The sequence below is a fragment of the Papio anubis genome, chromosome 17 (genome assembly GCF_008728515.1).
Source record: "Papio anubis isolate 15944 chromosome 17, Panubis1.0, whole genome shotgun sequence".
Taxonomy (NCBI): Eukaryota; Metazoa; Chordata; class Mammalia; order Primates; family Cercopithecidae; genus Papio; species Papio anubis.
Window position 1 is genome coordinate 4,778,551 of NC_044992.1, and position 225,280 is coordinate 5,003,830.

Genomic DNA, 225,280 nt, shown 5'->3' on the forward strand with positions numbered 1-225,280 from the left:
GAGATCGAGACCATCCTGGCTAACCTGGTGAAACCCCGTCTCTACTAAAAAATACCAAAAAAAACCTAGCTGGGCATCGTGGCGGGCACCTGTAGTCCCAGCTACTCGGGAAGCTGAGGTAGGAGAATGGCGTGAACCCGGGAGGCGGAGCTTGCAGTGAGCCAAGATCGCGCCACTGCACTCCAGCCTGGGCGACAGAGCGAGACTCCGTCTCAAAAAAAAAACACAAACACAAACACAAACAAACAAACAAACAAAAAAAGAGATAGGGTTTCTCCATGTTGGTCAGGCTGGTTTCGAACTCCCAACCTCAGGTGATCCACCCATCTCCGCCTCCCAAAGGCAGCCTGATGTTAAGATTCATATGTAAATTCAATGAACCTAGAAGAGCCAAAGCAAGCCCCCTTTTTTTTTAAGACTCCCTCCGTCACCCAGGCTGGAGTGCAGTGGCATGATCTCAGCTCACTGCAACCTCCACCTCCCGGGTTCAAGTGATTCTCCTGCCTCAGCCTCCCAAGTAGCTGAGATTACAAGTGCTACCACCAAGCCCAGCTAATTTTTGTATTTTTAGTAGAGACTGGGCTTCACCATGTTGTCCCAGATGGTCTAGAACTCCTGACATTAAGTAATCTGTCTGCTTTGGCCTCCCAAAGTGCTAGGATTATAGGCATGAGCCACAGCACCCGGCCTCGGCCAACAATCTTAACAAAGAAGAATAAAGTTGAAAGATTCGCACTTCTTGATTTTAAAATTTACTACAAGGCCACTGTTATCGAGACAGTGTGGTACTCACACAGGATAGACATAAAGATCAATGAAATAGAATCGAGGTCCAGAAATAAACCTATACATTATTGTGAATTGGTTTTTAACAAGGGTGTCAGTACAATTCATTGCGGGAAAGAACAGCCTCTTCAACAAATGGTGCTGGGCCAAATAGATACCCATATGCAAAGGAATGAAGTTGGAATCATTCATGATAAAAGACAAAAATTAACTCAAAGGAATCAAATACCCAAATGTAAAAGCTAAGAGTGTTACACTCTTAGAAGAAAACATAGGCATGATCTTGGATCAGTTGATGTTTTCTTAGATATGACATCAAAACTGTAAGCAATGAAGGGAAAATAGATAAATTGGAGTTTGCCAAAATCAAAAGCTTTGGCAGGGCACAGTGGCTCATACCTATAATCCCAGCACTTTAGGAGGCCGAGGCGGGTGGATCACCTGAGGTCGGGAGTTCAAGACCAGCCTGATCAACATGGAGAAACCCTGTCTCTACTAAAAATACAAAAAGTAGCTGGGAGTGGTGGCACATGCCTGTACTCCCAACTACTCAGGAGGCTGCGGCTGGAGAATCGCTGGAACCTGGGAGGCGAAGATTGCGGTGAGCCGAGATCACGCCACTGCACTCCAGTCTGGGTAACAGAGCGGTGAGTCTGTCTCAAAAAAAAAATAAAATAAAATAAAATAAAATAAAATAAAATAAAAGCTTTTGTTCTTCAAAGGACATCAAGATAGTGCAGTGACAACCTACAGAATGGCCGAAAATATCTACAAGTCATGTGTCTGATAAGGGACTTGAATCCGAAATACAAAAAGAACTCTTACAACTCAACAATAAAAAGAAAAACAACCCAATTTAAATGGGCAAAGGATGTGAATAGACATTTCTCCAGAAAAGATATATATATACACACATATATATACATATGAACAATAAGCACATGAAGAGATATTCTACATCATTGGCCATCAGGCAAATGCAACTCAAAACCACAAGTTACCACTTGACATTCACTAGGATAGCTAAAATTAAAAATGTAGACAATAGGCCAGGTGCGGTGGCTCATGCCTGTCATCTCTGCACTTTGGAAGGCCGAGGCAGGTGGATCACCTGTGGTCAGGAGTTCGAGACCAGCCTGGCCAACATGGTGAAACCACGTCTCCACTAAAAATACAAAAATTAGCCAGGCATGATGTTGGGTGCCTGTAATTCCAGCTAATCAGCAGGCTGAGGCAGGAGAATTGCTTGAATTCGGGAGGCAGAAGTTGCAGTGGGCCAAGGTTGTGCCATTGCACTCCAGCCTGGGTGACAAGAGCGAAACTCCGTCTCAAAAAAAAAAAAAAAAGGTAGAGAATAAATAAGTGTTGGCAAAGATGTAGAGAATTTGGAACCTTCAAACATTGCTGGTAGAATCATCAAATGGTGCAGTTACTTTGAAAAACAGTTTAGCAGTTCTCCAAAATGCTAAACATAGAGTCACCATATGACCCAGCAATTCTACTCCTGGTTATATAGCTGAGCAAAATGAAAGCATATGTCCACATAAAAATTGCACACAACTGTTCACAGCAGTGTTATACGAAAATAACTCAAATGTTCCTCAACTGATGAATGAATAACCAAATGTGGGATAGCCACACAATAAAACATTATTTGGTCACAAAGGGAAACAAATTACTGATAGGTGCTATGAGACAATGAACCTTGAAAACATGCTTGGTGAAGAAACCAGATGCAAAAGCCAGCATATTGTATGATTCCATTCATATAAAATGTCCAGAATAGGAAAATTCATCTACATGGAAAATAGATTAGTAGCTCGTTGCCAGTGTCTGTCATAAAAGGAGACTAGGCAGTGACTTTAATGGGTACAGGGTTTCTTTTGTGGTGTTTAAACTGTTCTAAAATTGTGGTGATGATTGCATATGTTTGTGAATATATACTTAAGTGCGTGCTCTCAAGGGGTAGATTTTAAAATTTGAGTTATTTTTTTATTTTTTTTATTTTTTTTTTATTTTTTTTTTTGAGACGGAGTCTTTGCTCTGTAGCCCGGGCTGGAGTGCAGTGGCCGGATCTCAGCTCACTGCAAGCTCCGCCTCCCGGGTTTGTGCCATTCTCCCGCCTCAGCCTCCCGAGTAGCTGGGACTACAAGCGCCCGCCACCTCGCCCGGCTAGTTTTTTGTATTTTTAGTAGAGACGGGGTTTCACCGTGTTAGCCAGGATGGTCTCGATCTCCTGACCTCGTGATCCGCCCGTCTCGGCCTCCCAAAGTGCTGGGATTACAGGCTTGAGCCACCGCGCCCGGCCTAAAATTTGAGTTATATCTCAATAAAGCTATTATAAAAAAATTAGGAAATACAGAATATAAATACAGAATATGTAGTCTTATTTTCCCCTTTTTTCCTCTCTTTTTTTTTTTTTTTGAGACGGAGTTTTGCTCTTGTCGCACAGGCTGGAGTGCGATGGCGTGATCTCAGCTCACCGCAACCTCTGCTTCCCAGGTTCAAGCGATTCTCCTGCCTCAGCCTCCTGAGTAGCTGCGATTACAGGCACGCAGCACCATGCCTAGCTAATTTTTGTACTTTAACTAGAGATGGGGTTTTGCCACATTGGCCAGGCTGGTCTTAACTCGTGACCTCAGGTGATCCACCCACTTCAGCCTCCCAAAGTGTTGGGACAACAGGCATGAGCCACTGCACCCGGCATCTTCCATTATTCTTAACAAAATGTGTCATACTCTATATACATTTTTGGACTATGATTTTTTTTCACTTAAAAATATATCATGATGGCTGGGTGTGGTGGCTCATGCCTATAATCCTAGCATTTTGAGTGCCTGTAGTCCCAGCTACTTAAGAAGTTAAGGAAGGAAGAATTTCTTGAACCTGCAAGGCAGAGGCTACAGTGAGCCGAGATTGTGCCACTGAACTCCAGCCTGGACAACAGAGCAAGACTCTGCCTCAGGGAAAACAAAAAACAAAAAACGGGAGGCTGAGGCAGGGGAATCGCTTGAATTGGGAGGTAGAGGTTGCAGTGAGCCAAGATTATACCATTGCACTCCAGCCTGGGTGACAAGAGCAAAACTCTGTCTCAAAAAAAAAAATATGTATCATGACATTCACTTCATAATAGTACATGAAACTTCTGTTCATTCTCATTTATGACACATAGTACTCTGTTGTGTAGCTCTACCACCTATAATTCAATGAGTTTCCTGTATATGTGGCATATGAGCTGTTCATAACATTTTGCTAAAATGTCACAATTAATAACCGTGTGCACTTGTGTTCTTTCATTTTTTTGCAGATGTATCTGCAAGGTAACTTCCTATAAAAGAGATTATTGTGTCAAAGGATAGATACATATGAATATATGATGGTTAAACATTGCCAAATTTTCTCTCTCTAGTATCCCAGTGTGTACTTCCAACACCAATGTAATAGAGTGCTTATTTTCCTTCCAGCTTCATTAATATAGTAGGTTGCCACCTTTTGAATTTTTGTCAATGAGTGAGAAACAGTATCTCAGGCTGGGCTCGGTGGCTCACGCCTGTAATCCCAGCACTTTGGGAGGCAGAGGCGGATAAATCAACTGAGATTGGGAGTTTGAGACCAGCCTGACCAACATGGAGAAACCCCATCTGTACTAAAAATACAAAATTAGCCAGGCGTGGTGGCACATGCCTGTAATCCCAGCTATTCAGGAGGCTGAGGCAGGAGAATCGCTTGAACCTGGGAGGCAGAGGTTGCAGTGAGCAGAGATTGCACCACTGCACTCCAGCCTGGGCAACCAGAGCAAAACTCTGTCTCAAAAAAAAAAAAAAAAGGAAACAGAAAAAACCGAAACAGTATCTCAGTGGAGTTTCAGTTTGAATTCTCTTTTGAGTGAAGTTAAGCATCTTTTGACATGTTTAAAGAGCTTTTTTTTTTTTTTTTTTGAGACGGTGTCTGGCTCTGTCGCCCAGGCTGGAGTGCAGTGGCGCGATCTCAGCTCACTGCAAGCTCCGCCACCCGGGTTCATGCCATTCTCCTGCCTCAGCCTCCCGAGTAGCTGGGACTACAGGCACCCGCCACCTCGCCCGGCTAGTTTTTTGTATTTTTTAGTAGAGACGGGGTTTCACTGTGGTAGCCAGGATGGTCTCGATCTCCTGACCTCATGATTCGCTGGCCTTAGCCTCCCAAAGTGCTGGGATTACAGGCGTGAACCATCGCGCCCTGCCTGATAAAAAATCTTTAGCAAATAGTAGGTGCTCAGTAGGTGGCAGATATTACTAACAGTTAATATTATGGTCTGCAGGCTGGGCACAGTGGCTCATGCCTGTAATCCTAGGATTTTGGGAGGCCAAGGCGGTGGATCACTTGAGGTCAAGACCAGCCTGGTCAACATGGTGAAACCCTGTCTCTACTAAAAACACAAAAAAATTAGCCAGGTGTGGTGGCGAACTCCTGTAGTCCCAGCTACTTGGGAGGCTGAGGCATGAGAATTGCTTGAACCTGGAGGTGGAGGTTGCAGTGACCTGAGATCGAGCCACTGCACTCCAGCCTGGGTGATGGAGCAAGACTCTGTCTCAAAAAAAAAAAAAAAAAAAAAAATCAGCTTTGCTGGGCATGGTGGCTCACGCCTGTAATCCCAGCACTTTCGGAGGCTGAGATGAGTGGATTGCCCGAGGTCAGGAGTTCAAAACCAGCGTTGGCCAACATGGCAAAACCCCATCTCTACTAAAAATACAAAAATTAGCTGGGTGTGGTGGCGTGCATGTAATCTCAGCTACTTGGGAGGCCGAGGCAGGAGAACAGCTTGAATCTGGGAGGGGGAGTTTGCAGTGAGCCAAGATCATGCCGCTGCACTCCAACCTGGGCAACAGCAGGAGACTCTATCTCAAAAAAAAAAAAAAAAAAGAAATAAACCACTCTGCCTCTATGAATAGACAACAGGTTCCCTCAACCAATATCTCCATCATATTGTTCTTAACAGGACTACATCAGGCAACACAAGGGTAAAGCACTTAGCCCACTGCTTAGTACATGGTCTACACTAGTAAATATCAGCCAATTTTATTTCCAGGCAATTATGCCGCTATGTGGTTGATGTTACAAAAGAGGAATTCTGTGAGAATGGGGCATCCACCAGCTCTGGAGAAACTATATCTAGCAAACTACATTTATCAAGTAATAATGGGCCAGGCGTGGTGGCTCACACCCGTAATCTCAGCACTTAGGGAGGCTAATGTGGACAAATCACTCGCGCAGGAGTTTGAGACCAGCCTGGCCAACATGGTGACACTCACTCTCTACCAAAAAAAAAAAAAATTAGCCAGGCATGAGGGTGCACGTGTAGTTCCAGCTACTTCGGAGACTGAGGAAGGAGAATAACTTGAACCCAGGAGACAGAGGCTGCAGTGAGCTGAGATTGCAAATCTGCACTCCAGCCTGGTGACAGAGTTAGACTTCATCTCAAAATACAAAACAAGACAAAAAGTAAAAATGGATTCCTCTTTGTATTATTAATCAACAATTAATTAATTCCAATTAAAACTGGAATAAGAACAGGCTGGGCGTGGTGGCTCATGCCTGTAATCCCAGCACTTTGGGAGGCTGAGGCGGGCAGATCACCTGAGGTCAGGAGTTTGAGACCAGCTTGGCCAACATGGTGAAACCCCGTCACTACAAAAATACAAAAACTAGCCGGGCATAATGGCGGGTGCCTGTAATCCCAGCTACTCAGGAGGTTGAGGCAGGAGAATCTCTTGAACCCAGGAGGCAGAGGTTGCAGTGAGCTGAGATCGCACCATTGCACTACAGCCTGGGTAACAGAGACTCCGTCTCAAAAAAAAAAAAAAAGAACTTTTAATCAGCATGTGATAAGCAATATGATATATTTTCTGTCCAAAGCAAAGAAACTTGACATTTTAGCCTTGCAAACTTATCTAGAATAAATGTGACGGTTCCGTTAGGCTTTTGCAAATATTGGTGATTTCTGCCCTGGATCCCTAGGGATACCTTCACAGACTGACTTCTATGGTCCAGGACCCTTCTTCCCAGGATGGAAGCTACCTATCCAGGAAAAAAAGGACAGAAAGAATGAGACAAGCAGAGGGGCAAGCTGATATTTATAGACCAACTACCATGTGTTAGAGGTTACGTATTTGATCTCTTTAGCCTCCTGATGTGCTGTAAGGCTGATTTATTATTCCTATTTTAGACATAAGGAACTTAGATAAATAAGAACTCAGAGAGGTTAAATAATGTGTTTTGGGTCAATAGGTAATTTGTACCAGGATTTCTTTTCTTTATTTTTTTTTTTTTTGAGATGGAGTCTCACTCTATCGCCCAGGCTGGGGTGCAATGGTGCAATCTCGGCTCACTGCAACCTTCTCCTCTCAGGTTCAAGCAATTCCCCTGCCTCAGCCTCCTGAGTAGCTGGGATTACAGGTTTATGCCACCAGGCTTGGCTAATTTTGTATTTTTTTTTGCGACAGAGTCTCGCTCTGTTGCCCAGGCTGGAATGCGGTGGCGCAATCTCAGCTCACTGCAAGCTCTGCCTCCCAGGTTCACACCATTCTCCTGTCTCAGCCTCCCGAATAGCTGGGACTACAGGCGCCTGCCACCACTCCTGGCTAATTTTGTTTTCGTATTTTTAGTAGAGACAGAGTTTCACCGTGTTAGCCAGGATGGTCTTGATCTCCTGACTTCGTGATCCGCCCACCTCGGCCTCCCCTAAGTGCTGGGATTACAGGCGTGAGTCACTGCGCCCAGCTAATTTTGTATTTTTAGTAGAGACGGGGTTTCACCACGTTGGCCAGGCTGGTCTCGAACTCCTGAACTCAGGAGATCCACCCGCCTGGGACCCCCAAAGTGCTGGGATTACAGGTGTGAGCCACCGTGTACCAGAATTTCTAGGTCTTCTGATTCAAAGCCTGGAGCTCCTCCCTAGATAACAATCTACATCTTGTGAGACTGTGATAGAGAAGTCAGCCTTAATTAGCCGGGCATGGTGGTGCATGCCTGTAGTCCTGGGTACTTGGGAGGCTGAAGCAAGGTAATCGCTTGAACCCAGGAGGCAGAGGTTGCAGTGAGCTGAGATTGCACCACTGCACTCCATCCTGGGCGACAGAGTGAGACCCTGTCTCAAAAACAACAACAACAACAACAACAACAACAACAACAAAAAACCCAAAAGAACTCAGCCTTATGTTTGCGATACTCTCCCACATAGGCCTTACTTGGGAGAGGGGTGGAGGGGTGGAGCAAGGATGGTTTGGAGCAATGATCATGATTCTAGTTTTCCTTCTGTAGGTCCCAGGAGGGGAAAGTAGTTGCTCATGGCCAAATAGAGCTGGGGATACTTGGGAGAGTGAGAAATCAGGCTGGGGAATTACCCTGGCTAAAGACATCATGGGTGTTTGTACCTCTTAAGGTCTCCCTAGGAAGTTTTAGTGAGGAAGCCAATACCCAGTTTGTGACTTTCCAAGGGTTCCCACTTGCCTGGAAGGTGACAAGTGTCTGGGAAGCAGAAGTCCCTGCTTCTAGTCGTTTCCCTACAACCTGCAGTGAACCTGTCCCTTATTGAAGGCCAGCGACGTATGGTGCCCTGGCCCTACTCACTTCCTGTTTTTGAGAGTCTGGGTCCCAGAGGGAGAGGAAAACCAACAGTAGTGAGTGAGTACTATCAGCTGAACCCTGAATTGGTACACCTGGTCTGATAGCCATTTGTATTTATTGGAAACCACAGGACAGAATCCTTGAAACAGAATTCATTGAGGAAAATTTGATTTATCTACTCTGTGCCCTTTTTTTAAAAAAAAAAAAAATTTATTTTTTGACATGGAGTCTTGCTCTGTTGCCCAGTCTGGAGGGTCATGGTGAGATATTGGCTCACTGCAACCTCCATCTCCCAGGTTCAAGCAATTCTCCTGCCTCAGCCTCCCGAGTAGCTGGGATTACAGGTGCACACCACCACACCTGGCTAATTTTTGTATTTTTTAGTAGAGATGGGGTTTTGCCATGTCTGCCAGGGTGGTCTGGAACTCCTGATCTCAAGTGATCCGCATGCCTCGACCTCCCAAAGTGCTGGGATTAGAGGCGTGAGCCACCACACCTGGCCTACTCTGCCTATTGCCCACCTTTTGGGTTGTCAGTTAGGGGAAATAATATTTATGGGAAATGTAGTCAACGTTAAAATGCAGCAGTCTGTTCTCTAGCATGTCTGACCACTTGCTAGCCAGATCTGCTTGCACACTTGCAGTGTAAGCTCTCTGCCTGAAAGGCAGTTCCTTCTTTCTCTGATCAGCTCTGAGGGAGAGCAAGTTCTTCTTTAGTTGAAGAAATCTAGTTGAAGAGCTGAAACCTCTCTTCCTGCAATCCCTGCCCATCTGTATGCACCGTACTCCAGGGATTTGAGGACAATCTTCATGGCCCAAGTCATCTACCCTCCCACCCCTAGTGTAACTTTGATATTTTGGATGGATTCTTCATTCCTTGGGTCTCCATCCACCACAGCTGGTCAGTGTCCCTGCAAATAATGGTGCACAGAACAAATACAACCAACATTGCTGACGTGACCCAGTCAGGGTAATGTGCAGGAGATGCATCTGTTCCTATAATCTACACTGTGTGACTCTATTAATGAAACGCAGCGTGAGTGCTATCAGTTCCATAGAAGTTGCTCTTTTTTTTTTTGAGATGGAGTCTTGCTTTGTTGCCCAGGCTGGAGTGCAGTGGCGCGATCTCCGCTCATTGCAAGCTCTGCCTCCCAGGTTCACGCCATTCTCCTGCTTCAGCCTCCCAAGTAGCTGGGACTACAGGCGCCCGCCACCACGCCCGGCTAATTTTCTGTCTTTTTGGTAGAGACAGGGTTTCACCATGTTAACCAGGATGGTCTTGATTGCCTGACCTCGTGATCCGCCCGACTCGGCCTCCGAAAGTGCTGGGATTACAGGTGTGAGCCACCGCGCCAGGCCAGAACTTGCTCATGTTAAGTTTGTAATGGGAAAATACAACCAAATCTTTTTTTCTTTTTCTTTCTTTTTTTTTTTTTTTTTTTTTTTTGAGACAGAGTTTTGCTCTTGTTGCCCAGGCTGCAGTGCAATGGTACAATCTCGGCTCACCGCAACCTCCGCCTCCCAGGTTCAAGCGATTCTCTTGCCTTAGCCTCCCAAGTAGCTGGGATTACAGGTGCACGCCACCACGCCTGGCTAAGTTTGTATTTTTAGTAGAGACGAGGTTTCTCCATGTTGGTCAGGCTGGTCTCGAACTCGCGACCTCAGGTGATCCGCCTGCCTGGGCCTCCCAAAGTGCTGGAATTGCAGGCGTGAGCCACTGTGCCCAGCCACACCCAAATCTTTCTCACCTAAACTACACCAAGTCTATGCTTCTCATAACTGTCCCTCCCTGGTCCAGGAACTACTGTACTGATTTCTGCAATACTGGTTTCTTCCCATCTCTTACCAAGCCTGCCAACCATGTATGCATAATGTTTAGTTTTGTCTGTTTTGGAACTTTATGCAAGTGGAATCAGGTTCTAAGTATTGTATAATTTTCTTATTTCTCTCAAAATTAGGTTTGTGAGATTCATCTACATTAAACATAGTGGTTTGGTTTGTCTTATTTTTCTTTTCTTTTCTTTCTTTTCTTTTTTTTTTTTTGAGACGCAGTCTCACTTCAGGTTCCTCCTAGGCTGGAGTGCAGTGGCTGCATTCAGCTTCACTGCGTGCCTCGCCCACTCTGGTTCACGCTTATTCTTCCCGCTTCTTCTCCTGGGTGAAGGATCATATGCTACATCAAGGCTCGTTACTTTTTAGGATTTTTTAGTAGACGGTTTCACCATGTTAGCCAGGGATAGTCTCTCTTGGATTCTGACCTTGTGGGATCCACCCCACTTCGGCTCCCAGTGCTGGGATTACAGGCTTGAGCCAACGCCTCGCCTCTTTTTTTTGAGATGGAATCTTGTTCTCTCAGGCTGGAGTGCAGTGGCACAATCTCGATCTTGGCTCACTGCAACCCCCGCCTCCTGAGTTCAAGCGATTCTCCTGCCTCAGCCTCCCAAGTAACTGGGACTACAGGTGCATGCCACCTCGCCCAGCTAATTTTTATATTTTTAGTAGAGACAACCATGTTGACCAGGATGGTCTTCATCTCTTGACCTCGTGATCTGCCCACCTGGGCCTCCCAAAGTGCTGGGATTACAGGTGTGAGCCACCACACCCGACCAGTTTGTTCATTTTCATTGCTGTAGACTATTCCATTGTATGTTAAAACTTTTAAAAAATCTAGTCCACTGTTGATGAACATATGTGTCCTTTATTTATCGTATTATGAACTATGCCACTGTGAATATTCATGTGTCACTTGGGGCACATGGGCAATGTCATTGGTAACTAATTATTTGATGTATTTATGTGTTATTCCCAATGTCCTTCAGAACATAAGAATCACATCTTTTATACTTAATAAAGATTTTGAGCATACATCTGTTTTCTTAAAATATATTCCTAGGGGTGGAATTGCTGGGTCCTAGGGTTTACCTAAAAATATGAAAATGTTCAGTATTCTTGATGCTCCTATCTGATTTCAAAATGGCTTTTTCAACTACTTCCTTCACACGGAGAGCCCTAGGTGTCCAAATCAGATGCCTGACCATTTCTGAGGGACCTTGATCTTGAGGGCCTGGCTTCAAGCCTCATTATCAATGGCAATAAATTTGCCACTCTCTCACTGGAAGGAGCCCCTTCTATTTTATTTTTATTTATTTTTATTTTTTGAGAGGGAGTCTCACTCTGTTGCCCAGGCTGGAGTGCAGTGGCACAATCTTGGCTCACTGCAACCTCTGGACCTCCTGGGTTTAAGCAATTCTGCCTCAGCCCCCCGATTATAGGTGCCCAACACCATGCCTGGCTAATTTTTGTATTTTAGTAGAGACAAGGTTTCACCATGTTGGTCAGGCTGGTCTTAGATTCCTGACCTCAAATGATCTGCCTGCCTCGGCCCCCCACAGTGCTGGGATTACAGGCGTGAGTCACAGCACCTGGCCGCATCTGCTATCTTTATGGCTTATGCCTCGTGTTAGTCATCACAACAATACAGAGGATGCACTGGGCTGCCCTATCCTGGCCAAAGGTCTCCCTGGTAAGTATTGCTAATCCAGGAAAATCATTTATGGGGGCGTTGGGCAGGGTGCTGGGGAGACCCTGCTTGCTCTCTCAAATGCACACCAGTCATTTGGGAGACATTCACTGCTCGAAAAACTCGAGTCTGTATATTGGCTCTCCCCTAACGTTGGCAGGACCTGGGGCAAAAGTACAAACAGATACCTTAATTACTTAAAATTACAAACCAGGTCGGACATGGTGGCTCATACCTGTAATCCCAGCACTTTGGGAGGCTAAGGTGGGTAGATCATTTGAGGTCAGGAGTTCAAGACCAGCCTGACCAACATGGTGAAACCGTCTCTACTAAAATCACAAAAGTTAGCCGGGCGTGCTGACACACGCCTATAATCCCAGCTACTCAGGAGACTGAGGCAGGAGAATCACTCGAATCCTGGAGGTGGAGGTTGCAGTGAGCTGAGATGGTGCCACTGCCCTCCAGCCTGGGCAACAGAGTGAGACTCTGTCTCCAAAAAATAAATAAATAATAAAATAAAATAAAATTACAAACTACTCCAATTAACCGCTAACCTTAATATAGTCTATTCTTCTACTTGGACAAATCCATCTTTAAGACCTGATTGGTCAAGGCTGTGGTCACAAATTGTAATCCCAGCACTTTGGGAGGCCGAGACGCATGGATCAATGCAGGTCAGGAGATCGAGACCATCCCACAATATGGTGAAACCCCGCCTCTATTAAGAAATACAAAAACTAGCCGGGAAGTAGGTGGTGGCGGGCTTCTGTAGTCCCAGCTACCGGGAGGCTGAGGCCGAGAATGCATGAACTCCGGGAGGCTGGAGCTTGCAGTGAGCTGAGATCCCGCCACTGCACTCCAGCCCAGGATAGAGCGAGACTCCGCCTCAAAAAAAAAAAAAGACCTGGAAGACCAGGTTTAAATTTGTAGTCCCTGACCTCTGGGAGTTGCTGGCCAAGAATGAGGTGCATAAGGGAGCACAGGACCTGGCCCAACTATTGTCTCTTGGCTCACTTCTTTTCTCACCTCTGTCCTGCACCACGAGGGATCTGTGGACATAGGAGCTCAAACACCCAAGTGTCGTGTCACCCCCTTAAAATAAAACACAGCTGCCCTTTAGCCCCCCCTTTTTTGATGATAATCATTTTAATAGAAGTATATCTTCTTTAAAACAAATGATTTAATTAAAGAAAGTAGAAACTGATTCTAATTAGTGGATTTTCTGATTATTATTATTATTATTTGAGACCCAGTCTCGATCTGTCACCCACACTGGAGTTGCAGTGGCGTGATCTCGGCTCACTGCAACCTCCGCCTTCCGGGTTCAAGTACCTCGCTTCGCCTCCCGGGAAAGTACCTGGGAGTACTGGCACCTGCCACCACCGCTATTTTTGTATTTTTAGTAGAGACGGTGTTTCACCATGTTGGCTGGTGGCTGGTCTTGAACTTGACTGTGATCCACCTGCCTCAGTCTCCCAAAGTGGTGGATTACAGGTGGAGCCACTGCCATGCCTGGCCTATTATTATTATTTTTAATTATACTTTAAGTTCTTGGATACGTGTGCAGAACGTGCAGGTTTGTTACATAGGTATTCATGTGCCATGGTGGTTCGCTGCACCTATTAACCCGTCATCTAGGTTTCTTTTTTTTTTTTTTTTTTGAGACGGAGTTCATACTGTCGCCATTGGAGTGCAGTGGCGCTGATTCGCTCACTTCCTGCAAGCTCCGCCTGGTTCACGCCATTCTCCTGCCTCAGCCTCCTGAGTAGTTGGGACTACCACCACAGCTCGGCTAATTTTTTGTATTTTAGTAGAGACGGGCTCACTGTGGTCTCTCGATCTCCTGACCTTTGTGATCCTACCACTGCCTCCCAAAGTGCTGATTACAGGCTTGAGCCACCAGCCTGCCCTCACACATCTAGGTTTTAAGCCCCACATGCATTAGGTATTTGACCTAATGCTCTCCCTCCCCTTCCCCCTACACCCCACAGGCCCGGGTGTGTGATGTACCCCTCCCTGTGTCCATGTGTTCTCATTGTTCAATTCCCACTTATGAGTGGAACATGCGGTGTTTGGTTTTCTGTTCTTGTGTTAGTTTGCTGAGAATGATGGTTTCCAGCTTCATCCATGTCCCTGCAAAGTACATGAACTCATTATTTTTTATGGCCTCACTTTATATTCTTTTTATGTTTTGTTTTGTTTTGTTTTTGAGACGGAGTCTGGCTCAGTCGCCCAGGCTGGAGTGCAGTGGCGCGATCTCGGCTCACTGCAAGCTCCGCCTCCCGGGTTCACGCCATTCTCCTGCCTCAGCCTCCGAGTAGCTGGGACTACAGGCGTCCGCCGCCACGCCCGGCTAATTTTTTGTATTTTTTAGTAGAGACGGGGTTTCACCGTGTTAGCCAGGATGGTCTCTATCTCCTGACCTCGTGATCCGCCCGCCTCAGCCTTCTGAAGTTCTGGGATTACAGGCGTGAGCCACCGCACCCGGCCACTTTAGATTCTTTTAGGGATGCCTAGACTCTGCCCTAGAGAGAATGGATCTGGGAAAGAGGCCACAGCTTCAGCTAACTGGAAAGGGAATTCTGGGGCCACAGGTATTCAGAACTTGGTCCTGAAGTGCCAAACCCTGTGGACTCTCTCACCCTAGGGTGGGATTGCTGGGCCTTAGGATTTCCTTAAAAATATGAAAATGTATGTAATTCCTGATGCTCCTCTTTGATTTCAAAATAGCTTTTTAGGCCGGGTGTGGTGGCTCACGCCTGTAATCCCAGCACTTTGGAAGGCTGAGGCAAGTGGATCACGAGGTCAGGAGTTCGAGACCAGCCTGACCAACATAGCAAAACCCCATCTCTACTAAAAATACAAAAATTAGCCGGGTGTGGTGGAACGCACCTATAGTCCCAGCTACTCGGGAGGGTGAGGCAGGAGAATCGCTTGAACCCGGGAGGCAGAGGTTGCAGTGAGCCGAGATCACACAATTGCACTCCAGTCTGGGTGTCAGAGTGAGACTCTATCTCAAAAAAAAGCTTTTTAAACTACCTCCTTGGCATGGGGTGCGCTCCAGGTGTTGAAATCAGATGGGGAGTGGTGATTAGAGGGGAGTTCCTAAAGTATGGGGCCCAGGGCAGGTTCTCTTGCCCAGGTATAAAGGGCCACACTTGATTTCTCCTCTCCTGCTATGAGTGCAGGGTCTGTACCTGGCTGTATCTCCAGCATCTATCACCACTGAAAAGCCAAACGTATTTGCTTAATGGATAGTGCACTGGCCTCTGCATCAGAGGACCTGGGGTCCAGGCCCAGTACTGTCGGAAACAGTTCTTCATACTTTATTACCTCGTTTAAACTTTCTCTTTCTTTTTGAGATGGAGTCTTGCTGTGTCGCCTCGGCTGGAGTGCAGGGCCGGATCTCAGCTCTCACTGCGGCCCTCGGGCCCCTGGCTTCACGCCATTCCCCTCCTGCCCCTCAGCCTCCCCCGCAGAAGCTGGGACTACAGGGCGCCCGCCACCTCGCCTGCTGTTGTATTTTTAGTAGAGACGGGGTTTCACCGCGGTGCTAGCTGTGGGATGGTCTCACTGGACCTCGCGGATCCCGCCTGCCCCGCCTCCCAAAGTGCTGGGATTACAGGCTTGAGCCACCAGCCTCGGCCTAGACCATCGCTTAAACTTTTCTTAGCCATTATATTGATAAAAATTCCAAGAGGTGAAGTGACTCTCCCAAGGTCGCACAGCTAGAAGAGGTAGAGGCTGGAACTGCACCCCGCCATCTGTCCTCCTTTCTTATTCTTTTTCTTTTTTTTTTTTTCCCCCACTGTGCTGTGGTGGGCAACCGCGACCGGCCCGTTCGAGAGGCCTGGTCTTTACTGCTCTCCCTCTTCTCCAGCTCCGCCCCGCCTTCAGCCTCCCTCTGGCGCTGGGTCAGGCGCCCAGCTCCGCCCGGACCCTCCCCTCCTGCCGCGCTCTCTCCGCGCTCCCGAGGCCCCGCCCCTCCCCTCGGGCCAACGTCACGTGCCGCCCCATCCCCCCGCGCCTGCGCACTGCTTATTTCCCGCTGTCAGGATGAGGAGGCGGAGGTCGGCGGTCGGGTCCGTCTCTGCCGGCGGCTGTGGCGGCGCTGGCGGCTCCAGCCTTAGCGGTTCCTCCCTGGGCGGCGGCGGCGGCGGCTCGGTCGACGCCTCCTCCGCCAGCTGAGCCCGCGGGAGCCCGGGACGCCGCTTCCCCGCCCATCCCCGCTCCCCGAGGTCGGCCGCCTGGTCATGGCGCAGCCGGGCCCGGCTTCCCAGCCTGACGGTGAGGCGCCCACCATGGCAGGCGCGGCGGGCGCGGCCTGCCCGGCGTCGGCGTCGCGGGAGGACTTCGGGGAGGGCAGGCGGCGGGAAGGGTGCGCGCAGGCCCCAGGGGTGACCCTGCCGGGCGGAGACGGGGGCGCGCGGGCTGCGGCGCGCGAGGGCGGCGCGGGCGCCCAGGCGGCCGTCGCTGGGGAGGGGGCGGGAGGCGCCCGTGCAGCGCTTGCGAGAGGACGGAGGGAAGGGCGTGGGGAGGCTGCTGGGTAGCGTGGGGGAGTGTGAGGAGGGAGCGGTTCTGGGTAGCGGGGAACCGGCACGTGGGTTCTGCCCGTGGGGGAGGATGGAAATCGGGAACATGTGCTATATTCGTTAAAGAAAAAAAAAATGTTAGGTAGCGTGTCCTCCCCGCGGCCCCAATCCTTGCTATAGAGCTCTTTGCACCCAGTTATGTGACCTGGAAGTAGTTGTGTACAGTAACTGGATTTAGTAGCATTCCTTGAATGGCACTGTGGCTTAATGGTAAGTGTTGGGGCCTGGGTGTCTAAAGGACCTGGATTGTTAACCAGCAAGCTCTGGGCTCATTTGTTAGCCTCGTTGAACCTGAGTATTCTCACACACGAATTAATCAAGAGGTTAATTCATGCCTTTGTATTTTATCTATAAAAATAGCAACACGAATGTGTATATAAAATAATAGAATTGTTAGGAAGATATTAGGAGTGATGAGAATAGTGTTTGAGAATACTGAGGCCTACTCGCACTACTTGAAGATATTTGCTTGTGGTACTACAAAAAAATGAAGTGGAAGAAATGTGTCATTTATGGCGTTTATATTCTTGGAAGGGAAAAAAGGGCCTCATCCTAAATAATGAAAGTTGATTGTCAGAGCCCTTCATGATCTTCTGGGAAACTGGACTGAGCTGTGCCTCACAGATTGACTACATGGTTCCAGGTTTTACCACCTAGAATTGATGGTTGGGAGTAGTGTACTTGGTCTTTTCCAAGATCCTACTGTATCTAGTTGTGAAAGTTCTTTCTGGTGTGTTTCTATAATCAACGTGTGTGCTTAGTAGAGTAGAATGTTGGGAAAAGGGACTTGGTACGGAGTAGGTACTTTAAAACTTGCCTTTGCTTGGGGTTGTCTCAAAATAACCTTTCATGAAACCCTTACTCTTTATTCTTGCCTTTGGGGAACTTGTAACCGTATCAGATGTTAAGGTTCTGGCTGCTCTCTGGGAAATGTGCTCCAGAGCCTATTAGCCTGTAGTTTTGGGTGGTGTTAGCTGCCTGAGGGGAGATGTCCAGTGAGCTCTTGGACTTTTATAAGAACCTGCTTGCTATTTCTGTTTCAGTAAGGGAACGTAAGGGAAGGAAAGTATTTTTGGTGGGCTGTCAGAGAGAGGAAACCGGGATGTTTTCAGGCTGCATTTTAATGATCACCTTTTGCATTTGGTGTCAGGCAAGAAAACTTTGTTTTTCCACAATCCCACTTTCTTACTGCGCAGAGAGGCAGGATACAGAGAGAGCTTGTGGTTCTGATCAGGAGTGATAGGTATGCATAGCTGGCTGCTGCCTTCTCTTGAGTTGCATGGAAACAAACGTTTAGGGCAGCTCAGGTGACATGACAGTCTGGAATCAAAATTCCCTGCCTCTTTCAAGATATGAAATGGTCTTCCTTGTAAATAGGCAGAAGTGACTAAGCACTTGAAAGAGACTAGGGAAAATTAGCTTTAGGAAATGTTGTATTCTTGCTATTTTAGTTCAGATTTATTTCCTATTTTTCAAATCTTGTGACTCTAGTATGATTTTTATTTTAAATTAATGTAGGTAGCCATGGCTACTTTTTACAGTAGGAGAGAGGTAATTTGGTACATTTGAGTGCCTTGTGTCAGTGTCTTAGAAGTTCATCTTGGGGATTTTAATTTTTTTTTTTTTTTTTGAGATAGTATCTCACTCTGTTGGCCAGGCTGGAGTGCAGTGGTGCCATCTTGGCTCCCTGCAGCCTCGACCTCCTGGGGTTAAAGCAATCCTGCCACCTCAGCCTCCCAAGTAGCTGTGACTACAGGTGCATGCCACCATGCCCAGCTAATTTTTGTATTTTTGTAGATACGGCGTTTTGCCGCGTTGCCCAGGCTGGTCTCAAACCCCTGAACTCAAGGGATCCATCTGTCTACGCCTCCCAAAGTGCTAGGATTATAGGTGTGAGTCCCTGAGTCTGGCTTTTGGGGATTTAATTTGTGTCTTTAGCTGAACTCATGTAGACCACTTTAGCTTTAGGCACATTTGAATTTCCTGCTGATTAAAAAAAAAAAAAATTGCCAGAATTCTTTTGTGTCAAACTGGTGGTGAAAGATAACTAACTGCTTAGTCTTTGACTGTATCTCGTTTTATCCCATTTCAGAAGCGATTGTCTTTGATGACTTAAAAAAAAAATCTATATTGTCTGTTTTTCATGGCCATATGGTAGATTAGGAAAATTGATTTGTGTGTAAATTGAAGGGATGAAATGTAATCACTTTATTCATTTTAATTATTTGTAAATTAAAAAAGTTTTGGGTTTTTGATACTGCCTCTTAGTTTACTTATTTGGAATATAGGTAATTTTAATAGTTAAATTTCAATTGATCTGTTTTCCCCTGAAAATTCAAAAATGTGAAAAATTTCAAATTTTAATGTTTATTTTAATCTAAGTTCAACTATATCTTTGAAACATTTGCTCTGATTTTGCTTCACTTTTTTCTTTTTCTTTTGTAGAGAGGGTCTCACTGTGTTGCCCAGTCTGATCTTGAATCCCTGGGCTCAAGCGATTCTCCCATCTTGGTTTCTCAGTGTTGGGATTACAGGCATAAGCAACTGCACCCAACCCACTTCATTAGTTTTTATTCTTGCCATGTTGACCAGGCTGGATTCCTGATTGTTTCTTGTTGGTTACACAGACATGCTACCTTTTACCCCTGAAGGACATGCTTTACATACATAAATCTGCAACTTCCCTATCTCACTTAATAAATGTTAGCTAGAATATACTCATACATGGTTATATGGCCATGTAATGTTCTGTAAACACTATAGACGTTATCTTGGGGAATCTTCATAGCAATGAAGTGAGTACTATTGAAATATTACTGCTTCTATTTTCTTGATGAGGAAACTGAAGCACAGAGAAGTTAAAGAAATGTGCCTGGTGTTATACAGCTACTAAGTGGGGGAGCAGGCTTCAAATCCATGCCATCTGGCTTATGTACTAGATCATGGACTACTTTCCAGGTCAGTGTTGTAGGCCTTCCTCATTCTTGTTAAAGACTGTCTCATCATATGCATGTACCATGCATGATTTATTGCCTGTTTCCCTATTGTGGGGCAAGTAGATTGTTTTCAATTTTTAATTATTTTATAAGCAGTGTTGTAATGGATGTCCTTGTGCATATTTTTTAGGTACTCTTGTACTTCTGTAAGACTAGTGAATTAAATAAAGGGCATGAGTTCTGAGTGGTTTAAATTTTAATACCTGTAGCTAGCTTACTCTCAAAGGCATCGGTTTACGTACTCGCCAACAATATATGGCAGGTGGATTTCCCCTGTAATCTTACAAGCGCTGGATGATGTCATTTGTTTTAAATTTGTGTCTTTTGATTAAAAAAAGTGATGTTGTTCAGCTGGGCGCCGTGGCTCATGCCTGTAATCCCAGCACTTTGGGAGGCCGAGATGGATGGATCACAAGGTCAGGAGTTCAAGACCAACCTGGCCAATATAGTGAAACCCAGTCTCTACTAAAAATACAAAAGTTAGTTGCGTATGGTGGTGCGCACCTGTAGTCCCAGCTACTAGGGGGGCTGAGGCAGAAGAATCGCTTGAACCCGGGAAGTGGAGGTTGCAGTGAGTCGAGATCGTGCCACTGCACTCCAGCCTGGGGGACAGAGCAAGACTCTGTCTCAAAAAAAAGAGTTGTATTGTTCAGTTAACAAGTATTTGTGTGTCTATTCTATGCCAAATCCTATGCTAGGATCTAGGAAATGCAATGATGAACAAAACCAGACCCAGTCCCTGTTCCTAGGTAGTGAATCATTCAGCCACTAATTAGATAATCCTATAGACATGTACAAAACTATTTATTCAACTAATATGAATGTATACTGTTTCTCAGGCACAATTCTAGGCATTTGGAATACATCAGTGGGCAATATAGATAATAAATAACCCTGCCCTAGTGTGGGAGAAACGGATATTAAACAACAAACGTAAGCAAATGATATGGGTTGTTAGATGATAAGTGCAATGGAAAAAAGAAAACATAGCAGGATAAAAGGAAGGGGTGGGGTTGGTTTTAAATCGGCTGGTCAGGCAGCTTTATTGAGAAGATGACATTTGTGCAAAGACTTGAAGTAGATAGAGGAGTTAGCCTTGAGGATATCTGGTGGAAGGGTGTTCTAGGCAGGGATCAGTTTTTGCATATGCCTTGAGGGCAGAAGCATGTCTGGTGTGTTTGAGGAATGGCATGGAGGTCAGTGTGGCTGAAATGATGTTACGGGGCCTAGGAGAAGCCTGGAGTAGGATATGAGGTCAGGGAGGTCGTGAGGTGGAGGCAGATCTTGTTGGCCCTGGAGTATTGCAAAGATTGGTTTTCACTATGGGGAACCATTGAAAAGCTTTGAACAGAGGAATGATGTGATCTCACTTAGGTTTAAAAAAAATCGCACTGGGCCAAAGTGCTGGGATTACAGGTGTGGTGGCTCACGCCTGTAATCCCGGCACTTTGGGAGGCTGAGGCAGGTGGATCACCTGAGGTGAGGAGTTCCAGACCAGCCTGGCCAACGTGGTGAAACCCTGTCTCTATTATAAATACAAAAGTTAGACATGGTGATCTCAGCTCACTGCAGCCTCCACCTCCTGGGTTCAAGTGATTCTCCTGCCTCAGCCTCCCAAGTAGCTGGGATTACAGGCATGCACCACCGTGCTGGGCTAATTTTGTATTTTTAGTAGAGATGAGGTTTTGCCATGTTGGTCAGGCTGGTCTCTAACTCCTGACCTTGGGTGATGCATCTGCCTTGGCCTCCCAAAGTGCTGGCATTACAGGCGTGAACCACTGCGCCCGGCCTATTTTATTTCTTTTCTTTGTTTTTTTGAGACCGAGTCTTGCTCTGTTGCCCAGGCTGGAGTGCAGTAGTGTGATCTCTGCTCATTCTAACCTCTGCTTCCCAGGTTCAGGCGATTCTCATGTGTTAGCCCTTCAAGTAGCTGGGATTACAGGCGTGCAACACTACACCTAGCTCATTTTTTTGTATATTTAGTAGAGACAGGGTTTCACCATGTTGGCCAGGCTGGTCTCTATCTCCTGTTTTCAGTTTATCCACCTTCCTTGGCCTCCCAAAGTGCTGGGATTATAGGAGTGAGCCACTGTGCCTGGTTGAAGTGTGGCTTTTTGATTTGCACTTCCTGGATAGGAATTATATTAATTATGGCCTCTTTGTTTATTGGCTGGTTGGCTTGCTCCTTCCTTCCATTCATTTTTCTTTCTTTCTTTCATTTTTTTTCTTTTTTGCTTGCCTGCCCTTCCTTCCTCCCACCTCTTTCTTCTTCTTATCGTTCTTCTTCCTCTTCTCTTCTTTCTTTTCTCTTCTACTTTGAGTTGCTGTTTCACATTTATTTCTTTTGTGGCTTGTCTGTTTGTATCTCTTTCCTATTTTTCCATTGGGTTGTCCTTTTCTCAGTAATTTGGAGGAGCTCTTTGTAAATTATATTAGCCCTTTGGTATGTATTGGAAAGTTTGGTCTCACAGTTTGTCATTTCCCTCATTTAAAAAATTGTTTTGTTATGCAGAAAGCTTTAATTTTTAGGTAGATCTGACCTTTTTTTTTTTAAATTTATGGTTTCTGGGTTTCTTATTTTGCTGAGGAAGACCCCCCAACTCTCATGTTTATTTAAAGAGAAAAAAACCTTATTTTCAACACTTGTAGTTGTCTTTTATGTTTTGTAGTCTAATCTATTTGGAATTTGTTTTTAAATTAGGGAAGTTTAATATAAAGAATTTTTAACTAAACTGGAGATCACCCACTAAGACGAAAGAAGCCCTAAAGAATACAGGACTAGTAGACATAAGGAACAGTCATAGCTTCCAGGGCTGAGGCAGAACACCCTTTATTTTTTTCCTGAATAGATAACTAGTTGTCTTAATGTTTGTTCAATAATTCATGTTTTTGTTTGTAAATTATAACTTGATAAATCTCCCAACCTTTGAACTAGCAGAGATACTTAATCTGAAAAACACAGGCCCTGCATATACCCACAGTCTTTGTCACTCTGATATCCCAACACACAGTAGCCTGGAATTGGGTTAATGGCCTTTAATTTTCATGTCTTACCTGGCTTTCTGTGGAGAGAATTGCTTTTGAATCTTAAGAGCTCTAATTTCTAAAATATCTCCGTGTATCATACGCTAGGTTTTTATCCACTGAAGTTTGATGTTCTCTTCTTGTATAGTCATTAATTTGAATATTGTCTTTATGGAAGTATTTAATAAATATTGTTTAATTTTGTGTGGTCCAGTTGTGCCAGGGAATGTGAGGGGGAGAAATACAGAAATGAATAATATGTAGTTCCTTTAAGAGTTTTATGACCTAGTAGAGGAATGGGCCTTAGGAATGTAGACTGAGAAGGTGCCCAGTGGGAAAGCAGGTACAGTGGTGCTGTTGGATTATAGAGGAAGCTGTTACTCTCAGTAAAATTACAGAAAGTTTTCTTATCAGATAACTGAATCCATTACAACTGATAGTCTGAGTTCTCTTCCTTCTGGGGAGAAGGAGCTTACCATCTCCTAGTTTTGACTAGTTTTAATGTTTTATTTATGTCCTTCCTACGTGTTTATTTCTGTTATCACATGACTTGAATCTGCCTAACTTTCTTGAATTATTTTTATTATTTTTGAGATGGAGTCTCTCTCTGTCACCCAGGCTGGAGTGCAGTGGCGTGATCTTGGCTCACTGCAACCTCCGTCTCCTGGACTCAAGTGATTCTCTTGCCTCAGCCTCCCAAGTAGCTGGGACTCCAGGCACACGTCACTATGCCCGGCTAATTTTTTTTGTATTTTTAATAGAAATGGGGTTTCACCATGCTGGCCCGGCTGGTCTTAAACTCCTGACCTTGTGATCCGCCTGCCTCGGCCTCCCAAAGTGCTGGGATTACAGGTGTAAGCCACTGTGCCTGGCCGAATTATTTTGAAAGTAGAGACAAGTTCTGTCTACACTGCCTAGGCTGGTCTTGAATGCCTGGGCCCATGTAATCCTCCTGCCTCAGCCTCCCAAAGTGTTGGGATTATAGGCGTGAGCCACCACACCCAGCTTACTTAACATTCTTTTGATTATCTTTCAGATTCCAGTTGTTAATGACCTTCAGTGGTACCTGATGTTTTCTAGATGTATGTAACCTGTAGAAAGTAGATAAAAAATCATATAACTGAAAGGAATCCTAGAGAGTAGTTATTTTCCCTCAGTTTACAGATCAGGAAACTTAAGGACTAAAGAGGTAGAAGTCAATTGCACTGTAGCAGAGCCAGTACTAGAATGCAGGAGTGGAGTTGGGGCTGTTACTCTCTTCTGGTAACTGCATTTTATGTAGAGTGAGCTTTCTCTAGAAGCCTCATTATGATGTTGCCTGATAAGAATCATAGCATTGATGTAGCTTGATTATAGTCAGGATGAATAAGACTTCCTTGATAATCAGACCTTTTTCTTTAATATGTTAATTCTTTTTTTTTTTTTTTGAGACAGTGTCTCGCTCTGTCGCCCAGGTTGGAGTGCAGTGGCCCGATCTCAGCTCACTGCAAGCTCCGCCTCCCGGGTTTACGCCATTCTCCTGCCTCAGCCTCCCGAGTAGCTGGGACTACAGGCGCCCGCCACCTCGCCCGGCTAGTTTTTTGTATTTTTTTTAGTAGAGACGGGGTTTCACCGTATTAGCCAGGATGGTCTTGATCTCCTGACCTCGTGATCCGCCCGTCTCGGCCTCCCAGAGTGCTGGGATTACAGGCTTGAGCCACCGCGCCTGGCCAATATGTTAATTCTTTAAACAAGTATTTATTGCTTATGCCTATTGGTGATGGGCATTGTGTTAGGGTTATTGTAGCAAAGTAGAAATGTTCCTTATGTTCCAGAAAGAGATCTTGGCAAAAACAGCCCCAGAGACTATGATAGAGCCTGCAGCATGGCAAAAAAAGAGAAATGTTCCTTTTCTTATGGGTCTTAAAAGTCTAGTGGCAAATACATATGCCATGAAGAGAGGGCAGTTTGTCTGACTGATAATGGTATCCTCAGAACAGTACTTGTCATAGAATGAATATGGGTAGTAGATATTGAAAGATGGGTAACAATATGCAATTGTTATAGTGTTATAGTTTGTACAATATTTTGATAACACAGCAGAGACATCTTATTTAGAAAGTTAGTTAATGTAGGATTCTCCCTCCACTTCTCTCTCACTGCACCTCCAGTTATATTGGAGAAAGTGGCATTTGGATAAAGTCTTGAGAGTTGTGTAGAAGTTTTGATTGATGGAAATGGCACCTTGGAGGCAGTGGTTAGAGGAGGGGGGTAATCTTTGCAGGGTAGGGATGGAGAGTGTGTAGTGTGAGGTGTGTGAATAACCTGGTGTCCTGGGAGTGTGAGGCTGTTTAGAGACAGGTTTGAAAAAGGAGAGCCTGAATGGTGGAAATCTTTGCTGCCAGCCGGTGAGTCTGGATTTTTCTAGATGTGGATGGAACTGTGTTTTGATAGAGTGATATTGTGAACCATATTGTCCTGTAGGAAGCTTGCTCGGAAGATTATACAGAAGATAGATAGACTGTGAGGTAGATGATTGGTTAAGGAAATGGATTGAGCCATTGCTCTGATCTAAGAGGGAGATGATGGAGTTATAATGTAGGTCAATGGGAATGGAGAGAAGGAAATAATAGGTGTGAGAAATACTGTGGTAAAATAGCAACTTGATGAACATTTGATTTGGAATTTGGGTAGGAGAGAAATTGAAGAGGATTCTGAGAATGTAGATGCTGTTTATCCATCTAGGCAACCAGTAGAAGGGCACATTTAATAGTACAAAGTGACACATTTGCTTATAGATATGTTGATCTGGAATACTGGTGGGGCAGCCATTCAGAAATATCTAGTAGATACCTGGAAATGTAGGCCTGGAGTCAGGAAAGACATCAGCGATGTAGACGTCAAATGCCTAGGAGTCATCAGGATGAATACTGCTCAGGGAGAAAAGTATAGGCTATTTGGAAGGACACAGATAAAAATGGATTGGGAGAGGGAGGGGAAATCAGTGAACCTTATGAAAAAGGAGAGCTAGGATGATTAGTGTTAGAAGTCACTATTGGAGAAGGTTTGAAGAGGGGAGTGGTCAACAGTACTAAGTGCTGCAGAAAAGTCCGATGAAGGCAGAAGTGCTCACTGAAATCAGCAGTGAAGTGGTCATTAGGACCTCGAAGAGAAGAGTTTCAATAAGGAAGGTGTAAATACGGAGAGGTAGCGTATATAGACTAAATTTTGAAAGTATGGTAATACACATATGAGTGGTGTAGTCACTTGACGGAGTAGTAGGATTGTGGGAAGTGGTGTGTGTGTTTTAAGAATAGAGATTTAAATAATTGTATGATGAAGGACTGCCAGTGGAAAGGGAGAAACTGCCTAAAGATGTAAGATCAAGGAGATAGTAGATGGGGCTGGGTCTGGGTCTCAACTGAAAGCAGATGAAATAGAACAGGAGTATCCGAGTGTCAAGAGGGGCCACAGGGACTTCATTCTCCAAAATGGAAGGGAAAAAGGAAAGGACGAAAGGAAAAGGTAGAGAAAACTCTGAGGTAGAAGAGAGAAACTAAATATATGAGGCCTCCATTCTTTTATCCATTTATTCACATATATATGATTTGAACATGTATGTACTGTGAACAAGCCAGACAAGGTGCCTGTATTCATGGAGGTTATAGTTTTAACACCTTTATTTCAGTCAAGTAGATTATGTTGTTTATACCCTCCTGGGTTATCTTAACCAAAGAACACAGGAAGTAATTTGGCTCCTTTCTCAGTTGTCCCAAAGGTGACATAACACGTACCATTCTAGATGCAGAGGACAGCACTTTGGGAGACCCAGGTGGGTGAATCACCTGAGGTCAGGAGTTCAAGACAAGCCTGGCCAACATGGTGAAACCCTGTCTCTACAAAAATACGATAATTAGTTGGGTGTGGTGGCGCACGACTGTAATCCCAGCTACTTGGGAGGCTGAGGCAGGAGAATCACTTGAATCTGAGAGGCGGAGGTTGCAGTGAGCTGAGATTGTGCCACTGCACTCCAGCCTGGGTAACAGTGAGACTACGTCTTAAAAAAAAAACACACACACACACACAGAGGAGAGAAGTTAATACATTACATATATTGAATGCCTTGGGCATTAGGGCTTGCTTAATTCTTTCATGGACCCTGAGTTGAGAAAGGCTAGTAGACTAACAAGTACAGGATACGATTGGGTCCTTATTGTGGGAAATTTGATGGGTTGAGGGGAGCAAACCATGATGTGGGTTGTCATTCCTTTGTTAAGGCTATCAAAAATCGAGACAAAATATTTTTTTAACCATCAATCTCCAATTGATATCTACCTTCTCTAAACTCATGCTGTATTTATTGTCTAAATAAACTGCTGCCCCCATCTACATATGATTGCCCTACTGTTCTTAGTTACTCAAGAGCAGAAGTTTTCCAGCTGGGCATGGTGGTGCACACCTCTAGTCCCAGCTGCTTGAGAGGCCCCGATAGGAGGATTGCTTGAGCCCAGAAGTTCAAGGCTGTAGTGTGCAGTGGTCATGCCTGTGAATAGCCACTGCTGTGTAGCCTGGACAACGTGGTGAGACCTCTGGTTCTTAAGAAAAGCCGAATGTTTGTGAAAATAATCCTATCCTTCATTCTGTGAACCTAACAGGGCTCTGTAGAGAGTAATGGAAGGACATTAGCAATTTACTTCTGGCTCTGCAAAAAATTGTTCTGTGTTTATTCTTAACAGATGGAAATCTAGTGTCTTTAGAGCACTTCCACTTTTTGTAGTACCTATAAGTATTAGAAAGTTCTTCATTTGGGGGGCCCGAATTATTTCCCTTCTACGCTTTGGTTCCGACCTCTTGAGTGAATCAGTATTAGGCTATTTTCTCTTGCATAGGAAAGGTCAACAAAGCTTTTTTTTTTTGGAGAGTAGAGTCTCGCTTTTGTTGCCCAGGTGGCTGGAGGCAGTGGCAATTCATCTCGGCTTGTTGCAACTCCTCTCCAGGATCCAAGCTGATTCTCCTCCCTCAGCCTTCCCTGAGTAGCTGGGATCACTGGTGCCCACCACCATGCCCAGCTAATTTTTGTATTTTTTTTTTTTTTTTGAGACGGAGTCTGGCTGTGTTCCCAGGCTGGAGGTGCAGGGCGCTGACCTCGCTCACTGCAAGCTCTGGCCTCACCGTTCACGCTTCATTCTCTCCGCCTCAGCCTCCTGAGTAGCTGGGACTACAGGGCTCTACCATCAGCCTCGGGCTAATTTTTGTATTTTTAGTAGAGACGTAGGTTTCACCGTGGTCTCATCTCCTGATCTTGTGGATCCTACTCTCGCCTCGCCTCCCAAAATGTTAGATTACAGGCGTGGAGCCACCACGCCCGCCTTTTTTGTATTTTTAGTGGAGACAGAGTTTCGCCATGTTGGCCAGGCTGGTCTTGAACTCCTGACCTAAGGTGATCCACTTGCCTCGGCCTCCCAAAGTGCTAGGATTACAGGCGTGAGCCACCTTACCCGGCCACATATTTAAGGGGCTTTCTTCCATGTTAGGAGTTCCTCATATGAGGGTCCTATGCCTTCATTATTTTTGTGTGGCCTCCTCTGCTCGGCTAGCCAAATGTTCTAATGCCAAGTAGTTTGATAATGCTCTTCTTAAAGTGGTGAACCTAAAATTGGTGAAAATATTTTAGACACAGAATCTATGTGACTTGTGAAAAGAACAGCAAAACGTTCTCTTTTGATCAGGACTCTTAATTCTCTTTAATACAGGCTAACATTCCCTCAATTTATGTTTTAATATTAGCAATTCCCTTCATATTCTTGCCATCTATATATCTTTGGTGAGGTGTCTGTTGAGGTCTTTTGCCCATTTTTTAATTGGGTTGCTCGTTTTCTTATTGTTAAGGTTTTTTTGTTGTTTTAGGGGGATGGCTGAGTAAGCAAGCACTTGTTGAGTTTTAAGTGTTTTTTGTGTGTTTTGGATAACAGTTCTTTATCAGATATTTTATTTGCAAATATTTTTTCCCAGTCTGTGGCTTATCTTACTCCCTTGACAGTGTCTTCTGCAGAGCAGAAGTTTTGATTTTTAATGAAATCCAACTTATCAATTATAGTTGACTCTTGAACAACATGGGTTTGAATGGTGAGTCTTTTTATATGCGGATTTAAAAAAATAAATATATTGGAAAATATTTTGGAAATTTGCAAGAACTTGAAGAACCTGCAGATAGCATAGCCTAGAAATACCAAAAATTAAGAAAAAGGTATGTCATGAATGCATGAAACATATGTAGATACCAGTCTTTTATAATTTACTACCATAAAATGTACACAAATCTATTATCAGAAGTTAAAATTTATCAGAACGTACACAAATACACTGTACATGGTGCCATTTGCAGTGGAGAGAAATGTAAATAGAGATGCAGTGTTAAATCATAACTGCATAAAATTAACTGTAGTGCACACTATAGCAGTGTAGTGATTTTGTGGCCACCTCCTGTTGCTGGGTACTGGCGTGTTGCACGTGTCTACTGAAAATGCCGATCAGCCAGGCGGGGCGGCTCACCTCTAATTCCAGTGCTTTGGGAGGCTGAGGCAGTGGATCGCTTGTGCTCAGGAGTTCAAAACCAGCATGGGTAACATGTTGAAACCCATCTCTACAAAAAATACAAAAATTAGCCAGGCGTGATGGGGCACTCCTATAGTCCCAGCTACTCAAGAGGCTGAGGCCAGAGGATCCCCTGAACCTGGGAGGTGGAGGTTGCAGTGAGCCGAGATTGTGCCACTGCACTTCAGCCTGGGTGGCAGAGCAAGACCTTGTCTCAGAAAGAAAAAAAAAAAAAGGCTAATTATCTCTTAGCAGTTTGTCCATTCAGTAGATTGCGTATCACAGCAAAAAGTGATCTCTTGTGGTTCTCGCGTGTTTTTCATCATGTTGTACTATAAACCTTGAGACCCATACAGAGTGCCACTAGTGATACTGGAAGTGCTCCCAAGAAGCAGAGAAAAGTCATGGCATTATAAGAAAACGTTGAATTGCTTGATATGTACCATAGATTGAGGTCTGCAGCTGTGGTTGCCCACCATTTCAAGACACATGAATCCAGCATAAGGACCATTGTCAAAAAAAAAAAAAAAGGAAATTTGTGAAACTGTTGCAGCTAAGCCAGCAGGTATGAAAACCTTGTATTTTTTGTGAAATACCTTTTAATGTCATATTGAAAATGCAGCTTTTATGTTGGCGAAGGATTGCTATAAGACATACCTATAACTCTAGTAAGATTTGAGAAAAAGTGAAGTCATTATATGACAACTTAAAGCAGAGGAAGGTAAAGGATCTAAAGTTGCAGAATTTAATGCCAGCAAAGGACAGTTTGGCAACTTTAGAAAGAGGTTTGGTGTAAAATATGTCAAGATAACATAAGAAGCAGCTTCTGCTGACCAAGAGGCAGCAGGCAAATTCCCAGGTGCCATTAAGAAAATCAGAGGGTTGGCCGGGCGCGGTGGCTCAAGCCTGTAATCCCAGCACTTTGGGAGGCCGAGACGGGTGGATCACGAGGTCAGAAGATCGAGACCATCCTGGCGAACATGGTGAAACCCCGTCTCTACTAAAAAATACAAAAAACTAGCCGGGCGAGATGGCGGGCGCCTGTAGTCCCAGTTACTTGGGAGGCTGAGGCAGGAGAATGGCGTAAACCCGGGAGGCGGAGCTTGCAGTGTGAGCTGAGATCGGGCCACTGCACTCCAGCCCGGGCGACAGAGCGAGACTCCGTCTCACAAAAAAAAAAAAAAATCAGAGGGCTGGGCACTGTGGCTCCCACCTGTAATCCCAGCACTTTGGGAGGCTGATATAGGAGGCTCATTTGAGCCCAGGAGTTGGAGACTAGCTTGGGCAGCATAGGGAGACCCCATCTCTACAAAAAGTTAGAAAAAACTAGCTGGGTGTGGTGGCATGTGCCTGTAGTACCAGCTGTTCCAGAGGCTGAGGTGGGAGGATTGCTTGAGCCTGGGAGGTTGAGGCTGCAGTGAGCCATGATCACACCATTGTATTCCAGCCTGGGTAATAGAATGAGACGCAGTCTCAAAACAACAACAACAACAACAGAAATCATTGAGGAGAAAGTATTTGTGCCTAAACAGGTCTTTAATGCACACAAAAGTGCCCTATTCTGGGGGAAAAAAAATGTCCCAAAGAACATTTATTAGTAAGGAAGTCAAGTGGGCACCAGGATTTAGGTGAAGGCAGGCAAGGATAGGCTAACTGTACTGTTTTGAACAAATGCGGTGGGGTTTATGATCAGGACTGCCATTATCTGTAAAAGTGCTAAACCCCTGGGCCTTGAAGGGAAAAGATAACGTCAGCTGCCAGTCTTTTCTTGGTTGTACAGGAAGGTCTGGTCAATGAGAACTTTTTTCTGGATTGATTCCTTCAGTGTTTTCGTGTGAAGTCAGCAAGTGCCTGGCCAGTAAGGGACTGCCTTTTTTTTTTTTTTTTTTTTTTTTTTGGAGACAGAGTCTTGCTCTTTGCTCACTCAGGCTGGAGGCAGCAGGCTGATCTCGGCTCACGCAACCTCTGCCTCCTGGGTTCAAGCAGTTCTTCTGCCTCAGCCTCCTGAGTAGCTGGGATTACAGGCTCGCACCACCATGCCTGGCTAATTTTTATATTTTTAGTAGAGATGGAGATTCACCATGTTGGCCAGGCTGGTCGTGAACTCCTGACCTTGTGATTCACCTCACTGACCTCCGGAGTGCTGGAGCAGCATGGAGCCACTGCACCTGGCCTAAATTTGTTTTGATATTGGACACTGTCCTCCCTACTTGGAACACCAGGAGTTAAACACTGGAGAAGTTGTTGAAAGTTGGCTCACTCTGCCCCTCGGCTGGCATCAGTAATTCAGTCTTTAACATAAGGGGTCCCAAGGGCCATAAGGGCCTTTTAAGGTTCAAGCACGGTTTGGCTGGGTCATGGCTAGGGAAAGGAACTCCAGTGGAGAGAATGTGTTGAAAGTAGGGAAGGATTACACCATTGAAAATATCATTAAAAAGCCGTGAAAACCATCAAGCCCAGCCAATGGGCAACACCTGCTGGAGAAACTGTGTTGGATGTTGTGCATGATTTCACAGGATTTAGCACAGAGCCAATCGAGGAAATCATGAAAGAGATGGTGGATATGGCAAAAAGGTTGGGGGTAAAGGATTTCAAGATACGGATCTCGGAGAAATTCAAGAGCCAGTGGACGTACACTAGAGAAATTCATAGAAGGTAACTTGCTGGAGATGTCTGTTTCTGAACCAGCGCCAGGCTATGAGCAAGAAGACCGAGGAGCAGGGCCAGAAAACAAACTGACGTTAGTCTGGCAGGAGGGCTCTGATTATTCAAGACTGCAAAGACTGTGTTTGACTTTTTTTTTTTTTTTTTTTTTTTTTTTGAGACGGAGTCTCGCTCTGTCCCCCAGGCTGGAGTGCAGTGGCGTGTTCTTGGCTCACTGCAAGCTCTGCCTCCCGGTTTCACGCCATTCTTCTGCCTCAGTCTCCCGGGTAGCTGGGACTACAGGCACCCGCCACCACGCCCGGCTAATTTTTTGTATTTTTATTGGAGACAGGGTTTCACCGTGTTAGCCAGGATGGTCTCGATCTCCTGACCTTGTGATCCGCCTGTCTCGGCCTCCCAAAGTGCTGGGTTTACAGGCGTGAGCCACCGCGCCCGGCCTGTATTTGAGTTCTTTATGACATGGACCACTTCTATGATACAGGCACTGAAACTAAAGCAAATGGTGAAAGGATTGGTACCATATAGAAACATTCTTAGAGAAATAAAAATCCAGATTAACACATAGTTCCGTAAAGTTACACTGAGTGCGTCTGCCTCTCTTCCCTCCTCTTCCACCACCTCCGCTCCTGCCTCTGCCATCCCTGAGACAGCAAGATCAACCCTTCCTCTTGCTCTTCTTCCTCAGCCTACTCAGTGTGAAGACAAAGAGAATGAAGAGCTTTGTGATGACGCACTTCCAGTTAATGAATAGTAAACATATTTTCTGTTCCCATTATTTTAATATTTAGCCTGCTTTATTGTAAGAATACAGTATGTAATACATACAACACACACAGTATGTATCATTTGTTTTATGTTATTGGTAAAATTACTGGTCAGTAGTGGGCTATTAGTGAAGTTTTTGGGGAGTCAAAAGTTATACATGAATTTTTGACTGTGGGAATCAGTGCCCCTAGTCTAGTCCCACGTTTTTTAAGGGTCAGCTGTATTTTTTCATGACTTGTGCCTTTCGTATCGTATGTAAAAGTCATCTCCAAACCCAAGGACATCAATATTTTCTCCAGTGTTATGTTTTAGGAGATTTAAAGTTTTGCGTCTTTTACCCTTAGGTCTATAATCTATTTTGAATTTGTTTTTGTGAAGGATGTAAGGTCATGTGGCTCAGTTCGTTTTTTTACATGTGGATATCCAGTTGTTCCAGCATCACCATTTATTCAAAAGTCTGTCCTTTCTCTGTTGTGTTGCCTTTTTGCTCCTTTGCCAAAGATCAGTTGACTGTATTTGCATGGATCTGTTTCTGGACTCTATGTTCTGTTCCATTGATGTATTTTTTTTCTTTCATACTGCATGTTCTGAAATTTTATTTGCATTGAAAATAAATACTTGTGGCTGGGTGTTTTGGCTCATGCCTGTAATCCCAGCACTTTGGGAGGCTGAGGTGGGCAGATCACAAGGTCAGGAGAATCACAAGGTCAGGAAATCCAGACCATCCTGGCTAGCATGGTGAAACCCCATCTCTACTAAAAATACAAAAAAGTTAGCCAGGTGCGGTGGCGGGCCTGGGGTCCCAGCTACTTGGGCGGCTGAGGCAGGAGAATGGCATGAACCTGGGAGGCGGAGCTTGCAGTGAGCTGAGATCGTGCCACTGCACTCCAGCTGGGGCTACAGAGCGAGACTCCGTCTCAAAAAAAAAAAAAAAAAAATAAAAATACTCGTGATAAGGAGATCGAGACCATCCTGGCTAACACGGTGAAATCCTGTCTCTACTAAAAACATACAAAAAAAATTAGTTGGGCGTGGTGGCGGGCGCCTGTAGTCCCAGCTCCTCTGGAGGCTGAGGCAGAAGAATGGCGTGAACCCGGGGTGGGGAGCTTGCAGTGAGAGAGATTGCACCACTGCACTCCAGCCTGGGCGACAGAGCGGGGCGACAGAGCGAGACTCCGTCTCAAAAAAAAAAAAAAGTGATAAAACAATTTGTAAATGTATAATATAAAAGGGAAGTTGATATGAACTAATAAGATCATCCCTCAGAAATAGAAACACTGTTAATGTCCTGGTGAATATTTTTCCCGTGTCTAAAAAATGTGTTCTATGGTAATTTAAAAGCGGAATCATAGCTGTGCACAGTGGCCCATGCCTATAATCCTGCACTTTGGGAGGCTGAGGCAGGAGGATCACTTGAGGCAAGGAGTTTGAGACCAGCCTGGGCAACAGAGCAAAACCCCTGTCCCTACAAAAAATAAAAATTACCCAGGTGTCACAGTTCACGTCTGTAGTCCTAGCTTCTTGTGAGGTTGAGGAGATCGTTTGAGCCCAAGAGGTTTGAGGCTACAGTGAGCTATAATTGCACCACTGCATTTCCAGCCTGGGCCACAGAGCAAGACCTCATCTCTTAAAAAAAAAAAAAGGCAGAATCATGCTACAAATGCTGTTCTCAAACTATATTATTACTTTTGAAGTTAATTATTGTTTTCATGGCTGCAAAATACAGATTCACTATAATTTTTAGATGTATTTCTCTCATTGATGAATATTCATGCCATTCCAATAACACTCAAGTGGATGTTTCCACATTCATGTGTTTTTATAGGATTAATTCCTTGAACTGGAATTACTGAGTCTAAAGAATGTGAATGTTTAAAAATTTAATTCTAAGTACCATAATTCTCTTTCAAAAAAGGTTTGGCAATTTATAGGCTCATCAAGGTATATAAGAGAGCTTCTGTGGCTGGGCTTGGTGGCTCACACTTGTAATCCCAGCACTTTTGGAGGGCAAGGTGGGCGGATCTCTTGAGGCCAGAAGTTCAAGACCAGCCTGGCCAACATGGCAAAACTTCCCTCTCTACTAAAAATACAAAAATTAGCCAGACATGGCAGTGTGCATCTGTAGTCCCAGCTACTGGGGTGGCTGGGGCATGAGAATTGCTTGAGCCTGGGTAGCAGAGGTTACAGTGAGCCGAGATCAGCCATTGCACTCCAGCCTGGTTGACAGAGTGAGAATTTATCTTTAAAAAACAAAAAAGAAAGAAAGGCTCATGGTCCCTTAATTTAACAAGTTCTTTGCATATAGGGAAGTTGACCTTTGTCAGGTGTGTATCAAGTGTAGCAAAAATTTTACCCAATTTGTTTTTTAACTTTGAGAGTTTTTTGACTTTGAGAGTTGAGTTTTGGCATATGGAAGTATTTTAATTTTTCTGTGTGATTATCAGTTTTTTCCTTTATGATTTCTAGGTTTGTGTTCTTCTTCTTTGTGTTTTCTTCTTCTTCTTCTTCTTCTTCTTTTTTTTTCTTGAGGCAGAGTCTTGCTCTCTTACCAGGCTGGAGTGTAGTGGCGCTATCTCGGCTCACTGCAACCTCCGCTTCCCACGTTCAAGCGAGTCTCCTGCCTCTGCCTCCCAAGTAGCTGGGGCTACCACCACACCCAGCTAATTTTTGTGTTTTTAGTAGAGACGGGGTTTCACCATGTTGGCCAGGATGGTGTCGATCTCTTGACCTCGTGATCCGCCTGCTTCGGCCTCCCAAAGTGCTGGGATTACAGGTGTGAGCCACTGTACCCGGCCTAGTGTTTACTTTCCCCTCCCCTCCCCTCCCTCAAGTGTCGCTCTGTCACCCAGGCTGGAGTACTTTTACATGATCAGTTTGCAGTTTATTTTGCCGTCAGGAATGATATAAGAATCCACCTTTTACTCTACTTGTTGTTTTTTTTTTTTTGGAGATGAGTCTTGCTCTGTCACCCAAGCTGTAAGTGCAGTGGTGCGATCTCGGCTCACTGCGACCTCTGCCTCCTGGGCTCAACCAATTCTCCCGCCTCAGCCGCTCGAGTAGCTGGGACTACAGGTGTGTGCCACCACCCCTGGCTAAATTTTGTATTTTTAATGGAGACGGGGTTTTGCCGTGTTGACCAGGCTGGTCTTGAACTCCTGACCTCAGGTGATCTGACCACCTCAGCCTCCCAAAGTGCTGGGGTTACAGGCATGAGCCACTGCACCTGACCTTACTACTTACTTTCAAATGGTTGGCCAATTGTTCTTGCACCATATGGTGACTAATCCATTTTTCTTCATTGATTTTGAAATACTACCATTTATCGTATGCTAAATTTGCAGGAATATTTGAGTTCATTTATAAACTGCATTTTGTTCAATTGATTTACCTATTCTCTTGTTATACTACATGGTTACAATTACTATTCCCTTCTTCTCTTTAATGTTTTAATATTTAAAAGAGCCGGGCTGGGCATGATGGCTGATGCCTGTAATCCCAGCACTTTGCCAGCCCGAGGCGGGAAGATCACGTGAAGTCAGGGGTTGGAGACCAGCCTGGCCAACATGGTGAAACCCTGTCTCTACTAAAAATACAAAAACTAGCCAGGCGTGGTGGCACACCCTGGCTACTCGCAGCTACTTGGGAGGCTGAGGCAGGAGAGGTGGAGGTTGCAGTGATCTGAGATTGCACCATTGCACTCCAGCCTGGGCAAAAAAAAAAAAAGATCCAGATATCCTTCATTATTCATTTACTAGAATTTCCTTGATTATTCTTAAGTATTTTTTCATTCAGATAAAATTTGGAATGAGTACATTAGGTCCACCCACTGTGCTTACCTCTCTTGTTTAAAAAAAAGAACTTAAAAAATATCTGTTGTGTTTATAAGCTCAAGAGAGCATATATCGTTAACAAACATCTTTACAATTAAGATAAGTTAATGCATTAACAAATGCATATTAATTTAAATAATAATAATTATTATTTTTTGAGATAGAATCTTTCTCTGTTGCCCATGCTGAAGTGCAGTGGCGTGATCTTAGCTGACTGCAACCTCGGCCTCCTGGGTTCAAGTGATCCTTTCATTTCAGCCTTCGGAGTAGCTGGAATTACTCTGTGCTCATGATCCAGCCTGACTAATTTTTTTTCTATTTTTAGTAGAGTGGGTTTTGACATGTTGCCCAGGCTGGTCTTGAACTCCTCGCCTCAAATGATCTGCCCACTTCAGCCTACAAAGTGCTGGGATTATAGGTGTACGCCACCACACTTGGCTGCATTAATTATATTTTTTAATCCTTCTAATTCTTTAAAGATAATATTAACATTATTTCACAATTGAGGCTATACAAATTTAATAACTTGCCTAGAATCCAGGTTGCCGTGACTGTTTTCATTCTAGCTATCCCTCAGGTCAGTTTTAGCTTAGCAAACTTTGATCATTTTTAAAAAGGCAAAATTAAGGCTCCAATTTTCTTTTCTGATCATAACGTACAAAGAAAGTGTAAAAGAAAACTAGACTTGCTGAGCGTGGTGGCTCACGTCTGTAATCCTAGCACTTTGGGAGGCCGAGGTGGGCGGATCACACGGTCAGGAGTTCGAGACCAGCCTGGCCAACAGAGTGAAACCCCATCTCTACTAAAAATACAAAAAATTAACTGGGTATGGTGGTGAGCGCCTGTAATCCCAGCTACTTGGAAGGCTGAGGCAGGAGAATTGCTTGAGCCTGGGAGGCTAAGAGGTTGTAGCGAGCCGAGATCGTGCTATAGCACTCCAGCCCGGGTAACAGTGTGAGACTGCATTTCAAAAAAAAGAAAACTAGACTTACACATAATTCTATCGTTTAGAGTATTTTTTTATTCTACATTTAAAATTTTTATATCTACACATAAAAATATTTTAAAACAATTGATCATATTGCACATGTGGTTTTGCATTCTGCCATTTTCATTTGGTTATGATGTGAACAGTCTCCCTGTGTTGTAAGTTTTCTTTTCTTTTTTTTTTAATAGTGGTTTTGACCAGTTGCGGTGGCTCATGCCTGTAATCTCAGCTCTTTGGGAGTCCGAGGCGGGTGGATCACTTGAGGTCAGGAGTTTGAGGCCAACCTGGCCAACATGGCAAAATTCCATTTCTACTAAAAATACAGAAATTAGGCATGATGGTGTGCGCCTATAATCCCAGCTACTCCAGAGGCTGACAGAGGAGAGAATCACCTGAACCTGGGAGGTGAAGTTTGCAGTGAGCTGAGATTGAGCCACTGCACTGCAGCCTGGGGGAAAGAGCGATACTGTCTCAAAGGTGGTTATAAGTCTAATTTATCATATAAATGTATCATTTTACTATTATTGCCATTTTGATCATTTATAAATTCTCACTATTAATAATTTCATAGGAAATAGCATTCTTGTACATTAATCTTTGATCTCATCTTTATTTCCTAGACTGTTTTGGATCTGAAGTATGACATTTTGATATATACTGCCAAATTGCTTTCTAGAAAGCCAGTTCTAGTTTACATTTCTTCTTCTTAGTGCTGACGATGTCTGTTAGTCTCACTTCATCCTTGTCAACATGAAGTATAGACTTAAGATGTTCTTGCCAATAGGCAAGGCATAAAAATGGTATCTGACTGATTTTAGTTGCAGTTTTAGTATGATTGGCTTTTGTTCATTTTTTTTCCTTTTTTTTGTTTTTGATTGTTTTAAAAAAAATATATTGGCCTTTTTTTGTGTGTGCATTGCCTCATCATGTCCTTTACCCCTTTCTTAATACATTTTTAATTTATATACTTTTTTTTTTTGAGATTGAGTTTTGCGTTGTCACCAGGCTATAGTGCAGTGGCGTGATCTTGGCTCATTGCAACCTCCACCTCCTGGGTTCAAGCAGTTCTGCCTCAGCCTCCCGAGTAGCTGGGATTACAGGTGTGTGCCTCCCTGCCTGGCTAATTTTGTATTTTTAGTAGAGACAGGGTTTCACCATGTTGATCAGGCTGGTTTCAAACTCCTGACCTCATGTGATCCACTCACCTTGGCCTCCCAAAGTGCTGGGATTACAGGTGTGAACCATTACACCTGGCATTTATTTATTTACTTTTGAGATAAGATCTTGCTCTGTGGTCCAGGCTGGAGTTTGGTGGCGTGGTGCGATCTTGGCTGATTGCAATCTCTGCTTTCCAGGCTCAGGTGATCCTCTCACCTCAGACTCTGTGGAGTAGCTGAGACTACAGGCATGCACCACTATGCCTCTCTAGTTTTTGTATTTTTAGTAGAGATAAGGTTTTTACATGTTGCCCAGGCTGGTCTTGAACTTCTGGGCTCAAGCCATCTGCCTGCCTTGGCATCTCAAAGTGTTGGCATAATAAGCATGAGCCGCTGTGCCTTGTCCATTTTCTTATTAAAATGGGGGATATATATATAAATATTTGCCGGGCGTGGTGGCTCACACCTATAGTCCCAGCACTTCGGAAGACTGAGGCAGGTGACTGAGGCAGGTGGATCCCTTGAGGTCAGGAGTTTGAGAGCAGCCTGACCAACATGATGAAACCCTGTGTCTACTAAACAAACAAAAATTAGCCGGGTGCAGTGTTGCACGCCTGTAATCCCAGCTACTTGGGAGGGTGAGGCACGAGAATTGCTTAAATCCGGGAGGTAGAGGTTGCAGTGAGCCGAGATTCCACCATTGCACTGCAGCCTGGACAATAACAGAGGAAAACCCAAAAAAAACTATCTATATATCTCTCTCTCTCTGTATATATGTGTCTTCATAGATGTTGGCCTTTGTTTTTTATTTGTTACAGATATTTACAGATATTGTCCACGTTTGTCCTTTGTCTTATTTTGGCTTTTGGGGTAATTTTTTTTTTGAGACAGGGTCTCACTCTGTCATCCAGTCTGGAGTGGAGTGGTGTGATCACGGCTCACTGTAACCTTGACCTCACACCTCAGCCTCCTGAGGCCCCTATAGACACATGCCACCATGCCTTGGTAATTTTTGTATTTTTTGTAGAGACGGAATCTCCCTTTGTTGCCCAGGCTGGTCTCAAACTCCTGGGCTCAAGGGATCTACCTGCCTCAGTTTCCCAAAGCTCTCGGATTACATGTGTGAGCCACTGCATCTGGCCATTGGGATAATTTTTGTTATGAAGAAATCTAACGTTTCACTTGGACAAACTTATTGATAATATTTTGACATTTTCAAAGATGTTCTGTCTTAAAATCAATTAGGTAGATGTTCATAACTTATGTTGTTATACGTTTAAATTTATTTTTAAACAGTGGCCAATGTTTTTCTACATCATTTCAATTAAGTTGTTTCTGTGTGAGCTGTTTGTCAAGTTGATCTTCCACATCTTGCGCTTGTCATTAATTTTCTTTCTATAATTATTTTGTAATTGCAGATAAAATTTATATTGCCCATTGCAGACAATTAAGAAAATGCAAAAAAGCGTAAAGTGAACAGTCAGCAAAGACAGTTTATTAACGCTCTGATACACAGTTAGCCCTCTGTATCTGCGGACTCCACGTTCATGGATTCAACCATCTGGGGATGGAAAATGAAAAAACCCTTTGGGAGGCTGAGGTGGGGGATCACGAGGCCAGGAATTGGAGACCAGCCTGACCAACCCCGTCTCTACTAAAAATACAAAAATTAGCTGGGCATGGTGGCACGCATCTGTAATCGCAGCTACTCAGGAGGCTGAGGCAGGAGAACTGCTTGAACCCGGGTGGCAGAGGTTGCAGTGAGCCGAGATCGCGCCACTGCACTCCAGCCTGGGTGACAGTGAGACTGCGTCTCAAGAAAATAAAAAACCAATAAAACAATAAAAATACAAATTAAAAAATGCAGGATAACAACTATTTACATAGTATTTACATTGTATTAGGTATTATAAGTCATTTAGAGGCGATTTAAAGTACATGGGAGAATATGCATACGTTATATGCAAATACTACACTGTTTTATATGTAATGGATTTGAGTATCATCAGATTTTGGTATCCGAGGGGTCCTGGAACCAATTTCCCTCAGATACTGAGGGAAAACGGTATTATCTTTTTAAAGTTTCATATGTATAAAATATGTGAAAAAAACTTAAAAATTTGATAAAAAATTGCAATACCTTTATAGCATGTTTTTTCTCGCTTAAATGAAGAGATGTTCATGATGTATTATTAAATAATGTTATTTTTAAGGCCAAGTGCGGTGGGTTACACCTGTAATCCCAGCACTTTGGGAGGCTGAGGCGCGCAGATCACCTGAGGTCAGGAGTTCGAGACTAGCCTGGCCAACATGGTGAAACCCCGTTTCTACTAAAAAAAAAAAATAAATAAATTACAAAAATTAGCCAGACGTGGTGGCGCACACCTGTAATTCCAGCTATTTGGGAGGCTTAGGCAGGAGAATCGCTTGAACCCAGGAGGTGGAGGTTGCAGTGAGCTGAGATCAGGACACTGCACTCCAGCCTGGGCAACAGAAGACGACTCCATCTCCAAAAAAAAAAAAAAAAGTTATTTTTAATGGTATGTAACAGTAGTATTTTAATGTATGGATTCCATAATATGTTTAATCCTCTATTAGTAAATATTGTTTTTATTTTTTTCTATTTCAGATGACACTGTGGCAAGCATCCTGATACATATGTCTCTAAATATTTAGTCAAATACTTCCCTCTGCTGAATCCCTGTTGCGTCAAAGTTTACATACATTTAAAATTTGATACTTTTGATAAAATTAAGTTTTTATATGTTCTTTTGTATCAGGAATAACTCTATCTGAGACCAGCTGGAAAGCCAACCTAGTTGCTTCAAAAGTGAAGGCTTCAGTTTTTCTCTGCGTTCCACGTTCACACGTAGAGTTCTAAATTTGGTTCAACTGCTCAAGAATGTCAAAGATCGGAGTTTCTTCTATTTTCTGCTTTCTTCCTCTGTGGGCCTGTTTGTCACATCATTATTTTTTGTAGATTTAGTTCTGATTTCCTTTTGGGAATATTTATTGCTTTAAATCTTCTACTGTTTTCTTAGTTACGTTTGTTGGGTTCTCTACTTCAGGCACGTGGATCATCCTTATTTTGGATAGTCTATTTCTCATAGCTATTTCCTCTCTAATTGCTTTACTTTTCTTTAAAATTCACTGAGATTATCTCAGGTCTTTTTGATCTGTTTAACAAAACGGATTGCATTAATGGATTTCTGAATGTTAGTTTTTCACACTTAGATAAACTCAACTTGGTTGTGATGGATTGTTATTCTGGTATGGAGCTAGATCTGATTTGCTAAGGTTTGAGAATTTTTGCAATTATATTCATAAGTGAGATTGGCTTGTAGTTTTCCATTTTCGTACTGCGTTGTGTTTTGGGTTTTTTTTTTTTTTTTTTTTTTTTTAAAGACAGTTTTGTTCTTGTTGCCCAGGCTGGAGTGCAATGGCACGATCTTGGCTGACCACAACCTTCGCCTCCAAGGTTCAAACGATTCTCCTGCCTCAGCCTCCCAAGTAGCTGGGATTGCAAGCATGTGCCACTACACCTGGCTAATTTTGTATTTTTAGTAGAGACTGGGTTTCTACATGTTGGTGAGGCTGGTCTCAAACTCCCAACCTCAGGTAATCTGCCCGCCTCGGCCTCCCAAAGTGCTGGGATTACAGGCATGAGCCACCACGCCCTGCCTGGTTTTGGTATCTTGATTATGCTAGCTTGGTAAAATGGGAGGCATTTCATTGTTTTACTATGCTGAGGACAGTTTAAGTAGTATTGAAAATATTCTGTGAACATTTGATAGAACTTATGTTCCCTTTCAAGATTCATTTTAACTTGTATAGCTATTGCATAATTTATTTTGTCAATTTTATTTTCTTGTTTTTGGTGTGGTGGTGGGGGGGGGCAAGGTCTTACTCTGTAGCTCCAGCTGGAGTGCAGTGGTGCAGTCATGGCTCACAGTAGCCGTGACCTCCCGTGGTCAGTTGATTGTCAGCCTTCTGAGTAGCTGGGACTGCATGTGTGCACCACCACATCTGGCTAATTTTTGTATTTTTTGTGTAGATGAGGTTTCACCGTGTTGCTCAGACTGGTCTTGAACTGTGGGCTCAAATGATCTGCCTGCCTCAGCTTCCACGAGTGTTGGGATTACAGTCATGAGCCACTGTACCCACCTTTTTGTTAGTTTTCTATTGTTAGATATTGACTTTTTTCGAATGTTTTGGAATTTTAACTGATGCTGCAGTCAATATTCTTGCAATTACATCTTAACACATATATATGATTATTTCTTTAGGATACATTCCTGGTGGTGAAATTGTGTAATCACCTTTAGTTGAGAACCACTGGTTTATGACAAAATGCTTTAGGATATCCATTTACCATTCTGATACAAAATTGTACACAAGACTTTTTTAAAAACCCCAAAACCTTAACAGCATAATGCCTTTATTGTAAAGGAAAATAATTTGTAATTAGTAATACAGATTGCTTACAGATTTCAACATGTAAATAAACAGTGCGACTACATAAAAGAAGAACATCCCTAGGAGGTGGTATTACACCTGTTTACAACTTCTGCTTATGTGACTCATGAATCTCCTCTGTTAAACACCCGTAATCATGGGGAAATCTAGCTAGGCCTTGGAATGAGGCAGGTCAGTGTTTGAATCCAGGTCTGCTACTTACTAGCTGTATATCAATAGATTGGCTTAATCTCAGAATATTTCTTCATCTATAACTGGGGTGATAATGCCTCTTTTATGGTTTGGTTTGAAAATGTAATGAACCAGTGTATAGCCTGATACTCCATGAAGAGCTATTTGTGAATTATTTAATCCTTAATACAATGCTAGAAGATAGTCCTATTATTAGTCCCCATTTTTACAGATGGAGAGAAGGAACCAGCTTAGTGGGAGGGCTGGAATTCAAACCCTAGTTTATTTCCAGAGCCTGTGCTGTCAGTTGTTACGTGCTATGACTTCTCATATAATAGTTGATAAATAGGCAATTTCATTTTCTGTAGCTTTAATCAAGAGTTCCTTCCCAAGTATTAACATCAGCATTCTTTCCTTAAGACTTCCCTTTCCTCTTGGTTCTCGTGTTCCCTTCCTGAGACATAAAATTAATCTCCTTCATCCACATGTAGGCAGATAGCTATTTATTAAAAATTCTGTTCTGTCTCTATGTATGACCTTGATATTTCGGAAAAGCTCATAAATAATGCAGCCAGCTTTCCTTGTAAATAAAATATAACCCTGTGTTTTTATTATTTATTTATGAAGAACTTTTCTTCTGATAAGTAACCCCCACTGTAGAGTTTATAGCTAGTGTGTAACCTTTTTATAACCCAAGTGTAGGGAGATAAGGAATTACATCTACATTTTAAAATTTTCTATGTTACAATCAAGGGAAGGGTGTATATAGGGAATTTGATTTGTTTTATGGTATAATTAAATATGATTCTAAGAGGTGTCTTATGTTGCATTAGGCTTTTTTCCTGTAAATTATAAAAATCTTAAGAATATTCTAAACCAACTACTATTTATATTAAAGGAACTGGTAATACCAGAGATGATGATCTTCTTTATGAATAGTTCTCCACTGTGAATTGTGTGTGTATGTGCATAATGCCTCGTTATATCTTCATATGGAACTTCTTAAACATTTAAAAAGATTAGTATGTAGAGTCACCACCTTGCATGTGTCATGATTCTTAATATATGGCCAGTCTCACCTATAACCCCCACCTCCTCCAGGATTTTAAACTACGAATCTGTGATTTCATTTGGAAACATTTCAGGGTATGTGTAAACATACCACAATACTATTATAATACCTAAAACCAGTTAACAGTATCACCAAATACCCATTCCATGTTCACATATTCCCTAATTGTTGTGCGTACTTGTGTGTGTGTGGAGGAAGTTTCAGCCTACCACACTGATACCCAAACTGCCCCATTTTTGGGCAGTGTGTGGCCTCTTTACATTGACTCCTAAATCTTTTTATATAACCTTAACAGACAAGATGTTCCAGGCTTATCTTGTACACTTCCTATCCTGGACCTGGAATCGATCCTTTTTCCTAACGATCCCTAGTTCCTTTTAGTGGGGAAATGGCATTTAGAGAACATAGTCTGGGTACTGGGCGTGTAGCATGTATTTTTTTTTTTTTTTTTTTTTAGCAGTTTTTCTTAAGTCACTATTATCACTGTTATCTTTAAACAGAACACTGGGCATCATTTAATCTTTTATTGATGACTTAGTATTATGGAATTTAGTTTTGGTACTGAGCGGTAAGCTGATGAGTCCCTAGAGCCACTGAAGTTTGTTTTCAGTTAGTTTTGTTTGCCCTTATATTAAGTGGTTCTGAATTCCAGTTCATTTTTAGTCATGGTTTTATTTTTGCCTTGTGACCCAGTCCTCCCTGCTGTCACTGGGGTTTGTTTCTCATTTACAGGGCTATTCAACCTGCTATCTGCACTCATTTCTTTTTCTTTTTTTGTTTTTTTTTTTTTGAGTCTTTCCCTGTCGCCAGGCTGGAGTGCAGTGGCGCCATCTCGGCTCACTGCAACCTCTGCCTCCCGGGTTCAAACGATTCTCCTGCCTCAGCCTCCCAAGTGGCTGGGGCTACAGGCGCCCGCCACCACGCCTGGCTAATTTTTGTATTTTTAGTAGAGATGTGGTTTCACCTTGTTGGCCAGGATGCTCTTGATCTCTTGACCTTGTGATCCGCCCGCCTCGGCCTCCCAAAGTGCTGGGATTACAGGCGTGAGCCACTGCGCCTGGCCTGCACTCATTTCTAAACTGCTTTTTCTCTCTGACTGGACTCCAGGCAAAACTGAGGGTTATGTTAGGAGATATGATTGGGTCTTATAGAGTATAATGTGCAGTTAGTTGGGAAGGAAAATCTAACCAGCTAAGCATTCAAGTGCATGAGTTTTTCATTTCTGTTAAGCTTGAAGGCTGTTATATTACATTTGTTGCCAGGCCTCCTTATGCTTCTCTAGACTGTGACAGTTTCTATGACTTTGGTTTGATGATCTTGCCAGTTTTAAGAAGTGCTGGTTGAGGCCGGGCGCGGAGAACTTCTCACAAGTTTCCAGGTGATGGTGGTGGTGTGGTCCCAGAGCTACACTTGGAGAATCACTCCTTTATGCTAAACTTTAAGGAATACTCAAAAGCTGCTCTAGACCTGACCTTAACGGAAACTTGCCTCTGGTGCTGTTGGCCTATAGAAAAGAAATTGACTTAATGCCGTTGTCACTACTGCTTGGACTGATACCATTTCTGATTCAGGAGCTAGACCTATACCACTGGGACGTGACTAAAAGTCTTACAGCAATGAGAATGGAACCTTGTTTCTTGACACGGCTCTATTCTTTTTTTTTTTTTTTTTTTGAGACGGAGTCTCGCGCTGTGTCACCCAGGCTGGAGTGCAGTGGCGCGATCTCGGCTCACTGCAAGCTCCGCCTCCCAGGTTCAGGCCATTCTCCTGCCTCAGCCTCCGAGTAGCTGGGACTACAGGCGCCCGCCACCACGCCCGGCTAGTTTTTTGTATTTTTAGTAGAGACGGGGTTTCACCATGTTAGCCAGGATGGTCTCGATCTCCTGACCTCGTGATCCGCCCGCCGCCTCCCAAAGTGCTGGGATTACAGGCTTGAGCCACCGCGCCCGGCCTTTGACACGGCTCTATTCTGAACTGAAGTTGCATTTGGGTGTGTTTGTTTGGAGGAGCCTAGGTCACATTCCTGCATTCTGGTTTTAAGGGAGATTGGGGATTTGCATTTGACTTCTATTTTGGGAAGCTGAAACTCATAAAATGGAAATTTCTTTAAATGTAAGAAGACTATTGGAAAGATGATAGACAGCCATGGATATGGCGGTTGTCAAACTACAGCAGTACTACTGAAAGTAACCTGTACACAAACTGTTTTTAATGTCTTCGAGGACACAAGGAACCTGAACCAGAATGTCAATCCATGTACTGCTTTCTTCATAGAAAAATGTCAGTAGAACTAAGCAATGTGCTTAATGTCTTAGTTTATTTTACATTGTGGCACAGACTCCTTATCTCATTCTTAGACAAGTAACAAACAGTCTGCATACCAAACTTAGAGTAATAAATCAGTATCAGGCTCCACCAAGATTTCAGGTGATGTACCAAGGGTCTCTTAGTCCTAACCTATAACTTTGTTTAAAAAAAAAAAAAAAAATCAACCGCCTGTGCCGTGGTTAAAACTTCGGGTTGTAAGAGGAGCCTTGGTTTAATACCAATTGAAGTGGAAAGGGTTTAAGGACAGTATTGGATTACATTAATCTTGTGAGATAACAATAACAATGTGGGGTTGTGGCAAAAAAAAAAGCTAGAGTAGATTTACCGTACCTTTTTTTTTTTTTTGAGACGGAGTCTCGCTCTGTCGCCCAGGCTGGAGTGCAGTGGCCGGATCTCAGCTCACTGCAAGCTCCGCCTCCCAGGTTCACGCCATTCTCCTGCCTCAGCCTCCCGAGTAGCTGGGACTACAGGCGCTGCCACCTCGCCCGGCTAGTTTTTTGTATTTTTTTTGTAGAGATGGGGTTTCACCGTGTTAGCCAGGATGGTCTCGATCTCCTGACCTTGTGATCCGCCTGTCTCGGCCTCCCAAAGCCGTACATTGTTAAGGGTATAGTCCCCTGAAGAAAGGAGATATTTCTGTTAGACTCTATGCTGGTATTGTGTTTAGATCAGACTGTCATATTTTATGTGGAACTTTGACTAAGTTTAGTTTGAAGGGTGAGCAGCTTGGATAATGAAGCATTTAGAAATCATGATTAGGAGAAATCTGGAGAAGAAAATAGGGTAGGTGTGAAATGTCAGATACTAGAAAATCTACTCTCTAATTCTGGACAGCATAACTAAAATCTTGGAGCAGATTGGGGGAATGTTACTAAAAAAAGATTTTTTTTTTTTTTTTTGAGAGAGTCTCGCTCTGTTGCCCAGGCTGGGTGCAGTTGTGCAGTCTCAGCTCACTGCAGCCTCCTCCTCCCCAGTTCAAGCGATTCTCAAGCCTCAGCCTCCCGAGTAGCTGGGACTACAGGTGCCTGCCACCATGGCCAACTAATTTTTTTTTTTTTTGGTAGAGATGGGGTTTTGCCATATTAGCCAGGCTGGTCTCGAACTCCTGACCTCAGGTGATCTGTCCCCTTCGGCCTCCCAAAGTGCTGGGATTATAGTCGTGAGCCACCGTGCCTGGCCAGTTTACCTTAGTTTATAAAGCTACTTTATAAGCTTTTTAATGTTTTCTTTTGGAGTGCAGTGTTGCCATCTTGGCTCACTGCAAACTCAACCTCCCAGGCGCAAGCGACAGACACACACAACCATGCCTGGCTAATTTTTGTATTTTTAGTAGAGATGGGGTCTCACTCTGTTGCGAGGCTGGTCTCAAACTCCTGGCCTCAAGCAGCCCTCCCACCTTGGCCTCCCAAAGTGATGGGATTATAGATGTGAACCACTGGGCCCGGCTAGGAAAATCTTAAAATCTTAAGTGCAGTGTAAAAAATGATTATTTTGTAGACTGTGAGTTTCTTTGTTTTTTTTTTTTTTTTTTGAGACAGAGTCTTGCTCTGTCGCCCAGGCTGGAGTGCAGTGGTGCGATCTTGGCTCACTGCAAGCTCCGCCTCCCGGGTTCATGCCATTCTCCTGCCTCAGCCTCCCCAGCAGCTGGGACTACAGGCGCCTGCCACTACTCCCAGCTAATTTTTTTTTTTATTTTTAGTAGAGATGGGATATCACTGTGTTAGCCAGGATGGTGTCAATCTCCTGACCTCGTGATCCACCCGCCTCGGCCTCCCAAAGTTCTGGGATTGCAGGCATGAGCCACCGCTCCCGGCCGACTGTGAGTTCCTTAAGAGCAAAATTTAAAAAATGATTTTTTTGTGTTAAAATATTCTGAGACCATTTTGTATATGTGTACTTTTTTATGAGCAAATAGATTGAAGTAGAGCAATAAAATAGCATAATTATTAAAATAAGAAACATAAAGCATTTCATTGCCTTTTGATTTAAATCTCATCAGCATAATTCTTTTATTACTCTGAGTGCCATTTGGGATATTCATTACAGTCTTTTTTTCTATATAATTTTTACATAGCTCATACTGTGCTATATATAACATTGTATTTTTTTATTTAACTTTTTCTGGCTTGGTATTCCTTCACTGAATGAATACGTAAAATGGGTAGGATATACCTACCATACTTAATAGTTTTATTTTATTTTATTTATTTTTTTTGAGACAGAATCTCATTCTGTCACCCAGGCTGGAATGCAATGGTACGATCTTGGCTCACTGCAAGCAATTCTTGGTTCAAGCAATTCTCGTACCTCTGTCTCCCAAGTAGCTGAGATTACAGGCACGCACTACCATGTCTGGCTAATTTTTGTATTTTTGGTAGAGATAGGATTTCACCACATTGACCAGGTTGGTCTCGAACTCCTGTCCTCAAGAGATCCACTTGCCTTGGCCACCCAAAGTGCTAGGATTACAGGCATGAGCCACTGTGCCCAGCCAATAGTTTTATTTTAAAATCCAGTGACACACAAGATAAAACATTTGAGTTTTAGGAACTATTCAGATTCTTTGAGCCCACTGGAGTTATTTTTTGTTGTAAATTGGTTGAAATAGGTATTTTCTTGGAGTTCGAACATCTTTAAACAAAAAGGTTTTGGTCGTAGTACATTTCATGTTACTTATATCTTTATCAAATTTAGTGTAAAGATGCCAGGTGTGGTGGCTCACGCCTATAATCCCAGCACTTTGGGAGGCCAAGGCAGGTGGATCACTTGAGGTCAGGAGTTTGAGACCAGACTGGCCAACATGGTGAAACCCCACCTCTCCTAAAAGTACAAAAATTAGCTGTGAGTGGTGGTGGGCACCTGTAATCTCAGCTACTCGGGGGGCTGAGGCAGGAGAATCACTTGAACCCTGGGAGGTGGAGGTTGCTGTGAGTTGAGATCACGCCATTGCACTCTAGCCTGGGCGACAAGAGTGAAACTTCGTCTCAAAAAAAAAAAAAAAATTATTATAAGTTTTACTTGTAAGAGGAACGTAGTAGTAGGACACAGCTTGAGTCTTAGAAATACTTTAAGTTATTACGTGTTCTCTTGTTTATATCAAAATTATTAGGTCTTTACTCCATTTATTTATTGTATTCTTTTTTTCTTTTTGTATTGCTGTTGTTAATTCAGACATTCTGAATCGAGTGACATAGTCATTTTTCCCTTTGGATGTCAAGCATTATAAGTAGCCATTGCATGGCTGGACGTGGTGGCTCACACCAGTAATCCTAGCACATTGGGAGGCCGAGGCAGGTGGATCACCTGAGGTCAAGAGTTCAAGACTAGCCTGGCTAACATGGTGAAACCCTGTCTCTACTAAAAATACAAAAAAATTAGCCTGGTATGGTGGCAGCTCCTTTAATCCCAGCTACTTGGGAGGCTGAGGCAGGAGAATAGCTTGAACCCAGGAGATGGAGGTTGCAGTGAGCCGAGATTGCGCCATTGCTCTCCAGCCTGGGCAGCAGAGCAACAACTCCATCTGAAGAAAGGAAAAGAAAAAAAAAAAAGAAGAAAGGAAGTAGGCAATGCATTAGATAATTTCTCCCTTTTTCTTATTGCTCAAATGAAAGCAACAAATACGGGATATATGGAACTGTTGACAAAGGCTGGCATACTGATATTCTCAGCCTTCTAAATTTCAAGTTTAATGTTGTTGAAGGCTGGCAATACAGTAATTACTTTGTTTGTGATGCTATAAAGATACATGTTAATAGGGAAGGGTATGAGCTGGAAGTCTCAGCATGGAACTGAGTCAGAATCATGAGGTTGGAAGTGACTTCTGGTCTTTTCTGGCTACATATAAAGTCATTTGATCACCACTTTTTTGCTTTATTCATGAAATAAATACTACCAATTTAATAATGACAGCTAACGTTTATCAACTTTATTCTATATGCCACACTAAGTACTTTTTACATGAACTGTTAGCTAATGATTGTGACCTATTAGCTGCCATGTTATAAAAAATAATGCAGCATTTTGTGTGATGAGAGCTGTTTTCTCCTTGATTTGTGGTTGGTTGCTAATGCATTAGGATACGCTTATTTGTAAACTTTCTCATATTTAGGGTGAATTGAATTTTCTAGATGTTGTAGTAAAGGCATTCTTGTAAAAAGCCGTTTTTTTGTCTTTCTATATTGTAGAATTGCAGTATGTTAGAAGTACTTGAGGTGGATGATCACTTCTTAAAAAAAAAAGAGAAAGACAATTACTCGATATACTCTCAAAGGGATCATGATTTCTAGAACCGAACACTGTCCTGAAGCCTGGAGAGAGCCAGGCTTTGTGGGTATAGAGTGGGTCTAAACTGTGGGCCAGAGCCATCAGGGGTTGGGAGTAATGGAAACCTACTTAGTCTTGGCTGCATCTTTAACGGCTGCATTTTTGTTTTGTTGATTCATTTGTCTCAGTTCCTAATTATAAACACATTAATGTTGAGAGGTATGGGTGTTTTGGTTATGTGTGTATTTTGGTAGAAGGTAGGGATAGGAGGGGATACGTCTTATTAGAGAAAAATAAGAACAGAGATTTTGGTTTTTCTCTTTCCCTGATTCCCCAGAGCCCTTTATCACTCTGTACTAATCAGTAGCTACTAGTAATACTAAAGTGTTACGTGGAAAAGTTGTTTAACTTACTAAACAATGTGGATTTAATAATAAAAATACCAGTAAAATTAGCACAGAGAACAGATTTCTTTCATGATTTCAAATGGTAATATGAGATAGTTGCACATTTTTTCCTTCCAATGGATTTCTCATCCCTCTTTTTCTCAAAGTTTTATCAAACCTTCTGTTGACCAGAAGTTGTTGCTTTGACTTAGAGACCCTACGTGTTTGTTCCTTAAAATAATTACCATTAATGACATGGAACTCAAACCAGCAGTCATCCTGTTTCTGCAGTGATTGCACTTACACTATTAAATCTATAGCGAGGCTAGTTTCAAGGTCTCATGGGAATGAACACATAGAGATACTTCTCGACTTAACCATGGAGCTATACCCATTATAAATTGGAAATATCATTAAATGCATTTAATACACTTATGGAACATCATAGCTTAGCCTAGCTACCTTAAATGTGCCTAGAACACTTATATTAGCCTACAGCTGGGCAAAATCTTCTAACAGAAAACCTGTTGTTGACAAAGGCTGGCATACTTATATTCTCAGCGTTTTAAATTTCAGAAGGTTTAATATTGTTGAAGGCTGGCATTATAGTAATTAGTTTGTTCATGATGCTATAAAGATACATGGTAGGCTGGGCACGGTGGCTCATGCCTGTAATCGCAGCACTTTGGGAGGCCGAGGCGGGCAGATCACCTGAGGTCAGGAGTTCAAGACCAGCTTGGGCACATGGTGAAACCCTGTCTTTACTAAAAATACAAATACTGGCTGGGCACAGTGGCATGTGCCTGTGATCCCAGCTACTTGGGAGGCTGAGACAGGAGAATCACTTGAGCCTGGGAGGCGAAGGTTGCGGTGAGCCAAGATTGTGCCACTGCACTCCAGCCTGGGTGACAAGAGTGAGACTCCGTCTCAAGAAAAACCCAAAAAAGATATATGGTAATAGGGAAAGGTATAAGCTGGGAGTCTAAGCATGGAACTGAGAATCATGAGGTTGGAAGTGACTTCTGGTCTTTTCTGGCTACATACAAGGTCATTTGATTATTATTATTATTTTTTGTTATTCATTAAATAAATACCACCAATTTAATAATGACAGCTGACATTTATCAAGTTATAATAAAATGTTGTGTATATCATGTAATTTATTGAATCCTGTAGTGAAAGTTGAAAGTGAAAAAGAGTGGTTATATGAGTACCATAATAAAATGGAAAAATTGTAAGTGAAACCATCAGTTTGAACCATCTGTATTGGTTTTAGTTCATTGTCAAAGAAATACACATCTGCATAGAAGAGAACTTTGAGAAGCATATGGAAGGCTGGGTGCGGTGGCTCATGCCTGTAATCCCAGCACTTTGGGAGGCCGAGGTGGGCGGATCATTTGAGGTCAGGAGTTCGAGACCAGCCTGACCAACATGTGAAACGCCATCTCTACTAAAAATACAGAAATTAGCTAAGCATGGTGGTGCATGCCTGTAGTCCCAGCTACTTGGGAGACTGAGGCAGAAGAATCACTTGAATATGGGAGGCAGAATTTGCAGTGAGCCGAGATCGCACCACTGCACTGTAGCCTGGGCAACAGAGCGAGACTCTGTCTCAAAAATAAAAAAGCATATGGAAGAAATTAATGGGCCATAATTCTGTTACTCATACATGAAGCATTGGTACATTTTTTCCCATGTTTTTTTCCTATACATTTTAAAAATCAGCTCTCAATTAAATTGAGTGAGTGATTGGGAGAGGGGATAGCCTTCAAAGATAATCTCAGATCTTGATTAAAATTGTAGGCAAATCATCATTATCTGGAGTGACTTGTAGCAGGAAACTTGGATCTCTGCTGGCCTAAGTAGTTAGTGGTTGATTAGGACTAACTGATACCCCCTAAAGGGATTATGGTCATAGCTTTAAGGCTGGGATGCTGTTGGGGCAAAAGAGGAGATCAGGGGTTTGGACAGCTGGACCTCCTATCTTATGCTTCAATCAAAAGAACCCTTCGGTTTGGTCAGGGAAGGCAATCATTTAACCAACTGAGTCCAAATTACAGTGTCCATAAAGTAAAAAAAAAGTCTGCTAATCCCCGCACACCATGATCAATATTGAAAACATGGAAGAAAACCAGATCATCTCTCAGTAATTGAGAGTTCATATAGAATGTACAGTTCTGTATCCTCTCTCTGTGAATGGGTTTTTGATTATGATCTCAGTATAATGGTAATGGATCATTTTGGAGTTGGAAGAATAGTTCAGTCTGGTATGGCGGCACTAATTAGGGAACCTATTAGATTCTGCTTGTGACATTTGAGAGAAATGGGAAATAGCAAGATTGGCAGTGGGTTCATGTGTGGGATAATTAGCTCAAATAATCCAGTATTTAACAGTTCTAAAATTGAATTGCTATTCAGTTGCACAAAGGCACTTTAGAAGCTCTTTTTTTGTGGGGAAGTTGGTCTTATGTGATTCTCTGTATATTTGTGGTTTCACTTTACATGACTCATTTACAGTTGTGTATTAAGTCTAATAGAAGGGTCTTTTTTTTTTTTTTTGAGACAAGAGTCTCACTCTGTCACCCAGGCTGGAGTGCAGTGGCGTGATCTCGGCTCACTGCAACCTCCGCCTCCTGGGTTCAAGCGATTCTCCCGGCCCAGCCTCCTGAGTAGCTGGGATTACAGGCGCCTGTCACCATACCTGGCTAATTTTTGTATTTTTAGTAGAGATGGGATTTCTCCATGTTGGCCAGGCTGGTCTCGAATGCCTGAGCTCAGGTGATCCACCTGCATTGGCTTCCCAAAGTGCTGGGATTACATGCGTGAGACACTATGCCTGGCCTGTCTTACTTTTTTTTAACATTAGAATATCCTAGCATATGGTGGATTTTTGGAAGAGACTTGACTACTTGTTTCATGTATAGCAGTGTGCAGCTGGAATATTAATTTATTGTTTTATAAATTTATTTATAAATAAAAGTTATTACTTGTTAACTAGTATTTTTTTCCCCCAGTTTCTCTTCAGCAACGGGTAGCAGAATTGGAAAAAATTAATGCAGAATTTTTACGTGCACAACAGCAGCTTGAACAAGAATTTAATCAAAAGAGAGCAAAATTTAAGGAGTTATATTTGGCTAAAGAGGGTAAGTTCATAAGTCTCCCACCACCTTCAATGCGAAAATGGCCTCAAAGTGTTGAGTTTCTTGGTAGTAGTGTTAATTTTATCATTGAATAAGCCTTGATTTTATTGGTACTTGCATAATAAAAGAATACTGTTTAAAGGCCAGATTAAGAATGAGATTGAAAAAACAAGTTGAAAAATGCCTTCTTCAGATTTTGCCTTTTTTTGATCTTACTGTTGATATTTAGGTTGCATAGCCTTGAGATAAGAGACGGTCATTGCTCTTACACTTGAGATACAGTTGTGGGCAAACTAGGATTGTTGGCATTCTAATAACATCTTTAGCTGTGTTTAATTCCGTGAAACATCAGTTTTACCCAACAAATATTCAGTTGTCAATAAATATTTATTTAATATCTACTATGAGGCAGACATTATACTTACGTGTTGGGTATACAGAAGGAGCAGAATTCATGTGGTTCTTTAACTTGGTTGAACTCAATGAGCCAAACAGATGTTAAGTAATTGTGTGATGAGTTGTTAAAAAAGAAATTGCAGGCCGGGCGCGGTGGCTCATGCCTATAATCCCAGCACTTTGGGAGGCCGAGGCGGGCGGATCACCTGAGGTCGGGAGTTCGAGACTAGCCTGACCAACGTGGAGAAACCCCGTCTCTACTAAAAATACAAAATTAGCCGGGCGTGGTGGCGTGTGCCTGTAATCCCAGCTACTCGGAAGGCTGAGGCAGAAGAATCACTTGAACCCAGAAGGCAGAAGTTGAGGTGAGCCGAGATCGCGCCGTTGCACTCCAGCGTGGGCAAGAAGAGTGAAACTTCATCTCAAAAAAAAAAAAAAAAGGAAAAGGAAAACTATCAGGAAAATACATGAGAGAACATGGTGGGGGACCTAATTTGAAGGATCAGGGAAGGGGCTTACATTCTGAGTACTGACCTAGAATAATGTGGATATGGTTTCCACGGCTCTCTAGACCAGTGGTTCTCAAAGTGTGGTTGTGGAACAGCATCATTATCATTATCATCACCTGGGAAGGTTGTTAGAAATGCAAATGTTTTGGTCCCACCCAGATTTACTGAGTTAGAAACTGGAATTTGGGTCCAGATGCACACTAAATTTTGAAAACTGCTTTATTCTGTAATAGAATAGTGGCGCTCAAATTCTAACATGGATAAAAATCACCTGGAGAGCTTGTGAAACCACAGTATGTTTGGGTGGAGCCCAGAAATTTACATTTCTAATAAGCTCATAGATGATTCCAGTTACTGCTAGTTCAAGTACTACAGTCTGAGAAATCCTGTTCTAGACTAGTGATCATGCAGCTTTTTTAACTTGTGAACTCTGTAAAATATATACTTACATACAACCTTTATACATTTTAAAGTTGATGTTTAAAATTTTTTGCTTGAAAAGATGTGAAGGATATATGTTTTATATTGTTGATATTTACAATTTAAATGAAAACTTCGTGCTTTTTCTTTTTTTTGAGATGGAGTCTCGCCCTGTTGCCCCAGGCTGGAGTGCAGTGGCGCGATCTCAACTCACTGCAACCTCTGCCTCCCGGATACAAGCGATTTTCCTGCCCCAGCCTCCCGAGGAGCTGGGATTATAGGCATGTACCACCACGCCCCGCTAATTTTTGTATTTTTAGTAGAGACAGGGTTTCACCATGTTGGTCAGGCCGGTCTCGAACTCCTGACCTTGTGATCCGCTCTCCTCGACCTCCCAAAGTGCTGGGATTACAGGCGTGGGCCACCGCGCCTGGCCAACTTCGTGCTTTTAGACATATCCAGTGGAATGAAAATATCAGTGATTTAATGTCCATTGTCATCTGTTTAACAAAAAAACACACGAATAGCTTTGTAGCAGAGATTTTACAGTGGTTTTCCTCCTTGAGTTTTCTTCTTTACATCTGTTTTAGAATTTTGTTCTTAAAAATGGTTTTGGAATTTGAATGTGCATTTGTTTCTTTTTCTTTCTTTTTTTTTTTTTTTGAGACCGAGTCTCACTCTGTTGCCCAGGCTGAAGTGCAGTGGTGTGATCTTGGCTCACTGCAACCTCCGCCTCCTGGATTCAAGCGACTCTCGTGCCTCAGCCTCCCTAGTAGCTGGGATTACAGGCCCATGCCTCAATGTGCTGTCTCAAAAGAAATAAGTTCTGTCTGGTTATTCAGTATCTTTATATGAATGTATCTTCTCCCTTTTAAAATTTGTTTATGCTTTTGAATTAATCAAGCACCACTGTCCTTCTGCAATGGTATATTCTTGTCAAGATGACCTGTAAAACATTCGATGTATATATAAAAGGTTGTGGTAGTATTTTCTCTGATGATCAGTTGAAACCCAGCAGTATTGATGCTGGCTAATGATATCCATTTTCTCCTTTACCTCTTATACCAAAACCTCTGTAGCTTGTTCATCCTGTCTACAGCTAATTGAAGTCAATCTTGCCTAAACCTTGTTTGTTTTGCTTTCTTTTTGTGTGTCCCCAGTAAAGCTGTTAGGATTCCTTCGTTTTCTTATTTTCTTTGAAATTATAAAATTGAATTTTCCCAAAAATTCTGAAGAAATGAAAATGACCAAGAGCCTCCCATTTCTGAAATGCCTTATCAACTGCAGTTTTAGATCTGTGAATTAAAGAGCTTGTAACATGGGTTGGTTCAAAAACCATGCTTAGTTTGTTAAAATTTCATTGATGACATCTAAATACAGTAAATAGTCTTTTTGTGTACTGTTGTATCTTTACTGTCCAAAGCGGTCAATAAACTTAGCTGGCCATAGCAAACAGTTGGGGTAGCTTTTTACAAAATTTCAAAAAAATACTCTGATCCTTTTTGAGAGTTTTTGAGAGACATTCGTAAAGAAAATGCATAGTATATAAAAGGTCATATGCTGATTACTTAGTTTTTGTCTTGGCTGTTAGCCTATATCATAATAAAAATCAAATGTAAAGATTTCCCCTGAGACAGCAGCTTTTATTGTATCTACTGTGAAGTCTAAATCTAGTTTTAATGATTGCCACAGGTGTTTACAGTATAAACCAGGATTTTGATGTGGACAGCAGTCTTTGTTTTATCTTTCAGGAAAACCAGGTCAAGGTAACTCTGAAAGTCCAAACATTGGTTTTTTCCCAGTAGGTCCAGCTTTTGCTTTAGTGTTGTGATAGCTGTGTTTGCACTTGTTTGGAGAATAGCTGAAATATAAGTGCAGATGGTAATGAGAAATGCACCTTTTTACTTCTCTTACTGTCTGTTCTTTTCTTAGTGCCTATTCTTTTTTTTTTTTTGAGATGGAGTCTTGCTCTGTCACCCAGCCTGGAGTGCAGTGGCACGATCTCGGCTCACTGCAGCCTCTGCCTCCTAGGTTCAAGTGATTCTCCTGCCTTAGCCTCCTGAGTAGCAGGGACTTACAGGCACATGCTGCCACACCCGGCTAATTTTTGTATTTTTTAGTAGAGATGGGGTTTCACCATGTTTCCCAGGCTGGTCTTAGTACCCGTTCTTTTCCAAGCCGACTTTAGCTGGGAATGTTATAAATATTTCTGAAAGTTTTATTGCTTTTCTGTTGAAGTATTTTCTGATTTAGCTTTTCTTTAACTACAGAGCTTGGCACTACAGCAGTGTTTGTTTTGTGCTCTGGAAATTTGTAGTGTTGCCAATGAGTAAGAGACGGTTACATGAAACAGAACAAAAGGCCATATAGTTCTCAATCTGACGAAAAATAGTAGGAATAGAGCTTATAGCTAATCACCAGAAGACATTGAAGTTTTCTACTGGGGTTCAGAAAGTCTTTATACATGGTTGTAATTTATATATAAAGCTGTTATGCTAACTAATCAGAATTTCAATAGTGAAAAGCTAGATATAGGAAGCTATCTGTGGTTCCAGTGTCATAAACTTGCACTTAGATATGGAAATGAAAACAGTATATAAAATTAACAAGACCCATTAGTAATACTGTAAACAAATGATTAGAAATTAAAATAGTGTTTGCCAATAGATTTAATCAGTAGAGACGATACAGAGATTTTAGTAAATTAGAAAGCAGTACTGAGGAGTTCTCCCTCCTAGTGAGACAAAGAAGGAAATATGAAAGAACATAAAGACATAGAGGATGAATTGAGAGCCTTCAACACACATCTGAAAAGAGTTCCAGGGGAAGAGAATGGAAGGGATAGTAAAGAATATTGGAACAGATAACTTAGATTTTTACTAATAAAAAATGTGAGTCCTTAACGTCAATACTGACTACTAAACAGGATAAATAATAGTAAATTCAAGCCGGGTGTGGTGGCTCATGTCTGTAATCCCAGCACTTTGGGAGGCTGAGGTGGGTGGATTACTTGAGGTCAGGAGTTCGAGACCAGCCTGGCCAACATGATGAAACCCCATCTCTACTAAAAATACAAAAAAACTAGCCAAACATGGTGATGCACATCTCTAATCCCTGCTACTTGGGAGGCTGAGGCAGGAGAATTGCTTGAACCCAGGAGGCGGAGGTTACAGTGAGCGTAAATTGTACCACTGCACTCCAGCCTGGGCAACAGAGTGAGACTTCATCACAAAAAACAAAACAAAACAAAAAATAGTAAATTCATACCATGGTACATCTTTTATATGATAGAACATCAAGAATCAAAAGAAAATGTGAAAAGCTACCAGAGCAAAGAAACAATTACAAGAGATACTTTGCAAGCACCATAGATGCCAGAAGACAATGAAATAAGATCTCCAAAGTGCATAGAAAAAATAATTGTCAACCTAAAATTTTATATGCTGCTAAATTATTTAAGAGTGAGGGCAAAATAGATATTTTAGGCATATAAAAACTAAGCACTTAGCCATCTATGTAATCACTAAAAGTACTGCTAGTAGGTCAGCTGTGGTGGCTCACGCCTGTAATCCTAGCACTTTGGGAGGTGGAGGCTGGCGGATTGCTTGAGTTCATGAGTTTGAGAACAGCCTGGGCAACATGGTGAAGCCGTGTGTCTACTAAAATACAAAAAATTAGCTGGGCGTGGCAGTGTGTGCCTATAGTCCCAGCTACTTGGGAGGCTGAGGCAGGAGGATTGCTTGAACCCGGGAGGCGGAAGTTGCAGTGAGCCGAGATCGTGCCACTGCACTCCACCCTGGGTGACAGAGCGAGACTCCGTCTCAAAAAAAAAAAAAACCAACAACAAAAAAAGAACTGCTAGTAGAGATAGACATTCGCAAAAAGAAAACATAGAGGAAATATATAGGATGTAAGAAATAGGATAGGGCGGGTGCTGTGGCTCATACCTATAATCCCAGCACTTTGGGAGTCCAAGGCGGGTGGATTGCCCGAGGTCAGGAGTTTGAGACCAGCTTGGCCATTGTGGTGAAACCCCATCTACTAAAATGCAAAAATTAGCTGGATGTGGTGGCAGGCACCTGTAATCCCAGCTACTTGGGAGGCTGACATAGGAGAATTGCCTGAATCCAAGAGATAGATGTTGCAGTGAGCTGAGATCACGCCACTGCACTCCAGCCTTGGTGACAGAGCAAGACTCTGTCTCAAAGGGAAAAAAAAAAAAAAAAAAAAAAAACAGTGTAAGAAACAATACAAAATACAGAAATTGATAAAAATATATATTTTTAAATTTTTATCTTTTGAGATTGAGTCTTGCTCTGTCGCTCAGGCTGGAGTGCTGTGGTGCTGTGATGGCTGACTGCAACCTCTGCTTCCTGGGTTCAGTTGATTCTCCTGCCCTAACTTTCTGAATAGCTGGAATTATGGGCACCTGCCACCACGCCTGGCTAATTTTTGGAGGAGACACATCCCCACTTATTCTTTGAGGCTAGTGTTATCTTGACCTCAGAACGAAGGAAGACATCACAAGAAACTTAGCCCAGTATTCCGTGGGAATATAGATGCACAAATTCTCACCAAAGAACCAGCAAATCAAATTAAGCTACAGGTAAAAAGAATCACACAGCATGAAAAGTGGGATTCATCCCAGGAATTCAAGGTTGGTGCAACACCTGAAAATCAGTAGGATAAGAAACAAAGACACATGATCATCTTACTAGACAGAAAAAGTATTTGACAAAACCCAACACTGTTTCATGATAAAAACACTAAAACAGGAATAGAAGGGAACTTTGTCATCCTGAAAATGGGCTTCTACGAAAAACTTACAGCTAACATCACACTTAATGTTTAAAGACCAAATGCTTTTCCCCTAAAGCCAGAAACAGGACAATTATGTACACTCTGACCACTTCTGTTCAACATTGGAAGTGAGGATCTATCTAGGGCACTTACCCAAAGAAAGAAAAAGGAAGGGAATCCACATTGAAAAGGAAGAAATAAAACTACTTTTCTCTGATGGCATCCTCTTTCATGTACAGACTCCAAGGGAATCCACCACAAAACTAGTTAAAACTAATAAGTGAGTTCAGCAAGATTCAGGATATAAGAGCACCATACAAAAATCAGCTATATGTATGAAAATGGCGTTAAAGAAACAGTTCCATTTACAATAGCATCAAAATGAATATTTAGGAATACATTTAACAAAATAAACTCAAAACTTGTACTCTGAAAACTTCACTATTAAAAGAAATTAAAGGAGATCTGGGCTGGGCGCAGTGGCTCACTGCTGTAATCTCAGCACTTTGGGAGGCTGAGGCGGGCGGATCACCTGAGGCTAGGAGTTCAAGACCAACCTGGCCAACATGGTGAAACCCTGTCTCTACTAAAAATGCAAAAATTAGCCAGGTGTGGTGGTGCACGCCTGTACTCCCAGCTACTTGGGAGGTTGAGGCGGGAGAATCGCTTGAACCTGGGAGGTGGAGGTTGCATCGAGCTAAGATCGCGCCACTGCACTTCAGCCTGGGAGACAGAGTGAGACCCTGTCTCACACACACAAAAAGGAGATTTAAATAAATAGACATCTCATGTCCATGGATTAGAAGTCTTAATATTGTTATGGTGGCACCACTCCTCAGATTGATGTACAGATTAAATGCAGTGCCTTTTAATATCCCAGTTGGCTTCCTTGTAGGAATTGACAACTGATCCTAAAATTTATATGGAAATTCTAGGGATCTAGAATTGTCACAACAACCTTTAAAAAGAAAAATGTTTGAAGACTCACACATCTTGATTCCAAAACTTATTGCAAGGCAACAGTAATCCAGACAAGGTGGCACTATCCGAAGGACAGACATAGATCAATGGAATAGAATTACATTCTCAGTTGCTTTTCCACAAGGTGCCAAAACCGTTCACTGGGGGAAAGAATAATCTCTTCAACAAATTGTGGTGAGACATTTGGATATCTACATGTGAAAGAATGAAGTTGGACCCCCTGCCATCTGCCAGAGTTAACTCAAAATGTATAAGGACCTAGATGTAAAAGGTAAACTATAACTCTTAGAGGAAAAATAGGGTTAAGGTTTTGTGACCTTGGATTAGGCAGTGTTTTCTTAGGTATGACACTAAAAGTAGAAGCAACTAAAGAAAAATGAGATAAATTGAACTTCATCAAAATTAAAAATATTCATGTTTTCAAGGATACCATAAAGTGAAAAGACAACCCACAGAATGGGGCAGAATCTTGCAATTATTATATTGGATAAGGGTCTAGATTACATAAAGACATTACAACTCAATAGCAAAAAGACAGTCCAACTAAAAATGGACAGTGAATCTGAATAGGCATTTCTCCAGAGGAGAAACACAAATGGCCGATAAGTATGTCGTAAGGTGATCAGTGACATTAGCCCTCAGGAAAACACAAATCAAAATTACAATATGCCACTTAGTACCCACTAGGATGGCTATAATTAATACGTCTGACATTAACAAATGTTGGCAAGGATGTGGAGAAATTGGAACTCTCATACACCACTGGCAGGAGCGTAAAATGATATGTTAGCTTTGGAAAACAGCCTATCACTTCCTCAAACAGTTAAACATAGAGTTACCATTTGACTCAATAATTCCACTCCTAGGTATATACACGCAAAAAATGAAAACGTTTCCATACATAAACTTGTACATGGATTTTTGTAGCAGCATTATTCATAATAGTGAAAAAGGAATATCCTAAGTGTCCATCAACTGATGAATACATAAACAAAATGTGTTTTTTCTTATCCATAAAAAGGAATGAAGTACCAGTTCTACAACATGAGTGAACCTTGAAAAAACATGCCAAGTAAACAAAGCCAGTCAGAAAACATCACATATTTTATGATTCTGTTTATATGAAATATCTAGATTGGCAGTCTGTAGAGATAGAAAGTAGAATATTTGTTTTCTAGGGTTGGTGGGGTGAGGAGTTGGAGATGAAAGAGCACAAGGTTTTTTCTGGAGTGATGAAAAAGTTCTAAAATTGATAGTGGTGATGGTTGTACAAGTCTGATTGAATATACTAAAAAGTCATTGAATTATATACTTTAAATGAATTGTTTTATATGTGTGATACTGTAAAATATATATTTGGGGCGGGTGCGGTGGCTCACACCTGTTATCCTAGCACTTTGGGAGGCTGAGGTGGGCGGATCACCTGAGGTTAGGAGTTTGAGACCAGCCTGACCAACATGGAGAAACCCCATCTCTACTAAAAATACAAAATTAGCTGGGCGTGGTGGCGCATTCCTGTAATTCCAGCTATTCGGGAGGCTGAGGCAGGAGAATTGCTTGAACCTGGGAGGCGGAGGTTATGGTGAGCTGAGATCATGCTATTGCACTCCAGCCTGGGCAATAAGAGTGAAACTCCATTAAAAAAAAAAAAAAATATATATATATATATATATATATATGTATATAAAAAATATATAAATATATAAAGTGATAAGTGTCTTTGTTAATGAGCTGACTGATGGCTGGCAGCCCCTAGGTAATTTCAGGATAGGGGATGGTCACCAGAAAGACCAACACAGGAGTAGAGGTTGGAACTTCCAACCCTGCCTCCCAACCTCCAGGTAGAGGAGAGGAGCTAAAGGTTAAGTTGATCATTAGGGGCCATTTAATCATGTCCATGTAATAAAGCCTCTAATAACTGAAAAGGACAGGGTTTGGAGAGCTTCCAGGTAACTGAAGATGTGAAGGTTCCTGGAGGGTGGTGCCCCAGAGAAGGCATAGAAGCTCCATGCCCCTTCCCACATGCCTTGTCCTGTGCACCTTTTTCTCTGTACCCTTTGTAATAGTCTTATAATAATCTGGTAAATGCAACTAAATGTTTCCCTGAGTTCTGTGAGCCCAGTGACAAATTAATCAAACCTAAGGAGATGGTTGTAGAAACGTCAATTTATAGCTGGTCAGTCAGAAACACAGGTAAAATAATTTTGAAGCTTACAATTGATATCAGAAGTGGGCTTCAGTCTTGTTAGACTGAATTTTCAGCTTGTGTGATCTGATGCTATTTCCAGGTAAATAGTGTCAGAATTAAATTAGAGGATACCCAATGGGAGTATGCTACCAAAATTACTGATTGGTTACTGGTGGACGAAAAGTAATATGTGAATTATATCTCAATGAAGTTGTTACAAAAAAGTACAGTAAGCCAATCTAAGTAAAAAAAAGATTACTAACACAAGAGAAATTACTAATATCAGAAATGAAAGAGGAGACTGCACTCTAGATCCCATAATAGTAAAAGGATAATATAAGAAAATTATGGAACAACTTCATGATTAGTAACCTTTCAAAAAAGAAAGCACTGTGCCCAGTTGTGTTCACTGGTGAGTTCTATCTGCCATTTAAGGAAGACACTATACCATGAGTTACACCAATCTCTCCGAGTCTCTATTCTCTATAATCTTTCAGAAGATAGAAACAGAGGGAATACTTCCTAACTCATTCTGTGAGGTCTGCATAATCCTAGTCTTAAAACCATACAAAGACATTTAAAGAAAACTACAGACTCATATCTGTCATGCACATATATGCAAGATTCCTTGACAATATCTTAGCAAATCCAATCCAACAATGTATAAAAGTTACACACTGCAGCCAAGTGGCATTTGTGTAGGTACTCAAGACTGGTTCAACATTCAAAAATCAATGTGTAACTTACCATATTTGAGGTGATAGATATGCTAATTGTACTGATTTGATCATTTCACAATGTATAGATGTATCAGAATACCACTTTGTACCCAACACATATGTACAATTATTATTTTTCAATTAAAAAGTTTAGGCTGGGAGCGGTGGCTCACGCCTGTAATCCCAGCACTTTGGGAGGCCGAGGTGGGTGGATCACGAGGTCAGAAGATCCAGACCATCCTGGCCAACATGGTGGAACCCTGTCGCTACTGAAATACAAAAAATTAGCCAAGCGTGGTGTGCACCTGTAATCCCAGCTACTAGGGAGGCTGAGGCAGGGGAATCGCTCAAACCCAGAGGCGGAGATTGCAGTGAGCTGAGATCATGCCATGGCACTCCAGCCTGGTGACAGAACGGGACTCCGTCTCAAAAAAAAGAAAAAAAGAAATTTGTCACATATTTTTTTCCTTTTTGAGACCCAGACGGAGTTTCACTTCATCACCCAGGCTGGAGTGCAGTGGCGCAATCTCGGCTCACTGCAACCTCTGCCTCCCAGGTTCAAGCGATTTTCCTGCCTCAGTCTCCCAAGTAGCTGCAATTACAGGCACCTACCACACCTGGCTGATTTTTGTATTTTTAGTAGAGATGGGGTTTCACCATGTTGGCCAGGCTGGTCTTGAACTTCTGACCTCAATCTGCCTGCCTTGGCCTCCCAAAGTGTTGGGATTACGGGTGTGAGCCACCAAGCCCAGCTTACCAGAGAAATTTAACAAGGATATTGAAATAATTAAATTAAACAGAAGTCTCAGAACTGATAAATGTATTTTCTCAACTGGAAAATTCATTAGAGGCTTTCAGTAGCAAAATGGATCAAGCAGAGGAAAGAAGCAGTGACCTTGAAGACAGGCTGTTTGAAAAAACAAAGAGGAGAAAAAAGAATGAAAGCAATGAAGATGACCTACAGGATGTAGGAAAGTATTTCAAAAGACCAAAGTTAAGAATTGTTGGTCTTCAAGAGGGAGTTGAGCAAGAGCAAAGGTAGAAAGCTTATTCAAAGAAATAGCAGAAAACTCTCCAAAACTTGGGAAGGATATAAATATCCACATGCAGGAAGGCCAGAGGGCACCAAAGGAATTTGACCCAAATAAAACTACCCCAAGGCATATAAGAACCAACTCTCAATGGTCAAGGACAAAGAGAGGATCCTAAAAGTAGCAAGAGAAAAGTAGCAAATAACCCTAATGGAGCTTCAGTTAGTCTGTCAACAGACTTCTTAGTACAAACCATAAAGGTAAGGAAGGACTGGAATGACATCTTCAGTGTGCTGTGCTGAAAGAAAAAAAAAATTGAACATCTAAGAATCATATATCCAACAAAGTTATCCTTCAGATATGAAGGAGAGATATATTCTTTCCCAGACAAAAGTTGAGAGAATTGACAACTACTAGATCCATCCCACAAGAAGTGCTAAAGGGAGTTCTTCCATTTGAAATTTTGAAAATGCTAAGACACCAAAAAAAAGAAGTATAAAACACACTGGTAAAATTAAGTACATGGACAGACTCAGACATGGACAGAGTTAGACTCTTAATACTACAATTGGTAACTCTAGTATAAAGCCCAAAAGACAAATCTACCAAGAACAGTAATAGCTATGGCAGCCTATTCAGAGATAGGTAATGTAGATATGTTTAAGTTGAGACTACTAAAATTCAGAATGTGGGGAAAGTGGAGCTAAGTTGTAGAGGTTTTTTCCCCACTTTTTTCTTTGTTTCTATTTTTTAAGATGTATTCTCTTTAAAGTAACTTGTTATCTACGAGATGTTTTTTGTAAGCCTTGTGATAAAAACAAAACAAAAACCTATAATAGATTCACTAAAAATCAAAAGCAGTGAATTAAGACATACTACCAGAAAAAATCATTTAGCCCCAAAGACAGAAAGGAAGAGAGGAGTTACAAAGCAACCAGAAAACAAGCAATACAATGGCAGTAGTTTAAGTCCTTTCTTATAGATAACACTGAATGTATATGGATTCAGTTCTCCAATTGAAAGCCTGAGTGACTGAATGGTTAAAGAAGCCACAACTATATGCTGCCTACAAGAAACCCACTTTGGCTGGGTACAGTGGCTCATGCCTGTAATCCCAGTATTTTGGGAGGTTGAGGTGGGAGGATCACTTGAGACCAGGAGTTTGAGACCAGCCTGGGCAGCAAAGTGAGACCCTGGCTCTACAAAAAAAAAAAAACTGGCCGAGTGCAGTGGCTCACACCTGTAATCCCAGCACTTTGGGAGGCCAAGGTGGAAGGATTGCTTGAGCCCAGGAGATCGAGACCAGCCCGGGCAACATAGTGAGACCCCATCTCTACTAAAAAGTACAAGATGTGGTGGCATGTGCCTGTGGTCCCAGCTACTTGGGAGCCTGAGGTGAGAGGATCACTTAAGCCCAGGAAGTCAAGGCTGCAGTGAGCTGTGATTGTGCCACTGCACTCCAGCCTTGGTGAGAGAGTGAGACCCTATCTCAAAGTAGAAATTAGCTGGGCATGCTGGCATGTGCATGTGGTCCCAGATACACAGTAGGCTGAGGCAGGAGAGTTGCTTGATCAAGCCTGAGAGGTTGAGGCTACAGTGAGCCGTATTTGTGCCACTGCACTCCAGCGTGGGTAGCAGAGCATGACCATGTCTCTCACCACAATCAAGTAGATTACTCCTGAGGATGCAAGGATGGTTCAGTATACACACTAAATAAATGTGATACATCACATTAACATAACCAAGAACAAAAGCCATATGGTTGGCCAGGTGTAGTGGCTCATGCCTGTGAACCCAACACTTTGGGAGGCCGAGGCGGGTGGATCACTTGAGGCCAGGAGTTCGAGACCAGCCTGGCCAACATGGTGAAACTCCGTCTTTACCAAAAATTCAAAAAATTAACCTGGCATGGTGGTGTACACCTGTAATCACAGCTACTCTGGAGGTTGAGGCATGAGAATTGCTTGAACCTGGGAGGTGGAGGTTGCAGTGAGCTGAGATTATGCCACTGCACTCCAGCCTGGGTGACGGAGTGAGACTCTGTCTCAAAAAAACAACAAAAACCATATGGTTATTTCAATAGATGCTGCACAAGCATTCAGTAAAATTCAACACCTCTTTATGATACAAACCCTCATCAAATTGTGTGTAGAAGGAACACACCTCAAAATAATAAAGGGCATACATGACAAACCCACAACTAACATCATACTGTATGGGGAAGAGTTGAAGGCCTTTCCTCTAAGATCTGGAGCAAGACAAGGATGCCCACTTTAACCAGTTTTATTTAACATAGTATTGGAAATTGCAGCCAGAACAGTTAGGCAAGAGAAATAAAGGGCATCCAAATTGGAAAGCATGAAGTTAAGTTTGTCTTGTTCACAGATGACACAATCTTATACTTTGAAAAACTTAAAGACGCCACCAAAAAAGTGTTTAGACTGATAAATTTAGTAAAGTCGCAGAACACAAAATACACAAACATCATTAGCATGAATATATACCAACAGTGAACAGTCTGAAAAATCAAAGCAACCCCATTTACAGTGGCTACAACACACACACACACACACACACATATCTAGGAATTTAACCAAAGAAGTGAAAGATCTGTAAAACACTGATGAAAGAAATTTAAGAGGACACACACAAATGGAAAGATATTCCATGGTCATGGATTTAGGAGAGTTAATATTGTTGAAATGACAATACTACCCAAAGCAATTTACAGATTAAATAAAATTCCTATCAAAATACCAATGACATTTTTCACAGAAACAGTAAAAGAAATCTTAAAATTTGTATGGAACCAGGAAAGACCCTGAATAACCAAGGCTATACTTAGCAAAAATAACAAAGCTGTAGGCATCAACACTATATAACATCAAAATGTACTACAAAGCTATAGTAACCCAGTCAGCATGGCACTGGCATAAAAACTGACGCATAGACTAATGGAACAGAATAGAGTACCCAGAAACAAATCCATGCATTTGCAGTCAACTCATCTACAACAAAGTCACCAAGAACATTCAGTGAGAAAAGGAGAGTCTCTTTAATAAATGGTGGTAGGATGACTGGATAACCATTTGCAGAAGAATGAAATTAGGCCCCATCTCTCTCCATATACACAACAGTCAAAATAGATTAAAGATTTAAATCTAAGACCTGAAACTATGAAACCACTAGAGGAAAACATTGGGGAAATAGACATTGGTCTGAGCAGAGATTTGTGTGTGTGTAAGACCTCAAAAGCATAGGCAAAAATAGACAAATGGGATTACATCAGGCCAGGAAGCCTCTGCCAATAAAGGAAACAAAGTGAAGAGACAAGCCACAGAATGGGAGAAAATATTTGCAAACTACCCATCTCATAAGGGATTAATAACTACAATATATAAAGAAGTCAGTAACCAAAAAGCAAATCTTACTTAAACACAAGCAAGATATTTGAATAGGCATTTTTCAAAAGACATAAATGGCCAAGAGGTATGTGAAGAGATGCTCAACATCACTAATCATTAGAGAAATGCAAAGCAAAACTACAATGGGATATCCTGTCACCGCAGTCAAAATGGCTTTTATCAAAAAGATATTCATCCACTGATGGTGGGAATGTAAATTAGTATAGCCACTGTGGAGAATAGTATGGAGGATCCTCAAAAGACTAAAATAAGAGTTGCTGTATAATCCAGCAATTCCACTATTGGATATATATCCAAAAGAAATGAAATCATTGGGCGTGGTGGCTCATGCCTGTAATTCTAGCACTTTGGGAGGCCGAGGCAGGTGGATTACCTGAGCTCAGGAGTTCAAGACCAGCCTGGGCAACATGGTGAAACCCCGTCTCTACTGAAAAAGCAAAAACAAACCAACACCCCCCCCCCAAAAAAAAAATTAGGCGTAGTGGTGTGTGCCTGTAATCCCAGCTACTTGGGAAACTGAGGCAGGAGAATCGCTTGAACCTGGGAGGTAGAGGTTGCAGTGAGCCAAGGTCACACCATTGCACTCCAACCTGGGCAACAAGAGCAAAACTCCGTCTAAAAAAAAAAAAAAGCATGAAATCCTGTGATTTGCAGCAACATGGATGGAACTGGAAGTCATGATGTCAAATGAAAGAAGCCAAGCACCGAAAGACAAGTGTCACATGGTCTCATTTGTGGGCGCTCGTGAGAAGACAGACTAGACTGGTGGTACGAAGGTCAGGGAAAGCTGGGCTCGGGGGAGATGAAGAGAAGTTGCTTAATGGGTATGAATATATGGTTTGATAGAAGAAATAAGACCTAGTGTTAAACAGATCAATAGGGTGACTCTTGTTTACAGTAATCTATTCTGGCCGGGCGCAGTGGCTCACGCCTGTAATCCCAGCACTTTGGGAGGCCGAGGCGGGCGGATCACGAGATTAGGAGATCGAGACCATCCTGGCTAACCCGGTGAAACCCCGTCTCCACCAAAAACACAAAAAATTAGCCAGGCGTTGTGGCAGGCGCCTGTAGTCCCAGCTACTCGGCGGGAGAATGGAGTGAACCCAGGAGGCGGAGATTGCAGTGAGTCGAGATCGCACCACTGCACTCCAATCTGGGTGACAGATACAGGCTCCGTCTCAAAAAAAAAAAAAAAAAAAAAAAGTACAGTAATCTATTCTAGATTTCAAAATAGCTAGAATAATTTGAATGGTTCTAGCGTAAAGAAAAGACAACCCCTGGTGCCATGGGGATGAAAAAAGAACGACAAATATTTAGGGTAATAGATACCCCAACTACACCCAGTTTGATTTTTACAAGTTACATTAATGTATTATCACATGTACTTTGAACTATGTACCTCTATTATGCATCAATAAAAATAAAATGCAATGGTAACAAAATGAACAGCCCCATTACCACATGGGCAAAAGACCCAAACACCTCACTAAAGAATATATACAGATGTCAAGTGAGTAGATGAAAAGATTATTAGACTATGAGAATGGCCTAAATCCAAAATACTGCCAATACCGAAAAATGCTGGTGAGGATGTGGAGCAACAACAACATTCATTGCTGGTGGGAATGCAAAATGACGTAGCCACTTTGGGATATAGTTTAGTGGTTTCTTACAAAACTAGGCATACTCTTGCCTTTTGATTCAGCAGTCATGCTCCTTGGTATGTAATTAAATGACTTGAGAAGCCTTTGTCCCCAAAACTTGCACAAATATATTTATAACAGCTTTATTCATAATTGTCACAACTTGGAAGCATGGAAGATGTCCTTCAGTAGGTTAATGGATGAATAAACTGGTATATTGAGACAGTGGAATATTATTCCATGCTCAAAAGAAATGAGCTATTAAGTCATGAACAGACGTGGAGGAAAGTTAATGCATACTACTAAGTGAAAGAAGGCAATTTGAAAAGGCCATATACTGTATGATTCCAAGCATATGACATTCTGGAAGAGGCAAAACTATGGAAACAAAACAAAAAAAGATCAGTGGTTGCCAGGGGTAGGAGGAAGAGGGGGTGAATACGTAGAGTACAGAGAATTTTTAGAGCAGTGAAACTATTTTGTGTGATACTATGGTGGTGGGAACATGTCGTTATACATTTGTTAAAACCCATAGAATGTACCACATTAAGAGTGAACCCTAGTGTAAACTAAGTGGGTGATGATAATGTACCAGTGTAGGTTCATCAGTTGTATCAAATGTGCCACTGTGGTACAGGGTGCCTGTTGTAGAGGAGTGTGGATGTACAGGGCTGTGGGGCATATGGGAAACCTCTATTTTCTGCTCAGTTTTGCTGAGAACCTGAAACTGCTAAAAAGTTTATTGAAAAAAATAAGAAAATACAGTTATGTATTGCTTAGTGATGGCGATACATTCTCAGAAATGCATCATTTGGTGATTTTGTCCTTGTGCGAACCTGATGGAGTGTACTGACAAACACCTAGATGGTACAGCCTACTACACATGTAGGCTACATGGTATAGCCTATTGCTACTAAACTGAAAAGCTGTACGGCACATTACTGAATACTGTAGGCAGTTATAACAGTGATATTTTTGTATTAAACATAGCTAAACAGGCCGGGCATGGTGACTCATGCCTGTAATCTCCGTACCTTGGGAGGCCGAGGTGGGTGGATCACCTGAGCTCAGGAGTTCGAGACCAGCCTGGCCAACATGGCGACATTTCATCTTTACCAAAAATATAAAAATTAGCCGGGTGTGGTGGCACATGCCTGTAATCCCAGCTACTTGGGAGACTGAGGCAGGAGAATCGCTTGAAGTTGGGAGTCGGAGGTTGCAGTGAGCTGAGATCGTGCACTGCACTCTAGCCTGGCCGACAGAGTGAGATTCTGTCTCAAAAAAAAAAAAACCCCAAAAAACAAACCCAAAAAGCAACATAGCTAAACATAGACAAGATGTGTGACACTATGATGTTGCCATGGCTAGATGTCACTAGGCAATAAGAATTTTTCAGCCCCTATAATCCATGTAACCACTGTCATGTATATTTTTTGTTGTTGACTAAAACGTGATTATTTTGCATATGACTGTGTGTCTGAGATTTGTCTCATAATATATATGGAGTGCATATGGATGGTTTGGGGGTGATTTGCCATGAGTGTATGGTTACTAGAGCTGGCTGGTGCATACATGAAGTTTATAATAATTTTTGATACCTGGTAGGGTAAGTCTCCCCACTTATTCAAAATGATCATGGCCTTTTTGTTAAACTTTTTCTTATATAAACATTTAAAAATAGACAAAAGTAGACAAAACAGTATAAAGCTATGTTAATTTAGACAGTATACAAAGTATTGGCATGAAAATAGACAACTTTTATAGAACAGAGTTCCCCAAATCGAACCCTCACAAATGTGGAAATTTGAAATATGACAAAGATGGCATTGTCAGGATGGGAAAAGACTGGGACAATGGGCATAGGACAAGGAGAACATCTGTACAGATAAAGCAGGTTTCAGTTTCACACCTGAATACCTGTCAACATAATATGTGATATATTGAGACTGTGATATTCTAATTAATGAATGAAGTAGTTATCAACAGTCAACAATGTTGAGGGCTAAGAAGTAACCGCAAAAGAACATTAAGGTTTTAAAACCTGCAGCATAAGTAAAGGTGTAACATATATGCACTGTAATGATAAACCCAAATTCCCGACGGTTGTTACCTCAGGGGAAGGTAGTGTCTTTGTGATGTTTTGTTTCCTGAAGTTAAAAAGAAATGGAAGGAGATGTAGCAAAATATTAAAAATGATGGGTCTAGGTGATAGGTAATAGGTGCCCATTACAGAACTTTTTGTATTGTTTCTGTTCTTCAAGTAGTTTATAATGCTTTATAGCATTAGTATAGGCCAGGCCTAGTGACGCATGCCTGTAAGGGCACATCACTTGAGCCTAGGAGTTGGAGATCAGCTCAAAGCAGCATGACAAACCCCACAAAAAAATACAAAAATCAAAGTAGGTGGCTGGCATTACGCCTATAGTCCTGAAGCAATGGAAGCTGAGGAGGATCACTCAGCCTGGGAGGGCAGATTGCAGTGAGTCGAGGTTGCATCACTGCACCCAGCCTGGGCTGAGGAAAGTGAGAAGCTGTCTTTAAAAAAAATGGTCAAGAGTGACTCATGCCTGTAATCCCAGCACTTTGGAACTGAGGCAGGTGGAACACGAGGTCAGGAGTTCAAGACCAGCCTGGTCAAGATGGTGAAACTCGTCTCCTACTAAAACTACAAAAAATTAGCCAGGTGTGGTGGCAGGTGCCCATCCCAGCTACCGGGAGGCTGAGGCAGGAGAATCAGCTGAACCCGATGGCAGAGGTTGCGCCCCACTGCACCCAGCTCATGACAGAGTGAGACTTTGTCTCAAAAAAAAAATATATATATATATATATATATATAAAACCAAATGAAGTACTTGAATCTTGTTTTGATCTTAAAACAAATATCTACAGAAAGTACCTTCTTTTTTGTTCAATTGGAGAAGTTTTACCAGAGGTTTGGTATTAGTTATCAGGCAGTCGTTAATTTTGTTTTGTGTGACAGTGGCACTTTGTTTATATAAGAAACTCTCCATATTTTTAGAGAGGCATCTATACAATACATTAGATAATGTAATATTTCTGGGGCTTTAAAATACTACAGGAAAGAAAAAGGATAGTTTAAATAAGCATGGCAGGCTGGGTGTGGTGGCGCACGCCTGTAATCCTAGCACTTTGGGAAGCTGAGGCGGGTGGATCACCTGAGGTCAGGAGTTCAAGACCAGCCTGGCCAACAAGGCGAAACTCCGTCTCTACTAAAAATACAAAAATTAGCCGGGCGTGGTGGCACGTGCCTGTAATCCCAGCTACTCGGGAGGTTGAAGCAGGAGAATCTGTTGAACCCAGAAGGCAGAGGTTGCAGTGAACCAAGATTGTGCCACTGCACTCTAGCCTGGGCAACAAGAGCGAGACTCTGTCTCAAAAAATAAATAAGTCTGGCAAATCTTGATTCCTGTTGAGTCTTGGTGAAAGTTGTATGAAGGATTGTTGTAGTATATCCTCAACTTCTGAATATGCTTGAAAATTTTTATAATTACATATACAGCAGTAAAAGCAATAAACGAATGTTGGAACTCCTACTATTGACAAACGTGTTTGAAATGCTTTACTACAAAAAATTAAGATTTTCTAACTTTATTTTAAACTTCTGTCTCCTGTTTTTTTTATTATATATATAAATATAACATTCGCATACAATATATATTCATATATAATAACTAAAGTTAGTGTTGACCAAGTTTTCCTCCAGGCTCTCTATTTGACTTTTAAGTGCCAAAAATGGATATTTAGGTCTGGTATTTGTTTACAGTTTTTCTTTTCATAATGACAGCTTGGTAGTGAATACCTCTGGGTAATCTCCAACAAATCAAAAGTACCAGAGGTAATTAGCACGAGGACCTGTTAAGTATGTAAACTTGAGCCTCGAAAAAATTGTAGTACCCAAAAATGAATAAAATACCCCAGAAATAATGCTTTTTCTTTTTTTTCACTTTTTATGAAACAGTTTGACACTCAGAATATAGAGTTGACACACATAAACTTTTCCTTTGTGGTTTCACGTGTTTGTAACTTTCTGGGTTAGTCCTAGTTGCATGCCTACCACGACTTCCTAGGTGTCCGTCTTTAAGCGACTTTACACAGTTCCTTTTTGTAATTAATGTTCTTAAAACTGTCTTTGGCTAGAGATTCAGAGTATTTTAAGAGCGATGGAAACTGATGTTGAGAGAGTCAAGATTTCAGAACAACTTAGCATGACTAGGTATTTCCCTCTGTAACTTGGACTACCAAATCATTAACTCCTGTGATTGTTTGATAACAATGAATGTTTCACAACGTTTAAAAGTTCTTTTATTTTACTATTGGATTTTTATAAGTAGTTAGAAATTTATGCAAGAAAGTATTGCCACTGTCTTCATGAGGCAACCGAGACTTCCGAGTCTTGTGATTTCCTTAAAGTCATCAGCTGGTTAGTGGTAGAGTTAGATCTTAAATCAGTTTATTTTCTTGGTCAGTTTGACTTAGTTATTGTGCTTTGGAGAGGAAATTGATAATTTTACAAAGATGAACAATTTTTTTTTCATAAATACCTTACAAGTTGAGATGCTAAAAGACATAAGGTAAGGCCGGGCGCGGTGTCTCACACCTATAATCCCAGTGCTTTGGGAGGCTGAGGCGAGAGGATCATTTCAGCCCAGGAGGCCAAGACCAGCCTGGGCAGCATAGTGAAACTGCCTCTACAAGAAATTTCGAAAATTAGCTGGGCATGATGGTGCAGGCCTGCAGTCCTAGCTACTCAGGAGGCTGAGGTGGGAGGATCGCTTGAGCCCAGGAATTTGAGGTTATAGTGGTCTATGATTGCGTCACTGCACTCCAGCCTGGGCGACAATTGAGACCCTGTCTCTTAACTTTTTTTTTTTTTTTTTTTAAGAAAGACAGCAGCTGACTGGGAAAAGTTTTGTAAGAGAAGACAGATTTAATATCCAGAATATATAAAATGCTCTTACAGATCAGAAGGAAGATCATTCATTAGAAGCAAATGTAAAGAATATCACCAAACAGGAAATGAGTCAGTAGTAAATATATGAAAAGATGCTCAAACTCCTTATTAACAGGGGAAATGTAGATTAAAATGACCATTTGCTACCCATGATATTTACAAGAATTTTTAAAAGAGGGAAAATAGTGACTGTTGTTAAGGGTATGGGAAAACAATCACACATCCCCATATACTATTGGTAAGTTCATCTTTTTTTTGAAGTCAGTTTGGCCAAACATATGTTCTGCCTGGGCTTAAACCATGTAGGAGGCACATTACATCAACTTAGTATTTAAAAGATGGTAAGAAGGAGCTGAGAAATTAATGCTAACTTTAAAGAACATAGGTCTAGTCACTGCCATGTGCTCTGGCTTTCTTTTCTCTTTTATTAAACATCTTTTGAATGTTTGTAGAAGGTACTGTTACTAATTAGCATTTCCAATAAATTATCATTACAACAACCTTGTGAGGTGGCTATTTTTAACTTCCATTTTGCAGATGTGGAAACTTAGGCCAGAGAGATTAAATAACATGACCAAGTTCATTTAGTCAGCAGGTGGGAATGTGTAAATTGAGCTTTAAAACCATAACCGTAACCACTGGATCATTAGATAGATAGTAGCAATTGGTTTGTGATACCCAGCATACCTTAAGTCTCATCTCTATTAAAAGGGTATCATTTTGTATGTTTATATTTTTAAATTTAATACCTTATTTCTTTATCGGAATGCCAGTCTGATGAAAGTGAACATTAATGGACTGTCTTTTACTTTTCTCTCCAGAGGATCTGAAGAGGCAAAATGCAGTATTACAAGCTGCACAAGATGATTTGGGACACCTTCGAACCCAGCTGTGGGAAGCTCAAGCAGAGATGGAGAATATTAAGGCGATTGCCACAGTCTCTGAGAACACCAAGCAAGAAGCTATAGATGAAGTGAAAAGACAGTGGAGAGAAGAAGTTGCTTCACTTCAGGCTGTTATGAAAGGTAAAGACAAACACAGAGATCAATTTTTTGATTTTCTAAGATACCCGATTCTGATGATTGAGAATATTTTCAGAGAATCTTAAAATATATCCAGAGTTTCATTTGTGGTTTTATGTACTGTCATCATCAAGATGATACTTTCAGATAAAAGAGAAGTCACTGATAACATAAATGGGTATATCAATCCTATCTAACTTAATAATGGAGAGTTACAATAGGAATGTTATAGAGATAATGCATTAAATGAGGACTGTACTTTGTAAGGCTTAAAAGTCGATTTCTTCTAGGAGGCAGGCTAGTAATGTCAAAGAATAAAGCTGTATGGGCACAGGCAATGTGCTGGAGTAGAGAGAGCTGCCATGCAAAGGGTAAAGTAACTGTTTACATTGATGAGCTTTAGCTAATTATTGCCCTTCCAGTGTAGTTTGGCCATATGGTTTAGAATTTTTTTTTTTTTGAGATGGAATCTCGCTCTGTTGCCCAGCCTGGGGTGCAGCGGTGCAGTCTCAGTTCACTCTACTCACTGCAACCTCCGCCTCCCGGGCTGAAGCGATTCTCCTGCGTCAGCCTCCCGAATAGCTGAGATTACAAGCATGTGCCACCACGCCTGGCTAATTTTGTATTTTTAGTAGAGATGGGGTTTCTCCATGTTGGTCCGGCTGGTCTTGAACTCCTGACCTCAGGTGATCCACCTGCCTCGGCCTCCCGAAGTCCTGGGATTACAGGTGTGAGCCACCGCACCCGGCCTGGCTTAGATTTTTAAAGAAACTTTGTATATGAACTCTTCACTGCACTGTGTTGGGTAGAATGGCCTAGGCTAGGGTAGGCTTCATGGGCTGCCACCTTTCATCTAAAAGAAGAGACATAGTTTAGTCTCAGACTCCTTTTGGCACTAGTGCTTCATTACTTCCCAAATTTCTGAGAAGATGATGATGAAACAAAGTAAGTTGTCACTGAATCCTTGAGTTCCTGGAATTAGTTAATATTCTGTTTTATTTTTTATTTTTTGAGACGGAGTCTTACTCTGTCGCCCAGTCTACAGTGCAGTGGCATGATCTCGGCTCACTGCAACCTCTGCCTTCCTGGTTCAAGCAATTCTCCAGCCTCAGTCTCCCAAGTAACTGGGACTACAGGCACATGCCACCACGCCTGGCTAATTTTTTGTATTTTTAGTAGGGACGGGGTTTCACCATGTTAGCCAGGATGGTCTTGATCTCCTGACCTCGTGATCTGCCTGCCTTGGCCTCCCAAAGTGCTGGGATTACAGGTGTGAGCCACCGCACCCGGCCTGGATTAGTTAATATTCTAAATGTGAAATAGTGATGACTTTTTCCACCGTGTTTGCAATTGTGTGTCACTTTTTGCCTTAGTGCTCTTTATAAAAAGGCAGGTGAAGCTAGCCCTATTTCTGAGTATGTAGTTATGACCTAGAGATTACTCTAGGCTTCATGTAACAAACCTGACTATGGTGATTTACCAAAATAGGAGTTCGTTTTTCTCCCAGAACACGAAATCCAAAGGTAGATACCCCAGGCCTGGTTGCGTTGGTTCCATGATGTCAACAATGCCTCAGACTCCTTCAGCCCTTCTGTTCTTTCATCCTTAGCATATGGTTTTCAACTTAATCTTTGCCTTAGCTGAAAAATAGCTGCTTCTCCTTCAGTCTGCATCAGAAAAGCAAAAGTTTTCTAGAACTACCCAGCATATCTCCCTCACTTTGTTGACCAAATGTGTGGTCACTCATAACTACAAGGGAAACTGGACAATGTAGTTTTAAAATTGCGCACACTGACTTCCTAAACAAAATTGGAGTCTTACCAGTAAGGACGAAGGAGTGGAAATTAATGGGCAATCAACGGGTCTGTCACATTTTTTTTTTTATATATATATATATATATTTTTTGAGATACTTAGGGTTGAGTGCAGTGGCGCGATCTCGGCTCACTGCAACTTCCGCCTCCTGGGTTCAGGCAGTTGTCGTGCCTCTGCCTCCCAAGTAGCTGGGACCACAGACATATGCCATCACACCCAGATAATCTTTTCTTTTCCCTTTCACTTTCCCTTCCCTTCTCTGTTTTTGAGACAGAGTCTCACTCTGTCACCCAGGCTGGAGTGCAGTAGCACGATCTCGGCTCACTGCAACCTCTACCTCCCAGGTTCAAGTGATCCTCCTGCCTCAGCCTCCCCAGTAGCTGGGATTACAGGTGCCCACCACCACGCCTGGCTAATTTTTGTAATTTTAGTAGAGACGGGGTTTCACCTCATTGACCAAAATGGTCTCGAACTCCTCACCTCAGGTGATCCACCTGCCTTGGCCTCCCAAAGTGCTGGGATTACAGGCATGAGCCACCGCACCTGGCAATTTTTCTCTCTTTGGTAGAAATGGGGTTTTGCCATGTCAGCCAGGCTGGTTTTGAAATCCTGGCTTCAAGTGATCCTCCTGTCTGCCTCCCACAGTGCTAGAATTACAGGTGTGTGTGAGCCACTAAGCCTGGCCATATTTTAGGATTATATCAAAGAGAAAGCCATTTTTTAAAGAGCTTATAGAGTTTGCCTCAAGTTACAATCTTGGGTTTTAGTAAACGATTCCAGAAATATATCCCTTTTCTCACACTTCCAGGTAGTGGGATTGGGGCGACATATTATATTTGCCTTGGGAACCATAGTATATGTCTAAGAACATAGATTTTGGAGTTGGCCTTAAGTGTGAATTCTAGCTTTGCTTCATTCTGGGCGTGAAACATTGGCCAGACTAGTTAACCTTTCCTAAGATTCTCTCATTCGTAAAATAATACATGACACAGGTTTATTGTGAAGATTAGAAGTGATGATTTAAAGCCTTTATTTCTGTATATCATAAGAACTACAACTAGTTTGTTTTGTTTTTTAGTGAATTAAACATTTTCCAGAAATTAGACGTAAGCTTTTTATATAACTTTAAAAATTTTCGTGTGCCGGGTTATTTTTTTTTTTTTCATAATGCTTAGATGTGAAATATGTGGTGATGTTTTGTAGAAACAGTTCGTGACTATGAGCACCAGTTCCACCTTAGGCTGGAGCAGGAGCGAGCACAGTGGGCACAGTATAGAGAATCCGCAGAGAGGGAAATAGCTGACTTAAGAAGAAGGCTGTCTGAAGGTCAAGAGGAGGAAAATTTAGAAAATGAAATGAAAAAGGTATGAAGGAATGTGTTCATCTGTAGAAATATTTGAATTCAAATGCAGAGTGCTCTAATATTGTTGTGTAATAGAAAGTAATAGAAGTACTTTGATATTTCCTGTGAGAGTAATTATTTGGACACAGACCTAAACATAGTACTAAATAATGTTGTATCTGTGGCTAACTCTGTCATCTTATTCAAAGTTTTGATCAAATGTCACTACTTCATGGGGTTTATCCCGACCACCTGCCATTTAACATCGCAGCCTGCCAACTTCCCTCTGCCGCCTGTCACTACTCTCGTCTCCCTTATCCTTCTCTAGTTTTTCTCTTTCCATAGCACGTATTTCCTTATACTATACAGAGTTCACCTGTTGTGTTTATTGTTTACTGTCTTTCTTTCCTTGCTAAAATATAAGCTCTGTGAAGGCAAGAGTTTTTCTCTCTCTCTCTCTCTCTCTTTTTTTTTTAATAGATTCGGGGGAACATGTGCTTGTTTTTTATTTGTATATCCTAAATGCTTAGCATAGTGTCTAGGAGATAGGTGCTTGAATTCCTAAGTATCAGTTGAGTGGGTGTTGTTGCTTGATGACTGTGTCTAAAGCGAAGTTCTAGAATAGATGTTAGTTTTCCTTCTTTCTCAGTGTCCTTTGGTTTCTGTGTACCACACATTATGTACCACATATGCTTGAACATAATACCATATAATACTTGAACATAAGGCAACTAAATGTAAAGTGAGACATTTTATCATTGAGGAAATATTAAAAGCTTTTGAGCCAGTTTAATTAAATGAACTTTTACATTATTTTATATGCATACACATATTTAAAATCACATTATATAAAATAATTAGTAATTGATTTTTCTTTTCAATTGAATTTATCATGCCTTTTTGGTTCTTATTTCTTAGTTCATTCTTCAAATGTATGTGTATTCATGATTTCCACAATCTTTTATTTTTTTAGAACTGTTTTTGATTATCTGAAAAATTGGGAAGATAGTTCCTATATACTCCATGCCTAGTTTCCCCTGTTGTTAATGTTTTACATTAGCATGGTACATTTGTCACAGCTAATAAGCCCAAATCAATTTATTCTTATTACCTAAGTCCATTTTTGTATTCAGATTGCATTAGTTTTTACCTAATGTCCTTTTTTTTTCTGTTCTAGGATCCCATCCAGGATACCACATTGCATTTAGTCATGTCTCCTTAGGTTCCTCTTGGCTGTGACAGTTCCTCAGATTTTCCTTGTTTTTAATGACCTTTCTGTCATTTTTAAAAGTGCTCTTTAAAGGTTTTGTTTATGATGACATTCAGCACTTGGAATTGTGAAGTCATATTTATATTAATAAATAACTTGATTTGTGATCAATTCTTTGCTTCCTCCCTCCTTATTTTTCCCTGTTGTTTTTTATCAGATGACCTTTATCAGCATCCTAAACTAGCCTTGACTGAAATATTTTAACTTGTCTTTTCCAAGTAGTATTTAATTCAAAATAAAATAAATGATGACTTTGTAAGGACCTGAAAACAAAGTGAATCTGAACCCCTGTTTTTTGAGGGATATGTGTTTTGGGGAAAATCCACCTCACGTTTGGGCATTTATGATATTTTTCCCTATCGTGCACAACTTAGGAAAGTTTGCACCCATTTAAATTCAGTGAATTAGGTTTTCAGTTTCTCTAGAAGGAAAAAAGCCAACTTTTTGAGCCTGCCTTTGTTTCTCTGCGTGTAAGTGTATGTATATATAAGAAATGAAAATTGTTTTCTCACCAGTTTACTAGTTTATGTAAGTTGGTTCCTTTTAATCCATGTTTTTGAGAATGGACTTTGGAAAACAATGATAGTTTTAAGGGTCATTCTTTAGGTTTGTTTCATTTAGATGGTAAAAGTAAAACAATATTTAAAGTACTCTGTTTAATTGGATGGAGGCCTTTTTATAGCAACATAATTTTCTAACATTTTGGAAAACACATTATTCTATTTTGGGTGTTTAAAATATAATCAGCCCTTTCATTATTCATAAGAAATTATTGTCTCATGAACTTAGTAACCCAGGAATTTAAAAAATAATTATGGGCTGGGCGCGGTAGCTCACGCCTGTAATCCCAGCACTTTGGGAGGCCGAGGCAGGCGGATCATGAGGTCGGGAGATCGAGACCATCCTGGCTAACACTGAAACCCTGTCTCTACTAAAAATAAAAAAAATTAGCCGGGTGTGGTGGCGGGTGCCTATAGTCCCAGGTACTCAGGAGGCTGAGGTAGGAGAATAGCGTGAACCTGGGAGGCGGAGCTTGCGTGAGCCAAGATCGCGCCACTGCACTCCAGCCTGGGCGACAGAGCGAGACTCCGTCTCAAAAAAAAAAAAAAAAAAAAAAAAAAATTATGTGTATTTCCTTTTATATATTGGATATTTTCTTAATTGATTAACAAGTCAAATTTGTTTTAGTCAATCAGTTTTCCCATTCCCAAATTCTAAATAGAATATTTGGGAAAACTTCAATTATACCTTGACATTCAAAGTAATGCACTATTTGAAAGTTAGACATTAATTCAGTTTTGTGAATGTTAATATAGTGCCTGGTCAAGTTACTTGTTACATACTAAGTTTTAGCAAATGGAAGGGTTAGAGTTTCTTAGGAAAGCAGTAAATGAATAAGTCGTGGCATTTAATTCTTTTTAACCATAGGCCCAAGAAGATGCTGAGAAACTTCGGTCTGTTGTGATGCCAATGGAAAAGGAAATTGCAGCTTTGAAGGATAAACTGACAGAGGCTGAAGACAAAATTAAAGAGCTGGAGGCCTCAAAGGTTATGAAACATTGTAATCCATTTGCTTGAAACCCAAGATTCTGCCCCAGTACCATGAACAAAATTAGAATCAGTAATAGGGAAAAAAAACCCTGTAATTTAGACTATGCATCTTAAGAATCTTTATTTACAATGCAAAAAACTGCCACGCACGGTGGCTCATACCTGTAATCCCAGCACTTTGGGAGGCTGAGGCGGGCGGATCACCTGAGGTTGGGAGTTCGAGACCGGTCTGACCAACATGGAGAAACCCCATCTCTACTCAAAATACAAATTGGCTGGGCATGGTGGCCCATGACTGTAGTCCCGGCTACTCCCAGCCTCAGGAGACTGAGGCAGGAGAATCACTTGAAGCCGGGTGGCGGAGGTTGCAGTGAGCCAAGATTGCGCCATTGTGCTGCAGCCTGGGCAACAGGAGCGAAATTCCATCTCAAAAAAAAAAATAGTAATAAATAAATTTAAATCAAAAAACTGCTTTGAGATGGTTTTGCTCTTACGGACATTGAAAATAATCACAATAATGGTGTTTTATCACAAGTGGCTGCTTTGTCACAAAGTTAGTGTTCATTTTCTTAAGAAAATGAGACCCCGTCTCATTCATTTTCCTATTAAGGAAAATAAACTGTTCAAAGTTGACCTTGTTTTCTGATGGCAGCTCCAGCATTGATGTTTTAGAGATAATGTAGCTATGGTATTGCTGAATTTGTTGGCCATAAAGACACAGCACAAGAATTAAAGTAGGAACAGGCCAGGTGTTGTGGCTCACACCTGTAATCCCAATACTTCAGGAAGCCAAGGCAGGATAATTGCTTGCACCCAGGAATTTAAGACCAGCCTGGGCAACATAGTGAGACTCCCGTCTCTACAAAAAATTTTCAGAAAATTAGCCAGACGTGGTGGTGCATGCCTGTTGTCCCACCTACTTGGAGACTGAGATGGGAGGATTACTTGAGCCCAGGAGTTTGAGACTACAGTGAACTGGCACTCCAGACTGGGTGACTGAATGAGACCCTGTTCCCCACACCCCCAAAAAAGGAAGAAAGTAGGAACAAAAGAAGCAGTGAGGCCGGGCGCGGTGGCTCATGCCTGTAATCCCAGCACTTTGGGAGGCCGAGGCGGGTGGATCACGAGGTCAGGAGATCGAGACCATCCTGGCTAACACGGTGAAACCCCGTCTCTACTAAAAATACAAAAAATTAGCCGGGCGTGGTGGCGGGCGCCTGTAGTCCCAGCTACTCGGGAGGCTGAGGCAGGAGAATGGCGAGAACCCGGGAGGTGGAGCTTGCAGTGAGCCGAGATCCGGCCACTGCACTCCAGCCTGGGTGACAGAGCGAGACTCCTTCTCAAAAAAAAAGCAATGAGAGAATAAGCAAAAACAATATAAAAATAAATGGGAATTTATCAATAGTCTTGGTAAATGTAAACTGATACCTGTGTTTAAAAGAGATTATCACATTGGATTGTAAAAATCTAACTATATTACTTGTAAGAGCTATGCCTAAAATCAAACTACAAGGTAAGATTGAAAATATTAGCCAGGCATAGTGGTGTGAGCCTGTGGTCCCATCTACTTGAGAGGCTGAGATGGGAGAATTACTTCAACCTAAAAGGTTGAAGTTGCAGTGAGCCATGATCATGCCGCTGCACTCCAGCCTAGGTGATAGAGTGAGACTCTGTCTTAAAGGAAGGCCGGGCGCGGTGGCTCATGCCTGTAATCCCAGCACTTTGGGAGGCCGAGGTGGGTGGATCACCTGAGGTCAGGAGTTCGAGACCAGCCTGGCCAACATGGTGAAACCCTGTCTCTACTAAAAATGCAAAAATTAGCCAGGCATGGTGGCACACGCCTGTAGTCCCTTCTGTTTGGGAGGCTGAGGAAGGAGAATTTCTTGAACCCGGGAGGTGGAGGTTGTTGTGGTGAGCTGAGACCGCACCACTGCACTCCAGCGTGGGCAACAGATGAGACTCCATCTCAAAAAAAAAAAAAAAAAAAGGAAAGAAAAAAGATTGAAAATAAAGGGATAAAAATATACCATGTAAATTCGAACCAAAAGAAAGCTGCTATAGCGAGTGTAGTATCACAAAGAGAGGATAAGGGGGAAAAGCCACTAATAGAGATAAAGAAGGATCCTATCTAAAAAACAGTTCATAAGTAAGATATAATAGTCATGAACTTGAATGCACTTTACATAGTCATGAAATGCATGAACTAATAATGATAATTACAAGAAGAAACTGACTTTCACAAATACAGTAGCAGATTAAAATTGACCTTTAGAGAATATAATCAGAAAAAATTATTAGTAGAGCTATAGACATTTTGAATTATCAGGTTAATAATTTAGTTGTAGTTGACACACAGAACTTGGTATCCAAGAACAAGATGGTATCACATACAGTACTAGAACATAATAGTTAAAAGCTCAGCATTTGGTAGCCTGGGTTAGCTTGGGTAAATTACTTAATCATACTGTGCTTTGATTTTCTCAACTGTGAAATGGGGATAATAAGCCCACATTAATAGTCACCATATGGCTATTATGAGGAACATATAAATCCCTATAATAGCCACCATATGGCTATTATGAGGAACATGTAAATTAATACCTATAAACATTTAGGATAGTATCTGGGACAAGGTGTAGTTATTTTTAGATACATTATCTTAGAATTGAGGTTACACAGACCCAATTCTGTAACTATGGGTTATTCAGTTATTTACATTAAAATGATAGTTAAAAATGCCTGGACATGAAAAAAATACTCATGGAAAAAGTAATTACAAAATATTTAGAATGATGTGAATAATGCCAGATCTTTAAAAAAAAAAAAGTACAAATTGAGCCAGGCACAGTGGCTCATGCCTGTAATCCTAGCACTTTGGGAGGCTTAGGTGGGTGGATCACCTGAGGTCAGGAGACTTCGGGACCAGACTGGCCAACATAGTGAAACCCCATCTCTGCTAAAAATGCAAAAAATTAGCTGGGCATGGTGGCAGGTGCTTATAATCCCAGCTACTGGGGAGGCTGAGGCAGGAGAATTGCTTGAACCCGGGAGGCAGAGGTTGCAGTGAGCTGAGATATTGCCATTGCACTCCAACCTTGGCAACAAGAGCAAAACTCCGTCTCAAAAAAAAAAAAAAAAAAAAAAAAGACTGAAAATAAATGGAAACGAATAATATAAATAATATAAATTTGTGAAATAGAAAAGCAAAAGAACAATAGAGAATATCAGTATAATGAAGAAATGGAAAACCTATACACAAATCTCTAGTAAGACTGATCAGAAAAAATGAGAACAAAGAGAAATCAGAAGTGAGGCCAAGTGGGGAGGCTCATGCCTGTAATCCTAGCACTTTGTGAGGCTGAGGCAGAAGGATCACTTGAGCTCAAGGGGTTGAGGCTGTGGTGAGCCATGATGGTGCCACTGCACACCAGCCTGGGCAAGGGAGCCTGTCTTAAAAACAAAAAAAACAGAGGACATAACTACAAATCAGTAGAAATTTAAAAATAACAAGTACTATAAACAATGTCACACAAATAAATTTGAAAACAGATGAAAAAAAATTTCTAATAAGATAGCCAAAATTGTTCCAAAACAGGAAAGCTAAGGTAGTCAGTAATTATTAAAGAAAGTGGATCTAGAGTAAAAAATCTTATTGTCTGTTGTCTCCTCTCACCGAAAGACATTAAACTGTTGGTTTTACAGGTAAGTTTTTCCAGACTTTCTGGAAAGAGCAAATTCTTATATTTTACAAAATCTCAGGGAATACAAAAAGAGAGAAAGCTCTCCAAATCATTTTATGAGACTAGTAGATCTTCACTACAAGTGAACAAACACATAGAAAGGTAGTATGAGAAAAAATTACCGATCTGTCTCAGGAATACAGAAGCTAAAATTTTCAGCATTGTAGCTAAAATAAACGGGGAGAAATACATCATGACTAAGTAGGGTTTATTCCCAGAAATTTATCAGAAAATCTATTATTGCAATGTACACAAAAAATGATTGGAGAAGAACAGCATATTCGTCTTGGATTCAGAAAAGTATTTGAGAAATTTAACCACAATAACTTAGTAAGGGGCTATTAATCAAACCTTTAGCAAACATAGTTAAGGATGAATATTTAGCAGCCTTACCGTTAATGATGGGAACATTCTGGGGCAGACCCATGCCCAGTAATTCAGAAATGAGGTATAAGAACTGGAAAGAAAGCTACGAGACTGATTCAATTGTCTATATAAAGAAACCAGGGAATGTACAACAGATAGTTAGACCTAATAAGAGTTCAACAATTTGAAAGTTGTTCTAACAAAATCAACATACAAAAATAGTTGTTTTTCTATGCCCCAGTTGAAGGATGCAGTGGGGGGAGAAAGATTGATCCTATTCACAAGAGTTAAAAAACAAAAACAAAAACAAAACAAAAAACTAGTTACCTACCAATATAGCTAAACAAAGATGGGCAGGGTCCTTAGAGACTACATCATAAATGAGGACCTGAATCTGTGTATTTTCCTGAATGAAAAGATAGAGCATTGGGCCAGGTGCGGAGGCTCACACCTGTAACCTAGCACTTTGGGAGGCCAAGGTAGGGGGATCACCTGAGGTTAGGAGTTTGAGACAAGCCTGGCCAACATGGTGAAACCCGGTCTCTTTATTAAAAGTACAAAAATTAGCTGAGCATGGTGGCGGAAGCCCAGCTACTCAGGAGGCTGAGGCAGGAGAATTGCTTTAACCCAGGAGGCAGAGGTTGCAGTGAGCTGAGGTCGTGCCACTGCACTGTAGCCTGGGTGATAAAGCGAGACTGCGTCTAAAAGAAAAAAAAAAAAAGAAGCCCTCCATTTGTATCCCCAGATTTTTAAATTTTACTCAGAATTCAACAGGGTTTAATAAGGAGCTTGATTAATTCAGTTCTAGAAATAGACTTCATATAGAGAAATAAAGGAACAGAAATAGCAAAATTTTGAAGACAAGATGAGGAGACTTGGCCTACCTATCAGATAGTAGGACCTCAGTAAAGCTACTATAATTAAGATAGTTTGTTACTGGTTTAGGGATAAACAGATGGATCAATAAAACAGCCCAGAAATAGACCTACATATATGTGTAAATTTGATATATGACAGGTGGCATTACAGATCAGTGGGGGAAGAATGGATTGTTAAAAAATACCCTTTTTGGCTGGGTGCGGTGGCTCACACCTGCCATGCCAGCACTTTGGGAGGCCAAGGCAGGTGGATCACCTGAGGTCAGGAATTTGGGACCAGCCTGGCCAATGTGGTGAAACCCTGCCTCTACTTGGCTGGGCATGGTGGCTAACGCCTGTAATCCCAGCATTTTGGGAGGCCGAGGCCGGTGGATCACGAGGTCAGGAGATCGAGACCATCCTGGCTAACATGGTGAAACTCCGTCTCTACTAAAAATACAAAAAATTAGCTGGGTGTGGTGGCGGGCGCCTGTAGTCCCAGCTACTTGGGAGGCTGAGGCAGGAGAATGGCATGAACTCATGAGGCAGAGCTTGCAGTGAGCCGAAATTCTGCCACTGCACTCCAGCCTGGGCGACAGAGGGAGACTCTGTCTCAAAAAAAAAAAGAAACCCTGCATCTACTAAAAATACAAAAATTAGCCAGGCATCCGCCTGTAATTCCAATTACTTGGGAGGCTGAGGCAGGAGAACCGCTTGAACCTGGGAGGTGGAGGTTGCAGGGAGCCAAGATCTCACCATTGCACTCCAGCCTGGGCGACAAGTGAAACTCTGTCTCAAAAATAATAATAATACATAAGTTATTATCTGGCCATGTGCGGTGGCTCATGCTTGTAATTCCAGCACTTTGGGAGGCTGAGGTGGGCGGATTGCTTGAGCTTAGGAGTTCAAGACCAGCCAGCACAACATAGTGAAACTCTTTCTTTACAAAAAATACAAAAATTAGCCAGATATGGTGGTGCTTGCCTGGAGTCCCAGCTACTTGGGACTGAGGCACCAGAATCACTTGAACCCAGGAAGTGGAAGTTGTAGTGAGCCGAGATTGCGCCACTGCACTCCAGCCTGGGCGACAGGTTTATTCCTAAACCAGTAACAAACTATCTTTTTTTTTTTTTTTTTGAGACGGAGTCTCGCTCTGTCGCCCAGGCTGGAGTGCAGTGGCCGGATCTCAGCTCACTGCAAGCTCCGCCTCCCGGGTTCACGCCATTCTCCCGCCTCAGCCTCCCGAGTAGCTGGGACCACAGGCGCCCGCCACCTCGCCCGGCTAATTTTTTGTATTTTTTAGTAGAGACGGGTTTCACCGTGTTAGCCAGCATGGTCTCGATCTCCTGACCTCGTGATCCGCCCATCTCGGCCTCCCAAAGTGCTGGGATTACAGGCTTGAGCCACCGCGCCCAGCCAACAAACTATCTTAATTATAGTAGCTTGACTGCAAGCCGTACTATCTGATAGGTAGGCCCACTCTCTCCACCTTGTCTTCAAAAAGATTTCTTTTTTTTTTTTTTTTGGAGTCAGTCTTGCTGTGTCACCTAGGCTGAAGTGCGGTGGCACAATCTTGGCTCACTGCAACCTCCGCCTCCCAGTTTCAAGCAATTCTCCTGCCTCAGCCTCTCGAGTAGCTGGGATTACAGGCCTGGGCCACTGCACCTGGCTAATTTTTGTATTTTTAGTGGAAACGGGGTTTTGTTATGTTGTTGGCCAGGCTGATCTCGAACCCCTGACCTCATGTGATCCACTCACCTTGGCCTCCAAAAGTGCTGGGATTACAGGCTTGAGCCACCGCGCCCGGCCCCAAGGTTTCTTAAGACAAAAATACTGACTGTGAAAGGAAAACTGGCAAGTTTAGCTACATTATAAAGTTCTTTGTTAAAAGATACTATTAATACAAAAAGTTGAAAAGAGAAGCTACAGACTATAAGAAGATACCAGTACCTCTTAACTGACAAAATATTAATATCCAAAATAATAAAAAAAAACTGCTAAGTTGGCTGGACGCGGTGGCTTACACCTGTAATCCCACTACTTAGATTGCTTGAGACCAGGAGTTTGAGACCAGCCTGGGCAACATGGAGAAACCCTGTCTCTACTAAAAATACAAAAAATTAGCCAGGCGTGGTGGCGGGTGCCTGTAGTCCCAGCTACTTGGGAGGCTGAGACACAAGAATTGCTTGAACCCGGGAGATGGAGGCTGCAGTGAGCCTAGGTTGCGCCACTGCACTCCAGCCAGAGCAACAGAGCGAGACACTCTCGAAATTGCCAAGTCCACAAGTGACAAATAATTCTGAAGAAAAACAGGTAAAGTGGCCAAGTGCGGTGACTCGCGCCTGTAATCCCAGCACTTTGGGAGGCCGAGGCGGGCGGATCACGAGGTCAGGAGATGGAGACCATCCTGGCTAATGAGGTGAAACCTCGTCTCTACTAAAAATACAAAAAATTACCCGGGCGAGGTGGCGGCGCCTGCAGTCCCAGCTACTCGGGCGGCTGAGGCAGGAGAATGGCGTGAACCCGGGAGGCGGAGCTTGCAGTGAGCTGAGATCACGCCACTGCACTCCAGCCTGGGGGACAGAGCGAGACTCCGTCTCAAAAGAAAAAAGAAAAACAGGTAAAGTATAGCCAGGTGGCACACACTTGTAATCCCAGCTACTTGGGAGGCTGAGGCATGAGAATTGCTTGAACCCAGGAGCTGGAGGTTGAGGTTGCAGTGAGCTGAGATTGCGGCACCGCCCTCCAGCCTGGACGACAAATTGAGACTCGGTCTTGGAAAAAAAAAAAAAAAAAAAAGAAAAAGAAAAAGAAAAAAGAAAAAACCAAAAACCAAACAGGTAAAGTGTATGCGCAGTCATTGAACAAAAGAGGAAACCAGAATAGTCAAGGCATGTGAAAAGATACTCAACATTCAACCACACTAGAAATTGGGGAAATGTAAATCAAAGTGGGACACCATTTTACCCTAACCGGGTTGTAAGTGCTACAGAGAAATCTGTCACATTCACCGACGACTGGTGTATGTGAAACTCTTCCGTTCGAGGCACTGTTGTCAAATTGTACTCCCAGGTGACTGTTTCTGGTTTCTTATGGCCCTTGTTCCTTCTCTGTACTTTCTCCTGCATAGATCCTAGTACCACGTACATTTTTCCGAATAGGTAACTTTCAGTGGTCGGTGTGCACCCTCTCCTTGTCCCCTGGCTTCTTGTAGATGTCCATTTGTTTTTGGTTTTGGTCATTACAGGGTATGGAACTCAAAGTAATTCAAAGTTACTCAGAGTCCTGCTCAGTAGTTTTCAAATATTAGAAATTCATTATTTATTAAACCAAATATTTATCCCAAAAAATAATAACTGGTAGAATTAGTGGGTTATATACCACCATTTTAAATCTGCCATATGGACTCTTTTACCATCAGCTGAATTACCCCCGTCTTCAGGTGTCAGAGAAAGCATTTCACGATAGTTGCGACTTTACCATTCTTTGTTCATATCACGTGCTGGACTGTCAGCCTTCAGTGAAGCATCAAATGATTGCTTACCTAGTCATTTAAATCTTTGACTATTATTGCATGATGGCCTAGAAGTAAAGATAACTGAAAACAGAGAAACCATTTTAAGTTTGAAGAAATAGGAAGATAAAGGGCATGAAAAGGACTTTGAATGTGATATTAGATATAACCATTCGAAAAAGTTGAAAGTTAACTGAAAGGTTAGAATTTAGAATGGACAATTTATGTGACAGGTTAAAGTGACATAATCCTTGATTTTCTGGGGAAGAATTAAATTTGTTTTGGTTATAACTTTCCTATATTAGACTATATTGTTACTATTTTGAGTATTACACTTAATTGATCAACAGAAATAAAGCATTGTTTTTAAAAGATGTGGTTTTATTATTATTTTTTGGAAACAAGGTTTCTCCATGTTTCCCAGGCTAGTCTCAAACTCCTGAACTCAAGCATTCTGCCCACCTTTGCCTCCCAAAGTGCTAGGATTACAGGCATGAGCCAACATGCCTGGGCAAGATGTGATTTTAAAAAGTATTCTGCATTTGCCTTTAAGTCATTACAATGTGAGACTAGTTATTTGTTCCATCATAATTTCCTCTTTTTCACTTCCATAAGTATATTAATCTGTGAAAATGTCTTTATACATTAAATATATAAATTTACATTTGGGATTCCCTCACCAGAAATAAAAGGAAAGCAAACTTAAAAGTGTATGGTATCATTTTTGTCCTTAGAAATTATCAATTTAAAAAAGCAAAACATACCTGGTGTTACTATTATGGCTAAAACAGACACATGCATATGTTGCTGTGGGAATACAAATTGGAACTACGTTTTTGAAAAGCAAGGGACAAAACTGTTATGTGAAATCTCAATTGTATATTTTATTCTGGTGGTATGATTATGGATGACATCTATTAATTATGTTATTTTCCCAGTTTTCTATATTATTTTATAATTAAAAATTATAAATGGTAATTTATGTAGATGTAAAATGTAGATGTAAAAGTGTCAATTTTTTTTAAGGCATAGCCAGAACTTACCATCATTTTGTATCTAAGATAGAAACTGTTGTAAATTTCAGTTTAATGGAATTGCATCTTCTTTCAGGTTAAAGAACTGAATCATTATCTGGAAGCTGAGAAATCTTGTAGGACTGATCTAGAGATGTATGTAGCTGTTTTGAATACTCAGAAATCTGTTCTACAGGAAGATGCTGAGAAACTGCGGAAAGAATTGCATGAAGGTAAATAAATATTCTGTATATTTTTATCTTTGTCTCTAAGAACCATATAAGTTAAATTGATGTTGACTAATAACAATGACAAATCTTAAAATAACAATGCAACATGTTAGTGATTCAATTTAAGCCTTATAGTTGGTTTAAATGCACTCATGCAAACCTGAAATTATGGATTTTCCTTCATAACCTCAGTAATAACTTTACAAGGCAGCCAGATGCAGTGGCTCACTCCTATAATTCCAGCATTTTGGGAGGCCAAGGCGGGCAGATCACCTGAGGTCAGGAGTTCGAGACCAACCTGGCCAACATGGCGAAAACCTGTCTCTACTGAGAAAACAAAAATTAGCCAGGTGTGGTGATGCACACCTGTTATCCCAGCTACTCGGGAGGTTGAGGCACAAGAATCACTTGAACCCAGGAGGCAGAGGTTGCAGTGAGCCGAGCTCACACCACTGCACTCTGGCTTGGGTGACAGAGTGAGACTTCATCTCAAAAAAAACAAAAAACAAAAAACCCAACTTCACCAGGCATGAACTTTGGGCAGAAAGATAATAAAGCTGGGAATTTCTCCGTAAATTACTTTTCCCCCCACACTCATTTTGATGGAGGTGTATTAGCAAAAGTTAAAATTGGAAAGGGCAGAGAGCGTATTCTGGAGGCCCCAAGTACTGTCCTGTTTTTAAGGGACAGTTTTGATTTCACTAGTCTGGTAGCAGAGTGATACAGAAATTGACTCTGTTTTCCAGGGGCACATTCTTTCCCCACTAAAATATTATTAAAATAACCCAAACTTTGAGTAAAGTTTTGGCCTTCAGGAAACAGTTTCCAAGTGTGCTATTGCAATAAAAAGACACTCATATTCTTAAAGGTGTCCAAAAGAGCTAGTTCAGTTTAAACTATGTCCCTCTAACACTTCCAGAAATAATGTAAATTATTGAGACTACCAAACCTTCCTAATAACCCTTGAAAAGTACCTGAGAAGGTTGGCCGGGCGCGGTGGCTCAAGCCTGTAATCCCAGCACTTTGGGAGGCCGAGACGGCGGATCAGGAGATCGGGAGATCGAGACCATCGGCTAACACGGTGAAACCCCGTCTCTGCTAAAAAATACAAAAAACTAGCCGGGTGAGGTGGCGGGCGCCTGTAGCCCCAGCTACTCGGGAGGCTGAGGCAGGAGAATGGCGTGAACCCGGGAGGCGGAGCTTGCAGTGAGCTGAGATCCAGGCACTGCACTCCAGCCTGGGCGACAGAGCAAGACTCTGTCTCAAAAAAAAGATAAAAGTACCTGACCTGAGAAGGTTAATTAAAATGAGGAAGGACGTGGAGTAATTTCCATACTGAAACACTCACAATAAAAAATAGAGTCTTTTTTTTGAGACGGAGGTTCGTTCTTGTCGCCTAGGCTGGAGTGCAATGGTGCGATCTCAGCTCACTGCAACCTCCACCTCCTGGGTTCAAGTGATTCTCCTGCTTCAGCCTCCCGAGTACCTGGGATTATAGGATGTGCCACCACGCCTGGCTAATTTTGTATTTTTATTAGAGATGGGGTGTTTCTCCATGTTGGTCAGGCCGGTCTCAAACTCCCGACCTCAGGTGATCCACCTGCCTCAGCCTCCCAAAGTGCTGGGATTACAGGTGTAAGCCACCACGCCCGGCCCAGATAGGCTTCTTTTTTTTTTTTTTTTTTTTTTTTTTTTTTGAGACGGAGTCTCGCTCTGTCGCCCGGGCTGGAGTGCAGTGGCCGGATCTCAGCTCACTGCAAGCTCCGCCTCCCGGGTTTACGCCATTCTCCTGCCTCAGCCTCCCAAGTAACTGGGACTACAGGTGCCCGCCATCTCGCCCGGCTAGTTTTTTGTATTTTTTAGTAGAGACGGGATTTCACCGTGTTCGCCAGGATGGTCTCGATCTTCTGACCTCGTGATCCACCCGTCTCGGCCTCCCAAAGTGCTGGGATTAAGAAGTTGTCCTTAAATGGAGTTTTGGAAGGTGGGTAGGTGCTTGTCAGCTACTCAGAAGCATGGCATTCAAGGTCATTTGCATGTGTTGCAGTTAGGTAAGGAAGTCTAAGAAAAGCAGTTCAGCACAATTAGAATACAAGAGGCAATGGGCAAAATGTGAGATTGGAGCAGTAGAAACAGACCAGTACATAGAGGTTTTATGCTAAGAATATTGGACTTGATCATCTGGGCAGTTCGGAGCCTCTGAAGGTTTTTTTATTTTCTTTTTTTTTTGAGTTGGAGTCTTGCCCTTGTCACCCAGGCTGGAGTGCAGTGGTGTGATCTCGGCTCACTGCAAGCTCCGCCTCCTGGGTTCATGCCACTCTCCTGCCTCAGCCTCCCAAGTAGCTGGAACTACAGGTGTGCGCCACCACGCCCGGCTAATTTTTTTTGTATTTTTAGTAGAGATGGGGTTTCACTGTGTTAGCCAGGATGGTCTTGATCTCCTGACCTCGTGATCCACCCGCCTCAGCCTCCCAAAGTGGTGGGATTACAGGCGTGAGCCACTGCGCCCAGCCTATTTTCTCTGAAATAATAGTTTTATTAAGATAAAATTTGCATGCCATAAAGTTCACTCGTTAAAGTATACAATTCAGTAGTTTTTAATATATTCACAAAATTGTGCCCTATCACCACTGTCTACTTCCAAAACATTTTCATCACCTCAAAAAGAAATCCTGTACCCATTTACTGTCGCTTCCTATGTCTTACCTCCAGCCCTTGGCAACCACTAATCTCCTTTCTATCTCTGTGGACTTGCCTGTTCTGGACTTTGATGTGAACGGGATTTTGGAATATGTGCCTTTTTGTGTCTGGGTTCAGTGGAGGGTTTTTGACTGGAGAGTGGTAATATTTGTTTTGCATTTTAGAAAGTTCAATCTAATAGCACTGTGGTGAATAGAATAGGGAGGGCAAGACTGAGGGCAGAAGAATGAAAAAGGGGCCTCTGTTGTAGTTGTTTAAGTCATAAGCGCTGGTCTAAGGCAGAAGCCAGAAGATAGATGTATCATATTGCAGAGGAGGCCGAATTAGCAGGTCTCTGTCATAGCTGAATATGTTGGGGTGAGGAAAAGTCAGAAGTATGAGCTGTCTCGGGTTTCTGACTTGGTAGATGGGTAGATGGATCATGCTACCTCCTCTCTTTTCAGTAGAAGATGGCTGAGCTGATGAGTATCAACAACACATACCGTTTTACAAAGATTCCTTGACCTGTCATAAGAAGTCTATATTAACCGGACCCAGTGAGGATTTCTGGATAACAGATTTATCAGAATGTATTAAACACAATTAGGAGTGTTTATTCCACCTTTGGCCTTTGGAGCAATGTTTCCCAAAGTATATTCTCTAGAATACTTGTTATTTGAGTTGTACTGTGAAAAGTTTTTTTTTTCTTTTGTGAAATAGATTTAGGAAAGGCTATATTATATATCACCTTCCAAGAAAACACAGACATAATTAAGACCCCGAGTTCAAAGTCCTGCAGTAAAGAAATCTTTTTTTTTTTTTTTTTTTTTTTTTGAGACGGAGTCTTACGCTGTCGCCCAGGTTGGAGTGCAGTGGCGCAATCTCGGCTCACTGCAAGCTCCGCCTCCTGGGTTCACGCCATTCTCCTGCCTCAGCCTCCTGAGTAGCTGGGACTACAGGCGCCCGCCACCGCGCTCGGCTAATTTTTTGTATTTTTAGTAGAGACGGGGTTTCACTGTGGTCTCGATCTCCTGACCTTGTGATCCGCCCGCCTCGGCCTCCCAAAGTGCTGGGATTACAGGCGTGAGCCACCGCGCCCGGCCAGAAATCTTTAAAAATTTATTTAATTATGGAGGAGCCTTTGCAAAATAATAATAATAATAATAATAATAAATTTATCCCTTTAACCTGAAGTTTCTAAGACTTTACTAAGCACAGAAATCTTTCTTTGCTGTGTTCCTACGAGTCCACTTTGGGAGACTCTGCTTTAAAGAGATGATGTGGGGATAGGTTGCCCCTTGGTCCAGCTAAGAATAGAATCCTAGAGATGTGGACCATTGGTCAGACCTGGCTAGGAGCCCTGTGCTAAAGAAATTGCCTACATTAAAATTCAGTGTTTTTGATTTGTGGTGGGGGGTTCCTAAACAGTTTGCCATCTCTTGGAGCAAGAGCGACAACAACACAACCAGTTAAAGCATACGTGGCAGAAGGCCAATGACCAGTTTCTGGAATCTCAGCGTTTACTGATGAGAGACATGCAGCGAATGGAGATTGTGCTAACTTCAGAACAGCTCCGACAAGTTGAAGAACTGAAGAAGAAAGATCAGGTGAATAGAAGTTTTGAGGACTGATTTGCCTTGTCAGTAATGTCCCCCACCACATGTGATTGCATTACCTTATGTGTATTAGAGACTGACTTAAGCTGCAACAAGGTGATATGTGCCACTTTTAAAAACATGACAGCTACATTTGAGGGGCTTTGTTTTTCATCTTTAGAAAGGGCCTCCTCTAGGGGGTGGGGAAACTGATTTAGAAATGGTCTTCAGTGACTGCAGGATGCAGCAGTGCATACTTCGGAGAAAATCTTTCTCTCCCCTGCTGACCAGTTCTCCCAGTGCTCCTGGGTTTTATCAGTCCAGGCCAAGTCTTGGGTGACATTGCTGTAAAACAAGCTTGTCCAACCTGCAGCCCTTGGCTTTGAATGCAACCCAACAGAAATTTGTAAACTTTGTTAAAACGTTATGAGATTTCTTTTGCAATCTTTTTTTGTTTGTTTGTTTTAGCTCATCAGCTGTCGTTAGTGTATTTTGTGTGTAACCAAGACAGTTCTTCTTCATTGTGGCCCAGGGAAGCCAAAAGATTGGACACCCTGCTCTAAAAGCTCTACTAGGTGACATGATATGAATGGAGAGGCTGAGTAATAGGAGGTGGCAGATGTTCAGAGCGCTGCATATTTAGGTTCCTGTCTTCTCCTTATCTTTCAGTTATTTAAATTGCATGAATTATATATATATATATTTTTACACATTATCATAATTTTTTTGTTTTAAATACAGTGGAAAAAATAAATATGAAGTGATCAAGTGAAAAATCTTCCTTAACATCTCCCACACCTCCCCTTGTCAGAAGATTGTTTTACCATTTGGTAGAGAGTCTTCTAAACCAGTTCTGTGTGTTCATGATACACATTTAGGGTATAGTTTTCCTCTTACACAACTATGGTTATATACTATAAGTATTTATTCTAGGCAGGGCATGGTGGTTCACGTCTATAATCCCAATACTTTGGGAGGCTGAGGCGGGAGGATTGCTTGAGCCCAAGAGGTCAAGACCAGCCTGGGCCATATAGTGAGACTCTGTTTCTACAAAAAATAAAAAAATAAAAAAAATAGCTGGGCATGGTGGCACGTGCCTGTAGTTCCAGCTACTTGGGAGGCTGAGGTGGGAGGATCACTTGATCCTGGAGGCGGAGGCTGCAGTGAGCTGTGATCACACTACTGCACTTCAGCTGTGGGTTACAAAGCAAGATCTTGTCTCAAAAAAAAGTGTATGTATTTCCCATATGCATTATCCTGGATATATTTTCATATCAACGTTGTATTTTGCTCTTGACTGTGGCATGGAGGCACCCTGTTGATTTACCCTTTCTCCTTGTAGTGGGCATCTAGGTGGTCCCCCTTTTCTTGTCATCTCAAATAATGTTGCAGCTAAATCCTTGACCATATTGTGTATGTGTGCAGATATTTCCCTAGGATAGCTATGTAAAAGTGTTCCCTGCCTTTCTAAGTATCTTGTCAAACATTTCAAATTGCTTTATGTGACTTAGGTTAGATTTTGTTTTGCAAAGTTTCTTCTTTTTTAAATTTCCTTTTTGTGTCTTAATTTGGACTCATTCGTCTTACATGTAGTCAAAGCCAACATAAGGATTTTTTTTTTTTTTTTGAGACAGGGTTTCACTCCAGTCACCCAGGCTGGAGTGCAGTGGCACAATCTTGGCTCACTGCAACCTCCGCCTCTCGGGCTCAAGCGATTCTTCTGTCTCAGCTGCCCAAGTAGCTGGGACTACAGGCGTGTGCCACCACGCCTGGCTAATTTTTGTATTTTTAGTAGACACAGTGTTTCACCACGTTGCCCAGGCTGGTCTCAAACTCCTGACCTCTAGTGATCTGCCTGTCTCAGCCTCCCAAAGTACTGGGATTACAGGCGTGAGCCACCACGACCCCCTGACATAAGGATTTAGATTCTAAAGTACAGATCTTATCCTGCCTCCCCTGCCGCCCATTAAAAGAGTCTAAATGTGGCCGGGTGCAGTGGCTCACATCTGTAATCCCAGCACTTTGGGAGTCCAAGGCGGGTGGATCACCTCAGGTCAGGAGTCTGAGACCACCCTGGTCAACATGGCAAAAGCCTGTCTCTACTAAAAATACAAAAATTAGCCGGGTTTGGTGGCACGTGTGTGGAGTCCCAGCTACTTGGGAAGCTGAGGCAGGAGAATCACTTGAACCTGGGAGGCGGAGGTTGCAGTGAGCTGAGATCGCATCATGCCTTCCAGCCTGGGTGACAGAGTGAGACTCTGTCTCAAAAAAACAAAAACAAAAAGAGTCTAAACTTTACTAAGATGATCATGTAAAACTTTTGAACATTTATTGAGCTCTTACTGTGTGCTAGCATTGTGCTAAGGCTTTATGTATAAATCTTTATCTCAAGTGCTTATCAAAAAAAAAAAAAAAAACTGAACTCCCCATAAGTGGTAGGGACTACAGTTATACAGTTCCTGTGTTCTAGAGTAGTGAACAGGCTGAGAGGTAATGTATGGCCCATCTGAGGCTTGAACAATCTCTGATTCCAGAGTCTGAGTGCTTACTCACCACCTCTTTCTCCGTGTCTTTTACTTCTCCTGTGCCTGCCCATTTTTCATCCATATAAAATTACACAGAATTCCCCCACAGGCCTGCTTTTCCATGTTTCTGTCTTTTGCATGTGCTTCCTTTCTCCCTGGAACCCTTAATTTTCTCTTCTCATGCAACTGGCAAACTTACCTTACTGATCTTTCAAGATTCAGCTGAAGTGTTACCTCCTTTGGGCCCCCTTTGCTGGTTCCTTCAGATGAAATCAGTCATTGTTTTTCCTCCTTCTTTATAACCTTGTACATACTTGTAAGTGTGTGTCTCTCCTCACTAGGCTGTTTTAGGGTACACTGAAGGTATAAGATATCTCACTCATCTTTGTTGAGTGAATTATTCTATTAACTTTAATCATTCCTAAGGTATAAGGTATCTCACTCATCTTTGTTGAATGAATTATTCTATCAACTTTAATCATTCCTTTTGTATTCATATACATTTGTTAATGTTTCTAATGGATGTGTAACATTATAAAAACTTTTTTGGGAGTGGTGTGGTGTCTCACGCCTGTATTCCCAACGCGTTGAGAGGCCAAGGCGGGAGGATCTCTTGAGCCTGGGAGTTTGAGACCAGCCAGGACAATAGCGTGAGATCCCATCTATACAAAAAAACCCCAAAAAATTAGCCAGGCATGGTGGTGCATGCCTGTGATCCTGGCTACACGAGAGGCTGAGGCAGGAGGATTGCTTGAGTCCAGGAGTTCAAGACCAGCCTCGGCAACAAAGTGAAACCCTGTCTCTACAAAAAATAAAAAAATTAGGCAGTCGTGATGGCACATGCCTATGATCCCAGCTATATGAGAGGATGAGGTGGGAGAATTGCTTGAGCCCAGGAGATCGAGGCTGCAGTGAACCATGTTTGCACCACTGCATTCCAGCCTGAGTGTCAGAGCAAGACCTTGTCTCAAAAACAGACTTTTTCGTATTTATTTTCTACAGTAATCACAAGGAATGTTCTGTGTAAAAAAAATTTTTTTTTTTTTTTCATGGATCATTTGAAGAGTCAGTTTTGCTTTCTTTTGTTTTGCCTAACTTTATGCAGTATACTTTTCTTGGAAGCTGCTTCCTGATTTCTTCTTTATACCAGGGTTCTTAGTTTGTGCTTATAGTATTAAAATATTTTGTCATTTCCAGAGGCCCTTATATGGGATTATAAACAAAGAAGCGTAAGTGTCCAGTTTTCTTGTATCATAATGCTCTGTTCTTTCTTATTTGTTTTGAATGGTTAAAGAACTATGTCACTTATTAAGTAGGTTACTTGGGTCACATATATGTTTTTTTCTTCCTAACTTTTAGGAGGATGATGAACAACAGAGACTCAATAAGAGAAAGGATCACAAAAAAACAGATGTTGAGGAAGAAATAAAAATACCAGTAGTGTGTGCTTTAACTCAAGAAGAATCTTCAGCCCAGTTATCAAATGAAGAGGTATAGTGAGTCTATAATTAAAGTCATTATATACACAATGTCAACAATTTTAGCTTACTCATACATCAGTTAATTACATTGTCCATATGAGAAGTGAGAAGTTCATTTTTTCTAACTAGGTGAAAGCTAGATAAAAATGACAGTATTTATTTTCAGTTGTTTTTATGGCATTATAGGTAGCACTGTTTGAAACCTGTTGTAGCTTCATTCACTGTCTGAAATAATTAGATGTTCTTTTTCCCAGTATTTCCCAAATTTAATGCATTAAAATAAACCTTTAAATAATGTCTGCAAAATCTTTTTTGATGTGAATAGTACATATTGCTAATACTTGTCTTTTTTGTTTAAAAGAGATTATCTAAAGCGCTGAAATGCTTAACTCCCTATAGCATATATATGAGTATTAACCAGTATTAGGTTTTCATCCCTGACGGCAGTGGGTGAGGTTTGGCAGATTGCAACAACACAGGGTGAAACGTTTCAGGTACTAGGAATGAGTAGAGTAGAGGGACCTGGAAGTGTTAGGTGTTCTGTGCCCTTGGCACCTCTCACCCGCAGTGGGGCAAGGGCCTTCTCATTGGGTTTCCTGTCTCAACCTGTCCCATTCCATCGCACCCTCAGCATTACTGTCAAATTCATTTTCTTAAGTGCAGCTGCAGTCAGGCCACTCCCCTACTCAATAACTACCATTGACTCCCGTTACCTATATAATTAAGTACACATTCTTCACTCGGACAGGTAAGGCCCTTCATCATCTGGATTACATTTTAGCCATGTTGGTCGTCATCTTGGGCTGTACTCCCACCTGGTCTGTTGCTGCCTTCATTTGGAGTACTTTCCTCCCATTGCCTTTCTGAGTATTGAAATCCTGCTCATCTTTCAAAGCTCGTGCTGGTTATCTTGTTATCAGTGAAGGAAGTGCTTCTCTTATTGCCTTGAGGACGAAAACGAAGATCCCCCAAGATCCCTAGCATGGCATACAAGGGCATTCACAGTTGAATGGCCCTTCTGGCCTCACTCACTGCTCTCCACTTCTCTGTAGCCAGACCTGTGCACTTACTGTTCACACTCACTGCCCTGTCCCTGCGGCTTAGAATCACACTCACTCCCTGCCTCACCTGCTTTCCTGATCTGGTGAATGAATCGCAGTTAAATTGGATACAGATCTTGTCTTTCCTTTCAGGGGTATCCTGCTTCTGTTTACTCTGCAGATTTACTTTGAGCCATACGTAATCTACCTCCTGGTGGTTTATATGCCCATGCTTATGGATTGTTTGAGGTTTAAGAAAAACTTTAAAAAAATTTTCGTAGACACTGAAAAGTGCTGTAGATTGTAGTTGTTTTGTTCATTCTTTGTTCTGGGACGTAGACTGGGAACCACTTGGTCTAATTCTGCTGTGCATTTCAAAAATATTTAGACTCCCAAGAGAATGTCTCAAGTTTTGGGTACAGCCAACGATTACATAGTGTTTTCATCATGCAGTAATCTATCCAGGAATGTCTGAAAAGCGGGGAAACAGGAAAGGGACATTTGTTGTGATTTACTGAGAAGTATTTTTATTTTTGATTCTCTCTTAATGATCTGTAGACTTTCAGAGCTGATGTTTTGCAATTTGAATGTTGAATATAATTGTTTTTTATTGAGAATAATGACACAGCTCTTGGTTTAGAGTTAATCTGAAGCCTGGCTAACATGGTGAAACCCTATCTCTACTAAAAATACACAAGATTAGCCGGGTGAGGTTGCGTATGCCTGTAATCCCAGCTACTCAGGTGACTGAGGCACGAGAATCGTTTGAACCCAGGAGGTAGAGGTTGCAGTGAGCTGAGATTTCACCACTGCACTCCAGCATGGATGACAGTGAGACCCTGTCTCACACAAAAATGTTAATCTCAGATGCTTTGGAGAGTTAGATTTATGGCTAAAGATATTTGAAATTTGTAGACCTCACATTTTCTTTAACCTGATGCTTATAATGTGCTTTTCTCTATACAAAATGTTCATTATGGAAAACTTGGGAAGTATCGGAAATGCCATACAAAATAAAAATAACTGGTAGATCGTCCTACCCAGAGGTCACAACTAATATTTTGGTACATATCTCTTTCTTGCTTTTCTTATTTTCTTTTCCAGAGATAATATATATGTCAACATATGTGTTTCTTTCTTTTTTTTTTTTTTTTTAAATTTGAGAAAGGGTCTCACTCTCACCCTGGCTGGAGTGCAGTGGCGCAGTCTCAGCTCACTGCAGCCTTGACCTCCTGGGCTCAAGCGATCCTCCTGCCTCATCCTTCTGAGTAGCTGGGACTACAGGCGTCCGCCATCCTGCCCAGCTAATTTTTTGTAGAGACAGTGTTTCAACATGTTGCCCAGGCTGGAACATATGTGTTTCTATTTGTACTTTTTTCAAAAATTTGAGACAGGGTCTCACTCTCACCCAGGCTGGAGTGCAGTGGCGTGATCTCAGCTCACTGCAACCTCCGCCTCCTGGGTTCAAGCAATTCTCCTGCCTCAGCCTCCTGAGTAGCTGGGATCACAGGCGTGCACCACCACGCCAGGCTAATTTTTGTATTTTTAGTAGAGATGGGGTTTCACCATGTTGACTAGGCTGGTCTCGAACTCCTGGCCTTAAGTGATTTGCCCACCTTGGCCTCCCAAAGTGCTGGGATTACAGGTGTGAGCCACGGTGTCCAGCTTGTGCCTGGTTTTTAATTCATAATGGTGACTGAGTGATGACATAGGGAGGTCAATGCCACTGAAAGAAGTTTTGTGTTACTCACAGTTCTCCTAGAAGCAGAGGCCCAGCACACCATGCATGGCCACAGCACGGAAGTACCAGAGCTGGTCAGGAGGCAGGAGCAGGAGCGAGAGAAAAGCATGGGCCATAGCTATTACTGTGGTTTTCTGGGAAAAGCAAAGTGGAGCAGAGGAGAGAGTTTAGGACTGGCTAGTAATTAATTCCGGCAGCCTTTGGGGTATAGGGTCTGTTCTTAGCTATTTGGAACTGGCCCTGGGTTGATTTCGGGCAGGGGAAATACTCGCTCGGTGTGTGATTTAGGTAAGGGAGATGGTTGGGGATATGAGTTTGGGATTGAATGGTTTGTGTATGAAAGGTGTGTTTACAGTCAGGTAAGTTGTTTATTATCTCTAGAAATTAGCTAGTCCTGGGAAGCAGTTTCTTCACGCCAGAAAGGCCTCCAGTAAATCAAGACATCATGAAATATAGAAAATGAAAAGTATGATTAACACACTGATAGTCAAGTTGGTTCCACTTTTTACTACCATCCAATTTTTCATTATCGTAAGTAATGTCATAATGTTATATATAATTTTTCCTTGTACAAAAATCGTAGATGCATCTGATTTTATTTTATTTTATTTCATTTTAGTTTTAGTATAAGTTCTTAGGAAAAGAACTGCCTGGTCAGGCACAGTGGCTCACAAGTGTAATTGCAGCACTTTTTGGAGGCTGAGGCAGGCGGATCACTTGAGGCCAGGAGTTTGAGACCAGCCTGGCCAATATGATGAAACCTGTCTCTACTAAAAATACAGAAATTAGCCGTGTGCGGTGTCTGGCACCTGTAGTCCTAGCTACTCACCGTGGCTGAGGCATGAGAATCCCTTGAGCCCAGGAGGTGGAGGCTGCAATGGGCCGACATTGCTGCAATGGGCCGAGATTGCGCCACTGCATTCCAGCCTGGGTGACAGAGCGAGACTCTGCCTCCAGAAAAACAAAAACAAAAACAAAACAAAACAAAAAACCGAAAAAAAAAACCCTACTGAATTCAAGAATGTAAACATTTTTAAGATATTACTGCCAATGTAGTAGTCTGATGTGGGGTTTTTTGAGATAGGGTCTCATTCTTGCCACCCAGGCTGGCTAGAGTATAGTGGCACCATCACAGCTCACTACAGACTTGATCTCCTAGGCTCAAGCAATCCTCCTGCCTCAGCCTCCTGAGCAGCTGAGACTACAGGCATGCGCTACCATGCCTGGCTAATTTTTAAATTTTTTTGTAGAGGCCGGGCGCGGTGGCTCAAGCCTGTAATCCCAGCACTTTGGGAGGCCGAGACGGGCGGATCACGAGGTCAGGAGATCGAGATCATCCTGGCTAACACCGTGAACCCCGCCCATTAAAAAATACAAAATCAGTCAACAGGCGGCTCGTAGCCCAGCTACTGGGAGGCCGGAGGGCGAGAATGGCGAAACCCGAGTATGGAGCTTGCAGGAGCTGGAGATCGGGGCCTACAGCACTCCAGTCTGGTTACTGGGAGTAAGATTTGCTCAAAAAAAAAAAAAATTTTGTAGAAACGGTCTCCTATGTTGCCCAGGCTGGTCTTTACTCCTGGGCTCAACTGCCTCCCACCTCAGCCTCCCAACCAGCTGGGATTTGGTGGCTGTTACTGCACCAGGCCTGTAGTCTGATGTTTTTCTTTTTTTTTTTTTTTTTTTTTTGAGACGGAGTCTTGAGTTGTTCGCCTCAGGCAGTGCCATCTCGCTCACTGCAAGCTCCTGCCTCCCGGCTCACGCCATTCTCCTGCCTCGTGCCTCCTGAGTAGCTGGGACTACAGGTTTCTGCCACCATTAATTTTTGTATTACTTTTATTAGAGACAGGGTTTACACTGTGTCTCTACTCCTGACCTTGTGATCCTTCCACCTTGGCCTCCCAAAGTGCTGGGGATTACAGGCATGGAGCCACCTCCACCAGCCGCCTGATGCTTTTTCAAATGGCCCTCACAGCTGTTCTGTCCCTAGCCCCTTCCCTCTTCAGTATCACAGCAGCACTGTATGTCATACATGTTAGGTTTATTTGTAAAACCAACAGAACTAAGCTTATCCCAGTTTTTGCTTAGATACTACTTCTGGGATCTTGCCATAGTGTTTAATATATACTTAGATTTGTGTTCTTTTTTTTTTTTTTTTTTTTTTTTGAGACGGTGTTCTCATTTGTCGCCCCAGGCTGGAGTGTAGTGGCCGGATCTCAGCTCACCGTAGCTCCGCCTCCTGGCTCACGCCATTCTCCTGCCTCAGCCCCAAGTAGCTGGGACTACAGGCCCCACCACCTCGCCTCAAGCACCTTTTGTATTTTTAGAGACGGGTTTCGACTGTTAGCCAGCATGGTCTGGATCTCTCCTGACTCGCGATCCCACCCCGCCTCCCCCTGTGCTGGGACAAGGCAGGCTTGAGCCACCGTGGGCCGAGACTTGGTGTTCTCAGTCATTGCAGTTTCAGATGAGCAAAAATCTTTTTGAGACGCAGTGTCTGTTTGTCACCCAGGCTGAGTGTGCAGCGGGCGCGGATCTCGGCTCACTGCAGCTCCACCTCCTCGGTTCACGCCATTCTCTGCCTCAGCCTCCCAGTAGCTGGGGACTACAGGCGCCCACCACCACGCCTTCAAGCGACTTTTGTATTTTGTAGAGATGGGTTTCACCCCGTGGTGCTAGCCAGGATGGTTTTGATCTCCCGACCTCATGATCTGCCCACCTCAGCCTCCCAAAGTGCTGATTACTGGCATGTGCCAATCACCAGCCCTCAGATGAGTAAAAATCTTTAAAAGGAAAGAAATGGAGGCATTAATTCAAAATTTGTCACCTTTTTATTATTACACCAAGAATATTTTAAAACATTAAAAAAATTATTACATGTCGTCAGCTGAAGTAACAAAACAACTGTGGTCTCAGTCTCCTCTTGGTTCATTTAAAAGGCATTTCTGGCAAACGAGTGATATTATCTTAAGTATTTGCCTCATTTAAGTGGAATACATTCAGTTGGAAAGAAAAACTTGTTGGCATTTTTTTTTTTGAGACGGAGTCTCAGCCTGTCACCCAGGCTGGAGTGCAGTGGCCGATCTCAGCTCACTGCAAGCTCCTCGCCTCCCGGTTCACTTCATTCTCCTGCCTCAGCCTCCCGAGTAGCTGCTGGACTACAGGCGCCTCTGCCACTCACTCGGGCTAAGTTTTCTTGTATTTTTAGTAGAGACGGGCTTCACTCAAAGTTAGCTTAGATGGTCTCGACCTCCTGACCTCGCGATCCGCCTGCCTCAAGCCTCCCAAAGTGCTGATTACAGGTTTGAGCCACTGGGCCTGCCTTTTTTTTTTTTTGAGACTTTGTCTCACAGTCACCCCAGGCTGGAGTGTGTGGCGACTGCTCTCACTGCAGCCCGCCTCCCAGGTTCACACCATTCTTCTGCCTCTACCTCCGAAAGTAGCTAGACTACAGGCGCCCCACCTCGGGCCTGCTAGTTTTTGTATTTTTTAGTAGAGACGGGTTTCACCATGTTAGCTACAGGATGGTCTCGACCTCCTGACCTCGCGGATCCACCCGGCCGGCCTCCCAAAGTGCTGGGATTACAGGCTTGAGCCACCGCTACCGGGCCACATTTTTCTTTTTGCATCAATTTATCTTATTTCCCCACTAACTATGCAACTGCTTCATGTAATGGCACTGGTTTGCTTTTTGCCTTCGGGAATGTGCTGTACCACGTTGTTTAAAAATTGAGATGAAATTAATGTAACATAAAATTTAAAGTGTATAATTCAGTGATATTGCATATATACACAAATGTTTTTAGTTTGAAAACATTTTTATCACTCCCAAAGGAGACCTCATACCCATTAGAGTCACTCCCCATTTTCCCTTCCCCCCTAGCCTCTAGCAACCACTAATCTGCTTTATGTCTCTATGGATTTACTTGTTCTGGACATTTTCAATAGACGGACTTACATAATATGTGATGTTTTGCATCTTCTTTCGCATAGTATACAACATTGAGCATGTTGATTACACCTTGCTTGCAAATAACACATTATTGGGCTGGGCGTGGTGACTCACGCCTGTAGTCCCAGCACTTTGGGAGGCCGAGGCGGGCAGATCACAAGGTCAGGAGATCGAGACCATCCTGGCCAACATGGTGAAACCCCGTCTCTACTAAAAATACAAAAAATTAGCCGGGCGTGGTGGCGGACACCTGTAGTCTCAGCTACTCAGGAGGCTGAGGCAGGAGAATGGCGTGAACCTGGGAGGTGGAGCTTGCAGTGAACTGAGATCTCGCCACTGAACTCCAGCCTGGGCGACAAAGCGAGACTCCGTCTCAAAAAAAAAAAAAAAGAAAAAAAAAGAAAATACCACGTTCTCGTCATTTCCTTCCTACTACTCTGTCCTCTCCTTTGCTCATCCCCAAAATGTTAGTCTTTCTCAGGGTTCTGCCCTTGGCCCTCTTTTCCTACACACTCATCCTAGGTGTTTTGATTTGCTGCTGTGACTTTAATTATCATTATACAATAGTTACTCCCAAGTCTCTATTGAAAGACTTCTATGTCCCTCTATTAAGGGGACATCTCTACTTGGATATACGATAGGCACCTCACGCTTGACATACGCAACACTGAATTGCAGGTGACCTTCCCCAGCTCTTTGTATTTGGGAGCTCTTTGAGCTACCAGAGCATTCAGCACATAGCTCTAGCCCATCCTTTTATCACAGTATTATAAGTCTGCTTACTTACCTTGTGTTTTTGAAGCTGTGTGTATCTCTAGGTCAGGGATTACATCTTGCCCACAGTTGTATCCTGAGGGCCTGGTTTCATGTCTGGCATGTAGAAATGACACTTAGTAAATGTTTGTTCCATGAGTCTATGAAGGTAGCACATTAATGATTATCATGTGTAATGAGTGGCAGAATACATTTATTGTATTTTTTTGTATTTAAAAATGCAGAGAATTGTCTAACTTGGCAATATATATTTTCACATTTCAGGAGCATTTAGATAGCACCCATGGTTCCGTCCATTCCTTAGATGCAGACTTATTGTTGCCAGCTGGAGATCCTTTCAGTAAATCGGACAATGACATGTTTAAAGATGGACTCAGGAGAGCACAGTCTACAGACAGCTTGGGAACTTCGGGCTCATTGCAATCCAAAGCTTTAGGCTATAACTACAAAGCAAAATCTGCTGGAAACCTGGACGAGTCAGATTTTGGACCACTGGTAGGAGCAGATTCAGTGTCTGAGAACTTTGATACTGCATCCCTTGGGTCACTCCAGATGCCAAGTGGGTTTATGTTAACCAAAGATCAGGAGAGAGCAATCAAGGCGATGACACCAGAACAAGAAGAGACGGCGTCCCTCCTCTCCAGCGTTACCCAGGGCATGGAGAGTGCGTACGTGTCCCCGAGTGGTTATCGTTTAGTTAGTGAGACAGAATGGAATCTCTTGCAGAAAGAGGTGAGTTACCTTTCTCACGTTTTTCCTCTTGCTCACACTGAGGCACACTGGGGAGCTCTGGGATTTATCGTTCATTCAGCAGATGGTTCCTGGAGTCAGTGCAGGCACATGTTGCCAGCAAGTGGATGTTAACCTGTGTCACCTGACCCTTGTCATAGTCTGCTTCGGCTATTCCAGGTAATTGTGACAGAGAAAGGAGCTAGCGAGCTTATCACAGTGAATGTGAACTCACAACTCTCAGGTTGGAGCGATCTGCCTGACTAGCATTGCTGAATTTAAGTTAGAGCAACCTGAATTTGGTTTGCTTTGCAGTTTTCTATAATCTCAGTGTATTCCAGGATTCAGGCTTTTATCTTTCCTTTAGATCAGAAGCGCAATTGCTTGTCTGCTGTTGATGCTGAGAGCGGGTTTAAAGAGGGGTTGGGAATATGGGAGAGAAAAGAAGCCAATCTTTAATGAAGTCGATTTTCCTTCTTAGAGAATTTGTAAATTTACAGATAAGATTAGGAGATAAACCCTTAGATATTTGCCTAATGCTTTATGGATTACAAAGGTCTTTCACACACCTGATCTCTTTAAGCTTTATGATTATAATGAGGCAAGTGGGGCATGGTTATCCCCAATTTACAGGTAAGAAAACTGGCTGGGAAAGATAAAGCGAGTTGCTCAAGTGTTACCTTCGACTTAGTTGCAAAACCTGACTCCTGGGGCTTTCCTTGACTGAGGGCTGCTTCCCTTTAAGGAAGCCATGGGTCAGTAAGTGGAACAGCTTACTGAGGCCTGAAAGAAAGTATTCTCGTTGGTCTTATGTAAAACATATGTGCCAAGGTGCTATTTACTAGTTTCATACCTATTTTATACTTGGAGCTGGTGAAACGGTGACTTGGCACTGTCTTTATTTGTTTTTCCTTCCCAGTGGTTGGTTAGTATTGAACTGTGAGTACCATGGTATAGTACCTTTTACTTGCTTTGTGTTGTCCTCAGATGTGAGGTTTTGTGTCTCTTGGCAATAAATTGTGTCCCATGTGTCCCGTCATACTTGTACTGGAGAGTTTGACATTTTAGAATCTGACCCTATATTGTAACTTTTTGCCATAAGGCCCTGAAGAAAGTGTTAACTTCATATTCTACTGAGCACCTTTGGTAAGACTGTGCACGTGTACCTCAAGTGTGTGATGTAGATTTATTTTGTTTTGCCTGATAAGAAGTAATTTTGGTGCCCTTCAGGTGCATAATGCTGGAAATAAACTTGGTAGACGTTGTGATATGTGTTCCAATTACGAAAAACAGTTACAAGGAATTCAGATTCAGGAGGCTGAAACAAGAGACCAGGTGAGTTTCTTCTGGATGTGCCAAATTGGGTATCTATTGTAGTTTTTGTTGGAGGTGCAGAATTAATTGCCTCCCCTCCGCCCCCAGCCCCATTTACATTATGAAGCGTATCCATCTTGTTAAGTTATGAGGTAACCTGGTACATGCAATGGCAGCTGCTTTTCCAGTGGAGCTCACTAGGACTCTGCTTTTGTGTATCTGCACAGGCTAGCGCAGCTCTTAAAGGGACACTGCCTCATCTCCTCTACCCCTGCCCCTTCCGTCTAAGGCCTAAAAGTGATTTTATGGACATGGAAAGTACTTTATGATGTGGAGATCTCAGGAAGATAAAAGGTTGATTGTTGCCTCTAATAGAATAAAGGCTTAATTGAATGCTAATCAGAATTTGTGTCCTTCATTGCTTATTGCTTACTTCTTGTCATAAATTTGTTGAATTAAGGTTAATAAGTTCACAGAAATTAAGCTTTGGTAGATTTGGTATGCTGAGATTGATAAATCTTCAGTACCTTTTCAAATGCAGTGTTTAATAATGGGTACTTTGATAGCATTTAGGAAATAATATAGAAATTCATAAGAGTAGGCTTGTAAAAGTATATGTAAGAAAGATACATTTTCCTTGTATTTCCAAATTGTTCTTTGGTTGTTATGAAGATTATTCCTAATCTTCAAAATAACTTTAAGCAGGTTAGAATGATGGTTTAATATTTTCAAATGTCATCGCTATGGAGTTCCTTCATACACTGTGTGCTTTACTCATCGATGTTTCAAAGGTTAACTTCTAAAGGTATTTGCAGAACTAATGTAGCTGTCCCCTGGTGGTGTCGTGTAGCAGTGGTTTTCACAGACATTTCAGTAGACTGTTTTAAGGCCTGGCTAAAAATTAGTCAGAAAAATAAGTGGGAAAAGGGTGTTCATGGAGAGAAAAGATGTACAAAGAACAGAGTTAGGAAAGAAAATGATGTATTCTAGGAAGTATGAGTAGTTATGTGGCTGGGCACAGGGGGTGATTGTTACAAAATAATGGGAGAGTAAACTACAAAGACCATGATGGGAGCAGTGATGACTGAAGAGATTTAAATTTTACCCTGAAGCCGGGTGCGGTGGCTCACGCCTATAATCCCAGCACTTTCAGAGACCAAGGTGGGCGGATCACCTGAGGTTGGGAGTTCAAGACCAGCCTGGCCAACATGGAGAAACCCCATCTCTACTAAAAATGCAAAATTAGCCGGGTGTGGTGGTGCGTGCCTGTAATCCCAGCTACTCAGGAGGCTGAGGCAGGAGAATCCCTTGAACCTAGGAGGTGGAGGTTGCAGTGAGCCGAGACTGCAGAGCGAGAGACTATGTCTCAAAAAAAAAAAAAAAAAAAAAATTTACCCTGAAGACTTTGAGAGGCATTTAGAGTTTTAAGTAGGGAAATTATATTATTTCACTTTTTTCACAATTTCTGGTGTTAGTGTGGATTGTAGCCCGGAGACAGAGGATACACTCTAGTTAGGGAGAACAGTGTCATGGCCTGGAGGGTCTAGGGGAGAAGCAGATGTTTTCAGATGAGACGTGTGTGAAAAATGATTTGACTGTAAAGCACAGTACAGTTGTCTCTTGAGGTCATTTATCTAATTTCTGCCTGAATTAAAAAATCTATGGTGTTTCCCAGAAAAAGACATAGAGTTTGTTTTTTTTTTTTTAATTCTGCAGTTAGATTTTTTTGAAAAATTTATAAAAGGATTCTGGTTTTTCTTTCTAATTGACTTTTAAAATGATATAGGTGAAAAAACTACAGCAGATGCTAAGGCAAGCTAATGACCAGTTAGAGAAGACAATGAAAGATAAGCAGGAACTGGAAGACTTCATAAAGCAAAGTAGTGAAGATTCGAGTCACCAGGTAAGGGAGGGTTTTTAGAATGTGGCCCATGAGGGATGACTGGGTTATTTAAATGAAAGATTCAAAAAATAGAGTCATGTTTCTTTTGCCTTCAAGATTTGGCAGTTTTATTTTCCCTCAGGTAAAACGATTTCTTACTGATCATTCTGTGATATCTGTTTTACAGATTTTTAAAGAATAACTTTTGAAATAATTGGTCAGTAAACGCCAGGAGGCTCTGATTCTCCTTTCCTTTTTAGTTTGTATTAGTTAGGTTTTCCTGCTGCACTGGAAACTTGCTGACCAAGATACTAATTATTTTCTTTTAAACTTTGTAAAAGTATAGCAACATGAAAAAAAAATAGCATATACAGATACACCAAACATACCAGAACCAACATCTGTGTAACCACCATTGAGATCAAGCAATAGAATATTAGCCAGTCCCCAGAAGCCCTCACTTTCCCCGCACTTACAGCTCCCTCCCGACAGGCAGCCACTGTCCTAACTTGTAACACCATCAGATTAACCTGTGCTTCATGTTTAGAAAATGAAGCCATACAGTCTGTGTTATTCTGCGTCTGTCTTCCCCCGTTCAACAGTGTATTATTCCTACTCATGATGCATGGAGTAAGTTTGTTTATTTTCATTGTTGAATAGTCATACCATTATACAGATATGCCACAATTTATCCAGACTAACGTTGATGGGTATTTCAGTTGTTTCCAGTTCTGGGATACTATGAATAATGTTCCTTTGACATTTTTGCATAGGGCGTGGTGGACGTGTTTCTGCAGGATTTGTAACTGGGGTGGAATGCTTGGGTACAAACGTTCAAAATGCCACATAGTTTTCCAGAGTGGTTACACCAGTTTAACCTCCACCAGCAATGTATGAGCGTTCCTGTGGTTCCAAGGTCTTGAAAAAACGTCATTTTGTTATTTTAATTATAGCCATTTCGGTGGGTGTGTAATGGTATTTCATTGTGGCTTAGTTTGCATTTCTCTAATGACCATTGAAGTTATTTAGCATTTTTCATGTTTCTTGGCCATTGTGATATTGTGTGTGTGAGAGATTCCTGCTCAAGTCTTATCCTCATCTTTCTATTGTGTTGTCTGTTTATTTTACTTTTTTTGGTCTCTAAAAACTGATTTGTTAGGTGTCCTTTATATAATCTTGTTAGAATCTTTTGCTGACAAGTATTGCAGATGTCTTTTACTTAGTAACTTATATTTGCTGTTTTTTGTTTTGTTTTTGAGACGGAATCTCATTCTGTCGCCCAGGCTGGAGTGCAGTTGTGCAACCTTGGCTCACTGCAACCTCTGTCTCCCGGGTTCAAGCAGTTTTCCTGCCTCAGCCTCCTGAGTAGCTGGGATTACAGGCACTTACCACCACACCCGGCTAATTATTGTATTTTTAGTAGGTTTCACATTGTTGACCAGGCTGGTCTTGAACTCCTGACCTCAAGTGATCCACTCGCCTTGGCCTCCCAAAGTGCTAGGATTAAAGGCGTGAGCCATGCACCTGGCCCATCAGTAGCTTATGTCTTCGTTAATGGTGTCTTTTAATGAACAGAAGTCCTTAATAATGTCAAATTTGGGCGGGCGCGCAGTGGCTCACGCCTGTAATCCTAGCACTTTGGGAGACCGAGGTGGGCGAATCACCTGAGGTCGGGAGTTCAAGACCAGCCTGACCAACATGGAGAAACCCTGTCTCTACTAAAAATACAAAATTAGCCGAGTGTGTTGGCGCACGCCTGTAATTCCAGCCATTCGGGAGGCTGAGGCAGGAGAATCGCTTGAACCCAGGAGGTGGAAGTTGCCGTGAGCCAAGATCGCACCAGCCTGGGCAACAAGAATGAAACTCCGTCTCAAAGAAAAAAAAAATCAAGTTTGTTAATCATTTCTTTACGGTTTGTGATTTTCTTCCTTTTTAAAAAGGAATCTTTTCCTATGGAGTTAGGAAGATATCCTATATTATAGAGGCTTTATTCACATTTATATCTAAAATTCCTTCAGAACTGACTTAGACACACATACACACACACACACACACACACAGTGTAGATAAGGGTAAAACTTTTTTTTTTTTTTTTGAGACGGGGTCTCGCTCTGTCGCCCAGGCTGGAGTGCAGTGGCGCGATCTCGGCTCACTGCAAGCTCCACCTCCCGGGTTTACGCCATTCTCCTGCCTCAGCCTCCCGAGTAGCTGGGACTACAGGCGCCCGCCACCTCGTCCAGCTAGGTTTTTGTATTTTTTAGTAGAGACGGGGTTTCACCGTGTTAGCCAGGATGGTCTCAATCTCCTGACCTCGTGATCCGCCCATCTCGGCCTCCCAAAGTGCTGGGATTACAGGCTTGAGCCACCGCGCCCGGCCAAAACTTTTTTTTTTTAAAAGTATGGATAGCCAATTTCTGTATGACTTGGTGAAAAGATCCACTTTTCCCCCATTGCTCTGTGTGGATTAGTTTCAGAACTATGGTCTGTTCAGTTTGTCTGTTTGCCTATTTTTTGTGCCAAATTCTACACTGATTTATGTGAAATAAAATTTTTTTTTTTTTTTTTTAAACCCAAGACAGAGTTTCGCACTTGTCGCCTTGTCGCCCAGGCTGGAGTGCAAGGGCACATTCTGCGCTCACTGCAACCTCTGCCTCCCAGGTTCAAGCAATTCTCCTGCCTCAGCCTCCTGAGTAGCTGGGAATACAGGCGCCCACCACTACATCCAGCTAATCTTTTAAATTTTTAGTAGAGATGGGGTTTTGTCATGCAGGCCAGGCTGGCCTCGAACTCCTGACCTCAGGTGATCTGCCCGCCTCAGCCTCCCAAAGTGCTGGGATTACAGGTGTAAGCCACTGCACCCGGCCTGATTTTTTTTTTTTAAACATCTTTAAACATAGCTCCAACTAGGTCACATGAGTTAGTATCTGCCTAGACACCCATAGAATGCTCTCTGTTACTGTGTGGCTGCATGTGACTCGGGCTTTGGCACTGCCTTGTGTTATCCGAAAGGCCAAGGCTTTGCACACAGCAGATGTGCACACAGCTGTTGGATGATGGTGAGTGGTTACCATGAACCAATAAAATGCCAATTCCAGACACTAAATACTTACAAGATAGAAGAGTTAGTTTCAGAATAACCAATTTCCTAACTATATTTCTATGCATTTTTTAAGATCTCTGCACTTGTCCTAAGAGCCCAAGCATCTGAGATCTTACTTGAAGAGTTACAACAGGGATTTTCCCAGGCAAAGAGGGATGTTCAGGAACAGATGGTAAGTTTACTTTTAAGTAAATGATAACTATGTTACATATATTCCTTTTTTGTTCTATCTTTACATCATCTTTGATAGGAATTTATCATCCTGTCCAAAGTAGTTACTGTTGTCTTCTCTTGGGACTGTAGAACATTAATAATGGACAAAATATTGTAAAGACATCATTCCTTTTTTAAACCTACTTTCTGGCCAAACAAAAATTTTTCTCATCGTTTAACTTATTTTTCTGTTCGGGAAACCTAAACAGAATAAACTATGGACCTACATTTAATTTTTAATTCCAAATAAAAGCTAAAAAATTGAATGTCTGAGAGCCCTAGCCGGTACAACTTTTGACCAGTCATTTTGTGATTTTCCTGGATGGCTAATTTATTTAGAATAACCTTATTAGGGCTGGGCACAGTGGCTCACGCCTGTAATCCCAGCACATTGGGGGGCCAAGGCGGGTGGATCACAGGGTCAGGAGATTGAGACCATCCTGTCTACCACGGTGAAGCCCCATCTCTACTAAAAGTACAAAAAATTAGCCAGGCGTGGTGGTGGGTGCCTGTAGTCCCAGCTACTCGGGAGGCTGAGGCAGAAGTGCTTGAACCTGGGAGGCTGAAGTTGCAGTGAGCCGAGATCGCGCCATTGCACTCTAGCTTGGGTGACACAGCAAGACTCTGTCTCAGAAAAAACAAAAACAAAACAAAACAAAAAAACCTTATTAGTTTCACAGGGGTTATGAAAAAAACATGTAACTGCTGTGGTGCTGGGGAACTTCCAGAAGGCCATCTGTTCTGAGAGGGATGGGGGCCAAGTGATAGGAGCAAGGGCTGCCTAGAGCCTTTGCAGATAGTTCCCCAGGCTTGGCCTCCCTCCTTACCAGTCTGGCTACATTTGCTTTGTTTTTCCTTTTCTCAAAGTTGGAGCCTACATCTCATGCCTCCAGCTAAATTAGAGGTGGCCCTGCTGGGGTGATTCTCCAAAGCTGATTCTTACCCGGGGATGACAGTTTAAAAAAAAAAGCCTTGGGTGGAATGGTCATTGAATGTTTTTAATTGGCATTAGGTCAGCATCTGAATGGCCTATGAACTGATCCCTAAATCTTAAACCTGGTCTGTAGGGAAGCATCTCATCCTAATCATTGACCCATAGTTTCATATGTTTTCTCTAATTAGACAATACAAAATAATAACACTGGCGTAAAGATCATTGTTAAATACTGACAGTTTCATAGAGGTGAGCCTCCTACACTCCTTTGTTCCCTTGCATCTTTTTCCTTCTTGTCTGTTTTTTTATTTGAGATGGAGTTTTGCTCTTGTTGCCTAGGCTGGAGTGCAATGGCCTGATCTCCTTCTCCTGGGTTCAAGTGATTCTCCTGCCTCAGCCTCCCGAGTAGCTGGGATTACAGGTGCGCAACACCATGCCTGGCTAATTTTGTATTTTTAGTAGAGATGAGGTTTCTCCATGTTGGTCGGGCTGGTCTTGAACTCCTGACCTCAGGTGATCCACCTGCACTGGCCTCCCAAAGTGCTGGGATTACAGGCGTGAGCCACTGCACCCAGCCTCCTTCTTGTCTTTTAAAACCCATCAGCCTTTGCAGACACTTTTCAAGCTGGTTTCACTTAAAACGAATGTGTGTGAGTGACACTGGAGAATTGTTGAAATTAAGGTTGAGGTCCTATGAACTCTAATACATGACCATTTTGTTGAAATTACCATGAGTGAGAGACACTCACCACCTTAGTGCATGCTTGCCCTTGTTCTGAGTCTTTCTGTGTATGTTTGTAGGTATATGATGTGTATGTTTGTATGTCTTGGTTTGTGTTTTTTGCTGGACTATTTGGAGTTATTGTAGATATGATAGTCATAAGTATTTTAGTATGTATTTCCTAAAACAAAGAGTTGTTCTGCATTGCTGCAGTACTATTATTACATCCTTAAAATTTAACCAGTTGTCCCAATAAGTCCTTGATTATTTTTTAGTGGTGGTTTTCCTTTTTATATTTTCTATATTTTGATCCAGGAACCAATCAAGGATCACATAATTTCATCTTGTTGTCATGTTGCCTTAGTCACTTTTCATCTAGAACAGGCTCCCACTCTTTTTTTATTTTTAAGAATCCAGGCCGATTGCTTTGTTTTAGGCCAGCTGTCTTGTAGAATTCATTTGTCTGATTATCTCCTTGTGATGTGATTCAGGTTAGACATCTTGGCACGAATACTGCGTAGATGAAATGGTTCAATGGGAGGTTCCTAACATCATGAGGCACGTTAATGATGAGTGCTTCCGTTACTGGGGATGTTAAATTTGATCACTTGCTTAAGGTGGGGACAAAATAGTTCCAGAATGACTACATCAATATTGCTACCAACAGCAAATCTACTAAGGAAAGGTCAACATTTCTTTATAGTTCTTTCTGCCCGTAGACTGTATCTCAGATAAGGGTTTACAGTTTAAGTACTCTGTTCAAATGTTAGTTGTTCTCTCTGTGGTTGTATTAGGAATTTGACATATAGTTAGCTCCATTTGTTTCTCTTTATGTTACATTTTCATATTTGATTTTTCTTTTTTGATTTATATTTTGAATATGCAATATGGTTCATAATCAAAAGTATAAAAATAAATACTCCATTTCTATTCCCTATCCTTTTCACCCCATTTCCACCCACTCTTATACGTAATCATTTGAATTTATTTTTGGCTTATCTTTCTGTTTTTCTCTTTACAAAAACAAGCAAATATATACATATTCTTTTTTCCCTTCTTTCATATCCACAAGGTGGTGGGATGCTAATATTTTGTTGTAAATGGGTTGAAAGTGATCATAAAGCACAGTGGATTCTAGTCTGAAGACAGTAAGAGCCAGTGGGATTTAGCCAGAGCATATGCATGGCCTTGACTGCCTGTCTCTAGCCTGTTTGTCCTTCAGGATGCAGCTCAGTCATCACCTCCTCTGGGAAGTGTTCGTTAACTCTCTCCCCAATTTCCTGCCCCAAATTAGGTGCCCCTTTGGCCTTTTATCACTGCAGTACCCAAGCTCTGTCATAGCAGTTAATGGTATTGTAGTTTTTGGTTTACTTGTCTTTCTCCTCTATTGGACAAAGTCTTTGTCTTTTACGTCTGTATTTCCTCTGGGCAGCAAAACACATGGCATAGAGTAGTAGCTGCAAAATAAATGTTGTATGAGAGCATAATCTACATGTATGTGTGCCCTTAAGGTAAGTGACCTGGCATTACAGAGTAGCAGGAGCCACATGCTTTCCGAGAGCTTTGTCTTATACTCGGATTTGCTGGAGTAACTTTTATATTGATGCAAATAATATGAAATACCTAAAATTGTTTTATACAGCAACAAGCAGAAGTGGGAGTGTGTCCGATTTTAAGAATAAGCTTCTCTGGCCGGGCGCGGTGGCTCAAGCCTGTAATCCCAGCACTTTGGGAGGCTGAGGTGGGCGGATCATGAGGTCAGGAGATCGAGACCAGCCTGGCCAACATGGTTAAACCCCATCTCTACTAAAAATAAAAAAAAATTAGCTGGGCGTGGTGGTGCATGCCTCTAATTCCAGCTACTTGGGAGGCTGAGGCAGGAGAATTGCTTGAACAAGGACTCGGGAGGTGGAGGTTGCAGTGAGCTGAGATCACACCACTGCATTCCAGCCTGGGCTACAGAGGGAGACTCTGTTTCAAAAAACAAAAAAAATAAAATAAAGAATAAGCTTCTCGAGTGCTCTGTGATTCCCAAGCTTAGATCCTCTTGACGACTTCCAGTATCTGGGCCTGCTGGGCCATTCACAGTGATCCTGAGCCTGAACAGATGTACACATGACGGGAAATGAAGACACTGCTTGGCTTCTCCCTCCTTTCTGCTGAGTGCATGCCATGAGAAAAGAGGCGTTGTCTTAGAGCACATGCTCTGTCTGACACGGGGCTTGATGGTGTCAGCCACTTCCATTGAACTAGAGATCCTGGTCCTTCTGTAGTACAGGGACATGGAGGGAAAATATTATTATTAATTAATTTTTTTTTCGAGATGGAGTCTCGCTTTGTCGCCCAGGCTGGAGTGCAATGGCGCAATCTCGGCTCACTGCACCCTCTGCCTCCTGGGTTCAAGCGATTCTCCTGCCTCAGCCAATTCCCAGTTGCTGGGATTACAGGCACACGCCACTACGCCCAGCTAATTTTTTGTATTTTAGTCGAGACGGAGTTTCAGTGTTTTGCCCAGGCTGATTTCAAACTTGTGATCTCAGGCAATCCACCCACCTCAGCCTCCCAAAGTGCTGGGATTGCAGGTGTGAGCCACCGCGCCCAACCAGAAGATAGTATTTTTAAGCGGTTTGTAGGAACAATGGAGAATGAGCCTCAGATACCTGCTGCTTTGCCTGTCCTCTTGTGGAATATGTGCTGTAAATCAGAAAATCTCTGCACTGCTTTTTCTAAGTCTAGCAGAACTTCACCATACCCCGTCCATCCTCAGCACTCCTTTAGTTTGGTCTTGTTTTTCTCTGGTGTAGCTATTACCAGACCAGATCTACCTTTCTGGCTGTGATTAGTGTCTCCTTCTATTTTAGGCAGTGCTGATGCAGTCACGGGAACAGGTTTCAGAAGAGCTGGTGAGGTTACAGAAAGATAATGACAGTCTCCAGGGAAAGCACAGCTTGCATGTGTCACTACAGCAAGCCGAAGACTTCATCCTCCCAGACACCACAGAGGTAACTTAACTTTCCACATGATCAAAAATGTCAACAAGTACATTTTCGGAATTGGCTGTGTGTTCTTTATGTAAACAGCTTTATTCAGATATAATTCACATGGCGATCCAGCCGTTTGAAGTGTACCGTTCAGTGGTTTTTGCTGTACTCACAGATGTGATGTGTGCGACCATCATCACAATCCATTTTAGAACATTTTCATCACCTCAGAAAGTAACTCCTTGTGACCCAAGTACACCAGCTAAAAACAAACACAAACACACACACATAAGAAAAAGTAACACTTCACCCTTTAGCTACCATCTTTATTCCTCCTCCTCCCCTAACCTTAAGCAACTGCTAATCTACTTTCTGCCTCTATAGATTTCCCTATTCTGGACTTTCCTATGAATAGAATCATACAATATGTGGTCTTTTGTGTACATCTTCTTCACGTAGCCTAATGTTTTCAAGATGTGTAAGTTATTTTTGTGGGACCATATTGAGAGTGTGCCAGAAATTAAATGTTTGAAGAGGTCACCATGCTGGCTGCTTATGATGTTTGTTTTTGTATCTGGTACTTGAAAGGTTATACCACACTCACCATCATTCTGTCCATAAAGATGACACTTGTGTTTCTTTTTGAGACAGATATTATCTGTCACCCAGGCTGGAGTGCAATGGCATGATCTCTGCTCACTGCAACCTCTGCCTCACGGGTTTAAACGATTCTCCTGCCTCAGCCTCCCCAGTAGCTGGAATAACAAGCGCCCACCACCACGCCTGGCTAATTTTTTGCATTTATAGTATAGACGGGGTTTCACCATGTTTGCCAGCCTGGTCTTGAGCTCCTGACCTCAAGTGAGCCACCATGCCCAGCCAAAGATGACACTTTTGGTCACTTACATTCTTCTGTGGTTGGGTAAACCTGGGCTACAAAACCGATTTCCCAGAGACATTCATAATTGTCTCCTGAACTTTAACCAAGCTTTATTTTTAATTTTTATTTTTTGAGACACAGTTTCATTCTGTCGCCCAGGCTGAAGTGCAATGGTGCAATCTTGGGTCACTGAAACCTCTGCTTACTGGGTTCAAGTGATTCTCCTGCCTCAGCCTCCCGAGTAGCTGGGATTACAGGCATGTGCCAGCACGCTGGGCTAATTTGTTTTTGTATTTTTATTTTTTATTTATTTTTTGAGAGGGAGTCTCGCTCTGTCACCCAGGCTGGAGTGCAGTGGAGCAACCTAGGCTCACTGCAACCTCCGTCTCCCAGGTTCAAGTGATTCTCCTGCCTCAGCCTCCCAAGTACTGGCACAACAGGCGCGTGCCACTGTGCCCAGCTAATTTTTAAAAATATTTTTTAGTAGAGATGGGGTTTCACCATATTGGCTAGGCTGGTCTTGAACTCCTGACCTCGTGATCTGCCCGTCTTGGCCTCCCAATGTGTTGGGATTACAGGGCATGAGCCACCATGCCCGGCCTTTTTTTGTATTTTTAGTAGAGATGGGGTTTTGCCATGTTGGCCAGGCTGGTCTCGAACTCCTGATCTCAAGTGATCTGCCTGCCTGGGCCTCTCAAAGTGCTGGGATTGCAGGCGTGAGCCACTGCCTGCTAGTCTAGATTTTAAAATGTTCCAGGAATCCAGGCCGGGCACAGTGACACTTGCCTGTAATCCCAGCACATTGGGAGGTTGAAGTGGGAGTTTTGCTTGAGCCCAGGAGTTTGAGACCAACCTGGGCAACATAGTGAGACCGTGTCTCTACAAAAAATAAGAAAATTAGCTGGGCACAGTGGCATGCATGTGCCTATAATCCTAGCTACTTGGGAGGCTGAGGCAGGAGGATGGTTTGAGCCCAGGAATTTCAGTCTGTGGTGAGATAGGATTATGCCATTGCACTCCGTACTCCAGTCTGGGTGACAGAGGAAGATCCTGTCTCAAGAAAAAAAAAGGTCCAAGAATTCTTGAAGAATGTAGTCAGTGTGTAAGCCTTGATTCTTGGACCTGCCTCAGTAATAAATCTTATGAAATTTTAAAAACTGTTGTTTTATATATATTGTTATCTGAAACTCCCGTTTTTACTTTAGAGTTGCTTTAGGATATAATTGAAAGACTTTCTAAAAGAAGACAGAACTAAAATTTAGGAAGAAAAACAAAACAAATTATGTACTGAATTTATTACAGAAAAACAGCTTACCACCTTCGAAAGCCATCTCTGCCATTATTTGCCTCTGGCCTAAGGTAGTACTTTGCCTGTGGTAGATGTTCAGTACATGTTTGAATGAATGAATAAGTAAGTAAGTAAACCTTATCCTCTTGGTTCACACTTGCTACTGAGTGGGAACTTGCTACTGAGTTTTGTCTTCATTTCCTAACGCCTCACAAATTTCTGCAAGTAATAGTAGAGGAGTCTAAGGTATTATTTCGATTGAATGGCATATTGTAAGTCACTTAACCTTTTTATTTTTCTGCTTATGAAACAGTTTTGAGGGAAGAGTATGTGGCTCAGAAGATACGACTTGGCCAGAAATGTCTTTTCTATAATATAATGAATGTTAACCTGACATGGCACCTGCCCTGAAGCTCTAAGTGGCTTAATGGTCAAAGTCTTAATTTTTGAACCATTAAAACAGCATCTGAGATTCTGGTTATAGAAAATCTTTAGCTTCTTTATTTCTTTTCACTCTCACAAACGCAATACTCATTTGTTTCTTGAATCCAGGCACTGCGGGAGATGGTATTAAAGTACCGCGAGGACATCATTAACGTGCGGACAGCAGCAGACCACGTAGAAGAAAAGCTGAAGGCCGAGATACTTTTCCTAAAGGAGCAGATCCAAGCAGAACAGTGTTTGAAAGAAAATCTTGAAGAAACTCTGCAGCTAGAAATAGAAAACTGCAAGGAGGAAATAGGTGAAGATGAAAGTGATGTAGTTTAGAGTCAGTAAAGAAAACTTCAGTAAAGAAGTAATACGTGGCCGTGGAGTCTGGAACCAGAGAAGCATAGGAAAAAATTTCGTACAGACTCAGTCCATTTTTTATAGATATTCTGATATATTCAGATTCTGAATATATATTCTGATATATTCAAATAATCAGAAATTCTGGTTATTTTAAAAACTTGTCTTTTTTTTTGAGATGGAGTTTCACTCTTGTTGCCCAGGCTGGAGTGCAGTGGTGAGATCTTGGCTCACTGCAACCTCTGCCTCCTGGGTTCAGGCAGTTCTGCATTCTGCTGCATCAGCATCCCAAGTAGCTGGGATTACAGGCGTGCACCACCACACCCAGCTAGTTTTGTATTTTTAGTAGAGACGGGTTTCTGCATGTTGGTTAAGCTGGTCTCGAACTCCCGATCTCAGGTGATCCGCCTGCCTCGGCCTTGCAAAGTGCTGGGATTACAGTTGTGAGCCACTGCGCCTGGCCGAAAACTCGTCTTTTTAGGAGTTCTGTGGCCTCTTTGGCAATTATTCATAAATAGGATTCTCAGTACTTGAACCCAGACCCAGGGGAATGTGATTCGATGGGTGGCGTTTCCCTGCAGAGACGTGATACGTGATCTAGAAGTAGTTTATGACACCGTGTCCGTTTGCATAGATCCTGCTTTTCCCTGCGCTGAATATGCTGATTGCTTGGTGATAATTTTGAGACAGCCCCCCAGAACCCATGTTCAGCATATATTTGAATCCTTCGGGGGTGTTCTAAAATTTTAAAGAAAAAAATGTTTATGCAAAATAATAGATGAATGCTAATACGTCTCATTTTTTTTTTTCCTTCTAGCTTCCATTTCTAGCCTAAAAGCTGAATTAGAAAGAATAAAAGTAGAAAAAGGACAGGTAAGACGTGAGTTTCAAATTAATTCTGTCAGCAACCGGTGGTTATTTATTGACTCCTACTATGGTAGACCCAACGAATAAAAAATAGTTAAGGCATGGGACCTGCCTTAAGGAACTTCTGTCTTGCGGGAAGAAAACCACGGGGGTAAGGGTGTGATGGTGACTTACTGAGAGTGCCCTGTGTGTCAGGCTGTGTAGAACTGGAGGAGGTAAGGCTAAGCTGTGACTGTGGCTTGGAGTTTCCAGTGTAGGGAGAAGATTGGCCAGGTATGGTCATAACATGTTATATGCTTAGAGGTACAGTAGAAATATGTATAAAAATGTTACAAACAAGAGATGATGTTTTCTAGCTGGCTTAGTCCTCTTAGACATCATCAGTACCTTTCATAGTAACCCCATTCAACTTCCTGACCTCACTGTTCCTTGATTTAGAGATTTTCACCTCCACCCTGCTCTCCCTTCTCACACACTGGGCTGCACTTTGCCCAACTGTGACATCTCACTGCAGCCTTAAATTCCTTGACCAGAATCTGCCATCCTTCCAGCTCTTCATCCTGCAGGCCTCTCCATCGGAGTACCTCATTCAGACCTCCACTTCTCTGAACTTCCCCTTGTATCCTGGTTTTAGCAGCTTCATGGCTTGCTTGCTTTCCCCTAGGTCGCATCTTACTGGCCTGCCTCTTCCCCTCATCTCCCACCACACCTGCCCCTACGGTCTTTCACTCCTTGTCCTGCTGCTGCCCTCACCTGACCACTGCCCAACCCTGGACTAGTCCTGCTGTCCCTAGCTGCTGATGCCACCAGACTTGGTGACACTGCCTGCTCGTGCTGCCAGATGGGCCTCCAGTGCTCCTCATGCAGCCTGCCATGTGTTCTAAGTTGCGTCTCCTCCATTCCTCACAGTGGCAGTTTCAGAGTCATCTCACCTCAGCCTCCTCACTCTCAGCAGATGCTGGCCTCACTCCTCAGGCGTCAGGCAGGGCCACCTTCAGCTCCTGGGCTCCTCAATTACAGGTTCTCCTTTTATTCCCAGCCTTCTCTTTTCCTTCAGAGAAAATGATGGCCTGCTTCTGAGCACAGTGTGTCACTGCATAGGTGCTTTGACTGAGTGTCTCCGGACTTCTCCAGACGTCCCCACACCGTGCTGGGCCTTGAACTTCTACCTCTGGACTGGTCTTTTCCATTATGCATGAACAGGCCCAGGTGTCTCCCATTCAGAAGGAAAAAGTCTTTGGATTGCACTCCTCTCTCAAGCTACCAATCTTTCTTCTTGCTTCTGTTGCCACAGTCTTGATCATGTCCACTGCCAGACTTCCCAGCCACCCCTCCACCCGCTGCAGTCTGCCTCCTGCCTCCACTTTGCTTCTGAGATTGCACGAGCAGAAATTACCAGCGCTTGAAATACATCTCATCCTTTCCATTCCAGCTGCCACTCTTTGAGTTCAGACTTCACTCTCACCTGGCTTATTTTAACAGCCTAACTTACTTCCCTGCCTCCAAAATTTGTCCCTAATTCATTTCCATATTGAAATCAAGGTGATACTTAAACATTACACTTGTTCGCATCTCAGTCTAGTGGAGAGCCCTCCAGTGGTTTCCTTTATTTACAGGATCAAGTCCGTATCCTTAGCCCAGCCAGAGCTCTCCTGCCTCACACTACCTCTCCGCCTCAGTGCCTGTGGCTCCCAATGTGCCATGCTATAGGCCAGCTGAACATGCCACCGTTCCTGCATGTGTTTTTAATGCGTGCCGTCCATTCCCTCTTACTGGAGTATCTCTTCCATCCTCTCCCCTTGTCACCCTTGTCTTTGCCCTGTAAAAATGTAGGAGTCAAATGTCATCTCCTCTAGGAAGTCCTTTGTAACTTTTCTGGCAGAATTAAATGCTGCTTCATTCATGCTTCCCACGTCTGTTTCCCCTGGTTTCTCCAGTTTGAGGCCTTAGAATACAGTAGGTGCCTAATAATGGTTAATGAAAGAATAGTTCAGGAAGAATACAGAGGGGATCCACAGAGCTGAAAGGGTGAGAGTATTCCCAGTGTAGCCTGAGTGTCTTGGTGTAATTCTCCGGGCTCTAGGCTCTTTTAGGCAGTGCACTGCGGGCCTGAGGGAGTTTCTGTCTCAGCTTTTTCTGTTTTCACAGTTGGAGTCCACATTAAGAGAGAAGTCTCAACAGCTTGAGAGTCTTCAGGAAATGAAGATCAGTTTGGAAGAGCAGTTAAAAAAAGAGACTGCTGCTAAGGTAGTATTTTCATTGGTCATTTAATTTTGAAAAGTAGGGCTAAGAAGGTAGGATCCCATCTTGCATGTTAAGAAAAAATATTGGTGCTTTGAAGTGTCACCTTTTAAAAAGTTGGCAAGACTGACAGCTTGTGAAAAGAAAAAAATTAAACGAATTGATCTATTCCAGCTGGGTTAAATCTTTTCTGCCAGGTCCGGAGGCCTGTGTCATGTCTAGCTTCCGATAGTAGGTAGGCAATCAGGGCCATTGACCAAGCCTGGGCACTGCCCAGTTAGAAGCAGCTTTGAAAATGTCATTCCATCTGACTGATGTATCAAATCCTAAGAGAGATGGCATCAAACCAGGTTTGCCGCCTACATTTTGATGAGTTCCGTTAGAATAAACGTGCATGTTGTGGGGGTAGTGAGCTGCGGGGTCAGACCTTAAAGCACAGACAGTGTTGTTGAACTGCTTGTTTTTAGAGGCTCCCACACATCCTGCTGAAGTTTTCTGTGAGAGAGATTGGGGATAGCTGGGGCTGCCTGGGGCGTAGTCACTAAGTTTCCTGGTGGGTGCTTGACTGTGGATGTTGTTAGAGGAAATCCTGTATGCATCCCTGTCGCTGTGACAGATTCTGATCTCAGCAACTGTTTTGATGATTGATTATTGTCACTGTCACCAGCTGCTGGGGGTGGGGGAGGGCAGCACTTTAATCCATTTCTTCCTCTGGCTTTTCACACCCAGTTCATCTTAGGACCTACAGCAAGCAGTCCAGATGGCTTGCACACTTGCCCTACAGATAAAGAGATTGGTCGTGTATAGGAGTATGATGGATATCCACCCACCTTGCTGCCCTAGTAGTTGGTAACTACAAGTTACTAGATTTCCTAAGTAATTCGGCCCTTTGGCATTAATCTTCATTCAAAACTTGTATTTTTTAGGCTACCGTTGAACAACTAATGTTTGAAGAGAAGAACAAAGCTCAGAGATTACAGACAGAATTAGATGTCAGTGAGCAAGTCCAGAGAGATTTTGTGAAGCTTTCACAGACCCTTCAGGTGAGGCGTTTGGGGAACCACATACAGAGCACGAAGGCAGTTTTGGGGGACAGAACCTTGCCAATCCCTGACTTGACCACTGGCAGTAGCTAGAGGTTTAGAGACTGGCTGCTCCTACCTCCACCCCAAATGTCTGCCTCATCATTCAGGCCAGAAACCTGGTGTGTTCTTCACACTTGGCCCATTTTTCTTTTTCTCTATACCTTGCCAATTTTGCCTCCTTATGAGTAAAGTATAAACTCCTTAGCATACTATGTAAGACTCTTCCCAACCAGGCCTACCCCTGTATTTTGCTCATCTCTCTGCCTTGTTTTACATTCTCATGTTTAACTGCTTGTGGTTCCTCGCCCACAGTGTGGTCTTCCGTCTGGTAAGCATCCTCCTCTCATCCCCTCCTGACTCCTTTCTTTCAAGGCTCAGCGTAGGTTTATCCATTCCATGGAGCCCTTCTAGGTCCCTGAGCTGGGCTTAAGTGCCCCCTCCCTCTGCCATGCTCCCTTGGGCACTCCATGAATGCCTGTAATGACAAAATGACATTTAGAATATTGTGCTAAGTTTTTTTTCCCAATGGAACTTCAGATTCTTTTTTTTTTTTTTTTTTTGAGCAGAGTCTTGCTCTGTCACCCAGGCTGGAGTGCAGTAGCTCACTGCAGCCTCTGCCTCTCGGGTTCCAGTGATTCTCCTGCCTCAGCCTCCTGGGTAGCTGGGATTACAGGCACACACTACCACACCCAGCTAATTTATGTATTTTTAGTAGAGACGGGGTTTCACCATGTTGGTCAGGCTGGTCTCAAACTCCTGACCTCAGGTGATCCACCCACCTCAGCCTCCCAAAGTGCTGGGATCACAGGTGTGAGCTGCCGCACCCAGCCTGGAACTGTGTATTCTTCAGGGTCCGGAGTCAGGTTTCATTTGTCTCCATAATCCCAACACATTATACTTTAAAATCCTAGTCTGGGCCAGGCATGGTGGCTCACGCCTGTAATCCCAGCACTTTGGGAGGCTGAGGTGGGTGGATCACCTGAGGTCAGGAGTTCGAGATCAGACTGACCAATATGGTGAAACCTCATCTCTACTAAAAATACAAAAATTAGCCGCGCATGGTAGTGGGTGCTTGTAATCCCAGCTACTCGGGAGGCTGAGACAGGAGAATTGCTTGAACTCGGGAGGTGGAGGTTGCAGTGAGCCGAGATGGTGCCACTGCAGTCCAGCTGGGGCGACAGAGCAAGACTCTGTCTGGAGGAAAAGAAAAAAAAAAAAAAAGCCGGGTGTGGTGGCAGGTGCCTGTAATCCCAGCTACTTGGGAGGCTGAGACACGAGAATCACTTGAACCCAGGAGGTGGAGGTTGTAGTGAGCCGAGATCACACCATTGCACTCTGGCCTGGGTGACGAGCAAAACTGTCTCAAAAAAAAAAAAAAAAAAAAATCCCAGTCTGTTACGCAATAGCTTTGGGGAATTATTTTAAAAATTTTAATTGTTCTTGTTGTCTCCCTTTGAAGTGACTGCTACTCTGGTGAGTTAATCTGCTGCATCTCAGCTAAACCAGTCACAGTTCAGCAAATCTAGGCAGGAGCCACCTGTACTTACCTCACCATTGTTTCTCCAGGTGCAGTTAGAGCGGATCCGGCAAGCAGACTCCTTGGAGAGAATCCGGGCAATTCTGAATGATACTAAACTGACAGACATTAACCAGCTTCCTGAGACATGACACCCTGATGGCAGGATTCCAGCCTGCACTTTGGGTTTTTAACTCATCTTTAGAGCAACATTAGTTATTATTTAACTCTTAACTGAAGAAAGAGAAGTCACAACAAAAGGAAGACTGGAGAAATGCTTGCTTCTAGAGGGAGAAGACTGTGCGGCACAGGAAACAGCAAACGGGGTGATCTGCAGCCCAGACCTTCAAATGCGAACACTGATAACGCCAGGCTTGATTCCAACAGGCGTGGGATCAGATTCGGCGATGGAAAAAGTGCTGTTTCCTTGCCTGCTTTCTCCAACATAGATTTTTGGAACACATTTCCCTACCCTAAAGCGACATCCCAGTAGTGTTTGGAATTTTCTGTTCATAGATATTGGAAGAGAATTTGCTTTATCTGTTGTCTAGAGCTCATCAGTAACAGTATTCAGTTAGCAGACAGAAGTGTAGTATGCTGTATGAATATTTTATATTAAAATATGAAGGTTTGGAGCAGGCCATTGGCTACTGACTGTATTTCCCTCACTCAGTACATTTTTGTTTCTCTTTTACCATTTTATCTTGCTTTGGAGGACCTTAAATGCTACTGAAACTTACCTGAGAACCATAGGACTGTGGCAAACAAAACCAATTCAGGAAGTGAATTAATGATGAGGATCTGAAAACTTGGCTAGGGCTATATATACTGGAAGCTGAAGGTTAAAGGAAAAGCACAAGAAACTTGGGAAGCACTTTCTCTGCATACTTAGATGATCTTCATGGGCCCATAGGTACCAGGATAAAGCCGAACTGGTACCATCTACTCTTTTGAAGTGTTTTAGTCTAGTTATTGGATCAGTGAAAAACATTAATAAAACAAGCTTTGTCTGAGAACCTCTAGTATACATTTATAAATCTGCTTATTTTTCAACTTGGATCATTAGGCTTACATACTACTTGTTTCAAATGTGTCAAATACAAAAATGGTAACTAGGTTGACAGACATTTTGTATTTTTCTTTTAAGTCCAGACCTGGAATGTAAGGGACAATGCTTATGGAGAGCCAGTTAGAATACTGATCAGTCTGGAAATCTGCCTTGCCATTTTACAAGCATTAGATTCCTTTCCTGTGTGAAGAAAGCCTCCGTGAAACAGGTCTTTGCCATAACTTTATGAAGTGCTACAGAAAGCACAAAGGATTGATTCACGTTCACCAATACCTGCTGAGAGTACTGTCCCAGGAAGATCCACTGGATGGATCATCATCCAGGAGGTTCAAAAGTAAAATGGTTTTCAGATCATTTTTGAGATTGGTTGCATAACAGTATGGTACCTGAAAGAAGGCTTCTGGGAGTTAGTGAACTAGGTAGATTGTTTTGTTCACATAAAGCCACCATCAACTTAAAGTGAATTGTCTGTTATAAATGAGGTCACTATGGACTTGCCCTAAAGATCTTTACTCCTGTACGTCTGTCTTCCATAGGACAAATGATAAGTACTACATACCTCATCTCTTGGGTTATTATTGTAGTCTTGCATTCATGATTATGAATTTAAAAATAAATATTAATTATGGAAATAGTACTAAAGGCTTGCCGCGCATGAAACATTATTTAAATTGGTTTGAAGTCCCTTTATAAAGAGTGCTATATGGTTTAGATAAAGGAAACATATAACTATTGAGTTACAGGGGATTTTATCAATTATAAAATGCAATCAATTTAAATTACGTAGGTTTAAGACTAGTCCCTTGGATAAGCCCCAAGCGAATTTGTCTTCAGATTATTAAAATTAGTGCTGCAAATCAGGGTGGGCAGTTCACAGCCTTTCTGAACTGACTGAACTAGAGCTTGCAGTGAAGTGTTCTGCTGAGACTGAGCACCTTACAGATATTTTTCTCCAGAAGACAGTACTGGGTAATAAAATCATCACAATTAGGGAATGGTTAGTGTTCTCTACTGTGACAAATGCAAACTGCTGAAATTCACTTTATTGAGAAAAATACTGTAGAAAAACCCAAACTGAGACTCTAAGTTTTGTTTAACAATGTGCTTCTGGTATGCAACAAACTACTGTGTCACTGTCCAGGTAGGAAACAATTCTTTCCACTGGGTTTTCAGCGTAAATGGGAACTGATTTAGAAGGCGAAAGAAAAGATCAGTTGGGTTGAGTGTTCCTGTGCTTATATTCAGTCTGTGCATACATGTTCTCATGCATGTCTAACCTGATTTACCTCTTACCTGTAACCTACCTTATCACGTGGCTTTTAATTGGCAGTCACTCAGCCATTTCTAAGCAGGTATAGTACTACCTTTCAGAACTCACATTGGCAAGTATAAAAAGATGAGTTAAGGCGAAGTGAGGACAGAATCACATTCTGCATACTAACCTATTTCTTTTTCTCTCCCTTTAAGGTGCTAAACCTGCACCTCATGTGCCCTCAGTAACAAGTGTTAGGAGGTAGAGCACAGCCTCACTCAGCTCTGGAAGGTAATACAGCCTGTGAGGAAGTGAGCCAGCAGTGGCCTTTGCAATTGTGGATCTTGAGCTCTGCTCTCAGCAGATTTCAGGTGTAACCATTTGTTAACTGTACTGAAGGTGTGTCCTTAAGAAGAAAGTGTTCACATTAAAAAAGCTGCTGCCGAGTACACTGTGTGGTCTTTTCCTTTGAATCCTAGGTTCTGTCCCTCTCAGAGTCATGTTTCTGGTGCTGCTACTTTAAAACACAGCTCACAGGAATACCTTGCTCAGATACGGAGAACACTCAACAGGCTCAGGGAGGTTCTGGCCGTGTGCAGTGTGAAATAACCCTGACTCCTTGCTGAACACAACTGTAGGCTTGAGTTATAAAGCACAATCCAAATTTTAAATAAAAACATTTATTCAATAATTATAAAACAAAATATTTAAAAAGATGAACAACCACACCAAAGGTCATCCAAAATGCCTTTTTATAAATTAGATAATGCTACCTGTTTTACAATATGGGTTTAAGCCTTCAGTGGTGTTCACTTCAGGTGTGAGTCAGCTCCTGGTGGTGTCAGAAGTTTACATGATTGCGGATATCATTGATTTGCTTCACCATTTCCCTTATGTGTTCACCCCTGTAAAATTGTAAAGTCACTCACTTTTGGAAATATAATAAACCACTTATATGGATTCTTAAGAATTCAAACTGGTAATGTTGAAATATCTAAGAACTGCTTTGCTAAAATTAACAGCTGAAGGTTTCAGATGGATAGCAATAGTGTTCACTGTTCATTTAAGGTGGCAAATGGTGCAAGTACTGGAAATACTTTTGAACATAATTACTGTAAAATACCTTTGGCCACACAACAAAATCATGTTACTAGAAGGTCATCACTTTCAATCCTCCCACCATAGTCATTTCTTAAGCCCCTACGTATCATGTGGCTCTCGTCCCAGTAATTACTTGACATGCAAATACCAAGATCCAGGTGTCTATTAAGACAGGTTGACTGTGGCATACTGTAAAGGAAAAACTCTCTCGCAGTAATAGCTGACTGGAAGTATTTACTTACTCCTCCTTCAGGATGGACTGAATGCACTTCCGCTGGTAGGCACTGAGAGTAATGGTGGGTTTTTGAAGACTCAACACCTTCTCCATCTTTCGCTGCTGATAGTCCTTTTTCATAGTAACCTTAAGTATCAAAGTAGATATTTTGGCAGTGGTTTGTCACACACATTTTATCTATTTGAATCTGTTCTTTTTACATTTTTGTAAAATTTTCTGTAGAATAAGTGCTTTAAGAAAAATTACCAAATTTAGCTAGTTTGGATCTATTCCTACCTGTTTGATGGCATTGCCCAAATGTCGAAGTTGATCAGGTATCAGCTGTAATTCTTTCTTCATGTCTCGCTCACTATCAGAGAGAACTGGGAGCTCAGAGTGAAAACTGTGAAGTACTTTTTTCATCCTTTAGAAAAGGCAAGCAAACATCTCAAGTTAAGGTCTCTGCTAATTAGGAGAAACATAATCACAAGCTCATAATTCATGAATCTGGTGTCTCTGAAGTAGGCCCCGTAAGAAGTGTTAGGGGAGAGCCTCATGTTTCCCCCAACATATTCTTCAGAGGAGAGGTAGGAGGATCAGTTCAATTTTGTAGGTATGTAAGCACCTGCCAATGCCCATTTTCTTAAATATCACTGTTAGTACCCGAGTAGGTAACTAAATGTTATACAGCCCACTGACCTGTTCATGATATCCTCTTGTTTTTCTTTAGCTTCCTCATATTTGTCAGCTAAACGCTCAGCCATTTCCCGCAGACTTTTCCTAATGATATAAGAAACAAGAGACTCTTGAGGTCCACACCTTGATGTTGAAACCAATTAATGTGGCTCAGCATCTTAGGGTAAGAATATGGTTCCAGTCCTACTGACCTATTGTTTTCTTCTTGTTTTTGACACTTACCTCTCCTCTCGACAATAATTGAGATCTTCTAGTTGTTTCTTTTTTTGGTCACATAATAATTTGACCCTTCAAGAACAAAAAGGAATAGAGTTTACTCAGAAGCCAGGTCTAGGCTATAACACAGCATCAGCTACCAGCCAGGGATCGATGGTTTGTGAGCACAGGACATCATACCTCCGCTGAATCTCCTCCTTGGCCAAGTCCTGTTTGAGAATGTACTGCTCTCTGAACACCTGGGTGGCTCTGCTGAGGAGCTGAAGGCATTCTTCAGGAGGAGGGGCTAGGTCCTTTTCAGAAGCTCTTAAAAACAAAGTTTCTACCTTTATTTTCCTTAGCTGAGTAAAACAACTGAAAATAGACTCAAGTCACAGGTGCTTTGTAAACTTTTTATATTTTTAATTTATTTCTTTGAAATGGAGTCTCGCTCTGTCACCCAGGCTGGAGTGCAGTGGTGCTATCTCGGCTCACTGCAACCTCCGCCTCCCAGGTTCAAGCGATTCTCCTGCCTCAGCCTCCCGAGTAGCTGGGATTACAGGTGTCCACCACCCCACCTGGCTAATTATTGCATTTTTAGTAGAGATGGGGTTTCACCGTGTTGGCCAAGCTGGTCTTCAACTCCTGACCTCAGGTGATCTGCCTGCCTCGGCCTCCCAAAGTGCTGGGATTACAGCTGTGAGCCACCGTGCCCGGCCTAACTTCTTTTGAGACAAAGTCTTGCTCTGTCGCCCAGGCTGGAGTGCAGTGGTGTGATCTCGGCTCACTGCAACCTCTGCCTCCCAGGTTCAAGTTATTCTCCTGCCTCAGCCTCCCAAGTAGCTGGGACTACAGGCACATGCCACCACACCCAGCTAAATTTTTTTTGTATTTTTAGTAGAGATGGGGTTTTGCTGTGTTAGCCAGGATAGTCTCGATCTCCTAACCTCGTGATCCGCCCATCTTGGCCTCCCAAAGTGCTGGGATTACAGGCGTGAGCCACCGCGCCTGGCCCAGCCTAACTTCTTTTTAAACACTTCCTGTTTATCATTCTCAGGTGCCACTTCCCCCCCGTTCCCCATTCACTAGCTGATTAAATATATCCAGTTTCTTCCAAATCCATCACAGTAAAAAGTGTATGAAACAGATGAGGACAGAAAGGATGCACAGTAATTATGAAGACAGAAGAGAACCCATTCATAAAACTGCTATGCCCAAGGTTGCATACTTCAAAAATGCTGGATTGGCAACACTACGTTGCAAAATGCTTCTAATATGCTTTTCAAAGGAATCTGGGGTTTCAGCCAGAACACGGAGGGGAGACTCTGCCACTTCAACATCTTCTCGAGTACAAAGAAGGGGAGGAGACGCTGGATGGACTGTACTTCTGCAAAATAGAGAAGTAAATTGAATTCTACCATGGAGCGATTTACTGTATTACAGGAAAGCAGAAACCACATTAATCCAGAACTTTCAGAATATAAAATAAGGTGTTACTTTTGTAAAAGTGCAAGAATGCATGTTTGCCACCTAGAAAAGGTCACTTTGGGAAGCTACACCCTTATTCTTCCAATGCCCCTAATTTGTCAAAGCATTTCTGACTGCCATTTCTGGTTCTTTTCTAAAAGATTAAGGCAGCACAAACACCTAGCATGCATTCTTGGCAAAGGACTTGAGAGCCAGTTTATAAGCCGGAGCCACAAACATAAATTACTTGTTAGGTTTAGAGTTGATCAAAACCAGTATTAAGCCAGGAAACTGCTGTGTATGTATACCACATTGGTTCTATATAATTTGATTTCTAAAAACTATTCACTCAAGTGCAAATACTCAAACTTCAGAAAGAGCTTAAAAGATCTCACAAACTTTAGCAGCATGGCAACTGATTTACTCTGAAGGCAACAATTCTAATGTGAATGTTTGGTTGGACATGGTGGCTCACACCTGTAATCCCAGCATTTTGGGAGGCTGAGGCAGGTGGACCACTTGAGGTCAGGCATTCGAGACCAGCCTGGCCAACGTGGTAAAACCCTGTCTCTACTAAAAATATAAAAATTAGCTGGGCGTGGTGGCACACATCTGTAATCTCAGCTACTTGGGTGGCTGAGGCATGAGAATCGCTTGAACCCAGGAGGCGGAGGTTGTAGTGAGCTGAGAACACATCACTGCACTCTAGCCTGGGTGACAGGGTGAGACCCTGTCTCAAAAAAAAAAAAGAAAAAAAAAAACTGAAAGTTTGTCAAATACCATTACTTTATAGACAACTTGTATTTCAGGGAGCTAGCAGAAATATGATCTGAAAGTATCCAGATAATTGGCTGGGCGCAGTGGCTCACACCTGTAATTCCAGCACTTCGAGAGGCCAAGGTGGGTGGATCACCCGAGGTCAGGAGTTCAAGACCAGCCTGGCCAACACGGCAAACCCTCATCTCCACTAAAAATATAAAAATTAGCTGGGTGTGGTGTGCGCCTGTAATCCCAGCTACTAGGGAGGCTGAGGCAGGAGAATCGCTTGAACCCGGGAGGCACAGGTTGCAGTGAGCCGAGATCATGCCACTGTACTCCAGCTTGGGCAACAGAGCAAGACTCCATCTCAAAAAAAAAAAAAAAAAAAAGTATCCAGGCAATTAATGTTTATTTTTTCTCTTTGGGATTTATATTTATTCTGAAATAAGCCAGTGTGACTAGGTTTTATTTTACTAAATGTACTGTGGGTGTTTAGGGGTGGGGGTGGTGTCTAGTGTTTGAAGCTCCAGTGACTTTTGTTTTTGGTACTCATATTCCTGCATTTATATAACTCAGAATGATCTTCCAAGGCTGTTGGACAAGGAAGACAGTGATTATAGCTTACTTGTCTGACTTCCTTAAAGGAGAAGGACTAAGAGTTCAGCTTTTTTTTTTTTTTTTTTTTTTAAAGACACAGGGTCTTGCTCTCACCCAGGCTGGAGTGCAGTGGCATGATCATGGTTCACTGCAGCCTAAAACTCCTGGGCTTAAGAGTAGCTAGGACTACAGGTGTGCACCACCATGCCTGGCTAATTTTTTGTTTTTTGTAGAGATGGGGGTCTCACTATTTTGCCCAGGTTGGTCTCGAACTCAGGGCCTCCCAAAGCATTGGGATTACAGGTGTGAACCACAACTGCACCCAGCCTGAGTTCAGCTTTATTCCAGTTTACATATTCTACAATGTCCCTCAGGCTGGCAGAGATGGAGAAATTAAAGAGTATGAGTATGGACTTCTGAGTCAATGAGATCTGCATCTGTATCCCAACTCTATTTTGTTACCTGTGATTTTAGCATTTACTAACCTCTTGATCCCTGCTTCTACTCTTATAAAATGGAAATGACAGAACTGTCCTGACAGGGCTGCCCTGATGATTCCAGGAGGCAGTACAGGCACATGGCTTACTTCTGAGCTTGGCACATGGTCACAGCTTGAGAATTATTACTCATATTGATAATGGAATTTGGTATTCAATTTTAGTATTTTTTCCCCACACTCTGAAGAAAAGCTCCTGACTCTCAGCGAGGTGCAGGGGATACCAGAAACCATGCCTAAAATGAAACCTTACAGAGATGGCAGGAACAGAAATATCTATCCTTCCAACCCTCAAGTCAGAAGCCAAAGCATAAACCACACTTTTGTATAGCTTCAAGTTGGTTACTGAGTGCATTTTCTCAACTGCAGAATTAATGAGAGCTGTGCGGAGAATAGAAAATGGACGTACAGTAAAGGCCTGACGAGGCATTCATAGGTACTAGTGACGCAGAGCATCGTGGGGCCCAGAATGTCAGGGACAATCCAAAATCCTCGAATTGGAGCCGGATGCCTGGAAAAACACAGTCATAGTTAAGTTACAAAGCAGCAAATGCAATGGAACCAAGAACAAAGACATGACAGGTCATGGCCTTCTCAGGCCTGGGCTGACAGTTGCCTGGGACATCCTGTCAGTACCATAACCTCAAAAGTGGTGGCCTGGAAACCTTTCATACAGCCCTACACTAAAGTCTAGAGCCCATGTCACTAAGTCACTCAGGAATCCCTAACTGTAGAGTGGTGCTGACTGTAATCTCAAAAGTTACACGTTACACTGAAGATCTGTCTGTCTCTCCAACTTGCACATAAGCCCCAGCTATCTAGCCCACTTCTAACAAATTAAGTGCTTACAAACTGTTGAATGAACAGAGCTGCCGAGTCTGTCTCAATGAGGCCTGACGTCAATGTCACAGGAAATCATTTAGCATGCACAGCCTGCATCTCTCTCTCAATCTTCCTTCCCACTTCAGTGAAGACACTGGAAACTGAGACCTCAGATGGGAAATGTCAATCTGCCAACATGCTCTCCTAGCGGCTCCCACGCCCATCCCACCTGCATGCCTACAACACGCAACTGCCCCGAATGCGGATGCCGCCTCCGCTCACACCTTCTGAAAATTGTATCATTAACTGTGTCGTTTCAGAATCTCCCTATTATCTACTTCCCCTCAGCTTGCAAACTCATGTCTCTTCCATTTCAAATACTCCCATTTCAATATAATGTCCAGTTCCCCTTAACTGATTCTTTCTCTCCATCCCTTTAGAACCAGCAGTCGACACACTAGTTCCCCTTCCATAGCTCCCATTTACTTTTTTGGCATCTAGAAGGTTGTAAACTTTTACTTTTTGTTATCAGTGTGAAATCTACACAGTACTGGGCTATATACTAAGTAATCAGTATCCAGGTCAAGAATCAGGACACTGCAGGGGGCTTCAGGGCTCCCATGTGACTTTCCCTGGTCATAGCCTTTCACTCCCCAGAGAAGTAGCTACTACTCTGACATTCATAATACCGCGTCTTTGCTTTGCTTTACAGTTTTCCTATGTATTCATTCCTAGGCAGGAATGCTTAATTTTACCTGTTTCTGAAATTGATATAAATAGGATTTTGGGGTTTTTTGGAGACAGGGTCTCACTCTGTTGCCCAAGGCTGGAGTGCAGTGGTGCGATCACAACTCACTGCAGCCTTGACCTCATGGGCTCAAACAATCCTTCCACCTCAGCCTCCTGAGTAGCTGGGACCACAGGTACATGCTACCACACTGGCTAATTTTTTTTGTTTGTTTGTTTGAGATGTAGTCTCACTCTGTTGCCCAGGTTGGAGTGCAGTGGTGCAATCTTGGCTCACTGCAACCTCCACCTCCCAGGTTCAAGTGATTCTCCTGCCTCAGCCTCCTGAGTAGCTGGGATTACAGGCGCCCGTCACTACACCCAGCTAATTTTTTTTGTTTGTATTTTTAGTAGAGATGGGGTTTCAACATGTTGACCAGGCTGGTCTCGAACTCCTGACCTAGTGATTTGCCTGCCTCGGCCTCCCAAAGTGCTGGGATTACAGGCTTGAGCCACCGCGCCTGGCCTCACCTGGCTAAATTTAAAATTTTTTGCAAAGAAAGGGTCTCGCTATGTTGCCCAGGCTGGTCTCAAACTCCTGGCCTCAAGTGATCCTCCTGTCTCACCCCACCAAAGTGCTGGGATTATAGGTGTAAGCTACCACGCCCAGCCTACATGGGATTTTATTATTTTCCCTGTTCACTCTTTTTTTTTTTTTTTTGAGATGGAGTCTCATTCTGTCACCCAGACTGGAATGCAGTGGTGTGATCTCGGCTCACTGCAACCTCTGCTGCCCGGGTTCAAGCAATTCTCCTGCCTCAGCCTCCAGAGTAGCTGCGATTGCAGGCACCTGCCACCGTGCCCAGCTAATTTGTGTAGTTTTTAGTAGAGACTGGGTTTCACCATCTTGGCCATCTTGAACTCCTGACCTTGTGATCCACCTGCTTCGGCCTCCCAAAGTGCTGGGATTATAGGCGCAAGCCACCGTGCCTGGCCTCACTGTTCACTTTTCAAGCTGGTACAGTTTGCTATCCTTCTTGTGCCCCACCAAGCGTTTTCCCTGTGGTCCTCTGTATTGCCAAACCTAGACTATGTCTATTTCTTAGTGTATGCTATTTGTCTCATGTTTGTGTATACTCGATGTCTGAATGCTTAGAAGACATCCAGTAATTGATGAACAGAATAAAGGGAGGTATCTAGAATACCTTCCAGGTTTCTACTGGGGATAATTGGGCTGATATGGCGCCCTTCCGAAAAATGGGACGTAGGAGAGAGACTTTTGGGGAGACAGAAGATGAGTTAAGGGGACATCTGGAGTTTTATGTTCCTATAGGATATCTGAGTGGAGGAGCCCAGTAGGCATCTGGATATGTGAATCTGGAGTTCAGAGTGGTCTGGGCTGGGGCGATATGGATGTGGAAACTGTCAGCACTGAAACCATGATTATGGCAAAAGGTACTCAGGAAAGGACCTAGAAAGAATAGAGAAGACCTGAGGAAAGAGTTGTGAGCATCACTTGTAAGCAGTAAGTCGAGGCAGAGGAACCAGCCTAAGAAGGAAACTTGAGAGAAGGACTGCTGGAGGGACTGAAGGAGAACCTGGAGGGACAGACGTCAAGGATGCCAAGAAGAGTGTGTTTCAAAGAGGAGACACAGGCAACCTCATCAAATAAACACAGCAATGCAGTGAAGGGCGGGCAGACTCTGCTCTCATGAAACATATACATCCCAGTAGTGGTGACAAGCATTAAAAAAATGCAAATATAAATAGTATAATACGTGCTACAAGGGATAAGAGAATAGGAGGGCCCTAGGTTAGACTGGGCAGTCAAGGGTGTTCTCTGTGAAGAAGTGACATTCAGATGAGAAAGAAGGGTACGAGTTAGCCAAGACATGACAGCAAGCTGGGGCTGGGGCTGGGGCAGGACCTTCCAGTCGGGAAACAGTATGTGGAGTGGCCCTGGAGCAGGAGAAAGCTTCTGATGAGCAGGACACTCTTAGGGGAGAAGTATCATGTCTGCAACTTTCAATGATTCAGCAGTGAATACTGTGGACGTGAGTGTAATGGATACGCACGTATCTGAACTGCTGAAATGAACAATTGTTTTCTGATATACAAGGGAGGGAGAATCCTTACCTGCAGGGCAATGGCTTCGTACAAAGGATGTGTTCAACAAAGCATTTCTGTTCTGTAGAGAGTTCCTGTAAACTATCCTTATCTTCTTCATCTACCACAGAAGACATTATATAGATGAAATGACGCTTAGACAAGTCTCAAATTAAAACGCTCATGATATTGGGTTAAATGCAATTAAGTTCTTGTCTGGAAACACTGCTTCTCAAATACTATGCTTTTCTGACACAGGCATGTGCTTTCCCAGGGGGTCTAGATTTCCGCCCCAAGAAGCAAAGTAGGATTTTCCTTGGTAATGTCTCTAAATGCAAAAATGTTTCACTAAGAAGAGTGAGATCATTCTCTTCCAGGCTGTTCCTTACCCACACTGATTTTATTTCCATACAGGTTGAGTACCCTTTATCCAAAATGCTTGGGATCAGAAGTGTTTCAGATTTCATATATATATATTTTTTATTTTGGAATATGTGCATTATACTTAGTAGTTGAACATCTCTTACCTGAAAATCTAAAATCCTAAATGCTCCAATGAGCATTTCTGTTGAGTGTCATGACAGCACTCAAAAACTTTTGTAGCTCACTCAGGTTCAAGGATGGAAAAAAGAGTTTTGGATTTCAAATTTTCAGAGTAGGGTTACTCAATCTGTAACAGGTTTTTTTTTTCTTTTTTTAAATGGAATCTCCCTCTGTTGCCCAGGCTGGAGTGCAGTGGCCCAATCTCTGCTCAATGCAACCTCTGCCTTCTGGGTTCAAGTGATTCTCCTGCCTCAGCCTCCTGAGTAGCTGGGACTACAGGTGGATGCCACCACGCCCGGGTTTAAGTAGTAGACAGGGTTTCATCATGTTGGCCAGACTGGTCTCGAACTCTTGAACTCAGATGATCTACCTGCCTAAGCCTCCCAAAGTGCTGGGATTACAGGTATGAGCCACCACACCTGGCCTGTAACAGTTTTTTGAAATGTAATTCACGGTACCATACAAGTCATCCATTTAAAGTATACCCATTAAAGTATACAATTCAGTAAGTTTCTAGTGTAAGAACTGTATGCCTGGCTGGGTGCAGTGGCTCATGCCTATAATCCCCAGCACTTTGGGAGGCCGAGGTGCATGGATCACCTGAGGTCAGGAGTTCAAGACCAGCCTGGCCAACATGGCGAGACACTGTCTCTACCAAAAACACAAAAAATTAGCTGTACATGGCGGGCACCTGTAGTCCCAGCTACTCGGGAGGCTGAGGCAGGAGAATCGCTTCAACCCAGGAGGCGGAGGTTGCGGAGGTTGCGGTGAGCCGAGAGTGCACTCTTGCACCACACCCTGGGCAAAAAGAGTGAAACTCCTTTTTTTTTTTTTTTTTTTTTTGAGACGGAGTCTTGCTCTGTCACCCAGGCTGGAGTGCAGTGGCCGGATCTCAGCTCACTGCAAGCTCCGCCTCCCGGGTTTACGCCATTCTCCTGCCTCAGCCTCCGAGTAGCTGGGACTACAGGCGCCCGCCACCTTGCCCGGCTAGTTTTTTGTATTTTTTAGTAGAGACGGGGTTTCACCGTGTTAGCCAGGATGGTCTCGATCTCCTGACCTCGTGATCCGCCCGCCTCGGCCTCCCAAAGTGCTGGGATTACAGGCTTGAGCCACCACGCCCGGCGAAACTCCTTCTCAAAAGAAAAAACAAAAAACAAACAAAAAAATTGTATACCTATCATAACAATTTGGAATATTTTCATTTTCCCAAAAGAAATCCACATAACCATTAGCAATCACTCCTCAGTTTCTGCCAAACTTTCCAGACCTAGGCAACTAATCTACTTTCTGTCTCTGTAGATCTGTCTATTCTGGACATCTCATATAAACAGCCATACAGTTGTTTGTGACTGGCTTCTTTCACTTAGCATCTGTTCACAGTTCATCCATATTGTAGCATGTATCAGTACTTCATTCCTTTTTATTGTTGAATAATATTCTGTTGTATAGACATACCACATTTTATCTATCCATTCATCAGCTTATGGACACTTGGGTATGTGGCTTTTGGGCTATGATGAATAATGCTGCTATGAACACTCATGTACCAGTATTTGTGTGGATACATGTCTTCATTTCTCTTGGAAATATACTCAGGACTGGAACTATCAGGTATGTGGTAAATGAACAATCATTTGAGGAACTGCCAGATTGTTTTCCAAAGTGACTGTACCATTTTACATTTCTATAAGCACTGTATAAAGGTCCTCATTTTTTTCTACATCCTCAACACGTGTTAATGTCCATCTTTTTCATTTTAGCTATACTAGTAGATATGACATGATACCTCATTGTGGTTTTGTGGTATCTTATTTCCATAATGACTAATGATGTTGTATATCTTTTTACAGATATGCTATTTGCCCAACTGTATTGAATGCTAAGGGTTCTTTATATTGTTCTCCATACGAGTCCATTATCACACAAATATTTTCTCCCATTTTGTGGGCTGTTTTCCCTTTTCTAATAGTATCCTTGAAGGAAAAAAAGTTTTAAATTTTGATGGCCGGGTGCGGTGGATCACACCTGTAATCCTAGCACTTTGGGAGGCTGAGGCAGGTGGATCATTTGAGCCCATGAGTTTGAGACCAGCCTGGGCAACATGGTGAAACCCCATCTCTACAAAAGACACAAAAATTAGCCAGGCATGGTGGCTTACTCTTTTAGTCCCAGATACTTTGGGGGCTGAGGCAGGAGCATTGCTTGAGCCCAGGAGTTCGAGACTGCAGCAACCTATGACTGCACCACTGCACTCCCACCTAGACACCGTGTTAGCCAGGATGGTCTCGATCTCCTGACCTTGTGATCGGCCCACCTTGGCCTCCCAAAGTGCTGGGATTACAGGCGTGAGCCACCGCGTCCGGCCTTTTTTTTTTTTTAAAGCAAATTCTTCCAGACCCTGATTGAGTCAGTTTTGGTATTTTCTTTCTTGAAATTTGTCCATTCCATCTAGATTATGTAATGGCATACATTTTGTTCATAATATTCCCTTATAATCTTTTATTTCTGTAAGTTCAATATTAATATCCCTGCTTTTATTCCTGATTATAGTTAGTCTAGCTAAAGGCTTGTCAAATGTCGTTGATCTTTTCAAAGAACCTTTCGGTTTCACTGATTTTCTCTATCATTTTTCTATTCCAAACTACTTTTCTGAAATTTATTAAATCTATTTTTCCTCTGAAATCTATTAAAAGTGCAGAGAGTTAGTAAACTCACCTGATCCAAGAAATTTGTGAAGTTTATGAATCCAAGTTAGCCCAACACTATGTACACCAGCTTCATGAGTACAGTGATATCTTGAAGGACACTTGGGATCTGCAAATGGAATGATTAATGATACAAAAGTAGCCATTGGATAACTAAAAAAATTCACCTCAAATTTGTTGGCTACCCCACAGTAGCCTACGAACGCATTTGTTGATGGAAGGTTTTATAAAAGGCTTTCCTATTGTTAGGGGTTTTGAAATTTTAAAATTTGAATTCAAATTTCGAATATATTTAAGTACAGATATACCTCAGAGATACTGTGGGTTTGGTTCCAGACCATTGCAATAAAGTGAATATAGAAATAAAGTGAGTCACACAAATCATTTGGTCTCCCAGTACACATGAAAGTTGTGTTTACACTATGCAGAAGGTTATGTTTATACTAGTAGGTACGCAACAGCATTACGTCCAAAAATATGTACACACCTTAACCATTTTTTATTGCTAAAAAATGCTGACGCAGAGACACAGTGAGCACATGCTGTGTGAAAATGGTGCTGATAGCCTTGCTTGATGCAGGGCTGCTGCAGCTTTCATTTGTTTAATAATAATAAAAAAGCACTATCTGTGAACCACAATAAAATGAGGAGGTATGCCCGTATTCTGAAAAGTATAAAAAATGGCTGGGCATAGTGGCTCACGTCTGTAATCCCAGAACTTTGGGAGGCTGAGGTGGGTGGATCATGAAGTCAGGAGTTCGAGACCAGCCTGACCAACATGGTGAAAACCCGTCTCTACTAAAAATACAAAAATTAGCCAGGTGTGGTGGCAGCCGCCTGTAATTCCAGCTACTCAGGAGGCTGAGGCAGGAGAATTACTTGAACCCAGGAGGCAGAAGTTGCAGTGAGTGAGCCGAGATTGCACCACTGCAATCCAGCCTGGGCGACAGAGTAAAACTCCGTCTCAAAAAATAAAAAAATAAAAAAACGCAATCTGAATGTTATTTTCTAAATATGAACACAAGAGGTTCACCAAAACATAAATACTTGCTGTCAAGTAACTCGTTTGTGCTTTTCTCTGTGCATTTATTTAGTTCTTCAAAAGAAAATGGTGGTTAAAATGGCAGCTCTGTAGAAAACCTATGCTTGTATACATCGACTTAAATAAAATTGTTGAAGCAAATGCACTCCTACAGCATAGGTATCACAAAAAACTTCAACACAACGGCTCAGGGAACAGTTCTATCAGTGTACTAAGGTGTGAAATGAGAAGTGAAGTTTAGTATGTCTTCATAATGTTGACTGACAGATAGTTTTAAAGGTTATTTTCAGTTTGGGATGCTCTTTTTGTTTGACAATCATTTATAACTAAAAAGTATGAGTAGTTGTTACACAATTTTAATTAACTGGTTTTGAAACAAATATTTCTGTACCTCCTTTGAGCCCCAGTATCAGTGAGACAATCCTGAGACTAAAAGATAAGCTATTGAATACTTATTATTATGTATATTTATCTCTGTAACTCAAGATTTTTATTATTAATATTAATAATGTTACTGGCCGGGTGTGGTGGCTCACGCCTGTAATCCCAGCCCTTTGGGAGGCTGAGGTGGGCGGATCGCCTAAGGTCAGGAGTTCAAGGCCAGCCTGACCAACATGGAGAAACCCCGTCTCTATTAAAAATACAAAATTAGCCAGGCGTGGTGGCTCACACCTGCAATCCCAGCTACTCGGGAGGCTGAGGCAGGAGAATTGCTCAAACCCGGGAGGTGGAGGTTGCGGTGAGCTAAGATTGCGCCACTGCACTGCAGCCTGGGCAACAAGAGTGAAACTCCGTCTCAAAAAACAAACAAACAAAATAATAATGTTATTAAAGTAAAAACAAAATACAGAGATAAGGTATATATTGAAGCTGATAAAATGGCACAATAACCCATAAAACCCCTAGATTAAATTTTCCTTTAACAGTCTCACTTTGTGATTAGTGACTTTATCATATATTAATGTTCTAAAGCTGATACATTATTTTTCTGTCTTACATATTGAGGTTCCATAAAACATCTTAGAAAACAGCATTCTGCTATAAAAAGTTTAAAAAACCTTCGTCTATGGGAATCATCTAGCTGTTTGAATAAGTAAAGTATTGAAAATTTTCTTTTCATTTGCCCGTATTTTAAGACTTAACGCTCAAATCATCTCATCAAATCTAACATTGTTAAAATGACTTTTCAAAACCTGTAGTGCTAACATCAACAGAAAAATCTTAATACTGGGGTGTAAAACAAATTGATTACTAAAAAAAGCCAACATTTAGTTAACAGGAAATCTGTTAGACACCATCACTTTGTCACTAAGAAATCTGGTGTGCCTCAGTGATTATAATATGCCTTGTTCAGCACAATTATGAACAAGTCAAAAATTTCTTAGTTTCACATATGAAAATGTTACTCTCATTAGAAGAACCAAGAAAAGGCTGGGCATGGTGGCTTATGCCTAAAATCCCAGCACCGCGGGAGGCCAAGGTGGACAGATAAGGAGTTCGAGACCAGCCTGACCACCATGGTGAAACCCCATCTGTACTAAAAATACAAAAATTAGCCAGGCGTGGTGGCGCATTCCTGTAATCCCAGCTACTTGGGAGGCTGAGGCGGGAGAATCGCTTGAACCTGGGGGGCAGAGGTTGAAGTGAGCCGAGATCGTGCCATTGCACTCCAGCTTGGGCAACAGGAGCAAAACTCCATCTCAAAAACAAACAAACAAACAAACAAACAAAAACAAAAACCGAAGAACAAAATGTCTACATCTACACTTAAGATTTCCCAAAGATATATGTATCTATATGAGGAAACCAATTAGTTTCTGTCACTTTACTTCATTTGGTCTGTTTCCTCATCTATAAAATTCTTAGACAACAGAAATCTCAAAATTCCTTAATTAGACAAACCCAATGTACGCTCTTTGCTGGTTTGTTATGTAAGGAATTCTACCCCCTTAAATATTTTGGCTATACTTTAGTATAGAGTTGAGGCCAAAACTAGGCAAACTGGCTAACAAGAACTGTAAGGAGAGTAGGTCAAATTGCTACAAGATTGAAATCCTCCTATGTTGCAGTGAATGACATGATTTCATTCTTTTTTAAAGCCAAATAGGGCTAGGCATGGTGGTTCACACCTGTGGACCAGCACTTTGAGAGGCCGAGGTGGGAGGATCACTTGAGCTCAGGAGTTTGAGCTTGGATGACATGGCAAAATCCCATATCTACCAAAAAATACAAAAATTAGGCGTGTAGTCCCAGCTACTCCAGAGGCTGAGGTGGGAGGATTGTTCGAGCCTGGGGGGTGAAGGTTGCAGTTAGCCAAGATCACACCACTGTACTCCAGCCTAGGTGACAGTGAGATCATTATCTCACACACACACACACACACACAAAAGCCAAATGGTATTCCACTGTGTATATACACCACATTTTAAAAATCCATTTGGGGCCGGGCGCGTGGTGGCTCACATCTGTTATCCCAGCACTTTTGGAAGGCTGAGGCAGGTGGACTGCTTGAGGCCAGGAGTTTGAGACCAGCCTGGCCAACATGATGAAACCCCACCTCTACTAAAAATACAAAAATTGTCAGGCATGGTGGCTCACGCCTGGAATCCCAGCACTTTGGGAGGTCGAGGTGGGTGGATCACGAGGTCAGGAGTTCGATACCAGCCTGGCCAATATGATGAGACCCTGTCTCCACTAAAAATACAAAAATTAGCAGGGCGTGATGGCACGCGCCTGTAGTCCCAGCTACTAGGGAGGCTGAGGCAGAAGAATCGCTTGAACCCAGGAGGCAGAGGTTCCAGTGAGCCGAGATCGCGCTATTGCACTTCAGCCTGGGCAACAGAGCGAGACTCTGTCTCAAAATAAATGAATAAATAAAATAAAAATAAAAATACAAAAATTAGCCAGGCATGGTGGTGGATACCTGTAATCCAGCTACTTGGGAGGCTGAGCCAAAATAATCGCTTGAACCTGGGAGGTGGAGGTTGCAGTGAGTCGAGATTGCGCCACTAAACTCCAGCCTGGCTGATAGAGCCAGACACCGTCTCAACAACAACAACAACAACAACAACAACAACAACAACAACAAAAATCCATTTGGTCTGTTGATGGATACAGGTTGATTCAACATCTTAGCTATTGTGAATAACACTGCAATGGGCATGGCAGTGCAGGTATCTCTTCAACCTATTATTTCCTTCCCTTTTGACATATCCAGTAGTGGAACTACTGAATAATATGGTAGTTCTACTTTTGATAGGACCAGGAAAAATTCACTATTAGGAATCTGGGTGATCTGGACCAAAGACCACTATTTTAAAACTTGGAAATTTGCTCAGTCTGCCTTAGACAAAAAGTGTACTATAGTGACTAAAAGGCTAAAAAAACCCAGTCAACTTTTTAAAGGCTGGAACCACAGAACAAACACATGACATAGGAACAGTCTATGATAGTCTTAGTATAAAAATCATGGGAAGAAAGCACTACATTTATTGAAGAGCTTACCTCTATGAAGTTTGATTGGACAAGAAAAGTCAGAATCAAAAGGGTCATCCTCTCCAGATGCCAGTTTCAAAGCAAGCTCCAACTCAACACATTCAAACACATACAGAGAAGGAATGAGGTCAATCCTGGAATCCCAGGACTTTTCTGACTGTAAAAAAAAAAGTGTTGTAATTTTGATCTTGCATGTTAATTTGAAAATGTACACAATTAAAAACAGGCAAAAAGCTGGGTCAGGGCCAGGTGCGATTGTTAATGCCTGTAATCCCAGCACTTTGGGAGGCCAAGGTGGGTGGGTGGATCATCTGAGGTCAGGAGTTCGAGACCAGCCTGGCCAACATAGTGAAACCCTGTCTCTACTAAAAATAAAAATTAGCTGGGCATGGTGGTGGGTGCCTGTAATCCCAGCTACTCGGGAGGCTGAGGCAAGAGAATCGCTTGAACCTGGGAAGCAGAGGTGGCAGTGAGCTGAGATCATGCCACTGCACTCCAGCCTGGGCACCAAGAGCAAAACTCCGCCTCAGAAAAAAAAAAAAAGAAGCTGGGTCAAACAGCGCTTTCAAATTCTTAATTCCACCTCTATCCTAACAGTGCACTGCACTGTTATTCTGAAGAGAAAACATCTTTCTTCCTTTAAGAAGATGTTTGTGAAAAAAGCCGATTCAGTGATTCCAAGGCTCTTTTTATCTGTCCCTGAAGATTGCAATATAGAGATCAGAAAGTAACACGCAGATGGGTGGACCAAGTAAGTTGGGCAACCTTCTAACTTCTTTCCACTTAGATTGCTAAGAGTGCCTCAGCTACTTTTTTAACTGTTTAATTTCCAAAATATCAGAAGTTCCATAAATAAGTTAAAATTCCTTCTCATATATTAAGCATTCATATTGGGTCAGGAAGTGTGCCAGGTATCGAAGATACAAACACCCACAGCAGCCTGCACTTACTGCTTGGTCATCTTCTTCTTCCCCTTCTAGCACGACACAGTGATACAGCATTCCTGATTCAGTGGCGATCACTAAGATATTGGGGACACAGGGTAAGCAGAGGATAGCACAAGCATCATAACCATAGTTATCTTCAGCCGCAGGATGCATGGGCAACGGACCCAACAGCTTTCCAATAGTTCCAGGGCTAAAGAAGGAGTAAAAACATATTTGGGAAATGTTGACAATAAGCTTGCTCACCCCATAAAACCATTCTTTGACTTTGTTTTCCTCCAGCTACCATACCCTCATTATAAATGTAGGATATTCCCAATACTCCACCTTCTCGCTCTCCCACTCAGATTCTACCGCTCTGGTGTTTCTCAACCAGAGACAATTTTGCCCTAGAGGACAATGGCAATGTCTGAAGACATTTTGGCTTGTCACAACTGGTTGTCACAATGTGCGGGGAGGTATTGGCATCTAGTGGTTAGAGGCTAGAGGCTGCTAAACACTCCCCTACAGCACAGCACCTCTAAAACAATAATTCAGACCAAAATGTCAATAGTACAGAGGCTGGAAACCCTTGCCCTAAATTTGCTATGGTTTATGCTTTCACCACTCCACTGAAGCCACTGTGGCAAAGGTCACCTGCAAGATTTGCTAAATCCAAAAGGCACTTAACCTTCTGCTGCATTTATCACTGGTTAACAATTACTGCTACTCAATATCCTTAACAGCTATAACAATTCTTTCTTGTAGTTCTCTCTTCCTACCTCTTTAAAGACAATTTTCTAATGTCCTTTTCTAATTTCTTTCTCTTAAATATTGGTGTTCTCCAGGATTCTGTTGTATGTTTTGACTTTTTTCAAAACACACACTTAAATGAGAGCTTATTAAACTATGCCTCGTTTTAACTACCATCTATATTCCAAGACTACCAAATCCTTTCTTCTGAAATGTAGCTTCTCTTCAAGGCTTTGGATCCCTATACTAAATCTGATTTGACAAATACTTATTATTGAGTGCCACATGATTCTCCCAGTGAATGACTGTTTAGTTGATGAGGCAGACATTTAACCAGAATTAGTATACCATGTGATAAGTGCAAGAACAGAAGGATTTATGGTGTACAAAGGAATGACAAAAAGATACAAAGATAATGAAGAAAGCTATCAAAAACAAATAAGAAAAATAGAGAAAGAATGATTTCTGGGAAGGGGGTTATTGAGCAGCTTATGCAAAGTCCTGGAAGCATGAAAGACAAGGAACTAAGAAGAAGAAAACTTATTTAGTATGATAGGAGGCAAAGTACAAGGTCTAAGGCAATGGCAAAACAGCTAGACAGACATCCAGGACTGGCTTATGAAGTACATCATCTTGGATGCCATGTTAAACTATTCAGTCTGCTGGGTAACAGTATATTACTAGAGGTTTAAATCAAGTAATGGAGCTTCACTTTACAAATCAATCTGGTATTAGGGAGGAAGACATGGAAGGGTCCAAAATGGGATCTGGGGAAACTATTTAAGAAAATAACCTAGGCAGATGATGAAGTTCTGAAGCACGGACAACGGAATGGAGAGAAGGGTGTATAACCAGGGGCACCCAATCTTTTGGCTTCCCTGGGTCACACTGGAAATTGTTTTGGGCCACACAGAAAATACACTAACAATAGGTGATGAGCTTTTTTTAAAAAAAAAAAAAAGAAAGAAAAGAAAATCGCAAACAAATCTCATGATGTTCTAAGAAAGTTTACGAAGTGTTGGGCCGCATTCAAGGCTGTCCTGGGTTGTGCACAGTCCGTGAGTTGGACAAGCTTGGTGTATACTTCCAAAAAATTTTAATCACAAAATCCACAGAAATTTGGGACTGATCAAATGTAAGGATGAAGACAACTTTTGGGTTTTGGGCTAAGGTTACTAGGCAGATCATGGTTTGGACAAATGAGGGCTCAGCAGTAAGAGGAGAAGGGGTAAGGGAAGGTACTAACGTTACCACAAAATCCTCCTGAGCTCATGTGTGAAAGGCAGAGAACATTTCTGCAAGGCGAATGCACTCAATAGTGAATCCTCACCATTCTGTAACCTGTCAAGCTCTTTCATCTTTCTTATCTTTATGGTTTTGCATACTTTCTTCTCTCTTCTGTACCCACTTCCGACTGTCTAGTGAATCCTTCAAGTCCAAGCTTTTGTCATAGCATTTCCTCAAAGTCTTCCAACATCAGCAGGTCTACTCATTTACTCCATCACACTCCTGAAGAACCCGGTGATGCCCTGAGCACATGACACTGTACTATAGTTACTGGTTTAGTTGTATGCCCTTCTGATAGATAAGGAACCACATGGTAGGAATGTTGCCTTCAATCTTGTATTTCCATCTTCTGCCACACAGTGGACCCTGAATAAGTATGTTAAGTCGATTTATAAGCAAATAAACTCTAATGCTCAGTCCTTAGCCTTATGCCTCTGCAGTTTTCCCTCAAATTCTTATCCTGTATAGACTCTCTCACCATGACAGATGATTTTCATACCTCTATTTTAATTCTTCTTGTCTCTCATCATCCTGTATTTCCAACTGTCCATGGAATATTTCCATTTTATTGGTCCAATACTATCTTACACTGATTTACTTAAAAATAAAGCTTCTCCCCCAATTAGCTGCCTTTACTGACCTGTTTCTGTTCATGGCATACTCCCTTATCCAAACAGTAACTAAGTCTTATTTATCCTTCCTTTGTTGCTATCTACTGTGTTTAATTTTTCTCTCTGTTCTACTACCACCCAAGTTCAAACTCTCATAAATTATAAGCTCAATTTTGCAAAAGCTTCTTTAAAAGTCTCTGTCCCAGTCCCTTTCCTAACCAATTGTTTTGTCCTTCTGCTCAGAAACCATCACTGGCTTCCTACTACCCTATTCCTACAGAAAAAAAAAATCCACACTCACTCTTTAAAGAGGTATTTTTAATGCCAGCAAATTTTCTCAGGGCAGATACTTCTAGCTTTATCACTTAATGCTCCCTACATGAATCCTCAGCTGTAGCCCAGAATGTCTAATAAATGAAGCTTGAATGACACTTGCACTTGCTTATTTTCAGACTCTACTTTATGCTGCCCTTGACAGAAATGCTTTCACCCTTCCTTGATACTTCATTTAATCCTGAATGAACCCTCTAAGTCACACATGACATCGCTCCTTCTCTACAAAAATTTCCTCAACCTCGCAGTCAGAATGACCTCTCCTTCCTCTGGTTCTTTTTTTTTTTTTTTTTTTTGAGACAGAGTCTTGCTCTGTCGCCCAGGCTGGGGTGCAGTGGCCGGATCTCAGCTCACTGCAAGCTCCGCCTCTCAGGTTTACGCCATTCTCCTACCTCAGCCTCCCGAGTAGCTGGGACTACAGGCGCCCGCCAACCCGCCCGGCTAGTTTTTTTGCATTTTTTAGTAGAGACGGGGTTTCACCGTGTTAGCCAGGATGGTCTCGATCTCCTGACCTTGTGATCCACCCGTCTCGGCCTCCCAAAGTGTTGGGATTACAGGCTTGAGCCACCGCGCCCGGCCTCCTTCCTCTGGTTCTGACGGTCTGTGTACCAATACTGTGGTATAGATAGTATTTTTTCATGTGTATTTATCTTTCTCCCCACAACTGGGACATAAATACCAGATTACCACGTCTACGTGGTGCCTTGTTCATATAAGATAAACCATAAGCACTTGTTCGGATAACTAGAATTTGTGAACACAAATCCAGGCCTATCATAAGTGATTATCCAAGAATTCTATAGAACTTACCCAAATAACATGAAGAAATGAGAGGCCAAATGATCTGTACTAACCCTTTCTCAAAAAGATGCAAGCCAAGCATCAGAAGGCTGCAACATTTCCACAGACTCAAAAACATGGCTCCCGAGTCCAGCCTCAACGATCTCTACTGGAGCCCAAGCTGAGTTTTCATTTCAGGTGGGTGACCGCCGCAACTCACCTGTGTAACAGACTGATGTATGTCAGGAAAGTCTCTCCATTCTCATATAAGATGTACAGTGGGTATGCCACTACTTCGTCTTTGCCTTTTTGTCCAAATAGAGTCTTTGGGACTGCTGCCAATGGCCCAAAGTCAAATGCCACTGCTGTCTCTCCTAGAGATGCAGTATATGCCCTTCTGGAAAGAGATGTAAAAACCAACTTGTTAAAAACAAAAACAACAAAAAATAAAAATAAAAAAAACAAAACAAAAACACAAAATAATAATAGGAGGTAGGTATATACAGCATTTGTAGGCAATGGATTAAAAAGACAAAAAATGATTATGAAGAAGGTTAACATTTAAACATTCTCAGCTGGGTGCTGTGGCTCATGCCTGTAATCCCAGCAATTTGGGAGGCTGAGGCAGGTGGGTCACCTGAGGTCAGGAGTTCGAGACCAGCCTGGCCAACATGGTGAAACCCCGTCTCAACTAAAAATACAAATATTAGCTGGGCATGGTGGCGGGCGCCTGTAATCCCAGCTACTTGGGAGGCCGAGGCAGAATCACTTGAACCTGGGAGGCAAAGGTTGGAGTGAGCCAAGATCATGCCATTGCACTCCAGCCTGAGTGACAGAGTGAGACTCCATCTCAAAAGAAAAAAAAAAAATCTCATGAAATTAAGTGAAAAAAGCTAGCCATAAAATTATTTGGTTCTACTCTCATCTTAAATAGTTTAAATACACAGATATACAAATAGCAAAAATATATACATACACACAAATGCAAAAAGGAAACAGGAAAACACATGAAAACATCAACAGTTGTATCTGAGCAGCAGGATCCGTAAGTTCTACAAGTAATTTCAAAGCACCTACTCTGTGCCAGGTCTTTTCTAGGGTCTGGGAATATGTCAGTGAATTAAACAAATGCCCTGCCCTCTAGAGAGAGACATACCACAAAAAGAAATAAAGATGGAACATAAACTCAGAAAATATCATGAAAATCAAGTAGGGTAAGAGGGTACTGATGGAGGTGGTACTTTACACTAGTTGGTACGGGAAAGACTCTGATAAGACATATGAGCAAAGATCTGAAAGAAGTAAGCAAGCAAGTCTGTGGTTAACTAGGGAAGGAGCAGTCAAGGTGGAGAGCAAACGTCTAAGGTAGAAGTGCTTAACGTCTGTGGAATGGCAAGGAGGCCAAGGTGCCTGGAGCTGAGAGCCAGGGCACAGAGAGAGGAATGAAGCTGGAAAGGCAATCAGGTGGCATACCTGTGGAACCTTTATAGGTAAAGATTCTGGGAAATCAATGGGGTGTGGAGAGCAGGGAAGTGGAATGATCTGATTAAACTGATCTGATTAAACTGTATATTAAAGTAGAATGATCTGATTAAACTTTGGCTGCTGTATTGAAACAGGCTATAGCTATAGGAGATTACAAAAGATTTTCAATTTCTTCTTAATACTTTGATCTATTTTTCTCAATTTTCTACAGCAAATATACATTATATCAAGAAGACGAATCATAAAACCATGCTGTTTTTGCATTTAAAATTTAGTGTAGTTATTCAGGAAGATTCTAGTTCAATACAAGGTTAACAAATATGGTTAAAATGAAATCACAATTTCATATAGTTGAGAAAGCAAACATCAATGCAAGATATTATCTTAGTTTCTTTATCACATAGAAAGGTGATAAAGAAACGAATGGTGGCTCAGGCCTGTAATTCCAGCACTTTGGGAGGCTGAGACGAGCAGGATCACTTGAGCCCAAGAGTTCCAGACCAGCCTGGCCAACACGATGAAAACCTGTTTCTACTAAAAATACACTTACTTCTCACATTACCAAAAGCATGCTAGTCACCTCTGCAAAACCTTGCAATATGTTAAAACTGCCTTTCTAATCCCAATAAGCTAATTTAAAAAACCATTTTATGACTCAAATAAAAACTTACCCTTTATTGAGTACTAGGCTTTCTTCTTCGGCTTCTGAAAGTATAATCACCTTAGTGGGTGTCTGGGGCTCACGTAGCGAGTAAATTCTAGCAACCAAAAGAGAAGAAAACCAGCACTTAAAATTCTCTTTTCCTTTCCCAAAACTGCACTTTCCTCTCCATCTAGTCAGTTCTTGAGAATTTTCCCACCACTTATCACAACTATTTCTTCGCAAAAATCTTGCTGTTGCAAAGTAATCTACTTCATTTATTCTTTAACTACATGAGGGAGGTTTCACTGGGACCTGAAGAAATGTTCTCTATCCTTACCAATATTCTTTAACAGCCTATTCCATACCACTGCACCTCTGTCACTTCCGTCCTGAGCCCTTAGCTATACTCGCCTTGTCCAGTCATCTCACTATTGCCCCTAAGCTTGCCAGTTTTCCTTCAACTACATACATCTATCTCTGCCTATTAGACACCAAATCCCACCAGAGAAAGAACCGTATCTTATTCTTTATATGCCAACTGGCTGACAGAGTGAGTGACATTTAGCCTGCATATCTATTTATGTGTTTGTTCTATAAAAACCCAACGTCGGCCGGGCACAGTGGCTCACACCTATAATCCTAGCACTTTGGGAGGCTGAGGTGCGCGGATCACTTGAGGTCAGGAGTTTGTGACCAGCCTGGCCAACATGGTGAAACCCTGTCTCTACTAAAAATACAAAAAATATTTGGGTGTGGTGGCACACACCTGTAATCCCAGCTGCTCGGGAGGCTGAGGCAGGAGAATCGCTTGAATATGGGAGGTGGAGGTTGCAGAGAGCTGGAGGCTGGAGTGAGCCAAGATCATGCCACTGCACTCCAGCTTGGGTGACAGAGTGAGACTCCATTTAAAAAAAAAAAAGAACCAAACAAAGAAACCCAATATCATATCATCTCTATTTTCTCAAGGTAAAGTATGATACTGATTTTTTTTAACCAAAATTATTTTAATGTAAAGTAACCTATATTTCACAGCATATAAGGCTATTGTGAAAAAGGGAAAGAATTTTCAAAAGGCCAGTAATGTCATTTTAGAAATCCAATGTCCCTTACAATCACTTATTTTGTCTGACGCCACTAAGAATTTTTAAACTTGGTTTCTTCCAATATCAATAAAATGCCACATTAAGTAGTTAATAAATGTTTTTCATGATAATTTGATCCATTTGAATACACATTTATTACAGTCTTCCTAGGTTCCTACAAGCGTTACTAACTTGAAAATACACATAAATACTAGACAATAATGTTGTATTGGGGAACAGTGAAAGAAAAAGAAAGTGTAACAGGGCATTCGGTGAAAATTTCCTTTTGCTCTGAAATTGCCCAAAATCTCCAAAGCTTAGGAAAACAGAAGTGTTAAGTACCACATATTTTAAAAAAGAACCTTCAATATCTGGGGCCAGACACTTCCTCTGGGGCTTAAGAACTGTACCTACGCTATCTTCCCACCATCTCCTTTTCCATCACAGGATATAAAAGGAAGACTAAGAAGAGAGGATGTCAAAGAGTCCTTCGGAGTACAGTATAATGTTTGTGCTGGGAAGATTTTCCCTCCCCTCTTTCTCTGCCCTGAACTCCAAAGCCAAACGGGTGGGCAGGGAAGGCTCTAGGAAAGAGCCAGATGTGGAGGTACCTGTAACAAGGGAGACTGGTGCATTTCCTAGCTGAATGCCCCTTAGTCACGTAGTAGCTGTCTCAGTTATTAGATCGAAAAAACATAGCAATACACACATATCATGTTCAGTACCATCTACAGTTTCAGGCATTCACTGGGGGGTCTTGGAATATACACCCTGCAGATAAGGTATACTGTACCCCATCTTGAGAGAGGATTCAGGGCATAGAGAACTGACAGGAGCCAATGGGAGCCAGAGCTCCTCAGTGATGGGGAGAGCTGGAAGTTCAACACTGCCCTCCAACACACACACACACACACACACCATCTATGCAGAGACTACCACATCAACGGAGTTCACTGGTGACAGATGGAACAAGATTAAAACAAGATCAGGCATACTTCCCCATCACTACCAGTTTGGTAAGATCTCTACCTCACCTATCCCACTCCCCTACCCCACACTGAAGGAGTTAGATTTGGAGGAAGGAGGAGGCAGCCCATTCCTTACACTTCACCCTATGCTCCAAAGTGCTGGGATAAGAGGAAGAGTGAAAGAGCAGACCGCACACTCTCCAATCGCTTCTGATCCCACAAAACACAGGTCTGACCTACAAAAGGGCCAGGACATAGTTGTGAAATAGATTTGAGATCAAATAGCTTTTGAAATTTTTATTTTCTTTAGACAGGGTTTCACTCTGTTACCCAGTGGTATGATCATGGCTCACTGCAGCCTCAAACTCCTGGGCTCAAGCAATCTTCCTATCTCAGTCTCCTGAGTAGCTAGGACTACCGGCACATGCCATTATGCCCAGCTAATTTTTCTGCAGAGACAGGATCTCACTGTGTTGCCCACATTGGTCTCAAACTCAGGGGCTCAAGTGATCCTCCCACCTCAGCCTCCCAAAATGCTGGGATTACAGGAGTGAGCCACTGCAACTGGCCAAGATTGGAGTTTTAAACTGGACACACTGTTTTCATAACTAGAAGTAACAAGAAAGCTATGGGGATCTGTACAAGACACCATTAAGGGGGGAGCCGTTCAGCAGTGAAGGAAGATTTAGTAGAGCACAGTTAAAAGCAGTGATTAAGAAAAATAAAACTGAAGGTATCTGTACTTCTGCTGAGTCTTCCCAATTAACGATCCAGAAAGTTAACTGATAATATAGTAGAAATCTACATAGCATTAGGGCATTTAATAATAGAGTGCAAAGCTTAGAAGAGGCTTTAGAAACTATTGAATCAAACCTGCTCAACTTAAAAGATTGGAAACTGAGCCACCCCCATCCCTAAAAAGCAGCTCAAGATCTCAAAGATAACAGAAGAGGAGGTGGGACAAGAATTCAAATCTCTGAATTTATACTTATATTCTCTTTCTTTTATGCTACATTATCACCAAAAGGTGACATGATGAAAGAGTTTTGGAAAGATTATTCTAATGTGTCAGATTAGGAAAGGAGATACTTGGAGGCAGGAAGACTAGTTGAGAAGGAATAGTGGTAAGTAAGGCACGTAAGTTAGGGCAGTTAGGTGATTCTTATGATTGAGAATGGGTTACAACAGCCATCAGATAAAAGCAGACTCATTCAATGACTCACTTTGTTCTATGTTGAGCTGTTAATTGGCAAACAGAAACAGAGCTTTCCCACTTGCAAGGCTTCAAGAGAGAGAAAAATAAAATTTACCTTATTACGTTGTCTGATGTTAACAGCACTATGTGGGGATCCAGTATTTCACTTGGATACCATGCAGCATGCTTTAGAGTCAGAGAGGTAGAACTGGTGAAAAATCTCTCAGCAACTGGAGTGGTACTAAAATAAAGATAATAATTTTCCAAAACATTTTATACAACTTTGATGAAAAATCTTCTAAAGGAACTTCTTTTTTTTTTTTTGAGATGGAGTTTCTCTCTTGTTGTCCAGGCTAGAGTTTAATGGCACAATCTTGGCTCACTGCAACCTCCGTCTACTGGGTTCAAGCGATTCTCCTGCCTCAGCCTCCCGAATAGCTGGGATTACAGGCACCTGCCATCACGCCCGGCTAATTTTTTGTTTTCAGTAGAGAGGGGGTTTTGCCACATTGGTCAGGCTGGTCTCAAACTCCCGATCTCAGGTGATCTGCCCGCCTCGGCCTCCCAAAGTGCTGGGATTACAGGTGTGAGCCACCGTAAAAGGCCCTAAAGGAATTCCTATTTTAACACTCTTTGCTTCTCTTTCCTTCAAATGTATTTCCCTGAAATCATGCTGAGAGGGCATTCAAGGCATCTATTCAAACAATATCAAAGAATTGAAATAAAAATATCTTCTAAATTATAGCACATTGGCTGGGTGCGATGGCTCACACCTATCTTAGCACTTTGGGAGGCCAAGACGGGTGGATCACCTGAGGTCAGGAGTTTGAGATCAGCCTAGTCAACATAGTGAAACCTCGTCTCCACTAAAAATACAAGAATTAGGCAAGTGTGGTGGCGCGTGCCTGTATTCCCAGTTACCCATGAAGCTGAGGCAGGAGAATCGCTGGAACCCAGGAGGCGGAGGCCACAGTGAGCTGAGCTCGCACCACTGCACTCCAGCCTGGGCTGAGGAGGTTGCAGTGAGCTGAGATCATGCAACTGCACTCCAGCTTGGACTACAGAGCGAGACTCTGTCTCAAAATAAATAAATAATTTAATTAAATTTTATTTATTTATTTATTTGAGATGAAGTCTCGCTCTGTGGCTCAAGCTGGAGTGCAGTGGTGCGATCTTGGCTCACTGCAACCTCCGCCTTCCGGGTTGAAGCAATACTTGTGCCTTATCCTCTTGAGTAGCTAGGACTACAGGTGTGTGCCATCACACCCAGCTGATTTTTTGTATTTTAGTAGAGATGAGGTTTCACCATATTGCCCAGGGTGGTCTCAAACTCCTGAGCTCAGGCAATCCACCCACCTGGGCCTCCCAAAGTGGTGGGATTACAGGTGTGAGCCACCGTGCCTGGCCTCAAATTATATAATATTTCATACATATATATACATTTTACGATGGTTTGACTTAGGATTGATACATATTTTACACAGTACAAGTGTTTTCAGATATAGTATCTCATTTGATGCTTTTACTAACCCTGTTAGGAAATTACAAGGGCAGATATTATCAATCCTGTTTTTAAAACGAGGAAACAGAGACTTAGGAAATAAACAGTTTAAGGGGACTCAACTTATAAGCTGTGGAGCTAAAAGTAGTTTCTACCTTATACAGATGATCCCCAACTTTACAATGGGTTTACCAGTACATAATCCATCATAAATCGAGGAGCTCCTTATGACTTATGATGGGTTCATAATGTTGAAAAATCCTATGCTGAACCATCCTAAATCAGGGATCATCTGCTGTGCTGTCAGCAATAAATGCATTTTCAACTTAAACTGGGTTTATTGGGACATGACCCAATCGTAAGTTGACAAGCATCTGTACTCTTTTGAGTAGATCTTTCAGATTCACTTTTCTGGATTTGTTGAAAAAGAAATTATATAAAAATAGGCCAGGTGTGGTGGCTCACACCTATAACCTCAACACTTTGGGAGGCTGAGGTGGGTGGATCACTTGAGGTCAGGAGTTCAAGACCAGCTTGGCCAACATGGTGAAACCCCATCTCTACTAAAAATACAAAAATTAGCTGGGTGTGGCAGCGCTTGCCTGTAATCCCAGTTACTCGGGAGGCTGATGCACGAGTATTACTTGAATCCAGGAGGCGGAGGTTGCAGTGAGCCAAGATTGTGCCACTGCACTTCAGCCTGAGTGACAGAGCAAGACTCCATCTAAAAAATATATATATATTATATATACACACACATATATACACACACACACACACACATATATATATACACGCACATATATATATAAAAAATACTTACTTCTACCTAGTTGAAAGAATGGCCTAGCCTCCAATGAGAGAGCAATGTGGTACTTCAGGCAGAATAAAAGTACAATCAACCACACATATACTATAAACATTGATAACACAGAAGCCAGTCTGCAGACCACGAGGAGTGCTCTAATGTTTCGAGAGCAGTATACTAAACATGCTTAAGAACCACTGGTCTTGAACAATTTTCTGTATATATAATAAATGATACAGATAAATACCACACAACTTACCTACAATTCACTGTTGATTTTCCACCTTCAAATTCAGAATTCTTCCCCCATCTCTTAGGTAATTCTAATACCATAAGTCCTTTTATTCCTATAAGTGCTACATGATGTTGTGTTGGACTTAACAAGACTTGATAGATTTCAAACAGGGGTGGATTTATGCAAAGCAATCTCTGAAAATTAAAGCAAACCAGTCAATATAGTTAGTTTTAATATAAATATGGATGGCAGTTACTTGAAATCACAGTAATAGTTTAGTTTACAACAATTATAGGATAATAAAACTCTGGGTAAGTGCTCACACTTGTACCATTAACTCATGTTTTTTTGAGATGGAGTCTTGCTCTGTCACCAGGCTGGAGTGCAGTGGTCCACTATTGGCTCACTGCAACCTCCGCCTCCCAGGTTCAAGCGATTCTCCTGCCTTAGCCTCCTGAGTAGCTGGGACTATAGGCGCACATCACCATGCCCAGGGAATTTTTGTATTTTTAGTATAGACGGGGGTTTCACCATGTTGGCCAGGATGGTCTCGATCTCTTGACTCATGATCACCTGCCTTGGCCTCCCAAAGTGCTGGGATTACAGGCGTGAGCCACCGCCCCCGGCCATGAAATGTTTTTAATCATCTAGATTGGAATGTTCCATAAAATGCATCAGATTTCCTTACCTTGATAAATAGAGACTACTACACATAATGTTCCTTCTTATAATCAAGCTCCACCCTACTACTCCAGGTCTCAACTCTCCACCACTCTTCTGCTTGTACCTCACACTCCAAACAGATTAATTGGTATTTCTGTATTTCTGGGAAATCATCATGCTTTGCCATGCCTTTGTGTCTTTGTACAATTGTTTCTCTTCTTGCAATGCTTTTGATTTTTTTCTTTTTTAGCTAACAAGACTTACACATTCTTGGGAGATTCAGCTTCTATGCACTTTCTTCCCAAGAAAACATCCCTGATCTTCTGGCCAGGAATAAGTGCATATTTTCTGTTTTTGTTTTTTTTTCCTGAGAGAGTCACGCTCTGTCGCCCAGGCTGAAGTGCAGTGGTACGATTTCGACTTACTGTAACCTCTGCCTCCTGATTTTTAGTAGAGATGGGCCTCCTGGCCTCAACTGATCTGCCCACCTCAGTCTCCCAAAGCGCTGGGATTAAAGGCGTGAACCACTGCGCCTGGCCATCTTTTCTGCACATCAATGATATGCTCTGGATAATTCTATTATACTTATTATCACCCTACATTCTAATTGTCCTTTTTACTTGCTCATCCCACACAACTATGAATTACCTGAGATCTACATCTTTCCTCTCTGTATTCTTAGCATTCTGGCATACTGCTGACTCTCAACAGATGCTTAGTAGATAGACATAAACTCAGAATTAATAAGCAATGATAATTATTATATAATAGTAAAGAATGGCTTGAAGGCCAAGTACAGCGTCTCACACCTGTAATCCCAGTACTTTGGGAGGCTGAGGAAAGTTTGAGACCAGCCTGGGCAATACAGTGAGACCTCGTTTCTACAAAAACTGGGGGGAAAAAAAGGGTGGCTTTAAGAGCTTCTGTAGCAAGCAGAATGCTGCTTTACCCATGAAGGCTTAATAACAGTGATCTTTTCATGAGATTCTGGTATGTTGTGTCAGCACCACATGTCCTCAAAATTCTCTTCTTCTCTTGGTTCTATTTGTTCTCCCATGACCATCTGTTTCTTTTCTTTCTACTTTCAGGAATATGTTATGAGACTGCCAAGGTATTGTTTATCTTTATGTATGAAGAATCACCCTAAGCCAAAATGCTTTTAGAACAGACACGACTGTTCTAAATACAATATTTCAAATTGCTGATGTCTGTAATCCTGGTTTTGTTTTTGTTTTTTTAGTTGCCCTTTGCTGATTCTAATCAAATTATTTCTCCTCGTCTTTCCTTCTTTTCTCTATATTCAACCCCCATCTTCTTTCCACTTGATTTTTCTAGTCAAACGCAAACCAAACAAAGGCCACCTTTCTTGTTACATATACAATTCAATCAATTTAGTTCATTCACAATAATCACAGTATTTCGGTTGCTGTTGTTGTTTTTAAAGTTACAACTCATGCTCTTTTTTTTTTTTTTGAGATGGAGTCTTGCTCTGTCACCCAGGCTGGAGTGCAGTGGCAGCCCACTGCAGCCTTTACTGTAGGGGCTCAAGTGTCCTTCCCACCTCAGCTTCCAGAGGAGCTGGGACTACAGGTGTGCACCACCATGCCCAGCTAATTAAAAAGGTTTTTTTTGTAGAGATGGGGGTTTCCTCCTGTTGCCCAGGCTGGTCTTGAACACCTGTTCCTGTGCTCACAAGATCCACCTGCCTCCACCTTGGCCTCCTAAAGTGCTGATTATAGGCTAGAGCCACTACGCCCAGCTTACTCATGCTTTTAACATCCAAAGTTATAACTCATGATAAGCTGCTTTCTTCCCCATCTCTAAGGTTTTGAGATTCTGGAGGAGGGAAGGTTACCGAGAGTCACCAACATTTACTGAGAGCTTATAAATTCTGGGCACTCCAGCATTTTTGTATGCTGGACAACAATTTTGTAGCCTGAGCAACAGAGAAAGACCCCATCTCAAAAATAAAAAATAAAACAAATTTTTTAAAAACGAGAAAGGCAGACCCTGCCCCTGCCTTGGAGCTTACAGTCTAGAAAAAAAGACAGAGGCAGAGCGCCAAGGCTTACGGCTGGAATGCCAGCACTTTGGGAGGCCAAGGCGGGTGGATCACCTGAGGCCAGGAGTTCCAGATCAGCCTGGTCAACATGGTGAAACCCCGTCTCTACTAAAAATACAAAAAGCAGCCAGGTATGGTGGTGTGGGCCTGTAAACCCAACTACTCAAGAGGCTGAGGCAGGAGAATCGCTTGAATCCAGGAGGTGGAGGTTGCAGTTAGCTGAGATTGCACCACTGCACTCCAGCCTGGGCAATAGAGCAAGATCCTGTCTCAAAAAGAAAAGAAAAGAAAAAAAAAAAAGGCCGGCGCAGTGGCTGACTGCCTGCAATCCCAACACTTTGGGAGGCCGAAGCAAGTGGATCACGAGATCAGGGCTTCGAGACCAGCCTGGCCAACATGGTGAAACCCCGCCTCTACTAAAAATACGAAAATTAGTCGGGCGTGGTGGTGCATGCCTGTAATCCCAGCTACTCCAGAAGCTGAGGCAGGAGAATCGCTTGAAACCGGAAGGCAGAGGTTGCAGTGAGCCGAGATGGCGTCATTGCACTCCAGCCTGGGAAACAAGAGCCAACTCCGTCTCAAAAAAAAAAAGTAATTATAAATAATTAAATTATAATTGTGTCAAATGCTACATAGCAGTATAAGATGTTATCGAAATACTGTGTGCTGAACATTTGGTAATTATTATTAATATTTTTTGAGACGGAGTGTTGCTCTGTTGCCCAGGCTGGAGTGCAGTGGCTAGATCTCAGCTCACTGCAGCCTCCGCCTCCCAGGTTCAAGAGATTCTCCTTCCTCGGGCACCCGAGTAGATGGATTACAGGTGCGCGCCACCACGCCTGGCTAATTTTTGTATTTTTAGTAGAGACGAGGTTTCACCATGTTGGCGAGGCTGGTCTCAATTTCCTGACTTCAGATGATCCACCCGCCCAGGCCTCCCAAAGTGTTGGGATTACCGTCGTGAGCCACCGCGCCCGGCCTTGATAATTTTTAACTGAAACTGTTTAAGTAAGCAAACTGTAGACTCTTGCCCTATTTTCAAAATTGCAGAAGCATTGCTAGCGTCTTATTAAAATTAAGTCACTTCTCGGTAACAAGAGTTGGACCGGGCCCACAACAGATGTCATACCTTAGAATGAGTACCAAGCTCTTTACTTTTTAATCTTTAAGAGAATCTGTGTATTACAAACAAACATTTCCATAAACCAATATTTGATCACAGCAAGTGTGTAATACTTTCTGGATCACGCCCATTTTCACATGCTGTTGGCTAATCAAAAACAAAAATCCCAATTTGGGGTATGGCTTTATTTTCTAAAGCGGGCGTTGGGGGTGGGGAGGAGAATTAACAGAGACTTTCTCCTCCACGTCAAGCATGAAACGTGGTGCTTTGAAACCTGCTACCTGACTTGCTGTGCCCAACCCAAGAGAAACTTACGATCTATGCCTATTAGAAGTGTCATGTCAGGGAACAGGTTTCTCCCGACCAAACTAAAAATAGCAACTCCGCCCACTCTTTCTCAACCCCTTCAGCCCGCTTTGTTTATCTCCAGAGCACTCATCCATCACTATTATTTTTATTGATTATTCCATGGTCCTTTCCTTCCTCCCAGATCTCCAGGCCGTAAGCATGGAGAGAGCCTGAGTCCCCGCGACCGCGTAGGGCAGTGTCGGAGCCAATCCGCGGGAACGCCTGCCACGAGATGAAAAAACAGCCAAGAGGGGAAAGAACAAAAAACTAGTTCAGATCCCCGTCAGGGTCACTTCCAGATCGGCCTGACAGTACCTGGTACCGGGACAGGGCGGGCTCTTCATCGCCGCCGCCGGGGCCCCGAAGGCGAACGACTAAGAAGGAGCTGTCTTCTGCGTCCCACAGGAAGAGCTCTCCGCCGAGGCCAAAGACCACGTTTCTCGTCAGCAACTGCGGCGGCGGCGACGAAGGCAACGACGAAGAAGCTGGTTTCTCAGCTTCGGCTGGACTCTGGTTTTTCAGTCCCTCCCGGAGCCGCAGGAACACGACGTGGTTAGGAAGCCAGGTCTGCCACAGCTCGCCGTCGCCCACTAGTCCTTCAGCGGCCGCCATCTTGGCCCAACTGCACTTCTCACTCCAGTTGCTCAGCCCGCCGCTGAGCGCAGCCAATCCGCGGCCGTCCACTCACTGCTTCGGCCAATCATCGAGCAGGCGGCCCGGAAGCTCGAGAGGCTCGTGCCAGGGGAGGGGCGAGGGCGAGGCCAGCCCACCGGGCAGGGGCGTCGCCAAGGGACACCCAATCACCATTATTTCTGAAGCCCAAGGGGGCGGGACGAGAAGTCAGCGGAATGGTGATGCTACTGGAAGTCTAGCACCTGGGGAGAGACAGACTTGTGTATCTAATTGCCTATTGGATACCTCCATCTGGGTAAACCCAGGCATCCAGAACTTTCCCTCAAGACTTACCTCCCTCAATGCAGGTTGGGCTGGCCTCACACATTTCGCTTGGATGCCTAAATCTGTTTCCACGTGGTGCCGGCCGGTAATACAACGCTTCCCAGAATACCCTGCGATCCAAGAGCAGTCTGCAGGCGGAAACTACAACTCCCAGGGGTCTGTGCGCGCCGTCAGGGGGCGGGGCTTGCGGCCCTGTCTCCCGCGGAGAGGAGATGGCGGAGTCATTGAGGTCTCCCCGCCGCTCCTTGTACAAATTGGTGGGCTCGCCGCCTTGGAAAGAGACTTTCCGGCAGGTGGGTGTGGGGTTTGCGCCGTGGTCACTATCCCAGTCCGTCCCGGCGACCGCCGTCTTCCCTGCCTTCGCCTTAGCCCTGCTCGGTGGAGCAGGTGCCGGAGCGCTCCTGGTCTGTGGAAGCGGACCTCAAACCCAGGCCTCCTGACTGTAGAGTGTGGGATTAGCCCGGGTCGGCCCAGTCCTAGAAAGCCTTGTTTTTGGATTCGGTTTTGTTTTGAATTTAAAGTGTGGTCATTGGCCGGGCACAGTGGCTCACGCCTGTAATCCCAGCACTTTGGGAGGCCGAGACGGGCGGATCACGAGGTTAGGAGATCGAGACCATCCTGGCTAACACGGTGAAACCCCGTCTCTACTAAAAAATACAAAAAACTAGCCGGGCGAGGTGGCGGGCGCCTGTAGTCCCAGGTACTCGGGAGGCTGAGGCAGGAGAATGGCGTGAACCCGGGAGGCGGAGCTTGCAGTGAGCTGAGATCCGGCCACTGCACTCCAGCCTGGACGACAGAGCGAGACTCCGTCTCAAAAAAAAAAAAAAAAAAGTGTGGTCATGACATCACCCTTTGCACCTCTGCAGTAACACTATCTACTGTTGCTGCGGAAGTGGACACCGAGAGAGGCACTTTGCCTACGTTCGTCTTGTGAGATAGAGATGATTTCTATTCTAGAGAGTAGTAAACCGAGGCTTAGAAGAGCGCTCCACTTCAGTTCTGGCCTCTTCTGAACACAGTGTGGTTGCTAGTAAGTAATGTCCAAGAAAGTAACCCGACGCAAGAAAGATAGCAGATATAGCAGAGTTTCTCAGCCTTGACAATGGACATTTTGAGGGAGATATTTACATGTTGTGGAGGGCTGTTTAAGCCACATCTCGGGCCTCTACCCACTAGATGCTAATAGTCCTATAACTAGAATTGTGACAACCAAAAATGTCTCCAAGCATTGCCAAATGTTCCTTGGGGGACAGAACCTCCCTGAGTTCAGAAACGCTGCTGTGCAGAAACGCTGCTGTGCTACTCTAGAATTTGGAAGGAATATAAATGTTCTGTAATAGGACATTGGATGCCGAGAGATTAGGCACACAACTATTAAGGAAACTGGCAAGCTAGAATAAAAAATACGGTTATATGTAAATATATGCACAAAGCATTGTAATTTTATGTATCTCTACAGAGGAATATGCAAAAGTAACACTAGTTAGTATTATCATTGAAATTTTGTGTCTATAAACTTTCTTTAATGTTTTCCCAACTACTGTAAGAGTGTTTTTTAAAAGTAGAAATGGTTTTTTTTTTTTTTCCTCCCCATCTTGCTCTTTTTTCCCAGAGATGCCTGGAGAGAATGAAAAACAGCCGGGACAGGCTCCTAAACAGGTACCGCCAGGCTGGAAGCAGTGGGCCAGGGAATGCTCAGAACACCTTTCTAGTGCAAGAGGTGATGGAAGAAGAGTGGAATGCTTTGCAGTCAATGGAGAATTGTCCAGAAGACTTGGCTCAGGTCAGGCTGGGCTATGTGTTTTCAGGAGGACTCCACCAAGAACGGCTACTGTCCTTTTTTACTTGTTTACTTGAGTCCCCTAAACCCACCATTCCCCTACCCCCATTTAGAATTCAACAGTCTTTTTTTGTGTGTGTGAGACGGAGTCTCACTCTGGCGCCCAGGCTGGAGTGCAGTGGCGCTATCTGGGCACACTGCAAGCTTCGCCTCCCTGGTTCACGCCATTCTCCTGCCTCAGCCTCCCGAGTAGCTGGGACTACAGGCGCCTGCCACCACGCCCGGCTAATTTTTTGTATTTTCAGTAGAGACGGAGTTTCACTGTGTTAGCCAGGATGGTCTCGATCTCCTGACCTCGTGATCCACCTGCTTCCGCCTCCAAAAGTGCTGGGATTGCAGGCGTGAGCCACTGCGCCCGGCCTAGAATTCAACAGCCTTTAACCCAGGCTTTTCTACCCTTAATGTTAGACTTGTCTAGATGAATTGTTCTGAAATACCAGACCGTAGATCTGCTCATCACTGCAACATCATCATTTATGAAACTAAAAAGAAAGAAATTTCATTTCTTGCCTCCACCCTTGGAAATTATGATTTAGTAGGCATAGGCTAGGAATCTCTTTCTCTCTCTCTCTCTCTCTTTTTTTTTTTTGTCTTGCTCTGTCACCCAGGCTGGAGTGCAGTGGCAAGATCTCGGCTCACTACAGCCTCCACCTCCTGGGTTCAAACGATTCTCCTGCCTCAGCCTCCCAAGTAGCTGGGAATATAGATGTGTGCCACCATGCCTGGCTAATCTTTTTTCTGTTTTTAGCTGGGATGGGGTTTCACCATGTTGGCCAAGCTGGTCTTGAACACCTGACCTCCAGTGATCTGCCCACCTCAGGAATCTCTTTCTAAAAAGGTCTCCAGAAACTTTCAGATTCTAATCTCAGCCAGCGTTGGGAGCCATGTGTGGGAAGGATACCATTTATAGTGTATCAGGAAGAGCACTGGATTCGAAGTCAGGAGTTCCAGAATTTGGATCCTGGTTTGGCTGTTGACTCTTAACTTCAGTCTGCCTCTTTGAGGTTTAGTTTTCACATTTATAAAATGAGAAGATCATGTTTGCAGCATTGTAAGGATTATGTAAGAAAATGCGAGCAACTGTTTGAAACTATCAACGCACTGTGTAATAACGATGCATTATTCAGTGGCTTCTATGTGTCCTACAATACACCAATGTTTGCCTTACATTACCACAATTAGTACTCACAGTAACCCTCTTAGATAGATTTTATTCCCACTTTACAGAGGCCGAAACTGAGATTTGCAGAGACTAGGAACTTTTCCTGTGATTACATAGCCTTGGAAGAATATGTACCTAACTCCTACCCTATATCGTCTCTCCAAAAGTGGGTACCATTATTTTGTCACTGGGTAGTTGGATCATTTGTTGACGACGTGTCAGCATGACAGCATTACCCCACTGTCAGTGTATTGTGCAGGAGGACTAGACTGATTCTATCCGGCAAATCTGGATTCTTCAAGCCAGCCTCCAAGTATGAATCATTGTGGGGCTTAGTTGGTGATTAATACTTCAAACTTCTGATGCCTCCCCTTTCTCTTCCAGTTGGAGGAGCTGATAGACATGGCTGTGCTGGAGGAAATTCAACAGGAGCTGATCGACCAAGGTAACCCCTAGGAGTAGTCCTTCCTTACCTGTATTTAGCTACTCAAATGCTGTGACTTTTCCTCCAATCAGGATTAGTTCATAAGTCCCCTTTGTCTACCTCTATCGATCAAGTGTCCAAAAGGCTCTTTTTGTACTCTGACATCTTGGCTGTCTAGCTTCCCAATAATAAGGGTCTCCAGGGTGCTAGGCTTTGTGCTAAGAACTTCTCATTTAATGATGCTGTTTTCTCCACATGACTGCCCTGTAAGATAGTAGTAGTAGAACAGAAGGTGGTGTTCTCATGCAGGTCACACAGCTAGTAAGTGGAGTAGATGGGAAGCAAAATCAGTTGTGTGAATCCAGTTCTTGTGTTTCTTCTACCATCCTGCCTCTCTATTAATGGGTTAATAGTTCACTGAGGGTGGTGGCTTATGCCTCTAATCCCAGCACTTTGAGAGGCTTAGGCAGGAGTATTGCTTGAGGCCAGTTGAAGACCGTCATGGGCAACATAACAAAACCCTGTCTCTACAAAAGTAAAAAAGTTAGCTGGGTGTGGTAGCACATACTTGTAGCCTCCTTCATCCAGAAGGCTTAGGCAGGAGGATCACTTGAACCCAAGAGTTTAAGGTTACAGTGAGCTATAATCGTACCACCTCACTCCAGCCTGGCCGACAGAGTGAGATCCTGTCTCTTAAAAAAATAAATAAATAAAAAGTAAACCTGCCACTTTACAGGATACAGTGACAGTGCGTGGTCCGATCCCTTGCCCTATTCATTTCAAGTGCCACATTTTCTCTTAACTCCCCAGGGCCTGTGAGCATGCACTCCTTGAGGGAGGTGCCCATAGCACTGTGTAGAGAGCATAATTTTGTACTTTATATAGTTAAGTCATTTTTTCCATGTAGCCCTGATTTGGTCTGTGCCACACAAATTAAAGTGGTAAAGCCAAGTGAATCTTAGAGGTATGACTCAAGGGTTTGCGCTCTTGCCTTATCATAACAATAACTGTTGATTACTGAAAGCTCTCTATATGCCAGGCAATGCACTAAGTCTTTTTTTTTTCTTTTCTTTTTTTTTTTTTTTGAGACATGGTTGCTGCCCAAGCTAGAATGCAGTGGTGTGATCACAGCCCACTGCCGCCTTGACCGCCTGGGCTCAAGCGATCTTCCCACCTCAGCCTTCTGAATAGCTGGGATCATAGACGTGTGCCACCTCCCCTGGCTAATTTTTTTTATTAACTTTTTTTTTTTTTTTTAGCCAAAGATGATTAAAACAAGACAAAAAATTATTTATGTATTTATTTTTTAGAGACACGTTCTTGCTCTGTTGCCCAGACTGGAGTGCAGTGGTGTGATCATGGCTCACTGTGGCTTCATCTTCCTAGGCTCAACCGATCCTCCCATCTCAGCCTCCCGAGTAGCTGGGACCACAGGTGTGCACCACCATGCCCAGCTAATTTTTTTTATTTTTTGTAGAGACAGGGTCTCACTATGTTGCCCAGGCTGGTCTCGAACTCCTCCCTGGTCTCATGTGATCCCCCCACCTCAGCCTGCCAATGTTTTGAGATTACAGGCATGAGCCAACATGCCTATCCTTATTTTTTTTTATTTTTTGTAGAGACAGGGTCTCACTGTGTTGCCTAGGCTGGTCTCAAACACCTGGACTCAAACCATCTTCCTACTTTAGCCTCCCAAAGTGTTGGGATTATAGACATGTGGCATGGCCCCCGGCCTTAGGCTTCATTTTTATGACCTGTAAAATGGAGATAATACCTTATACATTTGTTGTAAGGCTTAAATAACATGTGTAGAAGACTTAGTGCATTGCCTGGCATATAGAGAGCTTTCAGTAATCAACAGCTATTGTTATGATGAGGCAAGAGTGCAAACCCTTGAGTCATACCTCTAAGATTCACTTGGCTTTACCACTTTAATTTGTGTGGCACCGACCAAAGCACTTAATTTCCCTGTGCCTCAGTTTCTTCACCTTAGAAATAAGGATAATAGTGAAGAAGTTAATATATGTAAGGGACTTAAAATAGCATTTCACACATAAGTGCCATGGAAGTGTTAGTTGTTAATGACTGTTGCTGTTGACTCCAGTTAGACTGTAAATTCCTTATCATCTTTTTTTATTGATTTTCCCTTCCCCCCACCTACAAAACCTTTCTTAGTGGTGAAACATAAGCCTCACCAAATGCTTATTTTGCGGCATATTTAATAAATCTGAAGTGACAAAGATTTACTGCATTGTGCTGTCCTCAGCCATAGGAACATTCTAAAGCAGAAGCTGGCAGACTTTTTGTGAAGAACCAGATAGCAAATACTTTAGACTTTACAGACCATGCGGTCTCTGGCACAACTCCTCAACTCCGCCGTTCTAGTGGAAAAGCCGTTATAGACACCACATCAACAAACAAGCATGACTGTAGTGTTCTGACCCCTTCCCTAATGTCTAGACTGTGAGCTCAATAAGGGCAGGATGTTTTTTTCATCTTTGTGCCCCTGTGACTAGCACATACTAGGTACTGTTGTATGTTTGCTGAATGAATGAGCACACAGATTCTGAACAACACAGATTCCAAGTATGTGGACATACTTGGAAAGCAGATCTCTTTTGATTCAGCAGGGTCATCCTGGCATCAGAAATCAGTTCTCTTTTTTTTTTTGACACAGAATCTCGCTCTGTCGCTCAGGCTGGAGTGCAGTGGCGCAATCTCGGCTCACTGCAACCTCCGCCTCCCGGGTTCAAGCGATTCTCCTGCCTCAGCCTCCCGAGTAGCTGGGATTACAGGCATGCACCACATGCTGGGCTAATTTTTTGTATTTGTTAGTAGAGCTGAGGTTTCACCATGTTGGCCAGGCTGGTTTCGAACTCCTGACCTCAAGCCTGCCTCAGCCTTGAGGGATTACAGGTGTGAGCCACCTCGTCTGGCCAGCAATCAGTTCTCTTTGTCAGCTTTCCTTAGTTGCCTGTGGGACCCTGTCATTCCCTATCTGTGCTCCCATGATCTCTGGAGATGTGTGTGAAAATTGTCTCCTTGATCTTCAGCCTACTTTACCTCTTATGCTCACAAAAAGGGGACAGAGAGGAGGGAGAGGGATCTAGCAAGATGAAGCCAGCCTGAGAGAGCAGTAAAAACCAGTGATGGCTATTGTGGTTTTGCCCAAATCTTTCCCTTGTGTGAAGGAAGCCTTTGGCAGTGAAGCTTAGAATTAAATACAGGGCAAGCTGAAGCACGGTGAAGCACTCCAACTGCCTTTGCCTTGCAGAGCAGTCCATCATCCGCGAGTATGAGAAGAGCTTGCAGTTTGATGAAAAGTGTCTCAGCATCATGCTGGCTGAGTGGGAGGCAAACCCACTCGTCTGTCCTGTATGTACAAAGTAAGAGTTTTGAAAACCTTTTCAGCATTATTCGTTCCCATTCCCCACTCCAAGGTGAGTGGAATCTCCCCTGAGATTTGTTGCCTGAAAAGGTTTGGAGATCCAGTTCTGGTGGCCATGATGCTCTGGGATCCTAATTCTGCTTCTAGGTACAACCTGAGAATCACAAGCGGTGTGGTGGTGTGTCAGTGTGGCCTGTCCATCCCATCTCATGTGAGTGTTCCACACACAGATTTCATGATACTTTTTCCCACACGGATCTACTTTCTTGAAGATCCTCCAGCGCTGCCTCGGAGCCCATTGTGCATATTTCTTCCCAGTTTTATGTTCAGTGGTGTCACATTGGTAGCTTCAAATCGGCCATGGTGAGAATATCTGTGGCATGAAAATTGGCAAACAGTACACATCAGGGCCTTTAGGGCCCTGGAGAGCCACCACTGCTTAAGGTTTTTATGGAGACCTCAGCTTGGGATTGGAAATGCCTGTATCTGACGTTTCATAAAAATTTTCTATATATGAAGACATACCTAATTCAGAATTTAAGCTTTAGTAATCTTTTATTTATTTATTTATTTATTTATTTATTTATTTATTTTTGAAACAGTCTTACTCTGTCACCCGGGTAGTAATCTTTTATTTATTTATTTATTTATTTATTTATTTTTGAAACAGTCTTACTCTGTCACCCGGGCTGGAGTACAGTGGCATGATTTCAGCTCACTGCAACCTCTGCCTTGCGGATTCAAGTCATTCTCCTGCCTCAGCCTCTCAAGTAGCTGGGATTACAGGTGCCTGCCACCACGCCCGGCTAATTTTTTTTATTTTTTATTTTTAGTAGAGATGGGGTTTCACCATCTTGGCCAGGCTGGTCTCGAACTCCTGACCTTGTGATCCACCTGCCTCAGCCTCCCAAAGTGCCGGGATTACAGGCATCAGTCACTGTGCCCGGCCTTTAGTAATCTTAAAATACAGAAAGAGCCCTTTTATCTGGCATGATGGGGACTGCAAGTTTGCCAGTTAATTGAGCAATTGATTAAAGAGGCAAATTATAAAAATAAAATGTTTTATGGTAAGTTTCAAAAACATAAATTTATTTGCCAGCCTTTGAGTGGGGCCCTCCTGATTGGAGAGCTGAGTCACCTGTTTTATTTTTTATTTTATTTGAGATAGAATCTCACTCTGTCACCCAGGCTGGAGTGCAGTGGTGAGATCTCTGCTCACTGCAACCTCTGCCTCCCGAGTTCAAGCGAATCTCCTGTCTCAGCCTCCTGAGTAGCTGGGATTACAGGCACACGCCACGACACCTGGCTGATTTTTGTATTTTTAGTAGAGACGGGGTTTCACCATGTTGGTCACGCTGGTCTCGAACTCCTGACCTCAAGTGATCCGCCCGCCCGGCCTCCCGAAGTGTTGGGATTACAGACATGAGCCACTGTGCCTGGCCGAGTCACCTTTTTTACATAAACAACTCTTATAATACATAGTCCAGAGTTTACGATTTTAATTCTGTAAAGTGGATCAAGAAGCTGAGTATGCAACTTTGGAATTTTTCTCCCCTATCTTTTACCTAATTCTATAGCTCTTTTTCTTTCTTTCTTTTTTTATTTTTTTTAAGCAGCTCATCTTTTTGAGTGTTTCCTAAACTTTCCACTTATAAAAATAACACTTCATGGTTATTCCCTTGTATTATTGATTTACATAATAAGTAATTAGCGTTACTGAGTTACAGTAGCAAGTTCAAGTAACTCAAGCAGACCTGGGAGCATACACTGCTAGTTGTTGGTAAGGATGCACTCAGCTGGTGGGGGCAGAGGCAGAGGGAGGCTGGAAAGTAGCCTACAGCCTCTAAGTGTTCTTTCTGCCATGAGTGGCCATCAGTGTGTTTTACAGCAGTAGAGGGCATTGGTTAATATGGAGAGGCAGTTAAATGGAGATTGGTTAAGAGATCTTGGCACAGTCATGGGCCCGAGTGTCTTTAAGGCTCCAAGGAATCAAGCCATCACAGTGAGCCACAGTTCTATTGGTTGGCATGAGGAATGAGGATTTTTCCATCTGTTGGCTATCAAGTCACTGAGAGGAGGTTGAACTTTTTTATTTTTTAGTCTTCTGAGTTGACAGAGCAGAAGCTTCGTGCCTGTTTAGAGGGTAGTATAAATGAGCACAGTGCACACTGTCCCCACACACCTGAATTTTCAGTCACTGGAGGAACAGAAGAAAAGTCCAGTCTTCTCATGAGCTGTCTGGTAAGCCTCTCCTGGGACCCAGTCTGTGGTAAGAGGGGCCTGTGGTTGGTTTTATTCCTACCTCGATAGAAATAATGACCTAGAAACAGGTAAATGTTTAATGCAGTTTATTATCTGAGGAATTTACTTCATAGAAAAGTGAAGGTAACAAGTCATTTCGACTCAAAGGCCAGTCAGAAGGGAAGAGGCAGCATAGGATCATGGCAAGAGGATTGGTCTGGGAGTTAGGACGTGTGGCTCCACACCTTCTCCTGATAGATCAGCACGGTGGTTTTGGATTCAGCTGGTCATTTCATAGTCATAACACCCAAATAGGCCATGCTGGCATCACTTTTGCAGAAGGAAACAGGGCAGAAAGTATAGCAGGGCAGCCTTAGGTTTGTCTGTCAGTGGAATTTTCACAGAGGTCCAAGGGCTAGTCGCTAGCCTGAGTGACAGCTGAGGTGTGAGGGCTGGGAACAAGCGGGTATGGGAACCACCTGTCCTAGAAGCGTGCTATAGGAACCAGTATCTCTCATAATCCATGTAATCTATCTATATATATATGTGTACATGTGTGTATATAGATATCATACAAACACACATAAAACCGATATGATATATTTGCTTTTAGATCCCAGGCAGGGGGAGCCTTGGGATTAGGAGCACACTGTACTTCAGGAAGTTCATAACCATGGCCTTCTACTGGGTGTTTATAGAGTTCTTTCATGGCCCTCTCATTCCAAACGCAGGTAACCTACAGGGGTCATTTTTATTATAAGCAACATTGCCTAGTAACAGCCATTTCACCTTTATCAGGTTTCTTCCATAGGTATTTAATTCTACTCATTCATTAAAAAAACAATGAGTTGAGGACTCATTAAAATTGAGAAATACACATCTCTCACGGAGCTCAAGCCTTGGATTGATAATAAGAGAACAGAATAAACAGGCAGTACCCTGGAGAGCTGTAGAGGGAGGGCTTATGGGAGTTCATAGGAGGGTGATCTCCTTTATGGTGACGCCTTCCTGGAGGAGGCATTTAACTTGAAGCGTGGAATCGATCTGGACAGACATGGAGATCTGGCCAGTTGTGGGGGTAGAGCTTAAGTGGAAGATCCCCACATAGAGGAACAAGGCAGAGAAGCAGAAAACTGGAGTGTATACAAAGAGCATCTTATTCTACTTCGCTGGAGCATTAGGTTCATGAGGGAGAGGCTAGTTCCTGTTAGATTCAGAGAAGTGATGTCATCTGGCCAAAATTTTACTACTAATAAGCGATAGAGCTGGTGTTAGACCCCAGGTCTTTGTGCTTCCAGTGCCCCTGCTGTTTCCTGCTCCAGGCTCTGGCCTTGGTGGAAGGAATCCATTTTCCATCAGCTTGTGTGGAAAGAGACACAGCAGGTGAAAGTTTAAATAAAACACCTCACTACTTCCTGTTGACTACAGGCGTATGTTCCCTTCTGTTCCAGCTCTCCAGCACTGGTTGCAGATGCTCAAATATGCAGTGCTTTCAGGCCTCTGTGCTGTTGTTCATGCTGTTCTGTCTGAATGCCTTTGACTCCTCCCACTACATTTAAGCATCATTTGCACAGATATTTATTGAGCACTACAATATGCCATGTACTTCATTCACCTGATTCCTCACAAGGAATTGGCCAGTCTCAGCCAGGCACAGTGGCTTACACCTGTAATCCCAGCACTTTGGGAGGCTGAGGTGGGCAGATCACCTGAGGTCAGGAGTTCAAGACCAGCCTGGCCAACATGGTGAAACCCCATCTGTACTAAAAATACAAAACTTAGCTGGGCATGGCGGTGGGTGCCTGTAATCCCAGCTACTCAGGAGGCTGGGGCAGGAGAATTGCTTGAACCCAGGATGCGGAGGTTGCAGTGAGCTGAGATTGTGCTGCTGTACTCCAGCCTGGGACACAGAGTGAGACTGTCTCAAAAACAGAATTGGTGGCCGAGTGCGGTGACTCACGCCTGTAATCCCCACACTTTGGGAGGCTGAGGCGGGCAGACCATCTGAGGTCAGGAGTTCAAGACCAGCCTGGCCAATATGATGAAACCCTGTCTCTACTAAAAATACAAAAAAATTAGGTGTGGTGGCACACGCCTGTAATCCCAGCTACTCGGGAGGCTGAGGCAGGAGAATCGCTTGAACCCGGGAAGCAGAGGTTGCAGTGAGCGGAGATTACGCCACTGCTCTCCAGCCTGGGCAACAAGAGTGAAACTCCATCTCAAAAAACAAAAACCAAACAAAAAAAGAATTGGCCAGCCTGAGAAGTCCGTTCCTTTAGAGTCTGTGTTCCCTTTTTCAACAAACCTAATGAGGGCTGGCAGAGGGGAATTGGCCAGTGTCTCCTTGGGCTTCCACCATACCTCATGCCGTGTCATCCATAACAGTGCTGCAGTTACCTGCCCATGTCTGTCCTTGAGGGCATGGCCCATATTTATTTCTACTCCCAGCGCTTGGCCTATATTAATAAATACGTGCTTAATATGTTTGTACAGATGAGTTAAGGTGGAGGGAGGAGAGTTGAAGAGGGCACAGGTCAGCTGGCTTTGGCTTCTGTCTTAGTAGGGTGAACAGTGAGTCATCTACACAGATTATAATGGTAGCAGAGCTAGAGTCTACAGCTCCTCAAGTATGAAAGTCCCCTTGAGTGTGAAAGACCAAATGCTGGCGGGTGGACGAGAAGGGCAATTAAAGGGTAAGCGGAAGATTGCCTAATTGCCAAGTGTACAGCTTCAGCTCAGCATATAATTATGGACCCCAGTTATCCACTCACCTAACCGTCAGTGTCCTGTGGCTCAGAGCAGCAGTGAAGCTAAGTGGGAGGTGAGGTTTGGAAGGTGAGTGCTGTGTAGCAGTCTTGGAGATCATAGTTGTCAGTGCTGGCTCTGGGGCGGGCAGGGAGACCATTGTTGGGTAAGTAAGGGGTGAGGGGAGGCGGGGTTCACAGCAAACACGAGAAACACAGCCAGGTGCTGTGGTTCACATCTGTAATCCCAGCACTTAGGAAGGCTGAGGTGGGTGGATCACTTCAGGCTAGGAATTCAAGACCAGCCTGGACAACATGGTGAAACCTGGTCTCTACTAAAAATACAAAAATTAGCTGGGCCTGGTGGCTCGCACCTGTACTCCCAGCTACTCAGTGGGAGGCTGAAGTGGGAGGATGGCTTGCACTCAGGAGGTGGAGGTTGCAGTGAGCTGAGATGGCGCCATTGCGCTCCAGCCTGGGTGACAGCGAGATTGAGCCTCAAAAAAACAAACAAAAAACAAGAAACAGGAGGGGGAAAGACAAAATTGTATTCTGTAGGTTCCTGGGGAGTTATTGTTCCCCTACTGCTCAAGGTCATCGCCAAGGTCTGATTTTTCACACAAAAAAATTGCAACCTCTGGCATAAATGGCTTAAGGACAGATGATTCCTTAGCATAGTGGAGGGGCTGAGCCACCAAGGAGTCGGGAGCCAGTTTTACACTCAGGTGCTTACTGATCATATTACAGATCGAGGGGAAGACATGTTTTCTGCCCGTACTGATCATGCATGGTTGGTACCTCCCCTGTGATACGTACCTGCTTCAATCTTGTGTAGACTTGGAGTCTCATGTTCCTGCTGGGCTCTAAAAGCTCCAAGCTACCAAGAGTTTGAACACAATCATACAACCTTTGTGGTCAGTAGTTTCCTGAGGTGAGGATGTTTGATTAGTTCATCTGCAGGATTTGATCTTAGCTTGAAGACTGTTGATGCTGACGGTTTCCAGACAGCTGTTTGAAGGCTGCAGGACAGAGGTCCAGCAAAGCCAAAGAGGGGCAGTTGTCGGTGGCCTTCATGACAAATTACACGACCTAACTAATTCAAACTGGACTCAGGAGACCTCATCTAATGTGTAGCATTCTCATTGATTACAACTTTTAACGATGTATCACATGTCTTTCATGACTAGAATACAATTTAAGCTAATTCTTCTCCTGTTTAAACCTAGGCCTGTGATACCTGGGCTGTGATCCTCTAGAGCCAGCGTGGACTCACATCATTCTACGGGTTGAAGACAACTCACTCCCTGAGGAGCCTTGTACATACAAGCCTTTTATTTATAACTTATTTTGTATTGAAACTTTTAACCGATCCTGAAGGAAAAAAAACTTTTCCGACATCTGTTCTTGGTCTTTTGTGACGCAGGTTGAAGCGGGAGGAATAGAATAGATACACTGCTTTGGAGGAGATAAACCAATTTTATGTCTATCATGTTATACAAAAATCTAGAAATAATAGATTTGTACAGGAAAAATGATAATAAATGAGAGCGCAAAACATATAATTTAAATTTGGTGTTTTCCCCCATGATATTAGGACCATAATCATTTCAAAGCACATGTCTAGCTTCAGAGTAGGACTTGTTCACTGGCCAGAGCCTGCCATGAAACTAAGGCTTTCAGCGTCTGTCTGCTCTACTGGCTCTTGACAAAACTCTTGAGGTCTTCAAGAAAACTAATGTACTCCTGGTGCTCCAGGGCTGTGCTGAGCTCCACCAACTCATCTGCAAAAGTGTTGTCCACCCCTCGGTCCGCAAGGAAATCCATTAGGTGGTCATATAAGGCCTGCAAAGAACAACATTTACTAGTTTAAAAAAAAAAAAAAAATCTGTAACGAACATTAAAATGTTTCTTTCTCCCCTTGAACTAGGACCCTTCCTTCCAAGGCCCAAAAGGTTCCCTCATCTTATCAAGCACTCACCCAGTCCAAGGAATCTGTGTTGAGCGTGTAATTAGTATCCTTCCATTCAGACTCGCCACTGGACTGAAAGCTAACTTCCCTGATAGAGAAGATGTCACTCTCAGCCTCGTCTTCTTGTCCAACCTGAGAAGAAACAATATTTGGGGAAACTGAAGGGTTCTCCAGGATAAGCCAGACTCATGCGAAGAAAGGGGGCCACTAGGCCGGGCGCGGTGGCTCAAGCCTGTAATCCCAGCACTTTGGGAGGCCGAGATGGGCGGATCACGAGGTCAGGAGATCGAGACCATCCTGGCTAACACGGTGAAACCCCGTCTCTACTAAAAAATACAAAAAATAGCCGGGCGAGGTGGCGGGCGCCTGTAGTCCCAGCTACTCGGGAGGCTGAGGCCGGAGAATGGCGTGAACCCGGGAGGCGGAGCTTGCAGTGAGCTGAGATCCGGCCACTGCACTCCAGCCTGGGCTACAGAGCGAGACTCCGTCTCAAAAAAAAAAAAAAAAAAAAAAAAAAGAAAGGGGGCCACTGACAGCATGAAACTGATCAGGTTTTAACCCTCTTCCCTCACTCCCCTCCCCTCTTCCCCCTGCTGGGCTGGTCTAAGCTAGAAAGTCTTTAAATTTATGCTAAAAGGGACAGGAAGTTCCCAAGGGACACGCTGTGCTCCCCAGGGGTGCCAAGGGGCTAGCACTCCATCCTACATACCTCATCCTCTGGATAATGACAGTCCAACACAAGGGCCTTCTTGCCATGATTCTTTATAACTTCAACCACGAAATTGGGAGTTGATGTCAGTTCAGGCTGGGAAAACAAGAAGTCAGTACATGCCACTGCTGGAAGGAGATGGATGCCTGGATCAAGGATCTCTGTTCAGATTTCTCAGAGCCACCATTAGGATGTTATATAGCCATTTTAATAGTCTTATGCCATACTATTCCCAAATGAAGAGCTTGGTCTCACTTCTGTTGGCACCCTGCTTGTTTAAGTAACACACTGGATTTTCAATTAAGAAATCTGGATACCAGCCGCCTCAGCTATGTGCCAATTAACTGAGTTTATATCAGTTCCTTAACATTCCAAGCCTTTTCCTCCACCCATACACTGCAAAGCTTTCCTAAAGTTTCAAGATTCCAGCTTGACTGTTCCAGGAGTCTTCATAAGGGACCAGGGTCAAAGGCTGGGGAACCTGGCCATCCTTATGGCTGAATAACAGCAGCAGCTTTTCCTCTGATGTGGAGCTCTGGGAGCAGACTGGGTCCAATGTCAGAGAGATGCTAGTTGGGGTTGCTGGGAAAGAAGCACACCAGAGAGCTGTGCCATCCACACCAGGTCATGACCCAACACTGTACTGATGGGTTTTGGGCAGAAGGTCTAGGGACTCCGTGGCCCTCGTACTGGCTGGTTACCAGGCTGGGCACAGCACTTCCTAAAATGTCTGAAGAGTAGACATGATCCAGTTAAAGTCTCTTATGCCCCTGGCATTCTTTTTTTTTTTTTTCCTTCGAGGCAGAGTGTTGCTCTGTTGCCAGGCTGGAGTGCAGTGGTGTGATCTCGGCTCATCGCAACCTCCGCCTCCCAGGTTCAAGCAATTCTGCCTCAGCCTCCTGAGTAGCTGGGACTATAGGTGCCTGCCACCACACCCAACTAAGTTTTGTATTTTTAGTAGAGATGGGGTTTCACCATGTTGGCCAGGATGATCTCGATCTCTTGACCTTGTGATCTGACCCTCTCGGACTCCCAAAGTGCTGGGATTACAGGCTTGAGCCACCACACCTAGCCTGCCCCTGGCATTCTTATCTTGGTTAAATGGCTGTTGTGTATTACCAGCTTGTGACTGATATGTTAGAAACATTCCACACATGCAAACACACCAAATGATAACCTCCAATATAAAAAATCTCCCCACAGGCCGGGCGTGGTGGCTCACGCCCATAATCCCGGCACTTTGGGAGGCCAAGGTGGCTGGATCACTTGAGGTCAGGAGTTTGAGGCCAGCCTGGCAACCACAGTGAAACCCTGTCTCTACTAAAAATACAAAAATTAACCAGGTGTGGTGGCACATGTCTGTAATCCCAGCTACTGGGGAGGCTGAGGTGGGTGAATCGCTTGAACGTGGGAGGTGGAAGCTGCAGTGGGCAGAGATCGTGCCACTGCACTCCAGCCTGGGCAATGGAGCGAGACCTTCTCTCAAAAACAACAAAACTCCCTATCATGGGAAAGGCTGAGAACATTTCATTTCCTTTCCAGCCAAACCACTAAGCCTGAGCTGGCAGACAGCAACGTATTTTGCCCCTGGGAAAAGGAAGAGGGCCACAGTCCTGTTAAAGCTGGCCAGAAACCACTGATTCCTCCTGCCTCAGCCTCCTGCATAGCTGGAACCACAGTCGTGCCACCATGCCCAGCTAATTTGTGTTTTTTTAAACTTTCATAGAGGCAGGGTCTTGCCATGTTACTCAGGCTGGTCCTCCTGGCCTCAAGGGATCTTTCTACCTTGCCCTCCCAAAGTGCTGGGATTCAGGCGTGAGCCATGCGCCTGGCCTTAGAGGAAAAAAAATTTTTTTTTTTTTTTGAAAGAGCAAAGAAAAACGCTCCTTCTTTAAGTCCCAGGGACAGCCTGTCAGAACTGAGGTAAAAGCTGATCATAGTGTTAAAGCTTACCTCCTGTTCTTCAACCTTCTGCCCTTGCCTGCGTTCCTCCTCCTCCCCATCCAATGTTGGTGGGATGCTGTTGTTAATGTTGAAAGTGACAGTGATTCTAAAAGGGCAAGAGAAAACATAACAAAGGCATCATTTTAACTGAGTAGGTTAACACACAAACAGGGAGGTCTGCTACAGTTACAAAGGTGTACTGAAACAATGTCTCTATCCTAGCTGGCTGAATTATATGCAGAACTTCAAACAAGGCTGGTGCCTACATCCAGTCCTGAGTGATTCAGCAGGTCTCAAGTGTGCCTACCATGTACCAGCTGCTGGAAGCCAAAGCTGGCCTCAGCTTATCTCAGCCAAACAAGTCATGCATGGGTTACTCCCAACAGGGCCAGTACCCCAGGGCTCACTGCCATGTGTTGACTGGGCATCTCATGGCCACAGCCAGCTGACACTGCCCACCCTGGTCTTCCAAGGAACCCTTGGTAAAAGTAAGGACCTGGGAGGCTGGTGAGATGGAAGAGAAGCCCCTTTAAGAGCCTTTCCCCATAAGAAAATTTGCCCTGCAAGGAAAGGAAGAAGGAGCAATGGAGGGTTGCATCTGTTAAACACGGAGAGCAGCCCTGGCCTCGGGAAGGGGATGCCTCACAAAGAAAAAAACGGCTGTAGTAGATAGTCATCCTTCAGAGTACTTGTGGGAAGTTTTATCATCACAAAGCAGGCCAGAGACACCAACTAGCGACAATTTTAAGGTGCAAGAATCCACACCTGACAAATCATGTCCCAAAGTTTGAGTCAAAATTCCTGGGAGATAAAGTTTAGAACCAGAACTGCTGGACTATGCAACTCTGGCAGGCACCGTTCCATACAAGTTCCATGAAGTACCGCCCCCTCGACTTGTGCTAACTAGCTGCTTTGCCAGGAAGTCACCTTTCCATAGTAACAGAGGCAGTCTAAGGTTGACACAATCTGTCTGATTCCAACTGTGCTGACCAAGCTGAGCTCCTGGGCACAGAAATGGAATGATGTTCGTCAGAGCATTATTTTTAATGGCCCCCAAATAGCTATGAAAACCTTGTGCAAATGGTTTTTAGGTGAGATTACAGAAGACACAATTGACCTGTGTAGGGAAAAACCACACTACACAATAGCCAAGAGAATTGGTACCCTACTTCACATCATACTCAAAATGAATCACAGACCTCAACTAAGAGCTAAAACTAGAAAACTCTGAAAAAATTAAGGCATAAATCTTCACAACCTTGGGCAAGGCAGTGGTTTCTTAGATGTGACACTAAAAAAAGCACAAGCAACCAAAAAAATAGGTAAACTGAACTTCCTCAAAATCAGAAACTTTTGTGTCAGAGGGCATTACAAAGAAAGTGAAAAGAAAACCCACAAGATGGGGAACAATACTTGCAAATCATTAATTTGGTAAGATCACTATACCCAGAAAAACTAAAGAATTCTTTTTTTTTTTGAGACAGAGTCTCACTCTGTCGCCCAGGCTGGAGTGCAGTGACGTGATCTCGGCTCACTGCAACCTCTGCCTCTGGGCTTCATGCCATTCTCCTGCCTCAGCCTCCCGAGTAGCTGGGACTACAGGCGCCCGCCACTATACCTGGCTAATTTTTTGTATTTTTAGTAGAGACGGGGTTTCACTGTGTTACCCAGGATGGTCTTGATCTCCTGACCTCGTGATCCGCCTGCCTCGGCCTCCCAAAGTGCTAGGATTACAGGTGTGAGCCACCGTGCCCGGTCAAAACTAAAGAACTCTTACAACCCAACAATTAAAAATGTAAACAGGCTGGGCAGGGTGGCTCACACCTGTAATCACAGCACTCTGGGAGACCGAGGAGGGCAGATCACAAGGTCAGGAGTTTTGAGACCAGCCTGGCCAACATAGTGAAACCCCATCTCTACTAAAAATACAAAAATTAACTGGACGCATGCCTGTAATCTCAGCTACTCAGGAGGCTGAAGCAGGAGAACTGTCCGAATCCGGGAGGCAGAGGCTGCAGTGAGCCAAGATCGTGCCACTGCACTCCATCCTGGGTAATAGCAAGACTCCGTGGGGTGGGGAGGAAGCTACAAATTGTATGATTCCATTTATATGAAATGTCCAAAAGAGGCAATCCATAAAGTAGCTTAGTGATTACCTGGGGTGGCTAGAGGGAGGAATAATGAGTGACTGCTAATAGGTATTGTTTGGGGATTGACAACAATGTTCTAGAATTAGGTAGTGGCAACTGATGCATAATTCTGTGAGGACTAAGAACCACTTAATTTAATAAACTTCAATAAATGAGTAAATTTTATGCCATATAAATTAAATCACATTAAAGCTGTGATTTTAAAAAAGAATTATATATACATCATAAGGTCAATCATAAAGAAAATTCAATTTATTTATTTATTTATTTATTATTTTTTTGAGATGGAGTCTTGCTCTGTCCCTCAGGCTGGAGTACAGTGGCGCCATCTCGGCTCACTGAAACCCGGGGGTTCAAGCGATTCTCCTGCCTCAGCCTCCTGAGTAGCTGGGACTACAGGCGCTTGCCACCACACCCTGTTAAAATTTTTAGTAGAGACAGGGTTTCAGTGTTAGCCAGGATGTTCCTGATCTCCTGACCTCATGATCTGCCCTCTCTGCCTCCCAAAGTGCTGGGATTACAGGCGTGAGCCACCACACCCAGCCTCAATTTAAAAATCTGGGCCGGGCGCGGTGGCTCAAGCCTGTAATCCCAGCACTTTGGGAGGCCGAGGCGGGTGGATCATGAGGTCAGGAGATCGAGACCATCCTGGCTAACATGGTGAAACCCCGTCTCTACTAAAAATACAAAAAACTAGCCGGGCGTGGTGGCGGGCGCCTGTAGTCCCAGCTACTCGGAGGCTGAGGCAGGAGAATGGCGTGAACCTGGGAGGCGGAGCTTGCAGTGAGCCGAGATCGCGCCACTGCACTCCAGCCTGGGTGACACAGCACGAGACTCCGTCTCAAAAAAAAAAAAAAAAAAAATCTGGAAGATGACAAATGTTTATCTGTGTAATGAGATTATGGATGACTATAATGCAGAAAAGTGTAAACACTAACAGTTTAGGAGAAGGTGGGGCACCTGACTTAGGTCACAAACTCCCCGCCTCTGATGGCAGCCCTTACTACAGTGGAACCCCATCCTGTTACATATAAGTTACATGCCTTGCATTTTCACCCATGCTAAACATTAGAGAGAGCAGGGTGCTACTGTATCAGGGCTGTAAATCAGAGATCAAACTGATTCTGTCAGTACTTTTTTGCGCTACATTTTTGTCTCCTTAGTAACCAGCCCACAGCAAATTTGTGTTCAGTGAATGGACTGAACACAATTGAATCCTTCACTCTCTTGAAAACCATTTATCCACACCTGAACTCAAGGCTCTTCTAGGGATGACCCAGGACGGGTCTTGCAAGGTTAAGGGAGTCGGTGCCCTGGGATCCCCAGACCAGTACTTACTTTTCCCCGGCAACTTTCCGCACTAATTTCGCTTCTGTCCCATTCAGTTCCAGCTCCCAACCTCCAGACATCTTAGGGAGGGTTTTATGCTTCTGGATTTTTCTTTCCTCCTTAATTTCATCCTTCAGGAAATCAACAAAAGCTTTGTCTCCTAGAAAAGAAATCCATATACATAAAAAGGAAAGCCAGTTAGTCTAAAACATAAAACTATTACCCTGGTTATCGCAGCCAGAAACCTGGACTATTTCTAATCTCTCTGCTAAGCCTCAGTTTCCTTATCTGTAAAAATACCATAATATTAGTGGGAAGCTGAGCCTGATGCTGGAAAAGTGATTTCCAACAATGAACGCATTACCACTTTCCGCTATAAAGCAGAAGAATTTCCGATCATCCTCTTCCACTTGCCAAACGATAGTTGTATCGTATGCTATTTTCAAACACGACCTTGGGCTTTCCCAAAAGTCCACTTTCGAGAGAATAAGACTAAGGATAAAGGTACCCTCTAGTATTTAATTTTATTCACCTCCTACCAACAGAAAATGGAACTGGTGGATAGGGGAGGTGGGGGGAATATGATCACACGTGGGTTTAACCCGCTGGTTGCCAATCAATGGAAAAATGTCCCAGACCTCGGAGGTCGGTTGCAGGCCCCATTCCTGGTCTTTTTCCCTCCGTGAACCGCAAACCACACCCCTGGCCCGCGTGCGCGACCCTCACCTTCAGTGTGCAGCAAGCCGCAGCCACAGTCACAGGCGCAGGGTCCTCGAGGCCGCAGGAGGCCCGGCCGCCGCTCGGAACCTGCGCGCACGCTGAGCAGCCCGAAGGGCCGGGCGCACAGCCGGGGCGCCGGCTGCAGGAGCTGCCGGAAAGGCGAGGCGGGCGCGGCAGCGCGGAGGCTGGGGACGGCGGAGCCCAGCACACGGGGCACGCAGCGCAGCAGAGGTAGCATCGCGGAATCCACTGCGAACACGTGCAGATGCAAAGGACAACCCAGGCCCAAGTACCCCGCGACCTAGCGCGCCGCCGGAAGCCCCGCCCCTGCCCGGAAGCGCTTCCCGCGCCGGCGCACTGAGGACCTAAGGACCCAGGCGGAATCGCGCCCTCTGCTGGAGACCTCCGGTGCAGCCCGGGAAGCCTCGAATCCGGTTTCCGGAGCCTTCTTGCTGCGCTGGCCTGAGTCCGCTGTCCGAAGCTGTTTAATTCTTTCTAGTGGCCGCTTCCACCTACTGTTTTCAAGGCACGCCAGGCTTTTGGGCTGCGTGGAATGCACTCTTGTCTTTCCCTAGCTCTCACCAGCCCCTTACACGGTCACTTTCCTCTAGGAGGCTGTGGTGTTATATTATGTATTTATTGGTTTTCATCCCCAGTTACAGTTACAGTTTTCACCCCCAGTTACAGTTATTGGTTTTCGCCCCCAGTTACAGTTACAGTGTTCTGTGATAATGTTGGGTGTGTTAGGCCTCAGGAAACAGACTCTCACTCTCCCCTTCTCCTGCCCTCCTTTCACCCGCCCCAATGCAGGACTCTAATCTCCCACATTTCTGATTATGGGTCTTAAGTCCCTTCCCAGAGAAGGTCCCACCCTATACCCTGGGGGAAGGGATGCTGATGTCCAGAAGCTTCCACCCATGAGGACAGGGTTTGCAGAGCCTCTGATAGCTGAATACGTGGAGGTTCCTGGAGGGTGGTGGCCCAGGGACGGCGAGGAAGCTCGGAGCTTCTTCCCCACTGCCCACCCTGCTCATCTCCTCATCTGTATCCTTGGTAATATCCTTTATATGAAACCGGTAAAAGTGTTTCCCTGAGTTCTGTGAGCTGCTCCAGTGAGTTAATACAACCCAAAGATGGGGGTTGTGGGAACCCCAACTTGAAGCGGGCTGGTCGGAAGTTTCAGAGGCCCAGACTTGCCATTGCTGTCTGAAGGTCCGGGCGGTCTTGGGGACTGAGCCCTCAACCTATGGGATCTGACACTGTCTCATGGGATCTGACACGGTCTCCAGGTAGATAATGTTGGGATTGAATTGGAGGACACCCCGCTGGTGTCTGCTGCTTAGTGTGGAGGGAAAAAACCCAAACGTTTGGTCACAGAACTCTTCTGTGCTGATTGTTGTAAGAGCAAAGGAAAAAGTCAGGGTTTTCCTGAGAGGCCTTCCTAGAACCTCCTTTTTTCCATCAGCTTAGAACTCATGCTTGTGCGCACCCAGCCCTTAGGCTTCATTCTCTTTTCAACATAAACCTCCTGGCATTGCTGGTTTTAACCAGGTTAAACCCAACCAGACTGTGACATCCTGAAGGGCAGGATCCAAGAGTAATTTCTGTGACCTTCCCTCTCTGCACCTCCGACCCTGCATCCAAGTTCTAATGGAACATCATTTTTCTGGGGACAAGAAGCCGGCTTGTATCATTTAGATAGGTCCAGAAGCTTCCATAAAAACCCAAGGATAGGGTTTGGAGAGCCTCTGATAGCTGAATACACAGAGGTTCCTGGAGGGTGGTGGCCCAGGGAGGGCGTGGCAGCTCGGAGCTTCTTCCCTATTCCCCACCCTGCTCATCTCCATCTGTATCCTTGGTCATATCTTTTATATGAAACTGGTAAAAGTGTTTCCCTGAGTTGTGTGAGCTGCTCCACTAAATTCATAGAACCCAGAGATGGGGTTCAGATTTAGATTAAGAACCAACAATCCTACCTTCCCAGGATATACAGGACACACAAGCTACTAAGAAGGTATGTCTTACTAACTCATGATAAGACTAACACTTAATATTTTCTAAATAATTTTCTATGAATAATGGAAAAGAGACCCAAGAAACAAGCCATACACATCATATACAAGATTCATTTTTAATGGATTTGATCGTCAAGTGCAAATTTGAGCATTATTTACAGGAGCTTTCTGTAGAGTTATTTCTGTTCAAATAAAACCAGACTCTCAAAATACAACATACGCCTGAACCTACTTGATTTTTTCCCCCTCCCTCTAGTTACCAAGGAATATCATATCTCAGATGCATGGCCTGCTATCACACTGGTCTTTAAAGAAAATAAAAAATGCATGTCATGGTCTGCAGCCCTTGCATGGATTTGAAGGATTTATACATTGTGCAGCTAGTATTTATCAGCTCTTGCCCACAAAACCTCCCATCTCATTTACCTCACAACTGGCAGCAATGCAGCATTATATTTGTAGGCAGACCTGTTGTTTGCAGTCCCAGCTCCCCGTCGTGCCACTCGGTGCTGTATACCCATGATTGTCAGAAGACAGACACCTAGAGGCGATTCTGCCGGAGTACTCCATACAGCTGCCCACGGAGCCAAGGGACTTTTCCAGACACGGGTTTCGGTGAGGTTGGCAGTATCATACCAATGATTCTACCACCAGCAAGAGTAATAAAGGCCATGGCCAGTGGAAGGAGAAAGGACAAGATGAGGAAGGTGAACAAGAAGGTATAATCCATGTTGCTTCCTAAGTTCTTCCTCACCAACTTTCCTGCACGGAAGATGCAGATCAACCCAGCATGCTCCAGGTGATGTCAATCCCTGGCGAGACCAAAACCACCTGGCCACTTATGGAGACTTATCACTCTTTATCCTGCCCACTGCCCCCTCCAGCACCAATGCATAAAGTCTGCCACTGGCAGGAGCCAGCTGCGGACTTCTTCGCCCCCGTGATTTGTGGACCGGAGAACATCACCCCGAGACGGTGCTCCCTGGCCTCCCCCACACCTGGAGGACCAGAGAACCTCGGCCCCGAGAGTGTATGCATATTTGCACAAAAGACTACTTCATGCAATTCTTGGCCTCATGTTTAATTACTTAGCTCTCCTAAACAAGCTACTAAATTAAAACAAAGTAGTGCCAAATTAATTTAAATTAAAACAGTTATATTGCAATGTTATTGTGAAACATTTAACTTTCTTAAGCGTAAAGTGTACTATCCCTTGCAGCTCAATAGAAACAACGATGTATTTCCTTGTAGTAATATGTGGAGTCAGAATGGGTTGTCCAATCTGGTTTAATCCCTGAGCAGCTATGTTAAAAGTTAACTTTTTTAAAAAGCCCAATAAAAAACTAAATACTGTATTAAAACTCTACCACAATGTTACAGTGATATACATGCTTCTGTACAGAAACATTAAAGCTACTTAGAAGCTGTTTACATCCTTTGCCTCTCAGAAAAAAAAAATATACATTTCTGGAAACTGTTCAGGTACTTACGCTGGACATAAATTACCCCGAGTTTTTTCTTTTTTCTCTGAGACAGTCTCGCACTGTCGGCCAGGCTGGAATGCAGTGGCTCAATCTTGGCTCACTGCAAACTCTGGGCTCTCTCCCATCTCCTGCCTGTGCCTCAAAGCCCCTGGTAGCTGCACTGGCAGTGCCACCACCCCGGCTAAGTTTTGTATTTTCAGAGACGGGGTTTTACCACGTTGGCCAGGCTGGTCTTGAACTTCTCAAGCAATCCACCCACCTTGGCTTCCCATCCAAATGCTGGGATTACAGGCATGAGGTGATCTGCCTGCCTCAGCCTCCCAAAGTGCTGGGATTACAGGTGTGAGCCAATCACGCCTGTTGAATTCCACAATTTTTTCTTTTTTCTTTTTTTACCAGCACTGTGAATGATTTACAATACTTTTCTTACTCAAGTGATCTAAACATCCTAATCCCTACTGCAAAACAAAAACAAAACAAAGTTTAAAAAAAATGTGGGAAACTTTTCAGAAAGTCAGCCATGGTAACAAGTCAGTAAGTGGAAGAACTGGTTCAAAGTTCAAGAATTCAGTAAGATAAGGTCAGCTGCGGCTCAATACCAGTGTCCAAAGTGTCTGAAGGCCGAGATGGCGGATCACAAGGTCAGGAGATCGGTGACCATGATGAAACTCGCCTCTACTAAAAATAGAAAAAATTAGCCGTGGGCTTAGTGGCGGGCGCCTGTAGTCCCAGCTACTCGGGAGGCTGAGGCAGGAGAATGGCGCGGAACCCGGGAGGCGGAGCTTGCAGTGAGCCGAAGATTGGCGCCCACTGCACTCCAGCCTACATAGAGCCAGACCTGGGCTCTCAAAAAAAAAAAAAAAAAAAAAAAAAAGAATTCAGTAAGATAAGGTATCTAGGAGCTGTCAGATCTTTCGCCCACATATAACCATTTCTGACAGAGCCCTAAACACTGAGAGCTTGACTGCGCAGGACCGTGGCTAGCGTTGGAAATAAAGACTCAGCTGGACTTGACATCCCCAACTCCGGACAGATGGGACTCCTGATGGGGCTGTTCCCCTCAGGCCACAGCTTCCAGAAACAGACCGCCCATGATCTCTGAAGAGCCTCTTGGGCAGTTTGGCCCCTGGTTATTGTTTTAATTTAAATTAATTTGGCACTAACTGTTTTGATTTAATTTAATGTAACTTAATTTAGGAGAGCTAAGTAATTAAACATGAGGCCAAAGTACATAAGAAAGTGGCAGTCTTTATTGCAATATATACACTCTCGACGAGGTCTTCTGGTCCCCTGCGTGGGGGGCCAGGGAAGTCGCTACCGGGCGCCTCGGTGATGTTCCGGGTCCACAAATGCAAATAAGAATACGCTGGCTTCCTGCCAGTGGCAGACTTTTATGCATTGGTACTGGAAGGGAGGGCAGGGCAGGATAAGGGCGATAGGGCTGCCCATAGGCTGCGGGGCCGGGTAAGTTTTGATCTCTTTCGGGATTGACATCACCTGGGAGCATGCTCGGTTGATCTGCATCTTCCGCATGCTGGAAAGTTGGTGAGGGAAGAACCCGAAGCAACAAGGGACTGCTCCATCTTGTTCACCTTCCTCCATCTTGTCCCTTTCCTCTCACCTGTCCAACCCTGCTGATTATTATAAGAATTTGTGGGCTGCCCTGTTCCAAGCCCCTGCTGTTAAGGGGCTGAGTTAGGGTCTGGAGGCTGGGCAGCCAAGTGGATGTGAGCACGGCTGAAGTGCACTCAGGTGATCTCTTGACCCGGCCTCTGTGAGAAATTTTGTATTAGAATGGGAGCAAGACATGCAACATAAGGCAGAGGATTATATGGGAATTAGGAATGCTTTGTCTGCCGTACTACAGGCAGTAGCCATAATCGGGTGGTCCGGGGTTAAGGGGCTTAAATATTGAAGCTTAGGGAAACCCCGATAATTAAGGGAAGAAAAATACCAGCTTTTGGATGTTATTAAGGAGCTTGAGCTAAGCTAGTTCAGGCCAATTCTCCTTCGCTATATAGGTTAAGCTAGGCACCAAAGATACCAGAACGCAAAGGGACTGTGATGGAGGTATATTAAGAGTTTTAGATAGAGTTTGGTTACACCTGCAAAGTAGCCTCCAACAGGGGCCGCCTGGGTCCTGTTGCTTGGAGCTTATGTGCAATTTCAAGGCCCAAAGGAGTCAAGTAGCAAAAAGGGTCTCTGTCTCACTCTGTCTCTTCATCTCTGTTCCTCCTGATCTCTGTCATCTCTGTCTCTCCCCACCTCTGTCTTCTCTGTCTCCTGACCTCCTGCTCACTCGGCACGCTCCCACCAACTCCCCTACCTCCTGGCTTCTCCCTATCTCTGACTCAACCAGGGACTGAGTGGCAGCAGAGATTCCTGCAGGTCTGGGGCTTCTACTGCCTTTCTGGTTACAGCCTCCTTCCCTTGTAATTCTGTCCCTCTCCATCCCTGCCCACTAAGTCCACACTCAGCCAGGTAGCAGGCATTAACCCCAAGTATGCAAATCCTGCAAAGTGCCCTGCATGACTGAGTGTATCTAGTTGTCTGTAGACCAGGCTTAGAATTCCATACAAAGTTAGGATTAGTAGGAGTAACTAGGGGAATTAGGAGGAACCACAATAATTAAGGGACAAAGGTGTGGAGGGTAAGTTCAACATTGCTGAAATCACAAAGGGCACCCTGCCAAGCTAGGGTCTCTATGAGAGTAAAAAGCCAAAGTTCCTACTGGTTGGGAGATGGGTCGAGAAGGAGGGTATCTATGGGGTTAAAAGTCAGTTAAGATGCAAAGCAATGGTGGGAGGAACTTAGAAAATTTGAGGGAGGGTGTTGGATCCTGAGTAGAACCTGGGCCACCTGGGAGAAAGGGAAGGGGAATAGATGGGTGTTTTGAGTTAGGTTAAGATGTTTTATCCCAAGAGGGGTGGGACAAGAGGGGCATGATGAGGAAAGAGGGCAGCACACAACCAGGCAGTAATTTAACACTAAACTACAGGGTTAGACGGTTTACCGCCTACCCCAACTACTGAGATAGTGGATGGCTGGCTAGGACCTCCATAGGTTGGCTTAAACAGAATAGGTAGCCCAGATGATGTAGGAGAAAAGAAATTGGCTTACCCGGCCATCTGTAGAGTTACTCCTAGGCTCGGGCGCAGGGTGACCAGGGTTCCTCGGAAAGGTGGGCAACCGGCCAGTCATCGCCCAGGTGTAGGAGCTGGAAAGGAGCCCGCCTTTGAGGAGAGGCACCCACGTTGAGGGCGCAATGCCCGCCCTTGCTGGCGGCAATCAGACTCCAGTGTCCTTCCTGTTGGGTTGGGTGCATAAGTGTGGTAGGCAGGCGTGATTTGACACCTTTTTTTCCCAATGCCCAGTTGTGCCACACTTAAAGCATGGACGAGACAGAGTGGTCAAGCTTGGCCTGGGACACTGGTTTGCCCATGTCCTGGTCTCCGTGATTTATAGCAGGAGTTCTGGGAGACTTGCCTCAGGTCTCTCCTGCGTCGGCAGAGGCAAGGCAACGCTTGGTTGAGTGGGCAGCCACTAGAGCTTGCCTGAAGCACAGCCCTTCTTTTTTCCCTTGTCTAGCTCTTGGCGGCCTCAGCTGCTGCTCTGAGCAAAACCTTAAAGGCCAATCTTCCTGTATAGGAGGTGAGGCCCACCCCAACCTTTTTGCTTGAACGGCGTGGAGCTGACTGGGATAAAATAGGAGGCTAGGACAGCTGCTCTGGCTGGGGAGGTGTGGTCACTCTGGCAATTGGGCCAGTGCCTCTGTGTAAGGCAATTTAGGCCAGCTGTCTCATCTGGGTGCTGGATGATTTCTTTAGTTTATCAAAATTCGACCACTTTGTTAGAGGCTGCCTGCATAATCGCCAAGAGACATTGAACCATAATGTCCTTCCTACGGCGCGCCAGTTGCCGCGGTTGGTAATCTCAATCTGTTTATGGACGGACAGCCATCTCTCCTAACAGGACACAGTGGGCGCTGATTAAATGCCATTTATCGTGCTGCTCATGCCGCACCCCTCTTTCCTCTGGGTTAAGAGGAAGTAAGAATGACATGTAAGTCATGCCAGTGTCATATGTTCTGGGCCTAGGTACCTAAAACTCTTGGAATATTAGGTGGGGTTGGCTGGAGAAGTCGCCAAGTCGTTCTTCAGTCGGAGCGCCCAGCGACGACCCCAAACTGCCCTTGGCTCCAGCAACTCTTGGGGTGGGGGAGGGGGCAACAAACTAGCAGGGAGGTTGGAACAGACTGACCAGTGGTGTGTTACATGCCATTCGGCAGAGGGGTTGAGGCAGGCTGACTGGTAGAGGGCTGATCATCGGGGCTGCCACCATGGTCTGGAGCTTAGTATGGATGGAAATGGGAGAGTAAGAGGAGTGGCTGAGGGAGGAAAATGGGAGGGGCAGTGGACCTATAGGGAGGGGTGGAGAGGAGGGCTGAAGGAGGAGGCCGGGAGGGGTGGTGGAAGTCCATAGGGAGGGGGTTGGAAATGGGAGGGAGGTCGCCGTCAAGCCGGCCCCATCTGGAAATGGAGGGTGGAGTCCTCCCTCAGTTGCTGGGAGGGGGAAATGCGGGGCCAAGTTTAGGTTGAAGGCCAAAGACCAAACACAACACCTACAGGTTCGGGCGAGCTAAGTCGTGAAAAGCCTTGGACATGTGGATAATTTCTGACCACTTTTCGAAAGCCTCTGCAGAAATTAGGAGATCTAATTAAAATTGCCATGTCTAAAGTGCCTTCAGGCGTCGCTGAGACTGGTTGTCAGTCTCAATGTTGGTGACTGGCCACGCACAGTGGATATGCACCACCGCCATTTAAGATCTTGCTGTAATTGTAAAGTTTTGAGATTAGTTAGAAGACACCTAGATAAGTGTCTCTAGGTATTTTAATGTGATTTCATTGCCTTCTCTCTATAGGCGAAACCGAACTCTACCTGGCTACAAAGCGTCCTTTGGAGCACTAGAGACCGGAGGCCCTGGAGCCGGAATGGGAGATTACCTCCAGGCGGACGCCTCCGCCCTGGACTGGTCTCACATGGACTGGAATGGAGTTCCTTTGGGCAGAGACGCCTCTACTCCGGGAACTTCTCCTGTGGGTCACCTGAGAACAGCACCCAAATGCTATAGACTTCTGGCCAAGGAGGCGAGAGGAGGAGGCAGAGCCCACCCCAGCAGGACTCTGGAGTGTTGCCTGTGTCCTGGTTCAAGGGGCGTGAAGGAGGAGGGGCTCCTCGGACCTTAGGGGGCCCTGAGGAGGGCCCTCCCCGGTTTCGCACCAACTGTTTTAATTTTAAATTAATTTGGTAATTCAACTGTTTTGATTTAATTTAATGTGTTCACCGGGGAGAGCTAAAGTACTGTAAACATGAGGCCAAAGTACATAAGAAAGTGGCAGTCTTTTTATTGTAAATATGCACACACTCGACTCCAGGTTCCTGGTCCTCAGGTAAATAGGAAGTCGCGCCGGCGCCGCGATGTTCTCCGTCCACAAATGCGGGGCCGGGCTAGGTCACGCTGGCTCTCTGCCAGTGGCAGACTTTATGCATTGGTACTGGAAGGAGGGCAGTGGGCAGGATAAGGGCGGATAGGGGCTTCTCCATAGGCTGGCCGGGTAAGTTTCTCATCTCTTCGGATTGACATCACCTGGAGCATGCTCTCGGTTGATTTGCATCTTCGCTGCCTGAAAGTTGGTGAGGAAGAACCCGGAAGCAACAAGGACTGCTCCATCTTGTTCACCTTCCTCCATCTTGTCCCTTTTCCTTCACCCAAACAGTTATAACTACGATTCATTTAGTAAGAAATGACAAGACACCCACAGATGTATTTGGACCAAATAAGCACAACAGAAGAGCCAAAGCTCGACGACTTCTAGGACAGAACATTGTCTGGGGAAAGATTACTGGCTTCTGATAATTAAATAGCTAAGAGGAACAGTGAGTGCCTTTTCTCTGCTCGGAATGTCAGAACAGGAAGAGACTGTGGAGACCTCCAATTCCCTCTGACAATGAGGCTTAGAGGGAGGTGCCTAGCAGTTAGAAAGCAGCAAAGCCAGACTGTCCCCAAGTCCCTACGAAGAGGGAAAAAATATCATAGCACATTAATAAGACGCAAGAGTAAGTGCTACAGCTCCAGCTCTTTTCGAATTTGTCCAGCAGGCCTTCCGGTCTTCACTGAACCGCCCCCCGCCCACACACCACGAAAGATACAAGGATGCAAGCCCAGATGTGGTGTGGTCTCTGGCATAAGCCAACGTTCTCTGGGTTCTGTGTACCCCTCTCCCCTCCCCACCCCCACCACCTCTGACCAGGGGCTCTGCCCCAAAAGAAACAGCTGAAATGGTACGAGTCACTCTTCATGCCCACATGTTCGCTGGTGCCCAGTTAGAGGGAAAAATGGCAACTGTGTATGTGGGAGTCACCTACACACACAAAACACTGAAAGGCCAGTTTCCCATGTCTATGTGTGACAGGATTCAGAAGGTATAAATCAGCCTTCACCCGGGAAGCTTACATGTCTCCTGAAAGCATGACAGGGTCACGCACCAACAGGGTCACGTACCGAGGACCAGGAGGCTCCTTTACTGGTCTCCGCTTGGAGACAGACACAGAGCGGTCCACCTCCAGACATAAGTGTTCAGTAGGAGTCGCCATCCCAGGAGGTACGAGATAACAGCACCTCCCTCTGGAAACTTCTACAGAAGTCAGTTGTGTTTTCTATTTTAAAACTGCATACAGATAGACGTTAAACAAGAACCAAGGGCAACATCCAAGCTCCGCAACCTCCTGTGGCCCTTCCAGAAAATCGCCCTCAGTCAGAAGAACTTGGGATGTTGCTGTACCTAATTCACATCACGTGGAAAGCAGCAGCATTCAGCCTAATGGCTCCCAACTCCCTGTATGTGTGGCGTGCTCCAGGCATAGTTCTGGGTACCTTCCATTCATTTTCTCTAAACTTTATGAACCCAATTTTATAAGGATTATTATTATTGCTCCCATTTGGCAGATGAGAAAACTGAGGCTCAGGTGTTAATTAAGTCAAAGTCACCCAGTAAGAACCAGAAGCATAATTTTGAAGCTTCCAGGTACAAATGATATGTCCATGTCTACATGGGTCAGTCCTAGGAGGTGAAGCAAAGATGCTTTCAAGCCCCTGGAAGTCAGGCACGCTCAGCTGACTCCAAGGCTTCTCTAAGCGCCGCCCTGGAAGGCTGCTGTGAGGACGACTGGAGTCCAAGCTCCCAGGGACCAGCGATTCTGGTGGCATCCTGGCATCCTGGGGCGGCTCAGTTTCTGGCAGTTCTCAGCTTCCTCCTAAAGTATTCAGGGGCAGCCTCGTACAGCCACTCTGCATCCACGACGCAGAGGTCCCGCATGTAGCACTTGTTGGTGTAGAGCAGCTCGGTGTACACGACGCAGGCCGGCTTGCAGTGGAAGAGGACGGATGACGGGTGGATGGCCACCGGCTGGTGGGTGTCCGTGGTGGCATAGGTGCCGTCTGGCTGAAGCTCAGCGGTGCTCATGAAGAGGCTGTGAGCCAGGCAGCGGCGGACGCTCTCCATGTCTCCTCGGGATGACACGATTGGCATTGACATCTGTTTCGGGAGAAAGCGAGGAATGGAGCCGACCCCAAACACTGGTCAGCACTACGCAGTGTGTTGGGGAAACTGGACCCATCGGGGCAAATGCAGCCCGCACTGTGAGCCTAACAAAGTGGATTCTGACATTCAGAGGTGGTCACCAAGCATCAGCAAGGTCAGGGGAAGAAGGCCCAGCTGGAGGAGGGCGGATCAGAAACAGGGAAACTACTGCCTGAGAAGGCAGGGCTGGGAGGGAGGCGCTCACGTTAGCCACCAGACCACAGGCAGGCTGCGTGACCCACCCCTCACCTAAATTCCATCAGGACACCCAGAAAGGAAAGGCCCTTCCCTCTCGCTTTGACCATCTCACCATCTCCTCATGCCGATTCGCCTCACATGCTGCTGCCAGGCTCATCTACCTAAAGCACGGCCCAAACCACTCTCCATCCACTCAGACACCTTCAACACTGTCTCTATCGCTCCTTGCAAAACAATGCAAAGTTCCCGAGGTGGAGCCACGAAGGAGCCGCCCTGAGCCGCTCCCCCGTCTTTCCTCTCACCGCACTTTTTCTTTTTCTTTCTTTTCTTTTTCTGAGGCTGAGTCTCGCTCTGTCACCCAGGCTGCAATGCAGCGGCGCGATCTCAGCTCCCTGCAACCTCCACCTCCCAGGTTCAAGCGATTCTCCTGCCTTACTTAGCCTCCCAAGTAGCTGGGATTACAGGCGCCCGCCACCGCGCCTGGCTAATTTTTGTATTTTTAGTAGAAACGGGGTTTCACCATGTTGGTCAGGCTGGTCTCGAACCCCTGACCTCAAGTGATCTGCGCGCCTTGGCCTCCCGAAGTGCTGGGATTCCAGACGTGAGCCACCACGCCCAGCCTCACCACTGTTCTTTAGACACTCCATGGTTCCCCATAGTTGGCTGCCTTCTCTTTCCTCGCCCCGTTTCATGATTCCTATCTCTGTGCCTTCACATTTGCAGCTCTTAGTAGAAATGCTGCCTTTGTCTCATCAGAGGAAATGTCAGTCACCAGTCAATGTCCTTGTTCTACTGCTCTGGATGAGTGGGTCATGTAACCTACGCCCCTGGGCACAGATGAACAAACCAGTGGTACACACTCGCTGGACCTAAGCTGGCCAGCTTCTCTCTTCCAGGCATCTGTTAGGTTTGAAACTGGAAAACTTGTCAATCTCTGCTGGGCTCTTGAGAGGAGGGGCCATGCAGAGCAATCACTTCCATGTGGAGGTAAAGGGGGGAAGAGGGAAGGAGGCACGCAGAGGGTACTCGAAGCAAGAGAAGCAGCAGGTCCAGAGAAAGCAGCGGCCCTGGCTCCTGCAGGCTTTTTCTAGTTCCTGTGACTCTATTTCCTGCCTATAGGTTCTCAGAAACACCTTTCGATCCTTGGAAAAATCTTTCTTTTGTCCTTTATGATGGCTCAAGGGTTTCTGCTGTTGTTGACAATCAGCCGATCTATGCCTGAAGAAGATACTTTTTTTTTGAAGAGACAGGGTCTCGCTCTGTTGCCCAGGCTGGAGTGCAGTGGCGCAATCCCGGCTCGCTGCAACCTCTGCCTCCTGGATTCAAGCGATTCTTGTGCCTCAGCCTCCTGAGGAGCTGGGATTACAGGCATGCACCACCACGCTCGGCTTATTTTTGTATTTTTAGCAGAGATGGGGTTTCGCCATGTTGGTCAGGCTGATTTTGAACTCCTGGCCTCAAGCAATCCACCTGCCTGGGCCTCCCAAAGTGCTGGGACTACAGGCATAAGCCAGCCACCACACCTGGCCTGGAAGATACTCTTTTATCTCCTTATCTGTCAAGATCTAGCTCAGTTGTCACCACCTCCAGGAAGCCCCAGAGGCTAAGTGCTGGTCTCTCCTTCCAGACTATCAGCTTTACCACTCACTGGCTGAGTGATTTGGGGCAAATTATTTAACCTGATTAGGCTTAGTTTCATCCTTTGTAAAATGGGAGTAACAACAGAATCAGTCTTATAGGTTGAAAAGAGGATTTTATCCTTTGGGTTAAGGTCTGAGTTAAAAAAGAAAAAAAAAGAAAAAAAGAAACGAGTTTAAATAAAGCAATCACATAAAAAGTATTCAGAACAGGGCTGAACAAACACCTCATAAATGATAGTGGTTACTTTAATCTGATGGCCTCCTGGCGTGAGTGTATGTACGTCAGGTCACCGTCTAGATTATTACTTAGTTACTGAGCAGGCATGTCTGTAGTCTCAGGACCTTGGCCAGTGCCTGGCATATAATGAGAGGTATCCCTGGCCACTACAGAGTCCTAAATCCAGAACTAATAGAGAAGCGCCATTTCTACTGTCAATAATTGAGAAAACTTACGAAGCCAAGAGACAGACTGGCAGGAAACTATTCAAATACAAAAGCAGTTTGAAAAAATGTTGGGCTGGGCGCGGTGGCTCACACCTGTAATCCCAGCACTTTGGGAGGCCGAGGCGGGCGGATCACAAGGTCAGGAGATTGAGACCACGGTGAAACCCCATCTCTACTAAAAATACAAAAAAAATTAGCCGGGCGTGGTGGCGGGCACCTGTAGTCCCAGCTACTCAGGAGGGTGAGGCAGGAGAATGGCATGATCCCGGGAGGCGGAGCTTGCAGTGAGCGGAGATCGCACCACTGCATCCAGCCTGGGCGACAGAGCGAGACTCCGTCTCAAAAAAAAAAAAAAAAAAAAAAAATTGTGTGAAAGACCGAATACAACAGGCTACTAAGAGAAGAAACAGCTCTAGTGCTAACTACAGGCCGTTGGCATCAGACACAGGCCTGGGTACGGGCTGTGACTGTCTCCCAGGAGTGTCCACACTGAGGGGGCACAAGGCATTCGCCACAGAGTGCCTGTGACGACAGCAAAAACATGGACACTGTCTCAGTGATCAACAGCAAAAGAACACTCACGAGACCCTCTACCTCTGACATAAAATGTGGAGTGTCATGCAAGCATTAAATGTACCACAACAGGCCTTTCAAACACCATGTACTCTAAGAGGGAATAAAAAGCTAATATAAAAAACTTCGTGGGTCAGGCACGGTGGCTCACGCCCGGAATCCCAGCAATTTGGGAGGCCGAGGCGGGTGGATCGCCTGAGGTCAGGAGCTCAAGACCAGCCTGGCCAACACAGTGAAACCCCGTCTCTACTAAAAATACAAAAAATTAGGCTGGGAGTGGTGGCTCACGCCTGTAATCCCAGCACTTTGGGAGGTCAAGACCATCCTGGCTAACACGGTGAAACCTTAACTCTACTAAAAATACAAAAAATTGGCCGGGCGTGGTGGCTCACGCCTATAATCCCAGCACTTTACCTCGTCTCTACTAAAAATACAAAACATTAGCTGGGTGTGGTGGGTCACACCTGTAGTCCCAGCTCCTTGGGAGGCTGAGGCAGGAGAATTGCTTGAACCCAGGAGGCGGAGGTTGTGGTGAGCCAAGATCGTGCCACTGCACTCCAGCCTGGGCAACAATAACGAAACTCCGTCTCAAAAAAAAAAAAAAAGAAAAGAAAAGAAAAAACACTTTGTGGTGGACACTTTGGCAATATCTAACGAAATCCAAATTCCCCATCTAGAAATTCATTCTGTGCACACCACGGCACATATGCAGGAGGCAGAACCTAAATGACCGTTACTAGAGGCTTAAATAAACTGCAGTGAATACAATGAAATGCTATGAAATCACTGAAATGAATGAGTTAGACACATGCAGCACCAAAAGCCCAGAAGGATTCAAGAAATACACATGTGAGGCCAAGCGCCGTGGCTCACACCTGGAATCCCAGCACTTTGGAAGGTCGAGACGAGCGGATCACCTGAGGTCAGGAGTTCGAGACCAGCCTGGCCAACATGGTGAAACCCTGTCTCTATTAAAAATACAAAAATTAGCCTGGCGTGGTAGTAGGAGCCTGTAATCCCAGCTACTCGGGAGGCTGAGGCAGGAGAATCGCTTGAACTTGGGAGGCAGAAGTTCCGGTGAACAGAGGTTGCAGTGAGCCGAGATGGCACCACTGCACTCCAGCCTGGGTGACAGAGCAAGACTCTGTCTCAAATAGTAAAAAAGGAAAAGGAAAAGGAAAAGGAGTGAAGCCATGTGGAAGAAAGGAAGTTGTGGAACAGTACCTCATATACACGTATCCGTGTATGTGTGTGCTCGTACACAGGCACACAGACATGCACAAAAACATACATACACAGAAACAAATTCTAGAAGGATCTACCCCAAACGGTTAACAGTAGTTATCTCTGGAGGGGCAGGATTATGGGAGACTTTTTAAACTTTCTACATTATAAATCACTATTTTCTGCATTGTGTAAATATTTAACAACTATATACGACTTGGGTAATCTAAAAGGAAATAATGGAGATATTCCCACTTAAAATCTTATGAAGAATTCTAACCCTGGAAAATGCTTATAAAGATTATAAAACCAAATATAAATTATACATAGAATTTGCTATGTGAAAAAATACAATAAAAAATAGGCTGTAGGAAATAGGCTAAACTACTGAGATGTGGAATTGTGGGTAACTTCCTTTTTTCTTATTTGTGAAATTTTCTACAATGAGAAATCCTTTTATAATCACTAGCAATAAGCAATTTCAAAATGTCTACCTTGAACGAAGTAACAGCTTTGTCACCCAAAGAACACTAGGACCGGGACAATACCTTCAAGCAGATGTCCCTCAGCTGTGCTCTGACTTCGGCGACCAGCATCATATTCTTGCTGTTGACAAAATTCTCTTTGCACCAATCCTGAATAGGAGACAGAACGATATCACAATCCACTCATTCACTATTTATCTGTTCACAGAGACGGGGCCTTGCTCTGTTCCCTGGGCTGGAGTGCAGTGATACAATCATAGCTCACCACAAACCAATCCTCCCACCTCGGCCTCCCAGATAGCTTCAACTACCTGCACGTGCCACCATGCCCAGCTAACAAGCCTCTCATTTCTATAGAAAAAATATAACAACATTTTTAGAACACAGTTGAATTCAGAGGAAAAACTTTAGGTGCCAAAAAGGAACGTAGGAAAATATCTTTATATCAAGAAACATGAACTATAAGGAAAACTATTAATAATTTAAACTAAAGAAAAACTTAAAGTTTCCCAACTTGGGATAGTTGTCTCTTCATACCCAATAAAATATCAGAATCTCCAGAATAGATTTTAAAAGTTCTACAAGTCATTAAGAAAAAGACCAACGACCCAGCAGAAAAATGGACAAAGGAGATGAACAGACACAGAAAACAAAATAGAAATGCCCAATTTATGTAAGGCTTCTTCTTTCTTTTTTCTCTTTTTGGAGATAGAGTCTCGCTCTGTCACCTAGGCTGAGAGTGTAGTGGCACGATCTCAGCTCACCGCAACCTCTGCCTCCCAGGTTCAAATGATTCTCCTGCCTCAACCTCCCGAGTAGCTGGGATTATAGGTGTGCACAACCACGCCCAGCTAATTCTTGTATTTTTAGTAGAGACGGGCTTTTGCCACGTTGGCCAGGCTGCTCTGGAAGTCCTGGGCTCAAGTGACCTACCCGCCCCGGCCTCCCGAAGTGCTGGGATTACAAGCTGGAGACATGGTGCCTGGCCCTGGGCAAGTTTTTCAACTGCACGAAGCTTCATTTCCATGACTATGTTTCATGAATATAAAAGATAATAATAGCAGTGCTCATTTCTTAGAAGTACTGTACTGAATGAGATCATACATTAACAAGTGCTTAGCATGGGGCGTGGCACGGAGTAAGTACTCATTAATTGGTATGCACTACCATTATTAGACATATTACTTTATTAAGTTCCAACTACGTTTTGATGGGTTGGGAGTCGCTTAAGTCTTGCTGAGTTAAACACGGTTCAGAGCAGAGACCGGAGTGACATTTCTTTGGTGACCTCCCAGTACTGAGGCATTTCCGAAATGATGTCTGGCTTTCTTTTTGTGATTCTTTAGATCATTCAGCCACAAAGGGAAAGTGTACTTTTTGTGCGGCTTCAGTAGAAAAAGGGAAGCACGCAGCAGAGACGAGCGGCTGTCTCTGGAGAACAGGAGCAAGACAAGGCTCACCTTATTTCCACCCAGGTTTTTGAAGGTCCGATAGATATTGAGCAGGGTCATGTGATCCCCCTCGCTGGATACGAACTTCTTGCGGACCCCTTGCACTTCCTCTCGCCGGGAAGGAGGGTTGTGGAGGACGCTGTCCACAGACAGCAGGGAGACAATGGTCAGGATCTCCTCTGTACAGTGGAATTTGGGGGACATGAGGATGGTCTGCAAACCGAAATTTAAAATTGTGTAAACCCAGCCTTCTCCTAGCTTTAGAACGCACTCTTTCTGTACATTGCTTTTGCAGCTTCCTTTCTAAGGAGTTAAAGGACAGGTATTTCCAAAACCATGGCTATGTACATGAGTGTTATTTCACTCTTTCATATTAAATAGAACAGGTGACTGCCTTCCCTACAGAGTTCCCAATTTCTTGTGGGTAGGGCTCTTGACTTCGTATCTTTGAATCCCACACTGAACATCAACCGGGGCTATTTAAAAGCGAGGGGTTGGTAATTATTTAAGAGAAAAAGTGAGATTAATCGAGAAGCACTGGGTTAATGGTTCTACTTTGGGATGGCTAACTCTAATGTACAGAAAGCGGACTGAGGAGAGGGTATCATTTACTTTGGCAAATTTGGGTTCTAAAGGAAATGCCGCCATCTTTCTTCCAATTGGAGTCAGGGAAAGCTGGTCATCCTTATGTTCGAGAGCACCTAACAGGTCCAGCTGGGCAAGGGCCGCCTGAATGTGATCTAAAGAAACAGAGACATAAAAAGGAGCCAAAAGTCCAAAAAGAATGAAGTTGCAGCCAGTTCAGTATTTCTGGGAGCTTTTGATAACTCTACATCAAACAACAGCAAAACATCAAAACATCAAAACCACCACTGCCCCCTGACACACCTGTCAAAGAATGACGTCACTGTCTTCAGTCCAATTCCCTCTTTTTGTTGAGACGGAGTCTCGCTCTGTCGCCCAGGCTGGAGGGCAATGGTGCAATCTCGGCTCACTGCAAGCTCCGCCTCCCGGGTTCACGCCATTCTCCTGCCTCAGCCTCCCGAGTAGCTGGGACTACGGGTGCCCGCCACCACACCTGGCTAATTTTTTGTATTTTTAGTAGAGACGGCGTTTTACCATGTTAGCCAGGATGGTCTTGATCTCCTGACCTTGTGATCCACCCACCTCGGCCTCCCAAAGTGTTGGAATTACAGGCATGAGCCACTGTGCCTGGCCTCCCTTTTCTTTTTTGAGACAGAGTCTTGCTCTGTCGCCCATGCTGAAGTGCAAATGTGTGATCTCGGCTCATTGCAGCCTCCACCTCCTGGGTTCCAGTGATTCTCCTGTTTCAACCTTCCCTGTAGCTGGGACCACAGGCATATGCCACCACGGCTGGCTAATTTTTGTATTTTTAGTAGAGACGGGGTTTCACCATGTTGGCCAGGCTGGTCTCAAACTCTTGACCTCAGGTGATCCGCCTGCCTTGGCCTCCCAAAGTGCTAGGATTGTAAGTGTGAGCCACTGCGCCTGGCCTCAATTCCCTTTTTAAATGACCTGTTATTTAGCAATATGTATGTAGATTTTGAATACACACATCAAAAGTGTAACCTTTGACCCAGCAATGCTACACTTACAAATTTCACCTGCAGATATACATCGCACAGAGACCCTATCGCCAGAAGCAAACACATAACAGTGGAAATAGCAGTTGTCTCAGGGGCCAGCTGGGGAGGCTGGGAGACAAGGAGGGGTGAGACGGACATTATCACTATTTACTATTTTATATTTTTTAAACTTTGAACCGTGTAAATACATTACCTATTAAAGAATAAAAAAGCATTTCTAAGGATGCAGTAAATATATACATCCCAATAAGGAGTGATCTGTAAAATGTATTAAATGAAAGAAAGCAGTGTGTTTCTCATTGCTTTTTTTTTTTTTTTTTTTTGAGGTGGAGTCTTGCTCTGTGGCCCAGGCTGGAGTGCAGTGGCGCGATCTCTGCTCACTGCAAGCTCCGCCTCCCAGGTTCACGCCATTCTCCAGCCTCAGCCTCCCGAGTAGCTGGGACTACAGGTACCCGCCACCACGCCCGGCTAATTTTGTGTATTTTTAGTAGAGATGGGGTTTCACCATGTTAGCCAGGATGGTCTCGATCTCCTGACCTTGTGATCCGCCCGTCTCGGCCTCCCAAAGTGCTGAGATTACAGGCGTGAGCCACCGCACCTGGCCTTCTCATTGCTTTTTTTAAAGCAATATTTACCAATTGAAGGATGGATAAATGCATTTTGGTTTATTCACAGAATAGAATAGCACTTAATGTGAAAAAGCATCAACACAAATAAACTATACAGAACAAGCTGAATGAAAACAGTTTACTCAATAACATAAACTTACAAACAAAGAACAAACAGGTGGTTTAGGGATACAGACGCATATAGTAAAACAATAAAGAAAAGCAAGGCAATTACAAACAAAATGTGGGAGTGGTTACCCCAAAGGAGTGGAAGGAGGCGAGGGCAAGTGGGTGGCGGGGGTGCCCTGGGGGCTTCAACTGGGTACACAGGTGTTGGATTTTAATCATTCCTTATACCTTATGTATCATCATTTGTTCGTAAGGATTTAGCAATGAAGGGAAAAAATCAAGCACAGAACAATGTTCAATGTTTGTTGCTGTTTATGGTTTAAAACATACTACAGGCTGGGCGCGGTAGCTCACACCTGTAATCCCAGCACTTTGGGAGACTGAGGCGGGTGGATCACAAGGTCAGGAGTTCGAGACCAGCCCAGCCAACATAGTGAAACTCCAACTATACTAAAAAATACAAAAGTTAGCCGGGTGTGGTGGTGCACACCTGTAGTCCCAGCTACTTGGGAGGCTGAGGTAGAAGAATCACTTGAACCTGGCAGGCAGAGGTTGCAGTGAGCTGGGATCGCACCACTGCACTCCAGCCTGGGCAACAGAGTGAGATCCTGTCTCAAAACAAAAACAAAAACAAAAACATACTACAGTGGGGGCTTGGTGGCTCACACCTGTACTCCCAGCTACTCGGGAAGCTGATGTAGGAGAATCACCTGAGCCCGGGAGGTTGAGGCTGCAGTGAGCTGAGAATGTGCCGCTGCACTCCATCCTGGACAACCTGAGCGAGACCCTGTCTCAAAAATAAATAAATAAATACATAAATAAAATTAAACATACTACATATACTCACATATGCATACATTTGCTCTAGAAGTCTACTAGAAAATACTTCCAGTGGTTGTTCTAGGGGAAGAAAACTATGAACCTGAGGATTAGGGCAGGACCCTTGTACACCCAATCAATTGCTGACTTTGTGTTTTCTTTCTTTTTTTTTTAAAACCAATTGCATTACTTAAGAAAAGGAACGGGGGGAAGAAAAGGAAAATGGTGCATTGATGAGAGGCCAGGTGCCAAAGCTACTATCATAAAGATTTCCAGTTATGTTCTTCCACTGTAGAGAAATTACCAATGAACAGGAGACTGATCAAATTCCAGTTAAAGGCACAGAAATGTGATCTTTGCAGTCCTTGTGCTGAAAAAAGCACAATTTCATTACAGTTCTGTAGTAACCCAAGGACTCACATGATGACCTTCACTGGTTCCAGAGGTCAAGGAAACTTATTGATGGTGCTGACAGTACAGAATCTATCATTTCATAGCTAGGAGCACTGGCACATGCCTGTGGTCCCAGCTACTTGGAAGGCTGAAGCGGGAGGATCGCTGGAGCCCAGGAGTTGGAGGCTGTGATGGGGCCTGTGGGTAGCCACTGCCCTTCCACCTGGGCCACACAGTGAGACTCTGTCTCTTTAAAAGTCAATCAATTTATCTGTCATTTCATGATTTTGAGATGCTTCTCTAATAACTAATGTTGTTATCCACACAATTAAATAAAGGAGATGACCAAAATACTTTATTTTTTTGGAAGGGTCCATTTGTTGTTGTTTGTCTCCTCACCCACCTTCTGCAAAACTGTGGATTTCACTTACCTGGAGATGGCTTGGACATGAAGTCAAAGGTGAGCACATTTGGGACTTTCATTGCCAGAAGCTGAAGCATCACACTGGCCAGGTTACACCTGCGAAGAGCGTGAGGCCAGGGTCATCACCTGATCCCTCTGCCAGTGAGTCAGAACCACTCACGGAGGAGTGTGAGTAAAACCGCAGCTCTGGGCAAGCAGGAGAGACGTGGGGACAAACGGCAGCAGTGTAGGTGCCTACCTCTGGATCTCTGGCACGGTCATCTTATCAAACTTCTCAAACTCCTCCTCCGTGTAGAGCCGGTAACAGATGCCACTGTCCTCTCTGCCAGCCCTCCCTGTGCGCTGCCAAGCCTGCGTCTTCGATACCCGCTGCACTGCTAACACCTCAAGACCACTGTCTGGACGGAGAGTGAGCCCCATTAGTGCTTCATCACATGAACAAACTCTTTCTACAGTGTTGATAAAAAGAAGCACACCAGTGGTTCTTTCAGCAACACAGGGGTCCAGAAAACCTCAAGGCTAGCACAATGGACAGCGCAAAACCAGGATGCTCCGCAGCGGTTTGGCCCTAGTGAAACAAGGCTTTGCAATAAGCCCAGTGTGAAATCTGTCACGAAAACGTCAGAGAAAACTCACGCATGCAGCAAGGGGCCAGAAGAGTTTCCGAGGTCTTGCCTTAGGTGGTAGGACGGCCAACCCCTCCCGTTTGCTTGGGACAGAGGGTTTCCTGGGATGTGGGATTCTGGGTGCTAAAACTGGGACAGTTTCAGCAAACGAGGATGGTGGTCATACTATCAATCAACGACTCCGGAATTCAATGCCTCAAATCACTTGGGAGCTTTATCCTCCCTCCCAGTTCTGTTGTAAGACAGAAATAATGTGATGTCTGTTTTCTAGCAGTAAATGAGGTTCATTTCCTTGATAAAGGTGTATTCTTAGCCAGGCACTGGAGACCCAAGCTCCTTCACCTAACGTCATCTCAAAAAGATACACCTGTGGAAGTCACGACCCTCAAATGTTTGCTGGAGCATTTCAGCTCAATAATTGGGAGCAATAATTTCAGTGGCCTCCACTCCTCAGTGGAATAAAGCGAAGTATCAAACAGATATGAGTCAAGATGACCTGAAGTTAGCTTCCCACCGCACCTTCTTAGGAGAAGCCAGTGCTCCTTCTATGCCTCAGCCCAGCCAGGGGATCTGGTTCCTTCCTAGGAAACCTGGGAGCTCATACCAGCCATATATATATTTATATATAGTTTCTGATGACAGCCTTTGATTGACACCCAGCTATTCCTGGCCTTACAGCCGACTTCTGATGGGGTACTGGACCCTCTGCTCAGGTCCCAGACCCTGTGTGCCCAAGTTTGCTTGACCTGGGCTCTTCCTTCCTGCCTCTACTTCCTGTCTCACATACCCGCCTCAGGACTCCTTTGTGGACCTGGAGTGTAGATGATCTCACTCATGGCGCCTGCCACCCGAATTTGCTAGTTACAAACATGAAACACTCAGGGGAAAACTGCGGGACTACAGTTTCAGTGACTGCTCACTAGACACAGGAGAGACATTCATGAACTACAAATTCTCACCAGGGTTATACTTCTTTGCTTTAACCATGCCCGTGTCAACTACATATTTTATTCCTGTAATGGTTATGGAGGTTTCAGCGATGTTGGTTGAAATGATCACTTTGCGATAGCCCTAAAAGGAGGAAGAAAACCAAAAAGCCGCATTGACACACGGATGATTCAGAAGCCTTCAAACATATTCTCACCATTGATTTCCACAAGTCACTCAGGACCACGAAAAGATGACTCCATTATTAATGGCAGTCATTAATATGAATGGTTGGTCATTCAACTAGGCAGGGGAAGGGACGCTGCAGTCTTAAAGGTCAATTTGAGGCAACAAGATGTAGCGGAACAAGCACAGGAATCAGAAGCAAGTAGATGTGGGTTGGAATCGTGGCCCCGCCAGCGACTTACTATGCGCTCCTTGAGCAAGTGTGACTTCCCCTCTTGGGGCCTTGCGATCCCCATGGGATCATCACCGGCCTTGCTGGTTCCCATGAGGATGAGAGACAGTGGATATCAAAGCTAGCACAGTGCCTGGCACGGCAAAGGCACACAATAAATGCCACAATGGACACATGCAATTTATGCGGGTCCTTAGAAGTCACTCATTCACCTTGCAGCTTTGGATTATACTCTCCCTCATCCCAACAACTGCCTCCCTGCTCCCATCACAGGAGCGCCATATATGTCACCGTGCATCGTGCTCCTGCGCCTCCTCAATGCACTAATCTGGTACCTGGGTAGCCCATCCCATACACCTTATCTGGAACCTGGTAATAGGTACACAGACCTCACTGGTGGATCCGTCTGGGTGCCCACAATAGGGCTGGAGAGAAGAGGTGGTGCACTCACCTTTGGGGCCCCTTGGAAGACTCGCAGCTGCTGCGCATAGGGCAGGGAGGCGTACAGCGGAAGGACCAGCAACGCAGGGCAGCCGTCTGGGAGGTGCTTTGCAATGTCTCGGCAGGTCTTGCTCATGGCTTCGATCTCCTCCTGCCCAGTGAGGAACACCAGGATGTCCTGTGAAGGAGGGGCTTCCTGTAAAAAAGGTAGAGGGGGTTTACTAGGCATTGATAGAATTGCAGCTTGCACAGAAAAAGACAATGGTGATTGATGATGTTTCCCAGAGTTATTTTTCTTAACTATGGAAATGTAAATGAGCCTAAAAGTTGATGTCTAGCTTGGAGAGAACCCCGACCAGCAGTGCATAAAATGGTAATAGGCTGGGTGTGATGGCTCACGCCTGTAAACCTAGCACTTTGGGAGGCCGAGGCGGGAGGATAGTATGCGGCCAGGAGTTTGTGACCAGTCTGGGCAACACAGCAAGATCCCATCTCTACAAAACACTTTTTAAAAAATTAGTCAGGGGTGGTGGCACATGCCTATAGTTCCAGTTGCTTGTCACTGCACTCCAGCCTGGGCGACAGAACGAGACCCTGACTCAAAAACATAAAAAACAAAACTGGAATATATAGGAGTTAGCCAGCTATGTTGATAGGCCAAGTGATGAAATTCTGAAGGAAAATCATCAGATTGTTTTTTCTAACAAGAACAATACCATGAAAAGCATAATCAGGCAAGCAAATAAAATCTGCATGAGGCTTCCTTCCTTTTGTAAGCATCTTGAAAGACGAGGTTGACAAAACAGAAGGCAACTTGGGGAAATCCTAATCCGTGGAAATGAACAGATGCAGCCACGCTGGAAAAGGAGCCTTTAATAATGATGCCATCGAAAGCGCTTTCACACGCCCCCAAACATACACTGTATACTTGGACAACTGCTTGAGCTGTTGAGGTTAATGGGGTTCCTCACTTTCAAAGGGAACAACACCCAAGTGTGAATGACATACCTAATGCCCTGATTTTTCTTTGATTTCTGATCAGACATATTAATTTGTTTGATGTAAAGTGCTTGACACTTTGGGAGGACAAGGCGGGCAGATCACCTGAGGTCAGGAGTTCGAGACCAGCTTGACCAACATGGTGAAACCCTGTCTCTACTAAAAATACAAAAATTAGCTGGGAGTGGTGGTGGGTGCCTGTAATCCCAGCTCCTCAGGAGGCTGAGGCAAGAGAATTGCTTGAACCTGGGAGGTGGAGATTGCAGTGAGCCCAGATTGTGCCACTGCACTCCAGCTTGGCCAACAGAGCAAGACTTTCTCTCAAAATAAAATAAATAAATAAAATAAAATAAAATTAAATTAAATTAAATAGGGGCAGGCGCAGTGGCTCATGTCTGTAATCCCAGCACTTCAGGAGGTCGAGGCGGGTGGATTACAAGGTCAGGAGATCAAGACCATGCTGGCTAACACAGTGAAACCCATCTCTACTAAAAATACAAAAAATTAGGCAGGCATGGTGGCACACGCCTGTAATCCCAGCTACTCGGGAGGCTGAGGCAGGAGAATCACTTGAACGTGGGAGGCGGAGGTTGCAGTGAGCCGATATTGCACCACTGCACTCCAGCCTGGGTGACACAGTGAGACTCCATCTCAAAAATAAAATAAAACAAAATAAAGTGCTTGATGGGCTGGGCGAGGTGGCTCATGCCTGTAACCTCAGCACTTTGGGAGGCTGAGGCGGGCAAATGGGTTGAGGTCAACAGTTTGAGACCAGCCTGTCCAACACAGTGAAATCCCATCTCTACTAAAAATACAAAAGTTAGCCGGGTGTGGTTCCAGATACTCGGGAGGCTGAGGCACAAGAATGGCTTCAACCTGGGAGGCAGAGGTTGCAGTGAGCCGAGTTCATGTCACTGCACTCCAGACAGGGGGAAAAAGAGAGAAACCACAAAAAAAAAAAAAAAAAAAAAAAAAAAAAAAAGCCTAATGGCAAAATAAATAGAAAAAAATGTTAATAATTATATGTATGTTTAGGTATATATGTAAAAATACGTATTTTTAAAATGTGTATCTTTTTTTCAGCCCAGTATTAACAGAACAATTGTTCAGAGGTACACACAGACAGGACAAAATCTAAATCAGTCAAAACCTCATCAGTGGGAGATTTCATCAAAGCCGGGGTAACCTAATGCACCAGCAGCTGCCATTTATGAAAAATTCTCATCTCATTTGCTTTCCGCAGTTAAACAAGGCAGACTTCTTCCCCAAATACTATGAAAACGACCGTAAAGGCCACTGTCTCAGAAAAAAAAGACAATGAGAGATGAGGAGGCTCAAATCACTTTGGAAGAGAGAGGGGAAAGTGGCTGTTTGACTTGGCTGGAGGGAGGGAACTACACATCGTGTTGTGGGAGAGTGAAAACCCAGGGATTGGCTCAAAGTCTGAGTATAGCGTGGTTAAACCCTCCAGTTCCCTCTCCTACCCAGGGCGGCCAGGAGACTGGGAAGCGCTGGGCTTCACCACGGGAAAATGGTGACAAAGGGAAGAGTCATGATAACAACTGCACAAAGGCCCAGGAGAGCCACCTGCCCTAACTGGAACAGCAGCATAAGGGACTCTGTAAAGACAGACTGTGCTTGAACACAGAACCATTCACGATTGGCACATGAGAGATGTTGGAACATTTGGAAAAAAATGAGCCAGAGCTACCTACAAAGCTTACACAACTGTGTTGTTCAAGAAACAAGGTATAGGGATGACGGTGTGCTACTAGCAATGTGTGGTCATGATATTGTTAGTATTGATACTGGACTCAGAAAACATCATAATAGGCCAGACACAAGGGTGCAAGCATGTAGTTACTCCCCAATGCTGAGGCAGGAGGATTGCTTGAGCCCAGGAGTTCACGACCAGCCTGGGCAACACAGCAAGATCCTGCCTCTAAAACAAAAACCTAAACAGAAACATCATGATAGAACTGTCAAGAGGCTGGAGATAAAGGGGGCTGGGGAGGGGCAATTCTAAACTCTTGTCACCATGGTAAGAAATTAGCATACGATGCCTGATACCCATAACTCAAGAAACAGTGGCAAAAGCAAGGTAGTTTAGAAATACGAAAGCAGTATGTAGAGACTGAAAGGAGGTGCCCTAAACAGCAGAAATCTGGGATGTTGAAGTAAAAACAACTGTTATTCTTTTATTATGAACCTTTTACTACAGACTACTTGACTTTTTAAAACTTTAAACCCCATATGCATCACTTCTTTTAAAATAAAAATTGACTGGGCACGGTTTCTCACATCTGCAACCCCAGTGCTTTGGGAGGCTGAGTCGGGAAAATCACTTGAGGCCAGGAGTTTGAGACCAGCCTGGGAAACATAGCAAGACCCTGTGTCTACAAAACATAAAAAAAATTAGCCAGGTGTAGTGGTGTGTGCCTATAGTTTCAGCTACTCAGGAGGCAAAGGCAGGAGGATTGCTTGAGCCCAGGAGATCGAGGCTGCAGTGAGCTATGATTATGCCACTGTTCTCCAGCCTGGGTGACAGAATGAGACTCTGTCTCTAAATAAGTAAATTAAATAAAAATTAATTTTAAAAGTTTGCCTCTGGATTTTCTCAGAAAGCCAATAGGAAGGTAAAAATATTAAATTTTATACAAATTAAACAAAAATGATTTAATGATTCAAATTTTTGAAGTAAATGTTTAATAAAATGAGAAAATATTTTTTAATATTCTCCTAATATAGTAAAAAAAAAAAACAACAAAACTCTAAGTTGCAACCCATTATTGGGCCAATGTCAATTTTTTCTTTTTTTGAGATAGGATCTTGCTCTGTCTCCCAGGCTGGAGTGCAGCGATCATAGTTCACTGCAGCCTTAATCTTCCAGGCTTAAGTGATCCTCCTACCTCAGCATCCCAAGTAGCTGGGACTATAGGCGTGCACCCCCACACCTGGCTGATTTTTTTTATTTTTAGTTGAGATGAGGTCTTGCTATGTTGCCCAGGCTGGTCTCAAACTCCTGAGCTCAAGTAATCCTACCCACCTCTGCTTCCCAAAGTGCTAGGATTCCAGGTGTGAGCCACTGTGCCCAGCCAACTTTTTCTTTAAATGAGGTACAAAATATCAGAGTACCCTACATGTAGTAAAAGACGTAGTTTCTTTTTTAAAAAATAATTTTTATAATTTTTTATAGAGACAGAGTTTTGCTATGCTGTCAGACTGGTCTTGAACTCTTAGACTCAAGTGATCCTCCTGCTTTGGCCTCCCAAAGCATTGGGATTACAGGTGTGAGTCACCATGCCTGGCCAGAAGCGGTGTTTCATAGACTTATTTCAGTTATATGTATAGCGTACTGGGTTGCAAAATAAAAAGTGCTTCTTTTGTTTTTTTTGAGACGGAGTCTCGCTCTGTCGCCCAGGCTGGAGTGCAGTGGCATGATCTCGGCTCACTGCAAGCTCCACCTCCCGGGTTCACGCCATTCTCCTGCCTCAGCCTCCCGAGTAGCTGGGACTACAGGCGTCCGCCACCACGCCTGGCTAATTTTTTGTATTTTTAGTAGAGATGGGGTTTCACCGTGTTAGCCAGGATGGTCTCGATCTCCTGACCTCGTGATCCGCTCACCTCAGCCTCCCAAAGTGCTGGGATTACAGGTGTGAGCCACTGCGCCCGGCCAAAAGTACTTCTTAATAGGGGTTATAATCAAGAAAAGTTGGTAAGCTACTGCTCTAACATGGCAATTTTCTGGCTCAGTGTAAGAAAGCTGCTGGTCAGAGTTGAATTATTTTTCTTTTCAGAGAAAAGGAGAGAAACCATAAACAAAGGATAAAAATCCAGACACAGCAAATCAACTCCTTATTCATCTTTTTTTTTTTTTTTTTTTTCCAGACAGAGTCTCCCTCTGTCACCCAGGCTGGAGTGCAGTGGTGCGATCTCGGTTCACTGCAACCTTCGCCTCCTGGGTTCAGCCGATTCTCCTGCCTCAGCCTCCTGAGTAGCTGAGACTACAGGCACCCGCCATCAGGCCCGGATAATTTCTGTATTTTTGTAGAGATGGGGTTTCACCATGTTGGCCAGGCTGGTCTTGAACTCCTGACCTCAGGTGATCCGCCCGCCTTGGTCTCCCAAAGTGCCGGGATTACAGGCGTGAGCCACTGCGCCTGGCTTCCTTATTCATGTTGATGACACAACTCACAAAGCTGTTTTTTTATTCAGTGGCTTTGCTTTTTAAGGCTCAATATTCTCACTACCAACTGCAAGATAAAAGACAACTTTTTGGGAATTTGCCCCCCACACCATACCTGGTGGATCTGGAAGACTGAGACAAGCGCGGCGTGCAGGTAATCATTCTGAGGCTGTTTGGTGTAAAACACTTGGATCGGATGCTGCCGACCCTCTAGGTAGAGGACGGGGGCGCCATTGAAATACTGAGAGAACAGGTCCACATCCATCGTAGCTGACATCACAATCACCTGCATGAAAGAACGAAGAGGACCAGAAGCAAACATTGGGACAGCCTTTCCATGTCCCTCTCAAGCCCCAAAAGCAGATGATTGAGGCCTGTGCCATCTCCATTAGAGCTGACTTTCTTCCAAGGCTCTGAGCAGAACAGGCAGAGGAGAACACCCTGCTAAAGAACACAGGCCAGGCCAGTTTCCTTTCCTTTTTTTTTTTTTTTTGAGATGGAGTTTCGCCGGGCACAGTGGCTCACGCCTGTAATCCCAGCACTTTGGGAGGCCGAGACGGGTGGATCACGAGGTCAGGAGATCGAGATCATCCTGGCTAACACGGTGAAACCCCGTCTCTACTAAAAATACAAAAAATTAGCTGGGCGTGGTGGCAGGTGCCTGTGAAAGGCGTGAACGCGGGAGGCGCAGCTTGCAGTGAGCCGAGATCGCACCACTGCACTCCAGCCTGGGCAACAGAGTGAGACTCCGTCTCAAAAAAAAAAAAAATCGAGACGGAGTTTCACTGTTGTCGCCCAGGCTGGTGTGCAGTGGCGCGATCTCAGCTCATTGCAACTTCCGCCTCCCAGGTTCAAGTGACTCCTGCCTCAGCCTCCCAAGTAGCTGGAACTACAGGCACACACCACCATGCCCACCTCATTTCTCATATTTTTAGTAGAGACAGGGTTTCACCATGTTGGCCCAGGTTAGTCTCGAACTCCTGACCTCAGGTGATCCACCCGCCTCGGGCTTCCAAAGTGCTGGGATTACAGGAGTGAGCCCCCACGCCCGGCCAGGCCTGTTTCCTTCTGTGTGTTATGCGTACTTTCAGAGGAAGTTTCCCTAGTTCCTTTCTCCTCTTCTGTGCGGCTTTCACCACTCCAAAGAGCACATCTGTGTGGATAGTCCGTTCGTGAGCTTCATCCAAAATGACACAGCTGTACTTCCGAAGCAAAGAGTCTGAAATTGCTTCGCGCAGAAGCATGCCGTCTGTCAGAAACTTGATCCTGGTGTCGTCTGAGGTGACATCATCAAAGCGCACTGTATAGCCGACCTGTGCAGAGAAACAACTTATTCGGTCATCAAACATTTCTTGAGCGCCTGCTGCGTCCAGCACTAAGTTGGGCGCTCGCACCACCACAGTGAACAAGACCAACACCAACCCTTCCTACTCCCTTGGGGGGCATGCAGTCTAGCTGGGAGAGACCATGGTCAAGTTTACTTCAACTGCAATTAATGTAACTATTACAAGGAATATTTAAAATTAACCTTCTAGCTCAAGCTATTTAATAATTTCATGTGGGCCGGGCGCGGTGGCTCACACCTGTAATCCCAGCACTTTGGGAGGCCGAGGCAAGTGGATCATGAGGTCAGGAGTTTGAGACCAGCCTGACCAACATGGTGAAACCCCGTCTCTACTAAAAAATACAAAAATTAGCCGGGCGTGGTGGCGGCTGCCTGTAATCCCAGCTACTCCGGAGGCTGAGGCGGGAGAATCGCTTGAACCCAGGAGGCGGAGGTTGCAGTGAGCCGCGATTGTGCCACTGTACTCCAGTCTGGGTGACAGCGCGAGACAGTCTCAAAATAAAATAAATAAATAAATAAAAAAGTTTCATGTGAAGTTATGTACAGATATGAAAAGATGTCTAAAATATTTTTAAGTGAAATGAGTACACACACACAAATCTGTCTTATATACAGTTCTGAGACTCACTCTCAATACTCACATATACACTGGCATAATGCTTACAATGTTTCTAGAAAGACATATAGATAAGAGAGTTAACAGAGGTTACTGAAGGCTTAAGATGTTCAAAGAAAACAACTAATTTATCCAACTTGACAACAGATTTTGAAAGCAAAGCACATGGGACCAATAGAGCCCCTCATCTCTCAGGAGCTTGTAAAGAACTCTCGGAAGAATAGGCAAGAAAGCAGCTCATTATGTAAAAGGAGTCTTGTTTAGAAAAATAAAAGGCAGCGGGCATGGTGGGAGAACTGTTTAGTCAAGAAGTGTTAAGAGTAAAGAAGGAACCAGGTACCAGCTTCCCGAGTTCAGTTCTCTTCTCGTCTGAGACTCTAGTAGCAAGAGAGATGGCAGCTACTCGACGAGGCTGGGTCACAGCAATGATGCCCTGGCGGCTGATCCCTCCTTCATACAGGTACTGAGGGATCTGAGTTGTCTTCCCAGAGCCAGTTTCCCCTAGGAGAGAGGGAAAAAAAAAAAAAAGGCTCATTGAAATGCAAATTAGGGCTGGGCGCCAGGGCTGGCACCTATAATCTCAGTACTTTGGGAGGCCGAGGTAGGAGGCTGTCTTGAGCCTAGGAGTTCAAGATCAGCCTGGGCAACACAGCAAGACCCTGTCTCAACAACAACAATTAGCCAGGTGTGGTTGCATGTGCCTGTAGTCCCAGCAACTAGGGAGGCTGAGACAGAAGGCCCAGGAGAGGCCCAGGAGTTCAAGGTTACAGTAAGCCATGATTGTGCCACTGCATGCCAGCCTGGGAGATAGTGTGAGACAATGTCTGGAAAGAAAAAAAAAAAGAAAAATAAATGCAAATTGGCTGGGCACAGTGGCTCATTCCTGTGATCCTAGCATGTCGGGAGGCCAAGGGAGGAGGATCACTTGAGCCCAGGAGTTGTCTCTAAAAAAATACAAAATTAGTTGGACGTGGTGGTGCACGCCTGTGGTCCCAGCTACTCTGAAGGCTGAGGTGGGCATATTGCGTGAGCCAGGGAGGTCCAGGCTGCAGTGAGCCATGATCACACCACTACACTCCAGCATGGGCAACAGAATGAGACCCTGTCTTAGAAAAACAACAACAACAAAAAGCAAATTGATATAAATTTCACCAAACAAACAGCTCAAAGTCAGAAGTAAAAGATAAAATACTCTGAGTTGGTAAAGCCTCAGGAGAACGGGCATTCAGGTACGTGTACTGCTGGCGAAGTTAGTTGGCTAATTGGTATTATTTCTTAGGAGGCCAAATTATGTTTTTTAAATCTTTAAAATGTTTATATCCTTTGACCTGCAATTTTGCTTGCAGAAATTGATTCTAAGAAAATAAGTAAACTTGTGTATAAAGATACAGCTTCGAAGAGATTTTATTCAATTTTGCTCCTGACAGAAAAAAACTGGAAACGATATAAATGTTCAAAAGGTAATTTACATAGTTAAAATATAAAATAAAATAATTTACATAGTTAAAATATAAAATAAAATACAACTGTTACATAGATTTCCGCATACTGATGGACATGCAGAGACATCCATTCATGCACTGCTGCCTTCAACTCCTGGCCACTCCCCAGCCTGCTGCCTCCCTTCAACCCCTCTGCCTCTGCCCACACTATGGGCAGAGCATCTGCCCTCACACTGCCTGCCTGGCAAACTCTAAGATGAGTCAGGCCTCAGACACGCTCTCCTGGCTGCAGAGGTGGCCCTCCTCTGGGCTCCAGAGAGCCTTGTTCATCTCTCTTTCAGCGCTGACCATCCTGCGTTGTACAAAAGCGTTTAAATGTGTCCATCCTCCCACAACACCAGAAGCTCCCGGGGGGGGGGGGCAGTGCTCTGCAAGTCCCTCACAGGTACCTGAGTATCTTGCATACAATAAGCACGCAGTAAATGTTATTTCCTGCCTTGTGTGAGTTCCTTTAATAGTGCCTGATTAGAGCAAAAAACTCAGCAAATCTGCGCATCCTTCCCCTCCCTCCAGTTATCACCAGGCCTCTCTGACCTCACAGAGTCCTCCAGTCCCATTATTTGTGGGGTATTTTTCCCGTCAGTCTGTCAGCCCCCTCTGACTGCTCATCCTTCCTGACCCAGACAAGAATCAGACTAAGAATTTGATTATTCTGCAATCTTCCTGCTGAATCCACTAGGCAAAATCCCAAACTTGAATTAATGTCTCTGTCCATCTTTCCTGCTCCTGTACCAGGGCAACTGAGTGTTGCTAAAGTAAAATACAAAATGCTTGGCACCAGAAGTGTTGTGAACTTTGGATGCTTTCAAGTTTTGTAATATTCCCATTATACTTACTGGCTGAGCATTTTAATTGTGAAAATCTGAAGTCCTAAATGCTCCCAAATCCAAAACTTTTTGAGCACCCGACATGATGCTCAAAGGAGATGCTCCTTGGAGCCCCCTCTGGATTTTGGATTTTCAGATTTGGGATGTTCAACCTATAATTTGGTTGTGCAGAAGCAAACCTGAGTTTATAGTGTAGCCGAAATGCACCTAGGCACCAGTACTACCAGGATCTGTTTTCTTGTTTTTGCAGCCTGTCTTGTCTCCATCCTCCCCAAGGGCCCACTTGAAGCCCAGTGACTCCCATTCTGAGCAGGGCTCCTGAACCTGTCTCACAGAAGTGGGGTTCTAAAATGTGATCATCTCCCTACCTGCCCCTACAAGCCCTTCTGCAGTGCACCGTCCTTACATCCATTCTCTAGCCCTGCAGCCTCTTAGCCTTCTTCCTCTTCCAGACCAGCCCTGCATCTAGCGCTTGTGGCCAACCTCCCCGCTTCCCCACACCTCCTGATCTTTGCTCCATTAGCTCGATTCTATCTTCAGCCTCCCTCCCTATTGAGTTCTTCCCCTCAACCTCTGAATACAGACGGTCCCTGCCTTAGAACTGCTCGACTTCAGGATGGAGCAAAAGTCAAAACCATACAGTAGCAACTGTTCTTTTGAGTACCCACACAACTGTTTGTCACTTTCAGTATGGTATTTAATAAATTACATGAAATATTCAAGACTATTATAAAATAGGCTTTCTGTTAGATGATATCACCAAACCATAGGCTAATGTACATGTTCCGAGCACACCGAAGGCAGGCTGCACATATTCAATGCATTTCCAACTTAGGATATTTTCAACTTATGAGGATGGGTGGGTTCGTCCACACATAACCCCGTTCTAAATTGAGCAGCATCTGTAAAGTTCCTCTCAGCTTCCCTCCTTTTTCTCAAAACAGAAGCCTGCTCCCCCTGCTTTCAGCCCTCAGCTCAATGTCAAATCAGCTGTTACCCACAGAGCTTTGTTGAAATAGCTCTCCAAGGGATCCACGATCAATAGTGTCAGAGACTGTGAAAGTCGTGAAAAATTTTGTAAAAGGAAATTTATGCAAGAAATGTTTCACAATTTAAAAGTGATTACGCTTCCTGAATGCTTTATAAAATGTCACTACAACTCTTAGCTGTACAACTTGCCTGCTTTGCAGCTAGGTTAAAACCTAGGACGCAAGGAGCTAAATGCTGAAATAAGCCAGCACTTCTTATCTGCACTTCTGTCTAAGTCCTAGCTCTACACCTAGCGCATAATTAAAATCCCAAACTTACCAAGGTTTTCAACAAAGCTAAAGCTAAAGGTTGCTAAAAGTTAACAATGTAACATGCATTTAAAACTGATGAAGAAGCAGTTTATGTGCAAGGTGTGTAAGGAAAGTAAAATACACTTTTGGCAAAAAGATTATAAGGAGGGATAAGAATGTACATTTTTACCTATTTTAAAAGTTTAAAGAATTGTTTTGAGGGGGCCCAGCGCGGGGGCTCACGCCTGTTTCTATATCAACCAATCAGGCCCGAGTAAAAAGCGCTGCTAAAAAAACTTAAAAAAAAAGGCTAAAAAGCTAAGGGAGTACCAAAACAACCAAATGGACTCTTGGTTTGAAAACAAAATCATAGCACGCGTCATCCCATTCCTGGGCTCTCTCCTAATACTATGCCTGGGACTAATATTCTTTTTTGTTTGTTTGAGATGGAGACTGGCTTTGTCACCCAGGCTGGAGTGCAGTGGTGCCATCTCGGCTCACTCCAAGCTCCGCCTCCCGGGTTCAAGCCATTCTCCTGCCTCAGCCTCCCGAGTAGCTGGGACTACAGGCGCCCGCCACCTCGCCCGGCTAGTTTTTTGTATTTTTAGTAGAGAAGGGGTTTCATGGTGTTAGCCAGGATGGTCTCGATCTCCTGACCTTGTGATCCACCCGTCTGGGCCTCCCAAAGTGCTGGGATACAGGCGTGAGCCACCGCGCCCGGCCAAGGGACTAATGTTCTTACCCTGCCTAATTAACCTTTTTCAAAGATTTTTAACTGACAGGATCATGGCCATTTCACAAACAAACTCCCCAAAAACATCTACAGATGGCATTGCTCCTACAGTCAACCTGAGGCCAGGAAACTCTCCGTCCCCTCGTTAACAGGAAGTAGCCAGAAAGACCATGCCGTCCCTCCTCCTTTTTATAACTGAAGGGTCTGGATTGACAGAGCAGGAGCATCACCATCTTGGACAAGCCCCTCATTCAAAAGTTCACCTTAAAAAACCGCCTAAATCCAAAGGGCATCAGCGTAATGGCTAAGGTCAGCACGACCATAGACCACAAATAACATCTCCAATCAGAAACATTCCGAACTCATCCCCGACCAGACACATGTCAGCCCCAAGATAACCTGGCTCTGACCGAGAAAAGTTAGCCGGGAGATAACCCCCCTCCGGGCCGGAAAGATTCTGCTCCAAGACAACCTCCCCTCCTCCCAAAGAGAGTCCAATCCCGCCAAAAACTTCTCCACACCTATAAACATTCCAAGCTTGTGATAAGGGCCCTCACCCTAAAACCAATATATACTCTTAAGTCTGTAAGAGAAAGGGCTCCTGACCGAACTCGGCCAGGAGCGCCTCTCAGGTTTTAACTAAAGAAAACCCGTCTTTAATTGCCAGCCGCGTTTCGTGTTTCTTTCCTTTTTCTTTAACTCTTACAAATAGCTCACATCCAAATCCAGTGGGCATCACATCCAAGTCCAGTGAAACTGGACTGGACTGCTGCATCTGCTCACTCTGTATTCCTTTGACTAGCAGCACTCATGGGTCTCCTTCCCCTTTTTGGCTGCTCATCCTTTGCGTCCTTCAGTATCTCCTCTAACACGTGGGGGATGAAAGCCCCTTGAAATCAGTCCCTGCCCAACAACTCTGCCTGTTTTCATGCACCAGAAACTACACCTTCCCTTTCCACCGGAATGTGTTCAGGTTCCCATCTCTCAAAAGACTTTCTCTCCTGCCTAGAACGCCCTCCCTCCCACACGACCTCCCCAGCCACCTCCTCACAAACTGGGTCAGATCCACTCTCCTAAGCCCCGCAAGCCCCCGGTACGTGTCTCTATCCTTTTACACGGAAGGTGAGTCTTTGCCTACACACGTCGGTCACTCTCACCGGGCTGTCCAGCGCCTCCAGGGCAGGGCTGCCGGACCCTTCTTCGAGGCCCCTCTCCAGGTCTGGCCCAGAAAAGGTATTCAGGTTTGTTGAAACCAAGAACGAAAGGGATTGAGAGGCATGTAAGAAAAACTGCTTTAGCTAAGCCACGGACGAAGTGCAAGGAAGAGCCCGCCGGCGCGGCCACTCACCGATGAGGACCGCGTTGTCCAGGTTTCGGAGCTGGGCCAACAGTTGTCCCCGCGCCTGGAAGATGGGCAGACTCCGGCGCTGCAGCTCCACAGCTTCAGGGTAGGGACTGGCCAAGGGCTGGGCCAGGGGCGGCTGCTGCCTCCGGCCTCCTCCTCCACCTCTGCCGCCGCTGCCCGCAGTCAGCAGCATCACCACTTGCCTCCCAGGAGGGAAGGACCCAGAGCGGCTCGGAGGCCCAGAGCCCGGCCTGAATCTCTTGGCCGGCGGGAAGCCCGCCTCCTCCGGCATGTCGGGAGGGCACCGCAGCAGGAGGCGCAAGCGCCGGCAGCTCCTGCCCCCTCTCAGGTGCAGACAGCAGGCGCGCACCGCCCCTTCCTCGCCACGTGCTGGCGGCTCCCGGCGACCACCGATGACATCACGGCCGCTCCAGCCTTTCGAAAAGGGACTGCAACTCCCAGCATGCATTGGGGGCTTGGGAAGGCTTTCACTTCCTGGGGGTGGGAAAAGCAGGGCCTGAGGTACAACCAAGAAAAGGCCCGGAGCTACAACCGCGAAACACAGGGTGTACGGTTCCGTGGGACTGTAGTCTTGGTTAACGAGGGTTTTCTCGTTGTTTTGTTTTAGTAGCGTTACTTCTTTTCAGTAAACACGCGTTTTTTCCTTCTCTGTCCAAATCACAGTCACTCTTCAAGAAAAGTACTTAATTCTGTAAAATCAATGAGAAGCACAAATGTGCATTGTCCAATCCTCTAAACAACTTGTAAGTTTTGTGGTAGATACTGGTTATTAGATTATTTCTAATTTACAGATAAAGAAATTGAGTCATCTGAGATTATTCAGATGTCCCCAAGTCATAGATTTGTGATCATCTTGTGTTACAGAAAGGAAAACCAATTCTATGATATACATGAATTTAACTCAGAAAATGACTATGCCAGAGGATGTGGTCGCCTCCAGTAATACAAGCAGAGGACGGAGGGAGTTCAATGAAACTAAAATTGTCTTTTATCTTTCCTTTCCCCCAACCATTCCAGCCAGACTCTCACGTTCTCTACATGGCTGTGCAACCCCATCATAGACACTTCAATGAAGATTCAGAACTGCAGCAAAAAAAGTAGGATTATAACTAGTTCTTCCTTCCCCTCCTAAAAATTCTTAGACGATTTGCTAATTTACCAGGAGAATGCCAAGTAGCTGTTTGCTCTTACAGGAAATGTGATTTCCAGAGTACACCGTAGGCTTCAGCTCATGTGAAGGGCATCTTCTGAAGCGCGTTTCCATGAAACTCACCCTGTATGTGAACCTGTTAAAAAATCTCCCTTCCCATGATTCGTGAGAGAGCTAGTCTAAAAACAAAAACTTCCCCTTTCCTCCAGGTCGGAGATAATTTTCCTCTAGTTGCTGACAGTTTGGTGACCAGGCATTACTGAAAATGTGCACGTTGAACCAGCAGCAGATTTGTGTTTAAGAATAAACTGATAAATTTTCACTTCCTACCCTGAAATATTTAGAAAGGCAAGCCAAAACTACAAGGGATAATAAATGTTAACTCTCAAATTATGGACCTTGAGTAAGTAAAGACATCCCAGTTCTTTTTCCCAGTGTGCTTTCCAGAGTAACTTAATGTAGGAGTCCAATGTTCCTAATGATGACAATAATTTAGGTAATATAAATGGGTGGACTTATTTCTTGATGAAGCACATGCCACCTCTAGATGCAGCCACTAATCATTTCTAGGCAATGGCTGTCATGTAGACCTATTATTGCCAGATCTTCCAGTTTTCTCAAGAAAAGCCAAAAGTGAAGATTTTTATCTGTCAATGTTAAATACAGGCTTAAACTAAAAAAAAAAAAAAAAAAAAAGCACATAGGTAGGTAACCAATCTGCAGGTAACTCATCCATAATCTTCGGCCTAATGATCCAGCTATTTTGTAGCCTCAAAGCTAAGAGGACCAAAGAGTTGAAAAATTAAGTCCTATATATGCATCAAGCCATGTTGCCCACATTTCTCCCATTGGTAGACTGAAATCTGCTGTTTCTCCTAAAGAAGTCTCTTGGGGTTTAGCAGCTTTCATATTAGATACTGACAACCTAATAACTATTCAAAGAATATCCTGGTTCTTCCTCCAAAAGATGAAGTGTCAGATACATTTCATTTTTAACTTGTTTGGGATGGTCTGTGGACTTAGCTGGTCTGATCATGACCATACCAGCTGGTGGTCACCTTTGCTTTTCTGACCACCAAATCACGGCCCTTGATCATGTTCAGTTTCCCTCTATCCCATTTTCAGAGACAACCACAAGCTTCAGCAACTAGACTCAAGCTTGCATGCATACACTTTAATCCTTGTATAATTAAAAATACCAGATAATACTTTGCTGATCAATAAACAAAGGTATTTATTCAGCACCCATGTGCCAAGCACTGTGCTAGGCACTGTGGTGGATACAAAAATTAAGACATGGTCCCTGCCCTTAAGGAGCTTACATTCTCATGAGGGAGACAAGACTAATATACATGTACCAGCTAGGAACAGTACAAGACAATATATAATTTGGCGTAAGAATATGTCATACAGACTTGAAGCTTTATAGGGATTCAGAGACAGACAATAAAATTGGCCTTAGAGTCAAGATTTTTTGAGGAATCAGGAACAAGGCCAGGCCTGGAAGAACTGAAGAGACTTAAGTTGAGGTCCCTGTTAGGTAGAAGTGGAAGTAAAGTTAAGAAAAAAACAAGTATGCATATAATATAGGGGCTTACTAAGAAGTCA

At 43.6% G+C, this 225,280-nt stretch overlaps 5 protein-coding genes, 1 long non-coding RNA gene and 1 other non-coding gene across 19 annotated transcripts; 3 read left to right on the plus strand and 4 right to left on the minus strand.

The window, feature by feature from the left end:
- The first annotated feature begins 15,941 nt into the window (after positions 1–15,941).
- On the plus strand, positions 15,942–131,227 carry RABEP1 (rabaptin, RAB GTPase binding effector protein 1). 3 transcript variants are annotated; one of them, XM_003912174.3, is made up of 18 exons: positions 15,942–16,194; positions 54,207–54,335; positions 76,238–76,441; positions 79,457–79,617; positions 82,294–82,413; positions 92,004–92,139; positions 96,244–96,422; positions 100,295–100,426; positions 108,185–108,652; positions 109,880–109,984; positions 111,750–111,866; positions 115,019–115,117; positions 119,675–119,815; positions 122,515–122,704; positions 123,569–123,624; positions 125,767–125,865; positions 126,786–126,902; positions 128,511–131,227. In XM_003912174.3, exons 1-18 carry the CDS (start codon positions 16,161–16,163, stop codon positions 128,610–128,612), a joined length of 2,589 nt encoding a protein of 862 aa, XP_003912223.1. In that variant the 5' UTR covers positions 15,942–16,160; the 3' UTR covers positions 128,613–131,227. The 3 variants fall into 3 exon arrangements, with proteins under 3 accessions (XP_003912223.1, XP_009187730.1, XP_003912224.1); XM_003912175.4 differs by lacking the exon at positions 54,207–54,335 and having other exon boundaries at positions 15,948–16,194; XM_009189466.1 differs by lacking the exons at positions 82,294–82,413; positions 92,004–92,139; positions 96,244–96,422; ... (9 more) ...; positions 126,786–126,902; positions 128,511–131,227 and adding an exon at positions 80,773–80,976.
- On the minus strand, positions 122,445–125,769 carry LOC110741574. Its single transcript, XR_002517945.2, has 2 exons — positions 124,551–125,769; positions 122,445–123,489 (listed from the first exon to the last, which is right to left on the minus strand). It is a non-coding gene; the product is annotated as an uncharacterized LOC110741574 (long non-coding RNA).
- Positions 131,228–131,445: 218 nt separating the features above from the next.
- Positions 131,446–165,246, minus strand: NUP88 (nucleoporin 88). 3 transcript variants are annotated; one of them, XM_031657299.1, is made up of 17 exons: positions 164,861–165,246; positions 160,374–160,543; positions 157,921–158,046; positions 154,589–154,675; positions 152,653–152,829; positions 148,696–148,882; positions 147,755–147,902; positions 143,219–143,317; positions 139,991–140,081; positions 136,716–136,817; positions 134,216–134,374; positions 133,189–133,314; positions 133,015–133,080; positions 132,796–132,876; positions 132,394–132,520; positions 132,125–132,243; positions 131,446–131,686 (listed from the first exon to the last, which is right to left on the minus strand). In XM_031657299.1, exons 1-17 carry the CDS (start codon positions 165,155–165,157, stop codon positions 131,623–131,625), a joined length of 2,226 nt encoding a protein of 741 aa, XP_031513159.1. In that variant the 5' UTR covers positions 165,158–165,246; the 3' UTR covers positions 131,446–131,622. The 3 variants fall into 3 exon arrangements, with proteins under 3 accessions (XP_031513159.1, XP_031513160.1, XP_031513161.1); XM_031657300.1 differs by lacking the exon at positions 154,589–154,675; XM_031657301.1 differs by lacking the exon at positions 134,216–134,374.
- On the plus strand, positions 165,148–178,860 carry RPAIN (RPA interacting protein). Of its 9 annotated transcripts, none has more exons than XM_003912179.3 (7): positions 165,148–165,795; positions 167,115–167,285; positions 168,889–168,949; positions 172,203–172,314; positions 172,464–172,527; positions 174,417–174,557; positions 178,528–178,860. In XM_003912179.3, exons 1-7 carry the CDS (start codon positions 165,715–165,717, stop codon positions 178,555–178,557), a joined length of 660 nt encoding a protein of 219 aa, XP_003912228.1. In that variant the 5' UTR covers positions 165,148–165,714; the 3' UTR covers positions 178,558–178,860. The 9 variants fall into 9 exon arrangements, 7 of the variants coding, with proteins under 7 accessions (XP_003912228.1, XP_009187732.1, XP_003912229.1 ...); XM_009189468.4 differs by lacking the exon at positions 178,528–178,860 and adding an exon at positions 175,171–176,284; XM_003912180.3 differs by lacking the exon at positions 174,417–174,557.
- Positions 178,616–186,462, minus strand: C1QBP (complement C1q binding protein). The gene is made up of 6 exons (XM_031657302.1): positions 186,129–186,462; positions 185,412–185,562; positions 181,933–182,029; positions 179,980–180,075; positions 179,280–179,402; positions 178,616–179,143 (listed from the first exon to the last, which is right to left on the minus strand). The coding sequence occupies exons 1-6, from the start codon at positions 186,358–186,360 to the stop codon at positions 178,994–178,996; spliced, it is 849 nt and encodes a 282-aa protein (XP_031513162.1). The 5' UTR covers positions 186,361–186,462; the 3' UTR covers positions 178,616–178,993.
- Positions 186,463–195,414: 8,952 nt separating this feature from the next.
- Positions 195,415–222,985, minus strand: DHX33 (DEAH-box helicase 33). The gene is made up of 12 exons (XM_003912182.4): positions 222,505–222,985; positions 217,155–217,315; positions 215,939–216,166; positions 214,969–215,139; positions 209,679–209,864; positions 208,842–208,953; positions 207,495–207,654; positions 207,264–207,352; positions 203,889–204,016; positions 203,286–203,489; positions 201,889–201,975; positions 195,415–197,216 (listed from the first exon to the last, which is right to left on the minus strand). Exons 1-12 carry the CDS (start codon positions 222,968–222,970, stop codon positions 196,908–196,910), a joined length of 2,301 nt encoding a protein of 766 aa, XP_003912231.3. The 5' UTR covers positions 222,971–222,985; the 3' UTR covers positions 195,415–196,907.
- Positions 195,747–195,808, plus strand: LOC116271118. The gene has a single exon (XR_004179558.1). It is a non-coding gene; the product is annotated as a U7 small nuclear RNA (small nuclear RNA).
- Positions 222,986–225,280: the final 2,295 nt, after the last annotated feature.

Bases quoted from the DNA above. Each gene is read 5' to 3' on its own strand.
- RABEP1 (XM_003912174.3), top strand. From the start codon at position 16,161: ATGGCGCAGCCGGGCCCGGCTTCCCAGCCTGACG. The intron at 16,195-54,206 runs GTGAGGCGCCCA...TTTTTCCCCCAG, and splicing joins CCCGGCTTCCCAGCCTGACG to TTTCTCTTCAGCAACGGGTA. The intron at 79,618-82,293 runs GTATGAAGGAAT...TTTTAACCATAG, and splicing joins TAGAAAATGAAATGAAAAAG to GCCCAAGAAGATGCTGAGAA.
- NUP88 (XM_031657299.1), bottom strand. From the start codon at position 165,157: ATGGCGGCCGCTGAAGGACTAGTGGGCGACGGCGAGCTGTGGCAGACC. The intron at 140,082-143,218 runs GTGAGTTTACTA...CTTCTGTGGTAG, and splicing joins TCACAAATTTCTTGGATCAG to ATGAAGAAGATAAGGATAGT. The intron at 133,081-133,188 runs GTATGATGTCCT...TTGTTCTTGAAG, and splicing joins AAGGAGGAGATTCAGCGGAG to GGTCAAATTATTATGTGACC.
- RPAIN (XM_009189468.4), top strand. From the start codon at position 165,715: ATGGCGGAGTCATTGAGGTCTCCCCGCCGCTCCTTGTACAAATTGGTG. The intron at 168,950-172,202 runs GTAACCCCTAGG...TTTGCCTTGCAG, and splicing joins ACAGGAGCTGATCGACCAAG to AGCAGTCCATCATCCGCGAG. The intron at 174,558-175,170 runs GTAAGCCTCTCC...ATTTGCTTTTAG, and splicing joins GTCTTCTCATGAGCTGTCTG to ATCCCAGGCAGGGGGAGCCT.
- C1QBP (XM_031657302.1), bottom strand. From the start codon at position 186,360: ATGCTACCTCTGCTGCGCTGCGTGCCCCGTGTGCTGGGCTCCGCCGTC. The intron at 180,076-181,932 runs GTAAGCTTTAAC...TTGTTTTCCCAG, and splicing joins AGAAGGTTGAAGAACAGGAG to CCTGAACTGACATCAACTCC. The intron at 179,403-179,979 runs GTATGTAGGATG...GTTTCTTCTCAG, and splicing joins GTCATTATCCAGAGGATGAG to GTTGGACAAGAAGACGAGGC.
- DHX33 (XM_003912182.4), bottom strand. From the start codon at position 222,970: ATGCATGCTGGGAGTTGCAGTCCCTTTTCGAAAGGCTGGAGCGGCCGT. The intron at 217,316-222,504 runs GTGAGTGGCCGC...CCTCTCTCCTAG, and splicing joins GGACAACGCGGTCCTCATCG to GGGAAACTGGCTCTGGGAAG. The intron at 203,490-203,888 runs GTAAATGATACC...TTCGGTTTGCAG, and splicing joins TAGAACCCAAATTTGCCAAA to ACCATCCTCATGTCCCCCAA.